The following is a 288358-nucleotide window of genomic DNA, read 5'->3' as shown; positions in this document are numbered from 1 at the left end:
AAACTCCCGCTTTTCAGAAGAAGTCTAAGCAAGCATCCCTCAACAAAAGAGGAGGAAAGGAAGACGCCGTGAACGAGCCTACTCATTTCGCGGGTTCACGATCGTTCTGGAATCGTATGTTGGGGGTAAGTTTGTCTATTATTTCACACTTTTTTTTTGTTTTCAATGCAACATGTTTATTTTATGTTACATTTTTTGTTGATTTTCTAACATGTATGTTTTTTTTTTTTCATTCAGAGAGGAAAGAAGAAGTCACAGCCGATTGCGTCGGTACCAGAACTGTTTCTGGACACGCATTCGGGGTTGACCACAAAGGGGTTAGAATTTGGACTAAGCCAAAAGACAAGCAATTATATGTAAGTTTCCGTAACACTTAATTTTTGTTAATTTACTCTCTTTTAAAATGTCGTATATAAGGTGGTTACCATATTAACTTACAACCATTTGTTTAATATTGTAGGAAGCATTTGAACAAGAAAAAGCCGCCAATCCGAAACTCCAGGATAATGACATATGGTATAAGTTGGTGGATGGCTTCAAGAAAGGGAATGTGTATGGTACCGGAAGTTCAACACCGGCTTTCTATGAGAAAACGCGTAGGAGATCGACTTCAACAATTCCCAGCAACACGTATCAACCGGGAATTATTAGTCAACTTCAAAGTCAAATAAGAGAGCGTGATGAACGTGATGCCAAACGTGATGAAGAACTTGCCAAACGTGATGAAGAATTCCGGAAAATGAAGGAAAGAATGGAAATGTTTGAGGATTGGTGGCAAGGTTGTAACCCCGGACCTAGATCCAACTACGATCCAAATGATCCGCATGGTCCACATGGGGGGAGTGGAGCCGGTGTTGGCTTCCAAGTAAGATGATTTTAGCATGTAAGCTTGTAAGACTTGAACATTTAGACTTGAACATTTAGAATAGTTTAGCTTGTAAAACTTTCATTTTCAATATATGAAATGAAGTTTGAGAAATTGGGAGGTGTTGGGTTGAAATGTATGGTGTTGTGTGTGTTGAAATGGGATGTATGGTGTTGTGGAACATCGGTTTGTATGCAGGTTGTAAATTTTTGGCTAGCAATGAAAACGAAAAAATCCACCAAAACTTACAGTAGCTTTGGCGATCGACATTCGATTTGGCGACGAAGTCGCCGCCAATTTGGCGACTGATATTAAGGTAGTCGCCAAATTGGCGACTGATTTATAGTCGCCAAATATGTAATTAGTCGCCAAATTGCCTCAGTCAAATTGGCTACGTCACCCAAAAATGGCGACTGAAACAGCATTTGGCGACTGCATTTCAGTCGCCATTTTGGCGACTACCTTTGTATCAGTCGCCAAATTGGCGACTACTTTTTCAGTCGCCATTTTTGGTATTTGGCGACTGATTTGTCAGTCGCTAAATTTGGCGACCGACTTTAGTCGCCATAGCTAAAAAAGGCGACTAAGGTCCGCGATCGACGTTGGCGATCGATTTGATCGCCAAATTGATTTTGGCGGATCGATTTGATCGCCAAAATCGTCACTGTTTTAATTCTTTTTGTAGTGAGAGTGCCTTGAAGGTAGCGAATAATCCGCTTTAGAAATTGCAAATGGGGAGCACGTGGACCATGCATGAATAAGCACACTTGTTGGACAGCATAGCATATGTCGGGTCGAGTTATTGTGAGATATTGGAGTGCACCAGCGAGGCACTGTTGAGTTTCGAACCAGGGTCCACGGGAATGGTGCTCGGTTTACACAAGCTCATATTAGCACGAGCGATGATGTCCTTGGCGTATTATTGTTGAGATAAAAATAGGCCATCGTTATCACGCGTAACTCAAATGCCCAAAAAATGATGAAGAGTCCCTAAGTCGGTCATAACAAATTCGGTGGAGAGAGTTTTAATAATGGACCGAACCAAAGTAGAGGACGAGGCAGTGATGACGATGTCGTCGACGTAAAGAAGAAGGTAAGCCATAGCAGTAGGTGTCTTGTAGATAAATAAAGAAGAGTCGCACACAATACTTTTGAAACCTTTTGATAAAATAAATGTCGCAAAACGGTGATACCATGCACGGGGTGCCTGTTTTAGACCATAAAGAGATTTGCGAAGCTTACATACATGATGCGGTACGGAGGAGTCGACGAAGTCAGGAGGTTGATGCATATACACCGTCTCTTCTAAGTCACCATGAAGAAATGCATTTTTGACATCCAATTGATGAATAGGCCAAGACTTAGATACTGCCAAACTGAGGACAGCCGGATGGTTGTGGGTTTGACCACCGGGCTAAAAGTATCATCACAATCAATCCCGACTTGTTGTGTTTTACCATTAACCACGAGACGAGCCTTATAGCGCTCTAGAGAACCATCTGCATGAAACTTATGATGGAACAACCACATACAACGAATAATAGAGGTGTTAGAAGGACGGGGGACCAAGTCCCAAGTATGATTATCCCGTAATGCGGTAAACTCGGCCTGCATGGCAACATTCCAGTTACGGTCGCGAAGGACAAGTTGAGGGGATTTTGGTAAGGGTGAGATGGGAGAAGAGGCGGTGAGGGCTTTGGGTTTAAATATGCCATTCATGGCACGGGTGGTCATGGTGTGCGAGGGCAGGGGAGGTAGTGGAGAGGAGGTGGCGGAAGCAGGGGTCGGTGGTGATTGTGGAGAGGAATCAGGAGGGTTGTGAGGGGATATGGGGGAGGCAGTTTGGTTGGGTATAGGTGTGTGTGGTGTAGGTGGGTCAGGGTTGGGTATATGAGGGTTCACGGGTGGTGGGTTGGGGTCAGTTTGGACGGAGTCATAGACAAGAGGGTTGGGTTCATCAGTGGTTGGGTCAAGGAAGGAGTATGTGTGGTGGTTTGACCGTGACTTTTCTGCAAAAGGAAAGCGAGTTTCATTGAAGATCACGTGGCGAGAGATAGTGGTTTTACCCGTATTAAGGTCGAGACATTGGTATCCACGTTGATTCGGTGGATAGCCCATGAAGACACAAGGTTTGGATCGAGGGGCAAGTTTATGGGGTCGGGTAGAGGAGGTGTTAGGGTAGCAAGTACACCCAAACACACGGAGATGGTCGTAGGAAGGGTGGCGGAGGTAGAGGGCTGAGGTGGGGGTTCGAAAATCGAGGGTAGAGGTAGGGAGAATGTTGTGGATGTGGGTGGCAGCATGGAGTGCTTCAACCCAATATATGGGTGGTACCGAGGCATGTTGTAAAAGGACAAGGGTTATATTATTGAGGCGTTGTATCATTCTCTCGGATTTACCATTTTGTGGGGATGTTTGAGGGCACGAAAATCGAAAGACAAGGCCGTTTTGTTGAGCAAAATTGTGGAACGAGCTATTGTCGAACTCGCGGCCCATATCACATTGGAACGACTTAATGGGTCGGTTAAATTGAGTCTTAACAAATGTATTGAATTGAAGGAATTTTTCAAAGACTTTTGATTTAAATTGGAGAGGATAAACCCAAACAAATTGAGTGAAATTATTAATTAAAACCACAGTATTTGTGACCATATTTTCTGGGAATAGGGGAAGTCCAAAGATCGCTGCGAATTATATCAAATGGGGCAATCGTTTGAGACGTAGAATCATGAAATGGTAAACGACGATGCTTACTAATATGGCAAGATGAACAAGAATGCAAAGAGCTAGTTTTATTACAAGCAATATTATTTCTAGTCTTTAAAAAATGCAAAATAGACGACCCGGGATGACCGAGTCGAGAGTGCCATACATCTTGGCCATGGACGAGAAAGGCTTGAGGCATTTTTGTGGAGGTGCGGGATGGACTCGTGGATAGAAGGGTAGACACGGGGTATAGCTCGCCATCGCTGTCACTCCGCAAAATCACTGTCCCAGTCGGAATATCCTTCACAGAAAAGCCAAACGGGTCAAATTCAACACTAACGTTATTATCCTTTGTAAATTGGCGTACGGATATAAGATTTTTAATAATGTTAGGTGTGTGAAGGACATGGCGAAGGTGTAAGGATCAGGTATTTGTGGGAATAGTCGAGGTGCCCGAACCCGAGACCGGAATACTATTACCATTGCCAACATAAATAGACCGAATTGTACTCGTATTAAATGGGAAAGTAAGCATACCTGGGTTAGAGGTCAAGTAAGAAGAAGCACTCGTATCCATATACCATGGGTCGAATTGTGATTGAACCGACAAAGCTTGGAATGCTTGAGCAAGGTCCGTTGGTTGGGGGGCTTCTGTATCCGCGACAAAAGCCTGGCCTTGAGCACGGTTCTGGCCGTGCTGGGTGGGTCGAGGAGTAGGCCATTGCTGCACCCACCCGGGATATGTCGGGTATGGACACGGTGGTGGTGTCCAAGGGGAAGGCCAAGCCATAGGAGCAGGCCACTGTGGAGTCGGGCCAGTCGATGGGGAATTGTTGGAGTAATTATTATTGCGATTCCCATTGTTGCGATTATTATTATAGGAATTATTATTGTTATTGCGACGATTGTTGCGATTATAATTATTATTATTATTATTATTATTAGAGGAAGAACCAGATTTACCATGAGATTGACGCGGTGGAGCAGAGGGTGCGGCCTTAGGGATTTGCTCGGACCACGACTCAGATGGAGCAGCACTAGGTGCGGCGAGGGCGGCAGCAGCAGCAAGTTCTTCAACAACAGGCTTACGGTGTTGCTCGAGTTCAAGCATACTCCTCGCGGTCTCAAAATTGGGAGACCATTGATTGATAAACGAAGCGACGGTGTCATATTCCGATGGTAAGCCTCGAACCAACTGTATGACAAGTCGACGATCGGTGACGGGAGCATCCACATCCTTGAGCATGCCGGCTAACTCATGGAGGCGCTGACAGTAGGCCTCAAGTGAGGGCATATTAGCCAATCGGAGCACATTAAATTCAGATTCAAGAGCCGCAGCACGAGCCCCTTTGTTGTTGTTGAAGATGCCTTCGACTCGAAGCCAGGCCGCACGGGCTGTCGATTCGTCTTCAAGAACCCTAGGTAAAATCTCGTCACTCAGAGTACCGTATATCCATTGGAGAACGTGAGCATCAACTTCACTCCATGCCGCATAGGTAGCATCGGTCTCGGCAGGAGGAGTCGTGCCATCGATGTGACACAACACCTTGTAGCCGCGAGCGTGAAGCTTGAATAGGCGAACCCATGATGCATACGTAACTTTCGTGCCGTCAAGGACACGAACCTTATGCTGAATATTGGATACAGTGAATACGGGATGCAAACCGGTTTTGGGTGGTGTATCGTTGGTCATGGTGATACACAAGAAACAGGAAAATTAAAAAAAGAATGGTGCGTGAGGCTTTGTGCTCTTTCGAAAAAGAGTGGGAAGATGAGGAGGGCGACAGGATCAGGAATAGATCGAAATCTATTCAGTCTACTGATACCATATCAATAGATGATAATCCCTCGATTAGGGTTTGTCACTCATTCCAATATATAGTTAGAGAGTATAATATATATGGTTACTATACATGAGATATACTAGGAGCCTAAATAGCAACAAAATAGGAACAAGAAATATACAGTTTGACTAAACTAAATATATACAAATATTTATCTAACAAACGGGTCAAATATACTCACGATCATGAGAGGTAAAAAAGGACAAAAGGAGACTGTATCCTTACTAATTGAATAGTCAAGCCGCCAGAAAGAAGTTAATTAAGCGTTCACACAAGTTCAGATTATGTATATATGTTTGTCATCATTTACGTACTGTATCATCCTTAAAACTACAAGTATTTTTTGCATTATAAATAAGCATGGCTAGGGTTTGCCTATTAGACTTGTCTTGTGAATACTCGTACATGAGCTCTTCCCTTTCTCATTAAAAACTTACCAGGCCAAACTTACAGTAGTAACTTTGGTTTAAGGTCTACACGACAGCTTAAGCCTTTATAAGACGGGTATTATTACCTGGCTTAAGTGAGTATTTTCCGATAAAAAAAAAGCATATGTAACCATTTTATAGTAAAATACTCCGCATGAACATTTCCTGATTAAAAGTTATCAACCACCGGTAATTGCTAGAAGTGTATGATAGTCTTAACCAGTACGATAATAATATAAGACTTTTTCGATATCCGTACATAATACTCTTTTCCAAGTCAAAGGAGGAGGGTTTTGTAGACAATTTTTTTTTTGAATTTAGGCAACTGACTTCTCAAATACTAACGTTTTTATAAGCGTTGAGGAAATTATTCTCGTCGCGTTAACCTGTCAATAATCAACAAAAGAACGTCGAAAAACAAGGGATTTAATGTAGTGATACGACTTATATAATTGTTTACAGTACATTAATATAATTGGTTAAATTAAAGACGATGTCGCTGGAGACAACAACAGGTAGAGTGATTGTTACAAAAGCTTGTCAACAAGTTTGGATATGATTGCGTGCACCATAGCTTGCATCCTGTTGGTTCACATCCTTCTGAATAAATGCAATGAGGTGGAGGCCAGTAATTAACGTCGGTCTTCTCGGTCATCACTTCATCTTTTGCCATCCCTGGTTTTACAATCGAATTTTATAAGCACAAATTTTTATTGAAAATGGGCATATCCGTTACATGTTGAAAACGGGTCAAGTAATACCCAAATTGGTAGATAAGACAAAAGTAGAATGCTATTCCCTAAGCATTCTACTTTTGTCTTATCTACCTATTTGGGTATTGTTTGACTCGTCTTCAGCTTATGTGCATTATGTCCTTATTCAATGAGACTTGCTATTTTATAAGAAATTTGGTTCATAAATATGCAAATAAATAGATATAGCAAAAAAAAAAATGTTGTGTGAAAATTTAATCTAAAACTCAATTGCATATATATAGTTGTTTAATATGAGGAAAAATTATCAATTACACCCACGCTTAATACACATTTTTACATTTACTCTCACGTCAAATTTTTTTATTAAGTTACTCCCAAATTAATAGCTCAAGTTAGAATTTGCACCCAATATCGGATTCAGGCCAAATTTCCGTCAAATTTCAAATTTTTTGGGTAAAATATTTATTTTTGGACGACTTTGCCCTCCTTCATTCCTTTATTAAGCTTATATGACCAAGTTGACTTCCATTTCGGACATCCCAATTTACACCCATCACTTCAAAGCGTCTTTGTAGATTCGTGTAACAATTTGGAACTTACCAAACTAGAGATTGTAATGCCATGAACAAATTGGAGTGTATAACCAAGTTGAGTTCCATTGCTGAGATTCAAGACTTCAATCTTCTTTGATTTACTTTGTTTTATATATGACACTACTTTCTTTCTGCACTTTGTATTCGTTCTACTTTCTTTTGTTTGCTATTCTCTTTTCTGTTCAATCTATCATATATATATATATATATATATATATATATATATATATATATATATATATATATATATATATATATATATATATATATATATATATATATATAGAAAAGAGATCAACTAAGGCCAACATTTATATTGAGTCCATAAGTTCTATTATGAGCCATTGGATGGAGGGAGATGGAGGGATGAGATCAACCCCAAAAAAGTGTGTTTATAAGCTAATCTCACTATCTCTCTCCTCCTCCACTAATCCACTCTAATTAATCACTAATTTACTATATATTTGTTTTCCACTCATCCATTTCTCTTTCATCTTACACATTTCATTTCTCTCTTCTCTCAAACTCTAAAAAAACCCAAATAAATAAAAAAAAAACCCAAAAATCCAAATAAATAAAAAACCCAAAAAATCCAAATAAATCAAAAAACTCAAATAAATCATTCATTCCTCTCTTCCTCATTCACCACCACCCACCACCACCCCACCCGACACCAAATAACCACCCACCACCCCCGCCGCCGCCACCCCACCGCCGCCGACTTTTTTTTTTTTTTTTTTTTTTTTTTTTTTTTTTTTTTTTTTTCGTTTTGTGTTAATTTGTATGTTTTGAGTTGTTTTTTCCATTCATTATTTTTTTTGTCTTTTATTTTATTTTAGTTGTCTTTTATTTTGTTAGTTCTCATTTTTTATTCATTTTCTTAAATCTCTTCTTGTTATACGTTTTTTTTAAGATTTCGTGTTTTAAATCTCGTTTTTTTTTTTGTGAGATACTTTTTTTTCATCTAAGACAAAAATGGACTAAAGTTATACAAAAATGAACCAAAGTTATACAAAAATAGACCAAAGTTATACAAAAAAAGACTAAAGTTATACAAAAATTGAACTAAAGTTATACAAAAAATTAGACTAAAGTTATACAAAAATGAACCAAAGTTATACAAAAATGAACCAAAGTTATACAAAAATAAACCAAAGTTATACAAAAATGGACTAAAGTTATACAAATAAGGATTAAAGTTATACAAATATGAGCTAAAGTTATACAAATAAGGACTAAAGTTATACAAAAATGAACCAAAGTTATACAAAAATGAACCAAAGTTATACAAAAATGAACCAAAGTTATACAGAAATGGACTAAAGTTATACAAATATGGACTAAAGTTATACAAATAAGGACTAAAGTTATACAAAAATGGACCAAAGTTATACAAAAATGAACCAAAGTTATACAAAAATGAACCAAAGTTATACAAAAATAGACCAGAGTTATACAAAAATAGACCAAAGTTATACAAAAAAAGACTAAAGTTATACAAAAAATTGGACTAAAGTTATACAAATATGGACTAACTTTAGTCAATTTTTGTATAACTTTGGTTCATTTTTGTATAACTTTGGTTCATTTTTGTATAACTTTAGTCCAATTTTTGTATAACTTTAGTCAAATTTTTTGTATAACTTTAGTCCATTTTTTGTATAACTTTGGTGCATTTTTGTATAACTCTGGTCTATTTTTGTATAACTTTGGTTCATTTTTGTATAACTTTGGTTCATTTTTGTATAACTTTAGTCCAATTTTTTGTATAACTTTAGTCCATTTTTGTATAACTTTGGTTCATTTTTGTATAACTTTGGTTCATTTTTGTATAACTTTAGTCCATTGTTGTATGACTTTAGTCCAATTTTTGTATAACTTTAGTCTTTTTTGTATAACTTTGGTCTATTTTTGTATAACTTCATCCTTTTGTATAACTTTAGTCCATTTTTGTATAACTTTAGTCCTTATTTGAATAACTTTTGTCCTTATTTGTATAACTTCAATCATTTTTTGTATAATTGTAGTCCAAATTTGTATAACTTTAGTCCAAAATTGTATAACTTTAGTCCTTATTTGTATAACTTTAGTCCTTATTTGTATAACTTCAGTCCAAATTTGTGTAATTTTAGTCCAAAATTGTATAACTTTATTCCATAAGAGTACAACTTCAGTCCAAAATTGTATAACTTTAATCCAAAATTGTATAACTTTAATGCACGCATTGTATAACTTTAATAGACAAGATGTATAACTTTAATGCACCCAGTGTATAACTTTAATGTTTTAAGTGTATAACTTTAGTCGTAAATAGTATAACTTTTATAAAAACCAAATAAATATGAAAAATCGTAATTAATCAACAAATATTAAATCTGAAAAAAAAAACAAATAATAACAAAAACCAAAAAAACTCATAATAACAAAAACAAAAAACCAAATAACAATAATAAAACCAAAAAACCAACAACCCAACCCAACCCGAAATCTGAAATAAACCAAATAACAATAAAAAAACCAAATTTAAATATCGTGTGTATAACTCTAATGCACGCAGTGTATAACTTTAATAGACAAGATGTATAACTTTAGTCAAAAAAATCAAATAACAATAACAACCAAATAAAAAAATAAAAAATAAAAACAAAAACAAAAAACAAAAACAAAACAAAAAAATAAAGAACAAAAACAAAAATAAAACAAAAAACAAAGAACAAAAAAAAACAAAAACGCAGTACAAAATCAAAAAAACAAAGAACAAAACAAAAAAAAATGGAAGGAGGAGGAAGGAAGGAAGGACGGCGGAGGGAGTATTGGCGGCAGGAGGAGGAAGGACGGCGGTTGTGCGGTTGTGGGTCCGGTGAAGCAGGGGAGGAGTGCGGTTGTGCGGTTGTGGGCTGGTGGCGAGGAGTGCGGTTGTGGGTTGTTGTGGGTCCGGTGGAGCAGGGGAGGTTTGCGGGTTGGTGGTCGGATCTGAAAAACAAAAAAAAAGAAAGGAGAAGGGAGAGGCGGCAGAGAAGTTGTTGGGTGGCGGCTGAAGGCTGGGTTGGGGTAATGGAGAAAGGAAGGAGGGAGGCGCTGTGGTGGGTGGCGGCAGTAGTCGGGGTAATGGAGAAAGGAAGGAGGGAGGGAGGCGTTGTGGTGAGTGGTGGTGGAAGGAGGAGGAAGGACGGAGGAGGCGCGATTGTTGTTGTTGTTGTCGGGCTGTCGGTTGTGGGTGGTTGTGTGTGTGGTGGGGGTGGGGGGCGGCAGACGAGAGAGGGAGAGAGGGAGGGAGGGAGGGAGGGAGGGAGGTGTTTGAATATGGTGAATGGTGGTGGAGTAAAGGAGGGAGGACGTATGTTTGAATATGGTGAATGGTTGTGTGTTTGGTTTTTTTTTTTTGTTTTTTTTTTTTTTTTTTTTTTTTGGTTTTTTTTTTTTGAGAGAATGAGAGAAAGATGAGAGAGAATGAGTGTATGAGAGAAGTGTGAATGAATGAATAATGAGGAAGTGAGTTGGGAGATTAGAATGGTGGTAGAGTTGTACAAAATTAGGTGGAGTTATACACAATTAGGGAGGGAGATTAGGGAGGTTCATTTGTGACCCTTGAATGAGATGTAATCTCATCCCTCCATCCCTTCCATCCAAAGGCCCTTATAAGGACTTAGGGACTTATTAGATGTAGTGGCCTTAGAAGAACCTTTTTCTCTCTCTCTCTCTCTCTCTCTCTCTCTCTCTCTCTCTCTCTCTCTCTCTCTCTCTCTCTATATATATATATATATATATATATATATATATATATATATATATATATATATATATATATATATATATATATATATATATATATATATATATATATATAGAGTGAAGTTCAAATGAGTCCACCTAAATTGGTGAGTCCTTAAGTCCTAATCTAAGCCCTTGATCTTCTAAGATTAATGGTTGAGATTTGAAGACTTTTTAAATGAAACTTTAGTGTTTTATAAATGAAACTTTAATCTATTATTGTAACTTTAATTGTCTACGATTGAAACTTTAATATTTTATGGTCATTTTGTATATAAAAATTAAATTTATGTTATATAATGTAATTTTAAATATAAAAATTTAAATTTCACTGATTTAAGAGTGAAACTTTAAAGTTTTACGAGTAAAATTTTAATACTTAAAAATGAAACTTTAATTTTTTTAGGTTATTTTTCAATATAAAAATTTTAATTTTGGTAATAATGTAATTCTGACTAAAATTTATGAAATTTCATTGATTTTAGAGTGAAACTTTAATGTTTAGCAAATGAAACTTTAACACTTAAAAGTGAAACTTTAATTTTTTTAGGTCATTTTTCAATATAAAAATTTAAATTTATATAATTTTAAATTTAAATTTATATAATAATGTATGTTACTAAATTTCATGTAATTTCACTAATTTAAGATTGAAACTTTAATATTTCACGAGTGAAAGTTTAATGCTTAAATGTGAAACTTTAATTTTTTTTAAGTTATTTGCTAATATAAATTTTATTATGTAATTTCACCGATTTATGAATTAAACTTTACAATTCTAATTTTAGTCCATATTAATGTAAATTTAGTTCTTTACGGATGTAACTTTAGTCCATATTAGCGTAATTTTAGTTATATTAGCGAAACTTTAGTCCTTCACCAACCACAACCCAACACCCACCAAGTTCCCCGTGCAACCACCATCACGGACCATCAGATCTGGAAAAAACAAATGTAGAAGGCCACACACCACCACCAACAGCCCCACATATGATCCGCCACAAACAATAACCATCACCGCCAACACCCACCACCCCACACGACTTCCCCGCCTTCACAACACCATTCGGAAAAAAAATGAAAAATCTGAAAAATCCGCCACCGCTGCCGAAGAGGAAAAATCTGAAAAAAAAAAAAAAAAAATCTGAAAAAAAAAACCGACTTACCCATCCAACCCACACCCCACGGCCACGGCCACCACCACAACCACAACCACAACCACGCGTAAACACGACCACAAGACCATCAGATCTGGAAAACAAAAACGACAAGGCCGACAACGACACCAATACAAACACCAACACCACACACCCAGATTTGAAAAAAAAAAAGAATAAAAAAAATAAAAAGAGAGAAATGAGAGACGGGAAGGAGCGGCGGAAGGAGCGCGCGGTGGGGTGTCGGGAATGCGGTGAAGAAGGCACGGTTGGCGAGAGGAAGAGGGGACGGTGTTGGCAATTCGCACGGTGGGCGAGAGGCAGCAAGGGCGGGTGTGCTTGGTGGTGGGATGCGGAGTGGTAGAGAGAAGGTGGGGGAGGAAGAGAGAGAGGTGAGAAATGTGGTTGTGAGGCAGGAAAATGAAATATTTTAGGGTTTGGTTGTGTTTTTATATAGGGTCTCTATTTTGAGATTTAATCTTGACCCTTGATTTTTTTTAAATCTAATGGTCAGAATTAGGACTTATGGACTCACCTAAGGGAGGTGGACTCATTTGATCCTAATTATATATATATATATATATATATATATATATATATATATATATATATATATATATATATATATATATATATATATATATAATATAAAAGGCATATATACATTTCATAAACCTATTTCCACTAACAATCTGAATTTCTTAAATGATTTCGTTTCATGAAAGCAATTCATTTGACCGATACTCAATTATGTTCATTTGCTTTTATTTGAATGTTCACTTTAGAGGTGTAATGAAATGTGGATTAGCAATAGATAGATGCACAATCTATCAATAATTAAGGTTTAATTGGAATTATTGCGAAAATTTGGGGGAATTTGAAAGGGGAAAATTTTGGATGAAATTAGGGTAAAAGTGAAATAGGGAAAGTAAAATGAAGAGTCAAAGGTTTATTGAGAGTAATAAACGCGGGGGCAATTTTGTCATTTCATAAACTTTTTAACCTGAAAATGTCTTGGGGTGCAAATTCTAACCTGAGCTATTAATTTGGGTGTAAATTAAAAAAAAAAAAATTAACGTGAGAGTAAATATAAAAATGTGTATTAAACGTGGGTGTAATTGATAATTTACTCTATATATTACTATTTATTCAAATGAATACCGCTAATAAAGGATTTAAAAGGTAATATTGATAACTCTACACCACCTCACCACCATATCGAATTAATAACTGAATAAGTTGGGTTAAGTCAAGTTCAAAGGAGGCTAAGATCACTTAGCTAGCAGCCTAGCACACATCGAGCGTCTGAATTTGGCCTTTATGTTTTTGCCATTGAGACTGAGAAAGTTTAGTAATTACTATTTCATGTACATATTTTACTCAAAAAAAAAAAAATTATTCCACAACTTCACCCAAAAAGAAAAATTAATTTTACTCTTTTCTCTTCCTCTCAAAATTTAATCGAACCCTTGCTATATACGGAGTATATCAATTATGCATCTTAATTGTTATATTGTACACGTAATAATTTTTTTTTAGTAATTCTACCATATTGATCCTCTACAGTTTTTTTATTCAAATTAATTAGAATTTTATTCAATTAAAACTAACTATGTTAAGATTAATTCTGGTAGATTATAATTAATCAAATTATGAGGACGGGGCAGATGGTGGAGGGGCAGGGGCGAGGGGGTGACCGAGATGGGGGTAGGGGGAGGTTGCGGAGGGTGGTGCATGGTGGCTGACAGTGGTGGAGGGGTGTATTGAAAAAATGAGGGAAATTGAAAGAGAAAGTATACATAATTAGTAAATCATGTACATTAAAGACAATAACCCATTTTTTAAGCTATATATAAATGTGTTCTAATGATTGTTATCCGCACGCATTTTATTCAGTACTATAACTTGGGGATTTTACTCTCTTAGGGTTAGTCAAAGTGGCGGATTTAAGGGGTGAGCTAGAGAGGGCGGTCGTCCTTGCTGGAAAAAAAAATACTCACAAATTTTATTTTAAAATTTTGAATTTTTTTCGAGTTTATTTTATGTCGTTACTTGTTAGTTCCCGTTGAAATTTTATGCTCTTTGCCTCAAATTCTGACTCTACCCTGGGTTGGGGAGTACAACTAGTGTCTACTACGCTAACTGCGGAATACATACTTTTTTGTTTTGCATTTTGTTTTCAGTATTTTTTTGAACTTTTCTAAAGGCCATAATTTGTTCGTTATGAACTGCAAATATAATTTTGAGCTTTTAAATGGATCATAATATCCATTTAGAAGTCATAATTTCGGTTTTACTTTTCGGACAATGATAAATTAATGTTAATTTTAAATCTCCGTAGCTAAAGACTCGTTATTCATTATCCATCTTTACCACGTATGATATGAAGCAAAATGTTTAATTGTACAAACGTAACAATTTAACATTTAGCTATTAAAAATTAATATTAGTTTAATCTGCACTTTTTGGAACAAGGGCCTCCACTTTTTGTAAGACGTTTAATAAAGTTAAATCTAAGGTCACATTACGTTCCATTACATGGTTCTAATACGGCGTAAGAAGCTAATAATAAGGTTTAATCCTGAACAATAATACTTATATACCTCAGTTGCACACAAAGTTATTCTAAAGCCAGCAGCTATTTTACTTAATTACCTCCATCTTCACTAACTACTATAATTGATTACTAATGACATTCAAGTACTTATTAGTGATTTTACAATATTTTATCATAAATTTATTTTACAAGAAACTTATTTCTAAACCACATGAAACTAAAACATAACATCGTATAAAAGAAAAGGGAAAATAAACATCGAAGAACTCACTCACCAACATAGAGAAGAAGAGCTATTATCCCAATTAAAATAATTTGTGGAGACTTCATTGTTTTTTTTTAGTATTACTAAATGTAAGGAACCGACTCGCTTTTTATATTGAAAAATGATGATAATGTTCTTATAAAGAAAGTAATAAAACACAATTTCTTAGCTAAAGTAGTGGAGTAATTAACTGTATTTGGTATACATTACAAAATAAGCTATCTAAGAAAGAAGTTCACTAAGACATCATGCATCCAAACGTAAAAATCGGGGTTCAATTCCGTAATTCAAAAATAGTAAAAAAATGTATAAATACTTATTTGGGCCTGAAATATGTGGTAGAAAATCAGAAGAAAAAGACACATGACCCGGTATGACCTATTGAACGGCTTATATTGAAGTGTATAATACACGGTTTTCGAGATTACAGAGTCCTGGACCAAAAATGTTTGAAAAATTACAATTACGGTTCCTGGAGTCATATGAAGCGGCCTGACAAATTTTGAGCATTATCAGAGGACTTTTGGGGTGTCGGTATGCAATAAACCAAGCTAAACCGAAATCCGGAAATAGTAAAATGTATAAATACTTGTTATTTGGAGCTAAAATCGTATATAAGTGGCGGCCCCGGACATATGGTAGAAAAACTAGATAAAAAGGATACATGACCCGGTATGACCTCCCGAACGGCTCATATTGAATTGTATAATACACGATTTTCGGGATTACAGGGTCCCGAAACAAAAATGTCTGAAAACCACAATGACCGTTCGTGGTGTCATATGAAGCGGCCACACAAATTTTGAGCATCATCAGAGGATTTTTACGAGGTCGGTATACAATAAACCATAATGAACCGAAATCTGGAAATAGTCAAAAATGTATAAATACTTGTTATTTGCGGCTGAAATCATATATAGTAACTCATGTAGCGACCCCAAACATATGGCAGAAAAACTAGATGAAAAAGACACATAATATTGTATGACCTCTCGAACAGATCAAATTAAAGTATATACACGGTTTTCGAGATTAAATGGTCTCGGAACGAAAATGTCCGAAAATCATAATGACGATTCAAGGATTCATATGAAGCGGCCACAAAAGTTTTGAGCATCATCAAATGACTTATGAGGTGCCGTCGTAGACCTATTAAATCTTAACCCGACCCGACCCGTTTTTCCACAGTCAAGACCCGTAAATTTTGACCTGGCGACCCGTTCAACGCGAATCCGAAACGACCCGTCTTAGAGTCGAGACCCGACCAGAACGGGTTGACCCATTGGATCAAAGCAAAATGAAGAATTTTATTAAAATATTAATATTTATATATTACCTGAAATGTTTTGTAACACCCCCATACTCCAAGTGCCTTACCAGGACCACCCAGGTATAAGGATGTTACCATCTCAGTTACCCGAGGCAATGATAATCAAATAAACAATAATGAAACAACGTTTAAATAGAAATACTTTAGTGAACGGTTACAATCTCAAAACCAAAACCAAAAGTACGAATACATGTTCTCAAACCGATCGTCTCATCGATTTAATCGAAATGTTTATGAAAACTACTAAGCTACAGCGGAAGACTTCTATCATCAAGACCGTGGCACATCCCGCCTATCCCAAAGACTCAACTCATACCGCTCAATATCTCGCTCACCATCCCGAATGGATCACCGCAGGTTTTAAAACAATAAACGGGGTCAAGATTATTTACATAATTTATATAACCAACAATACAAGAACCAATACACTCAATCAATCATACACAATCATCCACTCCACTCCATCTCTCGTCACCGATCGTCCACCTGGACCAGCCACCAGTGGGGACCGCAGCCGTACCCACCAAATCCTCGCTCATCATACCGAGCGATAACCCTGTCCCATTAATGTGCACATCCCCTTCCGTGGCGGGTTCCACGAAGGGCGAAACTAGGGCGTGAAACCACTCCCGCAAGTGACTCCACTCAGCCGAGAACGCATCTCGAGAACCATAGACAAACAATCACAATCACAATATCAACAACCGTTTGAACCTATCAACAATGTATAATCACAACCGTCTGAATCAATCAACCACACTAACTACAGCACAATCACCACACATTATGTAAGTAATACTGAGTAGGGAAACCCTACCTGGAAAGCACAACAATCAGACGATCTCACAGCTGATATCAAAAAGCTTCCTCTACAAATCCTCCTCCTAATATACAAACACATAATCACTACCAAGCATACAAACAACAAAACCCCCAAATCCCCCAAACTAGGGTTTAACCAACTTTAAAGAAACATCATAAAAATGGTATATAGGTCTTACCCTCGACGCAAGGATCACAACGGTATAAAGTAAAGTGAAATCCGACCTTCCAAGCTCCGGGTTTTGCCAACAATGCGATTAAAGCTAATAACGTAGTTTGCTTTCTCTTCTCACAGTGATTAGGTTTTGAAAAGTGATTTAGGAACAATGACGGAAGTATTATATACTCTAATCGCATTATTAACAAAACCTGAGAAAACAGCCCCTGTAAACCGGCTACTCGATCGAGTAGCTAAGGTACTCGATCGAGTTCCCCCTTACTCGATCGAGTACCCACGTTACTCGATCGAGTACCCAACATGTCAGAAACTATTTTATTCCGCAACACGCCCTTACTCGACAGAGTAAGGCCTACTCGATAGAGTACCCCAAGAATCATAAATACGTAGTATTACAGTCTTTCCTCCTTAAAAAGAACTTCGTCCCCGAAGTTCAAACCACAACAAAACAAAGACACACACTACGCATTCCCGACTCAACAACCAAAACAAAACTCAACATTAAAAACATGATACTAATCCAAACTCAACCCGACTCAACGACAACAACCATGCGACACAACATAAGAAGGGTATAAAACTCATAAAAACTCTTTGCGATCATCTCCTACCCCCTTAAAAGAAACAAGGTTACGTCCCAATAACCATACATACCTGATCGAAAAGGAAAGGGTAGCGCTCTCTCATGATATCCTCTGCCTCCCATATAGCTTCCTCAGTCTCGTGGTTAGACCAAAGGATCTTAAGCAAAACTATCTCACCACTCCTAGTCTTCCTAACCTTCCGATCAAGAATCTGCTTAGGTACCTCAAGATATGATAAAGACTCATCTAGCTCTAAGCTCTCTGCCTCTAACACATGTGACGGGTCACTCACATACTTCCGCAGCTGCGATACATGAAACACATTATGCACTCTCTCTAACGCAGCAGGTAAAGCCAGACGATAAGCAACTTCCCCAACTCTCTCTAAGATCTCATAAGGTCCGATGAACTTCTGACTCAGCTTGCCTTTCTTCCCAAATCTCATAACCCCACGCATAGGAGACACTTTCAGAAGAACCTTGTCCCCAACCTGAAACTCTATATCACGGCGATGAAGATCCGCATAACTCTTTTGCCTATCCCGAGTCGCTCTCATCCGTTACTCCGATCATCTTTATCTGTTCAACCATCTCATGTACCATCTCTGGTCCTAGAACCACGCCTCAAAGATCGTCCCAACAAATCGGACTCTGCATCTCCTCCCATATAAAGCCTCAAACGGTGTCATGCCAATACTAGTGTGATAGCTGTTGTTGTAAGAAAACTCTATCAAATCCAACCTCTGTTCCCAGCCACCACCAAAGTCCATCACACAAGCTCGTAACATATCCTCAAGAGTCTTGATTGTTCTCTCGGCCCGACGTCATTGCGGGATGAAAAGTCGTACTCATCTTCAAAGTTGTTCCCAAAGATTCCGCAACTCTTTCCAAAACCTTGAGATAAATCTCGCATCTCTCGTCGGACACTATGTCCTTAGGGACTCCATGTAACTTAAGCACATTCTTCCCGTAGGCCATAGCTAATTGTGCTTTAGTCCATGTATCTTTCATTGGCACAAAATGAGCCGACTTGGTCGGATCGATCCACTATTACCCATATCATGTTGTTACCCTGTTGACTCTTTGGCAAACCCATGATAAAATCCATAGAAATGGATTCCCACTTCCACTCAGGTACCTCTAAAGACTGAATCTTACCTTGTGGTCGTCGCTGTTCCCCTTTAACTCTCTGGCATGTCAAACAACGGGCCACAAACTCAAATGTTTCTTTCTTCATCCCAGGCCACCAAAACGTGTTCTTCAAATCCTTGTATAGCTTGTCACCACCTGGATGTACTGAATATGGTGTACAATGTGCCTCTGTCATGATTGTCTTTTTCAGCTCCTCATCATTAGGGACACACCACCTACCATCGAACCTCAAACTACCATCTGTATGAATGGAGAATCGAGACACTGTCCCTTTCTCTACTCCATCTCTCCACTCAACCATCTTAGGATCTAAAGCCCATTTTACCACGAATATCCTCATAAAGATCAGTACATCTGCATCACAAATCTCCCACAACATCTCCTCTCTGCAACATATGTATACCAAACTTCCCCACCTCATCTCTCAACCTCATCAAAGATAGAGCTGTACACAAAGAATGTACACTCTTCCTACTCAAAGCATCTGCAACAACATTGGCTTTCCCTTCATGGTAGATGATATCCATGTCATAATCGCCAATCAGCTCCATCCACCTCCTCTGTCTCATGTTCAACTTCTTTTGAGTGAAGATGTACTTGAGACTCTTGTGATCTGAAAATACCTTAAAGGTCGCCCCATAAAGGTAATGTCTCCAAATCTTGAGAGAAAACACCACTGCACCCAACTCTAGATCATGTGTAGGATAGTTCTCCTCATACGGCTTCAATTGCCTAGAAGCATAGGCAATCACCTTACCGTTCTGCATCAACACACATCCCATCCCAACCCATTCTTTGAGGCATCTGTATAAACCTCAAAGTTCTCGATCCCTTCAGGCAATGCCAAGATAGGAGCTGTGGTCAAACGCTCCTTTAGTGTTTGGAACGCCTTCTCACAACTCTCATCCCAACGAAACTTGTTCTCTTTCCTCATCAAAGCTGTCATAGGTCTAGCTATCTTGGAGAAATCTTTCACGAACCGTCTGTAGTATCCAGCTAAACCCAAGAAACTTCTAATCTCAGCAACATTCTTTGGTGCTTCCCACTTTGTCACCGCCTCAATCTTCGCCGGATCCACAGCTACTCCCTCCTTAGAGATCACATGCCCCAGAAAAGCAACTTTCTCTAACCAGAACTCACACTTGGACAGCTTAGCATACAACTCATGCTCCCTTAGAGTCTGCAACACAATCCTTAGATGCTCCTCATGCTCCTCCTTAGTCTTAGAGTAGACTAAGATGTCATCGATAAAAACCACCACGAACTTGTCCAAAAACTGTCTGAAGATTCTGTTCATCAAATCCATAAACACAGCCGGTGCATTAGATAACCCAAACGGCATCACCACGTACTCATAATGACCATACCTCGACGTGAAAGCGGTCTTTGGTATGTCCATCTCTCTAATCTTCACCTGATGGTATCCCGACCTCAAATCAATCTTGGAAAAGACTGATGCACCACTCAACTGATCAAACAGGTCATCTATCCTTGGCAAAGGATACTTATTCTTCACTGTCACTCGGTTCAACTCTCTGTAATCTATGCACAACCTCAAACTCCCATCTTTCTTCTTCACGAAAAGAACTGGTGCTCCCCACGGCGATACACTAAGTCTAATGTATCCCTTCTCTATCAGATCATCTAACTGTTTCTTGAGCTCCTCCATCTCTTTAGGACCCATCCCCTGCACGGTACCTTAGAGATTGGCCCGCCCCCGGTTTCAACTCAACGGTGAAATCTATCTCCCTCTTCGGTGGCAACCCTGGAATCTCCTCCGGAAAAACGTCGTAAACTCTCCCACCACCGGTATCCGATCTCGTCGGACTCTCTATCCGGTCATCTCTCACATGGCACAAGATAAAAGGGCACCCCTTCCTCAGATAAGACTTCAAGGTGACAGCTGCAATCAACTTAACTTTGGGTTTGACTAGAAACCCACGATAAGACACACTAACACCCTTAGGCCCTCTCAAAGACACTTTCTTTTGATGACAGTCTATCTTAGCTTTATACTTTCCTAACCAATCCATCCCGACTATCATCTCAAAACCATCAAAAGGAAACTCTAGCAAGTCTACAGGTAGATCAACTTGCCCAACTATCATAGATACATCTCTAAACAACCTCCCATATGATACAGACTCACCCGAAGGTATAAAAACTTTCTCACTTACAGACTCATATACCCTCAAACCCAACCGTTTAACATGACTCGAAGATACAAACGATCGAGACGCCCCCGAATCAAACAAAACAAAGGTATGAATACCGTTAACAACAAAAGTACCGGTGATGATATGTGCATCCTCCTCGGTGCTTTCTTGTCCATCATGAACTGACTTTCCATCGGTCTTCTCGTCCACCTCCCGGACAAGATCTTGGTGATGTGTTCGGCTTAGCACCCGACCCCGATTGTTGTTGTTGTTCGTAGCTAGTTTCGATAAGAATTACCGCCATTGCGGTTACCTCCACCCCGATAGCTCGACTTCCCGGTTAGACCATGACCCACCCGGTCCGTTGCTCGCATAACTCGTGCAGGTCCCCGAGAATAGCTCCCGAGCCGATCCCCGAAAAGCTCCGGTGCACTCGTGCACTCATGTCTCTTGTGGCCTACACCGCCACAGCCATAACAGGTCATCCCCCAACTACCACTACCACTCACACGGCCACGCCCAAAGGAAGCCCCAGCACTGAATCTTGACCCAGAAGAAAACCCCGTAGCTTGATTGTGGTTGCCTTTTTTGTGACTAGATTGGCCTCCACCCTCACTCTCCGCCTTTCTATTCTCACTCACTCTCTCCTGAGCCATCTCAACCAGCCTCTCAGCTCTCCCAGCCCTCTCATAAGCTTCCTTAACATCGGTAAGGACTCCCACGGGTAACTTATCCATAATCTTAGGTGTCAACCCTCTCTCAAACCTCAGTGCCAGGTTCTCCTCACTCAAACCCATGTCCTCAGCATACCTAGACTTCTCATTAAACTGCATGTAATACTCAGCAACTGACATATCAGATGTCATTTTAAACCCGTCAAACTCCTCTCTCAGCTTACTCCTCACATGTTCCGGTACAAACTCCTTCCTCATAGCTCACCGAAACTTGTCCCAAGGTATAGCAGGTAAGCCCTGGTTCGCATACATCTCCCTAGCACTCACCTTCACCGTATCCCACCACTTGCCAGCTGCGTCCCTCAGGTAGAACGCAGCTTGTTCTACTCTCATCTCATCAGGACAGTGAACCAGGTCCAGAATGTTCTCCATCTCACGATGCCAGTTGTCAAGAAGGTTTGGTTCCCCGGTTCCCGTGTACTCTTTTGGGTTAAACCTCGCTATATAGAGACTAATCTTAGAGTGATCAACCTCCTTATCCTTATTCACTTTCTTTAAGGCCTCGGTAAGAGCATCTTGGTGCTCCAACATCTTAACAACATCATCTATGTTCATGGTCTCAGCTCTCGCATAATACGCGTTTCTCTTGGGCGGCATCTTGAAACTATATAAGAAAGGGTAGACATAAACATACACACTAAAACCTCAAAACACGAAAACAGGCTGCCCAGAACACACTCGATCGAGTGTCCAAACCTACTCGATCGAGTAAGAGGCTACTCGATCGAGTGCCCAACATACTCGATCGAGTGCCTCGACTCCAGAACTCAAACAGACCTTCTGACCTCTAACATACTCGACCGAGTAGCCCGACTACTCGATCGAGTGACCCCCTACTCGATCGAGTGCCCGAGGTACTCGATCGAGTGCCCAAAAGCACGATTCTGGATTCAAAATCGTCAAATACCCACTCGATCGAGTTAAACCCACTCAACCGAGTATCTCACCTACTCGATCGAGTACCCCCCTACTCGATCGAGTCATGCTGACTCGCATAACTACCCGCATGTTATCTCACATCTCCTAACATACTAAGCAACATTATAAACTCAACATGTGATATAGCTAAGCATGCAATTCTACCAAGCTTTTCATATAATCAACGAAACAGTTATGTCATATTATCAAACGCCACATAGTAATCATCCAACATACTTTTCTATTCCAACAACAGTTGTATATACTTCACCAATCTTTCATTCATAAACTCAACCTCCTACTCCAAACATCCAACAATTACGACACACTTCATCACATCCATACACAAGCTAACAAACAACACATACGACTTAACATACACCCCCATGTGACCGGTTCAAAATTGTAGGGCGATTTCGCGACTTTAGGGCGTCTCCCAAGCCTTTGCATTAGCTCCTACAACCTTAACCCCGGGTTCATTTTAATTGACTCCCAATATTCATTGGGTTCATTGGTTACAGGTTTCAGGATCGTCGCTCTGATACCATTTTGTAACACCCCCATACTCCAAGTGCCTTACCAGGACCACCCAGGTATAAGGATGTTACCATCTCGGTTACCCGAGGCAATGATAATCAAATAAACAATAATGAAACAACGTTTAAATAGAAATACTTTAGTGAACGGTTACAATCTCAAAACCAAAACCAAAAGTACGAATACATGTTCTCAAACCGATCGTCTCATCGATTTAATCGAAATGTTTATGAAAACTACTAAGCTACAGCGGAAGACTTCTATCATCAAGACCGTGGCACATCCCAGATATCCCAGTACTCAACTCATACCTGCTCAATATCTGTTCACCATCCCCGAATGAATCACCGCAGGTTTTAAAACAATAAACGGGGTCAGTACTATTTACATAATTTATATAACCAACAATACAAAGAACTAATACAAATTTCAATCAATCATACACAATCATCCACTCCACTCCATCTCCGTCACCGATCGTCCACTGGACCACCGCCAGCTGGGGGACCGCAGCCTGTACCCACCAAATCCCCACTCATCATACCGAGCGATAACCCTGTCCCATTAATGTGCACATCCCCTTCCGTGGCGGGTTCCACGAAGGGCGAAACTAGGGCGTGAAGCCACTCCCGCAAGTGATTCCACTCAGCCGAGAACGCATCTCGAGAACCATAGACAAACAATCACAATCACAATATCAACAACCGTCTGAATCTATCAACAATGTATAATCACAACCGTCTGAATCAATCAACCACACTAACTACAGCACAATCACCACACATTATGTAAGTAATACTGAGTAGGGAAACCCTACCTGGAAAGCACAACAATCAGACGATCTCACAGCTGATATCAAAAAGCTTCCTCTACGAATCCTCCTCCTAATATACAAATACATAATCACTACCAAGCATACAAACAACAAAACCCCAAAATCCCCCAAACTAGGGTTTAACCAACTTTAAAGAAACATCATAAAAATGGTATATAGGTCTTACCCTCGATGCAAGGATCACAACGGTATAAAGGAAAGTGAAATCCGACCTTCCAAGCTCCGGGATTTGCCAACAATGCGATTAAAGCTAATAACGTAGTTTGCTTTCTCTTCTCACAGTGATTAGGTTTTGAAAAGTGATTTAGGAACAATGACGGGAGTATTATATACTCTAATCGCATTATTAACAAAACCCGAGAAAACAGCCCCCGTAAACCGGCTATTCGATCGAGTAGCTAAGGTACTCGATCGAGTGCCCCCTTACTCGATCGAGTACCCAACAGGTCAGAAACTATTTTATTCCGCAACACGCCCTTACTCGACAGAGTAAGGCCTACTCGATAGAGTACCCCAAGACTCATAAATACGTAGTATTACATGTTTCATGTGTGAAACTCACATTGATTGTTCCTAGAGTCATATGAAGCGGCCACACAAATTTTAAGCACCATCAGAGATCGCTTTTGGGATGTCGGTATACAATAAACCAAGCTGAACTGAAATACAGAAATAGTAAAAAAATGTATAAATTCTTGTTAGTGAGGCCTGAAATCAAATATACTAACTCCTACAATGACCCGAGACATGTGGTAGAAGATCAGAAGAAAAAGACACATGACCCGGTATGACCTATCGAACGGCTCAAATTGAAGTGTATAATACACGGTTTTCGGAATTGCAGAGTCCTGGACCAAAAATGTTTGAAAATTACAATTACGGTTCCTGGAGTCATATGAAGCGGCTTCACATATTTTGAGCATTATTGGAGGACTTTTGCATATGCAATAAACCATGTTGAACCGAAATCCAAAAATAGTAAAAAATGTATAAGTACTTGTTATTTGGGGTTTTAATCATATATAGTAACCCATGTAGCCACTCCAAACATGTGGTAGAAAAACCAGATGAAAAAGACATATTATACGGTATGACCTCCTGAACGGATCAAATTAAAGTGTATAATACACGGTTTTCGCGATTAAAGAGTCCCGGAACAAAAATGTCCGAAAATTACAATGACGCTTCCAGGAGTCATATGAAGCGGCCACAAAAATTCTGAGCATCATCTCCCCCCTCTCAATAATCAATGTCATCTCATATTTTCATTTACTTGCTCCCTCATCAATTCTACTCCTCCCTCATCTCGTTGATTACCATCATCCATTTTATTTAGAAATCTGCAAAGTTCTAATCTTATCATTCAATTTAATAGTAATAACTATATTTCCTCTCAATGTTTTGATCAATTTTTCATAAAATTATTTTTATCAAATTTTAATCACAAATTTTATTCTTATCACTCATTTTGGATAGCCATGCAATTACATGATAAATAAATATTAAAGTACAATATGAAATTGTGATCGAGATTTTAGTAGTGTATATTATCTGAACAAAGACCGAGCTTTAGTATTTCCGAGTATTGATTTTTTAATCCTTATTTCTTTTTCTTTTTTTTTTGCATGTAGTATTTTATATGATATTTTGGTTGTTCTATATAGTTTTTTAGTTATTTTTACGCTAATCTTCAATAATTATGATGCCTTTCAGTCTTATTAAAAATTTTATTCTTACATTTAATGATTGTTGTTTTTGAAGTACTTTTTCACTTTTTTTTTGCGTCTTGAAATTTATTTTTTGAGACTTTTTTTTTTCCAAGAAATGAGTCTTTTTTTACCTTTTTTTATTTTAATAATTTTTCACTTTTTATTTAATGTTGTTTTGCATATATTTCGATTATTAATATGTTAATATCATTATAATTATTTTTTTCTGCAAGAGTTTGCAGATCTACCATTTAATTTATTGTTTGCAAATCTATCATTCAAGTTAAAGACGGTATAAATTTTGTGGTCTTAGTTTATTTTTTTTCTACAATTTTTAAATTCGTGGTCTTAATTTTTTTTTAAAAAAAAAATTTGGCAAGGAATGCTATTTTATTTTTATGTTTTCTACCGATTTTATCAACCAAAAAATAAAACGATTTTCGTTTTTTATTTTTGTTTTTATACTTTTGTTAGATTATATTGTGTAATATTTTAGGAAATGTAATTGTTGTTAGAAAAAGTGGAGCATTATATTACCGTAAATAATATTACAACAATATACAATAATATAAAAGGCATAAATAAAAGAATAATAATATAAAATAGAGTAGAGAAGAAAGATATAGCCTGGGCCGAATCGCGCTAGGCGCTTTCCTAAGAGAGATAACGCCTCCACTGCACTGGTTAGCAAATAGTGCGTTCCTCTCCCAAGATACGACAACCCGTTAGACTCCTTCGGTAGCAGCAAGAGGAGCCCCCGAACCGACGATCGCTCGATGCTCAATAATAATATTATAAGATAAAAATAACTTTTATGAATATTATAATAATGATAGTAATAAGATGTTCTTATTCTTTGTATTCGTCTACTTGCATACACCACCAAAAGCAATGCATCAACCTTATATATATTGCTTGATAGTGTACGTATGATCAATGCAATTAAAGTACCAAGCTACCATTAATGGTGGTCAATATTAATAATGATAACGTCCACAAAAAACATTTAAAACCAATGTTATTACCTCAGTTATACAAAACGTAACCTTGGATAATAATCACCATTTGCCACCAACATAAATGTAATTGACCACCTTCATATAAAATATTGACCATTGAAATAAATGGAGGATAAATACCTTAATAAACCATATTTAATATATTTGCTCAAATATTAAAACCCATTAATAAATTCTTAAATCACAATATTTTCCAACAATTGTATTATCTTTGATTTTACATAGTTTGTATGTAATTGTAATTTATAATTTTATATAATTCCTATAAATTAAGATCACAAGATAAATTAGGAGATTATGCATTATTTATTACGCCGTAATAATTTATATTTACGTACAAAGCATAAACGTAAACATTTACGTACAAAACAGAGTGGTTTTGGAGAAATTAATTCCAAATACTTTGCTACGGGTCCCACGTTTACTATTTTTTTTTAAAAAAAATGAAAAATTCAAAATTACACTCTTATATGTACATTTTTTTTCAAAGTTACTCTCTTTTAAAACAAAATTTCAAAATTACTCCCTTATAAGAGAGTTCCGACCAAAAACTGCTACCAAAACCCAACTCTGGTCATAATTAAACCAATTTTCCGACTAAATTCAAATTTCTTATAATTTTTTCCTATTTTGCTCCTCTTCTTTTTACTCTAATACGTCCCTCATATCTCTCTGCCTTACTTCCTTTCTCTCTGCCTAGCTAGCTACACTCATTTCTCTCTCTTCTCTTCCTCCATCTCACTTGTCACCTTCTTTCTCTCTCTTGTATTCCTCCATCTCTTGCTCCATTTCCCTTTTATTTACTGTGACATATGAAAACAATGTCAAGTTCTAACTCGCACTCAAATTCTCATTGTAGTTGTAATGGTCCAAGGTTGTGCTTTTGTGGTCTGGTAGCTTCTAAGCTAACTTCTTGGACAAATTAAAAGATAATCCGGCTAGAAGATTTGAAGTATGACAAATTTACAATCAAGTAACTAAGGCTCGCGGGTGTAAGTATTTTTGTTGGTTGGATCAATCTCAAACCAATTGGCAAAGAAAGGTGATTAATGAACAGAATAAACAATTTGCAAAGTAAAATAGAAGAAATAAGAATAACTTACCTAGATAGCAATGATCAAAAGAGGACTTGAATCAACAGATCATATTAAGGTTAATTGCTTTTAAAGAGTAATTTTTGTTGAGAATATTTGAGAGTGAATCAATGGTAAATTAGGGTAAACTATAATAAGGTTTGAGTTTTAAACAAGGGTAGTTTCGTCAATTCCTTCTAATTATGACCCGAGTTAGGTTTTGGTAGCAATTTTTAATCAGAACTCTCTTATAAGGGAGTAATTTTGAAATTTTGTTTTAAAAGGGAGTAACTTTGAAAAAAGTGTACATATAAGGGTGTAATTTTGAATTTACTGCATTTGATCACGTGGGTGAATATGAATGCTTTAATGTTTATGTATTTATAAAGATAAGATACTTTTTGCATTGAGCACGCATCACCTTTTTAATTTTTTATTTTGATATTAGGATACCGACTTCTCAAAAACCAACATTTTTATAAGTGTTGATGAGGAAATAATTCTCGTCGTGTTTAACTGTCAATAATCAACAATAAAAACATCGAAAAACAAGGGATTTATTATAGTGATACGACTTGTTGTTTGCAGTACATTAATCTTAACTTGTACGATAATATATAATTTTTTGCTAAAATGGGCGATTTTGACTAATTACTTAACAAAATGGGTCAACTTTGAAATTAGTTACCCAAAATGAATCCACGTCATACCCGAACCTAGGTTTGTATTTAAGTCGGCATCTCGGTTGGCGACCATACCCAAATTGCAACCAAACCTAAATTTTGCTGTTATGATAATTCAGCATCAAATCGCCATGGGGGCTGGCAACTTGACATAAAGTCGTCATGCACCTTGGCGACTTGAATGGGCAGTGTTTGGGCCAATTTTGACGAAATAGCTGAGTATATCTTAGATTCAAGTCGCCATGAGGGCTGGCGATTTGGCCTAAAGTCGTAATGCACCTTGGCGACATGAAATGTGGCAGAATTTGATGAATTTGGTGAGTATGAATCAGCTTAAAATCGCCATGGAGGCTGGCGTTTTGGACTAAAGTCGTCATCTCCCATGGCGACTATGTTATCTACAGCTCTCGAAAACAAGATAAATTCATCTTACCCGGAATTGTTTTCCATATCCTTCTTGCATCTCTGTATTTGCCATGAAAAACCATCATCATGTACAACAACAAAACTCAAATCCAATCCAAACGAGACTTTGAAAACCAAAGTAGCTTATATATTACATAACCCAAATAGTTGAAACATTTTACATAGATCAAAATAGCTTAAATTGTCATACAAACCAAACTAAAATAGCTTAAAATATCATACAAACTAGTAACATAATACTACACTACTTTCTTCTAACTTGACGGCTTCTCTTTGATCTCCTTGGTTGAGACGGTGATCCGCCCTCATCTTCCCCTTCTTGTATGGGTGTAAGTTGAGTGAAGCGTTCCACTTGTGTGTTAGCATGGGGTGGACTTGGGTGAGGAATGTTTTGCGGTTGAATGAGATGTCCATAGTTAGCACGTTCCAAACAATTAAGGGAGGTATTTTGCATCTCATATAGCAAATTTCTATAGTTAGGATCAATTGTAGGTGGCATAGTTGTCATGTACTCGTTCACTTTATGGTAGATGTAAGAATGACCACCCGCCTATTGAGAAAAGAAGTGGTATGTAATTATGTATTATTTAATGATAATGAAGTAGAAACATAATAAAAATTAAGAGTAAAAAGAGGGACGATGCTTACAAGAGTATCCAAGTCCGATCCACTAGGATTGTAATGATGCTCATGATGGTATTTGTCGGATAAGATCCGATTATGAGGACTAACAATCCGACGAGTATGCTCCCGATACCATACCATATATGGATCATGGTGTGACATGAAACCACCATATGGAATTTCCCTTTCCAACATGTTTTGCTTCCTATTATTCCACTCTTCCACTTAACCTCTAAACTCGGAAGCAAAGTCTCTTGTCTTTCCCCATTTATCCGTTTTATGAAGTAAGAGATAGGTGTTACAATTAGGTGGTATTATTTGATGTCATCCAAATTGCCTAACACACCTATTAGGGAGATGCATCTCGATAATCTCAAAGCATATCAAAGGGGCTACAACAATCCACTCATCCTCGTCCTCATGGCAAATATTGGGAAGATGTTGAAGGATATCTTGTGTGTAAGGTTGCCAAGTGAATTGTGTCTCCGTCAATTTATCAAACATATCCCTATATCTGACAAGGCCAAGCCTAAGATCCTTATACTTTCAATCCACCCTCAACCATTTACATCCTAAAAGATCTTTCCCCGCAATCATTTGGGAGCCGATAGGGTAATCTTGTCCCTCTAGTTCTACATATTGTGAAATAATTTCGGGGCGACCTACAACAATGCATTCCCAAGACCATAACTAAAGGAGAACAATCGGCCCAGATATGGAACTCTTTCCCCTCTTACTTGCAGCACACAAGTTTCTATATAAGCATGAAAGTGCGGCGGAACCCCAACTATAGGAAAATGAAAGGTGTGTGTCTCCTCCCTCCACCTCTCAACCAACGCCGTTATCAAATCCGGATCAATATAAAGAAAATAAAACCTACAGACTCCATGAAACTGAGTTTCCATGGTGAAATTACGGACCCTACGATGAACATAGAATTCTTCTTTTGCTTTCATGTGTACCCTACATCTCAACGGACCATCATCCTGCATCAATATGTGGATTAATTAGTTTAAAATCGATAATGAAAGTAATTTCTAATTAACAAATAAATAGACAACATATAATAAGGTCGGGATTTGTAATTAATAAATGAAAAATGAAATAAAAGGCGAAACTTACCACCCCATTCCATACCGCTTCACTTCGGTGGCTCGCTTGTAATGTAAGAAGGTCGGGATTAAGTGGACCCGGATCCATGAGACCTGAAACACAAATAAATGTAATTAAAAAACAAATAAGTAATTTGTAATTAACAAATAAATAGACAACATATGAAAAACATAAATGTACCCGGAAGGACCACCAATTTCTCGGTTTCTAAGAGGACATCCACGCTTGTTGTGCCCTTTTTTACGGCGTAAGGTGCATGTATATTTTGTTGTCGTTTGTCCCTCGTCCATCTCATTGCGAATTCTTTTGGACATAGGACGCCCTTTTTCCCTCCAACACTCATCATTTGGTAAAAGATGTTCTCCAACCCAATTAGGACAATGCCGTTCATCGGGAATTGGATGAAAGTTTGGCTTGTAAGAACCCAAGTACTCCCCACAAGTAAAAAACGGGTCAATAAATTGATCTGTGGTTAGATTGTAGGTTCTACAAACAGCAGCCACATGAGAACATGGGAAATGGTATATCTGAAACTTGTTGTAAGTACAAGTTTTTTTGGACAAGTTTACAGTTTGCCTATGACCACCCTTTCCTGCTTCCCTTTGACCTCTCCCAGTTTTAACTTGATAGACACCGGTCTCTGAATTATAGCACTCAACCTTATGATGTGCCGCTTTTTCAAAATTGTCTTCAACATACTTCGTGACCACGGGGGAAATCTTCAAACCCTCAAAGATTCTAGACTTTGCAAATTCGCGTCTTTGGACAAAGTAAGAATTTACTCTATAAAATGTAACTTTGACAAGAGCGGTGATAGGTAAGAAATGAGCTCCCTTTAACACATTATTAAACACCTCAGCCAAATTAGATGTCTTGATTCCATATCGAAGTGCACCACCATGACACATGGACCACTTTGACAAAGGTAGTTTATCTAAGTCTTCTCTTGCCTCAACACTAAATTCATTAATTTTTGCTAAACCTTTATTAAACTTGATCGGTTGATGTTGAAAAGCTGTCCAACTAAACAAATCCTTCAAAGCCCTATTTTTGAACTTTGTGTTGACATTGGATGCATGATGTCTTATACAAAACCTATGATATGCCAATGGTTCCTCCCACCCACTCCTCTCTTCACTCATTGCTTTCATGATGCCCTTATGTCTATCAGATATTACACAAAGCCCAGTACGTTGTGTAACCAAACATCTGATGCATGCCAAAAACCATGACCATGTATCGGTAGTCTCCTTTTCAAATATGGCAAATGCAAGAGGATATAGTTGATCATTGGTATCAACTCCCATGGCAATCATAAGCACCCCTTTGTATTTGCCATACAAATGAGTCCCATCAATTGTAATTATAGGGCGACAATGAGGAAAGCCCTTGATTGATGCTCCAAAAGCCCAAAATACCCGACCAAATATCACAACGTTTGGATCATCCGTTGGATAATTTACAAATTGAACAACGGTACCGGGATTAGCTTCTTTCAAATCTTCAAAGTATCGGGGAAGCAACTGGTACGATAACTCCCAATCACCAAATATGTCGGCAATAGCTTTTTATTTAGCTTTTCATGGCTTCATATAAGTGATGGTGTAGTTATATTTACCAATTATTATTTCAATTATAGCATTCACCGACAACCCCCAATCTACCTCCACAATATTTCTATTTACACTACTAATGAAAGTTCTTCGCAAGTTTCGGTGGTCTATAGGCATGGTGTCTCCCAAACATGATGCCTCATGACTACCATTGTATCTCACAATAGTAAATGTTTCGGAAACCCCACTTTTTTGGTTGGCTCTTAAGGTCCACTTACATGCTATAGGTTTTCTCCCACATTTATATGTCACCGTGTGAGGTTTTGACTCATGAATTTTGAAACTTTGATTTACCCTCAAATTATACTCCGTAACTACATCAGTCAGAGATCTCTTATTAGGAAAAGTTTGACCAACACAAAACTCTCCCCCACCATCATAGGGGACAACCTTTTTCCAATTAACCCAATTATCCCCATGTAATGCATCCAATTTAGGAATACTAGTGAATCCCGGATTTGGGGCACTAGGAGACACAAGATCAATATCTTCCTCATCATCATCGGCATCACTAGCATTCTCTAATCTTAAATCAAGATCAACCTCAACTTCATCCCCTTCAATATTACCGTCACTTAACTCTACTCCGATATTATTTCTCAACAATGACACATACCGATCATCATTCTCCGACATTATGTTTAGCATCCTAGTAAATGACATATTTGGTACGACACTTACATTACTCACTTGAGGTTGTTGAAATGGTATTAACTCGTTGTTGAAATGGTATTAACTCAACATAAATATCCATAGAACCCGCCTTTGAATGACGTATACTAGCCCACATCGCTTGTAAAGAACGATCATTATTAAGACTAACAACCTTAAAACATCCAAGACTAGCAAACTTCATCTTCAACACTAATTGATACTTACTACTATCAACACCAATGGTTGTGTATACCTCCTTAACAAGATCATTGTAGCTCATGTTACTACTAACAAAAATAAAAGACTCATTTCCACCAACATAGCTTACACACCCATCTCTTTCAACTACTTCACCATTCCAATAACACAATGGGGAAATTACTTCTCTCCATAACCAAATTAAATTAATCTAAAACACTAACAACAACCTAAATTCAACTAAACTATCAAATAGATAGAATAATATATAATCATAAACTAAACTAACTAGCTACTCAAATCAATTGCTAATTAAAAAAAGTAAGTAATAGCTAATACCTTCAATATGTATGGAAATTGGCCAAGAAATATCCAAATGATTGTTTGATATTACTTAGAGACTAATAAATTGACAATTAATCATTTCAATTGAAAGATTCAGGGTAGTTTTTGGAGGAGAATCCGCGTTTTAATTTTTAGGGTTTGCAATTTTTTTTTTCCCCTGATTTGGGGTTATGAAAATGGGAAGGGGAGGGGAGTCGCGGAAATATGTCTTCGAAGTAAGTCGCCAAGCGCCGTGGCGATTTGACCCTTTACCATAGCTTCGTAAATTCCAAGCCTATGTGGACCCATTTTCGACGATTATTTTGGGAATCGACCTATTCCGTTAAATAATTAGTGAAAATCGCCCACTTTAGAAACGGATTCGATAATATAAGACCTATTTGATCCGGAGTATGTATAATCTTGGTTAATTAAGTCCAAGGATGAGGTTGCTGTTGACAACAACAGGCAGAGTGATTGTCACAATAGCTTCTCATCACGTTTCTGTAGACACCTCGTTTCTGCACCTCTCGCAAACCACCCGGTGATGATTGGGCCGCATGTTTGATTCGCGGAACGATTAGTGACAGTTCGTAAGATTATCGTCAAGTGATTTCTCAAATATTAATGTCAACCTCTTAGTTGTCATCTACGTGCCGATACGGTCGTTTTGGCAGTAATTAGAGTACATTCGGAGTCCGGGTCAAAAACCGTCTCCACTTTCTGATAGCTGTTAAATCCCGAGTCAGAATGTTCTGGAATGTTCCGGATATTTCTATTCCATATTTCTCAAATTTTATCTTTTGGCAAATAATATCCCGTAATATTCATCTAAAATATTTAAAGATAAATCGAATTATTTCCGTCCTACCATAACTTAAACACGGAAATCTTTCTTTGCGAGGAGGAAACCTCCACGGGAATAGACGCAAGCAGTCTTTGCGCCTCTTCCAAGAGACGCAGTGGCTCGCTGCGCCTCTTCCCGTGCCCTTCTTTGCATGATTTACGTATCTTTTTTATATCTTTCCGAGATTCACTTCCAAAGAGTCTCCGAAACCCTATTCCTTCACGTGATTAGTATAAATAGGAGCTTTCGTTCCTCATATTTCTCACGCGAGTGTCCGCCCTTCTCTTCTCCCTTTGCATTCTAGACTTTGTTCTTACTAATTGGCGCCTACGTGCTTGGACTTCCGACCACGTAAGCTCGGATCTTTCCGGTACCACCTCTCCGTTGCATGACCGACCAATTTGACCACTACACTCAATCAATCTAATTAATCAACTGGTTAAATCGTTTTCCTCTTACGAGGGCACTCTTTCCTTGCATTCGCGTCGAGCATTCACTAATCGATCTTCTTAGTTCTTCTCGTTCCGTCAACATGTAAGTCTGAGGGTGTATAATTCCTTTTATTTATTGTATTTTATTATTGTATAACAATTGTAAGGTTTATGTCGAAAACACCATTAAAATCGATTTCTAAAACCGTCTTTAAAACCTGTTTTGCGAAATTCCAGTAGACAGACGTCGAGAAAAGACGCAAAGAATCGCGCGCCTCTTCAAGGAGCGCAGCGCTCGCCGCGCCTCTTCGTGAGGCCGCCGCATTCTCGCTTCTTTTCTTCTTCCTCCGTCCTCTGTAATTCGTATCAAATTTATTTCCTTTGTTTGTTCGTCTGTTAATTCTTCATCATGATAGTTTGATAATTCGCATGTACATATTATCCATCATCATTAACATGTTTTAATTCATCATAAAACCGACTTAAATCCCTAATAATCAATATTTGCGGGTTTTTCGTCATTAAATTCAATTCGGGTTTTAGAAATTCAATTCGTTCATATTGAGTTTCTGGGATTCATTGTTGATATATTTTCATCTGTTTAGTCATTAATTCATCGTCAATTCATCATGTTTAGTTAATAATTCGTTCAGTTAGTTTAATAAATCATTCATTAACATCGACCCTTCACATAATTAATCCGTCTTATTTCCGTCTTAACCATGTTTTACTGTTTTATGACCTCAATCATATGTAAATAATCTGCTAATAACTTTCATCCGAGTCTAAAATCGTAATCAATCTATTAATTTACCAATTAATATTAACGGTTTTATGATTAAAGCTTCACGCCCAGAGTTCACCCTTGGAACAGACGCAACAACTGCTGCGCCTCTTCCAAAGGGCGCAGTTTCTGCTGCGCCTGTTCCAGGATGGGTTCTGTCCCTGAACTCCTTTTCTGCCTTGACGTAGTTTAATTAGTAAGCGTACTAATCAACTAATAATCGTATTATCACCTTCTGACTTGTTCGTATTTCTTTGTTTTATTCTTTTATTCTTTTCCCAAATTATCCGTTTTAGCGGTATTTTCGACATAAATCGCCTGTTCCATTGTAATTAATGTAATTTTCATTATTGTAATTTTATTATTATTATTTCGTATCATTTGTATGCTTCACATGTAAATGAGCATTAAATCTCAACTTCGACCCAATTGTATGCTAAATTACGTGTCAACCGACTTAGTATTAAATTCTCACATGTTAGGATTAATCTATGGATGTTGCATTGCATGCATATAGCCGACAATATATCAAGTACGAATAACTTCCCTAATCATTAGTAGAGGCCGCTATCGAGGCGGGCGGGATTAGGTGTTCGATCAAAAGAGCTTCCTAATACGTACCCTCACCCCTTACTCCAGATCTCCGTGAGCACCCGTGTTCATTGGCATCCACGAGAGTCATTCTAGACATAGAATGCTAAGGGTAACGATTGCTTAGTGTTCATGTCACTACTTTGTGTCTTGACATGACACGAGGTATTCGAACGGTTCCAATTTCCCATAAAAATTGGTGGCGACTCCATACAAAATGCAAACGCTTGTTTTCGAGCCCTTCACCAAGCGCCCCCGTGGGCGGCCCGCTGTCCACAGTTTCGATATATTGTCGTGCACAATTCCATGCATGCTGTTAGATCACATTGTCTTCCTGCCTTAAGGCAACGAGGTGGAGGTAAGAAATTAACTTCGCTCTCGGTCTTCACTTCATCTTTTGCTATTCCTGGTTTTACAATTGAATTTTATAAGAAATTTGGTTCACAAATAATATGTATATGCAAATAAACAGATACGGAGTCTGGCTACTACATCACCATATCTAATTAATACTCGGTAACTGAATAAGTTGAGTTAAGTCAAGTTCAGGGGCGGCCAACACACCCCGAGAGTCTGGCTTTTAAAGTAAACTATCATTGATCCACATGAAATTAAAACATAACATCGTATAATTATATTTATTAAAAGAAAAAGGGAAAAAAGCATCGAAGAATAACTCACTCACCAACATAGAGAAGAAGAGCTATTATCCCAATTAATAAAATAATTTGTGGAGACTTCATTGTTAATTTTAGGATGATTAAATGAAAGGAATCGGCTCGCTTTTTATATTGAAAAATGATAACGTTCTTTTAGTATCTATATAATTTATAAAGAAAGTAATAAAACATAATCTCTTTGGAGTAATTATTACTGATTAGCTAAGAAAGAAGTTCACTAAGACATTATGCATTCATCCATGAAATTGGGTGTTCGATTCTGACATAGTTTGATGATTTGAACCAAAAAAACTGAGACATCATGCATGCACACCTGGATATTAATGTGATAAAATTTAAGAGTATATAATTGTTAAGATACTACGTTAGTTAGAGTCTAACAAACTAACTAGAGTTGTAACTAACTAAGCTCTAACAACCTCTAGTTAGTTAAATGACCTAAACTAATTATAAATATAGATCTTCCTCCTATGTTATAATCATAAGTTGTATCACACAGAATTAATTTAATAATATACATCAATATTATTCTCTCTATTCTTATGCTTGATCATAACTTCATCATTCTGGTTTAATATGGTATCAGAGCCCATGGCTAAAGACCTGGGTATGATGATTAACTCATTTAACTGGGCCATTGTTTGCCAGCTGGAGTTGAGGCTTTGTGTACCTCTTATTTGGCCCAGTCTGAGCTTGTTTACAGTCGGAGAAAATTCCATCCGTTGATGGCTCCGGTCTGATTTAAATTGGGCCTCACATGTGTGAGGGAGTGTGAAGAATCCCATAATTACCCACATGTGAGTGTCCCACATTGAAGGAGAAAGAGAGATTGTACCACTTTATAACCAAGGGGGCTACTCTTCCTATTGCCAACTGGTTTTAGGATGGAACCTCCCTTGTGTTGTTAAGTGGTCCGTCTCTCCTCTGTTCGGGTAAGGCCCAAGCCCATTTTCATGATTTAACATGGTATTAGAGCCCATGGCTAAAGACCTGGGTATGATGATTAACTGGGCCATTGTTTGCCAGCTGGAGCTGAGGCTTTGTGTACCTCTTATTTGGCCCAGCTGGAGCTTCTTATGCTTGATCATAACTTCATCATTCTGGTTTAATATGGTATCAATCGCGAGTTCGTTTCTGGGATACTATTTTTCTTCCGCTATATATTCATCTTCTTTGATCATTCTGGTATTGATTTCTTCATTTACCACCATTGTTATCAAGCTTGTTTCTTGATTCATTCATATCATTTTGTGTACAGATTCTGTGGATTTTCTTGCTATACGGTATCTTCATGCCTGAATCAGTTAATAATTCTGATGTTTCTCCATATGCTTTCTTTGATGATCCATTGTTTTTGTCCACTAATGATCAACCATGCTTAAAACTGATTGATTACAAGTTCAATGGTAGAAATTTTCTGAATTGGAAAAGGGATACTTATGTTGCTTTGATTTCTAAAAACAAAGAAGGATTCATTGATGGGTCTGTTAAGAAACCTGATATTTCTGATAAAAAGTACCATCAATGGATGAGGTGTGACATATTTGTTAGGCATTGGATGCGTAATTCTATGGATGATGAGATTAAAGAAAATATTTCATATGCCAATTCGTCTAAAGATTTATGGGATGAGATGATTGAGAGGTATGGTGATTTTAATGCCATAGAAATCTATCAGTTGCGTAAGGATTTAAATGCTATCAGTCAGGGTAATGCACCATTGGTTGAGTATTACAGTAACCTCAAGAGGACATGGGAGAATCTTGACACTCTTGACCCCATTCCCACCTGTACTTGTGGAGCTTTGTCAACATGTACTTGTCAACTACTCAAAAGGATTCTTGACAGGGACACTCATACCAAGTTAATACAGTTTTTAATGGGATTAAATAGTGGTTATGAGGGTGTTAAGACCAATATTTTGTCTATGGAGCCATTACTACCTATGAACAAAGCATTGTCCTTGCTTCAAAAGATTGAAAGACAGAAACAAGTTTCTGATGCTGTTGATGTGCTTGCTGAGGCAAATGCCTATGTTGCTAATGTTGAGGTCAAGCAACCAGATACTAAAAAGGCCAAGATTAACAGTTCAGCAGTTGCTGATACTGAAATAGCCGTCAATAAATGTACCCAATGTAATAAGAAAGGGCACACAATAGGTGAGTGTTATCAATTTAAGACTTCTTCTTTCTGTGGTAAAAAGGGACATATTCAGTCTATTTGCACTTGGTATAAGCAAAGCAGAGGCATTAGAGGCAGAGGTAGAGGTGGTTATCCTAGGGGAGGCTCTACTAGAGGAGGTTATACTGGCAGGAATGCAAACAATGCTGATGTTTTGCAGTATAATGATTATATACAGGATGAGCCTTTAATGGATTTTGCTCCACATTCACAAGCTAATTCTGCTTTTGATTCTGACATGGTTGATGGTATTGTTGACTCAGTTGTGCAGAAAGTAATGCAAAGTCTGAGTAACAAGGCCAGCACTAGCTCTACAGCCACTGCAAATTTTGCAGGTAAATTTAGTTGGTCCAATGCTGTTGTCAACTGTTTTGATTCTTATAATTGAATTGTTGATACTGGGGCGTCTGATCATATGACATCTCAGTTGTCAATGTTAAGTAATGTACAGCAATTGGACAAGCCTCTTATTGTAGCTTTGCCAGATGGAAGTATCAAGTTTGTTTATCAAATGGGTAGAGTTACTTTAACTCCTACAATTACGTTGGAAAATGTTCTAGTAATTCCTGGATTCAGGCAGAATCTTCTTTCTGTCAGTAAGCTTGTAGAACAGTCTAAGATGACTGCCATTTTTACTCCAACTCAATGTGTTTTACAGGACCATTCAAGTAAGACAATTCTTGGGAGAGCTAGAAGATTTGGGGATCTATACAAACTTAAACCAGCAGCAGGGAGCATGCCTGGCAGAACTAAACCAGTTGTAGGAAGCTTGACTGGCAGGAATACTAGAATAAGTAGTTGTAGCTTTAGAAATGATAATAAACTTGTTAATAGCAGAGTGTGTAATGTAAAATCTGTTGATACTCAGTTGGTTCATGATAGACTGAGTCATATATCTTTTGAGAAGATGAGGCATGTATTAGGTTTGGAAAGCAAACACTTAAGCAATTTCATTGTGAAACTTGTGCAATTGCAAAACATCATGCTCTACCTTATACAAGAAGTTTTTCTCATGCTCATTGCCCATTTGATTTATTGCATGCTGATTTATGGGGTCCTTATAGGACACTTGCTTTGAATGGTGCAAGTTATTTCCTTACACTGGTAGATGATTGTTCTAGATTTACATGGCCTTTTCTTCTACAAAATAAAATGCAAGTCCCTGCAATTATTACTCAGTTCTTAAATCAGATTAATACTCAGTTTGAGAAGAGACTCAAGGTTTTTAGAAGTGATAATGGCTCTGAGTTTATTCGAGCACAGTGTCAAGAATTGTTTAGCAGTAAGGGAATAATCCATCAGACAAGCATGACAGGTAGACCACAACAAAATGGCCGTGTAGAGAGAAAGCACAGGCATTTAGTTGAAACTTCAAGGTCACTAAAATTACATGCTAATCTACCTGCAAAGTTCTGGGGAGACTGTATTTTGGCTGCTACATATCTTATAAACAAAATTCCAACCATAGTCCTTGGTTGGAAAACTCCATATAAGATTTTGTTCCAGAAAAAACCCAGATATGAGGAATTAAGGGTGTTTGGGTGTTTATGTTATGCAAGCATACCATTGGGGCAACCTGATAAGTTTGCAGGTAAAGCTAGAAAATGCATCATGATTGGTTATCCCTTTGGAAAAAAAGGTTACAAGTATTATGATTTAGAAACACATAAGTGCTTTTTTAGCAGGGATGTAAAATTTCATGAACATATATTTCCATTCAAACCAGACAAAATGAATTATATGTCCAAAGACTCAGGGGATACAACAACTGATGATCCTCTTACATTAGTCAATCCTGGTGCATCTCAGCACCTTGTTTTACAAAGAAAGGATAATATATTACAGTCTACACCTAGTGTTGACACAGCTACATCTACATCTCTAAACACATGGACAGAAAAAAGAACTACTAATTCTGTTGTTGAGACTCCTGCAGACATCACGGCTACTGCAATTCCAATGATCACTTCTATTACTCCTGATCCCATTGTTCAGTCAGTGCCAGAAAGAGTCATAAGAAGATCCACTAGACCTGTTATTCCAACAGGAAGATATAAGGAATATAAGTGTAGCATAAAACTTCCCACCAGGTCTACTGCAGATCATACTAGGCAGGCTCTTAATGCTTCTGTTTTAGCTGATCTCAGTCAATTTGATGATGAGTATGTGTGGACAGCGGGCCGCCCACGGGGGCGCTTGGTGAAGGGCTCGAAAACAAGCGTTTGCATTTTGTATGGAGTCGCCACCAATTTTTATGGGAAATTGGAACCGTTCGAATACCTCGTGTCATGTCAAGACACAAAGTAGTGACATGAACACTAAGCAATCGTTACCCTTAGCATTCTATGTCTAGAATGACTCCCGTGGATGCCAATGAACACGGGTGCTCACGGAGATCTGGAGTAAGGGGTGAGGGTACGTATTAGGAAGCTCTTTTGATCGAACACCTAATCCCGCCCGCCTCGATAGCGGCCTCTACTAATGATTAGGGAAGTTATTCGTACTTGATATATTGTCGGCTATATGCATGCAATGCAACATCCATAAATTAATCCTAACATGTGAGAATTTAATACTAAGTCGGTTGACACGTAATTTAGCATACAATTGGGTCGAAGTTGAGATTTAATGCTCATTTACATGTGAAGCATACAAATGATACGAAATAATAATAATAAAATTACAATAATGAAAATTACATTAATTACAATGGAACAGGCGATTTATGTCGAAAATACCGCTAAAACGGATAATTTGGGAAAAGAATAAAAGAATAAACAAAGAAATACGAACAAGTCAGAAGGTGATAATACGATTATTAGTTGATTAATACGCTTACTAATTAAACTACGTCAAGGCAGAAAAGGAGTTCAGGGACAGAACCCATCGAACGGAACAAAGCATAGAATCGCGCCCTTTGGAAGAGACGCAGCAGATTCTTGCGTCTGCTCCAAGGGTGAACTCGGGCCGTGAAGCGAATCGCAAACCGTTAATGTTAATTGGTAAATTAATAGATTGATTACGATTTTAGACTCGGATGAAAGTTATTAGCAGATTATTTACATATGATTGAGGTCATAAAACAAGAAACATGGTTAAGACGGAAATAAGACGGATTAATTATGTTAAGGGTCGATGTTAATGAATGATTTATTAAACTAACCGAACGAATTATTAACTAAACATGATGAATTGACGATGAATTAATGACTAAACAGATGAAAATATATCAACAATGAATCCCTAAACTCAATATGAACGAATTGAATTTCTAAAACCCGAATTGAATTTAATGACGAAAAACCCGCAAATATTGATTATTAGGGATTTAAGTCGGTTTTATGATGAATTAAAACATGTTAAAGATGATGGATAATATGTACATGTGAATTATCAAACTATCATGATGAAGAATTAATGACGAACAAACAAAGGAAATAAATTTGATACGAATTAAGAGGACGGAGGAAGAAGAAAAGAAGCAGAATCGGCAGCCTCACGAAGAGGCGCAGCGGGCGCCGCGCTCCTTCGAAGAGGCGGCAGATTGCTCGCGTCTTTTCTCGACGCCGTCTCATCGGAATTTCGAAAAAAAGGTTTTAAAGACGGTTTTAGAAATCGATTTTAATGGTGTTTTCGACATAAACCTTACAATTGTTATACAATAATAAAATACAATAAATAAAAGGAATTATACACCCTCAGACTTACATGTTGTTTTAACGAGAAGAACTAAGAAGATCGATTAGTGAATGCTCGACGCGAATGCAAGGAAAGAGTGCCCTCGTAAGAGGAAAACGATTTAAACAGATTGATTAATTAGATTGATTGAGTGTAGTGGTCAAATTGGTCGGTCATGCAACGGAGAGGCTGGTACCCGGAAAGATCCGAGCTTACGTGGTCGGAAGTCCAAGCACGTAGGCGCCAATTAGTAAGAACAAAGTCTAGAATGCAAAGGGAGAAGAGAAGGGCGGACACTCGCGTGAGAAATATGAGGAACGAAAGCTCCTATTTATACTAATCACGTGAAGGAATAGGGTTTCGGAGACTCTTTGGAAGTGAATCTCGGAAAGATATAAAAAAGATACGTAAATCATGCAAAGAAGGGCCTGGGAAGAGGCGCAGCAGCCCATCGCGTCTCTTGAAAGAGGCGCAAAGACTCTTGCGTCTATTCCCGGGAGGTTTCCTCCTGCTTAAGAAAGATTTCCGTGTTTAAGTTATGGTAGGACGGAAATAATTCGATTTATCTTTAAATATTTTAGATGAATATTACGGGATATTATTTGCCAAAAGATAAAATTTGAGAAATATGGAATAGAAATATCCGGAACATTCCGAACATTCGACTCGGGATTTAACAAACTATCGAAAGTGGAGACGGTTTTTGACCCGGACTCCGAATGTACTCTAATTACTGCCAAAACGACCGTATCGGCACGTAGATGACAACTAAGAGGTTGACATTAATATTTGAGCAATCACTTGACGATAATCTTACGAACTGTCACTAATCGTTCCGCGAATCAAACATGCGGCCCAATCATCACCGGGTGGTTTGCGAGAGGTGCAGAAACGAGGTGTCTACAGAGCCCCCACTTTGACTGAGGCTTGGACAAGGCAAAAGTCAAAGTATAGCCATCAGGTCAATCGAAGATTACAACCTGACGACTATGGCGACGCGAGGTGGCTCAAGGGGTCTGAGCCAAGGACCTGTCGTCGGGAACATTTTAGAGTCTGTCGACTATCGGGGAGGGTCGTTTAAAGTCCATTAGACTACGTAAGGAAGCTCGCCAACCATAAGAAGAGATCATACCTGAGATTTAATCGAACTTCACGGGGAACAAGAGATATTGAAAACAGCAGGACATCGGTAGAAATCGTTGGGGATCCGCTGCGTCGGTCTCAAGCGAACTCGCGAAATTTGGAGGTTGAATCTGCTTGCGTTGGTCTCAAGCGAACTCTGGTTGGGGAACATACCGACGACTAGGAACATCTTGATCGTCGTAGGGGAAACCTTGAGTGAGCAGTACTGCAAAATACTACTGCGCTGGGGACAGACGACCAGGAACATCTTGATCGTCGTAGAAAGAAAGTCTTGAGCGAGCAGTACTGCAAAATACTACTGTGCTGGATAAAAATTCGAACAATACTGCGAAATACTGCTGCGCGGGATAAAATGAATTTGGACGATACTGCAAAATATTGTCGCGCTGGATAAAACGTGGGCCGGAACGAAAGAAAATCGTCGAAACGGACCAAAATGATAAAACGTCATCGAGGAAGAGGCGCACCAAAGATGGGCCCACGAATAACGAACTCATCACGGATTTTTGAAAATCCGCAAGGAGGGAACAAAAGGAAGAGGCGCAGCAAGAGCTGCGTCTCTTGGAAGAGGCGCAGCACCTGCTGCGTCTGTTCCCCAATTTGGCAATTCTGCGTAAAAACGCGAAAGTCAGAAGGTTTATGTTCATTTTATTCGAAACATAAATCACTCCATTCTCTCTCAAATCTTCACCATATTCGTCGAGGTTGGATTCAAAAGCTTGCTTAAAATATGACTAATCGAGGTATGTGCTTTAATCTTGCATTAATCTTCCACATTTGTTGAATTTTGAGCCGCGAACATTAGGGTTTTCGACCCTTTTGATCGAAAATTTGGGGCTTTTCCCCCAAATGGATTTGTCGTGCCAAATTGATACTAGAAATGGATAATAGGTGATGCTAGGAACATAACCATGTATTTACTTCGAATTTTCATCAAGTTTTGAGCCCTTGAGCAGAAATTGAGACGGTTTCACAGCTAGATCGTAAATTGCTTCGAAAATGGCCTTAGGATTGCCCATTTGTGATGAAATTTGATATTTGGGACCCTTGGATGATGGGTAAACTTTCTACCATCTTGGAAGTTTGGTTTGTGACAACTTTTTCAGGACACTCTTCTAGGGCATAACCGCCATTATAGCGAAATGCTGTCGAATTTTCGACTCGAACCCGGAACTAGGCTTTGACTCGGACTTGACTTGACCCAATTTGTCACATGAGTGATCGGGTTGGTGAGAACATGGCCAAGGATGGCCAGAAATGGGGAATTCCCGGGCCTTGAAGGCTCGAAAATTTCTTAACAAAGGCTTGTCGTCATATGATGCGGCCTGGATTTGCTTTAACGTTGCAGGTGACGATGCTTCTACTTCTGGGAGGGATCCCATGGATGTAGACGCCGCTGTTGTTGAGGAGGCTTTGGAGCAGGCCTTCACCGCTGCGGTGATGGCCGCGCAGACGAGGTTCCCGAGGAGGAGGCCGATGAGGAGGAGATTCCGAGACGGGTCCACCTCGGACGAGGGGGTCGTCACCGAGAGGATCTCCGCGTGGCCGAGACCGGGAGAGTAGGCACCTTGTGTGGGCTGCAGAGGGTCACTTGTCCTACAGGACGGTGAAGAGCTTGGTAAATAGGAATTCCCTAACTCATTACCTACCCTTTTCTATCTTTGTTCAAATTTCTTTCAAATTTACTCAAAACTAAAGATAGCTTTATTTCGAATCATAATAGGAGGCTGGGAACATCCGGTCGTTTCGGGGTATACGACGCCGATGGAGCATTACGAGCGGTTTTCGGCGGAGGAGAGGGCCATGATCGAGCGTGGAGCGTTTGGTCCTGGTTCGTGTCCTGGAGGGATATCGTGAAGAGGAAGTTGCGGGCCAACCTTAGCCTGGTCCGCGCTTTCTTGGATCGATTTTGGGATACGACTTCCACGTTTCACCTGCCTTTTGGTGAGGTGGGGATCACCTTGGAGGACTACGGCATGATTTCCGGTCCGCCGTGCGTGGGATCGAGGAGATGGTGTGGCCGGAGACCGGCATGAGGGCGGATTCGGCCGAGGCGAGGAGGTTGATCGGCCGGAACCGTCGCCGAAGGGTTGCGGTGCCGGGTTTGGTACCCGTTCCTACGTTCGAGACTACTTTGCGGGGAAGACCCCGAGTCGGTGACGATCGATGGGAGGGAGACGGCTCCTCCTCCTCGCATGCCCGAGCAGAGGGCTCGTCCGTGGCTTTGGTGGTTCTTGTCTTCGATCTACCTCGGAGACAAGGGTGAGAGGTCGTCGACGAAGCTTCTTCCCTTTCTTTCGACCCGAGTTCCCTAGGGCGTTGGGGACCGGGTCATCCTTTGGTTTTGCGGTCCTCATCCGCTTTATGAGGGCCATGGTTCGTCCGGAGTTGATGGAGAAGGGGACTTCTCCTGGTGCCGTCGGACCTGGGCTACTGTTGGAGGTATGAACCTTCCTTTATGCCAAAGTCAATTTCTTTCTTTATCGACGACCGACAGATCGTCATTGATTATTATGCTTTGCAGGCGTGGGTGTACTCTTACTTTTCGGGCCTCGCGCCCAAGAGGACGGAGCCGTTGGAGAGGGCCTACCCCGTGGTGAGGGATTGGGTCATGTGCCGGACGAAGAGCAAGCGTTCTTCTCACAATGTCTACCGGCGGGATGTGAACGCTCTTCAGCTGAGCAGCGTGAGTATCCTATTTGTATGCACTTATTCTTCTCATACTTTGTTTTTAATTGATCATAGGAATGACCTTTGCCTTCATATTGTCGTAGTGGGTGCCCAGACCTTGGGCGGAGTACGCTGGAGCGCCTCCCTTCGTCGCTGAGGTCCTTCGACCTAGGAGCTCGAGTCGGCTGCTGTTGTGGACGTCGATGGGTCCTGTGTGGTATCTGGGCGAGCGGTTAGCTCGTCAGTGTTTTCGGGGCGCGTTGACGGTTCCCGTCGATCCTCCTAGGACGATGTTTAGGGAGCCTTCTGAGGCTGAGAGGGAGGCGGACTTGGCTGGTGCTAGTGGCGACGACCTTCTTCTCCCTGACGAGGATTACTCGGCGTTCCTTTACGGGAGGTTGGCGTATTGGCCGGTAGTGGTGAGTATCTTTTGTTTCTTGTTGGATCTTGATTTTCGAGAATCGCGACGAAAGATCATCGATTAACGAGAGCCATTTTGCAGGAGGTTGAGGCGGCGGGCATCGAGCCCCTGTGAGTACCCCGAGACCCTCGAGCACACCGACGCACCGGGAGGACGACGATCTCCGAGTTACGTGACTTTGACGTAGCCGTGACGGATCGGCCTAGATGACCGGCAAAGATCTCGATTCGGAGGGTGAGTTCTTATTTTGCATAGTTTTCGTGTAAGAACACATTTGATTGAACTTGTTCGTTCATCGAGAATTCTTTTGAAATGCAGGTCGCGCCATCTCGGTTTGTGGCACTATGGAGGGTGGCCAACCGGCTACGAGCTACGGCCATCGAGGCACTCGTCGGCGGTCGAGGTCGTCAGGTATGAACCTCATTTGTTTTTCCTTGATCTTTGGTTTTTCAGTTTTGTTTGAATTGATTGACATGAGCCAATTTCTTGTTGTCCACAGCCGGCCGTGAGTGGGAGCGAGAGTTGACCCGGGGATCTCGGGAGGAGACGGCTCGTTTGTCGAGGGAGCTCGAGTTTCGGGACGCCGAGATTGCCGCTCTTATGGCGAGGGTTGCCGAGTTGGAGGGTGCCCAGCAGTAGTCCGCGTGGTTTTGTAAACTTGATTTTGAACATTTTTGGACTTGTTTGGGCGCAAGCCCCGATTTACTCGGACTTTTGAATTGTTTGGGGCGAAGCCCCCGCTTACTTGCACATTTGGACTGTTTGGGGCGAAGCCCCGCTTGCTTGTACATTTGCTTTTTTTTGTTGTATATACGACGGCCCGAGTGCCTTTTGTCTCGGGTCAGGTTGTGTTGTTTGTACCTGCGCAGTTAGCTTTTGAACAAGGTTTGGTAGACAACGGTTTACGCCGTCATGCCGCCGAAATTTACATAGAAAATCACGCAACACATACATTTTATATTCACATAAGGCCTTAATTAGCGCAAAATGAGACTCAAAAGGAACGCAAAAATGCAAAAATTTTGCCGGAAATGACCGGACGGTAGGGAGGGTTACCCCTAAAAAAAGAAAAAAAAAGAAATCTATAAGTTAGAAAATGGAGAAATATAAATATTGAATTTTTATTAAAATGAAAACAAAAGAAAATTAAAAAGGAAACGATTTAAAGTGTGCTGAAATGGCGGAGGTGTCGATGTCGCCTCGAAATGCGTGCCCGCGAATTTAGGAAACCTGAAACATGGTAAATTTCTCGGATTTACCAAAATAAAATCCCGCGAGAATAGGAAATTGCGCGTTTATAGAATAAACGCGGAAATCACAGAAGTGAGGCTGGGGAAGAGGCGCAGCATGAGCTGCGTCCCTTTGAAGAGGCGCAGCTGGTGCTGCGCCTGTTCCCGTGCTTGTCCTGTTTCGACGGATTTTTGGAAAAAAGAATTTAGTATAAATAGGAGCGTCGACGAAGCTTTAAATCATATAATTCTTCCTTCTCTTCTTCGTCGCCTCACATAAAATTCTCAAAATAAATTTTCAAGAGAAAATTATCATCATGAATACTTTGGAGATCCGCTTGAAGGAATGGACCAATGAATTCTCGAACATCGAGAAGCACGATATGGGTGCTTATAACCTTGGGTCTTTGTTGAGTTTGAAACTCATTAAGGTTGTAAAACCGTTCTTGGATGCTTGCCTTGATTATTGGGACCCAAATTATCATGTTTTTGCGTTCCCATGAGGTGATATTTGTCCTTTTCCGGAGGAAATTTCGCTATTGGCGGGTGGGACCCCGAACATTTACCGCCATCCCTTCTATCGCTCAAGGGTATAAGAGCAAGTTTAGAGATTTGCTTGGACTTACTAGACTTGAGGTGGATCGCTTAGTTACCCCGAAAGGCGTGAGAATGTTGGACTTTGTAGACCGATTCATCAACAGGGCCGACCCTACTGTCTCTTATGTTGCTAGGAGGAGAGCATTTGGCTTCTGTTTGCTTCATGTATATGTCTTTCAGGGACATGTTGATGAAGAACTGCGAGGTGATCCCCGTCTATTGGGTCTTATTGAGCAAATGGAGCGCGCAGAGCCCACTTGTCTATGCTTAGGGGAGATTATCTTGGGCTTGGATAATAGGAAATCCAACCGCGATCTTCCATTTTTGGGGAGTCCCGTTATCCTACAGGTAAAAGACACCCTTCTTTCTCTTTTTTTTTTTTTTTTTTTTTTTTTTTTTTTTTTTTTTTTTTTTTTTTTTTTTTTTTTTTTTTTTTTTTTTTTTTTTTTTTTTGCGGGTGTCTAATACCTGTTTTTTGGTAGGTTTGGCTTATGGAACGGCTCCGATTGCTCGAGCCCCCAGTTCATGCACTTTCCTATCATGCCCGTATGATTTCGATGAGGACACTACCGTACATGGTGGACTTCACCCGGTCTGCGACTATTGGAAGAACAAGCCGAGGAATGATGATGGCCCGCCGATCGGGTGGGTCGTTCCGTGGTGGCACCTCAAGTCCTGTCACTGGAGTGTCTTCTTTGGATCCTACTAGGTCCGTGCGCATTCCTGGATTGGAGTTTATGGTATGCATCTTTCCTGAGAGATTGATGAGGCAAGTCGGGTTGAAGCAGATGATCCCTAGGCTTGACACCGTTCCGCAGACTGCTATGGCGCTTACTACAGAGAGCCGAAGAGAGTGGGCTATGAAATGGGCCCAAAGAAACATGTGGTTCTTGAGCTTCTCCGCCAATGCCTTGTGGGTGTCGGACTCTTATCCGAGGTGGAGAAAGCCGCAACTTCGGAAGAGCGCAAAATCGAGGAAGCGCGAGCCCGTTGATTACAAGGTGCGCGAGGGAGATAAAGAGAAGGAGAAGCATCCGATGAAGGAGAAGAAGAAGCCGGGTTTCAAGTCATTCATCCTTCCAAGAAATCGAAGACTACTCCTGTCGCAGAGATGGTGGTTGGCAAGAATGGAAGAGTCAGGCCTCGAGAAAGACCGTTGGTGATTAGGTCTGAAGTGGTGCAAGAGCGCCCGGCTCGAGGTCGTGACAAGAAATATGACAAGAACGACAAGGGCAAGGGAAAGATGGAGGAATAGCCCAAGTCTTATTATTACTATTAGATTATTATTATTATTGTTGTAACAAGAGGAGGGATTTTTAGAATCCTAGCCTATCTATTTTTATTATTTGTCGTACTATTATTATTAGAAATTGAATGAAATAAAAAGGTTAAATGGTTATGAAACCGTTGGTATTTTCTACTTATTACTCTTGTCGAATTTCAAATGCGATGCAAATGTCCTTCTATTTACATTTTAAATATAATGGTGGGTTGAATCCCGTGAAGGATTGCCTACGTATTCACTTAGAGAAAGCGAAATCAAACCCTTGCGCGTAGTTCGAGTAAATGTAAAAGAATAATTGTTCGAAGCAAGAGCTTGTAATGAACATAGAAAATAAGCATGAGCTTTTGCTTACTCTGGAGGTGCGAATTTTAGTTTGTTTGACGATATGAGGATGACAAGTTTGCCAAGATGCAAGAGCATAGTGACATTCAAATGGGCCAGGGGCCGCTTATTTAGTGCCACAAGAGCGACACTTAGGTTTACGCGAGGCGCGTTTTTATTCTATTCTAGGCATAGTATCGTTTCAGTTGGTCGAGATTTGTGGGGTTTGAAAACTCATTCCCATCTAGGTCCGTGATTCTAACCGCACCTCCCGGGAGTATGGATTTGACTAGATATGGTCCGGCCCAATTAGGTTTGAATTTTCCCCTTGGGTCGACAGGTAAAAGAGCTCTAACCGATTTGAGTACTAAGTCTCCTTCTTTGATGTTTCTTGGCCTAACCCTTTTGTTGAAAGCTCGTTTGATACGTGCTTGATATGTTTGGACATTATGTAAGGCACGTAGCCTACGTTCATCCAGGAGGATGAGTTCTTCGTATCTATCTTTCTTCCAATCGGCCTCCGGGATTTGACTCTCTAGTAGGATGCGCAGGGATGGTATTTCTAGCTCAACTGGTTGTACGGCTTCCATGCCGTAGGTCAAATAGAAAGGAGTAGCCCCAGTGGGCGTCCTAACTGATGTACGATACCCCCACAAAGCGAAGGGTATTTTGCTTGGCCAATCTCTGTAATTGTCAGTCATTTTCTTGAGGATTGTGACGACATTCTTGTTAGCCGCCTCTACCGCGCCGTTAGTCTGTGGTCGATAGGGCGAGGAGTGATGATGCTTGATCTTGTACTTGGCTAGCAATTGTTCGGTTTCGGCTTGGAAGTGGGACCCATTATCGCTAATGATCTCATGTGGGCAACCATATCGGCAGATGATGTTATTTTGTATGAATTTGGCTACATTTTTGGCCGTAAGAGCGGTGTAGGAAGCCGCTTCTACCCACTTGGTGAAGTAGTCAATTGCTACTAGGATGAAACAGTGGCCTCCTGTTCCGGCTGGGGTTATTTTCCCAATTATGTCAATTCCCCATGCGGAGAATGGCCAAGGAGATGTCATCGTATAGAGCAACGAAGGAGGGACATGTTGTACGTTTCCGAAGATTTGACAGTTGTGGCAATGTCTCACATATTTGATGCAATCAGATTCCATTGTGGTCCAATAGTACCCTAGACGTGTGATTTTCTTTGGCATCATAGGTCCACTCATGTGAGGACCGCATTCTCCGTCGTGGACTTCTTCCATCACTTTTCGTGCCCGTGAATGATCAAGGCAACGTAGGACTACACCAAGAGGTGTTCTTTTGTACAATTCTCCTTGCATTAGGATGTATTGGGAAGCTAGTAGGCGTATAGCGCGTTGTCCCCTTTTGTCCATATCTGGTGGATAGGTACCATTGAGCTTGAAATTCAGGATTGCTTGGAACCAGGGTTCCTGTGCGATTTCTTCTTCATCGGTAATTTGATGGACATAAGCCGGCTCCGACCGTCGTTCGATACACAAAGGCATTTCCATCATGTAATCTGGCATGTTTATCAAAGATGCAAGTTTCGCAAGAGCGTCTGCAAATTGATTTTCTTCTCGAGGTAGGTGTAAGTAGGTTACGTGATCAAAGAATTGAGCGACTTTGTCTATCCTAGCCTGATAGGGTGCTAGGCTTTCACTTCGGATTTTCCAGGATCCCGTAACTTGGTTGATGATCAGTGACGAATCCCCGTGCACTCGGAGGTTTTTGATGCCTAAGCTTACTGCCGCTTGTAGTCCAATTAGACAAGCCTCATACTCTGCGGCGTTGTTCGTCACCTCGAAGTCGAGTTTGACAAAGAATCGGTGTATGCTCACCTTCGGGAGAAATGAGCAACACTCCTATCCCAAATCCTCTTAGGTTTGATGCTCCATCAAAGTATAGGTCCCAGGAGTCTACATCTGTTTGAAGTATATCCTCGTCGGGAAATGACCAAGTATCTATGGTTTGTGCGTCGTTGATGGATTTTCTGCGAAGAATTCGGCGACGGCGCGACCCTTTATTACTTTCAGTGGCACATATTTGAGGTCAAATTCCGAGAGCATCATGGTCCATCTTGCCAGGCGTCCGTTGAGGACGGGTTTCTCGAAGAGGTATTTGACTGGATCCATTTTGGAGAATATCTTGACGGAGTAGCTAAGCATGTAGTGACGTAGCTTCTTTGTTGCCCACACAAGAGCGAGGCATGTCTTTTCGAGTTGTGAGTATTTGCACTCGTATTCCAAGAACTTCTTACTTAGGTAGTAAATAGCTCTTTCTTCACTTCCTACGGTTTGAGCTAACATGGCACCCATGGCGGTTTGATTACCGTGAGATATAAACCAAGAGGTTGATCTTGTTGTGGTGGCATGAGCACCGGTGGTTTAGCCAATATCTCCTTGATTCTGTCGAACGCCTTTTGACAATCATCGTCCCACATGGTGTGGTCTGTTTTCTTGAGTTTCTTGAAGATAGGCTCGCAAATCATCGTAAGTTTCGATATGAATCGACTTATGTATTGCACTTTTCCCAGAATCCCCGACTTCCTTTTCTCGTTTGAGGTTGTGGCATTTCGATCGAGCTTTGATTTTGGAAGGATCTATTTCTATGCCTCGTTGGCTAACGACGTATCCTAGGAGTTTGCCAGATGTCACCCCAAATGTGCACTTTTGAGGGTTGAATCTCATGTTGTACTTTCGTAGCCTTGCGAAGAACTTGCGAAGGTTCGCAATATGTCCCTCTCTTTCCTTGGATTTGACGATCATGTCATCTACATATACCTCGACTTCTTTATGCATCATGTCATGTAGGAGTGTAGTCGCGGTGCGTTGGTATGTAGCTCCGGCGTTGATCAATCCGAACGGCATTCATTCGTATAGCAATAGGTTCCCCTTTGGGTGACGAACGCGGTCTTATGCATGTCTTCCATGGCCATTTTGATTTGGTTATAACCCGCATATCCATCCATGAAGGATAGTAATGCGTGGTCTGCAGTATTGTCCACTAATATGTCGATGTGAGGTAGAGGGAAGTCATCTTTTGGGCTTGCTTTGTTCAAGTCCCTAAAGTCAACACAAACTCGGATTCTCCCATCCTTTTTGGGTACGGGTACTATGTTAGCTACCCAGTCAGAATACTCGGAAACTTTGATGAACCCGGCTTTGAATTGTTTGTCAACTTCTTCCTTAATCTTTAGAGCCCACTCTGTTCTCATTCGTCGAAGTTTCTGTTTCACAGGTTTGAAACCTGGCTTAATCGGAATCCTATGTTCGGCGATATCCCTGTCGATCCCTGGCATGTCTTTGTAGGACCAAGCGAAAACGTCTTTGAATTCATTTAGGAGGTCTATGAGGTCGGCCCGTTCGGTAGAGCTCAAGGTAGTCCCTATCCTAAGTTCTTTGGGTTCTAGTTCGGTTCCTACATTGATGGGTTCGGTGTCCTCAATTACAGGTCCCCCTTCCCCTTCCTGTAGTATTTCTTTGGCTACGTAGGGAGGTATTTCGGTCAAGTCTGGGTCTTGGTCATCCTCGCATCATCATAAACAGAATTGCACTCAAGATAACGCAAAGAGTAAGCGTAACCCGATTTATTCATATTAAGATTCGAGTAAAGTTGAAACAAAGAAGCCAACCGATCCATGGTCGTGGCGGTAAAGGGACGAGAATTGGGGCATTTCCCGAACTACCGTGGCTACTTGAAAATAAGCTAGGAGAAACGAAGGGAGTGGGGATGACGACAGGAGTAGACTCTCTAATGACTTCTCTAGACTCGACTCGACCGACTCCGACTCGATTCCGATTCGAACTCGTCGTCTTCTCGGGTTCTCCTTTGAACATCTCTCCTTCTCCAAAGTGGTGAGCTTGAAGAGTCTTCCTTGATTGTTGGTCCATTTGATTGATTTTCTCCATCCTTCTCGCCGCTTTGTGTCGATTTCGTGATCAATGCGGTGGGGTTGAAGCGATCGTCTTGAAGTATCGTAGTAATGATCTCATCCTGCGCGGCCTTAACAAATCGGTCCTCTCCAAACAGGAGGCTCACAGCTTGCTCGTCTAAGCAAGGTGCTTGACGGGTTTTGACGGTAGGAACCGTTTCTGGAGGGATGAAGTAGCAATCGTGAAAGATCTCGATTCCGGCTAACTTTCTCTCGAGGTAATGCCAAGGTTCGGGAAATCCATGAAAGAGTTCCGAACTTCCTTCTTGAACGAAGTATCCATTCAAGGTAGGGAGATATGGCCTCATTTGGACTCCTACATACTTGCGATTTTGGACTTAGGCAAGCATTTCGAGAACTTCTTCTGTTGTGGGTTTGTACCCTAGTCCAAGCGGTATTCTCGATGAGTTGCCTTTCTTGTATGGCGCGAAGGTGTTCTTCCGAATCGGGTTCAAAGGCATTCCAGGGAAGTATCCCTGATTTTTGAGTATGTGGTTGACCACCAAGTTAGAGTAGGGATTATAGTATAAGGGTGCCAACTCACTTTCTATGACATTTACACTTTGGAAGCCCCCAAGTTCGTATATGGGATCCGCAAGGACTTGATTATTTGATTGCTTCTCGATTATGGCCTTGATGGGTGACGAAGTGATCGTCACAACTTTGCCATTTAGTGGGATCTTGATCTTTTGATGAAGGGTGGATGTTACTGCTTTGGAAGCATGAATCCAAGGCCTTCCCAGAAGTATGTTGAATGAAGCTTCGATGTCCACTATTTGGAAGTTAACCTTTCGTTCGATTGGTCCCGTTGCTATGGTTAGGTTAGCAAGTCCTACCACTTTTCGTCGTGTACCGTCATATGCACGTACACCTTGATTTGTAGGGGTCCAGTCCGACTCTTTCATGCCTAGTTTGTATGCCGTTTTGAGGGGTATGACGTTGACCGCGGAGCCATCATCTACCAAGGTCATTGGCACATTTTCAGGAGTAGAGTTATAGGATTACTTAGCTTGGGTGCCAATGACAGTGATGTATAGAGCAAGGTTGTGACTGGCGCCGAAAGGTGGCAAGTCTTCGTCTGAGAAAGTAATAGGATTACTTAGCTTGGGTGATTCTTGGAAGACCAAGTTGACTACATCTTCAGGAGTAGAGTTATGTGCTACATTTAATTTGGCCAAAGCTTGCAGTAAAGCTTGGCGGTGTGGAAAGGAGCTTGCCACTAGTTGCCAGACTGAAAGATCAGCCTTGGTTCTTTGTAATTGCTTGAGCAAATGATCAGTGGGGTCATCTTCGTTGTCATTTGGTGTGATGACGTTGGTTGGACCGTTTTGAGTAGTGCTTTGGTATGGACGACCCGAGCGAGTTAGGTGATCCACATCTTGGTCTTCACCATTTTGGACTATTTCCTTAACTAAGGAGTTTTCGATGAGATACTCGTCTTCATCATCATCGGCCCAAACCCCATTAACTGCGGCTAGTTCCCTCATTCTCATGATATCACTTTCTAGTCGTATGATTTGATTGACTAGTTTATCGACCACGGCGACTACTTCTTGCATAGTGGCATTTTGAGAGAAGATCAATGGTACGCGCTCTTTAGGTGTTGCATTGGGATTGCGCAAGATCATTACCATGTTTTCTAGTTCCCACACTTGCCTATCTACACTCCTTGCCCATGTGATGAAGTCGGAGATTGTAGGGGAGATAGTGGAGTAGAGCTTTTCTTTCTCAATTGCATGAATGTCGTTTTCGGTGGGAGAGATGAGGTGTGAGCAATCTAAGGTAGATTCGTCACTTGTAATCACTAGAACTCCAAGAGGATTCTCAGTGTTGTTGGGCTTACCTCCTGGTGGGATTGGAAGTCGACCATCTTCAATCATATCTTGTAGCACATGTTTCAATTTGTAGCATTTTTTTCGTGTCGTGCCCTTTGCCCTATGGTATTCACAAAGAGGAATTTTCATCCCAAAACTTGGACTTCCTTTCGGGTTCGGGAGTAGGTCCAATGGGTTGGAGTTTGCCTTGCTTCATTAGCCTTTTTAGAGCATTGGAGTATGTATCCCCAAGGTTTGTGAACTTCCTTGGTGGGCTAGTTTTCTTGGAAGGCTCGAGAAGGTTAACTTCGTCGGTCTTGCTAGTAGAGCCGTATGAACGACTTGTGGACCCTTGATATCCTCGACCTACCGTTTTGGACAAGAGTCCTTTGCGGATGTCATCTTCAATTCGTGTCCCTAGTACGGTTAAGTCTTTAAAAGTCTTGATGTTTTGATATCTCAAATGGTTGGCATATATGGGCTTGAGATTGTCCACAAACTTTTCCACAAGAGTAGCCTCATCTGGGCGTTCTACTAATTGAGTACTAGTCTTCCTCCACCTACTTAGGAAGTCGGTGAATCCTTCTTTGTCATTTTGGGTAAGAACCTCTAGAGTACGCATATTGACTTGGATTTCAGCATTATCCGCATATTGTTTAGAGAACTCGATTGCGGCATCTTCCCAAGTAGCGACTTTCTTGTTATCCAAGGTGTAGAACCATTGCTTCGGGATGGTGTCGAGAGATGAAGGAAAGATCCTTAAGAACATCTCGGGTTTGATGCCTTTGATAGACATGTAATCCTTGAAAGCTCGGATGTGGTTTAAAGGGTTCTCGTGCCCCTTGAACTTAGGGATATCCGTCATGCTAAAGTTAGTTGGCAACTTGGAATTGACGGCTTCATACTTGCGATTGTTTTCCCTATAAATGTCATCCCCCTTAAGGTACATCAATTGTTCCTCTAGGTATTGGAGTCTTTTCTCAGCTGCAGTCGTCCCTATGATAGGATTCTCGTCTCTAGACTCGTCATCGGAAAAACGTAGTACTTCACTTTTGAGGGGAGGCAACCTTCCCTCTACATCAAAGATACGGCCTTCGATGAGCTCAAGGCGGTCATAGGTTTGGTTTTGGGTAATTTGCATTTGGGCTATCGCGGCTAGGATTCGATCATTACTCTCTTGAATTTGCTGGAGGTTCGTATCATCACTTGATCCGGGCATCTTGGAAACTGGATAAGAGATCGGCGACGAATCAAAACACGATCGACCATTCTATCACACTTGCTAAAAGAGGAAAAGTTTTGACTCGTGAAGTGGGTGTGTGCCACTTGTGTTGAGTGAGTTTTGAAGAAAGACAAGGTCTTTGAAAATGTGTGTCCTAGTCAACTGTAGTGTAGTTGTAGGAGTGGACTCGAAGTGAGGTTTGAAATGGGCTTGTGGCCCGAATTTTGACACGACAAACGGACAGAGTTTTGACCGGATTTTGTACTAATTAAAGGCCCTATTTCGAAATTCTTGTTTTGAAATTGGGTTTTGATTTTTTGAAAATTCGTCAAGATTTGTTTTGAAATGGTGATCATGTAAGGTTTACACATTTATACAAGCATTATAACGGGATGCTGAGTGCTTTTAGAAGGGTTTTGGTTTAAAGGGTGGGTTGCCATACCGAACCATCAAACCCGAAGTCTGTGGAGAGGCTCGTGCCAAACAAGAGTAAGGCCGATTCCTAGTCCATTTCCTCAAGTAGTGAAGGCCCTTGATACAAACAAGAGTAAGCATCATGGTATGGATGACGTCAATCGCTATCCATCCTTAGGCCCAAATAAGAATTAGGACCGTTTAGACGGGACGATTGGTCGAATGGGTTGGGTTGGGCCTAGGAAGGCCGATTTAAACGGTCTAGGAAGACCGAGTTATGAAAACCGACAATTGTCTTGTACAAACTTATTCCCTAACCTTGTTCAAGTTTCACCCTTAGCTACACGTAAGTGTATTTCCCAATGAGTCGCCAAACTGTGGACAGCGGGCCGCCCACGGGGGCGCTTGGTGAAGGGCTCGAAAACAAGCGTTTGCATTTTGTATGGAGTCGCCACCAATTTTTATGGGAAATTGGAACCGTTCGAATACCTCGTGTCATGTCAAGACACAAAGTAGTGACATGAACACTAAGCAATCGTTACCCTTAGCATTCTATGTCTAGAATGACTCCCGTGGATGCCAATGAACACGGGTGCTCACGGAGATCTGGAGTAAGGGGTGAGGGTACGTATTAGGAAGCTCTTTTGATCGAACACCTAATCCCGCCCGCCTCGATAGCGGCCTCTACTAATGATTAGGGAAGTTATTCGTACTTGATATATTGTCGGCTATATGCATGCAATGCAACATCCATAAATTAATCCTAACATGTGAGAATTTAATACTAAGTCGGTTGACACGTAATTTAGCATACAATTGGGTCGAAGTTGAGATTTAATGCTCATTTACATGTGAAGCATACAAATGATACGAAATAATAATAATAAAATTACAATAATGAAAATTACATTAATTACAATGGAACAAAGGCGATTTATGTTTAAAATACCGCTAAAACGGATAATTTGGGAAAAGAATAAAAGAATAAACAAAGAAATACGAACAAGTCAGAAGGTGATAATACGATTATTAGTTGATTAATACGCTTACTAATTAAACTACGTCAAGGCAGAAAAGGAGTTCAGTGACGTAACCCATCTCGAACAAAGCGCATAGAATCGCCCTTTGGAAGAGACGCAGCAGTTGCTGCGTCTGTTCCAAGGGTGAACTCTGGCTGTGAAGCCGGAACTGCAAACCGTTAATGTTAATTGGTAAATTAATAGATTGATTACGATTTTAGACTCGGATGAAAGTTATTAGCAGATTATTTACATATGATTGAGGTCATAAAACAGTAAAACATGGTTAAGACGGAAATAAGACGGATTAATTATGTTAAGGGTCGATGTTAATGAATGATTTATTAAACTAACTGAACGAATTATTAACTAAACATGATGAATTGACGATGAATTAATGACTAAACAGATGAAAATATATCAACAATGAATCCCTTTAAACTCAATATGAACGAATTGAATTTCTAAAACCCGAATTGAATTTAATGACGAAAAACCCGCAAATATTGATTATTAGGGATTTAAGTCGGTTTTATGATGAATTAAAACATGTTAAAGATGATGGATAATATGTACATGTGAATTATCAAACTATCATGATGAAGAATTAATGATTTAACAAACAAAGGAAATAAATTTGATACGAATTACGAGAGGACGGAGGAAGAAGAAAAGAAGCAGAATCGCGGCGGCCTCACGAAGAGGCGCAAAGAAAGCGCTGCGCTCCTTCGAAGAGGCGCAGCAGCGTTGCGTCTTTTCTCGACGTCATCGTTTACTCGGAATTTCGCAAAAAGTTTTAAAGACGGTTTTAGAAATCGATTTTAATGGTGTTTTCGACATAAACCTTACAATTGTTATACAATAATAAAATACAATAAATAAAAGGAATTATACACCCTCAGACTTACATGTTGACGGAACGAGAAGAACTAAGAAGATCGATTAGTGAATGCTCGACGCGAATGCAAGGAAAGAGTGCCCTCGTAAGAGGAAAACGATTTAAACAGATTGATTAATTAGATTGATTGAGTGTAGTGGTCAAATTGGTCGGTCATGCAACGGAGAGGCTGGTACCCGGAAAGATCCGAGCTTACGTGGTCGGAAGTCCAAGCACGTAGGCGTCAATTAGTAAGAACAAAGTCTAGAATGCAAAGGGAGAAGAGAAGGGCGGACACTCGCGTGAGAAATATGAGGAACGAAAGCTCCTATTTATACTAATCACGTGAAGGAATAGGGTTTCGGAGACTCTTTGGAAGTGAATCTCGGAAAGATATAAAAAAGATACGTAAATCATGCAAAGAAGGGCCTGGGAAGAGGCGCAGCAGCCACTGCGTCTCTTGGAAGAGGCGCAAAGACTGGCGTTGCGTCTATTCCCAGGAGGTTTCCTCCTGCTTAAGAAAGATTTCCGTGTTTAAGTTATGGTAGGACGGAAATAATTCGATTTATCTTTAAATATTTTAGATGAATATTACGGGATATTATTTGCCAAAAGATAAAATTTGAGAAATATGGAATAGAAATATCCGGAACATTCCAGAACATTCTGACTCGGGATTTAACAGCTATCAGAAAGTGGAGACGGTTTTTGACCCGGACTCCGAATGTACTCTAATTACTGCCAAAACGACCGTATCGGCACGTAGATGACAACTAAGAGGTTGACATTAATATTTGAGAAATCACTTGACGATAATCTTACGAACTGTCACTAATCGTTCCGCGAATCAAACATGCGGCCCAATCATCACCGGGTGGTTTGCGAGAGGTGTCTACAGTATGTTGCTTCTTTCACCAATGTTATTGTTGAGCCTGAGCCAACTCATTATGCACAAGCAGCTAAGAATCCAAAGTGGGTTGAAGCAATGCATCTGGAGTTAGCAGCATTAGAGAAGGCAAAAACATGGGAACTAACTGACTTACCAGTTGGACACAAAGCTATAGGGCATAAATGGATATTTAAAACTAAATACAAAGCAGATGTCACTGTGGAGAGGTACAAGGCCAGATTAGTAGCAAAAGGATATAATCAGGTGAAAGACAAAGATTATAGGCACACGTTTTCACCAGTGGCAAAGTTTACTACAGTAAGGACTCTTATTGCTCTTGCATCTGCTAAAAAATGGCCTTTGTTTCAATTAGATATCAATAATGCATTTTTGCATGGGTATCTAGATGAGGAGGTTTATATGACAGTTCCCCAGGGGTATATAAAGGCAAAACCTGGACAAGTGTGCAAACTGAAAAGATCTTTGTATGGATTAAAACAAGCATTAAGACAATGGAACAGGGAATTGACCAAACACTTGCTTAGCATAGGATTTACACAGTCTAAGCATGATTACTCTTTATTTACAAGAAAGGATACAAAAACTGGAGCATTCCTCATTGCACTGGTGTATGCAGATGATGTATTAATTATAGGCAGTGATAGTGATCAAATTAAATTGGTGAAAGATGGCTTACACACAAAGTTCACCATCAAGGATCTGGGACAAGCTAGATATTTCCTTGGACTTGAAATAGCAAGGAATAACACAGGAATTATAATCAATCAAAGAAAATACATCCTTGACATTCTCAAGGACATTGGGATGGAAAATTGCACTACCACTGAATTTCCATTACCAAAAGGGCTACAGTTGAGTATTGATAAAGGAGACTTGCTATCTGATCCTGAGCAATATAGAAGGCTGATAGGGAGGATGCTGTATTTGAGTCTTAGTAGACCTGATATTTCTCACTCTGTTCAGCATTTGAGTCAATTCTTGACACAACCAAGGGTACCACATCTTACTGCAGCATTACATGTGGTTAAATACTTGAAGACTACTGTGAATCTTGGACTATTTTATCCTGCACAGTCAGATATGACACTACGGGCATACACTGATGCAGATTGGGCACAATGTCCATTCAGTTCTCGGTCTCTCAGTGGATACTGTGTGTTCTTTGGCAAGGCATTAATTTCATGGAAGACTAAAAAGCAAAAAACTGTGAGTAAAAGTTCAACTGAGGCAGAATACCGCAGTATGCCTTACACAGCCAGTGAATTAGTGTGGTTAGCTGCTTTGCTTCAAGATAGGCAGGTCACTGTGCCACTTCCTATACCTTTATATTTCGATAAAAAATCTGCCCAGTCCATTGCTATGAACCTTGTCTTCCATGAAAGGACTAAACACCTAAATGTCGATTGCCACTTTGTTCGAGACAAGCAAGAAGAGGGCTTTCTATACACTCAACATGTGAGCACTGATCAACAGTTAGCAGATATTATGACAAACCCCTTAGGGGGTCTTCAACACAAGCAGTTGTCTTCCAATCTTGGACTTCTATATCTTTCTAAGGATTGCCCAGCTTGAGAGGGGGGGGGGGTGTGTGTTAAGATACTACGTTAGTTAGAGTCTAACAAACTAACTAGAGTTGTAACTAACTAAGCTCTAACAACCTCTAGTTAGTTAACCGACCTAAACTAACTATAAATATAGATCTTCCTCCTATGTCATAATCACAAGTTGTATCACACAGAATTAATTCAATAATATACATCAATATTTTTCTCTCTATTCTTATGCTTGATCATAACTTCATCATTCTGGTTTAGTAATAATTGCCTAAAATAGCTTGATCTTGATGATTGTCTCCTTAATTTACTTCTTATTTTTTTTTTCTTATAGAAGCAAATGATATCCATATTTATATGTACTCGATCATATATCTCAGGAGTACAAAAGTATAAATCTTAGAAATGAATTTTTTTTCCCCGTATATATGGATTTTGCTTTCCAGACTCATATACACATTACAACATACGGATTACGGAGTAAGTTTTTTTTTTTTAACCGAATGCCCATCTGAGAGAATCAGATCGTGAATTTTACGTTACCTGATATGTGATGTGTGTCTTTGGCGCCTCCGAAGAAAATTAGGGTTGCATGGTCTTCCTCTTAATAATTCTACTATAATTACTTTTGATGGCCTAAAATGTCTAAAATCTTATCTTCATAAATACAAAAACATTTAAACCCCTCTCATTAACCCACGTCATCAAATTCATCTTTTTTTTTTTAAAAACGTGGGACCCGCCATTACCCATCTACATTTTATTAATACTGTTGTTGAAAGTGCTTTATTAATTTTTTTTTAAAGACTACACTACCACGTTCAATCAACCATTTTATTTCCCTTTTATTTATACAAAACTCAGAATCAACTTCTATCTCTTCAAAGTTTATGCTGAGAAATTTGGAGTCGGAGAAATTTGTATCAGAATTTTTTTCTCAAAAAGAAAAACTAATATACTTTATTATATTTATTATTACTCACTCAAAAAATGAAAAAGTCGCCAATTATAAGAATATGGTTTACATGCTATCTATTTCACACATTAAATACAAAAAATAAATTAGAAGTAAACGATTATTTAAAAAAACAATTGGGTACAAAAAAAAAGAGTTAATTGTTCATATAAAAACCAAAAAAATAAAAGAAAAGTGAATATTCAAAAAGAAAAGAACCCAAAATATTTGTAACATTTACAAAAATAAATAAATAGACTTTCTTTAAATATCAAGATCCTTTGACAACATGCATGTATGCCCTTCTTCAAGTTTGACCTACCATATGGGTCAGATTATAAACATGAGTGTAATTTTGATGAGCTAGAGGAAGGTTTTTTTAGTGATTAGTATAAGGATTGACATACAATGGAGTCTTTTTTAGAGTAGTGCCTTTTTTGTTTTCTATTATTGAGGAAGGGCTAAGGTTGAGACGTCGAGAGGCGAAAGGGGCAGAGAGATGAGTGTTTTTGCTAGATGATTGTTTTTGTTTTAGGGTTTGCTAAGTTTAGGGTCTATAAATTAATTTGCACAAATTGTTTTGATATGGATAATCGTCTAATGATCATTAAAATGATCCTAGAGAGATTTTTGGACAGAAAATGAAGTCCATATGATTGTGTTAGATTAGATGGGCTATACAAATTGACTGACGGCAGATTGGGCATTTTGCAACCAATTAAGTCTCCCCTAAGACGGTACTGGTCAAGTATATACCACTTGTGTATATCAGAATTCATAAAGAAAAATAATATATTTGTCTTATATATACAAGTAGTATACTGGTATGATATTTGACCCGTTTTAAACTTAAGACAAATAGTGACATTTTAATTGAGAATTAGTGTTTTACATTTGTTGTTATATTTTTAGGATGATAGTATGATAGATCTTATAAAATCGAAATATGTCAATTGTCACGACTCACATGGATTTTCACTACGGAGTATATAATTATTTATATGTGGGTTAAAATTTAACATATTGGTTGTAGAAAAAAGTCGGTTTAAATTAGTTGGTTACAAAAGATTTCTTAGGACATTTTTAAGCTAATGAGCCATATTATTAGAGTTGGCAATCGGGTCAGTCAGGCGGGTTTGTGTCGGGTTAAGTCGGGTTGGGTCATATTGGGTTCGGGTCATACCGGGTCAGACAACTCTTTCGAGTCGTTTCGGGTTGTTATCGAGTCGGGTCATTTCGGGTCGAACGATGTATCGGGTTGGGTTGGGTCATTATCGGGTTCGGCGAATTTATCGAATTATTTCATTTTTTAAACAATAAAATTAATATTTCGACCTTTAATTGGTTTAATTACTTCATTATTAAGTCAAAGGTATCAAATTAAGCACTAGATCGTTTTCAATTTGATCAATATTAAACTTGATAATTATCGAGTCGTCAATTTAATCGGGTCATTACCGAGTCGGGTTCATATTGGATCGGTCTGGGTCGGGTTTGGGTCACTAATTATCGGGTCGTGTTAGGTTACAAGTCGTCATCGGGTCGGGTCGGTTTTGGTTTGCAATATTCTCGGCTTTGCTCGGGTGCCAGACTTGCCAGCTCTACATACTCCCATGTTTGAATGATTTAATATGAGTTTACATTGTGCAATTTTTTTGGGATTATTAGAGTAATCACATCGGATTTTTTTTATATAGATAACGGTCATAGTGCATCATATATTTTGATAAATTTTCTAAAGTATATAAAATTATTGTTACTTTTTAATTATTATATAATTATGTGATATATCACGAGTTTGATTATTTAACCATTTGATTAAATCTTTTACACATGCACGGGTCACAAATTTAATTTTATCAAGTTTCACTAACAATTGTACCAAGTGAAAACCTGGTATAAAAATTGGTATTATCTAAAATAAGCATTTAGAATTTAAATAAATTAATAAAATATACAAATAAATTGGTTTCATATATATATATCGGGTTTTTATGAAGTCGTGAGAAACAAGACAATGCAAAAACTTAATTTCAGCTACAACAGAATATATCACTACAATTATTCAACTAATTGACTCTAAATCATTAACACTCAATTTACGCTAATTACAAATGAAATTTATATTTCAAATCTAAAAACTTAACTATGATTTTATCACTTAGTTATTACATTTGTAGTTTCAAGATTGTTTAACAAAAAGTAGAGGTTATTGCTTTATTTTTAAAATTTACTACTAAAGAGAATAAACTTCAAAAAGATAATTAAGCCATATAAATTTATCTTAAATATTTATGTTTTTTAAATAACAAAATTTCAAATAGCATACCCGTGCAATTTGCACGGGTTTAAAACTAGTATGAATTAATACAAGTTCTTGTTTCACGGATTTTGGTAAAAAAACAATAAGATGGAATTTTATAACCATTTTATGGTTGAATGTAACTACAATGGTTTAGTCAGTGTTATAGATTATGGTACTTATTTTTTAGAAGAGGCCACATTTGACTGCCAAATACTCAAATGATCACAAAATTCGGTTTAATTGTTTCAGACCAAAATGCTTAATTAGGATTCTCTCCATTTCCTAAAAGAAATGGAGGGTCCATTTCCTATCAAGGGTCAAGATTTCATCTCACGGTGATCTAACGGTTCATGTTTTTGATCGATAAATAAAGAAACAATGCAATAGAAAAAGAGGTGTAATATTATGTATATTGTAATATGAGAGAAAATGGACAAAAAATGGAGAGAAGTAAACCGGATTCGTTAATATCGACGACGTTTTAGTAAACGTCGACGACGTTTTTTAAAAAAAAGACGCTCACTGCCCCTACTATCTCACTAACCCATTCTCCCTCATTCTCTATTCTCTCTACTCAAACTCAACCTCCAACTTCCACCAACACTCAACCACCACCACCTCCACCACGACACTGCCACCACGACACTGCCACCACCACGCCGACCACCCTGCCTCCACCTTGCGCCACCACGTTGCCGCCGACATCACCAACAAAGTAAGTGCCGTTTTTTTTTTATTTTGTTAAATTAGTTTAGAAATTGAAACTAATTGAATGAAACTATGAAATTAAATAGTTTTCTTTCCTTTATTGTTATTGTTAATCGATTAAATTGATTGGATTTTGTTTTGTAATTGAATTAGTTAGTAAATTAGGTTATGTGTTAGATTTTTATTAAAATTAATTGAATTAGTTTAGAAATTGTTAGTTTTTCTATTAAAATTCATGTTAATTAGTTGTTATTATGTAAATTTTGGTATTGTTATATGTTGTTTGCGAAATATACTTGATTGGGAGTGATTTTTGAGTCGATTTTTGTTGTTGTTAATCGGATTGGGAGTGAATATGTAGCGATTTGGGGCCGATACCACGGGCAAACGTGGGGAATTTTCGTTTGGCTGTGGCTGAAACGTGGTAATTCCACGTTTGGCTGTGGCTGAACAATGGGGTTGGACGTTTGGCTGTGGCTGAACGTTGGGGTTGGACGTTTGGCTGCGGTCAAACGTTGATTTTTCACGTTTGGCTGTGGTCAAACATCCATTTCTATTGTTTGGCCGCGGTAAAAAAAAAAAAATGTTTGGCCGCGGTAAAAAAAAAAAATGTTTAGCCACCGTCAAGTAAGGGATTTTTTTGTTCAACCGCGGTCAAAGAAGGGGTTTGTTTTGTTAGTCCGCGGTAAATTAATTTTTTTTTTTAAGAGCCGTGTTTTATGCTATTATTTGCCGAATTTTGTTACTTTATATGATATTTAGTCGATTAACGTGTTTTTTAACAACTTCCAATTTCCTAATGCAGATGGCAGATCGAAATGAGAGAGGAAAGGCAATCATGAATGCTCCGCCTCCGCCTAACATACACGACCGTACCGCTGGGCGTTATGTTACGGGCTCGAAGCGTCGTTTGCGAGTTAAGCAGGCCCACAAGCAGCCACCCCCACTTCGAGAGACGTCTGGAATGGTTATGATGCCTACTCCCGGTCACGTCGTTAGCGAGTCGGAGGAGGCGAGGTCTCGGGAGGTTGCTGGTAGTTACCAGCATGATAGAGATGATGAGCCGTCGGATGACGGTTCTGGGGAGGAGGAGGAGGAGGAGGACGCTGGAGAGTATGTGGTCCAACCGAACCCGACACCGCCGAGAGTGTTGAGTCTGAAGTTGGGCCGGGATAGTAGAGGACGTTATTCGAGTGTTAGAGAGCCCTCTAGCACCGATAGGTCGAGGAGGCCGAGTAGGGATAGTTCTTGGATCCTGAGAGAGCCCATTCCTGGTGGTCCTAGGAACATTAGCACCCTACGGAGTTTTGGTGGTCACGTTGCGTTCAACAGTTGGTCGGACCCTAACCCGGAGAATATGAGGTCGTGGATCAAGCTCTACGAGAGGCCGAAAGCTGCGAGGGAGATTAGGAACATGGTTCTCACTGAGGGTGTTGCAGCTAGGGTACAGGCGAGCGGGCTTGGGGTTTTGAAGGAGTGTTTTACCACCGGTCTAGATGATAACCTCCTTAGTGCTTTTATCGAGAGGTGGCACCCGGATACTAACACTTTCCATATGCCTTTTGGAGAGATTAGTATCATGCTCCATGATGTCCAGCATATTCTTGGGATACCTGTTAGTGGTGATCGGGTTTGATACCCGTCGCTGTGAGTACCAAAGATAAAATTTATAATCTCCTATTAAGACTAACCTAGGCTAGTGGTAACAGGGTCGAACCACAAGGAGGCAGTTGTAAACTTTAGTTGATTTATGTTCAGTCCGAGGTAACTATTATGGGGGTTGGTTTGAATTGGTCTATAGCTAAAAGTCAACTAAAATAATAAACTAAAATACGAATTAAACAGATAAAAGAAGGGTACTAGGATGATTGGTTCATTATAGCTTCGGCGGCAGCAAACTAAGTCGGTCTGAATTAAACACAGGTAAGGCGGGAAATAAAGAGGTCCTCTCGGTCCACTCTTAACAATCAGCATCTCTCGATCTCGCTAAAGGTCCCTAATGTCACTAATACTAACTTTCGTCCTGAAAAGCGACTAATGGTCTAAACTATACCTATCTTTCGATCTTAGCACAGTCTAGTCGATTTAATTGACGGTCAAATAACCTTCCCTATCTTTCGATCTAATGGGTTGGTCACAAAATAGGTATTTAACTGGTCGCATGCATTCGATTGGCTAAATACAAGATTAAGAACAATTAAAACGAAGGAAAACCTTACAAGGCCAGTCGATCGACCAACAATGTCAGTCGATCGACTGACACGCGGGTTCAGTCCGTGTTCAATCTAATGCCGCCTATGCTACAATTCCCCTACATCCTAGCACTACAGATTTAGCTACTCATGGTGAAGGTAAAAACAACAAATAAATTAACAACGATTACTGTATTCATGCTTAATGTAAATAATAACAGCGAAAATATGATAAATGGCTTTGGGGCACTAACTATCAATTCTATACTAATAATGAAAGCGAAGCAATAAACTAAGATTAGGGCAGAATCAATACCGAAAATTCCAGAGGAAAGATTAAGAACAAAGGCAGAAATTCCAATGCTAAAGTCGATATATCAAACCCTAATTACTCGAAAAAGAAACTAAACTTTAAAGCACTGTATTGTGATGTGAAACTTGATATATTATTCGATGATGAAACTAGACGCTGATGTTACGTTATATAGCAATCAACGCAACAACTTATTTCTAAAACCTAAACTTCACGGGCTTTCTAAATCTCGTCTGGAATCGAAAACTGTCGATCGATCAAGGTCTTGGTCGATCGATCGCTCCTCAAGAACAAATAGCTTCGGAACCGAGCCTTGGTCGATCGACTGACTAGGTTGGTCGATCGACTGGCTGAGCTGCTACTTGACTTCTTTTAACTCGTGGACTTGTCTTTTGGGCCTTGGATTGCGCACCAAGCTCGTTCCTTTACGTCATTTGCAATGCAGATTACTCGGGGACGGATTTGGCTCGATTTCCGCTCAATTCTTCACATTTCTGCAATAAAGTACAAAAACACGGAAGTAGAGGAAAATAGAGAAATATAGGGATATATTGCACATTTGAGCTCTGAAATGCGTGTAGAAAAGAGTGTGAAACATCGTATTTTAGACACGCATCAAATCTCCCCAAACCAAACCTTGCTTGTCCCCAAGCAAGAACTAGACTCGGTCTAATGACCTAATGGAACGAGTTCAATCTCAGAGCGAGATGCACAAGTAAAGCCTAAGCCAATTTAATGCACAACTAACAATCAATCAGTAATGTGAATCATGCAAACGAATTATAAAGTCGTTAAAATGTTGCTGAACCGTTGACTATAGAGACTTATCAAATTGGACTCTCGCGGGTCGCTCAAATCACTCAAATGAGCACAGGTGATATAAATGTAAGATAGAAAGAATTACTTTGTAGAGACTCTCACCTAACTACGACCTATGAAAACATGCCAGCAATAAAATATGAAAGTGATCTCTACGACCGTACATACGCATTCCAACCAAACAGATGACCAATGACACATGCCGAGGTATAAATGGGATATGTGAGGTATGGGTAAGAAGAGGCAAAACATTTTATGGTAAAGTGGAGGTACAGGTGATCAAGCTAGCACCAAAATGGAACCATATAACAACATCTTCTTCTTGCTCAAAATCAAACGAAACGGTGCTATAACAAGCACAAAACTCACAATCTCCAAACTATCAAATCAATAAAACTCCCCATAGGATATAAACGAAACATGGGAGCAAAAATCGCCAAAAGATAAGGATTAAATTATGCGAATTGACTTTTTTTTTTTTTCTTTTTCTCTTTGAACTTCAGTCGATCGACTATATTGGGCAGTCGATCGACTGCTTTGAACAGTACATAACTCTTTTTTTTTTTTTCTTCTTTTTTTCTTCTTTTTCATCTTTTTTTTTTTCTTTTTTTTTTTTTTTTTTTCTTTCTTCTTTCTTTCCTTCTTTTCATCTTCCCAACTTCATCTCAAAAGAGCAATGGCTACCAAAACGAGTAACAATCCCAAAAACCAGACTACTAGTTTGACAGGGGCAGGCTATATGTAGGATGTAGCAAATGGGACAAAAAAGGATGTTTTTGGCAGTGTGGAGTTTATGGGCAAAACGAGAAAAGGAAACCTCTACCACATGTGTCGACAAACCACAGACCGAATGCGTACAGGTATTAAGTAGATCAAGTTCATATTCATGCAAATTAAGGAAACATGTCTCATAAGGAGAACTACTCACATTCCTAAATAAACCGGTCATAAATGTCACCAGTTATAGGCTCTAAAACTCAGAAATATGATGTAGCTTGTCAATTTGTAAAGTCAAGTCTCAAGTTCAGCAAACAAATTTAACGAAAACTCGCAGATATGCATTTACGATTCCACTAATAACATGTTAATCTAGCAAGGCTCAGGCAAAACAGGTGCAAATGCAAAATCATCATAGAAATACTACCGTTCCGACTCGACCTATATGCTAACATAAACGTGCATTTTATGGAAATTTTTGAAATTTTTTCAATTTATTGAATTTTTGTATGTATAAGAGAAATGAAATAAACAATGCAAAACAAAATTAAACGTGAATGCAAGCAAATGATATGCGACGCAAAACCCTTCCCCAAACCAAATCGCACAATGTCCCCATTGTGCAAAATCATGTGATGAAGAAAAGAGAAATGGGAATTTGCGAGAAAAGGGAAATAAAAACACAATGACATAAAGTAAAGACTTGGGAACTCACAAGACTTTAAGCGCAGCAAAGGGAAACCTCCCCAAACCAGCGTGAGCTAGGAGGTTTCAATGAGTGCTTGCTGATGCTACCAACAAGAGTGCCTGAAAGACAGAAGACACCACGCATAAGACCGAAGAAAACAATTTTGAAGCGTAGAAATTGTGCACTTAATGAGACAAAAGAAGAAATAGATAATTCGACGGAAAATAAAGTAGAGTAGAAAACTCCCTTAGATCCGCATATCGACCAAACACAGCAGGGGAGAGGTCGTGAACGAATATAGCAGCAGCAGTAGTCGATCGACCTAAAGAGGCAGTCGATCGACCAGGTGGCGAGAACACTAGCTCCTGTAAACCTGCAATTCAGTCGATCGACCAATGGTGCGATCGATCGATCAAAACACTTCATAGTGCCTTATTTCTTCGTAATTGCTCAATGATTTGAGCTAATAAGCTCTAAATACCTGCAAATACACAATAGTATGCGCCCAAAATTGCGCAAAACCCAGAACGAAGTCTAAAACACTTGAAAATTCTAAGCAAACGAAATAAAGGCGAAGTTTTCGCGCACACAAAAGCAATAAAAATGTCTTAACAAAAAAGAAAGAAGTTTATAACGAGCATGATCAACTAATAGTTGATCAAGAAGGACCACGGTATGGCCCACTTCGTCGGCTTCTGGCTACTAGAGGTAGCCTCAATGGTGCTCATCTTATCAGCTGCACCCTTCTTAGCTTCAACAGTTGGAGAACTCAGCTGATCAGCTTCGTCATCTACCCAATCAAGGACTCCCTTGGGATCGTTAGACTCCAAATCAGACCATCTCACCTTGGCTGGCTCATTTTCCACTTCCTCATCAGTCCCATAGCTTAGGCATCCAAGACCTCCTCTTTGAATGATAGGCTTTGTCGCGGCTGGAATAACTTGCAGCTTGCTCTTCCCCAAACCAGCTCCTGCATTATTAGAAACAGACAAATCTTCCTCCAGTTTGCTCCCGATCTGGGGCGGAGGGGTTACAACAGGAATAGAAATAGGCATGTCGGGAAGTACAAAGTACGATTTCCTTTCAGAAACCGTGTTACAAGTTACGGGCCACATGGGATCCTTTTTCTTAGCCGGCTGGGCGAAGACAATAGAGTGCTTTCCCACTTTGAAGGTCAAGGTTCCTAGACCGACATCTATAACTGCACCAGCAGTGTGCAGAAATGGCCTACCCAAAATGATGGGAATATGGTCATCCTCGGGCATGTCAAGGACAACAAAGTCAACAGGAAAGAAAAACTTCCCTATTTGGACGGGTATGTCCTCTAGGACTCCTATGGGCTCGACCGCAGATCGGTCAGCCATCCGAACTGTCATCTCGATTTATTGCAAACCTGGTCAACTTAAGCTTTCTAGCTAGACTCAAGGGCATGACACTTATGCTCGCTCCTAAGTCACATAAAGCCTTTTCGATAGAAAAGGTACCTATGCTGCAAGGAACTGAAAAACTGCCCGGATCTTCTAACTTATGGGGCGCAGTGTGAGACAAGTAGGAGCAAGACTCTTTAGTTAACGCAACAGTGTGAACATGTTCAAGCGATTTTTTCTTTGACAACAACTGTTTCATAAACTTAGTATATGCTGGCACTTGGTTAACTAACTCAAGGAAGGGTACCTGAACATTCAAGCTACGAATGACTTTCTCAAATTTACTAAAGGATACTTGTTCCTTCGTCGGCATGAGTCTCTCCGGATATGGGGCTGTAAGGAGTACCTTAGCCCTCTCCTCTAATTCGCGCGCGCCGGCGTCCTTGGACTTTGGCTGGAAATCCGTCACCTTTTCTTTGTTGAAGCTAGACCCCTCCTCAGACCGTCTCAAATGAGACCCATTGACCGTCATTGGATCGAACTTCGGAGCCGGGACTGACCCATCAAGACACTGGTCCGCCCCAAAATTTTCGGGACTGTGGTACCCCGAAACAAGTGGTCTCGTAGATTAGTTGGCATTAAAGGACGAAACTCTTCAACATCAGCAGTGATATTGGTCGATCGACCACCCTCCTCAGTCGATCGACTGGGTTGCACAGTTCCAGAAGCTCCTGGAACCCGTGTTTCAGTCGATCGACTAGGTATGTCAGTCGATCGACTGAAATTCCTGGCAGACGCTTTTTTCTTTGATTTGTTCGTTGAAGCTTTCTCTTGACTTATTTCTGGCTCATCTTTCTCGACAGCATCCTCAACCATGGCAGGACCATCAAGGGTGGACCCGCTCCTCAAGGTGATGGCATTTAGGGTCTCTTTTTGTTCGGGTTGAGTGGGTAAGTGTCCGGGAGCTCGAGTGTTACTTTTACTAGCCAGTTGAGCAATTTGGCTCTCAAGTAACTTCATCCCGGCCTCTCTTGCTTGGGACTCCTTTAGCAACAGATTCTTAAGCTCGGAGAACTCAGAGTTTTGTGATTGTTGTTGTTGCGGCACATAAGGGGGCTTTTGATACTGCTGTTGCTTTTGATGAGGCGGCACATATGGTTGTTGCTGCTGCGGGTGTTGGGTTGGATTTTGGACATTTTGGCTTCTCCAACTCAAGTTCGGATGCGGTGGCTCGTAGTAGGTGTTTGTCTGCCTATAGTGTTGAAAGGCAGCACAAGATTCAAAGGGCTAGGGCAATTTTTCGAGACATGGCCCTCAACTCCACACCTTTCACAGACGAAGGGACCGTCTGACACGGCATTAACTTGGTACATTCCACCCTTAGAGGCTCCTCCTAGCTCATACTTGTCAAATCTCGCGGTGAGAGCCTCAAGTGCAGCAACAGAAGAGGATTCAGCAGCTCTCCTCTGGTTTCCCCTCGAATTCCCATACTCGGCCTTGTGGGTAGCTAGATCGTCAATGATCTTCCACCCTTTTGTTGCTCCCAAATTTTCAAAGAAATCTCCCGTTGGTCTGCAAAGATCCAAAATGGCCCTTCGATCATCGTACAACCCATTGTAGAAATGGTTGCACAAACTCCACTTTTCGAACCCATGATGCGGTATGGTTCGCACTAACTTCTTGAATCGGACCCATGCCTCGTGGAAATTTTCATCCGGCCCTTGTTTAAAACCCGTGATTTGGGCTCTAATAGCGATCGTCCTTGAAGCAGAGAAGTACTTCTTGTAGAACGCCAGTGCCAATGTATTCCAATCAGTGATCCCTTGGACAGCTCGGTCCAAATCTCTATACCACTCCCTTGCAGCATCACGAAGGGAGAAGATGAACATGGTCTCCTTGATTTGGTCCTGGGTCACGCCAGCTGGTGGGGGAATGGAGCAGCAGTAGTCTATGAAGGTCTCCATGTGCTTAGCTGCATCTTCATTTGCAGCTCCCCCAAACTGATTTCTCTCAACCATAGTGATGTAGGCAGGCTTTGGTTCGAATTTTCTGGCATCTCCCGGTAATTCGAACCCCTTGTATAAGTTGTCGGCTATCGGCTCAGAAAAACTAGCTATACTTGCTTCCTCGGCCATGACGGGATTTTGAGAGAATAACTGTCTCGGGCTGAAGAAGTGGATACAGTGAAGGCTGTGGGTCTTCTTCGAACAGACCGTTCTCGTGATAGCTTGACAGAGTACTCAGCTCTTCCTCTGTCGGTAATACTCTTTGTGTTCGCCTCAACTCGCGCAGGGATCTCTCAAGCTCAGGGTTCAACGGTACTAATTCTCCACCCTGTGACCTGCGCATAAGATGAAACTACAACAAGAATATAAGAAAAGTTTAAGGAACAAAAGTCCCTTAAACTGAGAAAGACTGAAAATAAAACAACTAAAATTAGGACTATTGCCTCCCAAGAACGGCGCCAAAATTTGATACCCGTCGTTGTGAGTACCAAAGATAAAATTTATAATCTCCTATTAAGACTAACCTAGGCTAGTGGTAACAGGGTCGAACCACAAGGAGGCAGTTGTAAACTTTAGTTGATTTATGTTCAGTCCGAGGTAACTATTATGGGGGTTGGTTTGAATTGGTCTATAGCTAAAAGTCAACTAAAATAATAAACTAAAATACGAATTAAACAGATAAAAGAAGGGTACTAGGATGATTGGTTCATTATAGCTTCGGCGGCAGCAAACTAAGTCGGTCTGAATTAAACACAGGTAAGGCGGGAAATAAAGAGGTCCTCTCGGTCCACTCTTAACAATCAGCATCTCTCGATCTCGCTAAAGGTCCCTAATGTCACTAATACTAACTTTCGTCCTGAAAAGCGACTAATGGTCTAAACTATACCTATCTTTCGATCTTAGCACAGTCTAGTCGATTTAATTGACGGTCAAATAACCTTCCCTATCTTTCGATCTAATGGGTTGGTCACAAAATAGGTATTTAACTGGTCGCATGCATTCGATTGGCTAAATACAAGATTAAGAACAATTAAAACGAAGGAAAACCTTACAAGGCCAGTCGATCGACCAACAATGTCAGTCGATCGACTGACACGCGGGTTCAGTCCGTGTTCAATCTAATGCCGCCTATGCTACAATTCCCCTACATCCTAGCACTACAGATTTAGCTACTCATGGTGAAGGTAAAAACAACAAATAAATTAACAACGACATCGTATTCATGCTTAATGTAAATAATAACAGCGAAAATATGATAAATGGCTTTGGGGCACTAACTATCAATTCTATACTAATAATGAAAGCGAAGCAATAAACTAAGATTAGGGCAGAATCAATACCGAAAATTCCAGAGGAAAGATTAAGAACAAAGGTAGAAATTCCAATGCTAAAGTCGATATATCAAACCCTAATTACTCGGAAAAGAAACTAAACTTTAAAGCACTGTATTGTGATGTGAAACTTGATATATTATTCGATGATGAAACTAGACGCTGGTGTTACGTTATATAGCAATCAACGCAACAACTTATTTCTAAAACCTAAACTTCACGGGCTTTCTAAATCTCGTCTGGAATCGAAATCGTCGATCGATGAAGGTCTTGGTCGATCGATCGCTCCTCAAAGAACAAAGTAGCTTCTGGAACCCGAGCCTTGGTCGATCGACAAACTAGGTTGGTCGATCGACTGGCTGAGCTGCTACTTGACTTCTTTTAACTCGTGGACTTGTCTTTTGGGCCTTGGATTGCGCACCAAGCTCGTTCCTTTACGTCATTTGCAATGCAGATTACTCGGGGACGGATTTGGCTCGATTTCCGCTCAATTCTTCACATTTCTGCAATAAAGTACAAAAACACGGAAGTAGAGGAAAATAGGGAAATATAGGCATATATTGCACATTTGAGCTCTGAAATGCGTGTAGAAAAGAGTGTGAAACATCGTATTTTAGACACGCATCAGGGTTATTGTGGCCGGTTCGGGCGAGGATGATGACAGTGGTTTGCGGGGCAAGATTGCGAGGTTTTATGGAGTTCCTGAGTCCGATGTTGCACCACCGCTCTACAAGAATGGCGGTATACTAACATCGGAGTTGAGGCAGGTTGTTTACCTAGGGAACGAGCATGACTCGTTATGGGCTTACCTCTTGATGTTACTGGGTCATACTCTTTTCATAGATAAGAGTGGTGATAGGGTGTCCGCTCAGTTGTTGCCCTTGTTTGATAGTCTTGAGCGGGTTGGTTCATATGCTTGGGGTGCGGCTTGTTTGGCTTACTTGTACCGACAGCTAGGGATAGCATCGCGCCGAGATAGTGCTGGTGTTAGTGGGTGTCTACCGTTACTTCAGGCGTGGATATACGAGTACTTTCCCAGGTTCCGACCCGGTGGTGGATTCTTTTTTGAGGACCGTCCTCTTGTTGAGGCTTGGGCCAACTTGCCTCGGATTAAGGGCGAGTCTCGTACTTTTCAGTTGTATCGTCATAGTTTGGACGATCTTAGGTCAGAGCATGTCCGATGGTTGCCTTACGGGAACCGTCCTCAGGGAGCTTGCAGAGTATCACTTTACTCGGGTTTTATCAGACATCTTAATATAGTAGAGCCGTACCAGCCGGATCGGTGCATGCGTCAGTTTGGGTACCGTCAGGATGTCCCGGTCTCGATGCCTATTGCGGTGAAGGAGTCTCGGCCCGCGAACGGGCCTTACAGGCTGGATTTCGGGCAAGAGCCCGATAGGACATGGATGTCCGAGATATCCATTACACACCTCCGACACCTGTCAAAGAAGGCATATATGCCTTTCGAGTGTACTAAGGGATACATGTCTTGGTATGTAGACCATTCACACCCCTACTTTTATCCCCCCTCACACCGCGTCCATTTTCGGCCTGTCGAGTTTCATGAGGAGCCGGAAGTCGCCCTAGCTGTTAGTCGTAAGTTGAAGAATGTCTTCCGGCAAGCTGATGAGGAGACCGAGAGAGAGACTCTAGAGGATTTGTTTGCGGGGATGCGTCCTTACTATGCAGACGTGTATGATGACTAGTTTCTTTTTATTTTCTTATGCCTTAACTTTAAGAATCAACGTTGCAATCTTTGCCGCAAAAACGCTATCATCATGATTTCCGGGTCAATTAATAATCCAATGAAAGCGTACTTTAAGTGTTTAGTTTGCAATAATTTTGTGTCGTGGTTGACTGAAGATCATTTGACAATAACAAAAAGGTTGGAGATAGCATGTGAAGATGAAGGTGATGACGCATCAAGTGGAAAAGCCATGAAAGAGCAAGTGATATGTTTGAAAGAGGAAATTTCGAGTTTGTCAAAGATGATGAAGTTTTATTTCAAGTGTATCTTGTATTTGTTTGTGTTTCTTATGTTAGCCATTGTTATGAAGTAGTGAGTATTTGCAAAAATTTCCAAATTTGTATTAGTTGTCATGAATTCCAGAAATTTCAGAAATTAGTAATTGTTATGATTTTCATTAATATATTACATTACACAAGTGAACTTAATAGTTTTTTCAATGCGAACAACTACTAACTGAGATAACTGTCGCACTATCAGAGACCTGACTTCTACGACGTGTTCTCGGAGTTTCTAACATGAACGCTTGCCAAATCTCAATGTTATGTTGGTACAAAGTCTCTAGGTGAACGACACTGGGATCTCGGAAGGTCAACCAAGCGGGATCAAGTGGCGGCATAGGGAGACTCTCAAGGGGGCTGCTAGAATGCAACCGCATCCAATGGCTATGATGTAGGACAAACCACAAAATACCACACGGTAGTCGGCCTTCAACTCGGGTTTTCAATGGCATGATATTTTTGCAACTTCCTTCCCAAACATTCTTCCCGTCTCGCAGTGTATGACCAATCACACATATCGTCCAGTTGAACATCGTTGCAAAAACTAGCAAATCGTCGCTACACATCCAATGGTCCTACCCACAACTAATCTGCTGAAAAAACTCAACTCGTCGAAGTGCTAAATCTAACCCTGACATACCGCTGAGTGGTGATAGAAAACCTCCATATAACTCTGCGTAGATAGAGTCGGTCCTCATCTCCCTCGAACACCATTCCCGCATAACTATATAATCTGTCTCTCGGCCTCGTTGGGCGTGCGATATTACCCGGAATCCACAATGACCGTCATCTCCAATATCCACCCAACCATCGAAGTGGCCCCACAAAACCTCAGGTATACCCCACCGTTTGACCCATGTTGATATAAAGCCAATGGTAAAGTTCCTTCCCAAAGGAGCACCGGGAGTTCCTGATTCGAAATCACCAATTCTTTGTTGAACCTCTGCATTTGTTGAACAGTGAGTACTTGGTGTCCCGAACTTCCTTTCTGCATGCTCAAAACCCGACTTGTTTCTAGTGGTTGAACCTCTTGGACGACCTTTCGGGTGCTCATTAATAGGAGGTGGCAAAATCTCTTGGTCCTCCGGGTGCTGGAAATCACGCAACAAGTCTATGGCCGCCCTTAGTTTAACTGGGTCACTGTGCCTCATATCATTCGCTAATTCATCCCATAAATCACCGTCATTTTTCGGCATTTGTTGAGGAATATCATACACCAATGTCTTCCAAAAGACATGAATATCCTCGAGATGGACCCTCCTACCTTTTCCGTGCAAAGATACCAAATTGCATGCACAAGGTAATCCATGAGTCGTTCGCATCACGTGTCGGCATCGATCATTCAATCCGATACCCAAACCAAGGCCTCTAGTAAGTTCTTTCTCCATTAACTCTATGGCCTTAGTAGACACGTTTCCTTGCAATAAGGAGAAAGTACGAGTTGTTCTCCTAGGTTTACTCATTTCATCTTCGAGTTCTTTCTTAATCTTCGAGTGTTGACTTTCAAGCATGCCGTGGATACGGGACCACATGGAGTCAAGTGTGAGATGCTTTGACTTCAACCAAGCCTTCAATAGAGAATGTGCTGACTCAACACGGGAAGTTGCCGTGTTACCAAAATGTAAGACCTCGTTTGTATAGCATAAAACGAACTTCCCTGCGTGTTGACCCCAAGTTGTCCGTACATAATCCTCCATTTGTGGCCACTTACGTTGGAAACACTGCCACGCACGCTGAAACGATTCCTCGGTAACTGAATTGATCACCCTAAACCAACCATCTTCATCATTTGAGATGACAAATTTCCTCATACTTTCAGTTTTGAATGTTGTCAAGGCTTTTGCATTGACGGCTTTGTTCACATGCCATCTACACAACAAATGCTCACCGGGAAATACTTGCTCAAGAGCGCGATCAAACCCAATTCCCGGTCGGTGACAAATACAAAGCGGGGACGCAACTCCGGTGGCATCTAAAATCGCAGCTAACTTTCTCAACAGCCACTTGTAATTCACGTCAGACTCGGAAGGAATCATCGCACATGCAATTAAGAAGGACGATCCCGTGGGTGTCACACCAACCATCTCAATGAGTGGATTCTAGTAAATGTTGGTTTTATAAGTCGAATCCATGAGGACCACATAAGGATAAGCCCGGAACAACTTAATCGCTTCAGGATGAGCCATGAAAATGTGAGTCAACGCTTTTGACTCCTCGGAATCAATCTCGTAGAAGTGGACGTATTTGCCGCCACCGCTAGAGCCAACATTTCTTTGAGCGGTGTTTCTTTCACCCATTTCTTCTTTCTTAATTTTCCTTGTTTCATTATACAGTTGGGTGCTTGACGGTTGAGGTTTATCGGGGGATCTCAAATGAAGACCATTTTTAATATCCCTCGGTTGAACCCCGGCCAATGTTTGTTGCCTAACATATGCCTTCTCTTCCGCGTCCAATCCCGCAAAGTGCCGATCCCCGTCCTTATAAACGGCTACGTTGTGGTTGTGTAGTCCACCACCCTCGGAGGTTAGAATGTTCCACACCACCGTCTCTTTATCATTTTTAGACACGAAATTTTGAACGGCACGAATACGAAACTTGCATGAACACTTCTGCGACCTCCTTGGCTTTTCAAGATCGTCCGTTTCTTTTGGTTTACCATGTCTTTTACATCGAAAATAACTTGCCAACAACCCGTTCTTTTTCCTATTTTTAGCTCCGTTATTTGCTTTAACCAAAGCAAACCCATTCTCGAATGCGATTTTCTGAGCCCAATTGAAAGCTTCGTCACGTGTTTCGAAATCTATAGTAGTCTCGAACAACGGGTTGTAATCAATTGGCTTATCGCCAAAATCCTCCTACGATTCCTGTTACAAGCAATAACGACTATAGTAAGACAATAAAAAGGATCATATACTACATAAATTGCGTAAAACGAAAGAAAAACATGTAAAAACGACTTATTCGTGCCTAAAACACGAGACCCAACAAACGACCGCGGCCAAACATTACTTTCTATCGATCAACCGCGGACGAACAACGAAAACCAACTTTAATCCACGGCCAAACAATGAAAATCAACATTTGACCACGGCCAAACAATGAAATCCAACGTTTGACCACGGCCAAACATTGAATTCCAACGTTTGACCACGGCCAAACATTGGAATCCAACGTTGGACCATGGCCAAACGTGGAATTCCATTGTTTGGTCCGTGGCCAAACGTTGGTTTCCATTGTTTGGACCGTGGTCTGAACGTTGGTTTCCAACTTTGGCCATGGTTCATCTTTCGGGGGACATTTTTCAGATTACGCAACAAATTCAAACATTCCCTACTACTAAGTTAATACGTCAATTAATTCAACTATCGAATAGAATGAACGATGCGCAAAAAAAAATTGAAAAATTAAGCAAATGATTAAGTTGTTTACGTACCGTTGAATCGAGATTAGACATATTGTTAATTGTTGTTGTTGTTGTTTGTTTTGAATTTAGTTGAGTTTGAGAGAATTTTTTTTAGAGAGATAAAGTCATAAGGGCAGTCATCGTCTTTTTTATGAAAAACGTCGTCGATATTTACTAAAACGTCGTCGATATAAATCAGCCCCCGAAGTAAATGGAGAGGATCTTTGCTCCAAAATACCATGTGTCAAAAAGGACCAACTGATAAATTAATACATCTCGTCTGATCTCGATGTATCACCCTTGGAACTTTGAGCAATTCATTGAAAGGATGCTAACCATAATTGGATTTCCATACAAACACAGACTAAGGTATAAAACCCAAAATAGCTACACATGGCCCAACTTGACCCAAAATTTGTTAGCTCCAAAATACTTCCTTGGTTTTAATCAATAATTATTTTTGTTTTGAATTTCCCTCAAATAAATAAACAAAGAGTTTTTCGAAAATGTGCCCAATAGGCACATAATAAGCAAAAAGGCTACGGTTACACTTGGTGTATAGAATCTTATATACACCGCGAGTAACGGCACGACATGTGACAATGTTGTGGATATGAGATATAATCTTTCAACTCTCATTTTTGTTATATTTTGGGACCAAATTTTAAAACAAATTTGAAATTTGCAATTTTTCAAAAATTATTTGGTAAATATTATTTTCTATTTTTTTTTTATTTAACTCTAACATTGTGATATTTTTTTCCCCTTTTGTCGCCCTTAATTAGTTAATTTATTAATATCGTTTTACTAAAGGACCAAATTACCCTTTTCTTCAAAAAATTTCCCCTCCTGAGTCCTGCCCTGCCATACTTTTCGTTTCTGAAACTCAGCTACCTCTCTTGCCTTCATCTTCTTCATGTTCTAACTATATAATACTAATAACAAATTTGCATATCTAACAACATTTTTAGAGTAAATGAATTGCCCACTCTCCTTTTTTCTAATTGCTATTGCCCACTCTCCTTTTTCTGAAAAATTAGTGTACGTATTGTGATTTTTGTAATATTCCAAAACGCAGAACACAATTGGTAAGTAATTATGCAATTTGCATAGAAATGGCGTGTGATTTCTCATTTTGTTAGCAAAGAAACGCACCAAACGAACACTGGGATGAAGGGGTTCGTGCGAAGTTCACGTCGCCGTCGTGGCCTCCTCATAAAAGGTTGATGACATGGCTATGGTCGTGTTCGTGTAGCATACAGGAACGAGCAATGGTCGTGCACACACAAACGAGCGACGGTGGTGGGCGTGCTCACCGGACGAACAAGCGATAGTGGCGGCCCGGTTTATTGTACGGTGGAGGCGCGGAGCGTCATGCTTTTCTGGCGTTCTGATGGCAATATTTGTTAGGGTAGAAAGTTCAAAAGATTTGGGTAAATATTGTTAAGATATTAATTATAGTAAATACAATTATTAATCATGGTACCAAAATTAATAAAGATTTTTTCCCTCCATAGCTACTAATAGATCCTCCACATGTCAAATTTCAATTGGTGGTGTATAGAATCGGTGTATAGAAGATTCTATACACCGAGTGTAACCGTAGTATTTTCCCATAATAAGATGCTTAGAAAGGAAAGATTTACTTCAATTATTCTCTTAAGTATGGTAATAATGAGTTTGGATTCAATTTTTCATGATATATTGATGCAAATCTTTCCTTTTTTAGCATTTTAACATGTGCATATTGGACACATTTTAGAAAAACCTACAAAGAATAAATAATTACTTCCTCCATTCAACTCCACTCTACCAATTTGTAAAATGCACAAGTATTAAGGTAACAATAAACAAGTAATTAAAGTACAAATGGATTTGTGCAAATTGCTTTATTAAATCTTGTTGGCTAAACTTAGTGGGCTATTTAGTGGCAATTTGTGTAAATAAGATGTTGTCATTAGGACAAAAGGGTCATTTGGCATTCTTTTTTTGGAAAGTGGTAGAGTGGAGTTGAATGGATGAAAATAGAAATATGGTAGAGTGGAGTTGAATGGAGGAAGTATTAATTAGTCTCACTTTAGAAAGGTATGTCCGTGTAAGGTGTAGACGAGTTAAATATGTAACCACTTAGACCTGGCAAAACGAGTCAACGGGTCGGGTTCGGGTCGGGCCAATTCGGGTCGGGTCAGTTCGAGTCTCTCATTGAATTCGGGTTAATTCGGGTCGGGACGGGTCTTTTTGGGTTTCGGGTCTGTTTCGGATTTGTTGTCGGGTCTATATCGGGTCAAGCGGGTCGGGTTGTTTCGGGTCGGGTCATTTTTGGGTCAATGAATAATAGATAAATAGCCAATTCAAGTCTTTTCGAGGCAATTAGAGTTATATTTTATCGGGTCATTTTCGGTTTTGATGGTTTTGGATCGGGTCATTTTTGGGTCGGGTAAGTTAGGGTCAAGAAAACTCGGGTCATGTTCGGTTCGGGTCGGGTCAATTCGGGTTTTCGGGTCACATTCGGGTGATGTAGTTTGGGTCTCGGGTCAGTCTTTTCGTTTCGGGTCAATCGGGTCGGGTTACTTTTGCCGGGTCTATTACCACTTATATAATAAGACAAAATGGTGACATCTCACTTATTGTTTGTCTTATTATGAAAATGGTGTGATATTTAATCCGTCTACAACTATAGACGGATAGTAACCATTTAAATTGAGAATTTGCGAATAATTATTGACTAGAATAGAGGGAGTAACTACGAGAATTATTCATACGCTAAACATAGTAAACACACGCAAAACACTTCAAACTGACCCAACCCATATGATCCGAAAATTCATTTCCAAGTAAAGACCAAGTCAAATACTTGGTGGGTAAGACAATAAACAAAAGACATGGACGTTGCAGTCATAAGATTGAAGCCGCGTAAACTTAACTAGCAAGTCGTAAATTAATAGTTTCCTCACGTTTTCCGCCCCATGTTCGTCCTATTTCCACGTGGCCACGCGTTCTTCGTAATTTTGGAATTGTCCAAAGGCATAACACCTGAATAATCCAAATACTTGTTTCAAACAACCCCATCCTCTAAAGTTTTAAATGGGTATTGTAATAATTTTATAGTTAAATGTAATTATAATAGTACAATAATTTATGATAATTTTTTTTTTTTTTTTGCAAGGAAAACGAACTTATATTAAATCAATCTCCGCCAAACAAAGGACGGAATTAGGAAAATCAGATACAAAAGTTTGTTCCTCCCCAACAGAGCATCCGACTCAATAACACATTGTCCAAAGCCATGGGTACGCGCCAACTCCAAACCTAGGACCATCGCCTTGGCTTCCGCCACATCAACCGCCCATTCCGCTCTTACCCTCCTCCTTGCCACTAGTAAAACCCGTCCCTGACAGTCCCTTGCCACAACTCCAAGCCCCACGGTACCATCCTCCCTAACCGTCGCGTCGGTGTTAATTTTAACCACACCAACCTCCGGTCTCTGCCACCCCGCCTCACCAACACTCGGCCCCTCCCTACCACACTCCAATTTTTGTGCATACCCACCATAATCCTGAACAAGACGAATGAAAGCCATAATAGTAATCTCAGGGCATCGTTGTTCCTCCTCAAATAAACGTGAATTCCGCAATGACCAGATCGCCCAAATCATAGCTAAAAGCCGCCCCCTATCCGTGCTATCCGTCTGCTCTAACATCCATACTAACCAATCCGAGAAGGAAGTAATGGGTGCAGCATTAACCTTCTCTGCAAAATCACTTCGCGCCCAATGCACACGTGCCCACTCACACAAGACCACAGCATGTAACTCCGTCTCTTCCTCCCCATCACAAAAATCGCATAAATTAGACGGGCAACAATGTCGTCGGTGGAGATTAGAACGTACAGCAAGAGTACCACTACAAGCGCGCCATAGGAAGTGTATGAGTTTTGGTGGGAAAGGTAATTTCCAAATGCGCTTCCACAAATCACCATTGCCTCCTTGCCCATCCACTCCATCAATATCCAAGTGAGGTCCCATAGCAAGCCAATAACCCGATTTAACAGAGTAAATTCCATTCTTATTCGGCCACCAAAACATAATATCAGGCGGTAACTCTCTACTTAATGGAATTTTGTGAACCATGTTTACCTCATCCGTAGAAAGAAATTTATTAAGCTCGTCATCACGCCATATCCCACGATCTTTATCGATAAAAGCTTCAACACGTAGCATGGGGTCGGCCTCAATATTCGGATTTGGCTTACACCCACCATTCACCCCGGGCAACCAAGCATCATCCCACACCCCTATAGTCTCGCCATTCCCGACCCGCCACTGTAGTCCTTCTTTAAGAAGGGACTTCGCCCCCCACAAACTTCGCCACACATAGCTTGGGTCATAACCCCTCCTAGCATCAAGAATAGAACAAGACTTAAAGTATCGCGCCTTCATCACTCGACCCGCCAACGAATCCGGATTCATAAAGAGTCGCCACACTTGTTTAGCCAAAAGGGCTTGATTAAAAACCCGTAAGTTCCGAAAGCCCATACCACCCTTACATTTCGGTAGGCAAAGTCTATCCCATCTCCACCAATGGATCTTTCTTTGGCTTTCAGTTGAACCCCACCAAAACCGAGCCATGGTCATGTGCAATTCATCAATGGTTCCGTCCGGTAAAGCAAAGAGGCTCATCATATAAGTAGGAATAGCTTGTGCCACTGCTTAAATAATTACAAAAATCTTGTTTTATTGTTTCAGACCAGAGCAAGACCAACTACTTAAATACTTCCTCCCATCCAAACCAAAGGTAACAATTGTTTTATTATCCTTGTCGGGGCACGTTTTACAACGTTAATATTTTTAGTTACACTTTATTAAAAATTATAAAAATTTGAAATTCTTATAGCATTTATGACGATAAATCAAGCAAGATCTCACATGACTATATTTTCTCTTATAGATTAAGAATAATATCGAATATTCCCTAAAAGCATAAATAATGCCAAAAAGCAAGTGTTACATTTAATTTGGATGTGAGAGTAATAATTAACCATCTCTATGAAATGATTTGATCCTCCATTAAAAGCTTTGAAAAGATATTCTATCACTCTCGTGAGAAAATCAATGTCTTCTTTTTAAACCATCCCCAAACTGAGGTCGCGCTAATTAGGTCGCAACCCGGTTTTACTCTTAATCTCACTTTATTTATCTTGACTCATTTTCATCTTCCAAAGCAGAAGGTTACGACCTAGGTCATCAACCCAAACATTTTTCACTTTCCAATGAATTACATCTCTCTCCGTTATATCACATTTTCATACGGAGTATATTTTTTTTATTAATTATTAATATTGTCGACCAATCACATATCTTCACGGCTCCACATATAAGGTCATGAGGTGGGTCAATTTGCTTCACCAAAGGTCACAAATTGACCTCTTCTCCCCAAAGGTCATCATAATTTTCATTATGAATGGTGATTAGTGTGACCAAGCAAGGTCATGACCTAGCAATTGACCTTACTTGGACATGATTTTATAGCATTTTGCAATATAATTGATGGAAAATTCTCCGTCCTCGCGGAGGGCATCCTCCCTACTCATACATGAGGATGACAAAAAATGATCGATCTACACTTTTTTTCTCCTATTTAAGTTCTATTTCAATTGTACTCCCTCCTATTCACAATAAACCTCCCATTTCATTTTGACACAAAAATTAAGAAAACACACTATACCACCATATAAATAAATTTGGACCACACAAATACACTACCCCACTATACAATTAAATTTGGACCACACAAACACTTACCAAAAAAGGAAATAGGGAGGTTATTGTGAATAGACGGAAAAGGAAATAGGGAAGTTTATATTGAATAGGAGGGAGTATAAACTAGGAGTAATAAAACTATCACAAATTCTTGTTTGTGACGGCACATATCCGTCACTCTTGAGTGACGGATACCATTTTACCTCAAAAAGTACCCACTTTTTCTCTCTCTGTAACACTATTCATGTGATCCCCTTTCTCCACTAACCCATTTTGTTAACATTTTAACTCACAAAATATCCGCCACAAATGGTAACCCGTCACAAGGGAGACCAATTGTAAAACTATTATGAGTAACTATCAAGTGGTACACAAGGATATAACAGATTTTCTTAAAAATCGAGGGTATATTTTAGAATTTGGAAAAATATAATGATACACCGTAGCAAATCTCTAAATATTAGTATAATAATGGTTCAAACTTACAAAATCTTAATTATAGATAGAAAATAAGAAAAGATAATTAGGGAGACTAAAAGATATATACTCTCTCCATATAAGAGCAATGGTAATACTTACCTAATACGACAGTACTACACGAATGGTAATGATAACATTCCTTATTTGGCCCACAACATTAGCAAGTTATCCTTATAGCCATTTGATATTTACACAAAATGCCATTACATAGCCCTACCAACCCACAATTACATATCCACCTATTTTTTTTCCTCTTAATCCCTGCTTTTACCCCTTTTCTTAAAAACCCCATTTTTTATCATGTTATTATTGGTCTGGTATGAAGGAAGTATAAAGTATTTCACTATGAAGTATCGACACTCAAAGTTAAGTAAACTCATGAATGCACGTATACTTCATAATATGACCCCAGATACTGATTAGTCCAGATTTAAATTGGCCAATCTAAATTGAAAGTTTATCAAGACACGAGCCAAGTTAAATTCAAGTGAAACCAAATCCATACGGTTAAGTATACTTCAACTCAATTGAAATTCTATTTTACTTTCTTTTAACTTTTCGAATTCTATCAAAAAATATTTTAATAGTTACAATTTCAAGCAATGGATAAACCTATTAGAAATAATGGATGTAAAAAACTCAACTTGAACACGAGATTTAAGAGGATCTCAACACGCTCGAACTACTCTCGACATGAAAAACTCAACTTGAGCATGTATATATGAGACCTAACTTAAAAACTGGTCTGATTACTTTAGCCTGTACATAACATTTGATTTTGACGCTTTAGTAATGACCTTATCCATCTCAACGACTTGGAGTATGAACTATCAAATAATGACAATACTACATCTAAACGCATCGTTATTTTTCTTATTTTACGGCTCGTGAAGTGTTGAGTGTTGACTTATATAGTCATATTACCCAAATTACCCTCATACAAAGTATACAACAATAACACTAATTACTCCAAATACACCTTAGTTTGTTTCTCCAATTCAATAACCCTAGTGAGAGAATATTATTGTAAATATGCAATTTATTTACATATTATTTGTTACCTAGTTTGTAATTATCTAGTTCCCTCTCTATAGCAATCAGTTGATTTAGTACATATTATTGTAAATACACAATTTATTTACAGTAATATTCTATCACCTAGATCCCCAAATTGATTTCATAAATTTCCCTAATTTATTAGCTTTTCTACTCCTCGATTATTTGCTTCCCAACTCTTTCTACACGGTTGTCAAAACAAAAACAAAAAATTATTTGCTTCCCTTTGTTACATGGATGAGGTCTTATTTTTTCATTCATTGGTATACAAGCTAAAACAAGTCCCGAATCCAATCTGACCTGGTCTTGTATGACCCATCCGAATATTTATTGTTGAAAAATTATTGTTATCCTTAAATAACTTGATAATAACAAATCTGAAAATAAATTTAACCTAAAGTCAAGCGACTCGAATTCTTAAACACTCGAACTAACCCAACCCAACCCGTGCGAAACCAACATGACTGACCGGTTTACCAGATCTAATAATCACTACCCTAAAACATTGTGACTTTGACCCTGTTCTTTTGGACTTCTAGTTGCCCTTTTAAGTTCAGTTCCTATAAATTCAGTTCAGTTCTTATAAGTTCAGTTCAGTTCCTATAAGTTCAGTTCAACTCCTATAATTTCAGTTTAGACAAGTTCATACAACGTATATTAACTATAAATTCATACCCGCTTTTTTAATATTGACGAATTGAAAAAAAATAGTACCCTTTTTCATTAAAATCAATGCAAAAAAAAATCCTATATTAAAATTATCCTATATACATTATTTTTAAAAAAATAGATGGTTAGAAAAAAAATAGATGGATTCGATAATGTCAGTGAAAATGAAGATGAAGATGAAAGTGACGAGTAGGATGATAATATGAAAATAGATGGTTAGAAAAAAAAAATGTAAAATGTAATATATTTTTTATTGTAATGTATTGTAGTAATTGTAAGAAAAATTAATATATATATATATATATATATATATATATATATATATATATATATATATATATATATATATAATTATATATATATATATAAAGCGTAAAATTTTTATAAGTTCAGTTCGACTTTTATAAGTTCAACTCATATGAGTTTAGACATTTAGTTCAAAAGTTCAGTTCAGTTCTTATAAGTTCAATTCAATTCCTATAAGTTTAGTTCAACTCCTATAAATTTAGTTCAGTTTCAATAAATTCAGTTCAATTTAGTAAATATGAGTCCAAAAGAACATGACGTTCTCTAAACCAAATCACATAATCCTAGTTTTTTTCTCAATTAGCCGGCCTGGATTTGTACCCATTTGCACAAAACTTTGTCATCTACTACTACTAGTCTACCACTCTACCAACAACTTGACAACCAAGACTTACTCTTTCTTACCAATTCTCCTTTTCTTTTCTTTTTTTCTTTTTTTTTTAAAAAAAACACTCATTTATTCATCAATAACTTCATCCATTATTCTCAGCACATGTTTCAGCTGATTTTTCCCCCCTTTCCCCTCTTTCCTCTCCCTTCAACTCCTTGATCTACCACCTCAAATCTTCCACTTTTTTCAATTTCCCCCTCTAATTTACCATCTGGGTTTTGCACCCTTATCTTAAAAAATCATATAAAGTTGTGATCTTTACTCCAAAAGCCATCATTTTTCTCTAATTTTTCATCTGGGTTTTGCTTGAATCATATAAAGTTGTGATCTTTCCATTTTTTTTCAGTTTTCTGTGAAATTTATCATCTGGGTTTTTCTTGAATTTGCTTATTACTGTCCAAAATCATCAAAAAGTTGACTTTTTTGACAGAATAATGGGTATTTGTGCAAGCAAAAGCAAAGCAACATCAGAACCAGAACAAAATGGATATAAACCAGCAAATGGTGGAGCAGACCATTACCAACAACCACCACCACCAAAGCCAAACCAACAACATCCGCAACCACAACCACAAGAAAGACCAGTAGCACCACCATCACAACCACCAGTAAGAGTTCCAACACCAACAAAACCCGCTGCGAAAACCGACCCAAACACAATCCTAGGCAAACCATTTGAAGATGTAAAAATGTTTTACACATTGGGTAAAGAATTGGGTAGAGGTCAATTTGGTGTTACTTATCTTTGTACTGATAAAAATACTGGTCAACAATTAGCCTGTAAGTCAATTTCTAAGAAAAAATTGGTGACAAAAGCTGATAAAGAGGATATGAGAAGAGAGATTCAAATCATGCAGCATATGAGTGGTCAACCTAATATTGTTGAATTTAAGGGAGCTTATGAGGATAGAACATCTGTCAATTTGGTTATGGAGTTGTGTGCTGGTGGAGAATTGTTTGATAGGATTATTGCTAAAGGGCATTACAGTGAAAAAGCTGCTGCAACAATACTAAGACAGATTGTTAATGTTGTTCATGTTTGTCATTTTATGGGTGTTATGCATAGGGATTTGAAACCTGAGAATTTCTTGTTGAGTAGTAAAGATGAGAATGCTACTTTGAAAGCTACTGATTTTGGTCTTTCTGTTTTTATTGAAGGAGGTAGTACTCTTATGATCCATTTTGTTTTTGTTTTGTTTCGTATCGTATCTTTGTTTGGGTTAAGGCTGCGTACATTTGACCCCTGATGAATCGACCTTAGGTCGAGGTGCTTTTTATGCTTTATTGGTTATTTGTGTTGTATTGGATGATGATGATTAAGGTTGCGTACATTTGACCCTCCTGAATCGACCTGAGTCGAGGTGATTCTTATGTGTTATTGGTCATTGTGTTATGTTGGATGCTGATTAGATGGATGTTTGAATTGGATAGATCAATTAATGTTGAGCATTTCTGAATCTATCTTCCTTATGTTCATTACTTGTGCGTTGACTTCAGGATTAGCACATTTTTCATGATTAGATGGTCATTTATGGTTAGATAGATCAGTGGATGCTGAGCATTTCTGGATCTGCTTGTTTTTACCCATTTTATTTTTCACTCTTCTAAGCTTCTGGTGTTGGCCTTTTCATTTTTATAAAGGAGGAATAAACTCGTTCCCTTTCGTTTTCTCAGTATGTGAGTGATTTAATTCGTTGTTATTGCGGAGACACCTCTTAGTGATCATAGATGTAAATGTTGCATACATTTGACCCCTTGCCAGTGCTGCAGCGGGGTCACTTCATAAGTGATCATCTGTTTTTATGTTAAATGCTTGGTTTGAGGTGTGCAGTCAATGATTAGATGATTTTTCCTGGTAACATAGACTGGCTGATGTTGAGCATTTCTGGATGTACTACTGTATTATCATTTTTAATGTTGACTCCCTTTTTGTTGCCGTAGATTCTTGTAAAACAGCAATACTCGTCTTTTCACCATTTATATGCATTGACTAAATTTAGCTAATCCTTCAATTTTGTTAATCAATGAAAAATCATCTTAAATAGCTACGTATATATGTGTTCAAAACGGTAATAGATACTTATTTGTCTTTCTACAACGAAAGTCGAAGACTGAATCAAAGTCGGGATACTTCATGGATGATGTCTAGACTCCTCAGTTTTGCTTACAAAGTTACAAATTTGCTGACTTTTTGCACATTGAGACGAGGATTGTGATTAGTAATTCGGATTGTTTGACTAAAGACATTTATACATTGCTAACTTTCAGGTAAAGTCTATCGGGATATCGTAGGGAGCGCTTACTATGTTGCTCCTGAGGTATTACGCCGTAGGTATGGCAAGGAGATAGACATCTGGAGTGCTGGAGTCATGCTGTACATTCTTCTCAGTGGTGTCCCTCCCTTTTGGGCTGGTAACTATTCTCTCACATGTGTTATCTTATTGGTTGTGCAATTGTATTCTTACATTCTCATGCTAATTGGTTTTGTGTAATGTTTTCTTCATCCCTAGAAACGGAGAAAGGGATATTCGATGCTATATTGCAAGGACATATTGATTTTGAAAGTAAACCCTGGCCATCAATCTCAAGTGGTGCCAAGGACCTTGTGAGGAAGATGCTGACTGCTGATCCCAAAAAGCGAATCACAGCTGCTCAAGTTCTTGGTATGTGTGCTCGCAATTTTGATTGTGTAGCGTAGAGGTCAACTAGTGTGTATGTGGTAAAGTCATGTGAAATGGTACCCATGACATGGGCTCAGATCTCGTCAACATCAAAACTGCCCATGACATGGGTTCAAATCTCGTCACATTACTACCAAAAACAAAAATTGTCAAAGTTACCTTTACGAGATATAATGAGAGTGCCCTTCTGGCTCCCTTTCCCTCTTTACTACCAAAAACAAGGATGGTAGAAGCTTTTTTTGTTGTAGTGTACTCTAGATTTTGCAAGATGTTATGTTCTGAATGTTGTCCATGATGCAGAGCACCCATGGCTCAGAGAAGGTGAAGCATCAGACAAACCAATAGACGGTGCTGTTCTCACTAGGATGAAGCAATTGCGAGTTATGAACAAGCTGAAGAAGCTTGCACTTAAGGTACGTAAACCTATCAATTCTGTGAGATATCCTCACTGATGTTGATGTGTTCAAATGAATGAATGAGCTTGGACTGTTGTTTGTTTTTTGGGAATAGGTGATTGCTGAAAGTCTTCCTGAAGATGAAATCCAAGGGCTGAAACAGATGTTTGAAAATATGGACACGGATGGAAGCGGGACAATCACTTATGAAGAATTGAAGGAGGGATTGGCTCGTCTTGGATCGAAGGTCCCAGAAAGTGAAGTGAAGGCGCTAATGGAAGCTGTAAGTAATTCTGTTCTTGTGTTGTCTTTCACCTGAGCTAAGCTAGTCATTGTTGAAGCCATTTTCAATTTAATTTGTGTGTACATTTCCAGGCTGATCAAGATGGAAGTGGATCGATCGATTACATTGAGTTCGTAACAGCCACGATGCATAGATACAGGCTTGAAAGAGATGACCAGCTTTACAAAGCATTCCAATACTTTGACAAAGACAACAGTGGGTAAGAGTCGTTTATATCCTTGCATATAGCCTTCCGTTCTTTCTTTTCCGTGCTAATATCATACCCATAAAAGTGTTACTATCGATTTTCTGCATTTGATACTTGAATAGTTGAATAGATCACTTTCACATGAAAGGGGATGTTAATAGGATATTATTGAATACTTTGCGTTGACAATGGCACAGCAGGTCCTCGCTACATGGAAACAGTGAATGCCTCACACTTCACTTTTTGGCTCATAACTTAAAAGTCACAACGGTGTAGGACGTGGGTATGGATTCCGTACCCGCCCCTTTCCTTTCCAACATTTTCTGAAGTAGAGATAGAAAGGAAGGGGAGGCCCGGATGACAAAAGTATAGGATGAAGTTGAGTCAATTTGTACGCTTTTGACGATTTTAAGCTTGTGCCTTGACTCTTGAATAAATGTTTCTCGATGGAAATAACAGTCAATTTGTACGCTTTTGACGATGTGGGTGTGGAATCTCTATAATTTTCTGTTTATAAAGTGCATCCCCGAGTATGTGCCCTCATTTCTGGATGAAGTCCTTGTGTCTAAAAAGCCGAGTCATAGCAAGTCAGACTTGTAACTTGTTAGTGGGATGAAACTAAGCTCTTGTGTAAGTAGAGTGTCAGCGGAATGAAAAAGGTGAGAGCTGTTTCGGAATGTTTCTTTCCTAACCAAGTTTTCTCGTTATAAATTACAGGTTCATCACGACAGATGAGCTAGAAACAGCCATGAGAGAATATGGAATTGCTGATGAGAATTGCATCAAGGAGATATTGGCAGAAGTAGACACTGACAATGTAAGCTTCAGTTCGAGTTCGACGTTCTGATTGTTAATTGTTATCTTAACTATTGAATTGCACAACCTCATCTATCGAAACGATTTGCAGGACGGAAGAATTAATTTCGATGAGTTTGTCGCTATGATGAGAAGCGGTACCCAGAATCCAGGTGCCAAGCTGTTCTAGTGAGCACGTCGTAGCTATACTGAGCTACTCTGGCTAGTTTGCCTAGGTTTTGTATGATTATTTCATCCTATTTACGACAAGTTAATGGTCAAGGAACACTGTTTACGAGTTGAGCTTTTGTTGTGTAGAAAGTTTGTGCATATACACACCCTTGTGACCTGAATTCGGGTTTCTTTCTTGTTGATGTAAGATTTTTGAGTGATTTTTTTACTGTTTTCAAAATATACTCCAGCTGAAGCTTTTCATTTGTAAAATTGATACATTTTTCTACCTTGAATTTTCCATTTGCACTATTTACTCTTCTATCGAAAAATCTTGTACCTGAGCAAGAAATGATTATACTCCTTACCTGAGCAAAGCGGAAAGTGCTCATTCTTGATTTAGCTGAGCTTCTAACTTGCGTTCAAGTCGGGTCAAGATCCGGCCTACTCTTAACAGATTAGCAATCTTCACTTCTGATCTTCACTTAGCCGGAAAAATGGACCTGTCCGGACCGGAATCTAGTGGACCGGAACCGGATTTAAAAATTTCGGTTTGGTCCACTATTTTCCAAGATTCCCGTTTTCGGTCCAGTCCGGGACCGTTTTGGACCGGAATTCCCGGAATTATTGTTATTTGCACTTTTTTTTCTTAAAATTGTATTTTTATTCCGGTCCAATGGACCGGAATTTGAAAAACTGGGCAATTCTGGTCCAACCGGTCTGGTCTTGGAGCGGAATTTTTCGGTCCGATCCCGGGCTGCAATTTTTGTAATCCGGTCCATGAATTTTGTCGATTCCGGTTCCAAACCGGTTTTGGACCGGTGCCCAGCCCTGTCGTGGTAGAAGATGGCACAACAGCAAAACGATCCAGCATACAGTGCAGATCTTCACTCAACCAACCGGTTTTGTATTTCTATGTTTAATGTTTTAGCATGAAAAACAGTCTCATTCCGCCACTAATTTGAAGAGAACTCGGAGAAATAAAGCATTAGACCGAAAAACAAGTTCGTTATTATAATCCAGAAAGGCCGCGGACTCGAAACAGAACATATTATTGCCCGTTAACCGGGCATGAACTGATACAACACCGAATGAAACAAACAAAGCCAGAAATGAAATGAAATCAACTCAAGTACAACTCGAGTCTTTTTATTATCGCCTGAGCACGATCATCCAAGGGCTTAAAAACCATGAATCTTGATCTGGTCTTTTTTAGAAAGACCAGCTTGGACAAGGAAATTAGCGACTTTCTTGCGTTGATCGCCTTGGAGTTGAATGACCTTGCCTAGCTCTTTATCCTGAACCACATTGCCGTTACAGCAGAACTCTTTCTTAAGGTCCTTCAGTATTTTCTCGTAACTAAAGTCTTTCTTAAGACCTTGCACTGTAGTCAAGCTTTTCTTTCCGTTTCTCTGCTGAATCCGAATATGGACATACTCCTTTGATCCAGGAGCCCCTGACTGGTCCTCAGAGAATGGGTCAAGTGCGGATGGGATTTGGATTTCGAAATCACTCATGTAACTTGGTTTGCAGGAACTTGAGAACGATCTAAAAATCGATTAATTGAGCACAAGAGCTGTAGTTGGACAAAACTGTGATCAGTCTTTAGTCGCCTTACAAGTTACAATCACATATTTAGACATTTTATCGATTAACACAATGATTCAAACTAAGATATACTTCCTCTATTCCATTGAATTGTATACGTTTTTTTAAAATATAGGTGAGGAGAATTTTGGGAAACGTAAATAATTCAATGGAAGGGAGGAATTGATTTTGACGTGGACAAGATCGAAACACAAATCTTTAGTACCACTATCACGAGTCACGTCCTCCGAACTTTAGAAAAAAAAAAACTAATCACTCCGTTTTAATCAATAGTTCACATTTGCTTTATTTTCCACTCATAAATAAAGCAAAGGTAAACTATTCACTGGACAGAAGAAGTAACGGGAGGAAAACAACAAGTTCAGGAAAACAATAACACAAATCAATCTGTGAAATAGTTAATCATATTGACATGATTTCCAAACAAACCTTAGTCAACAATAGATGATCTCTACTAAAGCTGGTTTTTCCGTCTTAAGCTTAAACGAATCAAATTGTACCCCATTTAGATAGATGGTGTTATGATTTTGTCTCATCTATCTATTTGACCGTTTTAAGTTTTAAAACGAATATAAAGAAGAAAGTGTGATCAAACAATGATCAATTAGTCATCTAGACAAAAGGCAACAACTTGTTATTACCTCAATCTTAACAATAATCAAAGGAAATACCACATAACAAATTCGAATAATTAGCTAATTAACACAGTGTACCAATAAATTTCGAACAAGATGCCAATAAAACAAGCTTAATACTTGAGAAATGACAATTTTTTCCCTTCTTCCTATATGGGTCTTAAGCGTGACCAACAAAATCAAAAGAACCCATTACCATAAACACAAAAATAATAAAAACAGAAATTCATGCACGTAAAAAAATAAAAGCTTAGAAAGTTACCTTGTAAGTTGTTTCTAGAGACAACTATATGAACAATTTAATTAAGCTTTTAAGGTGCAAAGTCGTATATATAGAGAAAATAAACAGTGATTTTTTCCCCTAAGTGAATATATTCAGTCCAGAATTTTAATTATTCTTACGTGTTCAAAATGTGTATGAGAAAGCTGAGGTATGGAGTGTGTCCACTGTCCACACACCACTTCGTGATGACTGTTTTTTAAATTGTTGACGTGTGTAACTTTATTCTCGAAATCCGTAAGGGTGTAGTCTATTAGTTAGAATTTCGTTGAAATTTTAAGAGACTCAGGTTCACGCCTCATCAAAGGCAATTTTGTGGAGTATTTATTGTTAGAGTCCATGTCTTCTGGATTTCGAGCATGTGTGACTTACCTGATATATGTGGTTTACAGGCTATCACGTATACTTAAGGGTTTTTAACCAGTGTACACCGAAGATAGCGGCTGCGGGTTCCCTTGTCACCAATAAAAATAATAATTTTGGGGACATTATTAAGGTCTTGTTCTTTTGGACTGAAACTAGTTAAAATGAATTGCTTTGAATTGAGTTGAATGGACCTAAACTGAACTTATAACAGTTATAAGCAATATAAAACTGAACTGAACTTATAAGAATTGAAATTAAATCTAAAAGAATATGACCTAAGTCTAGTAGTGAAGCGAAAGGGTTATTAGGGACGCTTGTTGAAATATGTTGTATTTTCTAAATGTAAATTTTGCTTCACCACGGATAACAGAAAATTATCTGAACAAATATACTCTCTTCATACCAGACCAATGATAACATGGTAAAAAATGGAGTTTTTAAGAAAAGAGGGTAGAAGCAGGGGTAAGAAGAAAAAATAGGTGGGTTATGTAATTGTGGGTTGTTAGGTGGGGTATGTAATGACATTTTGTGTAAATATCAAATGGGTATAAGGATAACTTGACAATGTTGTGGACCAAATAAGGAATGTTATCATTGGTGTGATACGACCGTATTAACTAAGTGTTATCATTGATCTGGTATGGAGGGAGTATACATGAACAATTATTTATCATTTTATAAGACTGTTTTATAGTGCAAGTCAAGGCTAGAGATAGAAAAGTTCAAAACTCAGTCGGCAAGACTTTAATATATTGATACTCTTAAATTCTTTTTTTTTTTTCTAGAATTCGATGTTTTATATACTATACTAATATATTCAAAAATACGATTTTGTCAATTTAAAATATTAGATTATTAAAATAAAAATAGTATTTTAAATAATTGAAAGTAATTTTATTAATTTTATTATTGATGGGCTAATCTTATGTGCAAACTAAAAGATCTTGCACACCAATTGGTGTATGTGTATAGTAGAAGGACCAGAAGTCCAGAACTATAGAAGCCCAAATAATAAGCCACTTGGATAGAACCCAACAAACAAAATACGGAGTACGCCTTTTTTTTTTGGGTACAATACGGAGTACGCCTTTGAGTATAAATATGCCATATACTTCATCCGTTTCAGTTATTTATTTATCTTTTCCATTTTGAGATGTCTATTTATTTGTTTAGTTTTTTATATTTAATAAAGTGTTTTATGGGTAATTTTATCATCCATACCAATCATGATCCACCAATAACTAACCATAAGTGATCTCCTTCTTAATAATTATGTCAAAATCAAAAGTAAACAACTTAATAATTATGCCAAAATCAAAGGTAAACAAATGACCGATTGAATAATTTTGAAAAACTCACTATTATGAATTATGACTAATCCAATATCCTCTAAATTCTCACAATCGACTAATTAGACACCATGTCACAAGTAAAACATGTTTCACTAGCTTCTTTCTTTTTATTTTCCTTTTTCAAATGATGTTTAGCTACCTTCTTAATCAAAAACAAATTTAATTTTTGTCGGAAAAAAGGAATACACATACGATGTACCCCTTTTAATAATTGAGTTTACGTGTATTTTTTTCCTGAGCTTTTAAAATTATAAGTTATATTTTAATTTTTGACACCAAAACTCAATTAACTGAATTCATATGTATACTTTTTGAACAATATTTTTTTTAGCTTAATATTTAAGTAAATGGACTAAAAAAATTCTATACTAAAACTCATAATCTTGAAAATAAAAATTGAAAACTTTATTATAAAACTCAAAAATTATACAACCAGATATACTACATCTAATGTATAATCTAATGAACCGATTATTGTCTACCCAATACATAATCAACAAATTCATCAATATTCCTATCAGAACTACCACCTTGACAAACAGCTTCATTAGCCAACTTCTTCCACTTAACAACATTCTTCATTATCTCATCTCTGTTACTCCCTTCCATAACATCCCTTAAACACCTCTCTAATTCTCCACTCGTAACGAAACCCGTCGCATCGACCTTAACCCTAATCCCAACCCCCCACACATCCTCCAAATACTTAGCATTGGTCCCTTGATCAGTCCATAATGGCATTGCCACCACCGCCACTCCTATACTCATAACCTCCAAGACAGAGTTAAACCCACAATGCGTCACAAAGCACGCAGTCGCCTCGTGGGCTAGGATTTCCAACTGAGAGGCCCAGCCCACTACTAGGCCCAACCCTGAGGAAGTGACTTCCTCTATGAACCCTTTTGGTAGTTTGTGTTGCTCTAAGTCCCGGACCACCCATAGGAAGTTGTGTTGGCTGTTTTTGAGCCCTAATGCTAGCTCCTCATATTGTTCTTGTGGCGGTTCTGATGCGCTTCCGAATGACACGTAGATGACCGAGCCTGGTGGTTTGGTGTCGAGCCAGGTTTTGCATAAGGATGTGTTTGGTTTGAATAGATGGTGGGTGTAGTCTTGGTCATTTGGTAGTGTTTTGTCTAGGTAATATGATGGGATTGTTGGTCCTATTGTTCTTATTCTCCATGATTTTGCCATCCAATCAACTGCCTGAAATTTCACAATGTATCATATGCAATTTTAGTTAGTAAATTGGGAGAAATTCAAATTCTACAATTTACGCGATTTTGTGGATAATAGGTCGCATGTTTGAATCGTCTGATTTAATTTATATTATAGTAACATTATGTTTTTACTCCAAATAAAGGTCTGATTAAATGTACAAAGTACGAAGTATGTATTAGGACAACGTTCATGGTCTAATAGTGTACCGGTCTATATGACAATATGACATTGACATGCATGGTTCGACAAAATAAAATAAAAAGCTTACATGACTCACAAAATGTTGTATACTACAATAATCGATTTCCATTTCTTCAGTAATTATTTTATTACGATAAAAAGATAAATTATAGAAATTCAAAATTCGTAAACAAAATTAAATACCTCTTTTTCCATATCATAGAAGATGTTAGTGAGCACCCAATCAGCTTGATCAATATTTGAAAATTGTCCCACTACCGCATTAAACCAAAATGGGTGAGACCCGTATTTGTACACGAAAGACGGGGTATCACACGGTTGGAGCTCCGGAACACCGGGTAACTTAATAGGCCCGGATAGCGGTAACTGGATCAGTCCACGTTGAACATGGTAGTACACACTATTCACTGCACAGGATTGGGTCAGAAAACAAACACCAGCAAGCCCAAACTCTTTTGCCACATCCAAGGCCCATGGAAAAAACCCATCATATATAACCGCCTTAACCGGATCCCCTTCCTCATCCAACTTCTTAATCAGCCCACTTAGGTTCCTTGGACCCACATCCCATAGGGTGGCCAAATAGGCGTCCGAGGACCCGGCTTGGGCCTTACCGCCCTCATCATACCCATCCGAGATGGTCCTTATTTTTATTTGTGGGCCGTAACTGGATGGGATAATGGTGGTGTGCATTGATTTAGAAAGGTAAACTGTTGTGACTAATGTCGGCTTTATACCTTTGTAGGCTAATCGTTTGGAGAATTGAACCATTGGGTTAATGTGGCCTTGTGACGGGTATGGGAGGATGAGAACATGCGCGTTATGCGCCTTTTGGACTTTTTCGACATGATTTTCCATGCCTTTTTTTTTCAATGAAGATGGCTAATGGAGATTGGCTTAATCTTTAATGATATTAACTATTAAGTTTAGTTATTAGTTTATCATGTGTGGAGTGATGTACTACTGTATTGTACTTATATATATAGTGTCTTAAAAAAGCACATGCTTGGAGTCCAAGCAAGTTATGCTTACATTTGTCTTGATTAGTGTGGTGATTGTAGTTAGAAAAAGCAAAGAAATGAGGATGTTGTTTTAGTGACCTGTTGACATAAGCACATAGGTAAGCAGCAGCCACAAAGTGACCAAAATTCTCCGCAATGTGACCATTTTATGATAAAATATAACCATGATCTAATAAATAAGAATCCCTATTTTATCATAAAATAATCACATTTCTTCCATCACAATTTATAACCCGCCGCAAAACAGACCACCTGGACCAAACATTTGCGCGACTTCAAGGACAAAGATATTTGGTACATCACATGTGTCAACTTCGAGTTATACTTTCCAAATCGACCCCTTTAGTTCCGCTACTAGTACTCTTCTTTCATTCTCCCTTTTTTCACCGATACTAAAGGGGCATAATCATCAAGTATATAGTAGGTGCAAGCGTTTCTGTTTTTACTCGTCAAGGCGTTTAAGTCAAAAGCCAAAGTGATAGAGATGGATTTATGGTCTTTTACGATAATAAAACCGTCACAACTTAAGGTTTTTCTACTTTATATCGTCGTTCTTGGACTACTTTTCCGCAAAAAAAAAAAAAAAAAAAAAAAAAAAAAAAAAATCCGTCATCAGGTCATCCATTACCTGCTCACTAAGACTTCAATGGTGCCAGACTGCCAGCCAGGCTAATAAGTCATTAAACGTCCCTACCAGATAATAATAACTAGAAATGAATAATTGGACTGCAATAATAATTTAAAATCTCATCCATTTAACTTTGTTTCAATGATCCAAACTCTAAGCTCAAAACCGACACGAATCGCTATGAGTTATCCAAGAGCTTTTGCTGTGTTCATCTTCATCATCCTGCAATCATCTTTATTTGCAGGAATTTCAGCATCGAAATCTCTTGAACAAAGTTTTATCCACTGTCTCAATCTCAACACCAACAATTCTATCCCTTTGTCTGAAACAATCTTCACTCCGAAAAATGACTTGTATTCTTCGGTTCTAAGCTCAACGGTTGTAAACTTTAGGTATCTTTTACCTTCAGTTCAGAAACCGTTGATTATCTTCAGACCAGTAGAGTATTCCCATGTTCAGGCAGCAGTTATATGCGCAAAACAGATTGGTATTCACCTCAGAATTCGGAGTGGAGGCCACGACTATGAGGGTGTGTCGTATGCATCTAGAATTGAATATCCGTTTATCATTGTCGACCTTGTAAATCTTCGTTCAGTAAGTATTGATGTAGAAAGTGAAAGTGCTTGGGTTGACTCGGGTTTGACTATTGGTGAGTTTTACTATAAAATAGCAGAGAAGAGCAAAGTTCATGGCTTTCCGGGTGGAATGGTTACAAGTGTAGGCATTGGTGGGCTTATTACAGGTGGCGCGTATGGTGGAATGTTGAGAAAATACGGTCTTGGTGCCGATAATGTGTTAGATGCTCGAATAGTTGATGCCAATGGTCGGGTTTTAGACCGGGAAACCATGGGGGAAGACTTGTTTTGGGCGATTAGAGGAGGTGGAGGTGGAAGTTTTGGGATCATTTTAGCTTGGAAAGTCAAATTGGTTCCAGTACCGGAGATTGCGACATATTTCTCAGTCGAAAAATCCATAAAAAATGATCAGGATGCTAGTCTGTACAACACATGGCAACATGTAGCGGATAAGCTAGACGAGAACCTTATGATCAAAGCTACTATGGTGTCATCTCCAAATCCGAGCATAACTTATGAAGGGTTTTTCCTTGGAAAACCCGATGAGCTTCTTGAAAAAATGGGAACGAGTTTTCCTGAATTGGGTTTGCTTAGGAATGATTGTCGGGATGTGTCGTGGATTCAGTCAGTGTTGTGCTTGTCTGGCTACCCAATTGAGACTTCTACTGAAGTTCTACTTGAACGGAAGTTAGTAATCACCGGATATATGAAGGCAAAATCCGACTTTGTGAGAGACCCAATTCCGGAAACTGCAATTAAACAGATGTGGGAAAAGTTAAAGAAAGGTACTGATGCTGTCATTAGGGTTACTCCTTATGGAGGAAAAATGAGCAGAATTTCCGAATCTGCCCTTCCTTTCCCCCATAGAAATGGTACAATATACATGGTTCAATACTATACTTCATGGGAATATGGTGAATCAAGCGAAGAAGAAACGCATATGGAATGGATAAGGAAGATGTACGCGTTCATGACACCTTACGTTTCTAAGAATCCAAGAACTGCATATGGCAATTATAGGGACTTTGATTTGGGAATGAATGATAGGGTTGATACAAGCTTTGAGGAAGCAAGTGTTTGGGGATACAAGTATTTCAAAGGTAATTTTCACAGATTGGTGAAGGTTAAGACGGAAGTTGATCCTGATAACTTCTTCAGACATGAACAGAGTATTCCGCCTCTTCCACTTGGATTCGGTTTGGCAAATAGCAGCTAGTATACTGTATATAACCATTAGCGGTCCCAATTTGAGCTTGCTAGTTCGGTGGAACTTGTAACTTATATTGTAAATGATATATAACGAGGTTAATAAAACTTATGGCTCGTTTGGATTGAGAAACCATAAGTGATGTAACGGAGACCCAAAATTAGGGAGAGGCGGTGTGAGAGATGCATACCTGCAGGGCTGCAGGCGGCACTGCTGCAGAGTAATACTCAGTCAACACCTTACCAGGTCATGTAAATCCAAAAATAAGCAAACCATTTCAAGTCAATTCGCGAATAATTTACAGAATGATCTTGTAAACAAAAGTACAAGCATTAGGGCAAAATTTGTAATGTCGACCTTGGGAATAAGAGTCAAGACTCAAGAGCTATCGATAAAACACTAAGATTACACTTCAACGAAAAAAGGGTAAAGAGAGATGCATACTTGCTATCATCAGTGCTATACTATGGATATAACTGAAATGAAACAGTAGGAATGTGTTGAATAAGAGGCCAATCTTGGCCATCTGGCTGCTGACATCTTTTCTGCAGGTCCGGGCAGTCGATTATCTTAAGTTTCTGTAGAGATGTAACACCACGCAATGACTCTGAAAGTGAAATCAATTTCGGGCAGTCAATTATCGTAAGCTCTTGTAGAGATGTGAGACCATGCAAAGACGCCGGAAGTGATGTTAATATCGGGCAGCAAACAATTGCAAGACTTTTAAGCTGGGAGAGGCCATTGATTTGTTGGGTAAGCTCTGTCAAATTTGGGAGACCTGTAATAGATAAATGCTTAAGTGTACTTAACCAACCAATCCCATGAGGGAGTAACTCCAGCTTAGAAATGTCCGATAATTGCAAGGTCTGGAGGCTCTTTAGACCTTCCCAAGCGCTTACGCCATCAGTCTCATCCCATGAATCTAAATCTTCGCAGTTGTAGATTCTCAATTCTTCAAGGGTAGAGAGGCACTGAATCCCATCAGAAATGTTTTTAAGGCTGCCACAATCCTTTAAAACAAGTTCCTTGATCACGTATTGATATCTCAAGTTCAAGCTTAATTTTGGTTCAATAGATTCAATGTGCAAATATCTTAATTTTGGAGTTGATGAAGATGAGGACGGTGATGTTAGAATGGACTTCAGTAGTTCTCCATGGATATTCCACACAATCAGTGACTCAAGCTGTGGCATAAATGGCAATGTCATTAACTTGCGGCAGCAAAATATCTGAAGTCCTGTAAGCCGAGGGAAGACATAGCACTGCTCTAGTTGGAGACTGTCGGCTTGATCCAATTTTGACCAACTCTTCAGTTCTCCCATAAAGTTTAACGTTAAAGATTCCAAGGCCGGAAAATAGGCTTCATTACTGACCCTAACATCATCAACGTCTACATATTCCAAAGCTTTAAGCCCTTCAAAACTAAGATACTTCAGAAGAGGAAGCCGGCTAAAGATTGGCAGAGCTTGACAATGATCACACCGTTGGATATAGATTTTGACAAGTTTACGCATTTCAGATAACATCCGGCAAGGAAAACCATTTCCTCGGAGTCCTGAAAAATGCAAGTCTTTTAGACTTGGTGGTAAATGCAAGGACTCCAACAACAACTCCTCATCTTGAGTAGCAACTGCTGGTTGGTCCCCTTGATACTTGAAACAGAATGAGACAGAGGTTAACTGTTTCTTTAATTTTAAATTGGCAGCCTGAGCTTCTATCACAGCATTTGTACGCCATATACGGCATTCAATTCCCAATCTACCCCTGAGATTTAAGTCACCCAGGGTGTCTAAACCGTTGTTCTGGCCAATTATAAATCTATTCAGCTCTCGCAGAGATTTCATTCTTCCAAAATTCGGAGGTAAATCAGTGAAAGGGCATTCTCGAATTCCAAGGTGTCTGAGGTTCACCAATTCAGTAAAACCTCTAGGCAACTCTTTAAGGTCTCTACAGTGATCTACATTTAGTGTTATCAGATTATCTAACCTTGTGATGCCACCAGGAAGAAATTTGATAGGGCTTTGTGAGAAATTAAGGTACCTTAAATGTCTTAATCTCCCTATTGAACCCGGCACTGTCTCAATGTTACGGCTATCCAGAGCACGCAAGGACCTTAACCTGAAAACCAATTCTTCAAATGCTGATGCTGTTATATTATACCTTTTGAACAGCAAAGACCGCAAATTTCTAGCAGCAAGCAAGGATCGAGGGGCTTTGGTTAACTTCTCTCCTGCACAAAAATTGACATGCACAAGTCTATTAGTAAACTGTGCTTTTGACCCATCCACTGCAATGCACTCTTCACCAGCTACATGCTGAGCCAAATCATGGACTAAGTCATGCATTTTGCAGCGGATAACGTCAGCAGTATCGTATTCCTTAACATCCTGGAAAAAATTCCTCCTTAGCAACTCAAGAAAGTATTGATCCCCGACAGCCTCCATACCAAGACTTTCCTCAAATGGCTCAACATATCCTTGAGCCATCCATAGACGAACAAGTTCAGAATTCTCAAACTCGTAGTCCTTAGGGAACAATGAACAATAAGCAAAGCACCGTTTTAATGCTGATGGCAAGTAATCATAGCTTAGCTTCAGCACAGGCATGATATTATTGAGATCTATGAGCTTTGCCTTAGAGAGTTGAGCATCTCTAAATAGTTCCCATTCTTTCTCAGTGTGTTTTGAGTACAGAAGGCTTCCAACAACCCTGATAGCCAAGGGAACATTTCCGCAATTTCTCACAATCTCTTTACCAATTTGAGCCAAAGTTGGGTTACTCTCCTCTTGTCCATTTTTCAATGCTAATATTTTGAACAGATTCCAGGACTCTTCTTGTGTTAGAAGTCCCAATTTGTAAGCTTCAGGAACTGTGCCTACAATAGTTGCAACCACACCAGATCGTGTAGTCACAATTATTTTACTTCCACGATTACCACATCGCAACAAGCTTAAAAGATCCAACCACCTATCACGACTTTCATCCCATACATCATCCAACACAAGCAGAAACTTCTTTTCCTTTACTGCTGCTCTAATTTGTGACTGAATTTGCTCCCTTGAAAGACCCTGACAACCCCTATCAATCAAGGCGCTCAGAATTTTTCCTAAAACTTCATTATGATCATTTATTTCAGGTACACAAGCCCATTTAGCAACATCAAAATGTTTTTTAACCCTTTCATCATTAAAAACCAATTGAGCAAGAGTCGTTTTCCCTAAACCACCAAAACCCACTATGGGTATCACAGTAACACTATCTTCCACATACTTGGGATCAAAAAGCATATCCAGGATGTTGTTTTTATCACTATCCCTACCAATGACACTGTCTGCTTGAACAAAAGAGATCGTTTCCCTTTCAACTACCAAACGGCTAATTGGCCCTTGATCTGCAAGACATACTCTTAAGTTCAAGCCATCCATTTCCGACTTAAGGCCATCAAGTTCTTCCCTAATTGACTTGATCTCTTGAGCAATTTTTCTATTAAAGCCAAAAGGGTAAGAGCAAGAGAATGCAAATCGTACCTTGTGAGCCAGTTTGGCTCTATCCGCTCGCTGTTCGCTGCAGTTAATGGTGTAGACCTCATCACACAAATCATCAGCACGGTAAAGCACCTGCCTCAGTCTCCCAATCCACTCTTTGATCACTTCAATGCTCTCCTGTTCATGACGCTTTTCAGCATCATGAACACGAGCTCGAATGAACCTTATGGTACCTTCAAGCTTCTCTAAGTCACGCTGTGCACCCCAACTGGATACGACTTCCTGAAAAGCATGTTGTCCCAAGGATACCAATACTCTCTCAACAATGTTGAACAGGATACTCTCTGCCATTTTTGTGTTTAGTCACTGCTCTTAATACTCTCTTTGCTCTGTTAAGATCTTAAATATTTAGCTTTGGTGCCTTTTTGCCTGTAATATATCTATTAGAATCGTTTACAGAATATATGTCCTAGGATCCTTGACTAATGGTCAAATTATGACTCAGACAACTGTCTGTTGTCTCCTACTCAATATTTTACTTCCTTTGTCCGAATCATTAGTTTTCCTTTTTATTCTTTGTGACGAGAATTTTAATAAAAGTAAACAAATGATTCGGATTGAGTATAATGCAAACAAACATTTTTCGTACAACCGGACATGTGCCGTGCTTTGTAAGGCGTGTAACCCTGCTTAATAAACAAACAAGCATTCCCATATTCATTAATCATTACCCTTATTTTATTACCTGAATTTCTTTTATCAGATTATTTGTTTATTAGCACGGCTCCACTGCTCCACGCCTTACGAAGTATCACACATGTTCAGCGTACGAATAATATTTGTTTACATGCATAAAACAAGAGACCGCAGATACCAGTGCATTTGTAGACTACTGGTTAAGCCTCCTAGGCCAAATTAATTTATACTTCCTCCGTTCCATATGATAGTTTACGTTTGCTTTATGCACGTATGCCAATACTTGTTTTCTTTTGTTCATATCTTTAGTTACATATTATTAAAAATTATAAAAATTTGATATTCATAATGTACTCGGTAAGACAATTTAAACAAGATTTCACATGACTATATTTTATGTTATACATTAGAAGTTGTATTAAAGATTCTTCTCACTTATAAATAGTGCCCAAAAAGCAAACGTAAACAATTCAATGGAACGGAGGAAGTATAAATTTCGAGTCCGGAAATATTACAGGAAACAAGGCACTACAGTGGAATACTAAAGATCTTACCATAGCAAGATCATATAACCCACTTTTGCAAGATCATATAATGAGATTTAACTAATGTGTCTAAGCGTCTAATAGACTACTTCGTCCCATCTAGCTTTTCCGACCATATTATATAGTGTTACCGAAGCTTGGTTAGAAGTATAGGTTAATATTTCCAAATGCTAAACTTGGGTACTCAGAAAAACAAAAAAAAACATTTTTTTGGGGAATAAAATGAAGTATTTAAGTGTCAAACCCACGTCCAAGTGTTAGACTCGAGTTTCGGTGACACGGGCACGTGAGGTAATATGATGAGCAGAAGTAATATATACTACATCTTGGCCCTGATTTTGCTCTGTGGTCGTATGTAGATGTGATAAATCAACTACTCCCTCCGTCCCAGTCATTTGTTTGTCTTTTTTATTTTTTGTGAGGGATATTTTAATCAAAGGTAAACAAACGATTGGGACGGAGAGAGTACAAAACAAATAACCAAATAAAGGATGACCTCTCCATTGACCTGCAAATCTGCAACTAAGAGGATAGTGGAAAGAACTTGCCTGAGCATGTTAATTAATCAGGATGCTGTGAACAACTGCTATTTGAATTTGTTCCAACTGCTATGAAAAGATGGAAATTGAAGAAACCAAATGCTACAGTACCCAGGAGCCCTGGCACAGAAAGAGAATCGTATACAATAATGTCTCAAATATAAAGCTATAGAACAATACAATAGTTCAAAGAACTCATCCAAACATCATCTAACTTATTGAAGATGAGATGATATTACAGTACCAAAACTAATGAACTAATATAGTCCCTGAATCAACACAGTTTTCTGAAAACTGAGATGAGGTGAAGGACATATAGCATAAAGTTTGAAATACTCCGGAACCAAAAATGAGTATTACTGTATTATACTAAATCATGGTGCGGCCAATCATCAGTATCACAGTACTTTTTTCAATGTTAGAATACATCCTGATATCTGAAAGACTGAAAGTACATACAACTACAAAACCATGATTAGTTAAAGAGAGTACATGTAGGAAAAGAGTTGTGATACCACACTTCGTATTACATTCTCCAACTACACGTACATACTCGCAGCTATTGTACATCAAAGGCTCAATAAATTGTGATACATGCTTACCACACTATTGCACAGTTGATTGTGAGCCAGCCTGCAATAGTCCCATCAAACTGACAAAATCATTCTCTTGTCTGCCTATAATGATCAGCAAAGAAAGCAAATCCACCAAAGCTCTCTAGGAGCCTAGATCATCTAAAATTACTTTAGAAAATACTGTTTGCTAAAAGCATACCGCCAAAACCAGTAAACATTGGCAAAAAATGTCAAAAATTAGTAGAAAGGGGAAATAACAACAATTAACATGAGACTTATTTCATAAACAGTCTGCTTGATCATCCCAGGTGAAAAGAAAATCCATGTCGGTGACACATTTGCCACCATAAACAGAAGAAATGTTGAAAACATGGACATCTTAAACTAGACTACACAGGAAACCAACATACAAATAGAATACGTCTTCCAAATCATGAATGGATCTTTTGCATTCTGCAATCTATGTATGCTAAAAAGTTTACACCTCACACCTTTCCCATCATCACAGTTAATGGATATCGAAACAAACATTTTGCGGGTATGATAGAATGAGGAAAAGGTGTTCGCTGTAATCAACTGAAAGAAACATTAAGAAGCTACAAGAGTCAGAAGCATGAATAATTTATTTCACCAAAAAAATATTACGAAATCCGAACTGGACCATACAGCCCCATGTCATTTCTCTCAAAACTGCAGGAAAGCTTTGTCTATATCTCTTACAATATGAGTTTATCTAGTAGTGTGATCACCAGCTGCAAAGCATTTATTGTTCAAGACAATTACAAACATTGTGAAGCCTTTCTCATTTCATTAGCATTAAGAAATCAACTGATGGTCATACAGAAGATGTGATCATTCGGAGCAAATATAATGTTTTCTGTTTTCTTGGATACTTCTGTTACGACTTGCATCCCTTAGTAGAGCTCTCTCTCAAAGCTTTTTATCATTAATACAGGTATCTATCTACGGCTAACTCTATACACTGCTGCAACCACTTTGCTACAAGAAAAGAGAACAGATCACAGGTTTCTCCCAGCGGCCCAACTACTTTACTAAGCCATTGATTTGTGTTAACACTGTCGCAATAATCTTACTTGCTTAGCCATGTTTTCTTGGCAATCACACAGCTTCTCAATTACCATCACAATGTGCTTGTTTCATTCTCTTTTCTTCCCCTGATAATAGTAAACGAGTAAAATGTTTAGTATAACTTTACCAATTGTTGCTCACAATTTTGTCATCAGAACTTCAATGCACAAATAATTTGACAGCTAAAGATAAGTTTAGAAGCACAAGAGAAGGAATATGGTGTAACGCATCAGTCATAGCCATTAATGCATTATAAAAACAGCAAAGAGGCACATACCATCATACTCGAGAAAATACTTTTGAAGCAAGGCTTTGTCTTTATCACTAACATCATGAGCAGTGAGCAAGTGGAGAAATAAAGAGGCAGTGTTGGCATCAACAGCAAATTTTTGGTTCCTCATAATGCGAAGATGTTCCAAAGCCAAGGCAATATCATTAGAATTTAGAAATCCTTTGATAATTGTATTATAGGTGCGTTCGTTTGGCGAAATTCCATTGTCCGCCATCTCCTCTAAAATTTTGGTTGCATCACCTAACAATCCCTGCCTACATAAAACTTTAATTTGAGTATTATAGGTAGCTGCATTTGGCCGCAATCGCTTGGCTACAAGAGTAGAGAACACCTGTCTTGCTTCAACTAGTCGCCCAGCTTCACAAAGGCCATTAATTATGGTATTATATGTAACAATGGTAGGGGCCACTCCATTATTTTCCATCTCCTTACGTAAAGAGATCGCTGTATCAATTTGGTCATTTCTTAAAAAGCCGTCAAGCAATGCATTGTAAGTAAACACATTGGGTGCCACCCCTCGATCTTGCATCTCTCTAAAAAGTTGGATTGCAAGCTGGAGTCTCTCACCCTTGCACAAGGCACTTATGATGGTGCTGTAGGTAAAGACATTAGGGGTTATATGTGTTCCTTTAAGATGCATGTCTTGGAGCATCTCCAAAGCTTTGTCAACCTTCTTAGACTTGCAATGTCCATTGATTAAGCTGTTGAAAGTCACAACATTAGGTATAACACCATTTTTCACCATAATATCAAGGAGCTTTTCTGCCTCCTTCATCTCGCCGCGCAAACAGTACCCATCCAACAAAGCATTGTAAGTAACAATGTCAGGGTGCACACCTCTCTCTGTCATAAATTCAAAAATAGCCCTTGCTTCATTGACCTTTCCATCTTTACAGTACATGTCCACTAAGGTGTTGTAGGTTTCATTGTCAGGAGCAATGTTGCTGTCCAACATCTCAGTCAACAATGTCTTAGCATCATCCCAATGCCCTAAACTACAAAGTCCTCGAATTAAGGTACTGTATGTGACGACGTCGGGTAAAATGTTCTTGGCTATCATCACCTTGAAAAGACTAAGTGCTTGAGGTAACAAGCGGTCTTTACAAAGACTATCAATGATGGTGCTATAAATAACAACATTAGGTTTAAAAGGGGCTCTACATTCCATATTCTGAAGCAAGCGTAGAGCACCAGCATTGTCGCCAGATTGGCAAAGACCTCTGAACATAGAACCGTAAGTAACAAGGGAGGGTTGTATGCCAAGCTTGACGGTTTTATCTAATAAATTTAACAGCTTGGTCCAACTTTTCAGAATCAATTAGTCCATTGAGTAAAGTAGTGATAACGACAATATTAGGTGGATATCCAAGCTTAAGGTTCTTACCCAGAAGAGAGAAGGCAAAATCAAGACGGCCCAATGAGCAATAACACTTAAACTAGAATACCATGGAAAGCATATCGGGACGGTGACCGGAAAGTTGAAGGTGATTAAAGAGGGTAATGACAGTAGAATACGGGGGGTAGGGTTTAATCTTGGACATGGCAGTAAACAGCTGATTGAAGACGATAATAGACGGGCGAGGACGAAGAGAATCCAATTGATGAAATATCGAAACAGGAATATCAATTTTAGTAAACCCTAATCGACATTTTTCTCTAACAGAATCCAGAAATAATTGGGGATCGTCAACAACATGATAAAATCGATAGCGAACAAAATTGGAATGAAATCGAAAAGGGTAGAAATGAAGAAGATTACCGGGTATGAATCTGAGCATGTTAACAATCGTCAAAATTAATTAGGGCAAACAAATTGGGGATGAGCAAGGTTATAGTGAAGAATTTATACAGTACACTTTAAATCTTCCAACTTATAGACATTGTTGAACAAATTGGGGATGAACAAGGTTTTAGTATGAAATTGGATTGAACTGGGGGAGTGTTTGCAAGGTTGGGAAAAATATTGGTCCTTGAAGATTGAATGACCCGACCCGAGTAACCCGACATTTAACTTGTAAGTGGTTGATACTCGAGCGGAGGACCTAAGTAGACCTGGCAAAATCAACCCAGCCCGAAAGCTTGACCCGAGACTCGGAATTGCCCCGAACTGCCGCACCTGAATGGCACCCGAAATCGGAATTAACCCGACCCGACCCGAAAATGACCGGAGCTTTCATAGACACGTATTAACCCGACTCGAGATAACCCGACCCGAAACTACCCAACCCGAAAATGACCAACAAAACATAACTTTAATTGGCCCCAAAAGACTTAAAATGCCTTTTTCCTTCTTAATCATTGACCCGAAAATGACCCAACCCGAAATGACCCGATCCGCTTGACCCGAAACAACCCGACCAACAAACCCGAAATAGACCCGTAAACTCGAAATGACCGAACCCGACCTAACCCGAATATTTTAGTAACCCGAAATGACCCGACCCGCTTTGGCCCGACCCCGACCCGTTGACCCGATTTGCCAGGTCTAGACCTAAGCATGACCGATAACATAAGTTGGCCCGAAGCTATATGTGCCGACCCGAATATATATTGTTGCAAACTGACCACTATACCTCAAGAATTTGATAATTAACACACCTAAAAAATGACCCGATCCAAAATAGTCTTTACCAATCCGTTTTGTTGCAAATTGAAATGGGTCGCTCCGAATTGACCAATCTAAACCCAACTCTTAATTGACCCATTGCAAGGTCTAGTTTCTTGTTTTCCTTTCTTTCTTCCGGTTAAAAGTAACATTATCGATTAGGTGATTATCGATAATGTTGGTCAAATTATCGATAATATAAATTATCGATAATGTTGGTCAAATTTAATAAAGAGTATAGAACAAGTTAATTGCGTAAACTCTTCTTAAATTTGACCCAACTTTTTTTTTTGGGTGGTGCTCATTCATGGACGGGTTTTACTCTTTCATGGACATAGATGACTAATTTACCCTTCCCACTTCAACACACATCCATTCAATTTCAAGTTACTCCCTCCATCCCCTAATTCCCTAACCAACACCCCCCATGCTCCCACCAGCCCACAACCCAGCCACCACCCCTACCCCCACCCGCCTAGACTTGTCAAGATCCGCCTTTTCCCCCACTCATCACCGCCACGTCGATACTAAAATTATCAAAATTGAAGAAAAAATTGTAAACAAATCCAATAAATTGTACAATAAATTCAAATAGACAAAGTTCTAATCGCAAAATACTACTATCATGAAACTAAATTTATCACAATTGAAAAAAATTGTAAACAAATCGAAGAAATTGCAAAATACTAGTGCCGCTAAACTAAAATTATCAAAATTGAAGTAAATTGTAATCAAATCGAAGAATTACACGGAATTAGATTATCCAAATTCACACTTCAACACACATACATTTAATTGAGTAGAAACAATAATTCATGTAATTTGTCCAACAAAATCCAATATTGGCTTATTTGATGAGTGGAGAAAAAAAAAGAGAGAATTTTTAGTTCTCTTTTTTTATGAAAAGGGTAATGAATGGAAAAAATATGGAAAAATGTCCATGATTAAGTAAAACCCGTCCATGAAAGAGCAACTACGTTTTTTTTTTGAAACAAAATTTGACCCAACTTAATTGACCCACCCACCTTATATTTCTGAAATTGCTGAACAATTTTGTCTTGGGTATGGATCAAATTGAGCACAAGTCATTTATAGGCAATGACTAATTGATCTAACCTAAAAAGTTTTTATTCAAGTCGACAGGTCCCCTGTAAGTTAAGTCATGTTCGGAGACTCCATGGGTCCAAGGTCAAAATGATGGTTACCGGAAAGAATGACCATGGTAACAATGTCGCAGCTAAAACAACCACGAAATTGGAAGTTTTCTTAGCAAGTTCATTCATTAAAGATCTCGAAAATACAGGATCCGACTTCAATAACCCGTACTACCAAGCTAAGATAAGAAAGGAAATACAAAGGAGAAACTGAATGTAAATTTCTTAGTACAGAAAGACACCGATGGTAATACTATTACTTTTATAGGTAAAGAAAGACACTTAATTTCAATAACCAGTTTTCTTAATACTATTACTTTTATCAATGGGTCTTGATATAGACGTGTGGGCGAACAGACGGGTAAAGACCTCTAATAAAATGGATAGGGAGACAAGGTGGGGCACATCCCATGTGCTTCCCACTTTATTGCAAATGGGTATTTTGTGAGGGGAAATAGTATCCGTCTATACGTATAGACGGATAGTGTCCGTCTATAATGAGAATTTGTGTACTTTTATAGCAACTGACACTGCTATGAATGGACTTACAACGATGTACAATAATTTCGATTGATGAGCTAAATATCAAAGAGGGGATATCCCTACACTCGTATGTAAACAAAGTGCTCCGGATAAGGAATGCATGGAATGCACGTTGCCGCATTTTCTTGCAATAAAAAATGTAAAAGAAAAAAAAACAGTTATACATTTTATTATGTTTTTTTATGGATTCGTTATCAATTTGAGTTCGGTTGGGTTTATTTACATAAATGTGACCTCATGTATAGGTAACTAGTCACTAGGTGTATTATGAGAACATAAAGTTAAATAGTACGTTTTATTATGAGGTTAAACGAAGTTAAGATTATTATAAGAAGGCCACTTATAATTTTGAGTATTCTTGTAAAATAACTCAATAATGAATTGGTTAAAAAACAATAATTTCGATGATAATTTGCTTTAAAAGAAAATACAGTGAGATTACAAATATTTTCCTTTAATTTTTTTATATCAAATATGGGTACAACTATTGAATGCTTCGAAAGCAACTGGCACTGCTGTGAATGGACATTTACAACGTCGTACAATAATTTCGATTGATGAGCTTATATATATATATTGTCATTAAACGTAAACAAAGTGCTCCGGATAAGGAATGCATGGAATGCACGTTGCCACGTTTTCTTGCAATAAAAAATGTAAGAGAAAAAAAAACAGTTATATATTTTATTATGTTTTTTATGGATTCGTTATCAATTTGAGTTCGGTTGTGTTTATTTACGTAAGTGTGACCTCATGTATAGGTAACCAGTCACTAGGTGTATTATGAGAACATAGAGTTAATAGTACGTTTTATACGAAGTTAAGATTATTATAAGAAGGCCACTTATATTTTTGAGTATTCGTGTAAAATAACTCAATAATGAATTGATTAAAAAACAATAATTTCGATGACAATTTGCTTTAAAAAAAATACAGTGAGATTACCAATATTTTCCTTTAGGTTTTTATATCAAATATGGTACAATTATTGAATGCTTCGAAAGCAACTGACACTGCTGTGAATGGACATTTACAACGTCGTACAATAATTTAGATTGATGAGCTAAATATTAAAGAGGGGATAGCCCTACACTCGTACATAAACAAAGTGCACCATATATATATATTTTGTCATTAAGCGTAAATAAAGTGCTCCGGATAAGGAATGCATGGAATATACGTTGCCACGTTTTCTTGCAATAAGAAATGTAAGAGAAAAAGAAATCAGTTATATATTTTATTCTGTTTTTTTATGGATATTTTATTATGTTTTTTTATGAATATTTATATTCATGATGATAAATATTCCTTTTTTATAGAAAAAAATTCACAAATATTTGAACTTTATTTAATCGAAAAACAAAATTCAACAAAAAAAAATAAACATCAGTAGTGTCATTGTATTTTATTCTTCGTCAAATTGTCCTCAAAATTATTTATTTTTACAAATTTACTACCATTTTGCGATAATAAACATTTAGGTTGGGTTGAATGGTAAGGGGTCAATTCGGGTTTTGAGTCAGACCTGGATCCTCACTTTGGGTACGACTCGGGTTATTCGGGCCGGTCAATTTTGTCAGATTTATAAATTGGTAATTTGGTATATATGTTTCTAAATCAAAGATATTGTAAGGAAAGTGTATGAAAAAAGAGCTACTTTTTTCGGAAGTTGTAACCATTACTTTTTATCGTCAAAGTTTATTCCGTTGTATAGTTTTGATTCATAACTCCTGAATACGAGTTCCGAAAAACAATGTATTTTTTTTTCAAATAAAAGATTTCGTCAAGACGACTGATTTGAAAAAAAAATATTATTTTCTTAAAACCTATCCAAGAGTTATGACTAGTTGTTAATTTTTTTTTCAAGAAAGAAAGGGTGTTAGTGGGAAAATGAAATTATAGAAGGATATATGTGATTAGGGGTGAGCAAATTTAGGTAAGGACCGGAAAAATAGACCGAATCGAACCATTTGGTTTGGACCACAGCCGGAACGAGAGTAGCACACACTGAATATTAGGTACACCAGGTGTAACACGTCATCGTACACCCTACCCAATAAGAATATTAGAATTAGTCACACCTTCCATAAATAATAAAGCAAAATCTAGGTAGAATATGAACAAAGGTTAATAATTGATTAGGGTGTACGATAACTTTATACACTCGGTGTACCCAAGAATTTTTTTTAAATTATGAATCATAAATGATTAACGTATTAATTAGACCACTTAACACTATTCTATTTCATATAAAATAAATTTTAAAAGATAAATATTGGTATGTCAAGCGACAAGCAGGGATGGAAAAACAAAACCATATCTATAAACGTATTAAATATATATAATCATGATAATCAGATAAAGTATGCAACATTTATTTTATAAATTTAGTAAATAGATTTAGTTTTTAAACAATTTCAATAATCCGTGAATTTGCACGGGTGTTACACTAGTTGTTTTCTAAAGCCTGTGTTATTAAATGTTTTGATGCGCCCCATTTTTTTGCCTGTCTTTTTTGCCCATCAGACTTGTATTATAGCCAAACAACTCGTATCAATATGTATAGCTAGGTTACGATAATGATTTTCTTAGCTGTATATAGTTATGGAATTATCAAAATGAGTTGGAAGAGATATTGACCTCACCCTTTTTTTTTTTTTTTACAGCAGTAAAGAAAATGTTCTTACAAAGTACCTACCCGAGAGTCGGATTTATTACTATATTATTAGGAAAAGCAAATAAATTGCAAATGGGGTTGACAACCAATAAAGGCTTCTTAGCAGGACGATCAGAGCTGGCCAATTGAGCGAACAATTCTTTTCTCTTCTTAACAACGGAGCCTCCGAGGAGTACCAAGACACACTTACGCCACGAGGACGTAGAAATTTATGGGAGAGAGGTCTACTTTTTGAGAAAGTAGATAAATTGTGTCTTGGAGGTTCCTCCCCTTTGCTTTGATTCCTCTTGACCGTGGTGATTCTCCGTCTCTCGTGCACATAATGAGTACAGGGGTACCTGCAAAACAGAGGAGTAAAAGGGGCGCCTGATGGCTTCTCAACTGAGAGAATCTTACACTTCTTAGGGCGAGCAGCAAAGACGAAAGGCTGATGCTCATTAGAATCATCCTGAACTTGGGGGACATGAGTACCGGGAGGAGGGAAATTGTCACAAACTGAAGATGCGCAAGACGTCCCGGCCTCACTAGTGGACGAGCACAAACTTACGCTAGGAATATCAGGTTCTACCTTGATAACATCGGAGGGGGTAATGTCTTCCTTCATTGCCCATTCATCTTAGAATTTCCCTTTTTAGAACCTCTCCTCTTCTTCTTCTTCCTCTTCTTCTTCTGGTAGTATTGTTCTTTTATAGAGTCTATCTCCTTAGTAGTCTCACCCTTAAGGATTCGAATTGTTAAAGTTGACAAATCACATTTACGGTCAAAAATCACCGTTTTCCCTTCCAGCAACTTTTGATAAGAATTTGTGGGGATCCTTAAAGTAGAACTACCACCTCCCTTTTTGGAGAACTGAAGAACTGACTTATTAGCACAAATACTTTGAACCTCCGTCTCTTCCATATTCACACTCTGAGTATCCCTTATACTCACATCGCTTTGTTCTGCCATCACCTCCGTAACCACGCTTTCACCACTATCATTTATACCCACATCAGACGCCGAAACATGGACAGACTTCTTGTTAGAACACATTGAATTGATGATGCCAAGTCCCTTTATTATTTGATTGTTTGCTCTTAGTTGAAATAATTAGTGAACGAAGCAATCAAATGGACTTTCAACAATGATTCAAGATGATCAAGCCAATCAAGGAAGTCAAGACAATGATACTTTCCAAAGCCTTAGTCGATATATGTAAGAGTAAGTGTAACATTCTCATTTAAGTCAAGTAATGGCAAAACCATGCAACGATGTTGTCTTTGTGGTTTCTGATACTATCATACGGAGGAGGAATTTTCGACCAAATGTTTTTAAGTGGCAAAACTTTGCAAACTTTAAACCTTAAACATTTGAATTTTCAAAAGCTTGAAAATAATCTGAAATTTTGGAGTCACAAGCCCACTTGTCTAAGCCTCTAGATTTGTGCAAATACCTTTTACTAAAATGGCAAAAAAGACTTCTCAAACTTCTAAAGTTTTCTGATTTCTTAAGCCCCAAGCCTATAAGTCTAACACTCACCATCACTCAAAGCTATCATTTTAATATTGGATTTAATTTTTCAAAGTGTACTAATTTTTCAAAGTGTACTTACCTAAGACTAAATCCACTATAAATAGAGTGTCTTAGTCACATTTATTTCTCAAGACTTCCAAAGCATTTATTGTAAAACCTTGCAAATCATTTGTGCATTTAAAGCTTTGTTCTTCAAGTGTTTGCAAAACGTTTTTCTGATTTTAAGTCTTCAAAATTGTTTTCGAAAAAAGCTGTAAAACCTCCAAGTATCAGTTCGCTGTACTGTGACATGATGAGTTTGTTCCATGATTCTCGTGTTAGATCTTCATTGTAATCTCCACGTTCATTTAAGTGAATTCTTGAGATTCAAGATTCTGTAACACCTTGAGATAGAACCCATAAACTCTTGAAGCGGAGTAACTTTAAGTTTGAGTGCAACCGGAGTAGGTTGGCGAGTTATTTTCATTGTAAGGGGTTTAGTAAGTTTGAGTAAATTTCTAAACAAGCAATAAAATAACGGTTGGACGTAGGCCTCGGAGTAGATTTGAACCAATTTTTAAAATGTCGTTTGTTTGTTCATTTACTTTTACGTTCTTCCACTTTGCTATTTCTCGCTTGTACCTAATCAAGTTCGTAGGTCACGATCACCTATACCGTGACATAGAATCTGCTGTACATCTTCTTGTGAACTTACATTCAATTAAGTTTCTCAAGTCTTGTACTTCTTTATTCTTGGCTTAAAGTAATTCATTAACTAAGTTAAGGATAAAATTTTTAAAAGGTACACCTAATTCACCCCCCCCCCCTCTTAGGTGTTAATCGTTCTTAACTCTTCAATTGGTATCAGAGCCTTGTGCTCTTGATATTGGTTAAATCCAAAGAGTTGATCCTATAGTTATGGACGATTCAAAACACACTAAGTATCCCATTTTCAAGGGAGAAAACTATGCCTGGTGGAAACATCGCATGGAGCACTATGTCAAAAGTGCGGACTATGAATGTTGGTTAATCATTCAAAAGGGTCCCCTCAAAATCGAAGTGACTAATGCTGATGGCACTAGCTCCTTGAAAAGTGAGGATAAGTATGTTGAGGCCGACTATAAGAAAATCGAGAAAAACTCTAAGGCCATGTCCATTCTTCAATATGGGATCGGTGACCAAGAGATTAATCGTATATCGGATGTGCTTCGCCAAAGAGATTTGGGACACCCTAAACCTTGCCTATGAGGGAACGTCACAAGTCAAGAAATACCGTATTGATCTTCTCATGCAACAATATGAGATGTTCAATATGGAACGAGATGAGTCAATTAATAGTTTGTCTTCACGTTTTTCTAGTATTGTCAATGACCTTAAGAGTTTAGGTAGGAGTTTTCAATCCGAGGATTTAGTCCGTAAAATCCTTCGTAGCCTAACTGAAAAGTGGCAACCGAAGGTTACGGCTATTGAGGAAGCTAAGGACCTTTCATTGCTCACCCTTGATGAACTTATGGGCTCACTTATGGCTCATGAGTTAACTCTCATGAAGCGTTCTAGTGAAAGCTCTAAAGGGAAAGGACTCGCTCTTAATGCTCTCTCAAGTGATGAGGAGGATGAAGATGATGAGTTTGCAATGTTCACTAAAAACATTGTTGGCATGATCAATGGTCGAAACTCTCAAAGGTATAGCAACAACTCTAGTAAACGCCGTTTTCCTAAGAGAAGATCTAACTCCACTATTGGTTGCTTTAAATGTGGTGACAAAGGTCACCAAATCAAGGAATGCCCAAAGTGGAACGATATCAAATCTAAGGAAAAACGTGACTTTACAAAACGTGATTACAAAAACAAGGTAATGACTGCTATTTGGGGCATGTCTGATTCTGAAGAGGACGATGTCCTTGAGGATGAATTAGACGCCAAACTTAGCATCTCGTCTAGTTCCTCAAAGAATGCTTCCAAATCATCAAAGAAAGAAGACATCAAGTGTCTTATGGCTCACTCCGCGGATTCAGACTCTGATTCAGACCATGAGGTAATTAAGCTCAAGAAAAAGGTTCGATCTTTCTCTAAAGACAAAGTTTGTCTCCTCCTAGATCAATTCATAGATAAATGTCGTGTCCAAACCAATAAGTTGGAAGCTATGCAATTCGAAATTGAGGACATAGCTGAGGAAAATGTAGTCCTAAAATAAAGTCTAAATGAGAATGATCAACCTAGTTCCATGTTGAGTCTTGAAAAAGAAATCAAAAAGCTTCGAAAACAAAATTTGTTTTTAGCCAACAAAGTCGATGAAACCAAAGGCAACAGATCCTGTCTTTGTTGCATCCAGTTCTAAAGAAAATGTGTCATCACTAACACAAGAACGTGACCAACTTTTAATTGACTTAGCTACTCGTAACAACGAAAAGGATGATCTTGTTAAGATTGCTGAAATGTTAAATGATGAGTCTAGTCATGTCAAAAGTACCTTAGAACGAGCTCAAAAATTAAATGATGACCTTCTTGCTCAAATTGAGATGTTAAAGAGAGCTGAACAGACTCATGCCACAGAGGTCTCTACTGTGGCATCTGATTCGAGAAAAGAAATAGATACTCTCACGGAATTAGTGTCTTCTTTAACTAAGGAACGTGACACTCTTCTAGCTGACCTCAAATTATGTCAAAGAGATAATAAACAATTGGAACAAATTGGGATGTTACTTAGTGATGAAGCAAGACTTGCAAAACAAGCGTTCGACAATTTAGGTAAATTGAATCTTAATCATCTTGCTAAAATCGAAACATTAACTAAAGAGCTAGATGAGGCTAAGATGTTTTACTTAAAATTGGAAGGAAGTCAGAATGTTTTGGAGTTTCTCTTGAAACAATCACAAGAATATGAGAAAATTGCAAAGAATCTTTGGACTTGGTTTCAAATGCAACAAAGAGCACACACATTGTTGCACTCAAACCAGGATCCAAGTCAAACCGACTTAGAAGAAGGAAGTATCTTTGGTCTTCTGAGTACATCATTTGTAATTATTGTGGCAAAACAGGTCATGAGTTTAATAGTTGTGACAAAAGAGTCCGTGACTTAGAAAGAAACACTAAAAATGCTAAACAAGTGTGGATAAAGAAAGAGGAAGTCAAAAAGGTCGTTGTCAAGAAGGAGCCCAAACTTGTTTGGGTTCCTAAACTAAATGTTTGATTTCTTATAGGCATTAGTGAGGGGCAGCATCAATTGGTACTTAGACAGTGGATGCTCTCGTCACATGACGGGAGATGAAAACCAATTCCTCTCGCTAGAAGCCTACGATGGTGGCATGGTGACTTTTGGCGACAACAAGAAAGGTGAAATCATTGGTATTGGAAAAGTTGGTAAGTCAAAGTCATTATGCGTGGACAAAGTGTTGCTTGTCAAAGGTTTGAAACACAATCTCTTGAGCATTTCACAACTTTGTGATCGAGGTAATATTGTTGAATTTCTTGCTAGTGAATGTAGAATCATCAATGGAAAAACTAGAGAACTCATTCTTGAAGGTAAACGTGTCAAAGATGTCTACATGAGTAACTTGTATGCATTGTCGGGTCAATCACTATCATGCATGAGTGTTCAAAAGAACGACCCTTGGCTTTGGCACAAACGACTTGGTCATGTAAATGCTAAGACACTTAACACCCTCAAGAGACTTGATCTAGTTGACGGCATTCCTAACATTAAATTTGAATTTAAATCACTTTGCGATGATTGTGTTAAAGGAAAACAAGTTAAGTGCTCTTTTAAATCCAAAAAGGTTGTTAGCACTTCCTTACCTCTTGAACTCATTCATATTGATTTATGTGGTCCCATGCGAGTTGTGAGTAGAGGTGGAAGTCGTTTTATTTGTGTCATTGTAGATGACTTCACAAGATTTGTTTGGCTTCTCTTCTTAAGTTCTAAAAATCAAACATTTGATGAGTTCTTAATTTGGGTCAAAAAGGTTCAAAACAAATTTGGTTATAAACTTGTCTCATTGAGATCCGACCATGGAACCGAGTTTGAGAACTCGTCATTTGAGTCCTATTGTAATGAGTATGGTGTTAGTCATAACTTTTCGGCCGCAAGAACCCCACAACAAAATGGGGTTGTGGAACGAATGAATCGAACTTTTTAAAATATGGCTAGGACCATGCTCATTAGCTCTAAGGTTCCCAAGAATTTTTGGGCGAAGCGTAAACACATCTTGTTATATTTACAACCGTGTCATGATTAGAAAAATCATTGAGAAAACTCCTATGAACTACTACGAGGAAAAAAACCTAATCTTTCACATTTAAAATGCTTTGGTAGTAAATGCTTTGTGCACAATAATGGAAAAGACAACCTTGGCAAATTTGATGCTCGTAGTGATGAAGGAGTTTTTGTTGGTTATTCCGATCATAGTAAAGCCTATAAATTGTATAACAAAAGGACTATGAAAATGGAAGAAAGCGTTCATGTAATATTTGACGAATCTAGTCTTTTTGTGTCAAACACACAGGTTGATGATGAGGATGATGAATATGATGATGATTTTGAGATTGGTATGATACGACATGAAATGGATCAAGTGGTAGAAGAAGCTGAGCAACAGTTGGAGCCACTGTTGCATGAGGAGGATGCACAAAATTCAGGGGGAACTAATCGTCCTCCTACACAAGATGATGCTACCTCATCCAGGGGGAACAAGGATGGTGAAGAAAACCCCAACCTAATCATAAACGAACCACAATCACCTCCTTCAAACAATCCTCGCAACAAGTCCCCCTCATCACAGGCATTTAACAAACCGAATCCTCTAACTCACTTATTCCCAAGAAATGGAAACACCAAAGCTCACATCCTTTATCAAACTTAACCAGTGACCTAACCTCTGGAATAAAAACCAGATCATCGCTTCAAAATTTCTGTGCACACAATGCCTTCATCTCAAAAATTGAACTGAGACCATGTCACAAGAGTAGCCTTGGTGATGAATCTTTGGATGATTGCAATGCAAGAGGAATTGGAGCAATTCGAAAGGAACAAGGTATGGCATCTTGTCCCTAGACCCTCCCAACGTACTGTAATTGGTACACGGTGGGTCTTTCGCAATAAGCTAGATGATGTTGGAGAAATCGTAAGGAATAAAGCTAGACTAGTGGTGCAAGGTTTTAACCAACAAGAAGGAATTGATTACGATGAAACCTTTGCACCGGTAGCTAGACTTGAAGCCATACGAATGCTTGTAGCTTTTGCATCTTTTCAAGGTATAAAACTTTTTCAAATGGATGTCAAAACCGCATTTTTAAATGGATACCTTGATGAAGAAGTGTTCGTTGAACAACCTCCGGGCTTTATAAACAACGAGTTTCCCAACCACGTTTTTAAACTAGATAAAGCACTTTATGGTTTAAAACAGGCTCCTAGGGCTTGGTATGATAGGCTTTCAAAATTTCTATTGGAAAATGGTTTCATACGTGGGTCCGTGGATAAAACGTTGTTTATCAAGTCACAAGGAGATGAACTGTTGCTTGTGCAAGTATATGTCGATGACATTATTTTTGTAGCAACTAACAATGTTCTTTATAAGTACTTTTCTGATTTGATGACTTCGGAATTTGAAATGAGTATGATGGGAGAACTTGGATTCTTTCTTGGTCTTCAAATCAAACAATGTGAGAATGGAACGATGATTCACCAACAAAAGTACTTAAAAGAAATGCTAAGTAAGTTTGGGTTGACTAATTCTAATCCTATGCCTACACCAATGGTGTCTAAAGTCAAGCTTGACAAAGACGAAAACGGTAAGAGCGTTAGTGAAAAGGTATATCGAGGTATGATCGGTTCCTTACTTTACTTAACCGCTAGTCGACCCGACATACAATTTAGTGTGTGTGCTTGTGCCCGTTTCCAATCAAATCCTAAAGAATCTCATTTCAAAGCCGTCAAACGGATTTTTAGATATTTGATTGGAACACAAGGGCTATATCTTTGGTATCCAACTCACTACGAACTTGATCTTGTAGGTTTTTCGGATGCGGACTATGCCGGTGATACATTGGATAGGAAAAGCACTTCGGGCATTGCTACTTTCCTAGGACCATGTCTTATTTCATGGGCTTCCAAGAAGCAAAACACCGTTGCATTGTCCACGGCCGAAAGCGAATATGTGAGTGCCGCTCTATGTTGTGCACAAATTCTTTGGGTACGTCAACAATTGCATGATTATGGCCTTACTTTCGAGACTACCCCTATTTTTTGTGACAACACTAGTGCAATTAATATATCAAAGAATCCTATACAACACTCACGAACTAAACACATCGATATACGACATCATTTTCTACGTGATCAAGTTGAAAAAGGTCATATTTGTCTAAGCTTTTGTAAAACGGAAAATCAAATTGCGGACATTCTTACAAAACCGTTAGAAAGAGAACAATTCGAAAGACTTCGGTCAGAAATTGGTTTATTAGGTGACATACCGCTAAATTAAATTACGTCTTTCAATGATTGATTAGAGGGAGGATTTACATGTAATTAAATTTTAGTTAATATGGTAGAATGCATGCAAATGTCGAACAAATGAAACTGACAACCGTATGAGTGCACTTGAGTTATTTTTGCATTGAGCTTCCCAAATTACTTTATGTCCCATCATACTTAAAAGCCTACACCCTAGCCTCACACTATCAACACTCAACCGTCCTTCACCTAGAATAACTACACCAATCCCTCATTTATGTCCATGTTTCCACTAACACTTCTTATTACCCACTAAATAAACAACCAACCCTCACCTTTTTCGGATTCCCAAAACCGCCATTAATCTCCCTCTTTCCACTCTCTTAAAATGCCTCCAAGATTTTCAAAAGAAGTTCTTCAACTCAGAAACACCTTCAATCCAAAATTCATTGCCAAGAAAAAGATGGCTCCCAAAACCGCTGCAAAACAAAATGAAATCATCTCTGCCACTGCCAAACCAACTGTTGCACGAAAGAAGACAACCGCCAAAAGGGGCGGTGGTCGTGGCAGAGGAGGAAGAAGTAGGAATCCTCCTATTTCTCTCCAACTAGATGCTGAAGTGGATATTGACACCGATGAAGAGGACTCCGGTTCTAAGGCAACCAAAAATGATGAAGAAAATCGAAAATCAAATGAGGTTGCCGAAGCAAATGAAAAGGAAGATCAATCAAGTGAGATTAAAGAGGGGGAACTTTGTAGTGAGAAATCAAAAGAGGGAAACGAAAGTAAAGAAAAATCAAAAAGTGAGGAAAGATCAGAGGGTGATAAAGAGCAATCAAAAGAAAGCGAAGAAAAATTAGAGGGAAACAAAGAAAAAGAAAGTGAAGAACAATCAGAAGGAGAAAAAGAAAAATTAGCTGAGAAAAATGAAAGGGATTCAAACGGAAAGGAAAGGAAGGAGGATGGTGATGTTGCAGTTGAAAAGAATGATGATGATGTGCTCTTAAAAGATTTAGTGAGTGACACTTTAGAGAAGAATAAGATGAGTGAGATTGATGCAACGGAGGCCTCCAATGTTGAAAGGGAAATCGGTTCCAATGCTGAAAAAATCGATTATGAAGTTGTTGATGTTGAGGATCGTGATGATGCCACAGTGGTGTTTGATGATGGGCTTGACCCATTATTTTCAAAACCCGCATCACGAACCCGGTCCAAGAGGAAAATGCTTGAAATATTTGGTGATGATGATTAGGCTGTGACCCCGGAGGCATCCCCTCCAAAACCCAAGGTTTCTCAAAGAAAAAAGGGATCCGGATCAAAATCCAAAGCACCCAAAAGGGCTCGTTATCAGCGGGATTTACCGAGCATAGATGAGAATGAACTCATTAAGGAGAAGGTGCCTCTCAACACATGCATGGATCTTTTTATTGCTCCTTATGCCGAATCATTCAAGAATGATATCCTCAACCATCTCAATTCTCTCGATCTCCCGGAGGAGATCTTCAAGCTATGTCACGGTATGCTGATTTGTTGCTTCCACAGTGGAAGGCGCTATAAGAAATCCTGGTATGACACATCTCTTGCTTTCAAATACTTCAAAGAGGCTATGTATGCACAGGGTTGGGTGAATCTGTTGGACAAATATAGTCCCATGTACTTGTCCGAAATCATCCAATTCTATGCAACAGTCAAGGTAGATGTTGAATCTGGAACTCTCTCAGCCTTTATAAATCAGAAACCCTTTGTCCTAACCATTGACCAACTTGCTGCTCATCTGGATATTTGTGATGTCGGGCTTACCTCATTCCCAAAACGTGATTGGGGTGAAGTTGATGAGGTTACCTCTACCCAGGTCATGAAGGTTCTTCGACCTCATGATAATGATGGCCCTACCAACATATATGCCTTTGAATTAACCGCACCCATCCGGTTCATCTTTAACCTGGTTTTTCGTAACCTTGTCCCTTCCAATAATAGCCGTGGGAGATGTTCACTCCTTGACATGCTCCTGATTCATCACATTGTCAAGCACAAACCCATTAACCTTCCCCGTCTTATGTTTCACCGAATTCTTGAGATGTCCACTGAGTTCCAAAGTGGCAACTTTGACAAAAATGCCGTGGTTCCTTATGGTATGTGGCTCTCGATCATTTTTATGAGGGAGGGGTTAGTGTTGAAGGGAAGCCCTGCGATTGAGAAATTGAGTGATGAAATGACACCGGGCCTTCTTTCTCGGATGAACTTGGAAATTAAGAATGGAAAATTGGAAAGGAAGAATCAGTCCGGTTCTACAGCCGGTTCTACTGTTGAAATGGGTGTGGTGTTAGCAAAGTTGGATGAACTCCTTGGAATTGTGAACCGGTTGGTCAAAGAACAGGCCAAGTTAAGGGATGAAGTCGGTGATCTTCGCACCATGAATGAAGATCTCCTTGAACGTCTTCAGAATGCCTCCTAAACTCTTGCCTCTTTAACCCGTCTCTCCTTATGAACTTTGGCTCTTTGTTGCTTTTTAAAAACACTCTCTTGCACCTTCGGCTATTTGTTTTTATCTTGCTTGAACTCTTTGCGTGTGTTTTAATCGTGTTGCTTGATTTTTGGACATGTTTTATCCTCCTTTGACGATGTCAAGAGGGGGAAGTAGTTTAATTATGCTATGTGTGATCTTCTAACTCTTAGGCTAACGTCCACCTTAATTATGTCTTAGCTTCCATGATTAGATGTTTTACTTTGGCCAAGCATGTTGCACCTTTCGACTACCTTGATCATGTTTATTAATTGTGTTTATGTTGAAATTGACCAAAGACCGACTAACCATGGGCTAAGGGGGAATATCACACATGTTTGGACTTGTCATCATCAAAGGGGGAATTTGTTAGAACACATTGAATTGATGATGCCAAGTCCCTTTGTTATTTGATTGTTTGCTCTTAGTTGAAATAATTAGTGAATGAAGCAATCAAATGGACTTTCAACAATGATTCAAGATGATCAAGCCAATCAAGGAAGTCAAGACAATGATACTTTCCAAAGCCTTAGTCGATATATGTAAGAGTAAGTGTAACATTCTCATTTAAGTCAAGTAATGGCAAAACCATGCAACGTGAGCTGCATCTTGTGGTTTCGATACTATCATACGGAGGAGGAATTTTCGACCAAATGTTTTTAAGTGTCAAAACTTTGCAAACTTTAAACCTTAAACATTTGAATTTTCAAAAACTTGAAAATAATCTGAAATTTTGGAGTCACAAGCCCACTTGTCTAAGCCTCTAGATTTGTGCAAACACCTTTTACTAAAATGGCAAAAAAGACTTCTCAAACTTCTAAAGTAAGAAAAGCTTTTTGCCATTTTGGTAAATTGTCACATGTTGAGTGTAGAAGCTTAAGTTTTCTGATTTCTTAAGCCCCAAGCCTATAAGTTTAACACTTACCATCACTCAAAGCTATCATTTTAATATTGGATTTAATTTTTCAAAGTGTACTTACCTAAGACTAAATCCACTATAAATAGAGTGTCTTAGTCACATTTATTTCTCAAGACTTCCAAAGCATTTATTGTAAAAACCTTGCAAATCATTTGTGCATTTAAAGCTTTGTTCTTCAAGTGTTTGCAAAACGTTTTTCTGATTTTAAGTCTTCAAAATTGTTTTCGAAAAAAGCTGTAAAACCTCCAAGTATCAGTTCGCTGTACTGTGACATGATGAGTTTGTTCCATGATTCTCGTGTTAGATCTTCATTGTAATCTCCACGTTCATTTAAGTGAACTCTTGAGATTCAAGATTCTGTAACACCTTGAGATAGAACCCATAAACTCTTGAAGCGGAGTAGCTTTAAGTTTGAGTGCAACCGGAGTAGGTTGGCGAGTTATTTTCATTGTAAGGGGTTTAGTAAGTTTGAGTAAATTTCTAAACAAGCAATAAAATAACGGTTGGACGTAGGCCTCGGAGTAGAGGCTGAACCAATTTTTAAAATGTCGTTTGTTTGTTCATTTACTTTTACGTTCTTCCACTTTGCTATTTCTCGCTTGTACCTAATCAAGTTCTGTGTCACAGTCACCTATACCGTGACATAGAACTGCTGTACCTTCTTGTGAACTTACATTCAATTAAGTTTCTCAAGTCTTGTACTTCTTTATTCTTGGCTTAAAGTAATTCATTAACTTAGTTAAGGATAAAATTTTTAAAAGGTACACCTAATTCACCCCCTCCCCCTCTTAGGTGTTAATCGTTCTTAACTCTTCACTTCTTGTTGTTCTTCTCCACGCAATCTTCATTAGCAACCTCCAGCATTCTTTTTCCATTTTCCTTTATGAGGAGGTGACCTTTTACCACCTCTAATTCCCTTAACACATCCTTATTACTTGGTTCCACCATTAAGGCCGAACGGATCCAATTGACTTTCGAAAACCTTTTCAACTTCATATAAGCAACCGCTCTACGAAAAAGTGCCTTAACATTACGAGGGAATGTGTTCAAAATCATGGAGCATAAACCCGAGGCAGCTCTGTATTCCTCAAGTTTCAGGGCACATGCAGCCATATTAGACAGAAGAGAAACTGCAAGGTCAGATAACGATTGAATATCCTCACCTTCAATATCTCCTAAGGTCAGACTAAGTAATTTACAAGCTTCATCGTAACACTCCGCGGCACTATCAAATTCATTTTGCCTAAAAAGACCGTTCCCCTTATCTTTAAGCTCCTTCACCTCAGCTAAAATTAACGGAGCAGACCCCTGCAATTTCATAAAGTAGCCTAACATCATATCCCCATTATTCTCCATAAATCCATCACTGACATGGGCACTAGCAAAAGTTTCAAGAAACTTTTGATAAATGTTAGCGGAAGACATAGATACACAATTCCTAAAAAGGATACAGCACACCACAACACCGAAACGACTCAGAGAAACTGAAAAAATAGGAGCAGACCAGTACACCACAACATCGAACTACTCCGAAAAACTGGAAAAGGGAGAGACCCCTCGATAGAGAACAAAAACCAGCAACTAGATTGAAAGAAGAAACCCAGAAAAACAAGCTGATAGACAATAAAACCAAACACCAAAGAGGACGATTGGAGAAGATGGATTCCCCGGTGACTTAACAGCCACAAATTAACTAACAATAGCGAGAAAACAGACGATTAAATTAATGCGATAAAGGAAACAAACCCGAACCCTAGAATGCCAGAAAACAAGCAAGAGGGGAGAAGCGGACCCGAACCCTAAACCAAACACCACAGAAGACGATCGGAGGAGGGTTGCCGGTAGTTGCAGATGGGCGACTTAGCGAAAGTCCCCAAACCCCAGTCGTGATTGATAGATAAATACGAACACAAACGATTAAAGCGAACAACTCAACGGATGACAGTGAGGGGAAGAGGTATAAAAGGTTGAAATAGTCTCGCCGGCGACCCAAAGAGATGACCTCACCCTTTTTGGCGGTTGAGATTTTTGAAATTTTTAGTTACATTTTTTGAATTTTTTTCAAGTGTACCTTATATTAGTATTCATCCCCTCAACCCCAAGTTAAAATACTGGCTCCGTCACACAGGGGTGTTAAGGCCACGGACAACCACGGGCGTGGGAACCGGGCCTCCGCTTTTGATCACCGTATTATAAGCTTTTATTAACGAAATTTAATACAAATTTCGAAGTATAATATACTTGTGCATTTATTTTGGGGCCTCATTTTTTCCGTGTCGCACTGGGCCTCCATTTGTTTTAAGACGCCCCTGAGGGGCCACAATGACCGCGCGTGATTAATTTCCAACGACAAAGTTCTTGTTTTGTGGGTGATTTGCATCCTGCATATATTACAAGTAGAGTTCCCAAGAGTGCACATAATAAAAACATTAGTTTTATTCAAATGAAATAACGAGAAGACAACAACAAGGACACGGACACAGGCGCACACACACGAACATACACTTGAGTTAAGAACCCAAGAGAAATACTGTACAACAAGATTATACGTATATATATATATATATATATATATATATATATATATATATATATATATATATATATATATATATATATATATATATATATATATATATATATAGAAGAAGGGTTCTTATAAGGTCTTCATACCTTATAAGGCCCTAAGTCTTTATAAGAGCCCTTGGATGAAGGGATTGAAGGGATGAGATGAGGAGAGAGGCGTGTTTTTTTGAGCAAAAAAAAAAAGAAAATGTTGATTGTGTGAGAGAGGGACCACTTCCACTGTTTATGTACTGCCTCCATATCAAATCCCGCGGACAATAGCAATAAACAAAGCCTCCTATATCATTTTTGCATGCTTCCCTCCTCTTTTCACCATTCAAAACCTCTCAACAAGCAAAAACCCATAAAAATCCCCAGAAAAACGATCCTAAATCCTGTAAAATACAATATAAATCATCAAAAAAATAAGAGAAATATCAGCGCTAATGGAAAACTATGTCAGTGATCGTCAGATAAAAAATTGTTATAAGATAAAGTACGTTATTGTTCATCCGTTAAAAAAATTGTCATTCTTCATCAGAGAAACAAGCAGGAAATGACATTCAGTGTTTGTGAAGTGGATCATATGCAGATTGAAGTTGCCGTCGAAGGTGAGTTGTTTACTTTCTTATTTGTGTCTAGGTTATTATTGTTAATACTGTTGTACTTTCATGGTGTTCATCAAGATTGTTCTTTCATTTTGGTAGCTTGTTGTTGATGGCAAAAAATGATCGAAATTGAAAAGCTTGATCAAGTAGGAATTGTAACTCGGTGCGTTTTTGAAAAACTCGACCCAAATATGTATAACTTCAATAATACAAAGATTATAACTCCAGACGTTTGTAGTAAAACTCTTTGAATATTTCTGCAGACTTAGGTAACGGGGTAATTGAAAACCTAAATTGTGCGTAAAAATCTTACTAAAGAACCAATTTTGATATAGTTATTCATGTTATAGTGAAGTTATAAATTCATTAAGTGAAGATGGGTGTACATGATATGCCTGGAGTTATACATGATGTAGCTAGAGTTATACATCGTGTGACTAGAGTTATGCAGATGTTGTTTATAGAGTTTTACATTATATGCTAAGAGTTTTACATTGTATAGCTAGAGTTATACATCGTATGACTAGAGTTATACGTTTTGTACCTAGAGTTATACATCGTATATGACTACGATTATACTGATGTGCCTAGATTATACATCAAATGCACGAGTTATACATCTTTGTCTCTAGAGTTGTACATTGTATTATTAGAGTTATTCAGACTGTGTATGGAGTTGTACATTGTATGATAAGAGATACATTGTATGATAAGAGTTATACATTGTATAGCTAGAGTTATACATTGTATGACTAGAGTTATACATTGTATGATAAGAGTTATACATTGTATAGCTAGAGTTATACATTGTATGACTAGAGTTATACATTGTATGACTAGAGTTATATGTTGTGTACGTAGAGTTATACAGACTGTGCCTAGATTATACATTAAATGCACAGAGTTATACATCATTTGTCTCTAGAGTTGTACATTGTATGATTAGAGTTATACATGCTGTCTCTAGAGTTGTACATTGTATGATTAGAGTTATACATTAAAAGCATAGAGTTATACATGTTGTTTCTAGAGTTATATGGACTGTGTCTAGAGTTTTACATTGTGTGTTCTTTGCTTGTATTTTTCTCCGTCATGGTTTTTTCTGTAATTAATAGTCGCTTAGTTTTTCTGAGTTTATTACCAAAACAAATTAAATAAAATAAAACAAATAAAATAAAACAAATTACCAAAACATTTAACATAGATGAACTTAATTAATAGATATATAGATACATAAACCTAATGCATTGCTAAAAAAACAGTTCTTAGATGTTCATATAGGGATGCAGTCTCTTCTATGATATTCATCCTCTCCTCCTTTGCTATTTGGAGGTTTCGTTCCGCAGATGCAATATCTTCTAACAGCTGCAGTATCTGCTGCTCTGACAAGCCATTTTCTTTGGCGTCCTTGAGTGCGATCCGAGCATCCTTAAGGAATTCCCTGTACTTCCTCTCGATTTCCCTCAAGCGGCTTATGAAACTTTTGTTGTACTCGGTCATAATGCATGTTAAACGAATGGTATCATTCATTCTTGAAGGAAGATTGGAGTTTATTAGGTTTTAAGAATTTAGGTTTTTGAGTTTAGGGTGGAGATAGGGATATAATGGACTGGTTATTGAGGCAGTGGAATGAATTTATAATTAGTAATGTGTCCTTTGAGTGGTTTTTTAATTAATATGTTTGGTGGTTGATGCTTAAATTAATACGAATTTTGTTTAGGAAGTTGTGCCATATCCCTGCTTCAAATCTTATAACCCTTCGCATTCCGATATTGTGTTAGTTTAATTAAATGTATACTCTTAGAATGTAAAGTATGCATAGAGTTATGCATTATATACCTAGAGTTATACATTATATGGACAGAGTTATACATTGTGTAGAATGAGTTATACATAAAAAGGACTAGAGTTATACATTGTATGTCTAGAGTTATACAGATTGTGACTAGAGTTTTACATCTTTTGACTACAATTATAAATACTGTGACTAGAGTTATACATCAGATGCCAAGGGTTATACATTGTATGTCTAGAGTTATACAGATTGTGACTAGAGTTTTACATCTTTTGACTACAATTATAAATACTGTGACTAGAGTTATACATTAAATGACTAGAGTTATACATTGACTGACTAGGGTTATACGTTATCTCGCCTAAAGTTTTACATTCGTGCCCGAGTTCTACAAAGTGTGACTAGAATTATAAATACTGTGACTAGAGTTATACATCAGATGCCAAGAGTTATACATTGTATGTCTAGAGTTATACAGATTGTGACTAGAGTTATACATTGACTGACTAGAGTTATACATTGACTGACTAGAGTTATACATTGACTGACTAGAGTTATACATTATCTGCCTAAAGTTTTACATTCTGTGCCCAGAGTTCTACAGTGTGACTAGAATTATAAATACTGTGACTAGAGTTATACATCAAATGCCAATAGTTCTACAGTGTGACTAGAGTTATACATCAGATGCCAGAGTTATACATTGTATGTCTAGAGTTATACAAATTGTGACTAGAGTTTTACATCTTTTGACTAGAATTATAAATACTGTGACTAGAGTTATACATTAAATGACTAGAGTTATACATTGAATGACTAGGGTTATACAGAGTTTGACTAGAGTTGTACATTGTATGACTAGAGTTTTACATTGAATGACTAGGGTTATACAGAGTTTGTCTAGAGTTATACATTGAATGGTAAGAGTTATACATTATATACACAAAGTTATACACTCTGTGCCCAGAGTTATACAGTCTGTGCATAGAGTTATACAGTATATGCGTAGAGTTATGTATTTCTTAATCATTTCATGGTTGTTTGATTCTCGCTTTCAGAGGTGGTCGTAAGGCGCGTGAAGTGAGTATTGTAAGCATTTGGCAGCGGAGTTTACACCTTGTGTAGGGCAACAATTTTTTGAAATCGACGAGGCAGTGACATTCTATAAAGTTTATGCATTGGCGTCCGGGTCAATTGTTCGGAAGTACTCGACGAAAAAATGGCGCGACGGTGAAGTAAAGACAAAGTTCTTTGGTTTGCAATGAGAGAGGGATTCACATATGTCCCAAAAGGAGAGGCGTAATTAAAAAAAAGAGACCCGGGGTTAGGGAAGAAGAAATGCAATGGGGAAAAAGAAGCAAACCAGGTAAGAAAAATATACAGTCAAGAGGGTAGGGTGTAAAGCACATGTCAGGCTATTTATGAAGAATGGAGTACTAGTAATTGACCGATTCCACATGGGGCATAATCACGAGCTTGTATCGAGTGAGGATCGTCAGTTTCAAAAGATGTCGCGGAACATAGAAGATTTTCACAAGTACTTGATAATGTACAACTCAAGGGTTAGTTTACTATTAAACAAACATCCACTAATTGAATGGCAAACTTCTAAAGTTATTCACCGAGATGGTAGAGTTATGTAACCTAAGAGTTAAAAATAATAAGTAGGTGCACAATAAATCAACGGAGTTATGCATATGTTTGATGGAGTTATAAGAATAGCTGAAAGGGTTATAGTTGAGGAAATCTTGGTTATTAATAAGCACTGATAAGGATTTGTTGTCCCCTGCAGTTGAGGATAGGAGCAACTAGGACGTACAACATGTGTAAGGAGTTCGTAAACGGGTTCGAGAACATTGGTGCATCCTTAACTGATTTTAAGAACTTCCACAGAGATGTGAAGTGCTTCATCCATAAACGGGACGGTCAATTGTTCATTGACCGGTTTAAGAATATGGCACAGAATAGGCAGGGGTTTTATTTTGATTATGAAGTTGTCAAGTGCTTACCGGGACGAAAACCTACACACATGCACCAAAAATCTAAGAGTTATAAAACATAATAAGCAGATTAGAGGCATACATATTGTGCGTAGTTGGAATTATACTTTCTATTGCTAGAGTTATACATTATATGAGTAGAGTTGTACAATCAATTTCTAGAGTTACACAAGTATATTGTTGCGATTGTACATTATGTGCGATAAGCATTTGCACTGAGTTATACATTATCGTATATGCTTACGATTGTACTTTATGTGCATAGAGTTATACATTCTATGGCAAGAGTTATACATTATATGTCCAGAGTTATGGAGTGAGGTTAGCCACTCATCGAAACTCTAAGCGTATCTTTGTATAGCTCTACACAAAATAATGTATAACTTCGGTCCTACAACGAATAACTCTAGTCATTCTGAAAGCTAGAGTTATATAATGTATAACTCTTGCAATAGAATGTATAACTCTAGCCATAAAATATATAACTGTAAGCATATACAGTGTAGTGTATAATTCCAGGTATTACTCTAGGTATAACTCCAGGCCTAACTCCAAAGCATATATTGTACAACTCTAAGCATATCTTTGTTAAACTCTACGAAAATAATGTATCATTCCAGTATGTAAATGTCTCTATATTGATATCTGAGCTCACCATATCGGAGTCCAGTTGGAATGGACTAGGACACGACTCTTGCCACATGTCCCACGCGTAACAAAAGCCTTCAGAATGATCAACAACCAAGTTTTTCTTCCTGCCTTGCCAAATTTCAATTGCTAGGGCCTATAAAAATGATAGACGGGGGTTGGCAGCTTGTATCACAAGGTACGTATTGAGGTTGTCACAAAATAACTTGCGGAGTTCGAGCACACTTACAGAGTGACTTAGGCCAAAGAAAGCAGCGCGAACTTGAAAAGCAATTGCGGTGTTCGCGTGCGTAAGGTGATTGAGTAGCACGGACCCGGCGATCGATGACATTTCCGAATCTGTTTCCGGGCATCAACGATCGGAGATCAATACGCGTTATGCGGTTTGGTGTGGGATATGTGACCAATTGTTCCCTACAAAGGATTAGCAAAATTGAGACACGTGCAAGGGAATGCATTCATGGCCTGTTTGTCGTCGTATTGAAATATAGGTAAAACTTATCTTTTACTTACGATTTATTATGGTCGTGGAATTCATCAAATACATAATCCATTACATCCTTCCTCACCCTGAACACCGTCCTGAAACGTTCCTTGTTAAAACGCAACCACTGTGAGCATACGTGCTGGTCAGGTTCGGGTGCCCCGCAATCCCGAGAACAACCTAGGTTCTCAGGTACAATGTCCATACACGGAAGGGGGTCATTTGAATGCGCAAGAAGGGATGGTGGATCATGTCACATCGCGGCACATAAATAGGGGTGGAAGTGGTGCAACCGGCTCAACCCTAGCACCGACCGATTTCAACTACCAAACCTTCTTTGGCAAAGACCGATCATTCGCTCCTCAACCCCGGCAAATGCCTCATTCACCTCTGTCGTGCTCATGAAAGTCGGGGGATTTCATTTCCAGTACATTCATTGAAGGATTCCCAGGGTGATCTCCGCACCCTCGACAACATCTACGTTTACTCCCCCATTGTTAGAATGTTGTTCAACATTCTCAATTACATCCTTTTTCAAAGTGGCCTGAATGAAAAATAACAAAATTAAACGCCAAACGTATAACTCTGGCCATAAAATGTATAACTGTAAGCATAAAATGTATAACTCTGGCCATATAATGTATAACTGTAAGCATATACTGTAACACCCCCTCACACCAGGACGCCTTACCAAGGACCATTCTAGTATATGACGGTGTCACCATCTCGGTTTCCCGAGGAAGTAGATCAAATTAGACAATTCAAGGACAAAATTACATTAATAGAATATCGGTCACAATAACATACTATTCAAGTCTCTAAAGATTTACAATTACAACAATTATGATTCTACATCTCTAGACCAGTAGCGTGATGACTCGATCCCTCCAATCCCAGCAGCAGTAATCAACAATACCTGCTAAGCCAACTGCTCACCATCCCCGAATGGATCACCGCAGATACCACAGAACAACACGGGGTCAGTACTGACTAATCAAATATAAGACAAGACAATAAAGTAAATAGCTGATCATCCACTATCCCAACTCACCACCTCGTATACACACCGACTACGCACGGAGTGTGTAGTCCTGCCAGATTACCCATCGCAACAGGTAACCCTCGCCGCCAGTGGGTGACCGCAGCCCATCCCCACCTAGTCCAGCTCCTCACGAGCGACTACCAGTCCCTGTCCCTTAATGTGCACATCCCCTCCCGTGGCGGGTTCCACGGAGGGCGAACTAGGGTGTGAAGCCACTCCCGCAAGTGACTCCACCACAATCTCAATCACAACATCGCAGCTGTCACATGACAACGTCAACATCACCACAACCACTATACTCCGATGATCAGCGGATAGCCATGATTCACAATACAATTATAAATTCAATTCAATTAACAGTAGACTGAGTAGGGAGACCCTACCTCATAACAAAGCATGCAAGACTCCCAATCATAGCCACGCGCGACTCCATTAAGCACCCTAACAATGGTAACCATATCCTATTACACAACTATACTCAAATAATCACTCAAAAGGACACAAGGCAGCAACTTACCTAACCTTGCACATCAGTGACGACATAGACAACCACCACTCACGACCTCCTTGCTCCGCGAGTTCCGACGTTCCCATGGTAGGGGTTAGGCTAACTCCTTGGAGGTATAAAGCTATGGAGTGATAGAGTAGGGTGATGGTCTAGGGTTAGAGAAGGAGAAACTGTCGAGGGAATGAGAAATTAGAAATGAATCTCGCGAACTCGCATTTATAATAACACGTCGACAGCCGCCATACTCGGTCGAGTATAGGAATACTCGGCCGAGTAGACTCCACTCGGTCGAGCATCTTGGTGGTACTCGGCCGAGTGGCCTCCGCAGGTCGAGTAACTAATCAAAATGTCTCCTATTACCGGTCGATCCCTTACCAATCATTCCTAAGGTCTTTTTAGTTAATATGGTCACCAACAACGTTCCTACAAATCCGGGTGTTACTGAGTCTTCCCCTTAAAAGAACTTCGTCCCCGAAGTTCGGCCCGCACAACACTCCCCGCAAGATTACGTACCATGACCTTAACCACCTTCACAAAGATACACAAATTCACACTATCCAAACATTACCATTAGCCATCTTACTCCATGACAATCACCTATCACAGCTACCTTCCCCAAACATTAACCCATTCTCAAAACAGTATTCACCCTATACCTACACAAATATGCAATTGCAACACTTTACACCATGTAAGAAAACCGTACACACTTGTACTACCACGTTCCATACGTTTATATTAAATACACAAATGCAAAGCGCTACACCATTGCAAAGTACATAATTACACAATCACCACATTCCGAACACGTATACCAATTATCATCAACTGAATAGAATCCTCATATTACTTGATACCCTTGCGCCATAAAACTTTTCATATTAATTGAATACAACATAGATGCAGCTTAAAGAAACATAATTGTAAACCAGTAATCCCGAATGTGAGCACACCTAACATACGTATGATTCTAAATATTTCACAAAATTAACTACTCATACCTAGTTAAGATACACCCTTCATAAGTGAAATACTTGTCATAACAATTGAGTTGAGACCCCCCGTGTATAGTATAATCTTTATATTACTCGAATACCACCCAGCTATTGCTTCAAGGAAACATGAACATAAATTTCGAATGTTACTACGTACATGTGATTCCAAAATCATAGGTATAACTAAACACACCTCTTACATAATTAAATACTTAATTCTGCGACATTACTCTTCCCCTCTTAAAGGAACTTCGTCCTCGAAGTTCACCACTAATCATTTCCCAAACCCAACGCTAGAACGTACCACCTGACGGTGACATTACTCATAGACTCATGTAGCTCAACTTGTTTTACGACATTACACTTTTGTGACTTATAAAACCAAATACTTCAGCAACCAACATATATATATACTCGTATAGCGACCACTAACATATAGAATAATTGAAAAGGAACAGGTCTATACGTAACCTCATTGAAACAATTATCATTGTAATCAAACATATACATACGTGTAAAACTTCTTACAGTGAGCACGTGATATGACTAAACTATTACCTTCTTATAATTTAAATATCTAAGGTATTTCCCCCCCTAATTCACCAACCTGTTTTATATAACAAAACATTCATAAATTTATAGTCGATGCCAAAAATCAGAAATCCATGAGGCCATAAGGATCCATCTGTGGGACGTCATCTAGTATAACATAGTAAAACAAGTACCTAACAAGCTTTATCATACAATTACCACGTAATTATGAAATTCTCATAACAAATATCCAATAACCCCTGAATCGACAATAATCGGCCGAGTATGAAGACTTACTCGGTCGAGTAAGCTCTACTCGGTCGAGTATATGAACACTCGGCCGAGTAAGCTCTACTCGGTCGAGTAGTAATCTATACTCGGTCGAGTGATGTCTGCAGAGAGCGTTATGTCAATAATCCAACCAACAATATTACTTAGCTATCACTAGCAATCTGCAACAATTCTTCACGATAATTAAATCCATACAAATTCCTACCTGAAGTGACATGAAACCCGTCTCCATACGTTAACCAAGTAACGGCCTTAAGGCCAAATACAATCATCCAACATAAGATACCTGATACCGATGACCATATCCAAAGGAGAAATGATAATCCAACCAACAAAGTAAATTCATCACAACTAAATAAATCCGACATAAACGAAATCAAGGCAATTAATTTAACAACATAAAATCAATGACGAGGACCCTCCTCCATGCTATCATCTCCTCCTGCGCCACAGGTACCCGCACCTGAACTCCCGCTCCTGGAAAGCCCGCCGCGAGTAGTCCCCTCCTAATCGATCGCACGGAGTTGGCTCCCCATGGTCCCGCGAGGTAGCAAACTCGGTCTCCTCCGGAGGTCTCCTAAACTCGGGTCCACCCCATAATCGTGGAACACTCCCGTATCCACTCCCGGTCCTCTCCACCATACGGTCTGTGCCAAATCGTCCCGATGCCCCGATTAAGGGTCATCTCATGAAGGTTGCGGAGCACCAAAGTAGAAGAGATCCGCTCACCCCGGCTCATGAGGCCGCATCCTAGGGTCATGCACCGTAGGGTACTGCGAATACCGATAAGGATGGTAAGGGTAGGAGTCGGGGGCGAGTAAGAGGGCTCGGACACAACCGGGTCTACCCTAGGCCGCCTAACGCCACGACGCTCCCTAGGTGGGGAGGTGCTCGCCGCCCCTCGGCACGGTGACAAGCTCGGGTAAGTCCGGAAGGATCCGCGGGGTCAATGTAAGACGGGGCTCGGGTCAGGGATGCCGCAAGGCTCCCACTCGGCCAAATGATCAACAACGGGGGAGACGAGCTGGGTCCGGAAGTACCATCCACATAGTCCCTCTCACCCTCCAAGCATACGACCCATCATCCATCTTCCTCAACCATCGGTTCTGACGCCAATACTGGGCGTCCATGGTAGGTACAACCTCAACATACTCATTACCCTCAGGAGGTGGGGCCTCAAAGTCGGCCAGACGCTGAGCTAGGCGGGTCACTATGGCCCCGCAAGCAACAAATCGGGTCTCAGACTGTGCCATGCGCTCCAGACTAGAGCACACTATACCAGGGGCACTGTAGTAAAACGGTTTCCGGCGGTGGAGGTTAAGGTAGGACACAAGAAGCATGACCTCGTGAGAGTTGAGTTTACTCACGTCCTCTCTCGAGTAAAGTAGACAGGTCAACATCCTTAGAAACATACGAAGGGAAACGTGCTGAATATCATTAATCAACATGGCACTGACGGTAGGGGCGGGTCTGCCAGTCAAATAAGGTAGGTACTGAGGTGCACCACTGTTCTTGGCCACGTCACTAAGGTAGTCATCCTCCTCAGCCTCTAAACCTAAATGGTCACCAACTCATCCAGGGTAAGCTCATGATCCCTATTCATGAGACGAAAAGAGACGGTCTTTCCCTTCTTATCATACACAAAAGAACTCAAAAACTCTAGGGTCAAGTGAGGGTATGATTTCTTTCTCAAGTGATACAACCCCTCCATGCCCAAAATTTTGAAAATGTGAACTATGTCTTCCTTAATCCCCAGAGTCTCAAGAATACTAGGGTTGACGCAACGGGTGGGGCGAAAAGGACGACGCATAAGAGCCACGAAAGCCTTACGGTGATCGAAGTTAGCGAAAATTACCGATGGATGAGCTGCCACCGGCGGTACAACCGGTTCACTGCTACCTTGCCCAACCTCGAGTTGGACCTCCGCGCGAGGTCTCTTGTTGGGTAAACCTCTAGTTTTCACCATACTGCAAGAAAATTATCTTTAACAAAGGATCGACATTGGAAACTCTCAACACAAAGACGGACTGTTTCACTTGTATACCGATTTAAGAACAATATTTTTAGGACAACTTATCAGAAAAATCAACAATTATTTAATGTTCATATGGTTCAAATTCCAAATCGCTTCAAACCAGAGAATACTAATTTATAACAATGCGAATTTCGTTTTGATAACCCCACATCATAAGATAATCAACCAAAAGTGTACACAAAGCCTATATGAAGTCGAATTCGATCAATTAATAAGTTTAAGACTGAATTTCAATTGTTTTTGACAAGAAATCGAAGTATATAATACTAATACACAATGCCTTTGAAAACAATAAAGGAATTTGAGTTTAAATCTTACCTTAAACTGAGTTAGGGCAACTAAGGACAAGTGTGGCACCAAGATTTTACCCAAAAGCTTGAGAGAAGAGGAGTATGGAGTTTTAGAGAGAAGAAAAGATGAAGATGGGAGGCGGAAATAAGAAGGAAAGGCACGAATTTAGGGTTTTTGTATAACCCGCAATGGGCCTGCTACAGCAACACTCGGTCGAGTGTTGGGAATACTCGGCCGAGTGTTCACTACTCGGTCGAGTGCTTACGATACTCGGCCGAGTGTGCAATACTCGGTCGAGTACCATTCTTACTCGGTCGAGTTTTGAGGACCAGAATAGATTATTATTCTAACAAAATGGCACCTGGTTATGTAACCTGACACTCGGCCGAGTTTGGTCCACTCGGTCGAGTACTCGCATCTACTCAATCTAATTTCGAAATAAGGAAGGAGTCGTAACTTTTCACTGTTCCTGCAAAACCAAATAACATCGTTCGGAGTTCCGGGATTCCGGCTCGTCACAATTAAAGCTGATTCCTACCACGTAACATACAACCGCACGTAAATCTGTACATTCATCTCCAAACAATCCTCACTTCCACTTTATCCCTTACTATACCAAGAAACTATTTTGCTGTACCCATATGGCACATGTCACAATTTAATTACAATAATTAGCAAGTTTAGCTCTATATCACATCATTTCTACTTCCGCTAACCACCAGACACACACCTTATTCACATTTGTAATCCAATACTTTCACACCTAACACATTCCAATTAAAACACATTGATTAAGTTGTCACTGATCACACATTGCAACAATTCCATATTCACTTCCACTTTTCTACCCTCTAACTAACACATATCACTCTGGTAATAGATACGCACACAACAGATGCACACGACACACAACACTTAGCAATCCACGACTCACACTAGCTACCCTTTACCCGTGTCTGGCTTAAGTCCGATGGGGCCATGATTTTGAAATGAGGGCGCCTACTCACCCAAAATCTAGCATCGGCTGGGGCTCCCAACGTACATACACCAGGTTCATTTTAATTGACACCCTATGTTCATTATTTTCATTAGTTCAGGTTCCAAAATCGTCGGCTCTGATACCACTTTGTAACACCCCCGCACACCAGGACGCCTTACCAAGGACCATTCTAGTGTATGACGGTGTCACCATCTCGGTTTCCCGAGGAAGTAGATCAAATTAGACAATTCAAGGACAAAATTACATTAATAGAATATCGGTCACAATAACATACTATTCAAGTCTCTAAAGATTTACAATTACAACAATTATGATTCTACATCTCTAGACCAGTAGCGTGATGACTCGATCCCTCCAATCCCAGCAGCAGTAATCAACAATACCTCGCTAAGCCAAACGCTCACCATCCCCGAATGGATCACCGCAGATACCACAGAACAACACGGGGTCAGTACTGACTAATCAAATATAAGACAAGACAATAAAGTAAATAGCTGATCATCCACTATCCCAACTCACCACCTCGTATACACACCGACTACGCACGGAGTGTGTAGTCCTGCCAGATTACCCATCGCAACAGGTAACCTCGCCGCCAGTGGGTGACCGCAGCCCATCCCCACCTAGTCCGGCTCCTCACGAGCGACTACGATCCCTGTCCCTTAATGTGCACATCCCCTCCCGTGGCGGGTTCCACGGAGGGCGAACTAAGGTGTGAAGCCACTCCCGCAAGTGACTCCACCACAATCTCAATCACAACATCGCGGTGTCACATGACAACGTCAACATCACCACAACCACTATACTCCGATGATCAGCGGATAGCCATGATTCACAATACAATTATAAATTCAATTCAATTAACAGATGGGCGAGTAGGAGACCCTACCTCATAACAAAGCATGCAAGACTCCCAATCATAGCCACACGCGACTCCATTAAGCACCCTAACAATGGTAACCATATCCTATTACACAACTATACTCAAATAATCACTCAAAAGGACACAAGGCAAAGAACTTACCTAACCTTGCACATCAGTGACGACATAGACAACCACCACTCACGACCTCCTTGCTCCGCGAGTTCCGACGTTCCCATGGTAGGGGTTAGGCTAACTCCTTGGAGGTATAAAGCTATGGAGTGATAGAGTAGGGTGATGGTCTAGGGTTAGAGAAGGAGAAACTGTCGAGGGAATGAGAAATTAGAAATGAATCTCGCGAACTCGCATTTATAATAACACGTCGACAGCCGCCATACTCGGTCGAGTATAGAAATACTCGGCCGAGTAGACTCCACTCGGTCGAGTACTGGTGGTACTCGGCCGAGTGGCCTCCGCTAGGTCGAGTAACTAATCAAAATGTCTCCTATTACCAGTCTGATCCCTTACCAATCATTCCTAAGGTCTGTTTAGTTAATATGGTCAGTCAACAACGTTCCTACAAATCCTGGGTGTTACATATACACTATAATGTATAACTCTACTGTATAACTCTAGATATACCTCCAGCTATCTAATGTATAACTCTAAAGCATCTATTGTATAACTCTAGTCATATCTTTGTATAATCGTGGTCGATATCTTTGGTTAAGAGTTGTACCAACCTACTGTTACTGGTTATACTACGATTCAAGGCCTCAACATAAGTTTCAACAAGGTTATACTATATCAACATAGAGTTATACACTACCAATAAACAAAAAAAAAAAACATTGTATAAAAAGTATTTATCGCAAATTAAAAAAATTACCTCGCCACCAGGACCACTCCCGTACGCTGGAAGTCCACATGCAGCTTCCTTCATTTCATTTCAAAGAGAGAAAACAGACACTCCATCAATTCTTGTGTGTCCAAACCCAATTCTGGGACCGTAGATTTTTCCATCGCCTTTTCTGACGGTTGATTGTCTGACAATCTTTCAACATTTTCTTGCAATCCCTCCCCATGAACTTGCTCATGCACCTCATCACCTACCACGGGGCGAGATTCAGCATTCTCTGACCGTCCGTCAGCTTGGCCTACAATGTCTGCTGCTCCTTCATGGTCAGTGTCTGACAATCTTCCACCATTTTCAGCATTTTCATTCAATCCGTCCCCATGAACGTGCTCATGCCCCTCATCACCTGTCCAAAGACAAGCCTCATCGTCCTTTGACGGTCCAAGAGTTTCGTCAATTTCCTCCTCGGTGTAACGCGCCTCCAACAACAGTTCTCTGACAGTTGGGGCGGGGGTGCACACAACTTGATCCTCTAACCCTGGGCTATCAGGTGACAACGGCTTAGAAACGACTGTATCACCTCCCACTTCCTCCATAATCTTTGACCATGAAAGCGCAGAATCGATTTCGTTGGTGTCTCGGCTTTGACGGACTCTAGACGCGGCTCAACACGGGGGTTACCACCCCTGCCACCCGCATCATTGGCGAGACTAGACAGAACTTCACTTATTTGACGCGTAGATGCATCGATTCCGTCAGATTTTTTGGGAGGCTCAGTAACTACCTCTCCAAATGCAGGAGCGTTACCCACAGAAACCTTCAGCCTTTCTGCAATCTGTTCTGCTTCAGCGACGTACTTTTGAATCTTTTCACCCTCAAAGAATTCTTGAGAGGCCTGACTAGGATTTAGGCCCGTCGGATCACTAGTTCTGACTTTGATCCGTGCGGTTGCATGTGCGTACCATGAATAGAACACAATAGCGTTCCTTTGCATTTGTAGATAAAGCTCGTGGGTACCCTGAATCCAAGAAGTACACTAAGTTAGTTATATTATAATATATGGGTACGTTAAGCTGAAACAGAATCCATCTGCAGAAATATATAATATTTTGCACTTACATCGACAAACCCTAGCTTTCAATTCCTGGTCATCTCTCGCCTTTGATGGTAGTTCTATCACGAAGGAACTTCTTCTCAGAACTTGGGGGAGAGAGAGAGGGTGGGGCTGTTAGCAACAGTTGTTTGGGTTCACGCGGGCCGCCGAGGTCGCCATCGTCCACACTCCTTCCATAAGAGGGGTCTTGAAGGCACCTTGGATACCTGGTCTTAGACAAGGTTAAAGTACCCAATCCCCCTTGACCCACCTCAAATTTTACCCTCTCTACAAGCGCAGTTTCATCCCAATGTTTAATCAAAGGTAGATCATGTTCACAAGGCTTACCCTTGTAATCATATCATTGAAAGTAGCTTATCATGAGGAACAGGATACACCCGTTCAACATTGTTACCCCATTTTTACATCTACTCCCGCTTTCACCGTCATGTCCAAAATATAAGAGCACCAGTCAAAATGCGGGATGGCTTTAGGATCTTCTACAGCCCTTAATGACTTCCAATCTATCCCGTTGTTTGGGGTGGGTGCGAGGAATGAAGACATAGAGAATAAAACAAATAGGCGGCAAAATTGATCGTCCGCCTCCTCGTACTCCATAAGTTGCTTGAAAACTTTCCCTAAGGGTATTGAACTATTCCCTTTGGCCACCCCGTACGCTTGCCGTCATTTATCCTTGACTCCTTATTCTCGGGATCGGTGGACCCCTTCTGCGAGCTCACAGGCACCAAAGGGAGAGGGCTGGGTCCGAAAGGTAACAAGAAGCTTGATCATGCACGTCATGCTTACTCGATCATAAACTCCTTCTTCCGCGAAGCCCCGAACACATATGACCCGTCGGAGAAGGACTCCAAGAACAGGCGAACGTGTGCAAGTGGGAAGTTGCTAATCTTGAGTTCCAAAAGGCCACCAAACCCAATTTTCTTAACGGACACTGATCCTCATTAAGCTTTTCAATGAGAGACAAGTCTTTGAGGTCGACACGAAACCGTTACTTCATGCACCCTCTTTACCCTTGGCTTGGCCTCAACCATCTGGGGAAAAGCAAGGACAACACACAAAATTAGACATACTTGTAGTTGTAATTAGAGATATTTGGAACAAAGAAATAGACATACTGTGAATTAAAGTAATACAATAGATAGTCGGAGTTATACAAAATATAAGTAAAGTTATACATTCTGATAATAGAGTTAATCAGGAAATATCAAGAGTTATACATTCTAACAAAGAAAAGTTATTCAAAATGTAATCGAGTTATACAACAAATGACAACATGATTATAAAAGGGTCAAACTTTGAACCCGAGAATCGCCTCCTTCTCAAGACTTGGTACAACATCCATCTGTAGCTGACAAACAAAAAAGGGATTCAGATTAACAGTACAGTTATACATATAATAACAAGTTATCTAATGTGTAACTCTAGGCATATACTGTATAACTCCAGGAATAAAATGTACAACTCTAACCAAATATTGTATAACTCCAGTTATACATTATGACAGCAGAAGTTATTCAACATGTAATCAGAGTTATACAACAAATGACTGCGATAAAATGTATAACTCTAGCAATAGAAAGTATAACTCTGGTCATGTAATGTATAACTCTAGTCCTAGATGTATAACTCTAGCAATAGAAAGTATAACTCTGGTCATGTAATGTATAACTCTAGTCCTAGATGTATAACTGTAAGCATATACAGTATAATGAATAACTCCAGGAATAACTCCAGGTATAAGTCCAGGCATCTAATGTATAACTCCAAAGTATAAATTGTATAACTCTAGCTTTATATTGTATATATCCAGGTATAAATTGTATAATCAGTAGGCATATATTGTATAACTCTATGAATGGAAACTAATTAAAAGTATAGTCATACATATAACAATTAGAGTTTGACATTATGAAGAAGGAGTTGGTCGAGAATCGAAGAAGAGCTATACATCTAGAACCCGAGTTATACATCTATGAACCAGAGTTATACATATTGCGTACTAAAGTTATACATCTATTAACCAGTTTTTTACATTAATTACCCGTAGTTACAATGTATAAGCGTAAGCATATACTGAGTATAATGAATAACTCCAGGAATAACTCCAGGTATAAGTCCAGGCATCTAATGTATAACTCCAAAGTATAAATTGTATAACTCTAGCTATATATTGTATATATCCAGGTATAAATTGTATAACTGTAGGCATATATTGTATAACTCTATGAATGGAAACTAATTAAAAGTATAGTCATACATATAACAATTAGAGTTTGACATTATAAAGAAGGAGTTGGTCACGAGAATCGGAAGAGCTATACATCTAGAACCCGAGTTATACATCTAGCAACCAGAGTTATACATATTGCGTACTAAAGTTATACATCTATTAACCAGAGTTTTACATTAATTACCCAGTGTTATACATATTGAGTACATCTATTAACCAGTTTTTTACATTAATTACCCAGAGTTATACATCTATTAACCAGAGTTTTACATTAATTACCCAGAGTTATATATATTGAGTACTATAGTTATACATCTAGTAAGCAGAGTTAGACATCTAGTAACGTATAAATCAAAATCGAAACTTTTAACCTGGATATCAACTCCCGTGTCAATACTTTCTACAACATCCATCTGTAGATGACAAACAATTGGGATTAGAGTTATACAGATATTTAATTGAAGTTACAAATCATTCTATAAGAGTTATACCAACAACACGAGATTTTTTACCTTCGATTCAGATTTCTTGGAAGATTTCTTGGCATTTTTCTTGGCAAAAACCATTGTTAATTATCAAATGACCTCGAATTTGATCTGCACAACCATAATTAACAATTGAACAAATAAACATCAACAAACCCATAATTGAAAATTGAAAAATCAAATGAACTCTTTTTATGATAGTTTAACAAAGGCAATAATTAACAAAAAAACAAACTACAAATCTTTGAATAAGGAATGGAGAAAATACCTTATAAAAAAATGGAGACAGACGAGTTTACACGCGAGTTGGTATTAATTTGTAGTGATGAAAATGGCGTTTGTTAGGATGGAGTTAATTGGTAGTGATGAAAATGGAGTTATCAGAATTGTGAAGAAAGAAAAGGAAGACGAAATGACAGGAAATAGAGGGAAAAATACCCGCAAGTTGTTTTGAATTGTCTAGAAAATGAGGAGGGAAATGATCATTGGTGATGGACAAACAAAGTGTTGCATGCATGGGTTAGTGGGTAAGAGAGAGAGGTAAATCAAAAATAATAGTTTAATGGGGTTTAGTGGGGTTTGACTGCCAAATCGTGGCCATTGCTTTGCTTGATCCAACCGTCCACATTAGGACTTATGGACTTAATATATGTAAGGACCTTAGTTGATCTCTTCTCTCTCTCTCTCTCTCTCTCTCTATATATATATATATATATATATATATATATATATATATATATATATATATATATAGAGAGAGAGAGAGAGAGAGAGTGGTTCTTCTAAGGTCCTTACATCCATTGAGTCCCTAAGTCCTTATAAGGGCCTTTGGATGGAAGGGATGGAGGGATGAGATTACATCTCAATGGAGGGCTACAATTCTCCCTCCCTAATCTTCTTCCCTAATTGTGTATAACTCTACCTAATTGTGTACAACTCTTCCACCATTCTAATCTCCCAACTCACTTCCTCATTATTCATTCATTCACACTTCTCTCATACACTCATTCTCTCTCATCTTTCTCTCATTCTCTCAAAAAAAAAAACCCAAATCAACAAAAAAAAAAAAAACCCAAATCAAAAAAAAAAAAAAAAACCAAACATCACCATATTCAAACATACGTCCTCCCTCCTTTACTCCACCACCATTCACCATTTTCAAACACCTCCCTCCCTGCCTCCCTCCCTCTCTCGTCTGCCGCCCCCCACCACACACACAACCACCCACAACCGACAGCCCGACAACAACAACAACTGCCGCCTCCCTCCGTCCTTCCTCCTCCTTCCACCACCACTCACCACAGCGCCTCTCCCTTCTCCTTTCTTTTTTTTGTTTTTCAGATCCGACCCGCAACCCACAACTCCTCGCCATCAACCACCAACCCGCAACCCACAACTCCCCTGCTCCACCGGACCCACAACAACCCACAACCACACTCCTCGCCACCAGCCCACAACCGCACGACCGCACTCCTCCCCTGCCTCCAATACTCCCTCCGCCGTCCTTCCCTCCTCCTTCCTCCCCAACGACACCCTAAACCCGACACCCTAAACACCAGCAGCCACCCTCCCGCCGTCCTTCCTCCTCCTCCCGCACCTCCTGCCGCCAATACTCCCTCCGCCGTCCTTCCTTCCTTCCTCCTCCTTCCATTTTTTTTTTGTTTTGTTCTTTGTTTTTTGTGTTCTTTGTGTTTTGTTTTATTTTGTGTTTATGTTTTTTGTGTTCTTTGTGTTCCGCCAATACTGCGTTTATGTTTTTTTTGTTCTTTGTGTTTTGTTTTATTTTTGTTTTTGTACTTTGGTTATTGTTTTTGGTTTATTGTTCTTTGTTTTGTTGGTTTTTTTTTGTTTGGTTTGGTTTTGTTTTTTTTTTTTTTTGTTATTTGATTTTTTTTAGTTTAGTTATTTTTATTATTATTTGAGATTTGGTATTAATTTTGTGTGGTGGTGTTTTTTTTAGATCTATTGGTTTTTTTGTGTTTTTGTCATATTTACTTTATTTTGTAATTGTTATTTGGTTTTTAATTTTTGTTGGTTATTAATTTCTTTGTTGGTTATACACTTAAAACATTAAAGTTATACTATTTATGGCTAAAGTTATACACTTAAAACATTAGAGTTATACACACGATAATTAAATTTGGTTTTTTTTTTATTGTTATTTGGTTTATTTTACATTTCGGGTTTGGTTGGGTTGTTGGTTTTTTGGTTTTATTATTGTTATTTGGTTTTTTGTTTTTGTTATTATGAGTTTTTTTGGTTTTTGTTATTAATTTTTTTTTTTTTTCATATTTATTGTTTGATTTTTTTACTATTTACGACTAAAGTTATACATTTTATGACTAAAGTTATACATTTTATGACCAAAGTTATACATTTTATGACTAAAGTTATACATTTTATGACCAAAGTTATACAAAAAAAGACTAAAGTTATACAAAAATTGGACTAAAGTTATACAAAAAATTGACTAGAGTTATACAAATTGTGACTAGAGTTATACATTGTATGACTAGAGTTATACGTATGTTTTGATTTTATTTTTTTATTGTTTGTTTTTTTACTATTTACGACTAAAGTTATACATTTTATGACTAAAGTTATACATTTTATGTGAAGTTATACTCTTATGGAATAAAGTTATACAATTTTGGACTAAAATTACACAAATTTGGACTAAAGTTATACAATTTTGATTGAAGTTATACAAAAATAGACAGAGTTATACAAAAATGCACCAAAGTTATACAAAAAATGGACTAAAGTTATAAAAAAAATTGGACTAAAGTTATACAAAAATTGGACTAAAGTTATACAAAAATGAACCAAAGTTATACAAAAATGCACCAAAGTTATACATTTTATGACCAAAGTTATACAAAAAATGGACTAAAGTTATACAAAAAAATGGACTAAAGTTCTACAAAAATTGGACTAAAGTTATACAAAAATGCACCAGAGTTATACAAACATGCACCAAAGTTGTACAAAAATGCACTGAGTTATACAAACATGCACCAAAGTCCATTTTTGTATAACTTTAGTCCATTTTTTTGTATAACTTTGGTCCATTTTTGTATAACTCAGTGCATTTTTGTATAACAGTGCATTTTTGTATAACTTTAGTCCATTTTTTGTATAACTTTGGTGCATTTTTTGTATAACTCTAGTGCATTTTTGTATAACTCTGGTTCATTTTTGTATAACTTTGGTCCATTTTTGTATAACTTTAATCCATTTTTGTATAACTTTGGTCCATTTTTGTATAACTTCGACTTTTTTTGTATAACTTTGGTCTATTTTTGTATAACTTCGATCTTTTTTGTATAACTTTAGTCCATATTTGTATAACTTTAGTCCATATTTGTATAACTTTGGTCCATTCTTGTATAACTTTGGTTCATTTTTGTATAACTTTGGTTCATTTTTGTATAACTCTGTTTATTTTTGTATAACTTTAGTCCAATTTTTGTATAACTTTAGTCCATTTTTTGTATAACTTTGGTGCATTTTTGTATAACTTTGGTCATAAAATGTATAACTTTAGTCGTAAATAGTTAAAAAATCAAACAATAAATATGAAAAATATGAAAAAAAAAAAAAATAATAACAAAAACCAAAAAAAACTCATAATAACAAAAACAAAAAACCAAATAACAATAATAAAACCAAAAAACCAACAACCCAACCAAACCCGAAATCTAAAATAAACCAAATAACAAGATTTAAAACCCGAAATCTTAAAAAAAAGTATAACAAGAAGAGATTTGAGAAAATGAATAAAAAAGGAGAAGTAACAAAATAAAAGAAAATAAAAGACAACAACAAAAAATGAATGGAAAAAACAACTCAAAACATGAAAATAAAGACCAAACGGAAAAAAAAAAAAAAAAAAAAAAAAAAAAAAAAAAAAAAAAAACCGAGGAAAAAAAAAAAAAAAAAAAAAAAAAAAGTTGGTGCGGTGCGGTGGCGGCGGTGGTGGGCGGTGAGTTGGTGTCGGGTGGGATAGTGGTGGGTGGTGGTGAATGAGGAAGAGAAGAATGAATGATTTATTTGGGTTTTTTGATTTAATTGGATTTTTTGGGTTTTTTGATTTAATTGGATTTTTTGGGTTTTATTTATTTATTTGGGTTTTGGGTTTTTTATTTATTTGGATTTTTTGGGTTTTTGTTTTTTGGAGTTTTAGAGAGAAGATGAGTTGTGTGATATATGAGAGAAGTGGATGAGAGGAAAAGAAGTTATAGTGAATTAGTGATTAATTAGAAGGATTAGTGAAGGAGGAGAGAATGAGTGATATTAGTACATAAACACACTTTTGGAGGTTGATCTTGGCCATCCATCTCCCTCCATCCAATGGCTCACAATAGGACTTATGGACTCAAATATATAGAGGATCTTAGTTGATCCTTCCTCTATATATATATATATAGTGCTTAAAACAGAAAATAGGAAATAAAAGGAAACAGGTGAAGCAGTAGTCCAGTGCATACGGAATTCCGGATAGCCGATAGTTTGTTGAGCACCATTTTAGTAGTGGCTGCACTCTTGATTGGGCCACCTTTGTAAGCATACATAAGTGTCATTGAGTAAAGAAGCCCAGCCGCACCGACAATTATTGCAACAATCAGCATGACTATCGCACTTTTCAAGCAGTTGCTTGCATGTGCAATCGGAATCACTATCACTTGTATAGGTATCAGGCTTAATATCAAAGAGTGCAATTGTTGATAGTGCAATCGTTGATGGGCGAATAGCGGTGGCGGGTTCAGGTGTCGTGGCTAGCACTACAAGGATGAGCACGATAGCCACCACACTTACCACCTTATTCATATTCTTCATCTGCATATTAATAATAGTATATAGCTTGCTAAGAAAACGCGTATACCATCGGTCTCATCCCATGTATCCAAACCTTCACAATTATCGATTTTCAGTTCTTCAAGGACAGAAAGACACCGAATCTCATCATATTTGTTAGGTGAAGACGGTGATGTTAAAATGGATTTCAGTAGTTCCCCGTCGATATGACTCACAGTCAGTGACTCAAGCCGTGGTGTAAAGGGCAATGACATCAACTTGGGGCACCTTGATATCTCAAGTCTTCTAAGCCGAGGGAAGACAAAACGCTGCCATACTTGAAGGCAGTCGTCGTGTTCAACTTTTGACCATCTCTTCAGTTCTTGTATATAATAAAGCGATAAAGTCTCCAAGGTAGGAAAATATACTTCATCACCAACACTAACGTCGTAAACTTCTACATACTCCAAAAATCTAAGTTTGTCCAAATCTAAGATGCTTGAGAAAAGGAACCCGGCTGAAGAGGGGTAGAGCTCGAAAACTATCACACTGTTGAATATAAATAGTGACAAGTTTAGGTAACTCGTGTAGCATACCGCGAGGAAGACTATTTCCTCGAGGGCCTGAAAAATGCAGGTCTATAAGACTTGGTGGTAAATGCAACGACTCCAACAACGACTCCTCATCTCGAATAGCAACTATTGGCTGATCATCCCCTTGGTACTGAAAGCAGAATGAGACCGAGATCAACTTTTTCTTGTCTTTTAATTTTGACTGCATACTTCAAGCACACCATTTGTACGCCACCTTCGCCATTCAATATTCAACTTACCCCTGAGATCGAAGTCACCTAGTGTGTCTAAACCGTTATTCTCTCCTATTATAAATCTATTCAACTCCCTCAGAGAAATCATTCTTCCAAAATTCGGAGGCAAATCAGTGAAAGGGCATTCCTTAATTCCGAGGTGTCTGAGGTTCACCAATTTAGTAAAACCTCTCGGCAACTCTTTAAGGTCTCTACAAAAATCTAAGTTTAGTGTTTTCAGGTTATCTAATCTTGTGATGGCATCAGGAAGAAATTTGATACTGCTATGTGAGAAATTAAGGTACCGTAAATGTGTTAACCTCCCTATTGAAGCTGGCGCTATCTTAATGTTACGGCCTTCTAGAGCACGCAAGGACTTGAACCTCGAAACCAATTCTTCAAACGTTGATCTTTGTTGTATTATACCTTTTGAACAAAGAGGACCGCATATTTCTAGCACCAAGCACGGATCGTGCGGATTTGCTTACATTTCCTTCTGCACATATATAGAGATGCACAAGTCTATTACTGAATTGATGTGCTCCTAACCCGTCGACTACACTTATCTCATCACCAGCTACATGTTGAGCCAAATCATGCACCAAGTCATGCATTTTGCAGTGTATAACGTTAGAAGAATCATATTCCTTAACATCCTGGAAAAAATTTCGTCTTACCAACTCAAGAAAGTACTGATCCCCGACATCCTCCATGCTAAGACATTCCCCTGCTGACTCGAGATATCCTTGGGCCATCCAAAGACGAACAAGTTCATTGCTGTCAAACATGTAGTCTTTTGGGAACAATGAACAATAGCCAAAACACCGTTTCAACACTGATGGTAAGTAATCATAACTCAACTTTAACACAGGCATTATATTGTTAAGATCTATGAGCTTTGCCTTAGAGACTTAGGCATCCCTAAACAGTTCCCATTCTCTCTCAGTGTATTTTGCGTACAAAACACTTCCAACAACCCTGATAGCCAACGGAACATTTCCGCAATTTCCCACTATCTCTTTACCAATTTTAGCCAAAGTAGGATTACTCTCCTCTTGTTCATTTTTAAATGCTAATATTTTGAATAGGTTCCAGGAATCCTCTTTTGTCAGAAGTCCCAATTTGTAGGCTTCAGGAACTGTGCCTACAATGGTTGCAACGACGCCAGATCGCGTAGTCACAATGATTTTACTTCCACGATTACCACATTGCAACAAGCTTAAGAGATTCAGCCACCTATCACGACTTTCGTCCCATATATCATCCAGCACAAGCAAAAACTTCTTATCTTTAACTGCTACTCTAATGTTTGACTGAATTTGCTCCCTTGAAAGATCATGATTACTCATACCAGTCAAGGCTCTCGAAATTTCACCTAAAACCTTTTGCTGATCATTTATTTCAGGCACACAAGCCCATTTTGCAATATCAAAATGTTTTTTAACCCGTTCGTCATTAAAAACCAATTGCGCAAGAGTTGTTTTTCCTAAACCGCCAAAACCCACAATGGGTATCACAGTAACACTCTCTTTCGCGTACTTAGGATCAAAAAGCATATCAAGGATGTTGTTTTTATCACTATCCCTACCAATGACTCTGTCTGTTTGAACAAAAGAGATTGTTTCCCTTTCAACTACCAAACGGCTAACAGGATCTTGATCCGTTAGACATACCTTAAAGTTCAAGCCATCCATTTCTGACTTAAGATCATCAAGTTCTTCTCTAATAGACTTAATCTGATGAGCCATTTTTCTGATAAAGCCAAAAGGGTTTGAGCTGGAGAATACAGTGTGTACCTGATAGGCTAGTTTGCTTTTATCAGCTCGCTGCTCACGACAGCTAATTGTGTAGACCTCATCAAACAAATCATCAGCACGATAAAGCACTTGCCTTAGTGTCACGGTCCGGTACTTTTGCCGAATCGTGGCGCGCACCCTTGCCCGTCTCAAGGCAAGATGCAAGCGACAAGGAACTTCGAACTAGTGAAGAATCGCTCACTAGCACAATACTCGGGTCTCGGCAACACTCGACAGGATGCAACGAGAGCGTTAGGCTCTAGTGTTTGTCAGGCACTAGGCACTCGTAATCGGTCTCGGGTGTGTGAGTCGGGATCCTAGTGTCGATCCCACAAACACGGCTTGTTAGTAAAGTGAAAGCTAAGAGTCGTTCACAACAAAGCAACAACAAGCAATACGAAGGTACAAGGTAGGAAGTAGATTTTCATTCACTAGTACTCCGTAAAGAGGGAAATATGATATTTACATCCTGGTAGCAGGAAACGTTGAAATTACAAGTTTAGTGTAGAATAGCGATATACCTATTTATGGAAAGAAAAGATATTCTAAAACTATGCTAGACTAAGAAATTACTTACTACAAATGTACAAGGGAAATGAAATTACATAAGCATAAATAAATCTAAGGGTTCGAGTGTGCGGATTATCACACTCTCCCCCACCTAATCTGTTGCCGCCCTCGGCAACACAAAAATCTTGAATGGTGCTTCAGCGAGACATCCTCGGTGAGCTCTGACTGTCCATGCAGTGTTGGGGATTGGCTTGTACAACTCGGCTTGAATCTGCGCTTCATCCCAAACAATGACTGGCATCTTCGTCCCTTCAAGGATAGGCTGGAGGTCCTTGACATAGAAGCTGCCGAACATCATGTTATCCAAGTCCACCACGTGCTCCTTGTGTTTCGGGAAAGTCCACTTTGCCGCTGCTTGAAAAGATCTCTATCGGGCTTTCTCCAAGTCATCGGCTCCGCGGACCTTCACCTTGTCTCTCGTCACTTCGCACCGCATTCAAGGGAATGTGAGATCTCCGGGACGCCGAATCGGCATCTCGGCGCGGCCCCCCGATGGTACGAGGCCTTTTCTCTTGGGTCGACCGACCCAAACCAGGACGTCGATTCAAAGACATCGACGCGGCCCCCGATGGTACGAGGCCTACTTCTTTGGGCATCTCGGCCCTCATTGTCTACTCCTCGGTGAGGGGGTAGACTCATCTTTCGTCCCCCAGGCCACTTAGCATCGTAGTTAGCCTGGGTCTTGTTCGCCCTCGGCTCCACCGAACCTTTAGGCATTCTCCAAGGTCGCATCCCTTGTTTCGGCATCGGTATCACCCTCATAGCCGAAATTCGATGCTGCCCCTTGTCTTCGTCGCTGTCTACCATCTTCACTACGATAGACCCCATTAGTAGCATCGATCCGTCACTCGGTTTTAATACCACCAATGCTTTCTGAAAGAACTGCATCCCGAGTACTAACTTGAAGTCATCCAGCGGAACGGTGGTGAAGTCGAGCTCCCCTGTCCACTCACCCACTTGGACCGCGAACTTCTTAGCCACTTCTTGGACGAGTCTCACTTTCCCATTGACCGGCTTTAGGCAGCTGTTAGCATCCCGCAGAACTAGCCCCAACCGATCAGCTTCCTCTTTCGTAACAAAGTTGTGGGAGGCGCATGAGTCGATCAAGCCTCGTGCTTGCTTCCCATTCACCATCAAGTCCACGTACATGAGCCCGTTGGATTTCTTGGCGCAGGAATCTTCGTACTTCCCTATCGCGCTAATCCTTTGAAGAGAGTCCATCCGTGGTTGGTATTCACCATCACTCGAGTCTTCGTTGCACTCTTGGTGATAGTCGGCCAACGCCCCATCAAGACATTCTTGAGCCCCTTTCGGCTTCTTCTTGAACATGGCATTGAACTCCGCTTTGTTCGGACAATCGGCCATCTTGTGAGGAACCTTGCACACAAAACACGCGAACGGTCTCTTCGTTGTGGAAGCAGTAGAGTTTCCCGCCTTCGAAGACGAGCTTGAGGGCGAGTTTGTAGTGCTCACCGATTGGGCTTGACTTCCTTGTGAGCGGAACCGACTGTTCCCAATTGAAATGGCGCTGTTTTGTGGCCTTTGTCCATTGTACCCACTTTGTGACACACCAGTGTTCCCCGTTGGTGCCACAACTCTTGGTGCCTCTCGTTCCCCATGAAAGTTGAGCAGGCGCTCCGCGGCCGATATGGCCGAAGACAGAGTTTTGGGATTCTGCCTCATGATCTCTTGTTGTGCCCACCTCTTCAACCCATCAATGAATTTGAATGTCCTATTCGTCTCGGACATTTCGGTAATCTCGAGCATGCACGCTGAGAATTCCCTCACATATTCCCGGATTGATTTGGTGTGCTTGATTTCCTTCAACTTCTTCCGAGCAACAAACTCCGTGTTCTCGGGGTAGAAGTGATCCTTCAAGATCCTCTTGAAGTCGGCCCACGATGTCACCGTAATTGTGCCCGCATCGATTTCCTTGTACCTAGCCCTCCACCACATCTTGGCATCGTCGACTAGATACATGCTTGCCGTGACAACTTCCGCGTCTTCGTCGAGCCCACTTACTCGGAAGTATTGCTCCATATCGAAGATAAAGTTATCGACCGCTTTCGAATCCCTCGCCCCATCGTAGGCACGAGGTGGAGGTGCCTTCACCTTATGGCTCCCCACAGATTTTCCGTCATTGGCCACCGCTTTCACGAGCGTGGCGCAAGTATTCTCTAACATCTCGACCTTTCGGTGCAGATGATTGATCTCTTCCTCCCGATCATCGGGGATCGCAGCACCGATCGCTTGGATGCGGGTGTTCATCCCGTCCACCTTCGTCTCGAGTTCACAAACCGTCTTTTGCAACTCCTCGAGGCTCGCAACCATCCGCATAACGATGCTCTCGAGTTTGGGAAGCTTGACGTCGATTGTATCCTCTAAGGCATCCACTCGGTCCTCGATTGTTTCGCCCATTTTCTCGATCTCGATAAACAAATGCGGCTTGCAGACGCCCGTCCGAAGACCGGACTCTGATACCAAATGTCACGGTCCGGTACTTTTGCCGGATCGTGGCGCGCACCCTTGCCCGTCTCAAGGCAAGATGCAAGCGACAAGGAACTTCGAACTAGTGAAGAATCGCTCACTAGCACAATACTCGGGTCTCGGCAACACTCGACGGGATGCAACGAGAGCGTTAGGCTCTAGTGTTTGTCAGGCACTAGGCACTCGTAATCGGTCTCGGGTGTGTGAGTCGGGATCCTAGTGTCGATCCCACAAACACGGCTTGTTAGTAAAGTGAAGGCTAAGAGTCGTTCACAACAAAGCAACAACAAACAATACGAAGGCACAAGGTAGGAAGTAGATTTTCATTCACTAGTACTCCCTAAAGAGGGAAATATGATATTTACTAGCAGGAAACATTGAAATTACAAGTTTAGTGTAGAATAGCGATATACCTATTTATGGAAAAAAAAGCTATTCTAAAACTATGCTAGACTAAGAAATTACTTACTACAAATGTACAAGAAAAATGAAATTACATAAGTATAAATAAATCTAAGGGTTCGAGTGTGCGGATCATTACACTTAGCCTCTCAAGCCACTCTTTGATTACTTCACTGCTTTCCTGTTCATGGCGCTTTTCGGCATCATGAACACGAGCTCTAATGAGCCTTATGGTACCTTCAAGCTTCTCTAAGTCACGCCGTGCACCTAAACTTGATAGCACATCTTGAAGAGCATATCGTCCCAAGGACACCAATATTTTCTCGACAATGTTGAACCGGATACTCTCCGCCATTTTCACTTTGATTCACTCCCTTTTACGGCTACTCTCTTTACTCTGATCTTTAATTTTCAACTTTGGTGTTCTTGTTGACTGTAATATCATCAACTAGAATCTTATACTCTATATAATATGAATATCACCAATAATATCTTTAATATTCAACTTTGGTTGACCAACGGTTTCAAACCATGTGTCCAGCAAATGATATGCTGTTTCCTGTGAATTATTGATAAGTAAACAAACATTTTTCTTAGAGCTTTTTTTTTCTTTTTCTTAGAGCTGAGAATGTCAACTCCGGAGTAAACTATGGAGCCCTGCTTGTAAACAAGCATTCACACATGAATATAATATACTCCCTCCGTCTCAATCATTTGTTTGCCTTTGACTAAAATACCACGCAAACAAATAATTGGGACAAGGGGTGGGCATAATCCGGTCCAGAACGGAAAACTGGACCGGTCCGGAGCGGAACCGGAATTAAAAATTCCGGTCCGGCCCCAGTCCAACATTTTTAAAGATTCCGGTTTTCAGACCGGAATAAATTTTTTTTTTTTTTAAATATTATATAGAAAAACCAGTGTACGCCTACTTAATCCGGTCCAACCGGTCCGTTTTTTGGACCAGAATTTGAAAAGGAGGGTATGTAAAAATAATTCCGGTCCAACCGGTCTTGGACCGGAATTAAATCCGAAGTTTTTAATTCCGATCCGGTCCATTATTTTTTTGGATTCCGGTTCCGGTCTGGACCGGATTGGTGCCCAGCCCTAATTGGGACAAATGGAGCACTAAACAGTTCAGTACAGAGTATATGACAGAAATACAGTTAGTACTTACTACTTAGGAGGATTAAATAGGTAATGGTACTTACAGGGATGGTTGGTGCACGCTTTAGAATCGGCGTTGATAGCTGTATTTTTCCCATTAAAAAATAAGATAACTCCCCCCTCCGTGCAAGCCAATTCCATATGTTTCTTCAATATGAGTGAGGTGTATTTTAATTGAACATATGGAGGGAGTTCCATTCTGGGGCTTGAACGGAGGGAATACTATTTCAATTTCTGCAAATCAAAACCAAGGGGATCTGCTATTAGTTAAAGCAAATACAGTAAGGATAAGGAACAGGGAACAGGGATAGTAGATGCAGCGAGAAGAGCGTAAAAAATTTCCTCAGTTTTAAGTCATACAGAACATAATTTAATAAAACCTAGAACCAGCAGTTGATGCAGAATGCTATACACAAACACATTCCTTTCCACAGCTTCACTAAGAAAGTGCATTACTGTAAGGAAATTTATTACTCGAAATTGCTGTTGATGTACTGGTGTGCATTAGTACCTACTGAATTTTTTACTGTAACATAAGGCTGAAACTGAGAATGCACTTTAACAGATAAATAATACAGCAAAACAGAATTACCGCCGAGCAAACCGGTTATAGCTTCTCAACAGATTGCATACACACAACATGCAAAACATTTCCTATCTATGGTTTTACACTCGCTACCAAATAGTTCGTTTTTAACTAAGTTTTTGCAAAATAATCTGTTTTGATTGTTATTTTGTTGAACTCTATCAGAAAAAAAAAATGCAGCACCCCAATAAACTGTAGCTTACCATAGCCACATAAAAACAAAGTTTCTGCCCAGTGGGAATGTGTATTTTTTTGGCAGCTTTCTGCATTCAACAACTTGTTAACAATGTGGATATTGGCCTTCAACTCATCATTACACCTACGACTACCAGAAGAAATGAAATCTCCGCGATCAACCATGCTTCCCATGAGAAGTTTGGCTGCAACTGTATTGTAAGTGCTTCCTCGGCTTCACAGGTACAAGGTCATATATTCTTGAAATAAGAGGGGATCATGAAGGGAGATCACCATGAGTCCATGAGGTTTCCTTTGTTGATATTTAAGCCACTTACCCAAGCTCTCTCTTCATTGTGCGGCCAGATAGCTCTAAAGTAGACACGATTGCAGACTCACAATGGTTTCCTGTGCCTATGCGCCCCTCAAAGTCAATGTCAACCTACAAGGAGCACATCATTATCAATAAACCTGTATACAGCGGAATTGCTTGCTTTCTATTATAGGAATACCTTTTGCTACCGATATTGGTGTCAAGTTTCAGCATAACACTGAAATATCTAGATCAGCAGTGTTCCTAATGCATGTTGTGCAACGTGACGGAATCGCTTCTGATCCAGGTAATATATTTGATACAGACTCCGTACATTAATACATAGCATAAAGAGTGCAGAATAGATTACAAATGCCTTTCACTTTCATATTAGTATAAAAAATTAAGTATTAAAAGAAAATACTGCATACTCAATTCCTGAGATAAAAAAGTAAAACCCTAAAATTCTTCTTCATGTTCGAGCAGCTTGGTTATGGTTAAATCACATCAAGGTAGCAGATCTACTGGGGTATGTTCGATTGCAAATTAAGTCGGGTTAGTACACCTTGGGTCAGTTCTACCGGTCTATTTCCACCCAACATGAGATTTAGAACAAAATTCAGCACCTTAATAAACTGTAGCTTACCATGGCCACATCAAAAACAATGCTGCCTGTTCCTGCGCTTCACAAAGTCAATGTCAGCCTACATGGAGCACATCATTATCAACGTCAACTGAAGTACCAAGAGTCCAAGACTCTTTCCCTTTCGCTGACATCATTTCAAGAAAGCCAAGCAGAAACTTAAACCACACAGATGACTGAGATGAGTTATGGTCGATACAAACATCCAAAACGGTGTATATTGCCATATTAGCCAGCAGTTGAATCATTTTCGAGATGAAACCAAAAATAAGAGCAGCATAAAAGACAGTTATGAAAATATAACAGTTTAGCGCCTTAAGCTCATTCTTTTTGAAGAACCCTCCTCATGCATGATCTCCTCTGTATTTACAAACCGAAGGCATTGCAGTAGACAAAACATCTCAGGGTCACATAAACTTACAACACAAACATTGATAGCATGTTCAAACATAAGCGTACTTCTACTACAAAAAAGTATTACCAAATAAAGTACCGTATACTGAGATTTCAGAAACTATTACAACTTATAGATCCTCATTCCTCAGAGCCTGAACCAGTACACCTATCAAGGTATGGATGACTAGCTCACCTCCGTTTGGTGCAGGCAAATGCTTCTGCTCCTTACAACTCTAGCAAGTGCATACGCACTAACCAATGAAGGGAAGCAAACTATTTAGCCCTTGTAAGTCGGTGGACACACCCTACAACAATGCGGCTACCAGAAAGAACAACCGCAGTTATAATGTCGTAGCTAAAAACAGCTACACAGGATTCAATAGTTTTCTTAGCATAGTTCATTCTATAAAGTAGCACTATATAACAAAATCAGTTTCTAGAAAGACACATCAAGAACATTGCAATCTTTTGGGGCAAATATTTATTAAAACTCTCTCCAACATACATACAAGCACCACTTACTCAACTTGACAAAAACTATTAACATCTACAGATCTACTTGAGTGATAAACAACCGTACACAGCTCCAAGCAGTCAATTTGTTTACGGAGGACAATTGATAAACCTGTACACAGCAGAACAAATACATTTGCTCAAGTTATATCATAGGAATATTTGCTACAGAGATTGATGTGCATAACAGCAGCAAAGAAAACATACGGAAATACACCATTGTCTGAAATAACAGCAGAATCTGAAATATGGAAATCAGCCGTGTTCCTAATTCATGTTGTGCAGCAATGAGAAACACGGTGGAATCATTGTTGATCAAAGTAATTCGTCAGGCCACTGTTAACAAGAAACCGAAAAGTTTAATACATATATGAGGTGTCATGAGCATCAAATTCCAGTATACGTCATAAAAATAATAAATACGAAGTATTACTGTATTAGTGTACTTATTAGCAGCTATTATAGTTATATATATATATAATCCAATCACACTTATATTATGCCAATATGCCTGGTGAACTTTAGGGTCAATTTTGACAAATTATCTCGTGTTCACAACCGGAAAGCTGTACAACTTTCCAAAAATAATAAAATGAAAATATTACGGTAGTTTTGAATTTGATTAATCACTATTAAGAATATTAAATTTCGATTCAGTCACAGTAAAATCGTGACGAATATCTAAAATGATTATGTAACCAATTGTAATGTACATCTACAAATATCTTGTAAAGAACAGTATAACAAGTGATGGAAAGAAATTTGGAAATAAAAATCAATACTCAATAACGTTTGAGGATCACTTACAAGTTACGAATAATATTACAAAGAAGCAATATGCTTACAAACAATATAGAGAGATGCACACCTGGAGGATGTCATGGCTACCAATTGTAACGAAAAGAAACATCGGGAATGTGTCGAATTAATGGCCAGTCTTCGCCATCTGGCTGCTGACATCTTTTCTCCAGGTCTGGGCAATCATGTATTTTAAGTCTCTTTAGAGATGTAAGGCCACATAGTGACTCCGGAAGTGATATCAATTTCTGGCATTTATAAATCTCAAGCCTACGAAGCTGGGAGAGGCGACCGATTTGCTGAGGAAGCTCTGTCAAATTTGGAAGATCAATAATAATCAAATGCTGAAGCATACTTAAGCAACTAATCCCATGAGGGAGTAACTCCAGTCTAGAAACATCTGATAAACATAAGGTACGGAGGCCCTTAAAGCCACCCCAAGCGCTTATGCCGTCAGTATCATCCCATGCATCCAGATCATGGCACTCTTCGATTATCAATTCTTCAAGGGCATATAGGCACTGAATCCCATCAGAAATGTTTCTGAGGCTGCCACAACCCTTTATAAAAAGTTTCTTGATTAAGTACTGATGTCTCAGGTTCAATCTTATAATTGGTTCAATGGATTCCATGCTCAAAGATCTTAATGTGGGAGTTGATGAAGTCGAGGACAGTGATGCTAAAATAGATTTCAATAGCTTCCCATGGGTATAAAGCACAGTCAATGACTCAAGGTGTGGCGTAGAGGGCAATGATGTCAACTTGCGGCACCGTACTATCCTAAGTGTTCTAAGCCGAGGGAAGACATAACAATGCCGTAGTTGGAGACTGTCCCCTGGTTCCGCTTTTGACCACCTCTTCAGTTCTTGCATAGTCTCTAGTGTCAAAGACTCCAAGACTGGAAAATATGCTTCACCACTGACCCTAATATAGTCAGCTTCCACATACTCCAAGGCTTTAAGTCCTTCAAATTTAAGACACTTGAGAAGAGGAAGCTGGCTGAAGAGTGGTAGAGCTTGACAACTATCACATTGTTGGATACAAATATTGGCAAGTTTAGGTAAGTCATACAACATGTCACGAGGAAAACTATTTCCTAGTAGTCCTGAAAAACACAGTTCTTTAAGACTTGGGGGTAAATGCAAGGACTCAAACAACAACTCCTCGTCTTGACTAGCAACTGCTGGTTGGGTTCCTTGGTACTGAAAGCAGAATGAGACTGAGGTTAACTGTTTCTTGTCTTTTAATTTGGCAGCCTGCGCTTCAAGCACAGTGTTTGTACGCCATCTGCGGCATTCAATTTCCAAACTACCCCTGAGATTTAAGTCAGCCAGTGTGTCTAAACCATTGTTCTGGCCTACTATAAATCTATTCAACTCTCGAAGAGACTTCATTCTTCCAAAATTATGAGGTAAATCAGCGAAAGGGCATTCCTCAATTCCAAGGTGTCTGAGGTTTGCCAGTTTAGTAAAACCTACAGGCAACTTTTTAAGGGCTTCACAATAGTCTAAATTTAGTGTTTCCAGGTTATAAAGCCTTGTAATGCCAATAGGAAGGAATTGAATAGGACTATAAGAGAGATTAAGATACCTTAAATGTGTCAGTCTATTTATTGAATCTGGTACTACCTTAATCATGGAGCTCTCCAGAGCACGCAAGGATCGGAACCTCAAAATCCCTCTAAATGTTGATTCTGGTGAGCTATAATTTTCCAACAATAAAGTCCGTAAATTTTTTGCTCCAAGCAAGGATTGTGGGGCATCACGTAACTGTGCTCTAGCGCAAAAATTGACATGTGTAACTCTACTTGTGAGCTTTACCCCTAACCTGTCCACTATGCTGCACTGGTCGCCTGCTACGTGTTGCGCCAAATCATGCACTAAGTCGTGCATTTTGACGTTTATAACGTCACTAGTTTCAAAGTCTTCAACATCCTGAAAAAAATTCCTTCTTAACAACTCAAGAAAGTACTGATCCCCAACATCCTCCATGCTAAGACTTTCATCTATTGGCTCGACATATCCTTGGGCAATCCACAAACGAACGAGTTCAGTGCTCTCAAACTCATAGTCCTTTGGAAATAAGGAACAATAAGCAAAGCACCGTTTCAATGCAGGTGGTAAGTAATCATAACTTAGCTTCAACACGGGCATGATATCGTTAAGATCTATAAGCTTTGCCTTCAAAAGTTGAGCATCCCTAAATAGTTCCCACTCTTTCTCAGTTTGTTTCGAGTATAGTAGGCTTCCAACAACCCTGATAGCCAAAGGAACGTTTCCACAATTTTTAACGATCTCACCGCCAATTCGCACCAAATTAGGATTACTCTCTTCTTGACCCTTTTTAAATGCTAACATCTTGAAAAGATTCCACGAGTCTTCTGGTGTTAGAAGTCCCAATTTGTAGGCTTCAGGAACTGTTCCTACAATGGTTGCAACCACATCAGATCGTGTAGTTACAATAATTTTACTTCCGCGATTACCACATTGCAACAAGCTCAAGAGATCCAGCCACCTATCACGACTTTCATCCCATATATCATCCAGCACAAGCAGAAATTTTTTACCCTTAACTGCTGTTCTAATTTGTGACTGAACTTGTTCCCTTGAAACACCCTGACAACTCATTTCAGTTAAGGCGCTCAAAATTTTTCCTAAAATTTCATTCTGATCATTAATTTGAGGTACACAAGCCCATCTAGCAAGATCAAAATGCTCTTCAACCCTTTCGTCGTTAAAAACCAATTGAGCAAGGGTTGTTTTCCCTAAACCGCCAAAACCTACAATGGGTATCACAGTAACACTCTCTTCAGCGTACTTTGGATCAACAAGCATATCAAGGATGTTGTTTTTGTCATTTTTCCTACCAATGACACTTTCTGTCTGAACAAAAGAGATTGTTTCTCTTTTCACTACCAAACGGCTAATTGGCTGTTGATCTGTAGTAAGACATACACTGAAGTTCAATCCCTCCATTTCCGACTTAAGGTCATCAAGTTCTTCCCTAATAGATTTGATCTCTTGAACCATTTTCCTATTGAAACCAAAAGGGTTTGAGCGTGAGAATGCAACGCGTACCTTGTGTGCCAGTTTGCTTCTATTGGCTCGCTGTTCACGGCAGCTAATGGTGTACACATCATCAAGCAAATCTTCAGCACAATAAAGCACTTGCCTTAGCCTTCCAAGCCACTCTTTGATCACTTCACTACTTTCCTGTTCACGACGCTTCTCAGCATCATGAACACGAGCTTGAATGAACCTTATGGTGCCTTCAAGCTTCTCTAAGTCACGCCGTGCACCCCAACTAGATATTAGATCTTGAAGAGCATGTTGGCCCAATGATATCAATATTTTCTCAACAATGTTGAACAGGATACTCTCCGCCATTTTCGGGTTTTATCACTCCCTTTTACTATTACTCTCTTTGCAATGGCAGAACTTTAGTATTCAGCTTTGGTGCCTTCTTTCCTGTAAAGTTCCGAGTTAGATATATATTAATTCGTCTTAGGATGCTTGACCAATGTTTCAATCAAAGCGCTCTAATATTAAACAAACATTTCCGTATGTGAACTTGTTTAGTACTTTTTTATGCCGTGGAGCCGTGCTAATAAAGAAACACGCGCAAAATCATACACTCAGTATATATTAAGTAACAGCAAATAGTCTGATAACACAGTACTACAGGTAATTAAATAAGGTAACGATAATACCAAAGCGAGACTCGGCCTATCGTGAAAGAGTACTTTTGGCCCGTAAACTATGGAATCCCTTGAACAATCACCTAATTACTAAACCATTAACAATGTACTACTGGAACCATCAGATTTGCATTATGTTGAGTGTTGACACGAATCAGTTGGCCCAATTCTTTACAGAAAAGCGCGTTCCTCACCATTTAAAAGGACCGGAGCCATTCAGCCATTCTATAGGCACATATAGGTCAACAATAACACCAAAGTCTTAGTTCTGTATACGGGTGCTCAACCAGCCCTTAAAAATAGGTCTGATTAAAGCTCAGCTCAAACTCGATCAAACTAATCTCGACTCTGAACAGTACTTACCTGAACTAAGACTAGATCAAGTCCGATTTTAAATGCCTACGTGGCTACGTCCATTTCAAACTCCCCCTACTCGAAAACAGATTGACTCGATTGCACTCCTCGTCTCATGTGTGCCCCACGACAAGTACTACATTCATCCCAAACATTTGTTCACCCCTCACAAAAAAAAAAAAGGTAAACAAATGAATTGGACAGGGAATACGCAACAATTTTTTAGATTAAAACCCTATCAAGCCTAACAATCTAATTTCAATCAATCAAAATGAAATATAAATACTATAATTATAAACTATGTTACTCCGACTTCTCATATTTAATTTCATACCCGTGTTGAAAATTTGACACTCGGACAGGCTATAAGCACTAGGACACCGCCTATCTAGCTAAATAAAATATTTTTCGTTGACGTTAATCAATTTCCAGTACGTACCTTCAATGTGGGTTGCGAATTGGAGTATGAAGCTCCGGCATTTCGCGGGTAAACGGATAAAATTCACATTTGCGGTAACTTGACCCGCCATTTTCTAGGTTTACGGTGAAGTGTTTGGGAAGTTGGGGGAATTTTGGGGGTTAAATCCCAGTAGGACAGTATCAAATTAATGAGTCAAGATCATCTCCATTTCCTAAAAAGAAATGGAGAGACCATTTTCTATCAACGGATCGGATTGCATGCTGCTAATATCGAACGGTTCAAGATTTATGTAAGGAAATAAAGGTTTAATAGGGTGTAGAGAGAAAAATATTATTAAATAGATTGTGAGATGAAATGGAGAGAATCCTAATTACAAATTAATTGATTTTTTTTGGTCGGTTCAAAATTAGGTCAGAACTCCGGATCATACGTCCCCTAACTTACCAAAGTTCGTTCGGCTTGGGGTAAGTAATTTTTGCTTTGAGCTCGAAAGAAAAGAAAAGAAAAAAAAAATTGTGCGGGAGCGTCGATATCTCGGGCTGGGCCCTTGCTGCATCGGTGTCTATGATCCATACATCTATACCCATTTACCTTTTTAGAGGTCAAAATATTGAAACTTTGACCATAAATAGATCATATAAAATATAATAATTTATAGCATGATATTTACGTAGTTACATTGGCTATAAAAAAATCTTTCATAAAAAATATTTTTAACCGAAACAAATAATGTATAAGTGGTTAAAATGCCGATCAAAGCGTCGCCTGGGAAACCGTGTATAAAATAAATGGGTAAAACAATAAGATGTGGAGCGAGTACTATATTATATGGACACTTAAAGAGTTAAAGATGGCATTTCACCTTTAACCTATCGACATGGGACATGGCACCCTAACAATGAAGTCCGTGAATTTGAAGAAAAATATCACCACTTTCTTATGTAGCTACAAGTTATTACCATTCAAAGTTTCATCGGTCAAAAATATGAACTGACCATGCGAGTTTAGAAAACGTTTAATTTTTCAAGCCAAGAAGTAGTATTATGTTGCACCTTGCCCTAACCTTTAATCATGAATTTTTCAAGCTAGGTGTACTTCCCACAAATTACGGGGTAGGGTTTTAGGTAATTAAGAATACTAATTAACATAAAATGTTAAAAGAATTAAAACTGAGTCTATAAGACTCAAAACGAGCATTCAGTATGATCCTTACTGAGCGCGACTGATTTGCGTGCTGATATTGCAAATCTTATGGCTCCGGCCTCAGAAGTATGAATACATTTTTGTTAGATAATTTCGTAGATAATGGTATAACGAAAAAAATTCAGTACTAAGATTAGAATCCTACTTGCAAAAGAATCCATATGAAAAGAATGACAGTTATGACACCATATTCAGTACAAACTACAAACAGTACTGCAAAATTGCATTACTGCAAGAAGCTAATAGATCAAAAAACATGTACTCCGTACACTGTATTTAAATTAATCAAAGGATTTATGGTCAGTCAATGATTTTCCTCAAAGAACAGTAATTCTGATAAAAAAACATGTACTTCACTACTCCGTACACTGTATTTAATTAATCAAAAAACAGTTCAAACAGTAAACCTGACAAAGCAAAGTTTTTATCCATCCAGAATTCAATGCTTAAAAGAAAGAGTACTAAGTACATTATATTTTAGGTCACTTACCTGAAGCATCTATCTCTTCACTGCAAGGCCAGAGCTTTAGAATGGACACTCTCGCAGACTCGCCATCCTTTCCTGTGCCTATACACTCCCCAAAGTCAATGTCAACCTACATGGAGCACATCATTACGAATAACCTGCATACAGCGGAACAAATACATTTGCTTGTTTTCTATTATAGGAATATTTTTGCTACAGAAATTGCTGTCAAGTTTCAGTATAACAGCTAAAGAGCTGAGAAACATTTCACCCAGAAATGAGAAATACACCATCGTCTGAAATACCTGCAGAAACTGAAATATCTAATACAACGGTGTTCCTAATGCAGTAATGCATGTTGTGCAGCCATAAGAAACATGACGGAATCACTGCTGATCCAAAATTGATATTTGAGACATGCATTAAATACATAAGGAAACATAAAGAATCCAGAATAGATTTACAAATACCTTACACTTTCATTTTAGTAAAAAAAATTAAGAATTAAAAGAAAATACTGCATACCCAACTCCCAAAAAATAAAAGTAAACCCTAAAATTTCACCATCTTCCAAGGCGGACTAGTAGGTGTCACCGTGTCAATACTCTACATAGACCCCCTGAGAAATGATTTTGTAACAAAAGGTGTAACCTTTTCATGTCGATACGCTTCCAAACAAACAGCTCCACGGATTTCCAATTGAAAGCGATAAATAGAGATGCATACCTACAAGATGCAGACTTGCAGAAGCTACAACTAGAAAAAATCAAAGGAAATAGTAAAAATGTGTTGAATTAGTGGCCAATCTTCGCCATCTGGCTGCTAATATCTTTTCTCCAGGTCTGGGCATTTATATATCATAAGCTTTTGAAAAGACTCGAGGTCACAAAGTGACCCTGAAAGTGATGTCAATTTCGGACAGCAAAAGAACTTAAGACTTTGAAGCCGAGATAGGCAGCCAATTTGCCGGGAAGCTCTGTCAAATTTAGAAGATCGGAAATTGATAAACAGTGAAGCGTACTTAAGCAACCAATCTTATGAGGGAGTAACTCCAGTTTGGAAATGCCTGATAAGTGCAAGTAACGAAGGCTATTCATGCCTTCCCAAGCGCTTATGCCATCAATCTCATCCCATCCATCCAAATCTTCGCAGTTACCGATTGTCAATTTTTCAAGGGTCGGGAGGCACTGAATCCCATCATCATAAATGTTTCTCAGGCTGCTGCAATCCTTTATAACAATTTTCTTGATTAAGTACTGATATCTCAGATTCAAGCTTATTATTGGTCCAATGGATGCCATGTGCAAATATCTTAAGGTGGGAGTTGATGAAGGCGAGGAACGTAATGCTAGAATAGAATTCAGTAGTTCACCATGAATATTACGCACAGTCAATGACTCAAGCAGTGGCATAAGAGGCAGTGTCATCAACTTACGGCAGCATAATATCTGAACCTCTCTAAGCCGAGGAAAGGCATAACGCTCACCTAGTTGGATATCGTCCTCTTGTTCCAATTTTGACCACCTCTTCAGTTCTTGCATAGTCTTCAGCGTTAAAGACTCAAAGGCCGGAAAATATACATCATCACTGACTCCAACATCGTCACCTTCTACATACTCCAAGGCTTTAAGCTCTTCAAGGGAAAGATCCTTGAGAAGAGGAAGCCAGCTGAAGAGTGGCAGAGCTTGACAACTATCACACTGTTGGATATTCACTTTGACAAGTTTAGGTAACTCGTATAACAACCTTTGAGGGATACGGTTTCCTAGAAGTCCATAAAAATGCAGATCTTTAAGACTTGGTGGTAGATGCAAAGACTCCAACAACAACAACTCATCTTGAGCATCAACCGCTGGTTGGTCCCCTTGGTAACAAAAGCAAAATGAGACTGAGGTCAACTGCTTTTTTTCTTTTAAATTGGCAAGCTGTGCCTCAATCACAGTGTTTGCACGCCTTCTGTGATATTCAATACTCAATCGACCCCTGAGATTTAAGTCGCCCATATTAACCGTATTTCCTAAACTTAGGAAATATTTTCTCAAATCTTTGTATATTGTTAATATAGCATATCATATATCTTGTAATATAGTTCTTACCTTATTTTGCACATATTGTAACCTATATAAACCATGTATCATCAAGCTTTGTGAATACAACTTATTACATTCATAAATCATAAGTTTTACATGGTATCAAAAGTCACAAATCGATCCAACCCTAACCTTCGACCTAAACCCCTCTCGTTCAAACGCCGCAACTCTTCATCATCCATCACCCTTCCGTCAATTGTCATGGCAGGAAACCTCAACCATAACGACACTGTCGTACCAAACCCTCATGAATCGTCAAAACCATTAACATCGCTTAACCTCAACCATTGTGTTAAGCTTAACCCGCTTAACTACACCGCGTGGCGTTTCCAACTCACCAATATACTATTCGGTTTCAGCCTTCTTGGCTTCGTAACCGGAACTGATCAACCACCAAAAGAAACCATCACAGACGATAAAAACGTCCAACAACCAAACCCGTCCTATTTGACATGGCTCAAACAGGATGGACTAATTCTTGGTGCCCTCATGGGTACCTTGTCTTCTGCCTTACAACCTTTAATAGTAAGAGCGAAAACCGCGAAGGAAGCATGGGATATCCTTGCTTCCACCTACGCAAACCCCTCTCGGGCACATATTATGCAATTAAAAGAACGCTTCGATTCCATAACCAAAACCACAGAACAAACCGTCTCAGACTACATGAACTCTATCAAAGTTTGTGTCGACCAATTAGCTCTTATGGGTAAAATTCTTGACCCGGAAGATGTTATTGCCCAAGTCCTTAAAGGTCTCGATTATGAAGCCTTTAAACCCGTCATTACCACCGTCCGTGCCCGCGATACACCAATATCTTTCGAGGCCCTACATGAAAAATTGCTACAGCATGAACTACTTAGCAAACACGACAATCCAACCACTCCATCTCACTTTACACCATCCGCCAACCCCGCATATCGACATCACCACCAACAACGTAACACTTCTCGTTCCTCAACCACACCCACCTTCCACCAATCTGCCAACAACTATCACCAATCGGCCACCACTTATCATCCACCAAACCCTCAGTACCAACAAAACAACCAGTCCACTCCTCGCCCCTTCAAAGGTCGATGCCAATGGTGTCGCGAAGTGGGTCATGTCATCGCAAATTGCGCGCTTTTCCGGAAACTCTTTCCCAATATCACGTTCCCTGAACCTACCTACCGTCAACACAATACTCAACCGCAAGCACATATTGCCAATTATGGCAACTCGTCTTATGCACCCATCGCCCCTACCAATTCGCCATTCACCAACACCAATCCAAACCCCAACTTTTTATTCGACAGTGGCGCATCGCACCATTTAACTCACGATTTGGACACCCTCGCTTTTCACTCTCCCTACGATGGTCTCGATGACCTCATCATAGGAGATGGCTCGGCTCTCTAAATCACCAATACAGGTTCGTTTACGATGCACAATCTTCACTTTAAGCATGTCCTTCATGTTCCAAAAATTTCGCGTAACATAATCTCGATTTCTAAGTTATGCTATGACAATAATGCATATGTCCTATTTACTGACAATTGTTTCTTTGTAAAGGATCGTCGAACCCAGAAAACCCTTCTCCAGGGCCGAGCAACCAAGGGAGTGTATGAATGGCAACCACCCCCCGTCGTCAATCAAGCCGCGCTTCATCCTAGAGGAACCACGCCTCCTTCGTGGAAAGGAACCACGCCTCTTTCGTGGCACCATAAGTTAGGTCATCCAACATACGATGTAACCAAACTTATCAATAAAAATTTATCTTTTTGCATTCCTAATTTTGATCATTGTGATTCCTGTTGTGTTTCGAAAAGCACGAAATTACCCTTTTCTGCTTCGTCATTCACCTCGCACGCACCGTTGGACTTACTTTTTTCTGATCTTTGGACTAGTCCGGTTCTCTCCTACGACCATTATAAATACTACGTCGTTTTCGTAGACCACTATACTAAATATGTATGGCTATACCCTCTAAAACGTAAGTCCGAGACCACTACAATTTTTATGCAATTTAAAGCCTTAGTCGAAAAGTATTTCAATAGACCCATACGACGATTTTTTAGTGACAATGGTGGAGAGTACGTGAAGCTAAACCAATCACTTCTCACTGAAGGTATCTCGCACAGTACTAGTCCTCCACATACACCGGAACACAATGGCTACGCCGAACGACGACATCGCCACATCGTCGAAACCGGCCTTGCATTATTAAATCATGCCGGCCTACCCACAACCTATTGGCCTCTCGCCTTTTGTACTGCTACTTACTTAATTAATCGTCTTCCCACAAAAGGGCTGGGAGGAGACTCACCTTATTTTAAATTACATAAAACTCAACCAAATTATAATAAATTGCATAATTTCGGGAGCTTATGCTATCCATGGCTCCGACCATACGCGACACATAAATTAGACAACCGCTCGATTGCATGTATTTTTGTAGGTTATTCAAATACGCAAAGTGCTTATCACTGCTTAGACCCTAAGACCCATCGCATTTACACTTCTCGACATGTCAAATTTTGCGACGATATCTACCCATTTCGAGCCCTTGCTTCGCAACCTACTCTTTCTCCATCCATCGCCACTGATGATTGGTGTACACTTCACATTCCTCTACTTCCTCCTCCGACATCCACTGTCACTACAGTCCTGGGAACACCCACCACCACGACACCCACTCTTCCTGTCAAACCACCAATTACCCAAGTCTACGCTCGTCGTCCTCAACCCTCGCTCACTGCTTCAACCCACAAACAACCCCCTCCTAACCCCCCTTCCTCTTCCCCTGCACCCATCCAACCCGACCCCAAGCCACGTAAAAGTACACTCCCACCACCACCTAAGACTATTGTCACTCGCCTCACCAATGGGATTAGAAAACCGAACCCAAATTACAGCAACAATCACGCTCAAGCTTCCTCCACCAACGACATACTACCGAATACAGTCAAGCAGGCACTTGTTCTCCCTCAATGGCGTCACGCTATGCAAGCAGAATATGATGCGCTTGAGCGAAATCAAACGTGGAATCTTGTTCCACGCACCACCTCACAAAATGTTATAGGCTGCAAATGGGTTTACCGAAATAAATTTAATCCCGATGGTACCCTTAAGCAACACAAAGCTCGTCTGGTTGCTAAGGGATTTCATCAACGACCTGGTATTGATTTCACCGAAACCTTTAGTCTTGTCATTAAACCAACTACAGTTCGTCTTATCCTATCCTTCGCTGTCACTAACTCGTGGTCTCTTAGACAATTAGATGTTAATAACGCGTTCCTTCAAGGGACACTCATCGATGATGTCTTTATGACTCAACCCCCTGGTTTTGTGAATCAAACAAAAATAGATTATGTTTGCAAATTAAATAAAGCGATTTATGGCTTAAAACAAGCTCCACACGCTTGGTACACCGAATTAACCTCTTACCTCCTGTCCTATGGTTTTAAACAGTCTATATCTGACTCCTCGTTATTTATTCTACACACCAAAGATACCTTTATTTACATGCTTGTCTACGTCGATGACATTATCGTCACTGGACCGCACCCCACTCAACTTCGTTCCTTTATTGACAAACTATCGCAACGCTTTTCCCTCAAAGACCTCGGACCCTTATCTTATTTTTTAGGCATTGAAGTCACTCACAACTCACATGGTCTTCATCTCAACCAATCAAAGTACATTTTTGACCTCCTCACCAAGTTCAAAATGATAGACGCAAAACCTAATACTACACCAATGGCTACCTCCCCCACCTTAGCTCGTGAAGACCACCTACCTATCAAAGACCACTCTGAGTATCGTGCTATTGTTGGCAGCCTTTAGTACCTCTCTCTTACAAGACCCGACATTGCCTTTGCTATCAACCGTCTAGCTCAATTCTTGCACCATCCCACTGCCACTCACTGGACTGCCCTAAAACGTCTCCTGCGTTATCTGCAAGGAACTCAAACCATTGGCCTTCAGTTGTACCACACTTCCCCCTCTCGCCTTCATGCCTTTTGTGATGCAGACCATGCCGGTGATAAGGACACCTATGTTTCCACCACCGGCTATATCATCTATCTCGGACGGAATCCCATCTCCTGGTCATCCAAGAAGCAACATGGCCTTGCTCTCTCCACTACCGAAGCTGAATTTCGCGCCGTTGCTTCCGTCACTACCGAGACACTATGGCTCCGTAACCTTCTCCACTAGCTCCATATCTCCGTCACCAACCCTCCAGCAATCTTCTGTGACAACATCTCCGCTACACTCTATGCCAGAAACCCGGTCTTTCACTCTCGCATGAAGCACATGGCCCTTTCCTTCCACTTCGTCAAACAACAGCTGCTTCATGGTCACATTCGCATTCAACACGTTGCAAGCAAAGATCAGTTGGCCGATATTCTCACCAAACCACTTCACAAGACCCACTACCTCGACCTTCGTTCCAAGATTGGCCTTACCCCTCGGACGTCCATCTTGCGGGGGCGTATTAACCGTATTTCCTAAACTTAGGAAATATTTTCTCAAATCTTTGTATATTGTTAATATAGCATATCATATATCTTGTAATATAGTTCTTACCTTATTTTGCACATATTGTAACCTATATAAACCATGTATCATCAAGCTTTGTGAATACAACTTATTACATTCATAAATCATAAGTTTTACAGCCCAGTGTGTCTAAACCGTTGTTCTGGCCAAATTAGGGGGCATATCACTTAGAGGGCAGTCCTTAATTCCAAGGTGTCTGAGGTTCACCAACTTAGTAAAATCTCCAGGCAACTCCTTAAGCATCATACAATAATTCAAATATAGTGTTCTCAGGTTGTCTAGCTTCGTGAAGCCAATAGGAAGAAATTCAAAATGGCTACCTGAGAGATTAAGATACCTTAGATGTATCAACCTATTTAATGAATGTGGCCCTAAAGCAAAGCATAAGGTCTCCAGAGCACGCAACGATCTGAACCCAATAACCACCCTTTCAAGGATTGTGGGGCATCGCTCAATTCTCTATCTGGACAAAAATTGACATGTGTAAGTCTACAAAGGACCTCCACTCCCAGCCTGTCAACTATACTGCATTCTTCACCAGCTACATGTTGAGCCAAATCACGCACTAAGTCGTGCATTTTGCAGCGTATAACGTCAGTAGTATCATGTTCCTTAACATCCTGAAAAAGATTCCTTCTTAGCAACTCGAGAAGGTATTGATCCCCAACATCCTCAATGCTAAGACTTTCCTCTAATGGCTCGACATATCCTTGCGCCATCCACAAACGAACAAGTTTAATGTTTATAAACTCATAACCTTTTGGGAATAATGAAATAAGCAAAGCACCGTTTCAACATTGATGGTAAGTAATCATAACTTAGCTTCAACACGGGCATGATATCGTTAAGATCTATGACCTTTGCCTTCGAGAGTTGAGCATCCCTAAAAAGTTCCCACTCTTTCTCGGTGTGTTTTGAGTATAGAAGGCTTCCAACAACCCTGATAGCTAAGGGAACATTTCCACAATTTCCCACTATTTCTTTACCAATTTGAGTAAATTGAGATTGCTCTCCTCTTGTGTTAGAAGTCCCAATTTGTAGGGTTCGGAAATTGTGCCTACAATGTTTGCAACCACACCAGATCGTGTAGTACAATTATTTTACTTCCGCAATCACCACATTGCAAAAAGCTTAAGAGAACAAGCCACCTATCACGACTTTCATCCCAAATGTCATCCATCACAAGAAAGAACTTTTTATCTTTAAGTGCTACTCTAATTTTTGACTGAATCTCTTCCATTGAAAGACCCTGATAACTCGCACCAGTCAAGGCGCTCATAATTTTTCCTAGAACTTGATTTTGATCATTGATTTCAGGTACACACGCCCATTTAGCAAGATCGAAATGCTCTTGAACCCTTTCATCATTAAAAACCAATTGAGCAAGAGTTGTTTTCCCAAAACCACCAAAACCCATTATGGGTATCACAGTAACATTCTCTTCAGCATACTTGGGATCAAAAAGCATTTCAAGGATATTTTTTTTGTCACTATCTCTACCGATGACAGTGTTTGTTTGAACAAAAGAGATCGTTTCCCTTTCAACTACCAAACGGCTAATTGGCTCTCGATCTGTAATACATACCCTTAAGTTCAAACTATCCTTTTCGGATTTAAGATCGTCAAGTTCCTCCCTAATAGATTTGATCTCTTGAGCCATTTTCCTATTGAAGCCAAAAAGGTTTGAGCGTGAGAATGCAGCGCGAGCCTGGTGGGGCAGTTTGCTTCTACTGGCACGCTGTTCGCGACAGCTAATGATGTAGACTTCATCAAACAAATCATCAGCACGGTAAAGTACTTGCCTTAGTCTCCCAAGCCACTCTTTGTCTCTTTGATTACTTCACTACTCTCCTGTTCATGACGCCTTTCAGCATCCTGAACACGAGCTCGAATGAACCTAATGGTACCTTCAAGCTTCTTTAAGTCGCGCCGTGCACCCCAATAAGATACGACATCTTGAAGAGCATGTTGGCCCAAGGATACCAATATTTTCTCAACAATGTTGAACAGGATACTCTCCGCCATTCTCGGGTTTTATCACTCCCTTTTAGTATTACTCTCTTTGCAATGGCAGAACTTTAGTATTCAGCTTTGGTGCCTTCTTTCCTGTAAAAGTCCGAATTAGATATATATTAATTCGTCTTAGGATGCTTGACCAATGGTTCAATCAAAGCGCTCTAATATTTAAACAAACATTTTCCGTATGTGAAAATGTGTACTTTTTATGCCTTGCGAATAAACAAACATGCACAAAATCATATACTCTCGGCAAATAGTCTGATAAGAGTAATACGGGTAATTAAATAAGGGTAACCATACTTCCAAAGCGAGACTCGACCTATCGTGGCAGAGTACTTTTGGCCCGTAGAATAACGGAATCCCTTAAACAATCACCTAAATACTACGGAGGAGTATAGTATTTGATGGATCCAGTACGTATAATGCAAATTTGATGGATCCAGAACGTAGTACTACGCTACGTACTGGATCCATCAAATACTATAAAATTGCAAGGTTAACTCGATTAAAAAGGAACAATCTTGAGCTCGAACTATAAATTTCGACTAGACAAAGTCCGAGTGCAAATTTCTGCGTCCATTTCAAACTCGCCTCAACTCGGAATCAGATTGACTCAATTTCTGCGTACATTCGTTTTAATCATTTATTTACCTTTTGATTAAGATAGCACTCATAAAAAGGTAAACAAATGAATGGGACGGGGAGGACCAACAATTTTCTAGATTAAAACCCTATCAAGCCTAAAAATCTAATTGCAATCAATCACGATGAAATATAGTTATAAACTACTGTATGTTACTCCGACTTCTCATATATAATTTCTAAATTTCATACTCGTGTTGGAAACCCGACTGTAACAACAAATTTGTGTTAAATCTGCAATAAAAGATAAAACACAAATAGAATGCAACAAAGTAATGATTTTATTAATTCAAATGATTTCGGGTACAATCTACTAGTTATTCTACTGATTCGATTTCCGCAATTTGAATGAATAGGAGGGTCTTGATTTGACGACTTGGTTCTCCCGTGACGATTTTGATTTGTTTCTCTTCAACTGACTGCAATGGATGCTTAACGTCGGGTCAAAGAGTAGTTTAATATTCAAATCTAGATGATTAGAAATAAATGTCTTTTCTTCTCTTGTTTTCTCTTGGGAGAGAATTTTGTGGAGAGGTAAAATGTATTTCCTTTTCTCTTACTTTCTCTTAGAAGAGATTTTTTAGTAAAGAGAGTTTTGTTGGAAGATTTTATTTGGAGTGTATTTTGTGAAAATGTGGTGATTTTGGTGATTATTGAGATTAGTCCTTAATAAGAGTGTTTTACTCTCTATTTATAAGAACTTTGTTTTTTTTTTATCTCTTCTTTGTTTTCCCGTCCTCGGTAAGCATTAAGCAAGCAACCAATTTCCATTCATTTCTCGTTGACTCCTTGGCTCACGCTAGTCTTCTCCTTTTAGTGGAACCAAATGCCATTCCGTTATTGACTCGGTATTTTGTTTATTTTCTGTTGGCCAAAAACCACATTATCTACAATTAGTCTTGCTGAAGACGGGTCGGAGCAAGTGACGGATAATGCCACTCACAAAACGAATAGGGGGGACAAGGTGGGGGCACGCCCATGTGCTTCCCTCTCTCCTCTATTTGGGTCATTTGTGAGGGAAAATGGTATCCGTCACTCCAAAGTGACGGATACGTGCCGTCACAAATGAGATTTTGTGCATTATCTATACATGCATGCATGGCCCACCATCCCAATGCATAGCCTTCGATTTCTTTGAGAAATTATGGGCTTGTCGTGCTTATTGAGTCCAATTTGGACTTAGCACTATTATTTTCGGACTTATCATTTATGCCCCATACTTCGTATCGTATTAGATATATAGCACAATCCATTTTCCGATTGAACCGATTTTATATCTTGACAAGATGGACTAAATACCGTATATTTGTTCGGGCTAAAATCCTCTGACCCATTTCTCAAACGATAAAATTTCACATAAGTCAATATTTGACCTTGACCCTATTTTAAAAATGTAAGACACATTTTTATGTCTACAAATTTGCCCCCTCGGGATTGAATCACGTACACGAATCTGAGTGTTTAAGCGTGAGTCGGTCCCGATATTTTACTTTTGCAGCGCCGCAGGTCCATTTTAACGGAGCCTTTCCATTTTGCGGGTATACAACTACTTCTGCAAGTGATAGAATTTGTCGTCATTGGATAATTTGATGCAACTGGGAAATATCTTTTTCAAGATAAAGTTTAGTAGTCTTTCATGCCTACTCAAACTCTTCATAGTAAACCCACCAATTACTATAAAAGAAACCATGAGCTGCGCAATTTTTATTCCACTTCATCACTCAACCTATCACCTTCATTTCTCGACCTACGTGGCTAGAGGCACGATCGACCGTATTCGTCGGACAAGCAATTTGACCCAAAGCATCCTCAAGACCAACTCATCTTACGCAAGCATTCAAAGTTCATCTCGATTTCCGAAGACGAAAATCAAAGCTACGCACAGACAACTAGATTCCAGGTTTGTAGGTAAGCGAAATTTCAAAATTTATTACCCTTGTTTCTTCTTTGTGAATGCAGGGTATTTCTTATTTCTTCTCGGGCGCCGTAGTGGACTTCTCGTCATCGTAGCCGCGACATCATTGACGCGGGCCCAATGCTCATTATCGTCTAGGCGCAGTCCTCGATTCTCAAGGTTCAAAATCCACCCCTCCTTTGGCATGTCAACTACGAAATCGGGGTGGACGCCTAGATTGACGATGAGATTTACAATGGCTCCTCATTGCCTGGTGCGGTGTCCCTCCAATAGTGACGCCATGCCTCTGCATCCGCCTTGCTTGTGACTTACGGTTACGGACGCCCTTCCGACGCTTCTCAAACTAAAGGTTCACGCCATCTTCATCGTTCTCCACATTTTATTCTTTGACGAAAGCAAAGACAACGCCCTGTTAGAATTAATCCGAATAGATACCATAAACTTCATACTAAATTACTCGGTATAAACTGTAGAGCGGAAGCGTACCTGATTACGAATGGTTGACATGAACCGCCTGAAGGGACGGTCTTCAGGATTAGGTCTTCTAGTAGACACACATACCATGGGGATCTCTCTACTGATAGGATGCGGGGAGATTAGGTTATTGTGTGTTACCAGGGACCATAACCCCAGGTGACTTATATATAGTCTCCTTAATCTAATGCGCCCATCATGCATTAGTAACCTAATGGGTATCTACACAATTAAGATATCTGGCCCATACTTTATAAGACGTAATTAATATGCCCGTGTTATATTATCCAGATGGATCACTATATTGGGCTAAACTTAAACGATAGCAAACAAATACAATCTGTATAATAGTGTGTCCACATAAATAGTATTGGACCCAATATTCTTACAATCTCCCACTTGGGTCAAATACAGATAGTGTGTGACACCTGAAAAAATTGTATTCATTTTATAACCTTACGCGCTCAACAGTGCTATCAACATTCCAACCGTCTTATGCAATTCGGTCCATCAATTATACTAACATAGGATCAAAGCGGCCTTTGCTCCAATTTGTCGTAGCAGGACCCTCAATGGTCACATATGTCAATATAACCAACGACATGAATCGAGCATGGGAGTGCAGCATGAAAATAGCATCCGAATGTGATCCCTATATGCATATTTTCAACTGGTCCACCTTAGTGAGATCAACCAAAATTACACAGAGTGAAACCGTAAACCGAAAACCTTATTTCTGCAGAACTTAATAACCGTAAGCTTTAATGTGTCTAACATGACAAACTCCCACTTAAACTGAATTTTCTTAAAACCGAAACACCCATTTGAGCAATTGGCTCAAGAAAGACCGTGGGTGGTAATTCCTTAATAAGCGGATCCGCGAAATGGAGTTTGTATCAACATGTATAATTGACACCTTTTCACTCTGAATTGTTTCTTAAACAGTACATCACTTATAATGTTATTAGAAACTATAATAACCGCACATTTGTCATGAATTACTTAAGTGGTCTTTCAATACCGTACCGAATTTGCAGCCTCATGACAAATGTTCATAACCAACTAGGAGTCGAAATACCAAATGATCTCAACCTGAATCGATCTCCTATAAATAATGTTTTGTTCCAAATATAAATGACCAACAATATATTTGGCTGCCCTTAGTGGATCCAAGATCCTAATCCGTATTGCCTTAATATCTGTCCAACAAACTTTAGAATGTACGCAATATTCAAACGCATACAAACTAAATATATACCAAAATACTTAAACACATTAAATATTTCCTGAGACACACGAATTTAAGCATTAATGAATTTTTCCGAATATTTTCCTTAGGGCATTTGAGACTCATTTGTCTCCTTAACTGAAAGGGTATTAACTAGAAATATTTACTTACTCCCACTGAATCTTGAGTATCTACAATCATCTACCCATTCATCTAAAACAAATAAGATGACAAAGAAGTGATTTGTAATCTTTATGACGAAAAACCTTACTTGAGCTTTATTGGATGAATTCCCTTATTGCAGAAATTCTACTTTGAATCTATGAATCCAAGTTCTAGTTACTGCACTGAATAGTTTCGTCAATGTCACCTTTGCAAAACAAACCTTTAACATTCATCCAATATAACCAAAAAACCGAATATGCCTAAAAGTCCTTATAGTCAATACCGACACGATGATCCTGATTATCACATTACCTTTTACACCCTTCTTGGTAACAAATGAATATTTGAAACCAATATATTTCACAACTTTAAGTAATGGAACAAAGTAAAAATATCATCATTCATCAAATGACTTATTTTCTTTATGGCATCAATCCACTTATATGAGTTAGGACCTTCAATGGTTTGGCAAAAGGCGATTAAATCATCTTTACCATTCCATTATTTAACTCTTATTATAACTAGTTAGGCTGTCACTACATTGTTGTCCATTTTTATCCATATAGGAAAACAATGTAATTAATGTAGTTGTATACCTTATTATGTGGATCTTCTAATGAATTGGTTATTGAGATATTTGAGTTTGTTCTACCGAATTGATCTTATGATTCTGTATAGAGAGACAAAAAACAATGTCAATTACCTTTTCTCCCACTCAAACTCAATATTCTCAATGAACCCCTTAACTTCCGTCTTAAATAGCTTTATTGTGGGATCATTACTTTATTACCCTTAAAACTTTAAGTATTATCCAACAAAATAGTCATTGACTATCCTTAAGTCCAACATTAACCTTATGACTTTTAAACCTCAACCTTAATTAGTTGGACGTACCAGATGTGTACATTATTTACACTATGATTAAATAGTCAATGCTATTGTTAGAAATTTATCCAGAGATAGCTGCAATCTTAAGAACTTATAACTAGAATCATATGGAAAAGGGTATGAATAATCACACTCCTTACCAGGCCTTAGGATCTTATTTGTTTACATACTACACCATCCATATTAGAAATTCTCATATGGTGTAATATCATATTCAAGATCGAACATCTCTAGCAATTCTTAAAATAACTTTGACGTTGTTATCCTTAATAGTCAATTGCCAAAGTATTAACACTTATGATCAAAGATGACAAAACTATTCTTTTACTGAGTAAAATTACTCAGTCAAATTCACTGAAACGTCAAGAACTTTTAACTTCTCACAAATGGGATTTAGATATCCATGCCTAAATTCCGTCTACAAATTAACATAATAATTTAAACCATTAATATTTAAGTATAAAATGGTTCACCTTATCCATATATGTTAATAGTAAGACATCTGAAATCACTTCATATCTAATCTCCCTTTAGTTTGTCTCTATCCCCTTAAATTTGAATATCCGAAGTAAAGGGGGACAACAATTTCATTTTGACACAAAACTTTAATTTCTCTTTTAATGTGTCATACCGAAGAGAAATTGTAATTTCTTAATTCTTCTTTATATCCACTGAACTTTAATGCAAGTTTACTTAAAATATATTTCAATCAAAACTATACAAAGCTATCAAAAATGATAGATTCACCATTATTTGAATTAGGAAAACACAAAATTGATTATTTCTCAATAGACAATAAACCAAATTTGCCCATACGAAAAATATCTGAATTCCACCTAAGGTGGTACATACCAAAAGTATTTTCCAAATTCAAATAAAGGAATAAGTCATTAATGATAACTAAGTTAGTTGACTGTCAGAAGCTCAGATGATAACATGCCCCAAATAGATGAATCTTTCATCATCACTTGGCTTGTAGCATCTTCGTTATACTTGCATAATTATCCTTATGTGGATGAAAAAACCAAATACACCCACCATACATGATTGGATACAAAGATTAACCTTAGACAAACCCAAATGAGAAGCTTAATTAACCTTACCAACACGCCGAGTGTTAAAACTGGTACTAGATTTTCCTTATGTGTCAAAACTCTTAACAAATTAACGACTAAAAAGTCTAACCTTATGTTTTTTTGTTACTTCTTTGAGTTTGACTTTTGCAGCTTCTTAATTAACTAAATTAACTTAACTGAATTAACTGAAACAATGCCCTTAAATATTTCCGTAAATTCGAATAATCACTAAACTCATGCATTTTGAATGTAATACTTCTCAAAGTTACATACCTTAGTCCTTACGGTAACTTTTACCTTATGAGAAGCAGAATTATACATTCTTAAAGCAAAGTAAGATCAAAGCAACCAGGGATAAAATTCACATTCTCTTACCATTCATTTAATAAATAGTTTCATTCGAATTGAGAATGTAACTGAAATGACAGATATAATAACCATAAATGTCAAACTGAATGAACAAAACACCATCCTTATATTTTGAATAAATTCAAATAATTAAAGTGTCTTTCCGAAATTAATAATTAGACGTAAATATTAACTAGTTAAAGACATTACTCTTTAGTAATTGTAATCAAATATTGACGATAAACTCACGTCGAACACTAAGCCTTCCTTTGGGCCGACTCAATATTCACATGAAAATCCGAATAATCGTCACATATTTATTACCCAACGTGTATATGTAATTCGGCCAAATAATGGCCTTCCTTTGGGCCGGCCATTATTCGCATGAATTATACACACTAGTCTAAAGCATTGAATTTATTCAATTTAAAAGCTTTATGGGCATAATCCTTATGAGTGTCATAAACATAACAACACTTCCTTAACTTGATTTTCAGATTCAAATATTGACATCCCCATCAACACAAGACACCTATCACAACATTAAGTTTAGTCTTTGGATATAAAATTAACTTGTAAGTGGTCATCTTGGTGTAGTGATCAAGTATTAACAATAAATTCCTGTCAAACATTAAGCCTTCCTTTGGGCCGACTTAATATTCACATGGAAACCTTACAATTGTTACATACTTACCACCACAAGCATGACTGAATTTCGGCCAAATAATAGCCTTCCTTTGGGCCGACCATTATCCGCATGAAACTCAATCACACACTGTAGTCATAATATTCTAAATCATTCAACTTACACAATAGAGGTTAATTTGGCAACTTATTGTGTCGATCAAACAACCTAAAATATTAGACCCGTTATTATAAATCCGATTAGTCAATTATTAAATCTGAAAACACAAATCCTTAATTGACAAGTGACTTAACCTTTAGTGATAATATACAAAACTATATCAAAATAGTTCCATAGTCATGTAAGTCTGTAAAATTGATAGACCATACATACAAATATATATCCTTAATTTTCACTTGTCCAAGCCCCAAATTTCCCCTTATAAAATTATGGACACATAATTATACCATATTCATAAACCAAACAAACCAAAAATTCCATATCCACCATAATATCTGAAGATTATTATTACGGGTACTTAATAAGTGAACTATAAAGTCCAACCACGTATAACCAAAATGATTTAGCGGAGTCCAAACAGAAAGAAGGCATATACTGATAATTAGAACCATATCGAACTCTCAAATTATCAAATCGAAGCCGCAATCCCAAGATACCAAAACGACTGAAAGACATGGTTGACTGCAAATTTATAACCGGAATTTGAATCCACAAAACACAGAAAATCATAATTACCTTAATTACCCATTGACCATAAACAAATCTTATACAAATAGTGCGATCAAACATGGTCTTAACTTCAGCATAAAGAATTTGTAGGGATGACCCACACAATATTAACCAAAACTTAAACATCTCCAATCAAACATTAAGGGGTGTGCCAATCAATTTACAAATTGTCAGGTCAAAACAGGCCAACGATTTATCCCGAATTACCAAATAGAGCAAAGTAAATCAACCCAGTTTACGGCCATGTGTCTAATTACAACATGTGTCTGATTACAAATGTTAAATCAGAGTTTCAACTTAATTGTGTCTTTAGATTATCATGATCACATAGAGATTATTCTATGGCGCATAACATGTATGATGCATTCTGAAATTGGTGAGAACTGACCATGAGCACAATCTTGATTCATGCAACTAAAGTAGCAGCAACACGTACCCAATCAAGTTTAGGATAGAACATGTTGACTCAATTTAATATATCATGGCCGACCAATACCATAATTGGAAACAATCAAAAACACGAACACCAGAATAATGCACAACGGCACCGAAACTCTTAAAAAAAAAACCTAATTAACTATCCAAATAATTTAATATGAAGGTGGCTCTGATACCACTTGTTAGAATTAATCCGAATAGAGACCATAAACTTCATACTAAATTACTCGGTATAAACTGTAGAGCGGAAGCGTACCTGATTACGAATGGTTGACATGAACCGCCTGAAGGGACGGTCTTCAGGATTAGGTCTTCTAGTAGACACACATACCATGGGGATCTCTCTACTGATGGGATGCGGGAGATTAGGTTATTGTGTCTTCTGGGACCATAACCAGGGTGACTTATATATAGTCTCCTTAATCTAATGCGCCCATCATGACAGAACCTAATGGGTATCTACACAATTAAGATATCCTACCATACTTTATAAGGCGTAATTAATATGCCCGTGTTATATTATCCAGGATGGATCACTATATCGGCTAAACTTAAACGATAAGAAACAAATCTGATCAGATAATAATAGTGTGTCCACATAAATAGTATTGGACCCAATATTCTTACACGCCCACCTTATGAAAGTAATGCGCAATCAGTCCTGGTGCTTCTCCTTTTTGACAACGAGCGAAATCCGTCATCAACCTGATGGCTATACTTCAAAAGCAATCTGGACTACTCTTTCTTATTTACACCTTCTCGCTTCTCCTGTGGTGGCTACGAAACATTGAGGTCGGCTTGATAGACGTCCCTGCATAAACACGGCGACAGTAAGAATAAAACTTGGAACCACGTAATTCCCACCGGCTTCGCCTGAGAATTCGTCGACGATCGAGTTCCGTCATCTGCGCCTACACTGATGCTTGTGGACCAGTGAACTCCCATTAGCGAAATGATGTTTGAATGAGATTCGATCTTATATTGGTTTCTTAAGGGTGATTTGACATGAGCGTGCATCATCACAACAGGCTTCTCTTCCTTATTTGTACTGACCGTTTCCATCAGTGATGCCGTCGACGAAAAACTCATACACGGAGGCTGAATTTGTGACGCCCTCGGCTTACAACGTAGCGTTGTCGTGTTTCACAGAAGCTCGAGCACGACATAGCAGCTTCCGAATTGAGAAATTATGGGACTTTGAATTTAATTTGGCAAGTCAAACTTTGATTTAGAGGGTCTGCTGACTTCGTTCTTTTGATATTCATGGACATTTGATTTGATGAGAAATTTTTGTTTTGATTGGTGCTTGAAAGAACACAAGTGGCAGGTTCCTTTTTTTTTTTTTGCTTTAAGATAATTATGGGCTTTGTTAATTGTTTGGTGCCAGCCTTGAAATGACCACATACGAAGTATTTCTCTTTTTTTTTTCTTGAAAAAAAAAAATAATAATTTGTTCGTATTTCCGACTTAGGATATGATATTGTGTTTTTCAAGACGAGCAAATCTCAGAAGAATGACAGAGTGTTCTGTGATAGTCGATTGCGCCATTAACAGGGCAGATAATGGAGTCAAACACACCACTTTTTCTTCTATGACTCGACTATCACAGAACACTTTTTCTTTAGTTAATAAATCCCATTTTTGTTTTTTTTTTTTAAGTGTGGCTGGATTTGAGCAAGACTCAAGCTGTCTACGTACTCGTAAAAATAAGAAATTATTTCACGAGATCAAGTCAACGTAGTTTCTGCAAAACAAGTCGATTTTGTTCGGGGGTTTGGCCGCACCTAAGCAAAGGAGTTTTACTTAAGCTGCCTACGTACCTACAAAGTAATAATACTTAGCAGGATCAAGCCAACGTAGTTCATCAAAGGGATTTGTGTTTGGAATTTTTTTTTTTTTCGGTTTTTTTTGTGTGTGTGTGTGTGTGTGTGTGTGTGTGTGTGTGTGTGTGTGTGTGTGTGTGTGTGTGTGTGTGTGTGTGTGTGCGCAGTTTAGGCTCATGCTCAGGAGCTGTCATGATGATGGATCTCCGGACTATTGCCCCCTCGGGACCTTGTCACGTGCACTTTTTTTTTGCGTCTTAGCGTGGCGGGGTCCCGATCCATTTTGCTTTCACTTGGAAGTCGATGACAAGCGCCCTAACTTTTCTCGAAGGCAGCCCCACTTGGCTTGACTTAGAAGTCAATAATGAGCATCCTAACTTGTCATAAGGATGATCCATCTTTCTTCTAATATCACCCTGTCATTATCTAACTTGGCAGGCGAATTAGTGTTTGACTTGGAAGTCAAGGCGTATCAAAACTTGTCGTAATGGTAAAACCTTTATCTTTTTTTTTTTTTTTTTTTTTTTTTTTTTTTTTTTTTTTTTGACGTCACCCTGTCATTATCTGACTTAGCGGATGATCAGTCGTGAGAGAGCTCCTTGAATTTCCTTGACTTGGAAGTCGATGGCACGTCAACTTGTGCCTAGGTTGATTTCCTTCGAGTCATCAACGTCGCTTGGACACCATCTTCGAGAGTTTTAGAAGTTTCACCAACTTCTATCTCGTCATCCGAATCTTGGCACTTTTGTGTCGTGACATAGTTGGAAGAGACAATATCCCGAGCGGTTTTCCTTTGACTTGACTCCTCTTGCGGATTTGTGAAGATGACGGTACATCCTTTTATTTTTAGTGACCTACCCGTGGCTATTTCTACTTCAAGATGACGTTTCATTCGGGAGGGAATTACACTATTGGTATCTTTGCTGAGGTCGACTACAACTTTTGTCTTCGAGGACTTCTTCTGCTTTCGTCGACACCTCCTTTGCACCTTTGAGCTGCCAAGACGACTGAATACTGATTTCTTTACCTCACTCCCTCCAATGCGAGTGAATACTGACGCATTTGGCCTTTGTTGTTGAGAACATGATATTAATTGCACCCGGACGGTCTCTTCCCTTTCTCCGAGCCTGTCGAACACGGAAGAGCGAGGTGTAAAAGTTGGTTGACCCAGTCTGTCAAAAACAGACCTTTGTGGCAACTTTTCTGTGTTCTCGTTTTCACTTTCCGCCAGATCTGCCACAATATATTGTGATGAAGCTTGCTTTGCCTTACGCCGTGCAGAAATTTTAACGGGCTCTAGAGGCGAAAAACCAATACCAACCTTTCCGATTTCGTGCTTGTTCCCTTGTTGATGCAATTTCTTTTGCGTTTGGTTTAAACCATAGGGGGTGACTTCAATCACTTGGCCTAATGGCGTTGGATTTTCAAAATCGTACCCGGACTTCGTCATAAGTTTGTAAGCATTCGGATCGAATCGTCCCTTTGTCGACTCTTCGGCACATGTTTGGTCCTTTTTCATCGACGCCGTCGTAAAACCGGGCAGAGGTTGTTTACTCGTCGTAAAGCGATTCGTTCTTGCAACTGGAACGATGACATTGTTTTTCAAAGTTTGCAGATCGTCGTCATCAATTGTTCTAGTTGATGTGGATGCTTCATTTCGAGGTCCGCACTCTGCGAAAGGCGTCTCTCCATCTTTACGCTTTGATTTTGGCACGTACTTAAGGATCGGTGTCGCTTTCTGCGTGATCGGAGCAACTTTCTTTTCGGTAGAGTTCACATTTGTTTGACTCGTCTTTATGAAGACACTTTCATGATGTTTGACTGTTGTCGAATCCTTTTCGGTTGGAATTTTGGTGTCTTCCGTCTTTTTCGGGACTTTGGTCCCAGTCGAAAAGATTGTTGATGGTAGCATCTCAGTTGGTGTGTCATTCTCTTCGTAGAATCGAGCATCAGCAAAGTAGGACTCCACCGTAGAAAAGGGTTTCACATCGCCATTTACTATTTTCTCTCCATCTCTGTAGTATTTCAGGCATTGATGTAGGGTTGACGCTACAACACCATTTTCATGAAGCCAAGGTCGACCAAGCAACAACTTGTATGACGTTTTGGCATCGATTACTTGAAAAAGCGTGGTGGATAACATATCTCCCATTGAGATTTCAACACTGATCATGCCAATTGCTTTTTGTCCACCGAGATTGAAGCCTTGGATCATCAAACGACTTTTGGCGAGCTCGCTTACAGAAATTCCAAGCTCTTCCATAGTTGCTTTCGGCATTATGTTGACGGCTGAACCTCCATCCACCAAGATGCGACCCACCTTCCTTTCCCGAATGTATGCAGATACAAACAAAGGGCGATTGTGTAACTTTGATCCTAGTAACAAATCTTCATCAGTAAAAGCGAGCGCGGCATTGCAAGCAACACATTTTTTTGATTGATCTGCAGGCTCTCCTGCGGCTTTAAGTTTATCAGCGTACGCTTCTGGTTGAAGAATCGCCAAAGACAACTGTTGACGCATCTCTTAGGGCAAGTGAAACATTTGTTGCAACCCCATACGTGCAGGTAATGTGTCTAGGATTGCATCAACCTTTGCCCCCTTGGTCGAATTTGACGAGGATTCTTTAGTCAGATCGTCTTCACTGCGATTTTCCTCAATAACGGCTGAAGACACGGTGTTCACCGAAACTTGTTCAAAGTAACGCGTGGGAAAGTAGTCTTGTAACGTCACGACTCGACGTGACTTTGTCTTGGCTGTCTTAGACGATACGATATTTGACGAAGAATTCATGACGATTCCTCCATCTTTCTTGTGTGAAAATCTCCATACTTTCTCACGAGTTGATCTTCGATTTTGAGGTACCGACGCCTGAATGTTTTGCTTCTTTTGTCGATGCCTAGTCACAAGGGTCCACCCTTCGTCACCGTCCTCTAGATTTTGAATGCGAGAAGTTGGCGATATGATGAGCTTAGACTCTTCAGGCATAACGACTACCACCGGCTCGAGAGTTCCAAACTGAATCATTCGTGCACATTCCTTGACTGCCGAAGGAGGACATGTCTTAACACCTTCGACGTTTACACGTGCTACGATGAAATTGGATTCAGCGGCATCTTCGAGGTCCAAGAGAATTTTTCCGTCCTCGGCTAACTGCATTATTTTCTTTTTGAGGGTTATGCACTTCTCCAACGGATGACTCACGACCCGATGATATCGACAATACTTCGGGTCGGTCGTACGTCCGGCTTCACTTGGTCGTTTAGACTCGGGAAGCTCGATCACCTTCTTCTCCAAGAGATCATCTAACATGCCGGCCAGATCAGAATCCGGGAAGGGATACTTCTTCTTCTCAAGCTCTTTCAAAGTTGGTCGTGGCTTTCGTGTATCCTTTAAATAGGTCGCCACCTTCTTGTCTATTTTTGGTCGAGCCGAGATTTTCACCGGATTAGAAGTAGACACCGTCATAACCTCCTTCGAAGTGCTCTTGGACGCCTTTTCGTTTTTCTTATACTCATTTCTCTCCGTCTTTGGTTCTAAATGAGTAAAAAGTCGTCCCCCATGGCTAGCGATAGTAATCTCCATGTCGTGAGCTCGAGTGGCTAAATCTTGGAATGTTTTTGGCTTGTTGCCTTGGAGGATGTAAACTAGATCCAGATTCATTCCCTGAATGCACATTTCAATAGCCGAAGTGTAACACCTGCGAAATTCTCATTTTGACATTTATAATTTATTTAGCCGTTCAATTACTTTATTTCATATTTTTAAATTATTTAATTTAATTAACCTCCTTTTGAACATAAATTTTATAAAAGTTATATTCTTACAAGCTTGTTTATATAAAATAAATATTCCAGTCGGATAATAATAATTGTGATGATAATAATAGTTTTCCGTCTTAAGTTGTAGACACATTTCCGTCTAGCAAAGATCGTCGCATTTCTCTTATAAAGCTATTTCAATTCGGACCAACCCGATTCCGACAACACTCACTCTTACACTCTAACTTAATGATTATTATTATTATTATTATTATTATTATTATTATTATTATTATTATTATTATTATTATTATTATTATTATTATTATTATTATTATTATTATTATTATTATTATTATTATTATTATTATTGTTGTTGTTGTACCCGTCCCGATCCCCCATCACTTTTCCCCTTTCATTTCTTCCTTTCCTCTTTCGACCTATCAGCAACAACAACCACCAGTGAACCCAAAACGCCATTTTTGTCACCTCCAACCTCAGATCCCGCCTCCATTCTCAACCAAATTCGATAAACTTTACACCAAACTCTTCCTCTTTCCGTCCTCTTTCCTTCTAGGTAAGAAAGGGACCGACTTTCTTCACGTTTCAGGTCAGCCGCCCCTTTTTCAGTTCGAAATTCCTTTTTAATTTGTGTATTTTGTGTGTAGATATTAACTCGGTCAACTCGGAGTAGCTTTGAGTCGGAAATGTGAAGAGCAAAGAGGTAACGGTGATAGGTTACTCGACAAAGTGTCGGAATTTCGCCTTATAAACTCATTTTTAGCTCGTGTGTGTTAAAGTTGTGTCCTTTTTGCTTTCCTTCATTTGTATGGAAGAGTATGTAAGTGTGGCGGTCATTCTATATCTTTGGCTTGAGTATTCCCATAGCTCGTTTCGAGTTTCGGCTTTGGTGTTCTTTTTTTGTATCTTTCTTTGTGCTTTCTTTGCATCGCTTTGGTCGTCATGTTGTTGGTCTTTTGAGTATTGTTGTTTGTGATTTGAATGTTGTTTATTCATATAAAATCATGTTAATTCCCGTCTTAACTATGTCTTGATTGTCCGCGCCTTGAGTTGAGTCTAAATGGGCCGCTTTGAACTGGTTTTATCTTTGCGAAAATTGACGTGTTACCACGTTTTAGGAATTTGTGTTAAGACTATTTTAAGGACGTTTTGGTACTATATTTGGGACAGAAATTGGGACGGTTTTGAGTCCGCTTTTGTGCACTTCGGGACATTTTGGGACTGTTATAATGGGTTAAGAAGACTGTTTTAGGACATGTTGAACCCTGTTTTTGGAGATGGTTTTCATTTAGTTTCCAGGACTGTTTTGAGGTAGTTTTTGCGGGTACATGGAGATTGTTGTGGTTGTTGTGGTGCAGGTTTGTGTAGCCTTCGGATGGTTTTGGGACAGTCGAAATGGAGGTCGTATGGGCTGTTTTGGGAAGGGTATATGTGAGTGGTTATTTTCAGGTGTTTATGGCTGAGTTTTGGCTGATTTTGGGTTGTAATGGTGGCCTATTTCTGGTCTGTTTGTGAGACGGGATATAGGGTGGTTGTGAGTACAATTCTCTTCCTGGCTCATGCTGTGGGTTTAGCAAAAAGTTTTGTTGACATAATCATGATAGTAGATACCAATATACCATAGGATCTGCTACCTTGTTTAGGCGTAGCGAGGGCCAAGATTGAGTAATCGACCTTCATTCATTTGGTTGTATTGTTAAGCATGTTGTCGACTTGTCGTGTACAAAGAAGCATCAAACTTTTAATGCAAGAGAATCTGGGTACATGTGATATGAGACGTGTTCATGATTTTATTTGATTTTGACTACAGATAAACATAAACCTTATGGGATTGAGTCATAAAAGTACTTTTCTCGTTTGTTAGTAGTCTCTCTATCACAGCAATGCTATTGCTACCTTTTAGCTTCTGGCCTGTTTCTCTACTGTGTTTAGTGAAAGGTCAACGTCTCATCATTCACGTTTATACATGATATGATCCTTTTCTATTTGGGTTATTACCTCTTTACAATTTACACATTGTATCCCATGCTCTATATAACTTAATTCGTTAAATCTAGTCCATTCATATATTTTTCTCACATTAATCATAAATATGGGATTTATTATTTATTCAAGTCAAAAATTTGATGAAATGCCTTACTTACCTATAATATGAATTTTTAATCCGTTCATTCTTATTTATTTATCGTATCTCAAATGTGAGTGAATTATTCTACTTATTTAATTAGGTTGAGTCATTTATAATTGGATGCTTGTTTTGCTTATTATAAATGGTTCATCTCCGTTTGTTTACATTTTTATTCAAGTGACAAATATTGAAGAAATGGGTTACTTATTCATATTCATGATTATGATTTGGCATGAAATGTCTCACTTGGATTATCATCGGTTCTTGTAGTAGTAGTCTCTTTCCAAGTTGATTCGTATCGCTTGGTTGAGTCGTATTCTTATGATAATGCCTTTATGCTATACCGTATTGCTTGACTTATCTTTACGCCTCTTTCGGACTGTTCTGCCGATTGTGGGTTTAGCTCATATCTTCCGCCTCTTTCGGATCGTCCGCCGATTGTGGGTTCTCGATTTCCGATCGTCTTCGAGTCTTGGATGCGGACTGTTCTCGCCGCATGTCGAATCGGGGACCGTTCGCCCCGAGAGTCCGGCGATTTAGACTAGGACTGAGTCTTGGGAGTACCATTGTCGTCCTACCGGGAATTATATTTTGATATATGAGTAGTAAAGGTCTTGCTTGGTTATAGATATTGGTATTTGTCTTTCAAGGTAAGAGTTATGCCTTGTGTTGTTTGTCTTGGTCCTATCGGATACTAGGGGTGAGCTATAAGCCCTCTAGTTGCGATATGATCGTCGGGATTGATGTTCCCATCCGTTCTTATGGTGAGATGCAAGCCATAAGTATGAATGTGACATTAGTAGCCACGTCCCGTGCAATGTTTGCTAAGTGGTTTTCCAAATAATGGTCTTTGTTTCTATTCTTGTAATTTGCATTGGTTGATCTCTTACTTATCTGTTTCACATGATTCGTATTCCAATCTCATATCTATGTTGTATTTCCTTGAAATGCGTGCTTTTGTATAAATGACCGTATTCTTGTCTTTCATATTATTTAATTGTCCCACATGATCAGTTGAATCTTTATTATGCTAATGTTGGCCAATCTTGTTCCATCTCAATTATTTGCCATGTTTACATATAAACTTGACATTCTTACCTTTTGTATGCATCTTATATGACTTACCTGTTTTAGTTCTTTGTTATGTTCGTTTTGACATTTTGTGGTTGGGAGAACCTTGAGTTACTCCCCTCGATCGTTGTGGCGTTCATGTTTACATGAATGACGGGTATTAGTTGGTGCATTCGTGGGGTGAAGACATGTGTGAGCTAGCGAGTACTTTGGCCTTTTAGTCGGTTTATTAGGATTGTTTAGACTCCCCTTTTATTGTATTGTCATTCGAGGGATATCTTTTCCCTCACCTTGACTATCACGTTTGTATAATTTAAACTTTATTTCCGCATTCTTTATTTATGTTTTAGATTTTGGTGAACCCGCGCTTTAAATTTTAAAAGTTTTTAAAAATTCCTTAAAATTCCGAATTTTATTAGTTATATTTTCCGCTTTATCGCGGGGTGTCACAGTTGGTATCAGAGCCAATGTTGCTCCCGACGCACACACGTGTACCCCAATTTAAATTTGAACTTGACCTTGAATAACGAATGAGAGATGGGTAGACTTAAGGACCTAAGGTGGTAGTCTGTATTGTGTTTGCTATTTGTTAAGTTCTAACATGTTTGTTGATTGTCAATCATTTTTGTACCCTTGGATCAATGACCGTGAGTTTACCCGTGTCGTGATCAAGACTTGGTGCCTATTGTCGAGCATTGAAGATTTGTTCAACTTGTTAAGAATGCGTTTTCTTCCTCGAAGCTATTCCTCCATCTTTGTGTACCTTGCCTTACTCTTTACTTCTTAATGCTTGCTTCTTCTCCTAAACTCTCTTTTCTTTTTCCTTGGAAGTTACTCTTGTACCTCCCAACTTGTCCTTTATTCCTTACTAATCCTCCCTTGACGCCTTTTTATGGTTCTCTTTCTTTTGTGAAATGTTAGTTTTGGTTGGATAATTTGGCTTTGTGGAGTTTATTTGTGATTGACCCATAACCCTGGTTTTGAAAAGTTGTGATATTAGAAAGACTTAAGTAGTGTGATGGGGCATACTTAGTGATTCTTACACCTAGTTCCTTGATAAAGTGAGTATATCTGATTGGTGGATTCTGTGTGTTAAGTGTGAGTTGCCTATGATACTAAAGTTATGGAACTTAGCCTTGTTGTTTATACTTGGAAGTTTGAGTTGAGCTCGAGGTTAGCATAGTCGGTGTACTTTTGTGAGTGTTCTGATGGTTACATAGAAACCTTGTTAGGTGAGAGTTGCAGCTAGTTTTGAAATCTCATTTGGGTATCCACTTTGTGGTAATGAGGATTAGTCACCAGTGTTCTTGAGACGTGATTATAAGTTGAGATCGATAGATGTTGAGCTGAGATGAGTTAGATGTTTTGAGTGGTTGTCTCGTAGTTTGGAGAATGTCACCATTTATGCCTTAGGTTTCGAGAGTATAAAAAGATCTCCTTGGGATGATACAATGTGCAAAAGAACTTTTGAATTTGGATTTTTGGTTGAGAGTTTTACCATTTTGAGGAACTCATAGTTGACACTAGTGGGATATGAGTCGTGGAGGTTGTTTGTAGATGTTGAGGATTTGAAGTGGTGAAATCACACTTATAGTGAAGTAACTTGTTTCATGGGATAGCCTAAGGTGAAGTAACACAAGTGTTCTGAGGAAATCTTTGGGAGCTATGTGGTTATAAGTTTTGTGGTTAGGAAGCTTTCGGAACAGTTCAGGATGATGTTGTTGTTCGAGATTTGACCATAAGTGTTACCGTTCATACCTCCTTTCCTCGCTTCATCTGGCTCCTCCCTTGAGTTAGATGCTAGTGACCTATAAAATCTCTATCTTTGACCTCCTTGTTGACCTTATTTCATTTCTTACCCCTACGATGTTCATCATAGCTCTTTTTGTTGGTTAAGTTTGGACTCTCTTAGCTTACTTAATATTTATGTCGTCTAAATTGCTTTTCATTTTATACAATGTCTAAACTTTCAAGCTATCATTTTTATTCGTTGTTAAGAATCTATGTTACTCTTACAAACCTTACCTATTTTAAAATTTGAAAATGAAAATTTGATTCAGTTTCCGATTTGTTCTTTGAGTATAGACTTCTTTATCATGATTTTAAATGCTAAACCCAAAATTTCTTTAAATTTTATCCAATTTCTGTTAACTTTGATCTATTTGTAATTTCTTTGCCAAGGTTTGATGCTATCTTTTCACAAACTTGACTCCTTTTTGAGTTTAAAAGTGAAACTTTTATTTTTATATTGGCTTTTGTGAAAGAAAATTTGAGTAAATTACCTTTCTCTTTTGATTTTAACGTTGATCGGATGTTAGAACTCGTTATTGGAGACGTTTAATAACTTGTTCTACGCTTGTCGGCGAGTGATTTTTGTTTTAAATTTGTCTCTGAGTTGGAAAGTTAGCGTTCTTGTGTGCACGACAAGAGCAATTTCGTTCCATGAATGAGACCTATACTTTTGAAAACTCTCCATAAATGTTTGGAAAGCATTTTGATTTTCTATTTATTCAAATGATTTGCCTTTTGACGTTATCTTTGATTTGGAATGTGATGTTCTTGAATACGTAACGAGAACACTTTCGTTCCTTTGATGAGAATCTGGTTCTCTTGAAATTTTTTTATTTGAAACTTTTGAAAGAATTTTTATTTCTTACTATTTGTAACCTTTTAAATGTTTTGGTTACCGACTCCAAAATTCCAGTTTTATTTTATATAACCTTCCATTTCTACTTTCAAGTTTCGAGGACGAAACTTTTTAAAAGATGGGGTGATTGTAACACCTGCGAAATTCTCATTTTGACATTTATAATTTATTTAGCCGTTCAATTACTTTATTTCATATTTTTAAATTATTTAATTTAATTAACCTCCTTTTGAACATAAATTTTATAAAAGTTATATTCTTACAAGCTCGTTTATATAAAATAAATATTCCAGTCGGATAATAATAATTGTGATGATAATAATAGTTTTCCGTCTTAAGTTGTAGACACATTTCCGTCTAGCAAAGATCGTCGCATTTCTCTTATAAAGCTATTTCAATTCGGACCAACCCGATTCCGACAACACTCACTCTTACACTCTAACTTAATGATTATTATTATTATTATTATTATTATTATTATTATTATTATTATTATTATTATTATTATTGTTGTTGTTGTACCCGTCCCGATCCCCCATCACTTTTCCCCTTTCATTTCTTCCTTTCCTCTTTCGACCTATCAGCAACAACAACCACCAGTGAACCCAAAACGCCATTTTCGTCACCTCCAACCTCAGATCCCGCCTCCATTCTCAACCAAATTCGATAAACTTTACACCAAACTCTTCCTCTTTCCGTCCTCTTTCCTTCTAGGTAAGAAAGGGACCGACTTTCTTCACGTTTGGTCGGTCAGCCCCTTTTTCGATTCGAAATTCCTTTTTAATTTTGTGTATTTTGTGTGTAGATATTAACTCGGTCAACTCGGAGTAGCTTTGAGTCGGAAATGTGAAGAGCAAAGAGGTAACGGTGATAGGTTACTCGACAAAGTGTCGGAATTTCGCCTTATAAACTCATTTTTAGCTCGTGTGTGTTAAAGTTGTGTCCTTTTTGCTTTCCTTCATTTGTATGGAAGAGTATGTAAGTGTGGCAGTCATTCTATATGCTGGCTTGAGTATTCCCATAGCAGCTCGTTTGGGATTTCGGCTTTGGTGTTCTTTTTTTTTTGTATGCTGCTGTGCTTTCTTTGCAGACTGCTTTGGTCGTCATGTTGTTGGTCTTTTGAGTATTGTTGTTTGTGATTTGAATGCTGTTTATTCATATAAAATCATGTTAATTCCCGTCTTAACTATGTCTTCAGTGTCCGCGCCTTGAGTTGAGTCTAAATGGGCTGCTTTGAACTGGTTTTATGCTGCGAAAATTGACGTTTTACCACTGTTTTAGGACTGTGTTAAGACTATTTTAAGGACGTTTTGGTACTATATTTGGGACAGAAATTGGGACGGTTTTGAGTCCGCTTTGCAGGCACTTCGGGACATTTTTGGGACTGTTATAATGGGTTAAGAAGACTGTTTTAGGACATGTTGAACCCTGTTTTTGGAGATGGTTTTCATTTAGTTTCCAGGACTGTTTTGAGGTAGTTTTTGCAGGTACATGGAGACTGTTGTGGTACCTGTTGTGGTGCAGGTTTGTGTAGCCTTCGGATGGTTTTGGGACAGTCGAAATGGAGGTCGTATGGGCTGTTTTGGGAAGGGTATATGTGAGTGGTTATTTTCAGGTGTTTATGGCTGAGTTTTGGCTGATTTTGGGTTGTAATGGTGGCCTATTTCTGGTCTGTTTGTGAGACGGGATATAGGGTGGTTGTGAGTACAATTCTCTTCCTGCCTCATGCTGTGGGTTTAGCAAAAAGTTTTGTTGACATAATCATGATAGTAGATACCAATATACCATAGGATCTGCTACCTTGTTTAGGCGTAGCGAGGGCCAAGATTGAGTAACTGACCTTCATTCATTTGGTTGTATTGTTAAGCATGTTGTCGACTTGTCGTGTACAAAGAAGCATCAAACTTTTAATGCAAGAGAATCTGGGTACATGTGATATGAGACGTGTTCATGATTTTATTTGATTTTGACTACAGATAAACATAAACCTTATGGGATTGAGTCATAAAAGTACTTTTCTCGTTTGTTAGTAGTCTCTCTATCACAGCAATGCTATTGCTACCTTTTAGCTTCTAGCCTGTTTCTCTACTGTGTTTAGTGAAAGGTCAACGTCTCATCATTCACGTTTATACATGATATGATCCTTTTCTATTTGGGTTATTACCTCTTTACAATTTACACATTGTATCCCATGCTCTATATAACTTAATTCGTTAAATCTAGTCCATTCATATATTTTTCTCACATTAATCATAAATATGGGATTTATTATTTATTCAAGTCAAAAATTTGATGAAATGCCTTACTTACCTATAATATGAATTTTTAATCCGTTCATTCTTATTTATTTATCGTATCTCAAATGTGAGTGAATTATTCTACTTATTTAATTAGGTTGAGTCATTTATAATTGGATGCTTGTTTTGCTTATTATAAATGGTTCATCTCCGTTTGTTTACATTTTTATTCAAGTGACAAATATTGAAGAAATGGGTTACTTATTCATATTCATGATTATGATTTGGCATGAAATGTCTCACTTGGATTATCATCGGTTCTTGTAGTAGTAGTCTCTTTCCAAGTTGATTCGTATCGCTTGGTTGAGTCGTATTCTTATGATAATGCCTTAATGCTATACCGTATTGCTTGACTTATCTTTACGCCTCTTTCAGACTGTCCTGCCGATTGTGGGTTTAGCTCATATCTTCCGCCTCTTTTGGACTGTCCTGCCGATTGTGGGTTCTCGATTTCCGATCTGTCTTCGAGTCTTGGATGCGGACTGTTCTGCCGCATGTCGAATCGGGGACCGTTCGCCCGAGAGTCTGGCGATTTAGACTAGGACTGAGTCTTGGGAGTACCATTGTCGTCCTACCAGGGGAATTATATTTTGATATATGAGTAGTAAAGGTCTTGCTTGGTTATAGATATTGGTATTTGTCTTTCAAGGTAAGAGTTATGCCTTGTGTTGTTTGTCTTGGTCCTATCGGATACTAGGGGTGAGCTATAAGCCCTCTAGTTGCGATATGATCGTCGGGATTGATGTTCCCATCCGTTCTTATGGTGAGATGCAAGCCATAAGTATGAATGTGACATTAGTAGCCACGTCCCGTGCAATGTTTGCTAAGTGGTTTTCCAAATAATGGTCTTTGTTTCTATTCTTGTAATTTGCATTGGTTGATCTCTTACTTATCTGTTTCACATGATTCGTATTCCAATATCATATCTATGTTGTATTTCCTTGAAATGCGTGCTTTTGTATAAATGACCGTATTCTTGTCTTTCATATTATTTAATTGTCCCACATGATCAGTTGAATCTTTATTATGCTAATGTTGGCCAATCTTGTTTCATCTCAATTATTTGCCATGTTTACATATAAACTTGACATTCTTACCTTTTGTATGCATCTTATATGACTTACCTGTTTTAGTTCTTTGTTATGTTCGTTTTGACATTTTGTGGCTGGGAGAACCTTGAGTTACTCCCCACTGACTGTGGCGTTCATGTTTACATGAATGACAGGTATTAGTTGGTGCATTCGTGGGGTGAAGACATGTGTGAGCTAGCGAGTACTTTGGCCTTTTAGTCGGTTTTTTTTTTTTTTTTTTTTTTTTTTTTTTTTTTTTTTTGTCAGATTGGAAAAGGGCAACTTATAGTACCCCAAAAGTTACAGAACAAGCTAGTCGACTAAGTTGCACTAAAAGCCCAACTAGTAAATCTAGTGCAACAAAGCGAAACTTAAAGGTTACATAAACATAAACATGAATTAAAATTACAACACAAAGTGAAGTAACGAGGGCAAGAGGATGAAGAATAGATTGACCACGAACAACCGCGTCCATGTCATCAGCAATACTGACGATTCCAATAGGCCAACGGGACGGACCAGGTGCACTTACGCCACAAGAGCGTAGAAAGAAAAGGGGAAGAACGAGCGGAACACGCTTGTCTTCAGTGGAGAAGATTCTCCTACACCGTGGTGACCGACCCCAACAGTCCAAAGACCAACAACCCAAAGGATCGAGTAAACTGATAAGGACTAGGGAGCTCCCTTCAACCAATCTCCGAGCCAGGAACTTACACCTTAAGGAACTGGTCCAACGGATCAAACCATCAAAACCATTTATTAGAGGAAGTAAGTCCGTAAAAAGATGGCAACCAACCCAAGAACTCCAGCAAAGTCTCCTATTCAAGGAGATTATTCTGAAAAACAAACAAAACATTAAAATAAAAAGAGGCGACATAAGACGAAGAAAAAAACCACCACCTCCAAACCACCCCACTCCACCAAGAAAACCCGATAACTACCTATTCAGTCACTCACAATCTGAAACCAAACAATAGAGCCCACATAACATCTCTTCACAAAAACCAGCGATGAAAACTGACCCTCCCCCAAAGACCAGCAAAAGATCCCCGACACCACCAACAACAAAGAAGGCAAGAAAGACCATCCAGACAAGAAACACCCTCGGAAAGCACAGACCTCGACACATCACCGATAACACACATGCATGCAAACCAAACCAGAGAATGATAGGTCAACAACACAAACTCGCACCTGAGACAGCAAGACACCGGATCCGATTGGCGGGGGAAGGGGCGAGGGGAAGGGGAACGCCAAATCAGATCAGAATGAGACCTGACCCATAAACATAACAGACAACAACAAACCCCAACAAGGGGTGAGACCATATCACACATCCGGGGGAGGTGGGGGAAGGGGGCGAGGGGAAGGGGGACACCTCCCTTGTTGCATGCATGATTACCGATGACCAAAGTTGACCCCGACAGAAGGAAACAAGTGGAAGGCAGACCACCCTTCAGACCACCAAAGGTAAATCGGGGATAGAGATAGTCAAAGGGAAAGCGAGTAATCACACAAAGTAGATGGAGAGACGAACAAACGGGTCAAATTAAACAGATCAGAGATTGTGAGTATGGTCACCGGAGAAAGGCCGGAAAACGGTCCCTTCTCCGGTGACCGAATAGGCAGTCTCAAGGTATGGTGAGAGATAGGGGGAAAGAGGGAGGTGGTAACAAAGTTTTAATTTGGGGGTTTTCTTTTAGAGAGAAGGGAGAGAAAATTAGAGGGGGTTTTCTTTTATTAGGATTGTTTAGACTCCCCTTTTATTGTATTGTCATTCGAGGGATATCTTTTCCCTCACCTTGACTATCACGTTTGTATAATTTAAACTTTATTTCCGCATTCTTTATTTATGTTTTAGATTTTGGTGAACCCGCGCTTTAAATTTTAAAAGTTTTTAAAAATTCCTTAAAATTCCGAATTTTATTAGTTATATTTTCCGCTTTATCGCGGGGTGTCGCACGAAGTCTCCGACAAACGATCTTTACACTCGAGGCTTAACGAGCGCCACCTACTTATGTAGTCGATAACGGGGTTCGTCCTTCCATTGCTTCGTGTTTGTTAGTTCCGTCATGCTTACAATACGCCTGGTACTGTAGAAGCGATTAAGGAACTCTTTTTCCATCTGGTCCCAACTGTCGATTGACTCGGCACTTAGATCCGTGTACTAATCAAAGGCAGTCCCTTTCAGAGATCGGACAAACTGCTTGACAAGGAGATCGCCATCAGTACCGGCAGTGTTACAAGTTTCAATGAAATGGGCAATATGTTGCTTGGGATTGCCCTTTCCATCAAACTGCTGAAACTTCGGTGGTTGGTATCCGATAGGCATCCTCAAATAGTCAATCCTCTTACTATATGGCTTGACGTAACGGTGATTGCCGACGGAGCAAAAGTTTCCATCAAACTGACTTTTGAAGGCCTCCGCGATCATCTTTTGGACGTCTTTAGCAGTAAATGACTTATCCTTATCACGATCCTCCTCGTTCTCGCTGGCATAGTCATTATCTTCATTTTGAAATGACGAAGTAGGCCGCTTCTCCAACTTTTTCGTCAAGGCGGCAATCTGCTTGGATTTCTCTTCGTTTTCCTTTTGGAGTTCTTCAAGAATAGCTTTCATTTTATTAAGCTGTTCTTCCATATTGTCGCCCTCAATGACCATTACGGGTGCCACCATGGAATATGACGATTGGCTTGACATCTCCTCGTTACGCCTTTGTGGTGACGACGGAGACGAACCAGCGCTATTGTGGCTATCCTCGACGATGAATGGCTCGAACAAAGGGCTAGTGTGAACAGTCATCTCCTCAAAAGTGTCGGACGTTATCTCTCGAAATGTTGACGAGACAAACTGAGGGTCGTCGACTCGGATGGGAGAAGATGAACCGAAGACAGGATATTCATATGGCCTAGAGTTGCCGGCACCATATGATTCCCTTGGAGCATTGGCAGTGACATTGGATTTGCGGGGTCTGGTAGGCACGGATGCAGAACGGAGTCTCGCTGCAGCGGTACAGAAGAGGATGGATCTGGTCCTGCTCCTTGTAGAAACACCAATGGGCGATCTGTCGAGAGACCCACCGAGACGGACTGAGCTTTCGTTAGAGGCCATTGAAACGATTGTTGTGAAACTTGATTGTGCGGAAAAAGAGATGAGTAGTAGAGATGTCCCACCGAGCGTGCCAAATTTGTAACAACAAATTTGTGTTAAATCTGCAATAAAAGATAAAACACAAATAGAATGAAACAAAGTAATGATTTTATTAATTCAAAGGATTTCGGGTACAATCTACTAGTTATTCTACTGATTCGATTTCCGCAATTTGAATGAATAGGAGGGTCTTGATTTGACGACTTGGTTCTCCCGTGACGATTTTGATTTGTTTCTCTTCAACTGACTGCAATGGATGCTTGACGTCGGGTCAAAGAGTAGTTTAATATTCAAATCTAGATGATTAGAAATAAATGTCTTTTCTTCTCTTGTTTTCTCTTGGGAGAGAATTTTGTGGAGAGGTAAAATGTATTTCCTTTTCTCTTACTTTCTCTTAGAAGAGATTTTTTAGTAAAGAGAGTTTTGTTGGAAGATTTTATTTGGAGTGTATTTTGTGAAAATGTGGTGATTTTGGTGATTATTGAGATTAGTCCTTAATAAGAGTGTTTTACTCTCTATTTATAAGAACTTTGTTTTTTTTTTATCTCTTCTTTGTTTTCCCGTCCTCGGTAAGCATTAAGCAAGCAACCAATTTCCATTCATTTCTCGTTGACTCCTTGGCTCACGCTAGTCTTCTCCTTTTAGTGGAACCAAATGCCATTCCGTTATTGACTCGGTATTTTGTTTATTTTCTGTTGGCCAAAAACCACATTATCTATACATGCATGCATGGCCCACCATCAGGCCCGTCTAATAGGGGGTGCTCTATGTGCATTTGCACTGGGCCTCAAATTTTTGGGGCCCAAACTTAGCATTACCCATATACTAATTGGTAAAAAAAAAAAAGGAAAGTTGTAAGTAGAAGACAAAGGCACGACTACTCAACACATTCCAAGTTCAAATCTCCATATTCTCCTTTCCCAAATATAATTAATTTCTTTCCCAAAAAACAATTATACTTGCCCTTTAAAACCATAAACCTATCTAACATTTTTTTTTATATCTTTAAACATGATTATCTAAATCAATTCATCACAAATCATTCCAAGTTTACCATTAAAGAGATTTGAATCAAAAAAATTTCACTTGTCAACTTAAATCGTTTGCAAAAATCTCAGATTTATATTTGGCTTTCAAGGAAATAAAAATAGATAATATTTCTTCTTAATCTTAAATTCTTAATGAATTTTAACTGAATTTAATTATAATTTTAATGAATTTTGTGATAATGAATTTGTAGCCATTGGAGGTAGGACAAGGAGTCAGAGATCAGTCGATCGGACAGTCCTGACGCCGACGATAATTATAAAATCCGTTCTTTGATTTTGTAAATTTGAGGCCTCATTTTTTTTTTTTGCACCGGGCCTCCACTTTTCTTGAGACGGCCCTGCCCACCATCCCAATGCATAGCCTTCGATTTCTTTGAGAAATTATGGGCTTGTCGTGCTTATTGAGTCCAATTTGGACTTAGCACTATTATTTTCGGACTTATCATTTATGCCCCATACTTCGTATCGTATTAGATATATAGCACAATCCATTTTCCGATTGAACCGATTTTATATCTTGACAAGATGGACTAAATACCGTATATTTGTTCGGGCTAAAATCCTCTGACCCATTTCTCAAACGATAAAATTTCACATAAGTCAATATTTGACCTTGACCCGGATTTGATCTCAATAATATGCAAAGCCAATAATATTGCTAGTTTTCTCTCCCCCTTCTCTCTAAAAAACAAAACCCTAAATCCTCCCCCTTTGCTGCCGCCGTTCTCCTCCTTCCTCCCACCGCCACCCATCAACCCCCTACCATGTCGCCGGGGATGGGGTCTCTCAAGACCTTTCTCCGGCGACCCGTCTCCTCTCTTCCGATTAACCCCCCTCCCCTTTCTTACCCACACCCGGTTCGGATAAATGCGGGTGCCGCCCGTTCCTCTCGGTCTGCGTGGTGTATGTGGGTTGTTCGGGTCTTATCGGACGAGTTTGTTGAGGTGGTGTGGCAGGGTGGTGCTTGGATCTGGCGGTGTTGTGGGTTGGTAGGGAGGCGGTGGCTTCCGTTTTTTTCTCCTGTGTTCCGTTTTGTTTCCTTTATGTTTTTGTTTATTTTCCGCTTTCGTTTTTGTTTCGTCTCTCTTTCTGAAGGCTCTGTCCCCGTCTATCGGTGGTGTCCTTCTTTCAGTTTGAGAGCTTTCGTTTTCTGGTTCGTTTGCAGTTTTCTAATAAGTCGGCAGAAGATCAGTGTTGTTATAGATCGTTATATGGTTTTACATATTTTGCCCGATTCATGGCTACAATCAATCACGGCAGAAGAAATGGATACTCGTCAAGGAAGATTCGGAGACCCTCTTATGGATGAAAGCCTTTTGCGGCGAATCGATGATAGAGACTCTGTTGCAGTGTTTCATTCTTTGAACAAGAATTTATTTCCTATGGTTGTAATCGATTTGTATCCGATTGAGCTTGGCATATGTTGTAGATGTCGTATGATTTTTTATTAATGATAATGATCTTTTCTCAAAAAAAAAAAAAAAATATTTGACCTTGACCCTATTTTAAAAATGTAAGACACATTTTTATGTCTACACCGACACTCAGACAGGCTATATGTAACTCGACAGACAGCCTATCTAGCAAAAATAAAATATTTATTAAAACAGTTAAAATTAATCAAGTTCCAGTACACATACCTTCAATTGGAGTGTGAAGTTCCAGCATTTCGAGGGTAAACGGTAAGCGGATAAAATTCAGATTCACATTTACAGTAACTTGACCCGCCATTTTCTGGGTTTCACATTGTTTGGGAAGTTGGGGAATTTTGGAGTATCAAATTAATTGAGTGATTTTTTTGGGCCGGCTAAAAATTAGAACAAGATCATACCAAAGTTTGTTCGGCTCGGGATGACCAATTAAACTCGCCAATTACTTGGACGCCTAACCAAACTTGTTATTTATTGACATAAGGACTCTCTTAAACTCAGTTTTAGGCGTTAATGAGAAAATACGACTTTTTTCATAAGGTAGATAATAATGGATGTCAAATTCGAAAACCAAATATCGACTAATAAAGAAACTCAAACTGAACTGGGCCAAATAAGAAGTAAATAAACCATGGGCAGTTTAGCTTTTTTTTTTTCTTTTCTTTGGTGTAGACTATAGATCATTCTCTTTAGTCCGTATTCGAGCCGGATTGTATCAACCGGTTCCTGGCCCCCGAAATGTTAGGGCACCGCACAAACAACGAGAATAAAAAAGGAATGGGCCTGGCAAAATAGTATTCAAAAGTTTCACCTACGCTATATAAAAAGTAGTATTCAAAAGTTTCACTTATTCTCTATATTATATTATAACTAATTTTATGATCCGTGCAATACACGGGATATTTGAAATTCACTATTGTTTGAAATATTTTGATTACATATATATGTTAGTATTGTAAAAATAGGTAAAATACAATTTTACCTCACTCTATAGTACTCCCTCCGACCCAAGCAAAATGTAACACTTGATTTTGGGTGGTCTTCGAGGCGGTACTTTAACCGTATTTTCCCCCCTAAATATAATGTCAGCTACGCTTCCAAAGATAGTTTAATCCGGTTATTTTATAACTGATTAATTATGAGACATAAATTGATCTATATAACAATAAAAAAGAAGATAAGATGATTAATGGTCATTGACAAAGAAAAACTGAGAGCAGCTGAACATCTTTACTACTAAAATTCAATAATACTATTGATAAATAGATGAATAATGGTTATGCATTATTATTCCAAGGTAAAAGTTTGTATCCCTTCAATACGGAGGGTTGCATTGCTTCAATTCTGCCATTTCACTTTTACGGTATGATTATTGTTTCCGTTCATGATTTAGCTTAAATATTTACCAATATCGTATACATCCATGAAAGCTAATAGTTAGAGCATCTTCAATACCATATAAAAACGATGATATCAATTCCAATATGGTCAAATTTGTGAAGATAAGAACACCAGTATTAAGTGTCCAGTATATTTCTACCTAATAGGGGTAATGTCGTTTAAAGAAGGCTCAATAAAAATCCATAATTGTAATACCCAAATGTGATCAATTTAAAGACCAATTACTAAAATAATCAAACTTTTACCTTGGCGAGTCACTTAAGCCGCAATACTTAATCGAAGTCAACTATGATCAGATGTGGAATTGATCCGCCTCTGCTATCTACTTATCTGTATATGTACAAAATTGCATAAGCATAATAGTTTTAATAAAATGACAACTTACTTTACCAAAAAAAACACCCCAGTATATCAATTCATATAATTCGAGTATTTAACAATATTAATACATCATCATTACAATTATAATAATCAAAGGAATAACAAACAAATTACAATTTAGGATATTATAAATAATGTGGGAAAATAATGCGAAGAAAGTAAAGCGAAAGAACATATGAAAAAAACGTAAATAAAGATAAACGATAGGTCATAAGCAGTAGTTTTATATATACTCAAGGCCAAAGATATGAATATCAAAGGTCAACTGTATTTATTAACGTAGAGATAATTAAGTACGTATTTGATCTTCCAAATTCCTCCTTTAAAGTCAAAACATGGTTTGCCAAAATTCAATTAACTTCAATTGCATGACTCTTGAGTATCAAACATTTATTTAGCGAGGAGATGAATGGTTTTAGTGTTAATGTAAATGTGGCCTAAAAAATAAATGTGTTAAAAATTAGTGGTAGTTACGTGAATTTGAAGTAGTATTCCTATTTTTGTTGGACTTTTAAGTAGATTGTATTGATTCAATTATTATTTCTTGTTATATTGTCAAAAAAATAAATTAATTAATCAAAAAAGTTAATAGAAATTAATGGAGTATGAAAATGCTATGTGTAATAAAATTGAATGTTTTAAGCTAACTTTTTAACTAAATAGTACATATATTTCATTTCTTTTGTTAATAATGAATAAATAAATAAATTTAATAATCAATTAAAATGAGTAGGAATTAATGTGGAATTTAATTTAATGCTAATACCATATGTAATTTAATTTAATACTTTAATCTAACCTTTTAATAAAATTGTATAGATTAGGTTAATTTTTGGAAAATTTTGAAAGTTATTCAAAAGTTTCACCTATGCTATATAAAAGTAGTATTTTATTTCAAAGAATACAAAGGAGTAGTATGCAAAAAACATACACGGTCACTCTTCATATCTTTCAAAGAAACTCAGCCATGTGGCCTGGATACACACAAGGATATATTGTTAACCATGCCAGGGCCCATAAAAAGAAAAGTTCAAAGAATAAGAGCATATAATAAAAGTTACACAAATTGTTTAATAAGACAGTCTTATAGTATAAGACCAGTCCATTAAATTAAAGCCCAAAAAACCAAATGCTACTTAATACTTGCTAATAACACTAATTACGAAATGATGATTGTCATCTTCCCAAAAATAAGAAACCAACATCCAGTCCTCGCCAAGACCCCACAGCAACGACAACCTCCAATCCGGCTCGACGATGCGCAATCCAGATTGCAACCTCCTCACAATCATTCAACTCAATAATAGGGTTTTTTAATGTATAATGTTAAGGTTTCAAACTAAATTTAGTATTCATTAAACTAAAACTTTAACATAAATAAAGAAAATAATCAAATTAAAAACCTTGAGATGTTATTGCTTTTATATGAGTTTTCAAGTTAAAATTGTGAGTTTTGAAATCAAAAATATAAGACGATTAAAATAAGCATATGGGGAAGTTAAACAAAACTCAAAGTTTTCCATTTAAAACTTATAGTTTTCAATTTAAAACTCGAAATTATCCATTTTAAAACAAAATTAAAGTACTCAACTTTAAAAACTGGAAATTTGAAGATCAAATACAAAACCTGGTTGTCGGTGGTCGTCGTCGAGGAGCCTTTGGCAATGATTGTCGGGATCTTAACTTTTTAGTTTTAATTGATTGGTGGAGGGACAAATCAGAAAGGGCAAAAGGAGTTGATGGGAAGGACAACGGTGGTGACGGTAAGGAGGCGGTGTTAGTGATGTCGTACTTGTGGGCTGCAAACGGAGATGAAGGGAGTTGGCTTGAAAGGGCAGTGTAGCAGTGTAGCGTAGGGGTTTTGTATTATTCTTATTTTCAGTTTGGTTTATCATCCATTTGTTGGGCTAACATCTTCTATTGGGCCTGTCCTATACTATAGGACGGTCCTATAGGAGAGCTGCTGTAAAAGTTATGGTAATTAAGCATCTACCTTTTTGGGCTTGATATACAAGGTTCAACCTCTACTAGGTCAAACTCTAGATAAGAAGAATATACTCTTTCTACTTGAGGCTGATCAAATATCAAAAATCATCAAATTAAGCACTACAACAAAAAAACTTGTTCAGTTGCACCACGAATAGATTTCAAAACTTCTACCTCGTTGTAGTCAGCAAACATGTTGTTTGCACGCAACTAATGCTCAATCACATGCAGTTCAAAAGATACAACTTAAGTTCCAAATTCATACTGCCTAACAAATTAGTGATAAAGAAACACCGTGAGAAATGTAGATAGGAAGGGGAAGAGAATACAAAGGAGTAGTATGCAAAAAACACTCACAATATCATCAGTTCTTCCGGTCAATGTCAGGTTAGTCTAAAGTAACATGGTCAACAGGGAAGAAATCCATCTACATAGAATAAAAGCCAAGTTTTTTCTTGGTTTCTGATTGGCTGCTTAATTTCGGGAATATAATTTAGATGTGGGCCCTTCATGTTTTATATATCAATTAATTACCCTCTCTCCTTAACTCAATTTTTTTTCCTAAGAAACCTTTTATTTAAGTAGCACACCCATGTTATATAATATTTATTAAAGGCTTGATAATAGTAATAATAATAACCATAATATTTATTTTTTTAAAAATGACAGATCGAGTTTTTTTGGAAAAAAATGAAGGAATTAAGTTTTCGTAAACAAATTACCCCGTAAAACAACAACAACAACAACAACAACAACAATAATAATAATAATAATAATAATAATAATAATAATAATAATAATAATAATAATAATAATAATAATAATAATAATAATAATAATAATAATAATAATAATAATAATAATAATAATAATAATAATAATAAGGGTTATTTAATGGGAATACTCTGAACTATTACACCCCTTCTCAAAATACTCTATACTTTGAATTAACTACGAATACTACCGACTAATACACCCCCTCTCACATAATAGAATAGGTGGAAGAGCTACTTGTTGGACTGGTTACCCTTGTTTAAAACTTAGTTTTTCACTCTTTATTCACCTTTAATTCTTTTTTTTACCTTTTCTTCTTCCTTCCTTATACATGTTGATTTTCATCGTCACTGTTGATCTTTCGTCACAATTCTCTTTCTACACAAATAACATGAGTGAGAGAGTCCTAATTTTAATTTCATCCTCAATTAATTCCACAATTTAAAAGACAAATCAGTTTCGCCCATGATTGATTACTGGTGTTATTTATTTATTTATTTATTTATTTTCTTAAGCTTAATTTCTCACAAGTTACTGTTCGCATTTGCAATTTTATTCCACGTCGTCGTCCTCAAGTTGCGTTCTTGATGGTTATTTAACGGGGGTATTCAGCGGGTAAAGGAAGCCCCATAATTTGGGGTGGTTATTTCAGGGGGCTGAATTTTGTCAGCTTTCTCATCTTGAAACTAATCTATATATATATATATAAAAGAGAGTTTTTTTGAGCGATCTGAGAGCGTCCACATCATCAAAAATCAATTTAGGAAAGTATAATTTTTGATGTAAAAAATAAAGTGGAAAATCTTTTAATTATTATAATATGTATATTTCCTAAATTATATTCAAGTGATATTTTCAATTTTTATATCAAACTTTTACATTTCATTTGCCAAAAAAATATCGTTAAAAAAATTATGAAAATAATATAATTAGCTTTGTGTTAAAAAATGCTATCATTAGAGTATAAATTTCATATTATTTGCACATATTAAAGATGGTGTACTACTGTACTTCTTAATACGTAAAATTGTATACTTTTTAGTATGTTTTGTCCCACATTGGAAAATAAGTAGGTGTGGTGAATATACTACATATAAATAGTAGAATTGTCCCACATCGAAAGATCAGTATAAGGTGATGTGATCCTATGATTATAAATAGGATGCATATTTGGAACTTATGTATCTACCCAAAATTTTTTGAGTCTCATAAATATTGTTTTAAAGAGCTCTTAAGATTTTCTATCATTATCTACGATATGATATAAAAAATAAATTGAAAATTGTTGGGAACTACCCGGGAAAGAGTTAAGAACATGAACAAGAAAATCAAAAAATAACTAAAGGTTTTACTAATGGTAGTCTCTTGACACAATACAAAACTAAAGATTTTACTAATGGTTGTCTTCTGAATGCAGTAATAGAGCGTTAATAAGTCGTTATATGTACGATGTAGAGATCCATATCTAATGATCGAGACTAAGTGATTTTACCTTCAAAGAAAAATAATACTCCGTATATATACAATAGTGGTTTTTTAAGAAGAGACATGTATTTCTTGGTATGTTATGTCTTTCACATTGAAAAATAATGTAGGCATTATGAACATACTACTCTAAATAATTAAATTATGTATCTCACATTGAAATAATAGTATACGGTAGGGTGATTCTATAAATATAAATAGGAGGCATCCTTGAAACTTAGGTATTAATCCAAAATTTTTTGATATAAAAGATATAGACTTTTTAGGATGTTATATGTCCCACATTGAAAAATAATGTAGGTGTTGTGAATATATTATGTATAAATAATAGAAATGTCCCATATGTATACATTTTCTATATTATATTAAAGTGATGTTTATAATTTTGATATAAAAACTTTATATTTCATTTGAAAAAAAAGTATCGTATGAAAATTATATAATTAGATTGTGACAAAAAAATGCTATCATTAGAGTGTATATTGTATTGTATTGTATTTTCTCATTATTAATTCGGATTGATGTCAAAGTAGGTGCAAAAAAAAAGGTGTACTTAGTAGTTAGTATGTTATTTGTCCTATATTGAAAAGTAACGTAAGTGTGGTGAATATACTATGTATAAATATTAAAATTGTCCCACATCGGAAGATTACCATAAAGCATGGTGATCTTATGATTATAAATAGAAGTCATAACCCAAAATCTTTTAATTCCCTTAAGTATTGTCAGAGATAACTCTTAAAAGAGTTTGTATTACTGTCTCTACAATAATGATTTTTAACCTAAGTTAATGTTTGAAAAATCTTTTAGTTATTATAATATATACTATGTATTTCTTATTTTATATTCAAGTGATGTTTCTAATTTTTATATAAAAACTTTTAAATTTCATTTGACAAAATAATGTCGGTAAAAAAAACTATGAAAATAATATTATTAGATTCATGGTAAGAAATGCTATCATTAGAGTATATATAGATTTCATATAATTTGCACATATTAAAGATGTTGTATTTCATAGTATGTTATATCTCCCACATTGAAAAATAATATAGGTGTGATAAATATACTACATATAAAAAATAGAATTTTCCCACATCGAAATATAGCATAAGGTGGGTGATTCTATGAACATCCTTGAAACTTAGGCATCAACCCAAAATCTTTTGAGTCGCTTAAGTATTGTCTTGGAGAGCTCTTAAAAGTTTATATCATTATATTTTCTACCTATAGATCTTATATGTACCATATTGAAAAATAATGTAGGTGTGGTAAATATACTATGTTTAAATAATATAATTAGAATTGTGTTAAAAAATATTCTATAATTAGAGTATAGGTTCTTATCATTTGAAAATATTTTAATTATGGTAAAAAAAATAGAAAACAAACGTCCATGGTAGCATGTGCAATCTATCAAAGTTCAAAGTTACCATGAGAAATTTCCAATATTATAATGATATAGTTAATTAAATTTACATTTAAAAGAGAGATATCTGTACCAATAAAACAATAAAGGGGGTATTATTTTTTAATTGTTATTTTATTGACATGCCATCAAACTTAACGTCCATTTAACAGCCTTTACATTAGGAGGTACCATGAGCAAAAAAATGGAACCTCAAGGGTACCATAGGCAGATTTTTGAAAGTACGGGTAACATGGAAAATCTAACAAAATTAAGGGGTACCACGGGAAATTTCGGTATCTCAGTTATGTTAATTTTTTTTTTGAATAAAAACAACGTACAAATATTAATGGAGAGTACTCGATCATATTATTAAATTTAAATATAACTATTAGATATAATGAGTAGCAATTGTCTGTATTCGGTATTCGATATCTGGTTGGATGTCGAACTAAGTGCAAAAAATATGGTGTAATTCCGAGTAATTTGTCCCACATTGAAAAATAATGCAGGTTTGATAAATATATATTACGTATAAATATTATAGTAGAATTGTCCCACATAAGGTGGAGTGATTATATGATTATAAATAAGAGTTAACCCACGTATATATTAATCTTTTATTTTTTTTGAAAGAGATATTTTAATAATATGTAAGCAAATCATTAGACATATAATGTAAACATTAAATGCTTATAACGTTTTTTTTTGCATTATAAATAAGCTAATTACCCCGTTGCAACGCACGGGCATTCAAACTAGTTAAAGAATATAATTAACAAACATTTGTATCACTAGTCAATATAATAGGGAGTGGTTGTAGATAATTAGTGGTAATTAAATTATACTCCATAAAATTTTGGCAAAGGTGTATATATTGTCCATTGTTAAGTCGCCTATCATGCCTTGACAGTACTAATCTTCATATTGTTAATTAGCTTTTACTTTAATCACAACATAAGGATACTGGATGCACATTTTGTGATTCAAGTCTTGCTTTGTACTTCGTAATTGATCAGGGATGAATCAATATAAGTCAATCTTCCTGGGAATAGTTGATCCCAACAGTCCATTAAGTCAATTGAAGCGCGCTTGCAATACCCAAAAATGTATCCGGGCAGGCGGGAGACATAATCTTGATGACGTGGGGAAAGAGGATAGTAGAGAATTTATAAATTAAAAAAATTTGCAGGTATCCATAAAAAAAAAGGTAAGGGGAAGAAGATGAATTTCTTAATAAAGAAAACAGTGAACCTCGCCTAACATATCTATAAAACTTAATTAAAAGGCTCCATGAAACATCTACTTAATGCCATGTCACAAATGTCTTGTCATTATATCAAAATGCTACATAAGCTTACTTAATGCCACCTCATATCTATAAATAATCTAAAAAGGCTAACTTGAACAAGTGACATGAAAATTTTTTATAAACTTAAATCATATGTGGCATCCTCTAATCATCTAATAAATGATAAATTCAAACCAAGTTAATTGAGTAAAATCAATAGGATTTTCCCCATTACTACATGATTAGCAATCAATTTAATCCCACATGACATTAGCAATCAATTTAATTTGTATTCTTTTTTATTAAATAACTTATTTATTAATTATTTACAAAAAAATGAATAGCATAATAACTCCAAGCCAAAAGGAATAGAGAAAAAGGAATAGCAAAAAAAAAAAAAGAAAAAAAAATCTTCATAAAGGTTTACTAATCTATAAAATATAATTAAAAGGCTACCTTAAAATGACAAATAAACGTCACTTAAACGAAGCCACGTAGGATCCGAAAAGTCACCTAGATTAAAATTTAATGTAACGTGGCATATTTAAATGTGATGTTGCATATTTTTAATGTGGCATGGATTATCAATTTATTATTATATGACATTAATTTAAATCATTTATCTATAAATTAATTTAATTCACTTATATCTATAATATAAAAGGATATTATCATTATTCTTCAATTAAGTTTGTATATTAAAAATATTGTCTTCCAAAATTTATATAACCCTTACAAATTTACATCAAATTTCATAATTTATAACTAATACTGACATTTTAATTGAAATTTTTGTAATAAAACATGTTAATAAATTTTATAATTTATAATTATAATTAAAATTTTAATTGAAATTTTGGTAATAAAACATTTTAAGGAATTAATTAAACTCCTTCATATTACTAAACACTCACCATTATTAACATTTTCCTATTTAATTCATTGTTTTTAAATTTTTTGTAATAAAACATGTTAATAAATTAATCAAACATCTTCATATTACTGAACACCCACCATTATTAACATTTTCCTATTTAATTTTATTTTAATTAAACATGGTAATAAATTGATTAAAACTTTTCATAATACTTAACACACACCAAATTAATTAAAAGTTTTACCTATTTAATTAATTTTTGTAATATAATATGTTAATAATTTTATTAAAACTCCTTATATTACTCAACACCCATAATTTTTATTAACATTTTGTCTTATTTAATTCATCTCTTGAGGTCCTCAACAATCAATTATCTAATTTAATAATACTACAAAATAAATTAAAAATTAAATTAAAATATGAGAATTTATGGTTATGTAATAACTATAAAACCTACAATACCTATAATAGTTTCTATTCACTTTATTTATTTAAAATATGCCCATTTGTCATGAGTTTCTAAGTTAGATTGTATTTTATGGTTTAATTTATTTATTTGATTATATTGAGTATGTTGAGTATTATTGTCGAGTATTATTGTTGAGTGTTGTTGTTGTTGTTGTTGTTGTTGTGGTTGTGGTTGTTGTGTCCAATAAAGTATTTTTTAATTTGTTATATGTTGTTGGTTTTATGATTCGCTTGTTTTATATTTGAATTCAAGTTTAATTTAAGTGACTTACATGTGACAATGTTTTAATTCGTTTGTCAGGTTTTTGTCAGGTTGATGTTTTATCTTTTAGTCAAAGTATTTTTTATATATCTTTAAAGCACCATAAAATGTATGTGAATGCAGATAAGACAAACCATCACGTGGGTAATCTGAAGAGGGAAGAAATACAAAAGGCACGAAACTGAGGTAAAATTAAATGTAAAAATACGTAAGGTAGAAACTGATAAGTAATGGATGATTGTTGATATCAAAATAGAAATCTTATAATATTTCTTTTAATTTGTTATTTAACGTATATTGTGGTACGTGTAATTTTACTATTATACTTTCCCGATCAACCTATTTAAATTTGTATTTTTATATTCACGAGTATAACCATCTCTAACATATATTTTTCTTTTTCATTTTATACGAACTATTATCAAGGCATGTAATAAAAGTAAGTGAAAGTGAACCATCGGGTAAATATTAAATAGTATGATTTCTAAATTCTACTTCGTATGTTTTTAAGTTTATGTGTTTTTTTTGTCAAAACAGGAATAATACATAAACTTACTCTCATAATTTCCTAAAAAAAATACTCTCATAATTAATGGTAAATAAATAAGTACAAATAATTGAATGAAAAAGCTTTAAAATTTCACAATTTATTTTTTGAACCATTATGACAATAATTAATTATTTTAATTATGTCATTTCCTCTTCCAATTTAATTTTTCTCCAACTCCCACATTTTCATTGATCATTTAGTTTACTTTTTTAAGTGGTTTATGCTTTTTTAACCGTTATAAGATGATCGTTGATCTCAAAATAGAGATCCTATAATATTTCTTTAAATTTGTTATTAAGCGTATATTGTTGTGTAATTTTACTATTTTGCTTTCCCGATCAACCTATTTGAATTTGTATTTTTCTATTCATGAGTATAATCTTCTCTAACATATATTTTTCTTTTTCATTTCATATGAACTATTATCAATGCATGTACTAAAAGAAAGTGTACTAAAAGGAAGCGAAAGTGACATTCAGATAAATATTATATAGTATGGTTTCTAAATTCTAATCCCTATATTTTTAAGTTTATGTGTTTTTTTTTTAAAACCGGAAGAGATTATTTTATAGTCTTTAATACTATTTTTATTTTTATATAGGATCGTTGACATAAGTACAACAAGAGATGGATCAAATTCTTGAAATAGTAATAAGGAACTTAAAAAATTTTATGAACCTTTTGGAATTCGGATTTAGGAAATATAGTTTTGTAGATTATTGAGCAATTGAAATGAAAATTTAGTTCGTAATACATGGAGTAGATAGTAGATACCTACCATACCGTTGAATCGTATCTAATATTTTTCGGATATAAATAATATTTGAAGCATGCACGTGGTGATAAGACTTCAAAGATATTTCTATGGGAGGGTTGATGGAGAGGTTTGGAAATAATTTGGAGATGACTATACTGAGGTATTGAGTTTACAACCTTATAAGGCGTCATTGAACATTTTTCGATATGGAATTTATTATATACGAATGGTTTCAGACTTTAATATTTAAAAACTCACTTTATTATATTGCGGAGTAAAACACACGTATATATAATGAGTCGTCTTTGTCATTGCTTTGTTGTCAAGTTTCTCAAAATTAGTAGCTACCACATTGTCACTTGCAGGATTCGATTTAAAAAAATAAAGCAAAGTTGTCAAAGAAATAAGGTATTAACTAACTAATTTCTATGTATTTCAAGACTCTATATTTTTAAATGGATCAACAACTAATTGCTCGAACAAATATTAACAATACGATAAAAATATCAAAACTAAAACAGATAAACCCGTGAATTTCACGGGTCACAAACCTAGTTACCTATTACATCAGGTAAAAAAGAGAGCAATTTTGTTAGATGAGAAGGGATGTATTAGTTGGTAGTATTCATAGTTAATTCAAAGTACGGAGTATTTTGAGAAGGGGTGCAATAGTTCAGAGTATTCTCATTAAATAACCCTATTAATTAAGTCGTAAAACATTTTAGATTAGTTAATAGTTATGCACACGGGCAATTTGCAATACAGTTTTACTATAGTATATACGATAACTATTGACTAATACGACTAAAAATGGAAAACGATAACTATTGAAAAGGACTGAAAGAATATATTATATGTACGTCGAATCTAGAATTCTAGACTATTTATATTGTTATAGTGAGCAATTAATTACGTATGTTTGTATGCTCTTATATCTCCAATAATAGCGCCTTGTAAATTCATTGCATTTAGTACATATCATGTTTATGCACCAGACTTGTGCATTATTTTGCACGGGTTTAAAACTAGTGGTTGCTTCATATTCGGGAGACATATTTGCAATGGTGGCTCTATCAGCAAGTGACAGCTGACTCATACCCTTGCATGTATGCATATAAACAATACAAAAGCTTAGAGCAACAAAAACTTCGTCCATAATGATTGACTAGCAATAAAACTCTGCCAAGGATTACCTAAGACTTACCGTAAAATTCAACAAATTTGCCAACAACACCATGTTTCCTGAGCATTTGTGTCATTGTCAGTGCCAAGTATGTCGTTGTAACACCATCACGCAATTTTCCAGTCATCTTGAATACCACGACTCTGGGTAAAAACATGCTCATGGCTATCAAAACAAAACCACACAATGAAAATGTAGAATTTCTAAGGAGGAAATATTATCGAGAGATAAGGGATAAGTTATCGTATAAACTTGCTCAACAATTACAATATTTTCATAGCCTTTATATAGGCATTACAATCTAAACTACGTAAAAGTTAACCTCTAGCCCTAAGTGGAGGGTATCCCACGTTTCCCATTACTAGATTAATGCTAACAACTAAACCCACTAACTTAGTGTTCCATATTAATAGTAATCTAGTTTCTAATTAACAAAATAATAGGAAGGTAGTTCTAACTAATTTTGGAGCAAACTCCAACACACCCCCTTGATCCAAAATTTGTCGGATCTATGTTCGATTTTTTGTCACGCCGAACCATACTCGTTGTTACGTCCTTGTCGTAACCAAAAATCTATGAAACCTTTATATTCTCGTTTTCTTCAACAACTTCATCCATGTCGATAAGAAAATAGACCACCGGTTGAAATAGACCACCAATGCATACTTCCTCGTCTTGGATTTGCAAACATAGAACATGTTTCTATATTGTCACGTTGTTGTACACTTGCTAGTGAAACTCCAATTAGTTCAATAGGCTAATGATTTGCCTACGTACACCAAAATCAATTGATGGAGTATATATTTTTTTCTTCCATCTCAATTTATGAAGCCCTTGTCTTCATTTTGTGACGCATTTCTCGTCATCGTCTTGTTAATGCACATTATCACCAACTTTCATTTGGAGCACTTCTCTTCAAAATCCGATTATCGATGGAGCCTTTCTCTCCACTATTTCATTTATGGTTCACTTCTCACCATTAACAAGTGAAGCATTTCTCTTCACCGAAAACAGGGTAGAGCCATTTTTTTTACCAAACTTTATAGAGCACTTCTCTCTATCTCATAATGGTGCAATTTTCACCATTTTTTTTAATCTCTCATTAAAACTTTTCTCACCATATTGTTTTTGAATTTTTTTTTTGGTAACCCCCCATTTTGAATCGAACTTGGCTACTTAAGTGGAGTTGACGATAATATCAAGACTCTCACTTAAGAGCTCTGATACCATGTAGAATTTCCAAGGGGGAAATATTATCGAGAGAAAAGGGAGAAGTTATCGTATAAACTTGCTCAACAATTACAATATTCAAAGCCTTTATATAGGCATTACAATCTAAACTACGTAAAAGCTAACCTCTAGCCCTAAGTAGAGGGTATCCCACGTTTCCCATTACTAGATTAATGCTAACAACTAAACCCACTTTCCTTGGCAAATTTTCTACTCCGTATTTGTTAGCCACTTTCAATAATGATCTACACTTATATACCAAAATCATGTAAAACATTTCAACATCATTTCCTAACATGAAAACTACAAAGCTATAACAGATCAATTGCATTCACTCATTCCCGACATTAACAAGAGCAGCAAGGTAACTCTCTACAATGATACAAAAAGCTAAAAAGCAGGTAGGCTGTAAAATTTTCCAAATTCACCACTTCCGGACTTGGGTAGAGTGGCAATGATTTCATTAAAAGGATTATCAGCAACTGAACAAATACCAACCCATAAACAGATATTAGTTTATTTCCTTGGCAAATTTTCTACTCCGTATTTGTTAGCCACTTTCAATAATGATCTACACTCACATACCAAATCACGTAAAACATTGCAACATCATTTCCTAACATGAAAACTACAAAGCTATAACAGATCAATTGCATTCACTCATTCCCGACATTAACAAGAGCAGCAAGGTAACTCTCTACAATGATACAAAAAGTTAGAAAACACCATGACAATTTTTATTTCCTGGAAGCAGAAAAAAATAAGTTTAGACACATTTCATCAATTTACACAACAAAAGATGATAGCGCACATACCAAGAAGAGCAACTGCAGTCATCTTCCTCACAGGTTTCTTTTGCATCATGGACAAGGCGCTCTCGGCTAGGACATCATATATTAAGCCCTTAGTTACCACAGCTCCATTTTTTATTTCAATAATATCTTCATTTTCATCTCTCTTTTCTTGTACTTGTGATAACTCGAATATGAGTGTTCTTTTAAACCCAGGTAGGTCATCCCTTATCATTTCCCAAAAAGTCTGAAAGTCATTCCCTCCCTTTATGAACTTCGAGTGCTCACTTCTAGACAATAAATCAGTGATGCCATTTTTCGTTGACGGAATCCAAGATACGCTCTCAAAACTATGAGGCAAAGAATGAAACCACATAGTTTTAGAGGACACAGTCATCACGGTCTGGTCTAGAGTAAAAGTTGGACGAGTTATCTGTACGAAAGCGTTTCACGAGTTGGCTATCGGTAAAGACATCAAAATACCGAAAATTATATTCAATTCCGCAAATTACCCATACGAAAAATCACATAATTCCTGCTAATGCCATGTCAGTACCTTTAGGCTTAGGTAATTGTCTAAGCAAATCTTCAGGTCAATGTTGTTAGGATCGAATCGGTAGGATCGGATCGTAGGATCGTAAGATTCTACAAATTAACTAAAATACGTAATTATGCCATCAAATTACGTTAAAATCTCATTTGTAAATCTCAAAAAACTATAATTTTATCTTGTGTCCACAAATTATTTCAGTTTATAGTAATTTTCTATCTCTAATTATGTAGGATCGATTCATATAATTGTAGGATCGTAGGATCGGGTTACGATTCTACTTTAGAAATTTTTGAAAAAAGTCGAATCGTAAGATCCTACAAAATTAAGATCCTACCTAGGATCGAGATCGGTCACCACTTTTTGGATCGTAGAATCGTAAGATCCTACGATACGGACCGGGAGTTTAACAACAATGATAACCATAGTTGTGACAAAATACAAATAAACGTAACAATAGTTAAGATAAAATACTAACAAATCGTGGCAAAATTTTAGTGAATTATGGTAATTTATATATACTGTTGCAATATACATATATAAATATATTTTTGGCAATGAATTTTATTGTTGCTAAACCAGTAAATAAACGGCTAATCTTGCTTAAGACGACATTATCTTGTTAACATAATACACCGTGCGTTTGCGGTTCTCTAAAACTTCATCATTCCTTTTTGGAACTTGTTGGAAATGTGTGTTGTTGTGCTATTAGACCATCTCCAATAGACCTGTCAAAACTCGACCCGACCCGACCCGTTTTCTTAGGGTTACAAACCCGGTTTTTTCGACCCGCGATCCGTTTGACCCGAACCCGAAATGACCCGTTATTTTAGGGTCGAGACCCGACCCGAACGGGTCGACCCGTTGGGTCAAGGGAAAATCATGAATTTTATTAAAAATATTATTATTTATATATTATATTTGAAAATATAGTTAAAAAATTATTTTTTTATTACTTAAAATTAAAAATTCAACTAAAAAGTCAATTTTATATAACTTTTATAATATTTAATAATAAAATAATTATTAAAAAAACTTTATTTTAATAATTATATCAATATAATTATTGTATATGATGAATATGACTAAAATAATAATTTTAAACATATTTTAATTTTTAAAAATATATTTTTTAAATTAAAAAAATCGTTTAAAAAAGGCGTTAAAAATTATTTCTTGACCCGTATTCTGACCCTAACCCGACCCGTGACCCGTATGACCCGACCCGTATCTGACCCGACCCGTATTTGACCCGACCCGTATTCTGACCCGACCCGTATGACCCGACCCGGGACCCGACCCGCCCGACCCGTTTGTTAGGTCTAATCTCCAACCATGAACCATTCTCTTCCTCATCCCAGTCTTTCTTATCATTTCTTACTCATCCATCTCATTATTCCTCAACTTTTCAATTTTACACCTTCAACAATAATTTACACTTATTCCTCATTACTCTCTTTCATCATTATCTCTCTTACCTTAATATACCCCACACATTTTTACATTAAAAATCTATTTTCGTAATTTGTTCGGGTTTTCAACTCGATAATTTATCGACTTCGGTTTTATTATAGAAAAAAGACAAGACGTTTTCTTTAAAAAAAAATTGTATTGATGAATATATTACTATTCAAATTATGATGATATATATCAATATTACTACCTATTTGTAGATAAAAAAAAAAGATAGAAATTATGGTTTATTTTTTTTCAAAAAAAAAATTACATTTAAAATATTGGTAAAAATAAGGAATTGGTGGCCAAATAATTTGCAAATGCAAGCATTCCATATTGATGAATCACAAATTTTCCCCAAAAGAGCAGGTTGTACACACTATGGGCCTATGTGGACCATTCTCACGCAGCGTTTTCATCCTTGACAATTCGCGCAACGTTTTCATCCTCGAATTAACACCTAAGCAAAATCATCATTGGACAACCATTTTTTCACTTCCTCAGTTTTTCGCGGTCTCTCTTCCTCATGGTTGGATATGCTCTTAGGATTAGACCTTGTTGGATTTAGAATAGTAGTATATATGTGTGTTCACGTTTGTACTCTTGCATTCACATTACATGTATATATATTTCCACTTGCTTTCTCACATATTGCATTTCGTTTGTAAATAGCTTGTAAAAAGGGTCTTAATGTGGAGAATGTTAGCCATCAATGATGATAATTGTCTCGGTTTTGTCTTTTCCCTTTTCATAGCTTGTGTTAATGATAATTGTGTTATGAAATATTATTATATGGATGTCCATATCTTAGAATATTTCTATAATATATTATCTTATGGAAAGTCTTCCCATTGTATGTGTATATATACCTCTCATAATGGAATAAGAATATATTTTTGTCTCTCATACTTTCTCTTTAGCTTCTCTTTATAATTCTTTCCTCTCTTTATTTCACAATACGTTATCAGCACGAAACCCTAACCAATTGAGTAAGTTTTCCTTTACACAATTTCTTCCATATACATAAAAGTATTACTTACTTTATTTTGTTTGATAATGTTAAAGTTTTGATTCTCGTATCTCAAAAGAAATATTTGTTATAAGAGATATATGAGTTTTGAAAAAAGGCATATCAATACTTTTGGGTCTGGAGTGCCAAAAGATATATTCTATAGAGATGAGAGAATATGTCCACATTATAACTTTGGCCTGAAGTTCAAAGTTTTAAATGTGTATAATTTTGACACCGTCTCATCAATATAATATATTCATAATTTTTTTTTATGGTAATACAATATATTCATATTGTATAAGTATAAGTGGTTACAAATCCACATGTAAATGCTAGTGGCCAGAAGTTCACAATTGCGATTTTTTTAAACCGCATTTGAGTTTCAAATGAATAAGGCGGTTTTTATTAAAAGGTAAATTATATCTAAATTGATTCTTGTTCACCTGAAGTTGAAACTATGTAAACAGATTTGAAATTTGGTCTATTCTTAGAAGTGAATATGACATCTCATAAAAGACTCTCTCTCTCTGTAGCATAGATCGAAAATATGACATTATTAATTTATTATAAGCCTAATAATCTAATATTGTGGCCTTAATTGAGCCTAATACTGTGGTTTTTGGCGGGCCAAGGAAAGAGGCATTAACTAAGCCTAATGACGTTGTCTAAATTGAGTCAAAATTGTTCATTGAAAGAAAAGAATATCTCATGGAAATCTATGTGACACACTCACACTCATATACGTTGTAAGGTCACTATATGAGAAAAATTTATATACGAGTTGATCAAATTATGACCAAAAGTTTATAATATTTACGTATAGTTAACCTATAATTAGAAGTTTATATTGTTTGATTGATTGTGCGCTAAAACAATTGAGTAAATTATGACTTCATGTTATATTATCAGCAACTTGATTTCATTTGTAAAGATTTTATGTTGGGGATAATATTCATGGGCATTTTGTGCATTGAACGTATAACTAATTGATTTGTATGCCACTTGTTTTAAGAACTATCTAAGGTATGTATTTTTGTTCGAATTCCAAGTTTTAGACGAATTTAATTTATGTAATTTAAGCATGATTGTGATTGTTTTCTGTAAATCCTAAATTATTCATATATAGCAAATACATGAAAAAAAAAACTACTTCATATAATTGACGAATAATTTCTTGGGATGTTACAATAAGTTACGTAGCTAACTTTGTTAGATTGTGTAGCTTTTCTATCCGTTGTCCATTGTTATCAAATCATATACATATTAATCACTGCCTTTGTATTCACAAAATCATAAGCAAAATGTGTTTTAATGTTTTATTATTATTTTTATGATAACTGCAATGATGTATTATTGGTCAATAAATATTATATTGAGGTGTCAAGTAAATAGTGATTTTACAAGTATTGATTTTATTTGACAAATTTATTTGCGTATAAGGATATGAATATTTTCATGAATGATGTATTATCATGGTATACAACACATTGGAAAAAATGTAATAACAATGTATATGTCATCATTGTATATCTTAACAGTTGTAATTGTAATTGTTAGTTATATGAAAGTACTCAAAGAGTAATATATAATCATGTTCCCTGAAGGAACGATGAGTCTTGCCTACATATATGAGAGTATGAGACACATGTTGTGTCTCATAGTCAACTATATTAAGTGGCGTGTGATAAGAGAATTTTCAAAACACGGCCAATGTTTATGAATATTTGCCATGGATTGTAGGCAAACTAAGAAAGTTGACATTAAATGGTTAAGATGTGACATAGGCCATCCGGGTTTTATACCCGTTTTGATTAACCTGAAGTCTATCCTAAGGAAAATATAAGTGCTGAAAACTCTCTCGTGTAAATTTATTAAAGGCAAGACATTACACGGAGATTGAGTATATATATTTAATATTGAAGATCACAGTTTGATTATTATATGGAATCGTTAGTCTCCGAATTGGGCATTGTGATTCAGCACATTAAAAATCCAACTGCATTATATTGTTATTGATGGGGCATATTCTGCACCCGCTGACCAGTCAACATATTGAGCAAGGTCAAAGATATCCACAGCAAGTCAACGGCTTAGACAGCCTAACCGACGCAACTTTGTCGGCTTTGTCTCTTGTGCCTCGGCTAGGACAACTAGCCAGCCGGGGCACATATCCGCGTACTCATATCCAAGACCCCTCGGCGGTGAGTCAACAGGGCCCGCCGGCCTGCCATGGGTCCCTCGGCCGAGGGGTAGATCAGACTTTCACCTGCTAGCCACTTGGCCACTTGGCCACTACGTGACAAAAGGTGAAAGTCTATAAATACTCCTCAACTCTCATTGAGGAGGAGATCCACAACTTAACCTAAGAATCACTATTCATCTGGTAATATCTTCCTTATCTCTCTACAATATATACTTCGCCAAGTAACAACAACTTATCTCTCTAAGTTTTCGACTTGAGCGTCGGGTGAGATCGCTCGGTCCAAAGCCGAGCCCTCAGTTTGTTCATCGTTTCAGGAGACCGCAAGGAGGATTCAACCAAAGACGTCATTCTACAAGCACGGGTGGTAACAAATAACTGCTCTGGAATTACACCCGGAACAATTGGCGCCGTCTGTGGGGAAAGATACTAAAAGCTAGTCACATTCATTCCCAAACAAAAAAAAAAAACAAAACAAAAACCCACCCAAAAAGCTAAGAGGATGTCGAAACAACAAGAGGTATTCGTGACCGACGAAACCGAATTCTACCAAGATGATACCGTCCACAATTCTGGAGTTGCGCAGCCCTCCACCGGCCGGATAATTCAACCGGAGTACGGGATGCCAATAATACCGGATACGCCGCTGCCCGCCAACCAGGTCACCATCATGGGACATGTGGTTGATGTAGCAAAACTGAAGCTACTCCTGGACCTAATTGGTAGTACGTCGGCTGATACTGTCACACCGACAAGAGCGGCGGAACCCGTCCAGGAGACCAGGGCCCAGAATGTGACTCCAAGAGACTTGAACGGAGCACTGGAGGAAGCTGGCCCTGTCAAGACGCCGGGTGTCACGGTCCGCTACTTTTGCCGGACCGTGGCGCGCACCCTTGCCCGTCTCAAGGCAAGATGCAAGCGACAAGGATCTTCGTACTAGTGAGGGATCACCCACTAGCACGATACTCGGGTCTCGGGTCGGTGTGTGTCGGGAATCCTAGTCACGATTATCAAGTCCGGCACACGAAAGCAATAAAAGTAAGCAATACGATTATTGAAAGCAAGCAACAAGCAACAACAAGCTTTTGGATGAGAAGCGGTTTTTCATTGACTAGCACCTCTCAAAGAGGGAAATTTGATAGTTTGGTCCTGGTAGCAGGATACATTGAATTTACAAGTTTAGTTCAGAATAGCGATATACCTATTTATGGAAACCTATTCTAAAACTACTAAGAAAATACTTACTACAAATGTACAAGGAAAATGAAATTACATAAGCATAAATAAATCTAAGGGTTCAAGTGTGCGGATCGTCACACTCTCCCCCACCTAATCTGTTGCCGCCCTCGGCAACACAAAAAATCTTGAACGGTGCTTCAGTGAGACATCCTCGGTGAGCTCGATTGTCCATGCGGTGTTGGGGATTGGCTTGTACAACTCGGCTTGAATGTGCGCTTCGTCCCACACAATGACTGGCCTCTTCGTCCCTTCAAGGATAGGCTGGAGTTCCTTGACATAGAAGCTGCCGAACATCATGTTCTCCAAGTCCACCACGTGCTCCTTGTCTCTCGGGAAAGTCCACTTTGCCGCTGCTTGGAAAGTCCTCTCTCGAGATTCCTTCAAGTACTGGCCCCAACGGACCTTCGTCTTGTCTCTCGTCACTTCAACATCTGCATTCAAGGGAATGTGAGATCTCCAGGACGCCGAATCAGCATTTCGGCGCGGCCCCCTGATGGTACGAGGCCTTCTCTCTTGGGTCGACCGACCCATGCAAACCAGACGTCGATTCAGCACATCGACGCGGCCCCCTGATGGTACGAGGCCTACTTCTTTGGGCATCTCGGCCCTCATTGTCTACTCCTCGGTGAGAGGGTAGACTCTTCTTTCGTCCCCTAGGCCACTTAGCATCGTAGTTAGCCTGGGTCTTGTTCGCCCTCGGCTCCACCGAACCTTTAGGCATTCTCCAAGGTCGCATCCCTTGTTTCGGCGTCGGTATCACCCTCATAGCCGAAATTCGATGCTGCCCCTTGTCTTCGTCGCTGTCTACCGTCTTCACTACGATATACCCCATTAGTAGCATCGATCCGTCACTCGGTTTCAATACCACCAATGCTTTCGAAAGAAGCGCATCCCGAGTACTAACTTGAAGTCATCCGGCGGAACGGTGGTGAAGTCGAGCTCCCCGCCCACTCACCCACTTGGACCGCGACCTTCTTAGCCACTCCTTGGACGCGTCTCATTTTTCCATTGGCTTTCGGCGGTGTTAGCATCCCGCAAAACAAGCCCCAACCGATCGCCTTCCTCTTTCGTAACAAAGTTGTGGGAGGCACCGAGTCGATCAAAGCTCGTGCGTGCTTCCCATTCACCATCATGTCCACGTACATGAGCCCGTCGGATTTCTTGGCGGAGGAAGCTTCGTACTTCCCCATCGCGCTGATCCTCTGAAGTGAGCCCATCCGTGGTTGGTCTTCACCATCACTCGAGTCTTCGTTACACTCTTGGTGATAGTCGGCCAACGCCCCATCAAGACGTTCTTGAGCCCCTTTCGGCATCTTCTTGAACATGGCATTGAACTCCGCTTGGTTCGGACAATCGGCCATCTTATGAGGACCCTTGCACACAAAACACGCGAACGGTCTCTTCGTTGTGGAAGCAGTAGAGTTTCCCCCCTTCGAAGACGAGCTTGAGGGCGAGTTCGTAGTGCTCGCCGATTGGGCTTGACTTCCTTGTGAGCGTAACCGATTTCCCAACTGAAATGGCGCTGTTTTGTGGCCTTTGTCCATTGTACCCACTCGTGACGCACTTTTGTATTCCCGTTGGTGCCACCACGTGGTGCCTCTCGCTCTCCGTGAAAGTCGAGTAGGCGCTCCGCAGCCGATATGGCCGAAGACAGAGTTTTGGGATTCTGCCTCATGACCTCTTGTTGTGCCCACCTCTTCAACCCGTCAATGAACTCGAATGTCCTATCCGTCTCGGACATTTCGCTAATCTCGAGCATGCACGCTGAGAATTCCCTCACATATTCCCGGATTGATTTGGTGTGCTTGATTTCCTTCAACTTCTTCCGAGCAACAAACTCCGTGTTCTCGGGGTAGAAGTGATCCTTCAAGATCCTCTTGAAGTCGGCCCACGATGTCACCGTAATCGTGCCCGCATCAATTTCCTTGTACCTAGCCCTCCACCACATCTTGGCATCGTCGACTAGATACATGCTTGCCGTGACAACTTCCGCGTCTTCGTCGAGCCCACTTACTCGGAAGTATTGCTCCATATCGAAGATAAAGTTATCCACCGCTTTCGAATCCCTCGCCCCATCGTAGGCATGAGGTGGGGGTGCCTTCACCTTATGGCTCCCCATAGATTTCCCGTCATTGCCCACCGCTTTCACGAGCGTGGCACAAGTGTTCTCTAACATCTCGACCTTTCGGTGCAGATGATTGATCTCTTCCTCCCGATCGTCGGGGATCGCACCACTGATCGCTTGGATGCGAATGTCCATCCCGTCTACCTTCGTCTCAAGGTCACAAACCGTCTTTTGCAACTCCTCGAGGCTCGCGGCCATCCGCATCACGATGTCCTCGAGTTTGGGAAGCTTGACGTCGATTGCGTCCTCTAAGGCATCCACTCGGTCCTCGATTGTTTCGCCCATTTTCTCGATCTCGATAAACAAATGCGGCTTGCAGACGCCCGTCCGAAGACCGGGATCTGATACCAAATGTCACGGTCCGCTACTTTTGCCGGACCGTGGCGCGCACCCTTGCCCGTCTCAAGGCAATATGCAAGCGACAAGGATCTTCGTACTAGTGAGGGATCACCCACTAGCACGATACTCGGGTCTCGGGTCGGTGTGTGTCGGGAATCCTAGTCACGATTATCAAGTCCGGCACACGAAAGCAATAAAAGTAAGCAATACGATTATTGAAAGCAAGCAACAAGCAACAACAAGCTTTTGGATGAGAAGCGGTTTTTCATTGACTAGCACCTCTCAAAGAGGGAAATTTGATAGTTTGGTCCTGGTAGCAGGATACATTGAATTTACAAGTTTAGTTCAGAATATCGATATACCTATTTATGGAAACCTATTCTAAAACTACTAAGAAAATACTTACTACAAATGTACAAGGAAAATGAAATTACATAAGCATAAATAAATCTAAGGGTTCAAGTGTGCGGATCGTCACACCGGGGGAGCCCAGAATGCTAGTGGTAGACCTGAGTCCTTCCCGCACTCGCGGGAGGACGGCGTCGCCGCAGCACCGACGAGGCATTCCCCAGAGGAGTGAAAGAAGTCCGACTCGCCAGAGTCGGAGAAGGAGTCCGACCGACGCAGTCGGAGAAGAAGCCCGACTCACCGAGTCGGAGAAGAAGCCCTTCCCGCCACGGGGAGAGGAGCCGGACTAGGGATGTGAGGAGCCGATCGCCGCGTGTCGTTCGACACGTGGTCGACACCCCTCGGCGCCACGTCCTAGATACCCCGGTGCCGACTAAGCTGAAGTTGCCACCCATAGCATACAAAGGAGAAGGCGACCCGACCGACCACACGGAGGCTTTCGAGTCTTACATGTCGGTTTGGGAGCAACCTGATGAGGTTTGGTGCCGAGTCTTCCCAACGACACTGCATGGGATGGCACAAAGTTGGTACAAGGGGCTACCCGATGGGTCGGTATACTGTTACGCCGACCTAAGGGACACGTTTTTAGCCCAATATTCTTGCAACAAGAGGAGGGCCGTTGAGACGTCGGACCTCCTTACTATCAGACAGGAGGGAGGCGAGTCTCTCCGAAGTTATGTGAAGAGGTTCGACGCCAAGGTTCAGCAGATTCGTGAGTGAGCAATGAATCGGCGGCCTTCACGGCGATGAAAGGCCTCCCAAGAGGGGACCTAAAGAATGAGCTCATCAAGTGCGGCGGCCTGAACCTGGAGTCCGCCAGGAAGATGGCCGATCAAGCCATAAAAGTGGAGGACTATCACAAGACCTGGGTAGGTCCCAGCGAGGCCGGGCACTCAGAGAGAAAGAGCCCCCGGGAGGACAACTCGGATGAAGGACGCCGTGACAATAATAGGTCACGGCCTGACAGGTCCGCCAGGAAACAGAGCTCGGCGGGAGCCGGGGGAGGTTCGGGAACGTACTACCAGAAGCGGTACAGTGATCACACCCCCCTGGTCGTATCTGCCGCCGAGGTCTTCGCCCTGAGCAAGAACGAGGGCCAAAAGTGGGAAAGGCCCCCCAAGCCGAAGGGAGACGGTGACACGAGCCAGTACTGCGAGTACCACGGCCACACCGGTCACCTTACTGACAACTGCCGGCATCTGAAGAATGCCATTGAAGAGCTGATCCGGAAGGGGAGCCTCGACAAGTATGTTGCCAAAGGCCAAAAGACTGAGGCCGGCGGTTCAAATAAGAAATCCGTCTTCGAACGGATGGGAGTGATCCATGTTGTCATCGGGGGCAACGAGAACGGTGGGTCCGCTCATGGGCACAAACGGCACCTGAACGAGCTGTATCAGGCCATCAACTTTGTGCCCAAAACAGCGGTCCCCGCTTCCAACATCCCCGACATGACTATCGGGAAGAAGGACTACGAGGGAGTCATCGCCCCTCACAGCGACCCACTTGTAGTCCACTTGGACATATCCAACCACCTGGTCAAGAGGTGCCTGATTGACACAGGCGCCTACACGAACATCATGTTCAGGGAGTGCTTTCTCAACCTCGGTCTGAAGGTTGAAGACTTGAGCCCCTGCACCAATCCGTTGTACAGTTTTTCCGGGGCCGGCCTGGTACCCCTGGGGTTGATCAGATTGCCAGTGATGTTCGGCGAGGGAGATGCGGCTAAGAATATCCTAGCTGAGTTCGTAGTCATCGACGGCTCGTCCGCCTACAACGTTCTCATAGGCCGAGTCACTCTGAGCGAGGCCGACGCAGTGATGTCCATCCGAGCCCCGACACGATGTATGTCTCGGACCGGGGAAGCGCATAAGCTCGTCTCCAAGGACGAGAAGGATGAGGTGGTCAACACCGGATATCCGCCGAGGGTGCAACATGCAATCCTCAAAGTGGCAAAGAGGTCGAGAAGGGGAAGAGCCCATCCTTGCGGCGGGAGGGCGATCCGATGAATACCAACGTCGCATGGTTGAAGGAACCCCGACCGACCAAGAAGAACCGCATCCCGGCATATGGGAAATAACTCATCGACGGGTCCCCTACGGCGAACGGCTCAGAGCGACATCCTTATCACCAGCCCAAACGGGGACGTGTTTGAGCACGCCTTGAAATTTACCTTCTCGGCCTCAAACAACAAATCCGAATACGAAGCGGTGATAAATGGAGTCGAGTTAGCTAGGGCTGCCGGGGCGGAGCACGTCGTGGTAAAAACATGCTCACTATTGGTGGCCAACCGAATCAGGGGAGAGTATGAGGCTCGAGACGACGGGATGGTAAGATACCTAGAAAGGGTAAAAGCCGACACCGCCAAATTGAAGTCCTTCCGGATAAAGACATTCCCGTGTCCGACGCTCTCTCAAGACACACGGCCGTGAGGACATGGAGGGTGCGCCTTTGATAAGCCATTGGGACGGACAATCTCGGGAAAAATTTTGTATAGCGGCGGAGGTGCCCGAGACAACTGTGGGCACCCCGACGCATGTTTATATCTAAATGAAGAATCATCCAAGTTTCCATCAAAGTGTTCATTTTCCCCCATAGTCACAATCAAGAAGCAGACGCAACGGCAGTCACCCCAAGAAGTAGACGCTACAGATCACCCCAAGAGGTAGACGCCGCAAAGAAATCACTCCAAGAGGTAGACGCCACGACAGTCACCATCAAGAAATAGGCGCCACAGCGATCACCCCAAGAAGTAGACGCTACGGCAGTCACCCCAAGAGGTAGACGCCGCAGCAGTCACTCCAAGAGGTAGACGCCACGGCAGTCACCATCAAGAAATAGGCGCCACGGCAGTCACCCCAAGAAGTAGACGCTACGACAGTCACCCCAAGAGGTAGACGCCGCAGCAGTCACTCCAAGAGGTAGACGCCACGGCAGTCACAATCAAGAAATAGGCGCCACGGCAGTCACCCCAAGAAGTAGACGCTACGGCAGTCACCCCAAGAGGTAGACGCCGCAAAGAAGTCACTCCAAGAGGTAGACGCCACTAGCCATCAGAAGGAAGCGGCGTCACGGCGGTCACTACCAAAGACTTTGTTGATGCTCGCGAAAGCAATCGAACATGCCTTAGAAACGTTAAACACAGTTGAGATGCGCACTCCAGACTGCCTCGGCCAGACCGAGGCGTAAACAAAAGAAGCGCTCAATTAATAACGTAAGAAGACAACTCAGACGAAGACAAGAAAAGACCTCGGCCAAGCCAGAGGCAAAATAAGCAAACTCTTATTAAAAATGATAACAGGTTACAAGGAGAATACAGACGACGGTCGTCCCCATAAGGATAAGCCAAAACACAACCTACCAAAGTTGTACAAAATACAAGGAAAAGAAAAGCAAAAGGTTACAGGCATATCATTTGAAGCGCCAAAAAAATGGCAGGGAGGGAAGGCTTAATAATTGGCTCCCGAACAGTGACCAAGCTATCCGAGACGCCGGGTGAGCGGGTGACGACCGCCCGTCTCCCTATGCCTCGTTCTTTGCTTGCCATCAGCAGCGTTAGCAGCACCGTCTTCGATGGGCGAGCCAGAAGCTGTCTTGGCAGTCTTAGCTTTCTCAGCAGCCTCGGCCTCAGCTTTCTTGGCAGCCTCAGCCTCAGCAGCCTCAGCTGCCTTCATCCTCTCGGCTTCCTCCTTGGCCGCCTTAGCCTCCTCAGGAAGGGCTGCCTTCTCCGCGGCCGCCTCTTCCTCCTTCTTCACCCTTACCTCCTCCTTGGCCTTCTCCTCCACGGCTTTCTCCTTAGCTTCGAGCTTATCATCAAACAGCTCGTCAAATTTGTCCCACGGAAAGGAGCCATCAAGAGGGAAGAGCTCCCCAATCACTTCCCTGGCGACTTCTTCGGCCAGGTCCCGGTATTGGGCGCACATGTTAGGGAGGATAACGGTTTGGAGCGTCTCAATGTCCTCCTCCCTTTGGGTGATGATAACATCCTTGTTCCGAACCACCTTCCCCTGGACCTGGAACAAGCCCCTAAACTCGTCCCTCTGCGTACGGTAAAGGTCGGCGTGCTTCTGAACGAGGTCACGCATCTCCAGCAGTTGCAGCAGTAGCAGCGGAAGCATCAGCAGCAGGGGTGGGCTCTTTCCTTTTACGGACAAGGGGAGACTGTAACACCCCCATACTCCGAGTGCCTTACCAGGACCACTCAGGTATGAAGACATCACCATCTCGGTTGCCCGAGGCATGATAATCAAATAGACAAAACAGAAACAACATTTATTATAAGTAGTTTAATGAATAAGTACAATCCTCGAAACCAAACTGAAAGTACAATACATTATTCCAAACTATCATTCTCAATCGAAATGTAAATAAATGCTAAACTACGACGGAAGACTCTATCGTCATGTCGTGGCCATCCCGGCCTATCCCAAAGATATCATCTCTATACTGTTCAATATCCGCTCACCATCCCCGAATGGATCACCGCAGGTTTACAAAACAACACCGGGTCAAGACTAATCACACAATCAATATAGATAACAACAATAAGACAAACAGACAAATTTGAATCACACACACACATACACCACCAACTCCCATCATCTCAATATCGACCGTCCACCGGACTACCGCCAGATGGGGGACCGCAGCCGTTCCCACCTAAGCCCCGCTCATCGTACGAGCGATAACCCCGTCCATTAATGTGCACATCCCCTTTCGTGGCGGGTTCCACGAAGGGCGAAACTAGGGCGTGAGATCACTCCCGCAAGTGACCCCACTCAACCGAGAACGCATCTCGAGAACCATCAACAACACAACCACAAGCACAATTACAAACACAATCATCATATCAAGCAACTAACTACAAAGACATCACCAATATCCCATTATGGGACTAATACCGAGTAGAAATCCTACCGGAAAGCACAACACGCAGACGGTATCTCTACAATTTGTCTCAAAACGCCTCTTCTATGAATTCTCCTCCTAACAAATAACACATAAAGGCTACCAATTACTTACTATTCACAAAACCCCCAAATCCCAAATTAGGGTTTAACCAAACCTAGCAAAACATTATATAAATTATATTAAAAGCTTACCCTTGACGCAAGGAATCCAACGACACGAACTACGATACGAACCGACCGTCTGAACTCCGGAAATTGTTAAGGATGCGATTAGGAAGATGATGATCGCTTTCTCTCTTAAACAGGTTTTAGGTTTTGGTAAAAGTGAATTAAAACAACGACGATTAAGTTTAAATACCCTAATCGCATAATTAACAAAACCCGCGAAAAACTCCTCAGAACCGGACACTCGATCGAGTACCCAAGGTACTCGATCGAGCATTTCTACTCGATCGAGTGCCCCTGACTACTCGATCGAGTGCCCAACAGTCGAAACTATTTTATTCTCGCAACATACCCTTACTCGACAGAGTAAGGGCTACTCGATAGAGTACCCCAAGACATATAAATACGGAGTATTACGGTCTTCCCTCCTTAAAAGGAACTTCGTCCCCGAAGTTCAAACCACTACCAAACAAAGGTACTCCCATAAGCTTCCCGACTCGAAGGTCAAAATAAACACAACGTAAAACATGCTACTAACCCAACTTATCCCGACAAACATATAAAAGGGGTGTAAAAACTCTTAAAAACTCTCGCGATCATCTCCTACCCCCCTAAAAGAAACAAGGTTACGTCCCCGTAACCATACATACCTGATCAAAAAGGAAAGGGTAACGCTCTTTCATGATATCCTCCGCCTCCCATGTAGCTTCCTCAGTCTCATGGTTAGACCAAAGGATCTTAAGCAAAACTGTCTCACCACTCCTGGTCTTTCTAACTTTTCGGTCTAGGATCCGCTTAGGCACCTCAAGGTATGATAAAGACTCATCCACTCTAAGCTCTCTGCCTCCAACACATGTGACGGGTCACTCACATACTTCCGCAGTTGCGATACATGAAACACATTATGCACTCTCTCCAAAGCAAAGGTAAAGCCAAACGATAAGCCACTTCCCCAACTCGCTCTAAGATCTCATAAGGCCCTATAAACTTCTGGCTTAGCTTGCCTTTCTTCCCAAATCTCATAACCCCACGCATAGGAGACACTTTCAGAAGAACCTTGTCCCCAACCTGAAACTCTATGTCCCGACGATGTAGATCTGCATAACTCTTCTGTCGATCCTGGGCTGCTCTCATACGTTCTCTGATCATCTTAATCTGTTCCACCATCTCATGTACCATCTCTGGTCCTAAAACCACTTTGCCTCAAAGACTATCGTCCCAACAGATCGGACTCCTGCATCTCCTCCCATACAAAGCCTCAAACGGTGCCATACCAATACTAGTGTGATAGCTGTTGTTGTAAGAAAACTCTATCAAGTCCAACCTCCGCTCCCGCCTACCACCAAAATCCATCACACAAGCTCGCAACATATCCTCAAGAGTCTTGATTGTTCTCTCGATCCGCCCGCCCCGTCGCCGCAGGATGAAATCTTTGTACTCATCTTCAAAGTGTTCCCAACGATTCCCGCAACTCCTTCCAAAACCTCGATATAAACCTCGCATCTCTGTCGGACACTATGTCCTTAGGGACTCCATGTAACTTAAGCACGTTCTTTCGATAGGCCATAGCCAATTGTGCCTTAGTCCATGTATCTTTCATTGGAACAAAGTGAGCCGACTTGGTCAAGCGATCCACTATCACCCAAATCATATTGTTACCTTGTTGACTCTTAGGTAAACCCACAATGAAATCCATGGAAATGGATTCCCACTTCCACTCAGGCACCTCCAAAGACTGAACCTTACCTTGTGGTCTTCTCTGTTCCCCTTTAACTCTCTGGCATGTCAAACAACGGACACAAACTGTTTGTCTCTTTCTTCATCCAGGCCACCAAAACGTTTTCTTCAAATCTTTGTAAAGCTTGTCTCCACCCGGATGAACTGAATATGGTGTGCAATGCGCTTCTGTCATGATTGTCTTTTTCAACTCCTCGTCATTAGGAACACACCACCTACCATCAAACCTCAAGCTACCATCTGTATGAATGGAAAACCGGGACATTGTCCCTTTCTCTACTCCAGCTCTCCACTCCACTATCTTAGGATCCAAAGCCTGTTTACCTCGAATATCATCATAAAACTCCATGTGTACTTTGTCATATCACCCATAGCATCTCCTTTCGCATCATATGAATCCCAAAGCTCGCTACCTCATCCCTCAGCCTCATCAAAGATAGAGCTGTACACAAGGAATATACACTCTTTCTACTCAAAGCATCAGCAACAACATTGGCCTTTCCTTCATGGTAGATGATTTCCATGTCGTAATCACCAATCAGCTCCATCCACCTCCTCTGTCTCATGTTCAACTCCTTCTGCGTGAAGATGTACTTGAGACTCTTGTGATCAGAAAATACCTTAAAGATTGCTCCATAAAGGTAGTGCCTCCAAATCTTGAGAGCAAACACCACTGCACCCAACTCCAGGTCATGAGTAGGGTAGTTCTCCTCATAAGGCTTCAACTGCCTAGAAGCATAGGCAATTACTTTACCATTCTGCATCAACACACATCCCAACCCATTCTTCGAGGCATCTGTATAGACCTCGAAATTCTCGCTCCTTCAGCAATGCCAAGACGGGAGAGTGTGGTCAAACGCTCCTTTAAGGTTTGGAACGCCGTCTCGCAACTCTCATCCCAACGAAACCTGTTTTCTTTCCTCATCAACGCCGTCATCGGTCTAGCTATCTTGGAGAAATCTTTCACGAACCGTCTGTAGTATCCAGCTAAACCCAAGAAACTCCTAACCTCAGCAACATTCTTCGGTGCTTCCCACTTTGTCACTGCTTCAATCTTCGCCGGATCCACAGCTACCCCATCTTTAGAAATTACATGCCCCAGAAAGGCAACCTTCTCCAACCAGAACTCACACTTGGACAGCTTAGCATACAACTCATGATCTCTCAAAGTCTGCAACACGATCCTCAGATGCTCCTCATGCTCCTCCTTAGTCTTAGAGTAGACTAAGATGTCATCGATAAACACCACTACAAACCGATCCAAGAACGTCAAGATCCTATTCATCAAATCCATAAACACCGCCGGCGCATTAGACAACCCAAATGGCATCACCACATACTCATAGTGGCCATACCTTGACGTGAAAGCTGTCTTCGGTATGTCCACATCTCTAATCTTCACCGATGGTACGACCTCAAATCGATCTTAGAAAAGACCGTTGCACCACTCAACTGATCAAACAGGTCATCTATCCTTGGCAAAGGATACTTGTTCTTTATCGTCACACGGTTCAGCTCCCGATAATCTATGCACAGCCTCAAAGTTCCATCCTTCTTCTTCACGAAAAGAACTGGTGCTCCCCAAGGCGATACACTTGGTCTAATGTATCCCTTCTCTATCAAATCATCCAACTGCTTCCTAAGCTCCTCCATCTCCTTAGGACCCATACGGTACGGTGCCTTAGAGATTGGCCCCGTCCCTGGTTTCAACTCAACGGTGAAATCTATCTCCCTCTTCGGTGGCAACCCCAGAATCTCCTCTGGAAAGACATCAACAAACTCTCCCACCACTGGTATCTCATCAACTGTCGGGCTCTCTATCCGGTCATCTCTCACATGGCACAAAATCAGAGGACATCCCTTCCTCAGATACGACTTCAAAGTGACAGCTGCAATCAACTTAACTTTGGGTTTGACTAGAAACCCACGATAAGACACACTTACACCCTTAGGACCTCTAAGGGACACTCTCTTTTGATGACAGTCTATCTTAGCCTTATACTTTCCTAACCAATCCATCCCAACTATCATTTCAAAACCATTAAAAGGAAACTCTAGCAAGTCTACAGGGAAATCGACTTGCCCAACTATCAAAGATACATCTCTAAACAACCTCCCACACGATACAGACTCACCTGAAGGTATGAAAACTTGCTCCCTAACAGACTCATATACTCTCAACCCCAACTGTTTTACATGACTTGAAGACACAAACGATTGAGAAGCCCCCGAATCAAACAAAACAAACGTAGGAATACCATTAACAAGGAATGTACCGGTGATAACGTGCGCATCCCCCTCAGCTGCCTTCTTGTCCATCATGAACAACTTGCCACTGGTCTTCTGCCCTCCTCCCTGGACAGTACTAGCTGATGCTGTCGGCTTAGCACCCGACCCTTGATTGTTGTTGTTGTTCATCGGTGTCTTCTGATAAGAATTACCGCCGTTGCGGTTGCCTCCACTCTGGTAGCTCTGACCTCCCGGTTTGGCCATGATCCGGTGGTCCGTTGCTCGCAAAGCTCGTGCGGTCTCGAAAAAGATCCGGTGCGCTCGTGCACTCATGTCTCTTGTGGCCTACGCCACCACAACCAAAGCGAGTCACTCCCCCTGTTGCTCACACTCCCACGACCTCGCCCAAAGGAAGTTCAAAGACTAAACCCGGACCGAGAAGAAAATCCCTTAGATTGATTGTGGTTGCCTTTCTTGAAATTAGATTGGCCACACCCTCGCTCTCGACTTCCTCTTCTCTCCACCGACCTCTCCCGAGCCATCTCCACTAGCCTCTCGGCTCTCCCACCCTCTCATACGCTTCCTTCACATCGTAAGGACTCCCACGGGTAACTTATCCATAATCTTCGTGGTTAGCCCTCTCTCAAACCTCAAAGCCAGATTCTCCTCACTCAAACCCATGTCCTCAAAGATATCGGATTTCTCATTGAACCGCCTCTGTAGTACTCACCCACAGACATCTCGGCCGTCATCTTAAACTTGTCGAACTCCTCTCTCAACTTACTCCTCACATGTTCGCACGAACTCCTTCCTCACGACCCTACGAAACTCCTCCCAAGGTATAGGTAACCCCTGGTTGGTATATATCTCCTTGGCACTCACTTTTACGGAATCCCACCATTTGCCATTTGCCTCCCTCGGATAGAATGCAGCCTAATCCACTCTCATCTCATCGGGACAAACGAACTAAATCCAAAGATGTTCTCCATCTCCCTCACCCAACTATCAAGATGGTTAGGCTCCTCAACTCCCTTGTACTCCTTCGGGTTGAACCTCGCAATATAGAGGCTGACTTTAGCATGGTCAACCTCCTTCTCCTTACTCTTATCCTTGTCCTCATTCACTCTCTTCGTGGTCTCGAGAAGAGCGTCCTGGTGCTCTAACATCTTGACGATGTCATCCGTAGTCATAACCTCAGCTCTCGCGTACAAAGCATTTCTCTTGGGCGGCATCTTGAAGCTATATAAGAAAGGGTTAAACATAAACACGCGTACTAAACCTCAAAACAAGAAAACGCGCTGCCCAGAACCTACTCGATCGAGTATCCAAACCCACTCGATCGAGTAACGGGCTACTCGATCGAGTGCCCCCATGTACTCGATCGAGTACCCAAACTCCAGAACCAAACAGACCTTCTGATCTCTAACCCACTCGATCGAGTATCTAGGCTACTCGATCGAGTGACCCCCTACTCGATCGAGTACCCCTAGTTACTCGATCGAGTGCCCCAAAACTCGATTCTGGACTCAAAATCGCCAAAAACCTACCCGATCGAGTCAGCCTCACTCGATCAAGTACCCCCAATACGTAAGAGCTACCCGCATATTACGTCGTATACTAACATGCTAACTTTATAAAATCACATGCTATCAGAATAAATATGCTACGCATCTATTATACTATCAACAAGATCAATTCATCATGCCATTAAAGCCACATTGTAAATCATTCAACATGTTATCATCTCACTAACATGTTCAACATATCATATCCTTTCACTTGCTCAACTTCCTATTTCAACACCAAACAATCAACACACTTCATCACTTTGTTGCACACGTTAATCAAACATACAGATGACTCGACAAACACTTTCCCCATGTGACCGGTTCAAAGTTGTAGGGCGACCCCCGCGACTTTAGGACGTCTCCCAAGCCTTTGCACTAGCTCCTACAACTTTTACCCGGGTTCATTTTAATTGACTCCCTATGTTCATTAAGTTCATTGGTTACGGGTTTCGGGATCGTCGCTCCGATACCATTTGTAACACCCCATACTCCGAGTGCCTTACCAGGACCACTCAGGTATGAAGACATCACCATCTCGGTTGCCCGAGGCATGATAATCAAATAGACAAAACAGAAACAACATTTATTATAAGTAGTTTAATGAATAAGTACAATCCTCGAAACCAAACTGAAAGTACAATACATTATTCCAAACTATCTGTTCTCAACTGAAATGTAAATAAATGCTAAACTACAGCGGAAGACTCTATCGTCATGTCGTGGCCATCCCAGCTATCCCAGTATCATCTCTATACCTGTTCAATATCTGCTCACCATCCCCGAATGGATCACCGCAGGTTTTACAAAACAACACCGGTCAGTACTAATCACACAATCAATATAGATAACAACAATAAGACAAACAGACAATTTTGTTGTCACACACACACATACACCACCAACTCCCATCATCTCAATACTGACTGTCCACTGGACCAGCCCTGCCAGTGGGGGACCGCAGCCGTTCCCACCTAAGCCCCGCTCATCGTACGAGCGATAACCCTGTCCATTAATGTGCACATCCCCTTTCGTGGCGGGTTCCACGAAGGGCGAAACTAGGGCGTGAGATCACTCCCGCAAGTGACCCCACTCAGCCGAGAACGCATCTCGAGAACCATCAACAACACAACCACAAGCACAATTACAAACACAATCATCATATCAAGCAACTAACTACAGCACATCACCAATATCCCATTATGGGACTAATACTGAGTAGGAAATCCTACCTGGAAAGCACAACACGCAGACGGTATCTACAGCTGTCTCAAAACGCCTCTTCTATGAATTATCCTCCTAACAAATAACACATAAAGGCTACCAATTACTTACTATTCACAAAACCCCCAAATCCCAAATTAGGGTTTAACCAAACCTAGCAAAACATTATATAAATTATATTAAAAGCTTACCCTCGACGCAAGGAATCCAACGACACGAACTACGATACGAATCGACCGTCCGAACTCCGGAATTGTTAAGGATGTGATTAGGAAGATGATCGATCGCTTTCTCTCTTAAACAGGTTTTAGGTTTTGGTAAAAGTGAATTAAAACAACGACGATTAAGTTTAAATACCCTAATCGCATAATTAACAAAACCCGCGAAAAACTCCCCGTAAACCGGACACTCGATCGAGTACCCAAGGTACTCGATCGAGTACCCCTACTCGATCGAGTGTACTGACTACTCGATCGAGTGCCCAACAGGTCAGAAACTATTTTATTCTGCAACATACCCTTACTCGACAGAGTAAGGGCTACTCGATAGAGTACCCCCAAGACCATAAATACGGAGTATTACAGAGACCCCTCCGCATCGGAGTCCTCCCCATTGGTAATATCAACGATCACCACCGTCTCCTTCTGGACTGAAGGGATGGGAGGCGGAACTGATGTCGCCGCCGTCGCCGCCGAAGGCTTTATTTTCCGCATTCGGCGCGGCATGTTACTAGCAACCTTCGCCTGGGCCGCCTCCACATTCAGGCCTTTCAGCTGCTGATCCATCAGATCATTCGGCGACGTCCTGCGATCACGGGCCAGAGCCTTAGGGTGCAAATCAGCAACGGTCTTATCCTTGTGCGGCCCATTCTCCGGGAGGATATCCTCAGACAGGTCCGGTCCAAAGTGGTCTGCAAAGGAAACAAAGCAAGAGTTAAGTAGAAGTAAATCGAAATTCAAGAAACAGAAACATTGAGAGCCAAGATGGGCCTCACACCGACCCCACTCACCCTGTGCTAGGGCCGGTATGAGGCCGACGTGGCAGAGCAGCTCATCCTGAAGAATGATCTGCGTTGGGGGAATCCATCTCTTCGGCACCCCACTCTTGTCCGCCTCAAAAAGCCTCATCGCCAACCTCTCATCCTCATTAAGAGGGACCTTGCTGGCGTCCATCTTAAGCTTATTCCGGGTGACCCATTTGTTATGCTCCGCCTTAGGCTCGCACCGCAAATTAACTTCATGCTGAAAGGACCGGGGCAGCGGATAGTCATCCGGCACCTCAACGTACACCCACCGATCTTTCCAGTCTTTGCAAGAAGTAAGCTTATCGACGGAGACGTAACCCGGCTCCATTTGCACGCTGTACCATCCGACGCGACCAGGGAATGACGGTCGAAGGTGGTGAAGCCGACGGAATAAATTAACCGTTGGGACCTCCCCCTTGAAGAGACAGAGCCAGACAAAGCCGACTATGGTCCTAATAGCCAACGGGTGCAGTTGGGCAACGGCGACATTCATGGCTCTAATGATGGCCATAACATAGTCATTCAGCGGAAACCGGAGCCCGTACTCCAAGTGTCGGATGTATACGCCGGTGCAACCCGGTGGAGGGCAACAAACGGCCTGACCCTCCTCAGGGATAACAATTTTGTATCCCCTGCCAAAGTAGAAATGGCCCTCGAAAAATGTCTCGCCGGAACAACTGGCGAACTTATGGGTCCAAGCACGGCCAAGACGAACCTTACAGCCTCGCCGTGATCCATGATGAATCGCCTCTCAACACGAGAAGGAATCCTTTCCTCACCGTCATCATCAAAGTCTTCATCGACTTCATCGTCATCCTCCCAACCCTCCGTAACTTTCGGGTCAACTTCGGGAGAAGGCGACCTAGGACCCCCGGACCTTAGCGGGACGGCGGCCAGTGCCTCCTCTTCATCAAGATGCGACTTGGGAACCCCGGCGCACGATTACTAGGACCGGTATCGCAGAAGACATGATTCACAAAGCGAAAACTTAACAATGAAAAAGTTAAAAATTTGTTTGTTTACCTCGAAGAAAAGTGCTACGCCGGAGTAATGATTCTGAAAGCTAGAGAGAAGTTTCGTCAAAGAGAGCTAGAAAGAAGAAAATTTTTGAGAAAATGAAATTAGTGGCCAATTCCCGGGATTAATCGCCCTATTTATAAGGGAAAGCCCATGAAGAAGAACCAATCGGGACACGTGACCCATGAAACGTCGACCAATCAACGAACAGAGACACGTGTCGGACATGCAACCACGGAATGTCAATCGTTGCAACGGTTGAACGTCAATCAATGCAACAGTGACCAAGCGTCTTCAACACGCCCCTTCAAATCTCTCTGCCCATTCATCTTCCTCAACAAACTCCTAAGTAAACTTTCTCCGCCGGCCACATGATCAACCAAGTTTGTCAAGACCGGCCTGGGCAATCAAAAGCACACGGCGCTCACAACCTCGGTCTCGGCAAAGCACCACTTTCTTTTCCACATCTGATGTCCATTACACATCCATGTGGAGGGGGATATGGTACGGCCTAAGCGCAGCCACGCCGAGGTAGAAGAAGAAGGCGAGAAAAATTTCGTCTTACGCAGAATATACGCTCAACATACATCGGAGCCCATACCACGGCATAGACTACGCTGGGGGCAAATTGATGGGGCATATTCTGCACCCGCTGACCAGTCAACATATTGAGCAAGGTCAAAGATATCCACAGCAAGTCAACGGCTTAGACAGCCTAACCGACGCAACCTGTCGGCCTGTCTCTTGTGCCTCGGCTAGGACAACTAGCCAGCCGGGGCACATATCCGCGTACTCATATCCAAGACCCCTCGGCGGTGAGTCAACAGGGCCCGCCAGCCTGCCATGGGTCCCTCGGCCGAGGGGTAGATCAGTCTTTCCACCTGCTAGCCACTTGGCCACTTGGCCACTACGTGACAAAAGGTGAAAGTCTATAAATACTCCTCAACTCTCATTGAGGAGGAGATCCACAACTTAACCTAAGAATCACTATTCATCTGGTAATATCTTCCTTATCTCTCTACAATATATACTTCGCCAAGTAACAACAACTTATCTCTCTAAGTTTACTGACTTGAGCGTCGGAGTGAGATCGCTCGGTCCAAAGCCGAGCCCTCAGTTTGTTCATCGTTTCAGGAGACCGCAAGGAGGATTCAACCAAAGACGTCATTCTACAAGCACGGGTGGTAACAAATAACTGCTCTGGAATTACACCCGGAACAGTTATTATACAAAAAAATGCCCATATAAATTCTCATAGGTGATATGAGAAATTAAGTCCTAAGGTGGTTATGTTTTTTTTTACCATCTTAGGAGGATAATGATAAGGAAAAGCTGGTAAAAACAAACAAGTAAATTATCCCCAACTGAACCTGAAGTTCAGTGGTTTGTTTTCAATATAAAATACATCAAGTAGAGGTTCATGGAATTAGAAATTATGTTATTCATTTGGTTATGAAGATGTATTATGATACCACTTTATCACCTTATCAAAATGTGATATGTTATATTAAAATCTATGATTTAATTATAGACAGTTTAGCCTTATATGTGGTATAGCGAGCTATACATTAGTCATAGAAAATATATGTAATGAAAAATTAGATTCTTGCCAAAGTGAACAAAAAAGCACACGTGAAATATAGTGTGAGAGTCATATCAGTTCACATATTTCTAGTAATAAGAAAATGGCAAGTTTGGGCAGTTGGTACTCCTATGGAGTAAAGAAATTTGGATGTCCTGAAAGTGACATAAATATCTGAATGATAATAGATGGCCTATATAGAAAATGAATGGTACCAAATATATTCAGATATCACTGATTCAGTACTGATAATATCGCAAGATATTGAAATTATATCGATATATTTAAGAAACCGATATGCATTTGCGCGCGGAGTTTAATGGACTATAAATTGGGGATCTTATATTTAAGTCCATTTTGATTGTCGACATATAATCTATGATTATAAATGAGCTCATGGACTAGATGTCCAGTTATTGACTTGAAGTCAATTTAAGTTATGAATATTGGAAAAGGAAACTGTATAGTTTGCATTTTGAGTCATCATTATGTGCATTTTAGATAATAAGTTTATCATTTGCATCTTATTGTTATTATATATACATTATACATTATTGCATTGTTTTTATTGTTGTTTAGAATTAGTTACATATCATATGCATGCACATAATTAATTATATTGTTATAGTTTGATAAATGTTTAAAAAGAGAAATATATTTTACAGCCTCTTATAATTGATGATATTTTATTAATTGAGTTTTGGGAACTCATGATTATATATGAATCTCTACGACACGATTGAAATGTTATCGTGATTATTTCCAAAATGGAAAATTCAAACTTCTGTAGAGTTACTTGGAGGAAGTTATTATTGTCTCAACCTGAAGTTTGAGCATATGAGAATAATGATTTAAATGAACTTCATGCTAAACATGTGAAATTAGTTTATGGTCAAGAAGTACCATACCGATTGGAAAAAATGTAGTCAAAGTCTACAATGAGAATGTCAATCCATACATATTTGGTTTAGCAAAGAAAAGCGCTCAAAAGTATTGGATGATTTATTCAATAATTATCGGATTGATTGTCCTTAAGAAAAGAAATTAAGGAATGATAGCTACGCTCTTTTTCCCTTCGACTAGGTTTTTTGTCCCAATGGGTTTTTCCTAGCAAGGTTTTTAACGAGGTAGCACTATACGCGCATTATTACGCTATAGTCATGATTGTCATTATTGTTACGATAACAATTATTTTGGACATATAATGCTATGTCATATATTGGGGAGAAACTCCATCATAACTATGGAGGTATTATTTGAAATGAAGATTCAAAAGTTATTATGAAATGATTATATTCAGATTGTGAGTTCCGATGAAGTATGATGATCGAAGTTATCAAAATTTCTACTAATTGAAGATATCAAGTTATCAACGAAGAAGAATTATATTTCAACAATCGAGAAGCTATTAGGACGGCTCCACTGCTCCACAGCTTACGAAGCATTACACATGTTCAGCGTAAGAATAATATTTGCTTACGTGCATAAAGCAAGAGAGCAGATACCAGAGCACTCGTTAGACTAATGGTTAAGCCTCCCAGGACAAATTAATTTATATAAACTAGTTTTAAACCCGTGCAAAATTGCACGGGTATATATTTGGGCCGGTATTAATGTTTTTGGATGTATATTTGTTTTTGTATTTCTATTGTACTTATCTAGTTGGTCTAAATCAACGATCTACATAATTAATGTTTAAATTTGTTACAAACACGTGTTGACATGCACTGGTTTATGAGGAAATAATGTAATATACTTTTGTAAATAAAAATTGCATACATAAAAAACTTTACATCCGGATAAAAGAAATATAATCTAATAATCAAGTTTAACATATGCAAGTTATTCTAAAAATTGAAAAATTTCATGATACACTACATTAGTAGTGCATAATGACTTGTAAATTAAATTAAAATTTATTTGTTTTTTTAGAGTAAAAAAAAATTAAAATTTGCTTTAAATGTTAGTTGAAGACTAAATTAACTCGGTTGTCTATCATTGTCGTCTACCATTTTCGGTATGCGCGGGTGATAGTTAAGTTGCCGAGTTTTATATTCCAAGTAAATACTCCGTGATGATTGATTTTTTTTAAAAAGAAATTTTGTACCATGTAGTTTTAAAAAATTATGTTGTGATGTTGTTGCTGCATGAGTGCATGATACAATAATATTAACCAAAATACATGAATATTTTATACTCCAAGTAAATACTTCGTTAAGATTTATTTTTTAAACAAAAATTATTGTAGCATGTAGTTTTAAAAAATTATATATGTAATTCATTTGCGTTTTATGTTCTATCCCGTATATAAATGTAATTCCTTCTCGTAATTATGTAATTTTATTATTATTTAATTTTGTTTTAAAAATTATGTAATTCAATTTTATTTACTCCGATTTGTAATTCATTCTGCGTATATGTTATTAATTTTATTTACACGGAATGTATAAAATTATTTCATAATATTAATTCATAGAATTTTTTCATAATATTATTTCATAGAATTTGTTGCAAGACGGAATTTATCGCATGTTTGAAAAGACGGAAATCTGAAGAAATAAATACATTGCACACTAACGGGTCCCACCATAACATGAATTTCCAAAAAAAAAGGAGGTTGCATTAATGACGTGGCGCGCTGAGGATTGAGTATTGTCTTTTGTATTAATATAGATAAGATTTCGAGCCCGGAAAAATTACAGGAAACAAGGCACTAAAGTGGAATACTAAAGGTCTTACCATAGCAAAGATAGTACTCTCTCCCATCCAAATCAAATGCTACATTTGATTTTTTGGCATTATTTATAATTGTAGAGAATCTTAGGTATTATTGGTAATGTATAAGAGAAAACATAGTCATGCGAGATCTTGTTTGATTCATCGTTATGATTTATGAATGCTATAAGAATATCAAGTTTTTATAAAAGTTTTTATAATTTTAATAATGTTTAATTAAAGATATTCACGTTGCAAAACGCGCATCGGCAAGCGTAATAAAGTCTGTAACATTTGGTTTGGATGAGAGGGAGTAGTAAAGAGCCAAATAGGGAGCGATAAACACAAAAATGGCACAGAGTATCGTGTTCATGATTTCTAGGCATTTATTTGAGGGAGATCCTATTTTCACGGGCCAAAAGTGCTTTGCCAGTGATGGCCTGGAATTACACTTTAAGTGGGTTTGAGGATTGCTAGACCTTAAAATGTTTTCAAAAGTGGTGATTAGGAAAAAAAAAAAAAAAAAAAGATTAGGAAGTGTGTCAGAAATTTCAGAATTTACAAGGGTGCATAGGAATAACTTCTGATACGAAAATGAGTAGCTCAAATGAGGATGACGGGTTTAAGTTAAATGTAGAAGAAATTGGCTGAGCTTATCACGCAAAAGGAGGGGACGGTCCAGCCCAAGTCCAGCTCGGATGCATAATTAAAGTGTCGCCTTAAGCTTATCTTATATTATTTTTTTAGGAGTCTTATTTCCAAATAAATTAGTTTAATATTTCAGCTCGCTTATTTCCTAATAGCAGAATAAGGTAAGTCGGTTTTTAGGAAAGTGTGTTTTATTCCCATTAAGTTTAGGCGTGTGTTTTTAGGTCTTTTAGTCGGTTTCTTTTGGCCTATATAAGGCATTGTAATTAGCTTCTCTTTTACAAGTTGAATATTGATAATAAAAACCTAAGCTTTTGCCTTGCAATTGTTATCTCGGATCGACACAAAAGCTTTTTTTATCTCAGTTTCGGTGACACGAGTACGTGAGGTAATATGATGAGCAGAAGTAATATATACTACATCTTGGCTATAAAACAAGAGGTTTATGATGAATGTTTTTCTTATTTAATTTCTGAAATATGGTACACTATTTATAATGGGATTGTAGACCTAAATTAGGAGAGGAGCCTATACAATTATACTAATTGATTGACAGGATTATCTATTGCTATATTTACAAAACTGATTGCTGAATTAGTGGGATGATGATTACACAATAATATCTTGCTATTTTTGAGAGTTTGGTGGTATATTGTGTGATATACTGTTAATACGCCCCCTCAAGTTGGGCGATTTATTGATGAGGCCAAGCTTGTCTTGTAATGATTGATGTTGATGCTTGTGTAGTGGCTTTGTAAGTATGTCGGCTATTTGATCTTTGCTAGCAATATGAGAGAGACGGATGCGACCTTCCTGAAGTTGTTGCTTGACAAAGTGGAAGGAAATAGCCATGTGCTTCATTCTGGAGTGGAAGACGGGATTTTTAGCGTAGAGCGTTGCAGACATGTTGTCACAGAAGATGGCAGGTGGTTTAATGACGGCGATGCGAAGCTCGGACAGGAGGTTACGAAGCCATAGTGTCTCGGTGGTGACTGAGGCGACAGCGCGGAACTCCGCTTCGGTGGTGGATAGGGCAATGCCGGTTTGTTTCTTGGAGGACCAAGAAATCGGGTTTCGGCCAAGATAGACAATGTAGCCGGTGGTAGATAGGTAGTTATCTTTATCACCGCCATAGTCAGCGTCACAAAATGCATGAAGACATAGAGGGTTGTTTTTATGAAGCTGAATACCATGGAATTGAGTTCCTTGAAGATAGCGAAGGAGCCGTTTTAATGCTGTCCAGTGAGCTATAGTAGGATGGTGAAGAAATTGGGCAAGACGATTCACCGTGAAGGCAATGTCGGGTCTAGTGAGAGACAGGTATTGTAGACTCCCAACTATAGCACGATAAGTGGATTGATCATGAATAGGGTGGGCATCCTCGCGTAGGAGTGGAGGTGAGGTGGCCATTGGAGTGGTGTTGGGCTTGGCTTCCGCCATGTTGTGTTTGGTAAGAAGATCATGGATATACTTGGATTGACTTAAATGAAGACCAAGATCATTGGGGGTTACTTCAATGCCAAGAAAGTAGGATAAGGGGCCGAGATCTTTTAGAGAAAACCGATTTGATAAATTAGTGATAAAGGTTTGTAAGTTAACTAAGTTTGGTCCTGTAATAATTATATCGTCTACATAAATAAGCATGTAAATGGAGGTTGTATTGTTTTGCATGATAAATAAGGAGGGGTCGGATATGGATTGAGTAAACCCAAGGGTGAATAAATACGACTTGAGCTCGGTATACCAAGCTCGAGGCGCCTATTTCAGTCCATAAATTGCTTTTTGTAATTTGCAAACAAAATCTGGTTTGGTTTGATCGACGAACCCTGGTGGTTGTGTCATAAACACATTATCGGTCAGAGTACCTTGTAGAAAAGCATTATTATTATTAATATCAAGTTGACAAAGAGGCCAATTTTTGGCAACGGCGAGAGAGAGAATTAAACGGACGGTTGTGGGTTTGACTACAGGACTAAAGGTTTCCGTATAGTCAATTCCAGGTCGTTGAGTGAAGCCCTTAGCAACAAGGCGAGCTTTGTGTTGCTTTAAGGTACCATCAGGGTTAAATTTGTTTCGATAGACCCATTTGAATCCAACGATGTTTTGAGCGGAAGAACGTGGAACTAAGGTCCAAGTGTGGTTGCGGTCAAGAGCATTGTATTCGTCTTGCATTGCTTGACGCCAATGAGGAAGAATTAGGGCCTGTTTAACAGTGTTTGGAAGGCTTGTGGCTAAGGTTGAGAGATTAGCTGTTTTTGCGTATCGCGGATTTGGTTTCCGAATATTATTGTCAAGTCGGGTTGTGATGGTTTTAGTGGGAGGGGGAACGGTGGTGGGTGTGGGTGAAGATATGGGGGGGTTAGTGGATGATGGTGTTTCAGAGTCATCAGAGGGCATATCGGTTGGTGTGTCGACCGTGATGGGTGCAAAGTAGTAGTGTGGTTGTCAACTTCTATAGTGGGAGCTCGACGAGAATAGACAAATTGAAGGGGAGATTTCGAGTGACTAGTTTGAGTAGGCGATGGGGAGGGTGATTGTTGTGGGTTGGTGATGGAAGAAGATAAGATAGGAAGGGAGATGGTGACCCACTCATCCGGTGATGGAGGTGGTAAGGAAGCGGTTGGGAGCGTCGCAAAGGGATAAATGTCATCATAAAATTTAACATGACGGGAGGTGTAGATGCGATGTGTTTTAGGATCAAGGCAATGGAAGACACTTTGCGTTGTGGAGTATCCAATAAATACACACGGAATGGAGCGGTTTTCGAGTTTGTGCTTGGTGTACGGTCTTAGCCAAGGATAGGCGAGACAACCAAAGTTATGCAGATTAGTATAAGTGGGTTGTTTATTATGAATAACTAAGTATTGGGACTTGCCATTAAGAGATCGAGTCGGTAGTTTATTGATGAGGTAGGTGGCGGTGCTAAAGGCAAAGGGCCAATATTTTGTAGGGAGGTGCGAATGGTTGAGGAGTGCGAGACCTGTCTCGACAATGTGACGGTGTCTCCTCTCAGCATATCCATTATGTTCGGGAGTATGCGGAGGAGATGTGGAATGACAAATACCTTCGTTAAGCAAGGTGGTGTTTAATTTAATATATTCACCTCCATTATCGGAGAAAAAATGTTTTATCGGTTTATTAAAATGTTTTTCCACGAGTGCTTTGAATTGAATAAATAATTGAGTGGTATCGGATTTTTTCTTTAATGGATACATCCAAATATACTTACTATAGTGGTCGACAAAGACTATATAATACTTGTAGTGATCAAACGAGGTTATTGGGCTTGTCCAAAGATCGGAGAACACGAGATCGAGTGGAGCGTTGGACTCGAGTGTAGAATTAGAAAATGGTAACTTTTTGCTCTTTGCAATATTGCAAGATTCACAATGCGAGTAATCAAAAATAGAAAATGGTAAATGTTTATTAATTTGTTTGATTACATCATAGTTCGGGTGTCCTAACTTATGATGCCAAGATAACGAGTCAGGTCCTTTGATCGAAGCATAGACTTTTGGTTTAGAAGGACACCACTCGTACACTCCGTCTTTAACTCGGCCCTGGAGAATTGTGGTTCCCGTTGCTATCGCCTTAACAAAAAAAGAATCATGAGAGAAAACAACATAAGCTTGATTATCTCGACACAATTGCGAAATGGAAATTATGTTACGAGATATATTTGGTACGTGAAGAACATTATTAAACTTTAAGGATTGTAAATGAAAATTACCTATATTAGCAATGGGTATGGAGGAACCGTCTCCAATGAGAAGGTCATCAAGGCCGGTGTAGGGAGAGTGAAAAGCGAGGGTGTCCAAGTCGTGTGTGACATGGTGGCTCGCACCACTGTCAAGGAGGAAGTTTGGATTTGGTGCGGCTGCCCCTGTCGTGACGGTATGGGCCTAGTGGGGAGTGTACTGCTGGCGGTTAGAGGGTGGAGCAGGAAACACAATTTGCGGAAATAATTTTCGAAACAAGGGACAGTTTGCAATAACATGTCCTGTTTCTCGACACCATTGACACCTACCTTTGAAGGGTCGAGGGGTGGAGTTGGGCAAGGTGTGATTGGTGGCGGTAGATTGTGAGGGTGATGCCGATTGGTTGTAGTAGCGGTTCTGACTGCGGTGGTGGTGGTAGCCGCGGTAGGCCGGGTTGGCAGATGGTTGGAAATGGGTGGATGTGGGTTGATGCTGAATAAGCATTTCATGTTGGAGTAATTTTTCGTGGAGAGCCTCAAAACTGATTGGTGTGTCTCGGGCTCGGACTGTATCAATTACCGGTTTATAAAGTTCATAATCAAGGCCTTTAAGGACCTTGGAGATGACATCTTCAGGATCGATGATCTTACCCATAAGGGCAAGTTGATCAACGCAAGCTTTTATGGAATGGACATAGTCGCTTATGGTTTGATCCGTGGTTTTAATTATCGAATCAAGTCTCTCTTTGAGTTGTTGGATGTGAACGCGTGAGGGGTTGGCGTATGTGTGGGCGAGGATGTCCCACGCTTCTTTAGCGGTCTTAGCCCGTACGATTAGGGTTTGTAGGGCCGCGGTTATGGTGCCCATTAAGGCACCGAGAATAAGGCCATCCTGCTTTAGCCAGGATAGGTGCGCCGGGTTTGAAACCTCCTGCTTGGTGGTTGCATCGACAGTGGTGGGAGAGGGAGCAGGAGTGGATCCATCAAGGAATCCAAGAAGACTAAATCCAAAGAGGATGTTAGTCAGTTGAAACCTCCAAGACGTATAGTTTAGAGGTGTTAGCTTGACGACGTGGTTGAGATTAAGGGCGGTGAGGGGTTGGTCGCCATTGTGGGGGTTGGCAAGTAATCATAGCTTAGCTTCAGCACAGGCATGATATTATTTAGATCTATGAGCTTTGCCTTAGAGAGTTGAGCATCTCTAAATAGTTCCCATTCTTTCTCAGTGTGTTTTGAGTACAGAAGGCTTCCAACAACCCTGATAGCCAAGGGAACATTTCCGCAATTTCTCACAATCTCTTTACCAATTTGAGCCAAAGTTGGGTTACTCTCCTCTTGTCCATTATTAAATGCTAATATTCTGAACAGATTCCAGGACTCCTCTGGTGTTAGAAGTCCCAATTTGTAGGGTTCAGGAACTGTTCCTACAATGCTTGCAACCACACCAGATCGCGTAGTCACAATTATTTTACTTCCGTGATTACCACATTGCAACAAGCTTAAGAGATTCAGCCACCTATCACGACTTTCATCCCATATATCATCCAAAGACTGTGTAAAACTTCTTATCCTTTCGCTACTCTAATTTGTGATTTGAATTTGTTCCCTCGAGGACGACCACTCCTATCACCAAGGCGCTCACGATTTTTCCTAAAACTTCATTATTATCATTTATTTCAGGTACACAAGCCCATTTAGCAACATCAAAATGTTTTTTAACCCTTTCATCATTAAAAACCAATTGAGCAAGAGTCGTTTTCCCTAAACCACCAAAACCCACTATGGGTATCACAGTAACACTCTCTTCTGCATACTTAGGATCAAAAAGCATGCCCAGGATGTTGTTTTTATCACTATCCCTACCAATGACACTGTCTGCTTGAACGAAAGAGATTGTTTCTCTTTCAACTACCAAATGGCTAATTGGCTCTTCATCTGTAAGACATACCCTTAAGTTCAAGCCATCCATTTCCGACTTAAGGTCATCGAGTTCTTCCCTTATAGACTTGATCTCTTGAGCCATTTTTCTATTGAAGCCAAAAGGGTTAGAGCAAGAGAATGCACTGCGTACCTTGTGGGCCAGTTTGGTTCTATCCGCTCGCTGTTCGCGACAGCTAATGGTGTAGACCTCATCAAACAAATCATCAGCACGGTAAAGCACCTGCCTTAGTCTCCCAAGCCACTCTTTAATCACTTCACTGCTCTCCTGTTCATGACGCTTTTCAGCATCATTAACACGAGCTCGAATGAACCTTATGGTACCTTCAAGCTTCTCTAAGTCACGCAGTGCACCCCAACTGGATACGACTTCTTGAAAAGCATGTTGTCCCAAGGATACCAATACTCTCTCAACAATGTTGAACAGGATACTCTCTGCCATTTTTGTGTTTAGTCACTGCTCTTACTACTCTCTTTGCTCTGTTAAGATCTTAAATATTTAGCTTTGGTGCCTTTTTGCCTGAAATATCTCTATTAGAATCTTTTACAGAATATATGTCCTAGGATCCTTGACTAATGGTCAAATTATGACTCAGACAACTGTCTGTTGTCTCCTACTCAATATTTTACTTCCTTTGTCCGAATCATTAGTTTTCCTTTTTATTCTTTATGACGAGAATTTTAATTAAAGGTAAACAAATGATTCGGATTGAGTATAATGCAAACAAACATTTTTCGTACAACCGGACATGTGCCGTGCTTTGTAAGGCGTGTAACCCTGCTTAATAAACAAACAAGCATTCCCATATTCATTACCCTTATTTTATTTCCTGAATTTCTTTTATCAGATTATTTGTTTATTAGCACGGCTCCACTGCTCCACGCCTTACGAAGTATCACACAAGAGACAGCAGATACCAAAGCACTTGTTACTTTGTTAGACTACTGGTTAAGACAAATTAGTTTATAATAAATTTCGAAACAAAGAGACTACAGTGGAATACTAAAGATCTTTTACCATAGCAAGATCATATAACCCACTTTTGCAAGATCATATAATGAGATTTAACCGTATATCGTATTTTACCGAAGCTTGGTTAGGAGTATATTGGTTAATATTTCCAACTGCTAAACTCAGCTACTTTTTAAAAAAAAAAAAAAAAAAAAAACAACTAAAAAAACTTTTGGGCATAAAATGTATAGTAGTTAAGTGTCAAACACACATCCAAGTGTTAGACTACTGGTTAAGCCTCCTAGGACAAAACAAATAGCCATATAAATGATGACCTCTCCATTGACCTGCAAATCTGCACCTAAGAGGATAGTGGAAAGAACTTGCCTGAGCATGTTAATTAATCTGGATGCTGTCGAACAGCTGCTATTTGAATTTGTTCCGACAAGTGCTGTGAAAAGATGGAAATCGGAGAAACCAAATGCTAAAGTACCCAGTAGCCCTGGCACAGAAAGAGAATCGTATACAATAATGTCCCAAATACAAGGCTATAGAACAAAAAAATAGTTCAAAGAACTGATCCAAACATCATCTAACTTATTGAAGATGACATGATATTACAGTACCAAAACTAATGAACTAATATAGTCCCTGAATCAACACAGTTTTCTGAAAACTGAGATGAGGTGAAGGACATATAGCATAAAGTTTGAAATACTCCGGAACCAAAAATGAGTATTACTGTATTATCCTAAATTATGGTGCGGCCAATCATCAGTATCACAGTACTTTTTTCAATGTTAGAATACATCCTGATATCTGAAAGACTGAAAGTACATACAACTACAAAACCATGATTAGTTAACGAGAGTACATGTAGGAAAAGAGTTCTGATACCACACTTCGTATTACATTCTCCAACTACACGTAAATACTCGCAGCTATTGTACATCAAAGGCTCAATAAATTGTGATACATGCTTACCACACTATTGCACAGTTGATTGTGAGCCAGCCTGCAATAGTCCCATCAAACTGACAAAATCATTCTCTTGTCTGCCTATAATGATCAGCAAAGAAAGCAAATCCACCAAAGCTCTCTAGCAGCCTAGATCATCTAAAATTACTTTAGAAAATACTGTTTGCTAAAAGCATACCGCCAAAACCAGTAAACATTGGCAAAAAATGTCAAAAATTAGTAGAAAGGGGAAATAACAACAATTAACATGAGACTTATTTCATAAACAGTCTGCTTGATCATTCCAGGTGAAAAGAAAATCCATGTCGGTGACACATTTGCCACCATAAACAGAAGAAATGTTGAAAACATGGACATCTTAAACTAGCCTACACAGGAAACCAACATACAAATAGAATACGTCTTCCAAATCATGAATGGATCTTTTGCATTCTGCAATCTATGTATGCTAAAAAGTTTACACCTCACACCTTTCCCATCATTACAGTTAATGGATATCGAAACAAACATTTTGCGGGTATGATAGAATGAGGAAAAGGTGTTTGCTGTAATCAACTGAAAGAAACATTAAGAAGCTACAAGAGTCAGAAGCATGAATAATTTATTTCGCCAAAAAAATATTACGAAATACTAACTGGACCATTAATACAGGTATCTATCTACTGCTAACTCTATGCACTGCTGCAACCACTTTGCTACAAGAAAAGAGAACAGATCAAAGGTTTCTCCCAGCGGCCCAACTACTTTATTAAGCCATTGATTTGTGTTAAGACTGTCGCAACAATCTTACTTGCTTAGCCATTAGTTCTTGGCAATCACACAGCTTCTCAATTACCATCACAATTTGCTTGTTTCATTCTCTTTTCTTCCCCTGATAATAGTAAACGAGTAAAATGTTTAGTATAACTTTACCAATTGTTGCACACAATTTTGTCATCAGAACTTCAATGCACAAATAATTTGACAGCAAAAGATAAGTTTAGAAGCACAAGAGAAGGAATATGGTGTAACGCATCAGTCATAGCCATTAATGCATTATCAAAACAGCAAAGAGGCACATACCATTATACTCGAGAAAATACTTTTGAAGCAAGGCTCTGTCTTTATCACTAACATCATGAGCAGTGAGCAAGTGGAGAAATAAAGAGGCAGTGTTGGCATCAACAGCAAATTTTTGGTTCCTCATACTGCGAAGATGTTCCAAAGCCAAGGCGATATCATTAGAATTTAGAAATCCTTTAATAATTGTATTATAGGTGCGTTCGTTTGGAGAAATTCCATTGTCCGCCATCTCCTCTAAAATTTTGGTTGCATCACCAAACAATCCCTGCCTACATAAAACTTTAATTTGAATAGTATAGATAGTTGCATTTGGCTTCAATCGCTTGGCTACAAGAGTAGAGAACACCTGTCTTGCTTCAACTAGTCGCCCAGCTTCACAAAGGCCATTAATTATGGTATTATAGGTAACAATGCTAGGGGCCACTCCATTTTTTCCATCTCCTTGCGTAAAGAGATTGCCGTATCAATTTGGTCATTTCTTAAAAAGCCGTCAAGCAATGCATTGTAAGTAAACACATTGGGTGCCACGCCTCGATCTTGCATCTCTCTAAAAAGTTGGATTGCAAACTGGAGTCTCTCACCCTTGCACAAGGCATCTATAATGGTGCTATAGCTGAAGACATCGGGGGTTATTTGTGTTCCTTTAAGATGCATGTCTTGGAGCAGCTCCAAAGCTTTGTCAACCTTCTTAGACTTGCAATATCCATTGATTAAGCTGTCGAAAGTCACAACATTAGGCACGACACCACCTTTCACCATAATATCAAGGAGCTTTTCTGCCTCCATCTCACCGCGCAAACAGTAACCATCCAACAAAGCATTGACCTTTCCATCTTTACAGTACATGTCAATTAAGGTGCTGTAAGTTTCATTATTGGGAGCAATGTTGCTGTCCAACATCTCAGTCAACAATTTCTTAAGGTACTGTATGTGACGACGTCGGGTAAAATGTTCTTGGCTGTCATCACCTTGAAAAGACTAAGTGCTTGAGGTAACAAGCAGTCTTTACAAAGACTATCAATGATGGTGCTATAAATAACAACATTAGGTTTAAAAGGGGCTCTACATTCCATATCCCGAAGCAAGCGTAGGGCACCAGCATTGTCGCCAGATTGGCAAAGACCTTTGATCATAGAACCGTAAGTAACAAAGGAGGGTTGTATCCCAAGCTTGACGGTTTTATCTAATAATTTAACAGCTTGGTCCAACTTTTCAGAATCAATTAGTCCATTGAGTAAGGTAGTGATAACGACAATATTAGGTGAAATGGTGAATATCCAAGCTTAAGGTTCTTACTCAGAAGAGAGAAGGCAAAATCAAGGCGGCCCAATGAGCAATAACACTAAACGAGAATACCAATGGAATGCATATCGGGGCGGTGACCGGAAAGTTGAAGGTGATTAAAGAGGGTAATGACAGTAGAAAACGGGGGGTAGGGTTTAATCTTGGACATGGCAGTAAACAGTTGATTGAAGACGATAATAGACGGGCGAGGACGAAGAGAATCCAATTGATGAAATATCGAAACAGGAATATCAATTCTAGTAAACCCTAATCTACAGTTTTCTCTAACAGAATCCAGAAATAATTGGGGATCGTCAACAACATGATAAAAATGATAGCGAACAAAATTGGAATGAAATCGAAAAGGGGAGAAATGAAGAAGATTACCGGGTATGAATCTGAGCATGTTAACAATCGTCAAAATTAATTAGGGCAAACAAATTGGGGATGAACAAGGTTATAGTGAAGAATTTATAAAGTACACTTTAAATCTTCGAACTTTTAGACATTGTTGAACAAATTGGGGATGATCAAGGTTTTAGTATGAAATTGGATTGAACTGGGGGAGTGTTTGCAAGGTTGGGAAAAATATTGGTCCTTGAAGATTGAATGACCCGACCCGAGTAACCCGACATGTAACTTGTAAAGTTGTAAGTGGTTGATACTCGAGCGGAGGACCTAAGCATGATCGATAACATAAATTGGCCCAAAGCTATATGTGCCGACCCGAATATATATTGTTGCAAACTGACCACTATACCTCAAGAATTTGATAATTAACACACCTAAAAATGACCCGATCCAAAATAGTCTTTACCAATCCGTTTTGTTGCAAATTGAAATGAGTCGCTCCGAATTGACCAATCTAAACCCAACTCTTAATTGACCCATTGCAAGGTCTAGTTTCTTGTTTTCCTTTCTTCCGGTTAAAAGTAACATTATCGATTAGGTGATTATCGATAATGTTGGTCAAATTATCAATAATTTAGGTGATTATCGATAATGTTGGTCAAATTTAATAAAGAGTATAGAACAAGTTAATTGCGTAAACTCTTCTTAAATTTGACCCAACTTTTTTTTTTTTTAAACAAAATTTGACCCAACTTAATTGACCCACCCACCTTATATTTCTGAAATTGCTGAACAATTTTGTCTTGTGTATGGATCAAATTGATCACAAGTCATTTATAGGCAATGACTAATTGATCTAACCCAAAAAGTTTTTATTCAAGTCGACAAGTCGCCTGTAAGTTAAGTCATGTTCGGACAGGTCGACTCAAATCCATGGGTCCAAGGTCAAAATGATGGTTACCGGAAAGAATGGCCATGGTAACAATGTCGCAGCTAAAAACAACCACGAAATTGAAAGTTTTCTTAGCAAGTTCATTCATTAAAGATCTTGAAATTACATGATCCGACTTCAATAACCAGTACTAGCAAGCTAAGTTAAGAAAGGAATACAAAGGAGAAACTGAATGTAAATTTCTTAGCAATGGTTGATTCCTGAAAAAACTCAGCGTTACTTTATCTGAACAAAAAGATTGCAAAACTAAAGCATCTACTCCCTCCGTTCCGATCATTTGTTTACCGTTGATTAAACAAATGACTGAGACAGAAAGAGTAGTTCCTATAGTAGGAATTTTGCTAGAGATTGATGTCAATTGTCCAACGTCAACATAACAGCTTGGGGAAAAAAATCACACAGAAATATAGCATTGTCTGAAAAAGCAGCAGTCCCAAAAATCGAGATTCGGCGGTGTTCTTACTGCATGTTCTGCAGCCATAAGCACATGGTGGAATCCCTGCTGATCCAAGTAATTCTCCAGGCCACTGTTAACAAGAAAACAGAAAAGTAAAATATTTGATACAAACATTAGTACATGATTACTTATACAAACAAGATTTCACAGATTTCAAATTGAAAGGGATAAAGACAGATGCATACCCGGAGAATGCAGAGGCTATGACGCGTAATTAAAGGAAACAGTGGGAATGTGTTTAATTCGTGGCCAATAGTCGCCATCTGGCTGCTGACATCTTTTCTTCAGAACTGAGCAAGCAAATATCCTAAGCTTTTGTAAAGATTTAAGACCACGCAGTGACTTCGGAAGTGATGTCAAATCCCCGCAGTTCATAATCGTAAGACTATGAAGCTGGGAAAGACCGTTGATTTGCTGGGGAAGCGCTTTCAAATCCAGTAGGCTTCTAATAATTAGATGCTCAAGCGTACTTAAGCAACCAATCCCACGAGGTAGTAACTCCAGTTTAGAAATGCCTGATAGGTCCAACGTCCGAAGGCTCTTCAAGCCTTCCCAAACGTTTATGCCATCGGTCTCATCCCATGTATCCAAACCTTCACAATTGTCGATTTTCAATTCTTCAAGGATAGAGAGACACCGAATCTCATCATATTTGTTAGGTGAAGACGGTGATGTTAAAATGGATTTCAGTAGTTCCCCATCGATATGACTCACAGTCAGTGACTCAAGCCGTGGTGTAAAGGGCAATGACATCAACTTGGGGCACCTTGATATCTCAAGTCTTCTAAGCCGAGGGAAGACAAAACGCTGCCATACTTGAAGGCAGTCGTCGTGTTCAACTTTTGACCATCTCTTCAGTTCTTGTATATAATAAAGCGATAAAGTCTCCAAGGCCGGAAAATATACTTCATCACCAACACTAACGTCGTCAGCTTCTACATACTCCAAAAATCTAAGCTGTCCAAATCTAAGATGCTTGAGAAAAGGAAACCGGCTGAAGAGGGGTAGAGCTCGAAAACTATCACACTGTTGAATATAAATAGTGACAAGTTTAGGTAACTCGTGTAGCATACCGCGAGGAAGACTATTTCCTCGGAGTCCTGAAAAATGCAGGTCTATAAGACTTGGTGGTAAATGCAACGACTCCAACAACGACTCCTCATCTCGAATAGCAACTATTGGCTGATCATCCCCTTGGTACTGAAAGCAGAATGAGACCGAGACTAACTTTTTCTTGTCTTTTAATTTTGCAGCCTGTACTTCAAGCACACCATTTGTACGCCACCTTCGCCATTCAATTTTCAACTTACCCCTGAGATCGAAGTCACCTAGTGTGTCTAAACCGTTATTCTCTCCTATTATAAATCTATTCAACTCCCTCAGAGAATTCATTCTTCCAAAATTCGGAGGCAAATCAGTGAAAGGGCATTCCTTAATTCCGAGGTGTCTCAGGTTCACCAATTTAGTAAAACCTCTCGGCAACTCTTTAAGGTCTCTACAAAAATCTAAGTTTAGTGTTTTCAGGTTATCTAATCTTGTGATGGCATCAGGAAGAAATTTGATACTGCTATGTGAGAAATTAAGGTACCGTAAATGTGTTAACCTCCCTATTGAAGCTGGCGCTATCTTAATGTTACGGCCTTCTAGAGCACGCAAGGACTTGAACCTCGAAACCAATTCTTCAAACGTTGATGCTGTTGTATTATACCTTTTGAACAGCAGGGACCGCATATTTCTAGCACCAAGCACGGATCGTGCGGATTTGCTTACATTTCCTTCTGCACATATATGGAGATGCACAAGTCTATTACTGAATTGATGTGCGCCTAACCCATCGACTACACTTATCTCATCACCAGCTACATGTTGAGCCAAATCATGCACCAAGTCATGCATTTTGCAGTGTATAATGTTAGAAGAATCATATTCTTTAACATCCTGGAAAAAATTCCGTCTTACCAACTCAAGAAAGTACTGATCCCCGACATCCTCCATGCTAAGACATTCCCCTGCTGACTCGAGATATCCTTGGGCCATCCAAAGACGAACAAGTTCATTGCTCTCAAACATGTAGTCTTTTGGGAACAATGAACAATAAGCAAAACACCGTTTCAACACTGATGGTAAGTAATCATAACTCAACTTCAACACGGGCATTATATTGTTAAGATCTATGAGCTTTGCCTTAGAGACTTGGGAATCCCTAAACAGTTCCCATTCTCTCTCAGTGTATTTTGCGTACAAAACACTTCCAACAACCCTGATAGCCAACGGAACATTTCCGCAATTTCCCACTATCTCTTTACCAATTTTAGCCAAAGTAGGATTACTCTCCTCCTGTTCATTTTTAAATGCTAATATTTTGAATAGGTTCCAGGAATCCTCTTTTGTCAGAAGTCCCAATTTGTAGGCTTCAGGAACTGTGCCTACAATGGTTGCAACGACGCCAGATCGCGTAGTCACAATGATTTTACTTCCAAGATTACCACATTGCAACAAGCTTAAGAGATCCAGCCACCTATCACGACTTTCATCCCATATATCATCCAGCACAAGCAAAAACTTCTTATCTTTAACTGCTACTCTAATGTTTGACTGAATTTGCTCCCTTGAAAGATCGTGATTACTCATACCAGTCAAGGCTCTCGAAATTTCACCTAAAACCTTTTGCTGATCATTTATTTCAGGCACACAAGCCCATTTTGCAATATCAAAATGTTTTTTAACCCTTTCGTCATTAAACACCAATTGGGCAAGAGTTGTTTTCCCTAGACCGCCAAAACCCACAATGGGTATCACGGTAACACTCTCTTCCGCATACTTGGGATCAAAAAGCATATTAAGGATGTTGTTTTTATCACTATCCCTACCAATGACTCTGTCTGTTTGAACAAAAGAGATCGTTTCCCTTTCAACTACCAAACGGGTAATAGGGTCTTGATCCGTAAGACATACCTTAAAGTTCAAGCCATCCATTTCCGACTTAAGATCATCAAGTTCTTCTCTAATAGACTTGATCTCATGAGCCATTTTTCTGTTAAAGCCAAAAAGGTTTGAGCTGGAGAATACAGTGTGTACCTGATGGGCTAGTTTGCTTCTATCAGCTCGCTGCTCACGACAGCTAATGGTGTAGACCTCATCAAACAAATCATCAGCACGATAAAGCACTTGCCTTAGCCTCCCAAGCCACTCTTTGATCAATTCACTGCTCTCCTGTTCATGACGTTTTTCAGCATCATGAACACGAGCTCTAATGAGCCTTATGGTACCTTCAAACTTCTCTAAGTCACGCCGTGCACCTAAACTAGATAGCACATCTTGAAGAGCATATCGTCCCAAGGACACCAATATTTTCTCGACAATGTTGAACAGGATACTCTCCGCCATTTTCACTTTGATTCACTCCCTTTTACGGCTACTCTCTTTACTCTGAGATCTTTAGTTTTCAACTTTGGTGTTCTTGTTGACTGTAATATCATCAACTAGGATCATATATATAATATGAATATCACCAATAATATCTTTAATATTCAACTTTGGTTGACCAACGGTTTTAGACCATGTGTCCAGCAAATGATATGCTGTTTCCTGTGAATTATTGATCAAGTAAACAAACATTTTTCTTACAGCTGAGAATGTCAACTCCGGAGTAAACTATGGAGCCCTGCTTTTAAACAAGCATTCACACATGAATATAATATACTCCCTACGTCTCAATCATTTGTTTGCCTTTGACTAAAATACCACGCAAACAAATAATTGGGACAAGGGGTGGGCATAATCCGGTCCAGAACGGTTAAAAATTCCGGTCCGGTCCCGGTCCAACATTTTTAAAGATTCCGGTTCCCAGACCGGAATTAAATTTTTTTTTAAAATATTATATAGAAAAACAAGTGTATGCCTATTTAATCTGGTCCAACCGGTCCGGTTTTTTGGACTGGAATTTGAAAAGGAGGGTACGTAAAAATAATTCCAGTCCAACCGGTCTTGGACCGGATTAAATCCGGAATTTTTAATTCCGGTCCGGTCTCCGGTCCATTATTTTTTAGGATTCCGGTTCTGGTCCAGTCTGGACCGGACCGATGCCCAACCCTAATTGGGACAAATGGAGCACTAAACAGTTCAGTACAGAGTATATGACAGAAATACAGTTAGTACTTTACTACTTAGGAGGATTAAATAGGTAATGGTACTTACAGGGATGGTTGCCTGGTTGGTGCACGCTTTAGAATCGGCGTTGATAGCCGTTTCTTCAATATGAGTGAGGTGTATTTTAATTGAACATATGGAGGGAGTTCCATTCTGGGGCTTGAACGGAGGGAGTACTATTTCAATTTCTGCAAATCAAAACCAAGGGGATCTGCTATTAGTTAAAGCAAATATAGTAAGGAAAAGGAACAGGGAACAAGGATAGTAGATGCAGCGAGAAGAGCGTAAAAAATTTCCTCAGCTTAAGTCATACAGAACATAATATAATAAAACCTAGAACTAGCAGTTGATGCTGAATGCTATACACAGACACATTCCTTTCCACAGCTTCACTAAGAAAGTGGATTACTGTAAAGAAATTTATTACTCAAAATTGCTGTTGATGTACTGGTGTGCATTAGTACCTACTGAATTTTTTACTGTAACATAAGGCTGAAACTGAGAATGCACTTTAACAGATAAATAATACAGCAAAACAGAATTACCGCCGAGCAAACCGGCTATAGCTTCTCAACAGATTGCATACACACAACATGCAAAACATTTCCTATCTATGGTTTTACACTCGCTACCAAGTAGTTCGTTTTTAAATAAGTTTTTGCAAATTAATCTCTTTCGATTGTTATTTTGTTGAACTCTATCAAAAACTAGATATTCAATATTGACCACTGGAGTAATGGGTCAGTTGTACGGATTTAGAACAAAATGCAGCACCCCAATAAACTGTAGCTTACCATAGCCACATTGTGGACATTTTGTCGAACTCTATCAAAAACTAGATGTTCAATATTGCCCAGTTGGGAATGTGAATATTTTTTTGGCACTCTTTCTCCATTCAACAGCCAGTTAACAATGTGGACATTGTCCTACAACTCACCATTACACCATAAGAACTGAAATCTTCGCGATCAACGTGCTTCCCATGAGATGCCTGGCTGCAGAACTGTCCCTTGTTAATGCTTCCTCGGCTTCACGAGTGCAAGGTCATATTCTTGAAATACGCGGGATCATGAAGGGAGTTTACCATGAGGCTTCCATTGGTGATATTTAGGCCACTTACCCGAGCTCTCTCTTCATGGTGCGGCCAGATAGCTCTGAAGTAGACACGGTTGCAGACTCGCCATCTTTTCCTGTGCCTATACGCCCCTCGAAGTCGATGTCAACCTACATGGAGCACATCATTATTGATAAACCTGGGTATAGCGGAACAAATACATTTGCTTGCTTTCTACTCCATTATAGGAATAATTTTGCTACAGATTTTGCTGTCAAGTTTCAGCATAACACTGCTGATCCAAGTAAGATACATAAGGAAACATAAAGAGTGCAGAAATGCAGAATAGATTTACAAATGCCTTTCACTTTCATATTAGTATAAAAAATTAAAATTAAAAGAAAATACTGCATACTCAACTCCCGAGAAAAAAAAAAAGTAAAACTCTAAAATCCTTCTTCATGTTCGAGCAGGTTGGTTCTGGTTAAATCACATCAAGGTAGCAGATCTACTGGGGTTTGTTCAATTGCGATTTAAGTCGAGTTAATACACATCGGGTCAGTTCTACTAGTCTAGTTCGACCCAACATGAGATTTAAGAACAAAATGCAGCACCTTAATAAACTGTAGCTTACCATAGCCACATCAAAAACAATGTTTCTGCCCAGAGGGAATGTGAATATTTGTTCGCTCCCGCTTTCTCCATTCATCAGCTTGTTAACATTGTTGACATTTGAAAAGTTACCTCTGGCTCTGGCCTTCACCTCATCATTACACCTACAGCTCTTGGCTATCAACCGAAATACTTGAAAAGTATCTTTCCATGAGATACTTGGCTCCAGAACTGTCCCTGAAGTACAAGAAAGAGCACTACTATCTTTTAGGCCACTTACCTGAGCTATATATCTCTTGATTGCGCGGCCAGATAGCTCTAAAGTAGACACCCACACAGTCTCGCTGTCCGGTCCTGCGCCTCTACCCTCCACAAAGTCGATGTCAGCCTACATGGAGCACATCATTATCAACGTCAACTGAAGTACCAAGAGTCCAAGACTCTTTCCCTTCCGCTGATAGTCATTTCAAGAAACCAAGCAGAAACGTAAACCACATAGATGATTGAGATGAGTTATGGTTGATACAAACATCCAAAACCGTGTATATTGCTAATTTGCTATATTAGCCAGCAGTTGAATCATTCGGGAGATGAAACTACAAATAAGATCAGCATAAAATACAGTTAAGAAAATATAGCAGTTTACCCCCCTTCACCTCATTCTTTTCGAAGAACCCTCCTGCCCCAGAGGTCATGGTCTCCTCTGTGTATTAACAAACCCAAGGCATTGCAGTAGACAAAACATCTTAGTGTCACATAAACCTACAGCACAAACTTTGATAGCATATGCGATAACCAATGAAGTGAAGGAAAAATGTATAGCTCTTGTAAGTAGGTGGGCACACCCTTCAAAATCACGGCTACCTGAAAGAACGGCCACACTTACAATGTCACTGCTAAAACAGTCCTACGAGATTCAAAACTTTTCTTAGCATCGTCATTCATGAAAGATCCCAAAATAATAATAACCACTTACTCAACCATGACGGCGTGACAAAAACCAAAAAACACCTACTTCAGTGATAAGCAAACATACAAAGCTTCAAACAGTCATTTGTTTACAGATTAGTGATTACAAGTGTTAAACCAGTACATAGCAGATACATTTGCTGACTTTCTATCACATGAATATTTGCTACAAAGATTGCTGTCAAGTTTCAGCATAACAGCTGGAAAAAAAATCACACAGAAATACACCATTCTCTGAAAATCTGAATAGCAGCAGCAGAAACTGAATATCAAGGTCAGCAATATTCCTAATGCAAGTTGTGCCAGGCATGCAGTCATAAGAAACATGGCGGAATCGCAATAAGAGTGAAGAATAAGCTCTCAAGTCTCAAATCTACTCACTTCTACAGGTACCTTTCCTTTTCCTTCTTGAATAAGAATCAAGAAATATAAGAGAAAATATTGTATACCCAACTCTAAAAAAAAAGTATGACCCTAAAATTCTTCTTCATCTTCCAGGGGCCAACATCACCAAAATCACTCAATTTTGGTAAGCACCAAAGTTCATTTTTAACCTTATTATTAGTTATATTTAGTGTTTCAAACTATGTTACTCCGCTACGTCATTTAATCGGTATATCAGTATCTGACACGCATCTTGTGCTGACGCAACACATGACATGCGTCCGATACACCAATTTCAGACATGACACCGATACTTGATTAATGTCACCTGATTTGGTTTCAATGATGTGTAAGAAAATGAGATGAGAAAATTGTAGAAGGAGAATGATAATTGATAAATGAATTCCAATTTGTTCCGAGAATCTGGTACAGTATGATTTGGTATTGCATAATCAAGGTATATAGGACTAACTCACTCGCAACAAGTGTACTGGACTAACTCGCTCGCTGCAGACATGTTTATCATAAGATACATGTATCTTATGTATCCAGACGACAAACAAACTGCTCAAAACAAACAAAAGGCGCAACCTTTTACGCCACTTTGTTATAAGTGCTAGGAAGAAACATGGAACGTTGGCCTTGGGAATACAAATTGTTATTTCAAAGAAGACGACCAACTTTACAGATTTCTAATTAAAAGGGTTAAATACAGATGCATACCTGAAGGATACAAAGACTACTAGCAGTAATGAAAGGAAACAATGGGAAGGTGTTGAATTAGTGGCCAATCTTCGCCATTTGGCTGCTGACATCTTTTCTCAAGGTCTGGACAATCATATATCCTAAGCTTTTGTAGAGATTTAAGGGCACGCAGTGACTCCGGAAGTGATGTCAATTTCGCACAACGACTAATCTCAAGACTCTGAAGCTGGGAGAGGCGTCCGATTTGCCGGGGAAGCTCTCTCAAATTTGAGATATTTGTAATGGTTAGATGCTGAAGTGTACTTAAGCAACTGATCCAATCAGGAAGTATCTCCAGTTTGAGAATGAGTGATAAATGCAAGGTACGGATGCTCTTCAAACCTTCCCTAGCGATTATGCCATCAGGTTCATCCCATGCATCCAAATCTTTGCACATTTCAATTCTCAATTCATCAAGGGTAGAGAGGCACTGAATCCCCTCAGAAATGTTTCTCAGACTGCCAAAGTCTTTTATAACAAGTTCCTTGATTAAGTACTGATACCTCAGGTCCAAGCTTATTATTGGTTCAATGGATTTAATTTTCAAATATCTTAACGTGGGAGTTGATGAAGATGAGGACGGTGGTGTTAGAATGGATTTCAGTAGTTCCCCATGGATATAACTTACGGTCAGTGACTCAAGCTGTGGCATAAAAGGCAACGTCATCAACTTGCTACACCTTGATATATGAAGTCTTCTAAGCCGAGGGAAGACATAACGCTGCACTAGCAGGAGACTGTCCTTTTGTTCCACTTTTGACCACCTCTTCAGTTCTGGCATAGTCTTTAGCATCAAAGACTCCAAGGTCGGGAAATATGTATCATTACTGACACCAATGTCATCAGTTTCTACATACTCCAAGGCTTCAATCCCGTCAATACCAAGGTGCTTGAGAAGAGGAAGCTGGCTGAAGGATGGCAGAGCTTGACAGCTATCACATTGTATGATATTAATATCGACAAGTTTATGTAACTCGTACAACATCTCCCGAGGAAACTTACTTCCTAGGAGTCCAGAGAATTGCAGGGATTTAAGACTTGGTGGTAGATGCAAGGACTCCAATAACAACTCCTCATCTTGAGTAGCAACTGCTGGTTGGTCCCCGTGATACTGAAAGCAGAATGAGATTGAGGTCAACTGTTTCTTTCCTTTTAATTTGGCAGCGTGGGCTTCAAATACAGCATTTGTACGCCATCTGCTGCATTCAATTTCTAATCCACCCCTGAGATTTAACTCAGCCAGTGCATCTAAACCATTGTTCTGCCCTATTATAAACCTATTCAACTCCCTGAGAGACTTCATGTTTCCGATACTTGGAGGTAAATCAGCAAAAGGGCATTCCTGAATTCCAAGGTGTCTAAGGTTCACCAATTTAGTAAAACCTCTAGGCAACTCTTTAAGGTCTCTACAGTGATTTACATTTAGTGTGATCAGGTTATCTAACCTTGTGATGGCATCAGGAAGAATTTTGATAAGGCTATATGACAAATTAAGGTACCTTAAATGACTTAACCTCCCAATTGAATTTGGCACTATCTCAATGGTACAGCATTCCAGAACACGCAAGGATCTAAACTTCGTGATCAATTTTTTAAATGTTGATGCTGTTATGAAATACCCTATGAACAGCAAAGACCGCATGTTTTTTGCAGTAAGTAAGGATCGTGCGGTTTGGGTAAAATTTTCTCTCTCACCAAAATTAACATGCACAAGTCTATTTAGAAATTGGGCTTCAGACACATCCACTTTAAAAATTTCATCACCAGCTATATTTTGGGCCAAATCATGGACTAAGTCGTGCATTTTGCAGCGTATAGCATCACTGGTATCATTACCGTCAACATCCTGAAAAAAATTCCTCCTTAACAACTCAAGAAAGTACTGATCCCCAACATCCTCCATGCCAAGACTCTCCGCTACTGGCTCAACATATCCTTGAGCCATCCACAATCGAACAAGTTCAGTGCTCTCATACTCATAGTCCTTTGGAAATAAGGAACAATAAGCAAAGCACCGTTTCAATGCAGGTGGTAAGTAATCATAACTTAGCTTCAACACGGGCATGATATCGTTAAGATCTATAAGCTTTGCCTTCAAAAGTAGAGCATCCCTAAATAGTTCCCACTCTTTCTCAGTTTGTTTCGAGTATAGTAGGCTTCCAACCACCCTGATAGCCAAAGGAACGTTTCCACAATTTTTAACGATCTCACTGCCAATTCGCACCAAATTAGGATTACTCTCTTCTTGACCCTTTTTAAATGCTAACATCTTGAAAAGATTCCACGAGTCTTCTGGTGTTAGAAGTCCCAATTTGTAGGCTTCAGGAACTGTTCCTACAATGGTTGCAACCACATCAGATCGTGTAGTTACAATAATTTTACTTCCGCGATTACCACATTGCAACAAGCTCAAGAGATCCAGCCACCTATCACGACTTTCATCCCATATATCATCCAGCACAAGCAGAAATTTTTTACCCTTAACTGCTGTTCTAATTTGTGACTGAACTTGTTCCCTTGAAACACCCTGACAACTCATTTCAGTGAAGGCGCTCAAAATTTTTCCTAAAATTTCATTCTGATCATTAATTTGAGGTACACAAGCCCATCTAGCAAGATCAAAATGCTCTTCAACCCTTTCGTCGTTAAAAACCAATTGAGCAAGGGTTGTTTTCCCTAAACCGCCAAAACCTACAATGGGTATCACAAGAACACTCTCTTGACGTACTTTGGATCAACAAGCATATCAAGGATGTTGTTTTTGTCATTTTTCCTACCAATGACACTTTCTCGTCCGAACAAAAGAGACTGTTTCTCTTTGCACTACCAAACGGCTAATTGGTCGTTGATCGTAGTAAGACATACACTGAAGTTCAATCCCTCCATTTCCGACTTAAGGTCATCAAGTTCTTCCCTAATAGATTTGATCTCTTGAACCATTTTCCTATTGAAACCAAAAGGGTTTGAGCGTGAGAATGCAACGCGTACCTTGTGTGCCAGTTTGCTTCTATTGGCTCGCTGTTCACGGCAGCTAATGGTGTACACATCATCAAGCAAATCTTCAGCACAATAAAGCACTTGCCTTAGCCTTCCAAGCCACTCTTTGATCACTTCACTACTTTCCTGTTCACGACGCTTCTCAGCATCATGAACACGAGCTTGAATGAACCTTATGGTGCCTTCAAGCTTCTCTAAGTCACGCCGTGCACCCCAACTAGATATGAGATCTTGAAGAGCATGCTGGCCCAAAGATATCAATATTTTCTCAACAATGTTGAACAGGATACTCTCCGCCATTCTCGGGTTTTATCACTCCCTTTTACTATTACTCTCTTTGCAATGGCAGAACTTTAGTATTCAGCTTTGGTGCCTTCTTTCCTGTAAAGTTCCGAATTAGATATATATTAATTCGTCTTAGGATGCTTGACCAATGGTTCAATCAAAGCGCTCTAATATTTAAACAAATATTTTCCGTATGTGAACATGTAGTACTTTTTATGCCCTGGAGCACTGGAGCCTTGCCAATAAACAAACATGCACTAAATCACATACTGAGCACATTAAGTAACAGCAAATAGTCTGGCAACAGTAATACAGATAATTAAATAGGAGTAACAATACTTCCAAAGCGAGAGTAGGCCTATCGTGGCAGAGTACTTTTGGCCCGTTCAAATACGGAATCCCTTAAACAATCACCTAAATACTACGGAGGAGTATAGTATTTGATGGATCCAGTACGTATAATGCAAATTTGATGGATCCAGAACGTAGTACTACGCTACGTACTGGATCCATCAAATTTGCATTATGTTCAGACGAATAAATTGGCCCCATTCTTTAGACAAACCTCAAAAGCGCATGCATTCCTCAACAAAATTGCAAGGTTAACTCGATTAAAAAGGAACAATCTTGAGCTCGAACTTTAAATTTCGACTAGACAAAGTCCGATTGCAAATTTCTGCGTCCATTTCAAACTCGCCTCAACTCGGAATCAGATTGACTCAATTGCATCCGCTTGACTCAATCATTTGTTTACCTTTTGATTAAGATACCTCTCCTAAAAATGTAAACAAATGAATGGGACGGGGGAATACCAACAATTTTCTAGATTAAAACCCTATCAAGCCTAACAATCTAATTGCAATCAATCACGATGAAATATAGTTATAAACTACTGTATCTTACTCTGACTTCTCATATATAATTTCTAAATCACAAATTCTCATTGAAGACATGACATATCCGTCACAAGCTGAAGACGGATACCATTTTACCTCACAATGTACCCACTTTTTCTCTCTCTGCAACACTATTCATGTGGTCCCCTTTCTCCACTAACCCATTTTGTTACCATTTTATCTCACAAAATATCCGTCACAAATGGTAACCCGTCACAAGGGAGACCAATTGTTTCTAAATTTCATACCCGTGTTGGAAACTCGACACTCAGACAAGCTATATGTAACTTGACACACAGCCTACCTAGCAAAAATAAAATATTTATTAAAACAGTTAAAATTAATCAAGTTCCAGTACACATACCTTCAATTGGAGTGTGAAGTTCCAGCATTTCGCAGGTAAACGGATAAAATTCAGATTCACATTTATAGTAACTTGACCCGCCATTTTCTGGGTTTCACGTTTACGATCAAGTGTTTAGGAAGTTGGGGAATTTTGGAGTATCAAATTAATTGAGTGATTTTTTTGGGCCGGCTAAAAATTAGAACAAGATCACACCAAAGTTTGTTCGGCTCGGGATGACTAATTTTAGCTTCGAGCTCGAAAATCGTAAAAAAAATTAACTTACAATATCGTAAAGTTGTATATTTGACCCAAAAAAGGGATATTTTATATGGTACTCCTCAATTTTTCGACTTTTTACATGGTACATCTACACTTTTTAAACCATAGATGGTACCCCTAATTATTGTCATTATGACTAAGTGTACCCCTAAACTTTATTTTCTGTCAATTAAACTCAGCTTTAGGCGTTAAGTGATTATTTGGACGCCTAACCAAGCTTGTCATTTACGGAGTATCATCCAATGACATAAGAACTCTATTAAACTCAGTTTTAGGCGTTAAGTGAAAAAATACGACTTTTTTCATAATGTAGATAATAATGGGTGTCAAATTCGATCGACGAAAATCAAATATCCACTAATAAAGATACTCAAATTGGACTGGGCCAAATAAGAAGTAAATAAACTAGCACAAAATCTCATTTGTGACGGCACATATCCGTCAGTTTGGAGTGACGGATACCATTTTCCCTCACAAATGACCCAAATAGAGGAGAGAGGGAAGCACATGGGGGTGCCTCCACCTTGTCCCCCCTATCCGTTTTGTGAGTGGTATTATCCGTCACTTGCTCCGACCCGTCTTCAGCAAGACTAATTGATAAACTAGTTACTCCCTCCATACCAGGCCAAAGATTACATGGTAAAAAATGGAATTTTTAAGAAAAGGGGGTAAAAGCAGGGGTAAAGAGGGAAAAAAAAATGGGTGGGGTATGTAATTGTGGGTTGATAGGTGGGGTATGTAATGGCATTTTGTGTAAATATCAAATGTGCATAAGGATAATTTGGTAATGTTGTGGGCCAAATAAGGAATGTTACCATTGGTGTGGTACGACCGTATTAGGTCAGTGTTACCATTGGTTCGGTATGGAGGGAGTAACTAGTTTTATGACTCGTGCAATGCACGGGATGTTTGAAATTCACTATTGTTTGAAATACTTTGATTACATATATATATGTTAATATTATAAAAATAGGTAAAATACAATTTTACCTCACTCTATAGTACTCCCTCCGACCCAAGCAAAATGTAACACTTGATTTTGGGTGGTCTTCGAGGCGGTACTTTAACCGTATTCCCCCCCCCCCCCCCATCTCCCTAAATATAACGTCAGCTACGCTTCCAAAGATAGTCTAATCCGGTTATTTTATAACTGATTAATTATGAGACATAAATTGGTCTATATAACAATAAAAAAGAAGATAAGATGATTATGTAACACTACGGATTTTATAGGCTGGTACTCGACCGAGTATGGCCTACTCGGTCGAGTAAAGTGTGTTGGGTATTCTGTTTGGCTATCGCCGGGAATACTCGGCAGTATGGGTAATACTCAACCGAGTAGAGGATACTCGGCCGAGTATACTCTATACTCGACCGAGTATCCTATCCCGACGGGTAATATTTTCCGCGGTTGATTTAGAAAGGATTAGAGTTATATTGAAACGCATTTTACAGTTTCTAAAACATTTTACAAAACCTAAACTACACAACGTAACTCTAATCCTCTCCAAATCTCCCTCTCATTTGCGTGGATTGTTCGTGAGTCTAACGAATCTTGCCTTGCGTCGATTATGTCGGTAAGTCTCTGATTTCATGAGTCTCATTAAGTTGTCTTTTAGGGTTTTGCCCTAATTATTGTTTTGGGTTAATTTGGGGGTTTAGGGTTTGGTCATTATATGTGTGTTGATTGTTGATTATAATTGTTGTAGGTGACGATGTGGTAATTGCTATGCATATTGTATGATTGATTAGAGCATATCGGATTGCGAAAAAGGTAGGGTTTCCCTACTCGATTCGTTAATTGATTTAAGACCGTGCTTGTGTTGTAATTGTTGTTATCTGCTGATCATCGGAGTATGGGTGTTGTGATGACGGTGTTGGTGTGGTTGTGTTGTGACGGTTGTGATGTTGTGACAGCTGTGATCTTTGTGTGTGTATGATTGTGGTGGAGTCACTTGCGGGAGTGGCTTCACACCCTAGTTCGCCCTCCGTTGAACCCGTCACGGGAGGGGATGTGCACATTAAGGGACAGGGATTGTTAGTCGCTCGTTGATGAGGTGGACTAGGTGGGGACGGGTGCGGTCACCCATCGGCGGCGAGGATTACCTGTTGCGATAGGTAATGGCGGGGCTACACACTTCGGTGTGTAGTCGGTTCTTGTGTGAGATCGATGATCACCTGGTGGTAATGTTTGTTGTCTTATATTGATTGAGTAAATCGACCCCGTGTTGTTGTTTTGTAAAACCTACGGTGATCCATTCGGGGATGGTGAGCGGATTGTGACAGTGATACATTTATTGAGCTTGGGCGATCATGGGAGAGTCACCATATTTGGATTAGATGACACCATCACGAGCCTTAGTTATTGTTTTGGTAGTTGTTGCCTTTTAGATAATTCGTTTATTAGATTTTGGAGACTATGTAACTTTTATAACTACCGTACATTAATAAATGTGTTTGGACTGTTGTTTTTGATATATACTAACCTCGGGCAACCGAGATGGTAACAACCTTTCATGCTGGGGTAGTCCTGGTAAGGTACCTTGGTATGAGGGGGTGTTACAAAGTGGTATCAGAGCCGACGATTCCGGCACCTAAAACAAATGAACCCAATGAACTTAGGGAGTCCAAATAAAATGAACCCGGGGAGAGTTGTTTGAGTCGCCGCAAAGACTTGGGAGACGTCCCGAAGTCGCATTAAGGCCCTTACGATCTCAAGCCGGTCACATGGGGGGAAACTGTTGTATGTTTGAGTCATGTGAGTTTGATATTTATAGTTTGAATCTTGTGCATGGTTGGATGAAATGATGAAAGAAGTGGAATGTGATAGTTGTTGAAAGATGCATCGAGGATTGTTGATGTTAAACTTTGAGCATGAATATGTTGGCATGTTAAGTGTTGGAACATGGTAAAATATGAAAGGTGAAGTGTGAAATTGTATCTGGTTGATATTGAGCATGAAGAATGTGATCATGTTACCTGTTTAATACAATGTTGAACATGAAGTATGGTAGTGGTACATGTGCATGTGAACATGATGATTTTAATGCTTGATTGTTGGTAGAAGCATGTGATTAAGGTCATGCGTCTATATATGTGAATGTCGTGTTTAATTTTAATGTGAGTATGATAAAAGTGCCTCTATGTACTGGTTTCTTGAAGTATTGAATTGTTATTGTTGCCTTATGTATGTTCAAGTTGTTTTGGCTTAGGAAACTTGATTTGTAGAAAGAACGATTACGGAAGGGTTGTTTTAAAACTGTCATAAGTCTAGTTCTAGAAATGATATTGCTGTGATTCCAAGTTGAGGTGATAGCTTGTCTTCTTACGATTCTAACGATAGGTCACACGCCCAAAACGACCTAGTAACGAGGGAGATATGACTGTTTTACGAAAACTGGTCGGTGCTGAGAACTGCGCCGATACTCGACCGAGTAGTCCCTACTCGGCCGAGTATCTTTTATACTCGACCGAGTATTCCATATTCTGCCGAGTAATCTCTCTGTGATAATACTGTTTAGCGTCTGGAGTCGTGAACTCGGCCGAGTAGTCTCATACTCGACCGAGTAAGGTCTACTCGACCGAGTATTCCCAATACTCGACCGAGTAATCCTTCTGCGATAATTGAGTTTGCTTCTGGAGTCGAAAACTCGACCGAGTAATATAGTTACTCGACCGAGTACCTTGTACTCGACCTAGTATGTTATGTACTCGACCGAGTACCTCATTGGATGGCCACTTTGAGTCGGTGGCTATGTTCTTACTTTTGTTTTGAGCCGGTGGCTATGTTTTTACATTGTTTTGAGTCGTAGGGTATATACACATGTATGTTTTGAGTCTTAACGCATTCTTTTATATGTGAGACGATCTTGATACGTAAGTTACCAAATACTATGATAGGGAGAATGCCGGCTTATGAGGGACATGTGTTGGATAAGGAAGACATGTGAGAGATAGTGGAAACAGAAAAAGGAAGAATGTGAGCTAATTGAGGCAAAGAGCATGTTTTGTGAGATATGATGAGTGATATAGTCGTGTGTTGAGTAGTATAAAAGTAAGTGTATATGGACAAGGGTGATGTAAGTGTAAAGAAGCATGAGAATGAAAGATTGAGATAAGGGACACGAATAGTGGCATATTTGGATGTGTAAGGATTTATGGAGGAAGACAGCTAGGATAGAGTTGCTTAAGGATATATGTAATGGAAGATTGTTGTAAGAAGATAGGAAATAGAGGTATATAGTGAACTTAAAGGAAGTTATGTCGCGATGTGGATTTGTAGATAGTGGCTAAGTTTGGGAAGTTGGAATATCAAAGGGGTGAGCCTAGTGTGTAATTCTTTGGACAAACGGTATGAAGTGAATTTTGGTTTCTAGAGATGCGAAAGGGAGATACGACTAATTGAAGAGTAAATGTTAGTGTGTGGACTTGATGGTGACAAGGGTGAGTGTGAAGCAAGATGAGAGATGATAAATGATAAGAAGAATGATAAGATATTGAGATGAATTAATGGAATTAGAGTTGTGGAGCTATGGAAAATAAACAAATGACTAAAGAGTTAGGTAGAAAGAGAAAGGAGATGACTTATTAATTGGCATTATTGAGTAAAAGGAGGGAAAGAGGGATGGAAGTAAGTTGAGAGAACGTTGACCGGAGTTAAGGAGCATGAAGGTAGAAAATTATGAAATGTACGATATCCCCACTAGAGGGTGTGAGTTAATGGTTATATAGGGAGAGCAGACGACGTGTTAGCCGTGAGTTTCGAGGTATTAAGGGAATAAGGAGCTTGTAGAGTGTTTGCACGATCTGAGATTTTGGTGGAGAGTTAGGTAACGATATGATAAAGGATAGAATTGGGAATAATGTTGAGGTAAATCTTGTTGATGGATTGGATGTTCGTTATTTGGGATGATAACCAAAGAGAGAAAATGGATTGTGATATTAAGAAGTGATAGTAAGAGAGTGGTCACATGAAGGATGTTGGTGCCATAGTATTGTCACTAGTGGTTGAGGATGATGTTACTTTAGGGAAACTAGTTGTTCTAATGAGGTTGATTTTGTAGAGACCAGATAGATATGTATGGTTGTGAGAGAGTATAAGATGTGGTTATATGAGGCGGTTGTTAGTAGTTGAGTATTAACGGTATGGTTACATTTGGCAGGGGGTGATGATTATGCGAATGTGAGAATATGTTATGAGGGGTGTACGAGTTAAGCTCGGGTGAGAGGTAACTTTAAACGGTGGTAACTTACGTGATCGGGATTGACTAGTTAGATGTGATTATGGGTCTATGATGTGTATAAATGTTTGTGTGAGGTTCTGACCTCACGAGAAGCGGTAGGGTGTGATAGTCATAAAGTTGTTATATGAATGTTTGTGATATATGTTGGGTACGACAATCTATTGGAATAAGGTTCAAAAGGTAATAATTTGATTGATCTGGCATGGATAGTTAAAATCGTATGTGTATTGATGATACATGTTTATTCCGTGAAAAGGTATGGATAATAGGCATGAGATTCTTGTATGTTTATTCCGCATAAAATGTTGTGTTATGGTCGAGTAAAGCAATTTTGAGTAAGTTTTCTTGTCCAGGAGAGTTATCGAGTCGGTGTTTGTGGGAATTATATGTGGGCGTGATGTTTATCGATGTGGTTGTTGTGCCTCGGGTGGTGATCCGGGCACGGTACTTCGTGTTGTGATGCGGGCATTTTTCGCACGTGCGGTGCGGTTGTTGGTGGCGGTGTTGCGATGCCGTCACCGGTTGTGGTGGAGTATACGGGGTGGTTACGATTTGAGTTTGAAAAAGCGGACCAGTTATGCACATGATTGTTGTTTTGTTGCTGTTGTTTCTTGTGAGTTTTGGTTAGACATGTAGACTGTTGTTTGTTTGTTGATGTTTCTTACCAGTTTCAGTTTGGGAATGAGGGTAGAGTATGATATGAAAGAGAGTTGTATATGTTTCGTTGTTGTCATGGTATAGTGATATTTTGTTGATGGGACACGGTTGGGATATGTTGTTACTGATAATTTTGATCTTGTCCTAGATGAGGCTTTGGTAGACATGTTAATGGCAAGTGATTTGTAGAACATGTGTGGTAATGATCTGATATATGCAGGTGGTTCATAATCCTTTGTTGCGAAAAAGTGAGTGTAGGGTGTTGGGTAATTAGTGTCGTGTTAAGTTATGTATGAGTCTTGCGGTAATGAAAGAAAGGAACTTGAGGATCGAGTGTGAGTGTACGTAACAAGTGTGGATCGTGAGTTATGCTTTTGGCGATAAGAGTTTTATATAGTTTATATAGAGAGATATGTCATGTCGCGGTAATGTGGAAGAGTTAAAGTGTTTGTTATGATCAGGATTGTGTGGTTTTGGTTAGATGGAGTGCAGAATGAGTTGAGGTATGAGAACTGTTTAAGTAAGAGAGCCTTGGATATAGGTATAGTAAGTGTTTAGATTATAGGCGGGTATCTTTCACATGTGGTGGTGATGAAGATAATGAGAGGTATAGCTAAGGATCTAGTATTAGTGAGTTACGAGTACGTAACATGTGTCTTAAGAGGAGTAGGATGCGGCAAAGAGCGGTTGAGGGTTGTGCATGTTGTAATATTATTGGACGTAGAGTGTTGGTGTAGCATAAGGAATGGATGGGTACATATAGTGGTTGATAGTGTTAAAAGGCCATGGCTGTGCTTGTAGTAGTTCGATGTTTAGGAGTGTGAGAATTTTTTTTTCGATAGTGTTGATAAAAGTGGATGATGATATTTATGAGTTCGAGAGTTTTGGCAGCTGGATGATGATGTTGATGAGTGTGAGTAAACTTCGAGGACGAAGTTCCTTTTAAAGGTGGTAGAATGTAACATTCCGTTTCGATGGTTGATCTTGTTTATGGATTGTCTTGGTATTGAGTTGCTAGTGAGTGTTATGGAAGTGAGACAAGGTTGACGACGTTATATTGTGGTTATTTGATAATATTATGGAGTCAATATCGAGAGGATATGTTATCTAGTAAGCGTGGTTAGTGGAGCTGGTGTTAGGTGTTCATGTTTTATAGGTTGGGTTGGAACTTCGGGGACGAAGTTCTTTTTAAGGGGGGAAGATTGTAACACTACGGATTTTATAGGCTGGTACTCGACCGAGTATGGCCTACTCGGTCGAGTAAAGTGTGTTGGGTATTCGTTTGGCTATCGCCAGAATACTCGGCCGAGTATGGGTAATACTCGACCGAGTAGAGGATACTCGGCCGAGTATACTCTATACTCGACCGAGTATCCGGTCTGACGGGTAATATTTTCCGCGGTTGATTTAGAAAGGATTAGAGTTATATTGAAACGCATTTTACAGTTTCTAAAACATTTTACAAAACCTAAACTACACAACGTAACTATAATCCTCTCCAAATCTCCCTCTCATTTGCGTGGATTGTTCGTGAGTCTAACGAATCTTGCCTTGCGTCGATTATGTCGGTAAGTCTCTGATTTCATGAGTTTCATTAAGTTGTCTTTTAGGGTTTTGCCCTAATTATTGTTTTGGGTTAATTTGGGGGTTTAGGGTTTGGTCATTATATGTGTGTTGATTGTTGATTATAATTGTTGTAGGTGACGATGTGGTAATTGCTATGCATATTGTATGATTGATTAGAGCATATCGGATTGCGAAAAAGGTAGGGTTTCCTACTCGATTCTTTGTTAATTGATTTAAGACTGTGCTTGTGTTGTAATTGTTGTTATCTGCTGATCATCGGAGTATGGGTGTTGTGATGACGGTGTTGGTGTGGTTGTGTTGTGACGGTTGTGATGTTGTGACAGCTGTGATGCTGTGTGTGTATGATTGTGGTGGAGTCACTTGCGGGAGTGACTTCACACCCTAGTTCGCCCTCTGTGGAACCCGTCACGGGAGGGGATGTGCACATTAAGGGACAGGGATTGTTAGTCGCTCGTTGATGAGCTGGACTAGGTGGGGATGGGTGCGGTCACCATCGGCGGCGAGGATTACTGTTGCGATGGGTAATCTGGCAGGGCTACACACTTCGGTGTGTAGTCGGTTACTGTGTGAGATCGATGATCAGCTAGCTGGTGGTAATGTTTGTTGTCTTATATTGATTGAGTAGTACTGACCCCGTGTTGTTGTTTTGTAAAACCTGCGGTGATCCATTCGGGGATGGTGAGCAGATTGTGACAGGTGATACATTTATTGAGCTTGGGCAGTCATGGGAGAGTCACCACGCTGGATTAGATTACACCATCACGAGCCTTAGTTATTGTTTTGGTAGTTGTTGCCTTTTGGATAATTCGTTTATTAGATTTTGGAGACTATGTAACTTTTATAACTACCGTACATTAATAAATGTGTTTGGACTGTTGCTTTTGATATATACTAACCTCGGGCAACCGAGATGGTAACAACCTTTCATGCTGGGGTAGTCCTGGTAAGGTACCTTGGTATGAGGGGTGTTACAGATTACTGGTCATTAACAAAGAAAAGCTGAGAGCAGCTGAACATCTTTACTCCAAAAATTCAATAATATTATTGATAAAGAGATGAATAATGGTTATGCATTATTATTCCAAGGTAAAAGTTTGTATCCCTTTAATACGAAGGGTTGCATTGCTTCAATTCTGCCATTTCACTTTTACGGTATGATTATTGTTTCCATTCATGATTTGGCTTCAATATTTACCAATATCGTATACATCCATGAAAGCTTATAGTTAGAGCATCCTCAATACCATATCAAAACGATGATATCAATTCCAATATGGTCAAATTTGTGAAGATAAGAACACCAGTATTAAGTGTCCAGTATAATTCTACCTAATAAAGGGTAATGGCATTTAAAGAAGGCTCAATAAAAATCCATAATTGTAATACCCAAATGTGATCAATTTAAAGACCAATTACTAAAATAATCAAACTTTTACCTTGGCGAGTCACTTAAGCCGCAATACTTAATAGAAGTCAACTATGATCAGATGTGGAATTGATCCGCCTCTGCTATCTACTTATCTGTATATATACAAAATTGCATAAGCATAATAGTTTTAATAAAATGACAAATTACTTTACCAAAAAAACACCCCAGTATATCAATTCATATAATTCGAGTATTTAACAATATTAATACATCATCATTACAATTATAATAATCAAAGGAATAACAAACATATTACAATTTAGGATATTCTAAATAATGTGGGAAAATAATGCGAAGAAAGTAAAACGAAAGAACATATGAAAAAAAAACGTAAATAAAGATGAACGATAGGTCATAAGCAGTAGTTTTATATATATTCGAGGCCAAAGATATGAATATCAATGGTCAACTGTATTTATAAACGTAGAGATAATTAAGTACGTATTTGATCTTCCAAATTCCTCCTTTAAAGTCAAAACATGGTTTGGCCAAAATTCAATTAACTTGAACTGCATGACTCTTGAGTATCAAACATTTGTTTAGCGAGGAGATGAATGGTTTTAGTGTTAATGTAAATGTGGCCTAAAAAATAAATGTGTTAAAAATTAGTGGTAGTTACGTGAATTTGAAGTAGTATTCTTATTTTTATTGGACTTTTAAATAGATTGTATTGATTCAATTATTATTTCTTGTTATATTGTCAAAAATTAAATTAATTAATCAAAAAAGTTAATAGAAATTAATGGAGTATGAAAATGCTATGTGTAATAAAATTGAATATTTTAAGCTAGCTTTTTAACTAAATAGTACATATAGTTCATTTCTTTTGTTAATAATAAATAAATAAATTTAATAATCAATTAAAATGAGTAGGAATTAATGTGGTATGAAATGCCATGTGGAATTTAATTTAATGCTAATGCCATGTGTAATTTAATTTAATGCTTTAATCTAATCTTTTAATAAAATTATATAGATTAGGTTAATTTTTGGAAAATTTTGCAAGTTATTCAAAAGTTTCACCTATGCTATATAAAGTATTTTATTTTTAAAGTTCCATTTTCACCTATGCTAATTTTCGCCAAAAAAAAATTCAATATTGTCAATTATAAATAGGCCTGGCAAAAATTCAATTTGGCTGATAAATTTTATACTTCCTTCATTTGAATCAATTGTATACATATGATTAAATTACGCGAAAGTGGTGATTAACCCCATAACTCTGAGCAATTGTGAAATTAAGCCCCATAAGTTAATAAATGTAGCAATTAGCCCCCATAACTTTGATAAAAAGTGAAATCCAACCCTATTATTAATTTTAAGATAAATATATCATTAAATCATTTTATATTTATACTCATTGTACATTAAATAATTTTTAATATTTTAAAAATATTTAAATAATTTATTAATTAACATAGTTTCTATATAGAATATTTTAAATATTCTCACTAGTTTTAAAATAATTGGTATACATATGAAATTACTTTACAAATTCTAAATATTATGTAACTAGTATAGATCTCGCGCGAATGCACGGTATTTTAGATAAAAACATTAAAGAAAATAATAATAAAACTGATATTTAACTAAATTTGAAATTTAATTGTAAATTTATTATTATTAATTTTGTATTAATCGGTGAAAAAATGAAAGTTCAGTATAATCCAGATGAAAGTCAAATAACATATACTCCCTCCATTCAACTCCACATTACAAGTTTCTCTTTTGTACACTATTCACAAGTGAACATTCAATGTCAATTTTCTCTCGATATATAAGTGAAATTATATTCATGTGAGATCTTATTTGATTCGTCTTTAGAAGTACATTAAGAATATCTAACTTTTATAACTTTTGCAAATACGTAGCTAAAGATATTTACCGTGTAAAACACGCGTTGACAAACGTGAAAAAGCAAACTTGTATTGTGGAGTTGAATGGAGGGAGTATGATATAATAAAAGTACAATAAAAGCTCAATTACAGATATGATATAATAAAAGCCCAATTATAGCCAAATTCATTTAGGCGGGAAAATTTTGGAGAACTCTTAGTATAAGGGAGATTATTAATTTTGTATTAATCGATGGAAAAACGAAAGTTCAGTATAATCCAGATGAAAGTCAAATAACATAGATGATATAATAAAAGTCCAATAAAAGTCAAATTACAGATATGATATAATAGAAGCCCAATTATAGCCAAAATCACTTAGGCTGGAAAATTTTGAAGAACTCTTATTCTTTTAGTATAAGGGGATTCATTATAATATAATTATTTTTCCAAAATGTGTGATAAATTTCATACAATTTATAAATGTATAACAACTTTTATTGTATTGATAAATTGTATAAATAAATGAAATTGATTTTTTTTTTGTGCAATTTTGGTTTGAAATCAAAAAATTGGATTCAATTTCACTTTAACTCAAACTTATGGAGCCTAGTCACTATATTTGAAAGTTATGGGGCTTAATCTCACAATTGCTCAAAGTTATGGGGGCTAATCGCCACTTTCGCGGATTAAAATATAACTCACATATATTCAATAAATATATAGAAATGATAATTGGAACGAAGGAAATATTTGATTATAATTTTAAGAATTGTTCATACAAAAATGTCTTATGAATCATAAATGTATTAATTAAACAAATCAACATAATTGACTCATACTCCCTCCTAGCCACTCATTTCTTCCTCCATCCCACTTTGCATAAGAAATAAGAAATTGATTTTGAATCACACAAAACACTCTACCCCACATGTAATTAAATTTGTATCACATAAAACATGTCAAAAAAAGGAAAGAGAACAGAAAATCCGACTAGCTTCGAAAAGGAAAAAAGGAAACAAATGATTGACTAAGAGGGAATATAAGATAAAATTTGGGATTTGTCCCTCCCATTATGAATCATAAATGTATTAATTAAACAAATCAACATAACTAACAATAAGCACATGGGAGGTGCCAATCACTCATTAACACACCAAATCACTCACTTAATAACCAATTAACATTTTAAAAATGGATTAAACTTTCATTGGTGTTTTATGCGACTAGCTTTGAAAAGGAAAAAAGGAAACAAATGATTGACTTAATTCGTTAGTTGATCGATTAACTCATTCAGTCAACCAATCACTCATTAACACACCAAATCACTCACTTAATAACCAATTAACATTTTAAAAATGGATTAAACTTTCATTGGTGTTTTATGCTTCTTGTATTAAAGGTAATTTGTGGTTGGTTAAAGGTACTTTTTAATGATTATCATAAAAGATGATATGATGTTAATGAGTGAGGTTTGCGGTCAAAGGATGGTTGTTGGAGAGCTAACAATTGAATATAGAATTGAAAGAGGTCAAAAATACACCATGCACAATATAAAAAGAGGACGTGCTTTTTCACAGGGATAAACATGGAGAACGCAAAAATTCAAGATACGAAGAGGCTACCATAAAACCATAATTACCCAAATTCCAAAATTTCTTAACCAGGTATATAGATTTGGCAGGCCAACAAATTTCAAATGGGTGAGGTAACAAACTTACCTATCATCCAAATACAAAAGCAAATAACCTTAGAAGTTGCTCATTCCAGGTCATACAATACTTGTGTTCA

The 288358-nt window shown here is 38.9% G+C and overlaps 11 protein-coding genes, 2 long non-coding RNA genes and 2 pseudogenes across 15 annotated transcripts in view; 3 read left to right on the top strand and 12 right to left on the bottom strand.

The window, feature by feature from the left end:
* LOC141655991 (uncharacterized) overlaps positions 1-294 on the top strand; it is a 561-nt gene extending 267 nt beyond the window's left edge. The window contains exons 2-3 of the long non-coding RNA XR_012548276.1: positions 1-125; positions 238-294. The exon at positions 1-125 is cut by the window's left edge and continues 33 nt beyond it. This is a non-coding gene — a long non-coding RNA (uncharacterized LOC141655991). The remainder of the gene's footprint in view (positions 126-237) is intronic.
* Positions 295-78194: 77900 nt separating this feature from the next.
* Positions 78195-79703, bottom strand: LOC141655044 (uncharacterized). Its single transcript, XM_074462143.1, has one exon. The coding sequence runs from the start codon at positions 79701-79703 to the stop codon at positions 78195-78197; it is 1509 nt and encodes a 502-aa protein (XP_074318244.1).
* A 15-nt stretch (positions 79704-79718) lies between these two features.
* LOC141655043 (uncharacterized) lies at positions 79719-81940 on the bottom strand. Its single transcript, XM_074462142.1, has 2 exons — positions 81893-81940; positions 79719-80474 (listed from the first exon to the last, which is right to left on the bottom strand). The coding sequence occupies exons 1-2, from the start codon at positions 81938-81940 to the stop codon at positions 79719-79721; spliced, it is 804 nt and encodes a 267-aa protein (XP_074318243.1).
* Positions 81941-89651: 7711 nt separating this feature from the next.
* Positions 89652-94465, top strand: LOC141657054 (calcium-dependent protein kinase 33-like). The gene is made up of 8 exons (XM_074464168.1): positions 89652-90843; positions 91951-92094; positions 92193-92345; positions 92664-92776; positions 92874-93041; positions 93134-93261; positions 93967-94066; positions 94157-94465. Exons 1-8 carry the CDS (start codon positions 90117-90119, stop codon positions 94232-94234), a joined length of 1611 nt encoding a protein of 536 aa, XP_074320269.1. The 5' UTR covers positions 89652-90116; the 3' UTR covers positions 94235-94465.
* A 738-nt stretch (positions 94466-95203) lies between these two features.
* LOC141655990 (protein translation factor SUI1 homolog) lies at positions 95204-96504 on the bottom strand. Its single transcript, XM_074462965.1, has one exon. It carries the CDS (start codon positions 95730-95732, stop codon positions 95397-95399), a length of 336 nt encoding a protein of 111 aa, XP_074319066.1. The 5' UTR covers positions 95733-96504; the 3' UTR covers positions 95204-95396.
* Positions 96505-98842: 2338 nt separating this feature from the next.
* Positions 98843-100829, bottom strand: LOC141655989 (UDP-glycosyltransferase 74G1-like). The gene is made up of 2 exons (XM_074462963.1): positions 100059-100829; positions 98843-99659 (listed from the first exon to the last, which is right to left on the bottom strand). Exons 1-2 carry the CDS (start codon positions 100731-100733, stop codon positions 98928-98930), a joined length of 1407 nt encoding a protein of 468 aa, XP_074319064.1. The 5' UTR covers positions 100734-100829; the 3' UTR covers positions 98843-98927.
* A 725-nt stretch (positions 100830-101554) lies between these two features.
* On the top strand, positions 101555-103433 carry LOC141657053 (monolignol oxidoreductase AtBBE-like 15). The gene has a single exon (XM_074464167.1). It carries the CDS (start codon positions 101667-101669, stop codon positions 103314-103316), a length of 1650 nt encoding a protein of 549 aa, XP_074320268.1. The 5' UTR covers positions 101555-101666; the 3' UTR covers positions 103317-103433.
* A 3-nt stretch (positions 103434-103436) lies between these two features.
* Positions 103437-107161, bottom strand: LOC141657052 (putative disease resistance protein RGA3). The gene has a single exon (XM_074464166.1). It carries the CDS (start codon positions 107141-107143, stop codon positions 103772-103774), a length of 3372 nt encoding a protein of 1123 aa, XP_074320267.1. The 5' UTR covers positions 107144-107161; the 3' UTR covers positions 103437-103771.
* A 2625-nt stretch (positions 107162-109786) lies between these two features.
* On the bottom strand, positions 109787-112504 carry LOC141657049 (uncharacterized). Its single transcript, XM_074464164.1, has 2 exons — positions 110514-112504; positions 109787-110322 (listed from the first exon to the last, which is right to left on the bottom strand). Exons 1-2 carry the CDS (start codon positions 111754-111756, stop codon positions 110279-110281), a joined length of 1287 nt encoding a protein of 428 aa, XP_074320265.1. The 5' UTR covers positions 111757-112504; the 3' UTR covers positions 109787-110278.
* A 41231-nt stretch (positions 112505-153735) lies between these two features.
* Positions 153736-160466, bottom strand: LOC141655042 (putative disease resistance protein RGA3; annotated as a pseudogene).
* A 654-nt stretch (positions 160467-161120) lies between these two features.
* LOC141657046 (putative disease resistance protein RGA4) lies at positions 161121-169331 on the bottom strand. Of its 3 annotated transcripts, XM_074464161.1 has the most exons (5): positions 169146-169331; positions 164726-168122; positions 164065-164193; positions 162952-163969; positions 161121-162434 (listed from the first exon to the last, which is right to left on the bottom strand). In XM_074464161.1, the coding sequence occupies exon 2, from the start codon at positions 168039-168041 to the stop codon at positions 164742-164744; it is 3300 nt and encodes a 1099-aa protein (XP_074320262.1). In that variant the 5' UTR covers positions 168042-168122; positions 169146-169331; the 3' UTR covers positions 161121-162434; positions 162952-163969; positions 164065-164193; positions 164726-164741. The 3 variants fall into 3 exon arrangements, with proteins under 3 accessions (XP_074320262.1, XP_074320260.1, XP_074320261.1); XM_074464159.1 differs by having other exon boundaries at positions 162952-164193; XM_074464160.1 differs by lacking the exon at positions 169146-169331 and having other exon boundaries at positions 162952-164193; positions 164726-168325.
* A 1868-nt stretch (positions 169332-171199) lies between these two features.
* Positions 171200-257665, bottom strand: LOC141655041 (putative disease resistance protein RGA4; annotated as a pseudogene).
* Positions 257666-259635: 1970 nt separating this feature from the next.
* LOC141657051 (uncharacterized) lies at positions 259636-260408 on the bottom strand. The gene is made up of 2 exons (XR_012548639.1): positions 260058-260408; positions 259636-259866 (listed from the first exon to the last, which is right to left on the bottom strand). It is a non-coding gene; the product is annotated as an uncharacterized LOC141657051 (long non-coding RNA).
* A 2534-nt stretch (positions 260409-262942) lies between these two features.
* LOC141657047 (putative disease resistance protein RGA3) lies at positions 262943-269300 on the bottom strand. The gene is made up of 4 exons (XM_074464162.1): positions 268939-269300; positions 268224-268474; positions 263287-267461; positions 262943-263171 (listed from the first exon to the last, which is right to left on the bottom strand). Exon 3 carries the CDS (start codon positions 266486-266488, stop codon positions 263303-263305), a length of 3186 nt encoding a protein of 1061 aa, XP_074320263.1. The 5' UTR covers positions 266489-267461; positions 268224-268474; positions 268939-269300; the 3' UTR covers positions 262943-263171; positions 263287-263302.
* A 1547-nt stretch (positions 269301-270847) lies between these two features.
* LOC141657048 (putative disease resistance protein RGA3) lies at positions 270848-275780 on the bottom strand. The gene is made up of 2 exons (XM_074464163.1): positions 275556-275780; positions 270848-274391 (listed from the first exon to the last, which is right to left on the bottom strand). The coding sequence occupies exon 2, from the start codon at positions 273550-273552 to the stop codon at positions 271012-271014; it is 2541 nt and encodes an 846-aa protein (XP_074320264.1). The 5' UTR covers positions 273553-274391; positions 275556-275780; the 3' UTR covers positions 270848-271011.
* Between the last annotated feature and the right edge of the window lie 12578 nt (positions 275781-288358).

Source organism: Silene latifolia, chromosome 5 (assembly GCF_048544455.1).
Source record: "Silene latifolia isolate original U9 population chromosome 5, ASM4854445v1, whole genome shotgun sequence".
Taxonomy (NCBI): Eukaryota; Viridiplantae; Streptophyta; class Magnoliopsida; order Caryophyllales; family Caryophyllaceae; genus Silene; species Silene latifolia.
This window is presented reverse-complemented; position numbering and strand designations above follow the sequence as displayed.

Excerpts from the sequence above, each read along its gene's own strand:
- LOC141655044 (XM_074462143.1), bottom strand. The coding sequence starts at position 79,703 with ATGGTTGGTGTGACACCCACGGGATCGTCCTTCTTAATTGCATGTGCG.
- LOC141655043 (XM_074462142.1), bottom strand. The coding sequence starts at position 81,940 with ATGAAGAAGATGAAGGCAAGAGAGGTAGCTGAGTTTCAGAAACGAAAA. Across the intron at positions 80,475-81,892 it reads CTGAGTTTCAGAAACGAAAA|GAGGATTTTGGCGATAAGCC; the intron begins GTATGGCAGGGC and ends CAGGAATCGTAG.
- LOC141657054 (XM_074464168.1), top strand. The coding sequence starts at position 90,117 with ATGGGTATTTGTGCAAGCAAAAGCAAAGCAACATCAGAACCAGAACAA. Across the intron at positions 92,346-92,663 it reads CACAGCTGCTCAAGTTCTTG|AGCACCCATGGCTCAGAGAA; the intron begins GTATGTGTGCTC and ends TCCATGATGCAG. Across the intron at positions 94,067-94,156 it reads CAGAAGTAGACACTGACAAT|GACGGAAGAATTAATTTCGA; the intron begins GTAAGCTTCAGT and ends AACGATTTGCAG.
- LOC141655990 (XM_074462965.1), bottom strand. The coding sequence starts at position 95,732 with ATGAGTGATTTCGAAATCCAAATCCCATCCGCACTTGACCCATTCTCT.
- LOC141655989 (XM_074462963.1), bottom strand. The coding sequence starts at position 100,733 with ATGGAAAATCATGTCGAAAAAGTCCAAAAGGCGCATAACGCGCATGTT. Across the intron at positions 99,660-100,058 it reads TCTATGATATGGAAAAAGAG|GCAGTTGATTGGATGGCAAA; the intron begins GTATTTAATTTT and ends GTGAAATTTCAG.
- LOC141657053 (XM_074464167.1), top strand. The coding sequence starts at position 101,667 with ATGATCCAAACTCTAAGCTCAAAACCGACACGAATCGCTATGAGTTAT.
- LOC141657052 (XM_074464166.1), bottom strand. The coding sequence starts at position 107,143 with ATGGCAGAGAGTATCCTGTTCAACATTGTTGAGAGAGTATTGGTATCC.
- LOC141657049 (XM_074464164.1), bottom strand. The coding sequence starts at position 111,756 with ATGTTCAGAGGTCTTTGCCAATCTGGCGACAATGCTGGTGCTCTACGC. Across the intron at positions 110,323-110,513 it reads GTATTTTCTCGAGTATGATG|GGGAAGAAAAGAGAATGAAA; the intron begins GTATGTGCCTCT and ends TACTATTATCAG.
- LOC141657046 (XM_074464159.1), bottom strand. The coding sequence starts at position 168,041 with ATGGCGGAGAGTATCCTGTTCAACATTGTTGAGAAAATATTGATATCA.
- LOC141657047 (XM_074464162.1), bottom strand. The coding sequence starts at position 266,488 with ATGGCGGAGAGTATCCTGTTCAACATTGTCGAGAAAATATTGGTGTCC.
- LOC141657048 (XM_074464163.1), bottom strand. The coding sequence starts at position 273,552 with ATGAGTTGTCAGGGTGTTTCAAGGGAACAAGTTCAGTCACAAATTAGA.